The following is a 210,767-nucleotide window of genomic DNA, read 5'->3' on the forward strand; positions in this document are numbered from 1 at the left end:
CGTCAGAGCGTTTACGCTGCTGCTGTTGTTAAATATCTGCCAGTTGTGTGAAGACGACATCGTCAAGTTGACACTAGACATTGGCCACTCCGCATAATGGTTGGGATGTAGAAGAGAAATGCTCGAGGGAAGGCATCGCAAAAATAAAAGAAAGCTACCACTCGTTTCCTAGTCCTAGTATTGTGGCTCGTGTGAAAGATGACCAGTAATGTGGAAAAAAACGGCGTCGCGTGTGCTTGCTAAATGACTGATAAATAATGAAATTCTGGAAAAAAGTTTAAAAAGATAACGAAAAGAGTACTAACAAAAGTTCAAAAAAACCTCTTAGAAGCGGTTATAAAAAATTGAACTAATTAACATAATGATTACAAGTTTAGCAAGTTGCCGCCTGGACAGCTATACGTGCATACACAGCTGCGGGCATTAAAATCTGTACACTTAAAAAATGTTGGCTTTTATTATTTTTCAACAGATTGTTTGAATATTCTTGCAATATGCACTGGTGTTGTGGTATTCTAAGGATTTGAAAAAGCTTAAAAATCTTAAATTTAAAAAAGTAATGATTTCAGGAAGTCGAAATCTACTAAAAATCTTTCGTATATTGTTAAATGTAAACGAACATTAAAGGATTTGAACTATTTAAATAAAACTCACTATGATACCTATATTGATAACAAGGAGTTGAACATTAAATGAAATCCCAAAATCTTCTGGAAGCGCTTTGGAGCGCTTTGTCTTCCTCCTGAGGATATTGGTAATGCTTTACTTAAACTGAAATCTTCCTCTCAAACTGATGCTGATGGACTTTCAGCAGTTTTGATAAAAAATTGTCCGGCCTTGTTTTATCTCCTGAAAGTTATATTCAACAAATCTCGGGGAGTTTCATTGACGCATGGAAGCTCTCGCCATTCTTTAAGAGTGGCAATTAAATAGACGTTAGAAATTATAAGCCTATTTCAAAGTTACCTTTCAAAAATTTTGGAAGACCTATTTTAGAACTAACGACTATTTCCACAATTTTTGAGCAGTCGGTCAATGCAAAGTGTGTTTTGCGGTTAAATCTTTAATTTGCCCGAACTAGCATGGGGTTTGTTGCCAGCAAATTTACCGTATCTAATCTGGCTGTTTTTTGTGAATACTGCATTGACTCTTTCTCGGCTGGTTTCCAGGTCGACTCTTTGACAATGTTTCTCATAGAATCTTAATTAAATAGTTCGCTTGTTTTGGCTTTCATTTAGCTTTTCTTCTTCGAAACCATCTTACATTGTGTTTACTAAGTACAGTATTTGGACTTTGTGTGTTGGTGAGCTTAATGACCTTGGCGTTGTCTTTGATAACAAATTTTCTTTTAATAACCATATATACATTACTTCAAAATCTTTTTCTTTGTTGGGCTTCATGAGGCGGGATACCATTAAGTTCTCTTGTCTCTATACCCTTTAGTCACTCTATACGTCATTTGTTAGGTCTAATTTAAAATACGCGGTTTTTATTTGGAGGCAATGTGTTCAGCAAGCTATCAATAGAATCGAACGTGTGCAAAAAATATTTACGAACGTCGGTCTCTGAATTTTGTGGATATATAAAAATTTTTTCAGTATTCATTGACATTTCATCATGGAAAGACTTACCTCTGAGCAACGTTTGCAAATCGAACAATTGTATTACGAAAATCGACGCTCTGTGAAAAGTGTTCATCGCGTGCTTAGGCCAAATTATTGTGGCCCATTTTTGGCTTAGTAGCTACGTCAATAGGCAAAATGGCCGTTTTTGGGCTGAAGAGCAACCCGAAGGCATTCAAGAACAATCATTCCATACATTAAAAAAAACCGTTTGGTGCGGCCTATGAAATCATCGGCCCATATTTCCTTAAATACGAGGCTGGCGCCAATGTAACAGTGAATGGCAAACCTTATTGTACCATAATAAACTACTTTTTGATGCTGGAAAATGAAGCCCGTGATCTCCACAACATTTGGTTCAAACAGGACGGCGGACGGCGCTACTTGCCATACAGTCCGTGAAACAATGCATTTATTTATATTGTGTCGTCGTTTCGGTGAGTAATTTATCTCTCGTCCCAGTGGACTGGGTACCAAGATCGGGGCCACTAACGACAATATTATATTTCTGAGTTTTGTTGTATTGTATAACATGTTATATTTTTTCGATCAAAAATAAAACTCATTTTGCGAGTGTTATTTTTCCGGTCTGAAATATTAATTATTTTGTGAATTGTTATTTGCTTGATCAGAAATAATATTTTTTTTTATTATTTTTGAGTATTTCATTAAAATGGTGATTATTTTTTGAGTTAAATTTTTGTGTTAAAAAGATTTTAAATCGTAAAATATTCATAGGGTAGGTTAGCTACATATATCTGGCTGAACTAAATAGATCGCACATAGACCACGAGGGTCCGTGGTGTTGCCAGTGTTATTGGAGTCGTGTTAAACATAGTTCGTGATACATGTCTTGGCGAATTTTATTAAACCGTTTAAACTTTTGTCAGGATGTTGCTTCAGAGATGAAAAGTATACCGATTGCAGACAGTGGCAACGAGTTTTGCTTAGAGCAGGGCAGTAGAAAAGGAGGTGTTCTAACGTACCGTTTTCTTCTTCGCATAAGTTACACTCGTCATTCTGGACCAATCCCATTTTAACTGCGTTTTATGGACTGAGACAATGCTCCGTGTTTGTTTTCATGTTGCAAGTTCGTAGTATTATTTTGGCAATCCTGTGAGAGGTCGAGGCTTCCCATATAGACTGTGCCTCCAGAGTTAGTTCATCGTCTAGTTTCACCTTTAAATCTGAAAGGGAGCGATATATGTGCGACGTACTCATTCTAGGCAAGCGAATGTCTGCCTTAGCAAGCTTGTCAACTCTCTCATTTCCCTCTATTCCCTTGTGCTCTGGTATCCAGTAAATTGTGACCTGTCTCTTCTCGCAGACCTCATCCATTTTAGATTTACAGAGTTCCACGAATACCGGGCTAGTCATTACAGCAATTATTGCTCGATGATGATCGATGATGTTTGTGCTAGTGTCGAGTGGAGTAAAGTCAGCCAAAGATGATACAGCTGCTTTGGTTACAGCATAGATCTCAGCTTGAAATATGCTACAGTGATTAGGAAGCCTGAAAGACTTTTGAAGATAAACTGTGGACACAAGACAACCGCTTCTACTCCTTCCGTGAAATTCTATGCATGCTAATCTAATTCTAAGCCCCTCTGTCAGCCATACTGTTCTATTAGAAAACAAGGCCTCTTGCAAAAAGTTTACTTGTGGAATAACGTAGTCTGACCGTCATTTATGTCCTGTATGTTACTGTGACCAAACAGTCTTTATGACAATTATCCAGTTATCCCCAACTTAGTGCAGATCTTTTGGCTGAGTTTCTTACTACTAATTTGATTGGATGCCAGTTGAGAAAATGAGTTTCTGACTACTGATTTCATTGGATGCCAGTCAGATCGCCGGCTTGAATGGTGGGCATTGATTAACTATCTTGCTTGGATAATGTTCACATCAACATATTGTCACAGGAAATGTTGAATTTTGACTTTTTCAAGAAAATTCCTTTTTGTCCATTCAAGTTAGTTAAAATTTTGGTGTACTTTTGTTAATCGCATGCAATTTTTACCCATTTTTGTTGTCTGTTTCCAAGCATTCAAACCCGCATTCTGAAGATAGAAAAGTATTTTATAAACTCTCTACCATCAGCCATTTTGAAACGCTCATGTAATGTCTGATGTGTTTTATTAATAGCATTTTTAAAAGAAATATTCCAACCAGAGGATTGTAGAGTCCAATTTACTTACCAATCTGCCAAGCGCTCGGTTTTCTTTTCGGAAGTACAGAACGTAGTTCTTTTTCATTTAAGTTATTCCCCCTAAACTTAATGTGCCTTAGCTTTCATTACTATATGTGTCTGCAGCGACAGCTAAGCTGCGCTTATGGCCTTAGAAAGTCCCCCAACCACATCAGGGGTCCTGTAATCCAGGTGAGTCCTGTAAATCCAGGCTGAACTATGTCGGTAGACATAATAGCCTGATGCTAACATCGGTCCCGGGACACGTGGGCATTGTGGATAACGACACCTCTGACTTCTTAGCTAAGATGGCCATTCCCTTCTGCGGCCATCAAAGCCACGGTTAGCAAATGGGTAACTATAACCCACAAATGAGCTTGGCAGGCTGAGAGAGGCTGCAGATGGACTAAACTGATGTTACCTGTCATGCCCGATCGACTGTCGCAAACGCTTCTGCCATTAAGCAGAAGGGAGTGCAGACGGCTGGTTGGACTGATGACGGGCCACTTTCTGTGGGCGAAGCACATGGAAAGGTTGGGCATCTCAGACAGTGTACTCTGCCCAGCTTGTGAAGAGGAGGATGAGACGGCGGACCACTTCCTGTGTGTCTGCCCCGCCTTCGCTCGAATCAGGTTTGAGGTCTTTGGCACTGATGTATTAAGAAGCGACCATCTTGGCTCCTTGGCACCACAAGATCTACTCAGATTTCTTCGGAGATCGGGTAGATTCAAGGAAAATTAAAAGAGAATCCAAGTGTAGTACAATGGACTTAATTTATATCTGAGTACTGCACTTGCTAGTTGTCCCGACAAAAAAAAGCTTCATTACACTTTTACACTACTTTTTACGAAAAATAAAAGATTGATGAACAAATAATCTGCTTTATAAACATTTTTTCTGCTTAATCTTATAACTGGCGGACACAATTAAGTTTAAGTGTATGCCTCCTTCCCGCGCGGATTTCAATGACCGAAACTGTATCCACTGACGCTGCGGCGAAAGAAGAAAAGGAAGGAAAGAAAGGAAGTGTTCAATCAAGCGCACAAAAAGATGAATAGAAGAAAAAATTTGTGCGAACTGTCTTGTTGCTGCCCAGTAGCGTTCACAACTTGGGTGCCTGCTTAGCTAGAGTTAGTCGTTCGAAAAGTTTGTTCTTCCCACTCGACGGGTTGATGCCATTGTGTTAATAATTTTATTTGCCTTTCTCAAAAAGATATAGAAGATGCATAATTTGAAATAAAGATATACATATTTAGGCAATTCTTTTTCACTTGGGCCTTAAACTCATAAAACAAGAATCGACTTATTATTCTATAGTACGGTGCGCTTGTACTGGTACCGCCGGTATCTACTCGTAAAAAATAACTTCATATGTGCTTTGGATTCATAAACAGCAATATCTTCCTCCTTCGCAATTGTCAGCACGCATTAAATCTCTCATATTCTAAACAGGAATCGGCGCAAGACCCTTGGCACTTTGCTATATTCAGGTTAAAGCGGGGTCTATTCCATCGGCCACGTTTGATGGCTCAATTCTTGCGGTAGTGTTGAGGCATTTCTTGTTATACTCATTGATTATTTTTTGTCGAATACTCTAAAGCCCAATTACTCCTCAACAATGGTGCGGTGGCAAGAGCGGGATTTGATAATTTTGATCACTTATTTCGGAGCGAGGGCTGTCACAGAGCTAGAGTGAAAATTGACTTAAGGATTATTGATTTTTTGCCGCCCATGCAGTCCAGATCCCTTAACGAATTAGCAGAAATTTTATATTGAAGGGTATTATTCTCATTCCCCGCAGTTTATCTACTGTGGTTATATCAGACTTTGTTTTGTTTATATTATATATTTACTTAGCCAATCGACCAGGCGGCCGCCGTAGCCGAATGGGTCGGTGCGTGACTACCATTCGCGACAGAGAGAACGTCGGTTCGAATCTCGGAGAAACACCAAAATTAAGAAAAACATTTTTCTTATAGCGGTTGCCCCTCGGCAGGCAATGGCAAACCTCCGAGTATATTTCTGCCATGAAAAAGCTCCTCATAAAAATATCTGCCGTTCGGAGTCGGCTTAAAACTGTAGGTCCCTCCATTTGTGGAAAAACATCCAGACGCACACCACAAATAGGAGGAGCTCGGCCAAACACCCAAAAAGGGTGTACGCGCTGGTTCCATGTCTATAAGGCAATCTGACGACATACTCGTAGATATGTTTGATACTGGAATTGATGGAACATGCCCCAAATGAGCCTATTTTCACATGGGTGGACGAAGTGCCCTGAGGAGGCTTGGCGAAGCGCAGTATCAGCTTACTGAGTATTGTTAAAAAATTGGAGCTAGTATTCAAAAGACTTAACGGTACAACTATTCGGTATGCGGGAGCTACTGGGAAAACTTATTCATTGATTATTTTTCTAAAAGTAGTAAAAACTGAAAAAGATTCATGTAAACAATAGAATAATTTTATATTATTTTACGAATTGTACTTAATTTTGTTTCACAAAAACTTCGATCTATGTATGTCTTGAAAACTATAAGCCTCTCCCAAAAAAGAGGTATTTCTCATTCTCTGAGGACCTTAGTTAGAATTTTCAAAAAATCGATCTTGTTTTTATTTTATTTTCTTAATGTACATATATTTAAGAATGCACACAGAAAATTTAATATCGTTCCGGTGAATATTTTCTAATCTACACGCAAATTTGAAAAGGCGTTTCAGAGAATTTTTACCCATGTAAAGTGCTTTTCAAACTTTAAACGCGTTTTTCTCATAACCGTGTTTTCGAAGTCGGTGGACACGATTTCTCAAAAACGGCTGAACCGATCGTCTTGAAATTTTAACACAACTTTCTCAGATATATTCTCCAGGTACTAATCGAAGGAAAAAGAATTCAGCTAATTTTTTCTATTTTTTTAGGCAATTTTTCGCGAACATTTTTGTAGAAAATTCGATTTTTTTTCCTATAGCCGCCATTTTATCAAAAATTAAAATTTTCACTATTCCTTCGATTAATACCCAGCTTTATCTGTCCACAAAAAGAATCTAATTGGTTTTTCGATTTCAGATAATCCAAACCGGAGATATTTTGTCCACCGCCGAACGCTTTTTTTTGGAGGACGCTTGGGAGATCATATGCAGGAGCCCTGAACTTCAATATTTTCACTAACTAATTAACTTTAAAGTAGACATTATTTGAATAATTAAAGATTGTATTTGCTTAATAAAATCGTTCTTTGTAAAAACTTCTAAAAAAACGTGATTTTTCAGCCTTACAAGTTTCTATAACCCCTTAATAGAAAGTCTAAATGGTCCCTACAAAGTCAGTGAAGTGAGGAGCGTCGAACGAAAGATGAGTAAGAACGAAAACTTTAATCGCGTTTTTCTCCAAATACGTTTTTTCCGCGCCGTCGAATATAACTCAAAAAATAATGAAGATATTAACTAAAAATTTTACAAGGACATTCGTTAACATATTGGCCTTTGCATGTACCTAAAATTTTATATTAATTATCAACAAAAATATTGTTTTGATCCATTTGCTTAAAAAAAAGTGTAATTTTTTTCTTTTTCACTTTAAATTTTAATTTTTTTCTTTAAAAATAGTTAAGTGCAAAGCGAAATAACTTTTTTAATGGAAAATGTTTGTTTGATTGATTTCAGTTGATTACAAGAGGCTCCTCATTCCACGGCGCATATTAAAGGAGCTCCGTTTGAGTAGCTGTAGCGCCATATATATTTGTATATTCATTTAAGCTTGAATATTAGTTCAATTTATTTTAAGTTAATAAATACTTTCGGTTTTTCGCAAAATATGATTTAAAAGCTCTTTGACTGGAAGAGCTGCCCTCCTTAAGTAGACTCAAGATAGCTGGCACAGGGTGAAAATTAGGCATCTTACATGACTTTAAAAAACTGAAATTTTTTTCAGTAATAAGTAAAAGTTTACTGGTAATGCAAATTAAATTTCAGTATCACTAAATTTTACTGAACTATTTGCAATGCAGTAAGTGTAATGCAGTGTGCCCATCTATGATTCCATTCAGCTGTGAGTTACAGGGTGTTAGCAATGGAAGTCAACAAAGAGAAAATTCGGTACATTTTAAAGTTTTTCTTTAATCAAGCCGAAAATGCAAGCCAGGCCGCAGAAATTGTGAATGGGATTTATGGTGCCGATACTATGACAGCTACGATAATTACGTGCAATTTTGGTTTCGTCGATTCCGTTCAGACATTTTTGGTGTTCGACAAGGCTGCATATTCTCTCCACTGCTCTTTAATATTTACACCGAAAGAATATTTCAGGAAGCATTAGAAAACATTGAGGTTGGTATCAAAGTAAATGGCGTCATTGTAAATAAATAACATCAGGTACACCGACGATACAACTCTACTATGTGACAGCATAGTAAAAAAAGCAAATGCATCAAGGGTAAGATTGAAGGAAGAAGATGTATCGGGCAGAAGCAGTTTTCTTGGTTGAGGAATATAAGGCAGTGGACCGGTATACAACGTGTGGGTCCCCTCTTAGAAGCAGCTGGAGACCGCGAATTATTTTAAAATATGGTTCAAAATTTAAATTTAAAAAAAATTGCAAAAAAAGAAAAACTTGTATTACTTTTAAATTGTGTAATCGCTTACATTCGATTACGAATAGCAAATAAAGAAGAAGAAGAACGGTATTTTAATAGTCGCAGCTTCGTCTAAGAGCTAAAACTACGGGATTTCTTTTTTCCCAAACTAATATATAGTAAATTTATTTTCATACCTTTATCCCTTTTTAGGTGTTTGGGCCTCTTCTTCTCCAGTTTCCGGCTCACGAATAAACAATGTTTAATTTTTATTGTTAAGAAGAAGAAAATGAGCAAAAACGGGTCCAATGGGTAAAATAACAGAAAAAGTGTACTGCAATTTATTAATTTTTTTTCTTTTAATTTACATTTTCAGTTTTGGCGGAACGCTTTGAGTAAAGAGAAAAGAAGCTGAACAATATCCCGTCGTTATATGTTTGAGGAATCATTAGACAAGGTGGCAGTCGAACAGTCGTGCTTTTCCCTTTCCAGTCTTAAAAAACCGGCACCAACAGATAGATTAAGAAATGTCATGATGTAGCGACGACACCATGAGGAAAGATTCAACCTATAACTTTAAAAGCACAATTCACGGAAACTGCGCCCGTCCATCGTGCAAAGTTATCGGCACAACAATCTCATGATTGCCATACTAAATGGAGTATATTTTAGAATTTTACATAATTTTTCCTGCAAAAAATATTTGCCCAAAATAGGGATTTGGATTATGTCCCGGATTATGACTATTACGTCTAACCTTAAAATCATAGTAAACTTTGCCACATTTTCAAGGCGCAGGGAGCAAAGAAAATACTCAATACCTTAACGGAGTTGGATCGTACATGGAACGGAATCTGATTAATTCAGCATCAGAGAGAAAAAGTGATTATTAAAGTTTAAAAGGAGCTTAACAACATATTAACTTTTTTCATATCTAATGTTTTCATTAATCTGCAATGTAATACCATTTTGCATTGATAATACAGATAAAGTTTTTTAAATACCAAAAATATTCAATTGAGTAAGAAAAGAAAACGGAAATGTTCTCTCCATACTAAAACATTCGCTTAAAACAATTTTTGTAATCACCTACAGGAACAGCAACAGCAACTTGAAGATATTAAAAGTGCACGATTATCAAAAGTTCGTCATTAAATTTAGAAATGTCGCAGTAACTGTACGGACGAATTTTTATGTCCGCCACTGTAGTTTAAGTCAAGTTTGCAACCATTTGATTTCATTTGAGCCTGCAAATATGCTATGCTGATAAAACTTGTTAGCATAAATCTAAATTTTAAAAGTAAAACTTGTAATAATTTCAATTTTTGAGGCGATGGGATGAACCCTGTAGTTTGTATAGCGTTTTAAAATTTAAATTTCACTTTGAAATAACAAATAAACTTAAATCGAATTGATGAGGCGAGAACTTTTAAATAATGAGAAGGCGCAACTGGTACAGTTAAGTTTTTTTTAATAGAATTGAATACTTAAAAGTTCGATGCTATAACATACTGCGTAACGAGAAGGCAGAGAGATGAGTTTGCAAGAAAGGCTGCCTTGGTGCCACTTTAAAGCCCATGAAAGAGGTTAGAATTCCATTCGCTTCCTGCAAACTTAGGATTAGGGAATTCAAACCACATTCTAATCGGAATATTTATTGTTTTTTGTAGAAATTGCTATGATGAAGAAGAGACAGAAACTGCCGGCCATCTATTGTGTGGCATTATGAAGAGAAGATAAACATTTTTGGCGATTGAGTGAAGTAAGCGCAGTGGAAGAGTTGCAGATGGATCCATGTGGTATCACAAAGGAGCCGATTGCAGGCAAATGTCTCAGCAGCCTGTTTTAAAATTATTTACAGAACTCTGCAGAAAATTTAGGTAATCAGAAAAAAATGTGTTAAGTTTTTATCATTACTTCTTGCTGTAGTCAGAATTGTCAAAGGCATTTGGCTAGGCGGAAATGTAGCTCCTACAGAAAGTAAAAAAAAAGATGTATATTTTAAGCCACAAAAACATTTTAAAATATATTAAATGCAATAGTAAAATCCGAAATTACCTTTATAGTTTTTCAAGTAAATAAGAACATCGAAACCCCCTGTGCATGATTAAAAACCACCTGTGAATTCAGGACTTCCAATTCACGCAAGAATTCGCACTTGATTGGTATTGCTAAGAATCATTCCTTAGATGTGCCTATGTTAAATTCATTCATAAAGCAAAATGCAGGATATTGGATAAGAAACCTGTGTGCTCATCTGTGCATTTAAGGGCTGATTGCCCAAACGGACGGGAAACGGACGGAAATTGAAGGAATCAGAAATCGCTTACAAAAAATAAAAAATAAAAATTTGGTATTACTGGAAAAAATATATATTTTTTTATCATCATGTTGGGAGGACAACCCTAGCCGCGTTTTCGCCTGCTGCAGCATATGCCTGCAATTGTCTCGGTTTCGTGCCTGCGCCCTCCATGCCGAAATCCCGAAGGACCTGCGTTTTCATCTACACCGTCAATCCAATTGAATCAAAACTGCAAGGTCATAAATGCGCTCATATGCCGTGAATGGTTAATCTCAAAATCTCCAAATTATACAGTCACTTAGTTTTTTTCGCTTACTATTTAAGGTTCTGTTAAAAATATATTAGTATTTTTTTTCATTATATTGATAAACATAGCGTAATCAATCTGGCGAAGCAAAAAAAAAAAAGCTATGAGCAACATTTTTTACTTTGTGTACTTAGTCATAGACGTCTTAATATACATTTGCTCTTTAAGTATCTATAAGGATGTATGTACATATATATGTACATATGTGTGTGTACGCATGGCATATGCATCACGTGGTTAATTTTCCTTTCCAGATTCACGGTCTGTTACATACAGAAAATTCGTAAAAATACAATATAATAAATATAAATATATTCAACTATCATAAAAACGCCGGCACTATTATCCTCGTCTGATTAATACCACTAAATATTGTGCGGGAGTTCAAATTACACATAGTTTCTTTGCTCAACAACAATTCTCTCTCTTGAACATTTCCATAATAAGCATAATCATAAATTGTAGCAAAATCTGGTGATTCAGAAAAAAATGAATAGCTTTGTTTAGTTCATAGCGCAGACGAAGAACCATTAACGAATATGCTCATATGTGAACATACACATGCATACACATTTTTGTACATGCAATATCCTAGAGAGCAGCCTAACAGCTCTGAACTGGTGTCCTTCTTGTGTAAACGGAACCTTGACTAGGTCGCTATCTCCATCTCTTCTTTATCAAAAGAAATGGTAAAATGGTAAATGGTAGGGTCGACGTTGCCTCGCTGAATTCACTTTGCGAGAGTTCTTACTAGTATTCAAACCATGCTCAAACCATGAGACCAAATCAAATTTAGTTGCTTTTAGTTGATGTAGTATTTATTTTTGTTTGGTTTTTGAAATACTTCTTAATCTTCTTAAGTGCCACTTTAACTGGCTATAAGCCTTCAAGCTACTTCAAATATGGGCCCAATAATCCTTCTGGTAACCTAATGGCAAAGAAATATGTATGCAGGGTGTGACAAAATTAATTTCATGAATTGTGAATGTGAGCACAAGCAGATAATTAATCTGACCGATTTCCGTACCGTTGTTGTAAACTATAGTAAACTTTGTCACTTTTCATGAGCACGAATGTTAGCTTTTTTTCTGGTTAGCGTATCTGGTAAATTGCAGAGACGTCGTCAGACAAGGCCAGCCCTGTACTGTTCGTATGGCCGAGAATATTGCATCCATGGCTGGGGATATCTGTGAGAGCCCGCAAATATTAGCCAGGCAACGGCCGACACAATTTGAAAGAGCTGAAGAGTTTCCCTTATTGTCGTTCATCATCAACTGCTGACCATCAATTGAGGCTAACTTAATCGCAGGCTTTATTATTTAAACCTGGTACCATACATTGCTTGTGCCTCACAATGTAAGGAACTTGAACTACATTTGGTATCGTGTTGAAAACTTAGAGGATTGAGCGATAAAGCATTTAACACCTACCCATGGGAGCTGCTGCATCTTTATATTCATTCTCCATGATTGTGCAGGAGATCTTGTTGAAGTGACCATCCTGGGTCAAATATATGTAGATCCAGACCGTACTGCTAGCGTATATATACGACGGTAGTTGGCTGACCCTCTGCTCCAATTTGTGGAGCACAGAAACCTGGATACATAAGGAGAGTCTCATAGATAGATTTATTCATTTATTTTTTTTTTTTTAACCACAAAGGTTCTTACTAACTATTGACTTAGTGCTAACATAAGGAATATATTGTATTAATAGAAAAACAAATAAAACGAATACAACAAAGAAGATAACTGATTTCTAGTTATTGTAAAATCTAACGATACGGGGTTCGAGATCTCATTAAATTCGCGCAGAGTCATTCGACAAAAATGGTTAGAACTTCGTAAAGTTCTCGCCGGAAAAAGAAAGTTAATGCATTGTAAAAGAAACGCACATTGAATGCTACCTGGAATTAAATTATATAAAAAAGAAAGCGATAGAATCGACCTTCTGCACTCAAGCGATATTAATCCAATTAATAACAAGCGGGAGCTATAAGAGGCACATGGAACAGAAAATTTTAAATTTAAAGAGATGCTAGAGATAAAATGCTTCAAAACGCCAAGATAGAAAATTCCATTGACGGTTTGACTCAATGGCACGAACTCCTTGTGGACAATTCCCTTGGAATCGTAAAAACAAATGAGCATAGACTTGATTTTTTACTTCTCCAAACTCGATTTTTGGGTGGTGGCTCGTCTGGGGCCTTCCAATCGGCACTTTGACGCTTAGTTTGAGGTTCACATTGGAAACACCACGTTACAATATTGTAAAGAAAGTTCTCGTCTTTTCTCGCCTCTTTAATGAAGTCTTTCGAATGTTGAATTCTGAGCAATTTTTGATCCTCAGTTAACTGGTGGGGAATGAAACGTGCACAGACCTTTCGTAAGCCCAAATGATCAGTTAAAATGCGAAAAATCGATGTTTTGAAGATATTCAACTGCGACTCCATGAATTTCAACAAAGTTTTCGGTTCATTTTTGATAAATTTACGAAAAATTTAGATAGAGTTTTCGGTGATTACTGATTTTGGGCGGTCCGTGTGTTCATTGCCATTTATGTCCTCACAACCATCTCTGAAACTTGTAAACCACTCATGAACTCTGGCACGAGACAGACAGTCATCGCCATAAACTTTTTTTATCAATTCAAATGTCTCGGTAAACGTTTTACCGATTTTAAAACAAAATTTGATATCAGCTCTTTATTCATTAAGGTCAGCTTTGAGCCTAAGCACACTCTCTGGGTTTCTTATTGAGGCAAAACATTTTAAGTCGTCTGCATTGCTTAAATTCTCAAAGGATCTATCCTAAATAGGATGAATAGTAGGGTGTCCAAAACATTAGCTCGAAGTACCCCAGAAGTGGCAATGAAAGGAGCAGAAGATTCATCCTCATCTGTAACAAGCAACCTCCTTTTACTTAGATAAAACTTTAACGATAAAAGGAAAATTGATTTCATATATAACCAATACCAATTGATTTCCTTTATTTATTATTAGACAAGTTTTTTATATTTTTGATTTTATTAGAGGGAGAATATTATGCCGATTTTTCAAATATCAACCTACCTTACGTAGGTATGGTTTTATGTGGCTTTTTATTAGATGAGCAACACGCAGGCATACTTCTTGTGGCTATGAATAGAGGGTAAGGTATTCAATTTTTATTTTACTTTATTATTCACTATTTTCTCAAGAATATTGTTTTAAATTTTCAAGTTTATTGTAGCAAAATTTACGAAGTTATGAGTATCTCAGCTTCAGTTGCCCCAAGCCGGCTTTCTATATCTGCTCGACTTTAAAGCGTTTTTCTGGAACTTGTTATATCTGAAGCTCGTGTATACCATAAAATCAATATATTATATCTATTAATCTCAGATCTAATATAATATGTATAAATCTATCTTTCAAAGAATACAGTATTTCTTCAAATAGGCTATGCAAGTAAGCCGCTGGGAGCTCATTTGGAAACAAAAACAACAATGCAAAAAAAAAAAATTCAATACCTTTTCAATTAAATTGATTAAATTTGTTAACTCCTAGCTTTTTTGTAATTAACTTTCTCAATTCTAAAGCTATTCGGCCAAAAAATTTGTCCAGGACCCACCCCATGTAAATATTTCGAACTCCGAATTCCGATGCCATTTCCCTAACTCCGGATACCGATTACTTCTTCAGAATCTGTAATGAAGGTTAAGGGGCCTTTGATAGGCGCATTGCTCAGAGTCATAGCATCAGCAACATTTTTCTTAAAAAAATATTAATCCATACTTATTACTTATGTTTGCCTAAGGGCCTTCAATGTAGGCTGGTGACTTTTAGACTGGTTTAACTAAGCAGTCGTGCCCTAAAAGCCAACATTTATTTTTCACTTGTGTCAGCTTTCCCTACAGGATAAATACTAAGTACATATATGTAGCATGTTTCGGAATATATACCTACATATATACACACATACATATGTATATATGCGTGTACATAATTGGCAGCATGCTTATGTCGTGCCACAACAATTTGCTGTTTCCGCTGAAATGACAAAGGGTGTAAAGCAAATACATTTCAACCCCTCACTGTACTCCAGTCTGTGCTTTATTTCGCTTGTAAATATTCTTAGTGCTTCTAAACGCTTAAAAGTTATGGCGTTTGTTCATTTGGTGCTTTGATTCATGCACTCAAGTCGGCCAAGTGATGTCATCAACTGTAGCATTGTGAAGAAACATTCACACATACATACATACAAACAAACAGCAAAGATGTATAAATATTACAAAACTCTCAAGAGTTAAATTTATTTACTTGTCTATGTCTGTAAGCGAAGATACTATCAAGCTTTCAATGTAGCCACAAATAATTTTCTGCGATGATAAATTAGAAACATTTGGCTGGCTTGTAGTAATTTTATTATGAATGGCCGACCGTTGGCCAGCGGAGAAAAATGCAATTTGAGGAGATGTATAAAAAAAGAATTGTATGTATTTGTATTATATTTCATATGAGCTTATGTTTTTATATGTGTTGTTGTATGGCGTTGAATATTTTCCAACCACATAGGCGCGAAGAAATTTTTTTAGTGAGATTTAAATTTCTCTGGCTCAATTTTTAAAGAATTGTACGACTTTTATGCTTAAACTCTGCTGCTAATTTTATTTATACATAAAAAGCTCGATTTTCGGAGGTATTTGCAAATCGGTCCAGCTCACATAAGTCTTTATTGCTTTTTTTAACTTAATTTATTACATGCAATCTGTCATAAAAAATGACATTTAATATTATTTATAGCTGCAATTATTTACAAGTCTTAATAGCTCTGCGAAATATAATAATATATTTTGGCAGAAGTCATAGAAAATTATAAAGTCTATAACTTCCATAGAAAACCGGTACTCACTTTTTTGCGCGGAAAGTGATGCACCCTAATGCATAGTTAGTTTTGCACACATACATATATACATACATAGAATATGTATGAGTAAACATGCGCGGAACCCTTTTATATAGAAAAAAATTGAAACAAGCATGCAAAAAATATCAACGCGGGTTTTGAGCGACTTCAAACGTACACTTTATGAAACTCAAATTAAAGATTCGAATAAAATACCTACAAATTCATATTCTTTCAAGATTCACTATTTTTTGTTTTTTCAAATGGCTATCGCGGCTATCACTGGATGCATAGTGCTAAGGCTAACAACCTATTATACAGATTTGTGAAAAATGGCATCATTTAAATGTCTACCGTGAGTCCATCTACACGTTGTCATACGAGAATTAAAATGTTAACGGCCCCGCTCACACATTATCGCATTGAGCTCAGTAATCTCCATCCGAATGCTGTGTTTCCGCTTTGAAATCGTTATTCGTTTATTCACATAGACTTTACTTTTTAAAAAACCCCGCAAAAAGTAGTCTCGTGGAGTTAGATCGCTTGACCTAGGTCACCAGTTTATGTCACCATTTGATAAAATTAATCGACTGGGATCGCAATAATTAGATGATGAAGATTAGATCACAATAATGCAATGTTTTCTCGTGTTGTGCGATTTGTGGCTCCATTCTGCTAAAAATAAAGATCGTCTATGTCTATTCGTTCAAGCTCAGACCACAAAAAATCTTCAATCAGTTGCCTACAGCGATGTCCATAGACAGTAGTAGATCTTACATTTTCATACTTCGAAAGAAATCAGGCCACTTCCCAAGAACCAACCCAAAAAGTATATTTTAGTAGATGAAATGATTTTCTGACGGTGTAAGGGGGTTTTAAAAATGCTGAGGTAGCTGCTATCAGTAATCTTACACCTCAATTTTTGGATTTTGCTGGATTCACTCATTTGCATATTTTTTCAGTACTACGAGTATTTAATGTTACTGATGTTGAAATTTAAATAAATTCACCTAATTCTCTCGATTTTGTTCACAACCATCTTACATAGATACACAAAGATTTTCTTGTAAAAAAAAAAATTAAAATAAAAATACAATAGTTGCATTCGGTGACATACAAATGTCTTATTCCTAATCAATGTAGTGATTCCTAATTTTTGCAAGTAGGCCAAAAAATGATCCATCAAAATATTAACATGTGTGACCTTGCTTTGTCTTAATGGAATAGAACACCTTTTCTGATGACCACTTCTGGCCGTTTCTGGTCAATCGCTATCTGCAAACGGTCCAGTTGTTGACAGTTGAGATTTGAATTTAGTGTTTGGTCATACGGAAGCAACCCATAATAAATTATTGCTTACAAGCCCCATTGTTTGAGCTGCTTCATCACGCTTTGACCATCCCCAGCCACAATCCGTTTAAGAAATAAATCGAATTCATTCCGTTTGACCAAGGCTTCGCAGATGGAAACTCGATCCTTCATGTTTTTTAGTGTTAATTGATGTGGCACCCAGACATTGGCTGTTACAGTATCGGCACCATAAACAACAATCAGAATTTCAGCTGCATGGATTGCATTTTAGCCTTTATTAAAGAAAAACTGTAAAATCTATCGAATTATCTCTTTTTTGGCTTCCAGTGTTAACACCCTTTAACCCACAACTGAATGAAATAAACAAAAAATAGCAAAAGATTTCTTTTCGTGTGATATGTCACCTTGACATCAAACATAAACTTTAAATTGTTTGATTGACACTTTGTAGTTTTGTTAATTTATTGTTTTTTAGAAAATTATTATAAAGAATATTTTTTTTATGAAGAATTGGTGGATAATCTTCTATAAGCTTTGTCTTCAAAACACTTTCGTATACATCAAGACACTCTTTATCCCCATTACTCGATCCCGAGTACTATTTAAAGTCGATAACTGTCTCCCCACTTACGGCTGGTGTGTCAAACGGCATCTAAACCTTCTCAATGCCCCTTATCATTCAGCGGTCAGGCGAAGCCTCAACGCCTTTCCAACTTCTCCTATCAAGTGTGTTTTAGCTGAAGCTGGTCTTCCATCCATCATTGACAGATGTTAAATAACCACTCTTAAACTCATAGCCAAACTTTCAAGCACCACAAATAAACTTCTCTTCAACACCTTTAAGCCGCATCCCAGCATATTCGGTATTTAAAAATCTGGTCGGTCATTCATCGGAGCATCTACAACTACAGCAATCTCGGTATTTCTTTGCCGGCAACTTGCTCTAAAGTTAGTAGTAAATGCCCTTGGAAAACTTTTCTTGCATCAATAAACGTACCTAATATATACCTACATAGGGCCTGCCAGTCTGTCTAGCGCTAGAAAATATCTTTAATGGTAATCAGATCGTTTGTCGAATCAGAGATAGATTAATAAAATATCCTAACGAAATAAAGCTTCTATGGATACCTAGCCACATAGGCATCCCTTGTAATGTAAAAGTCGATTCAGCAGCCAAAAATGCTTATTACTACCCCTTCATCACTTTCGGCGCATTCTCTTCGAATGACATTCTTAAAATTATTAACCTCCATCCGTTCCACTTGAAAAAAGTTGATTGAAAGTTGATGAAACTTTTTTCCGACTCGTTTGATCAACTTTCTCTAGCTTAATTTGGTCATTGTACTTTTCTCAGTTTTTGTGCCTCTTTCACGCGTGGCATCTTTGGTGGTATTTCTGATGCTTGTCATTAAAGATGCTTTGTATTGTGATTTCGTTAATACTTGTGCTTCTGATTGTTTACGTCTGGTGCTGGTAGTCTCTTTCAGCTGAGGCGGTGGAGAGACCTCCCATGGCATAATGAAATTTACCGGGGCTGCGCTACTTGTGCTCGCAAATGGTTTTTCTGCATTTTTTTCTTCCTGCATTGCTATCTTCCTGCTGACTGTCGTGGTTTTGGGATACAAAACACTTTCTTGGAAAACGTTTTCATCAAATGGATAGATACCAGTGCATTTGAACTCATTTATTGCTATCTGAACCGTTTGGAATTTAAGGTAAGCTTTAGCAAAAAGTTCTATGACATCGAATTGTGCCACTTTTCAGCCTTCTTCTCGCTAAAACCGCTTTATATCTTCATTATAGTAGTAGGTCTTAAGAGGACCCATAAAGACTATAGCTAATGGTGCATTTTGTGCGTACAATGCGGAGGCGGTGATAAAATAATTACGTAATTTTCGCGAGCCTCATTCAGAACTTCCAATATTTCTCATATGACTGTAGTGCATCTAAAATTAGTCGAGTTGTCGTTTGACGGATTTGTGCACCGCATAAAATTATAAAGCCACATGGAAAATATTGGAATTTGTATCTATCCAGATATGAGACAAACAGCCAGTCTCATCTATCCCATTATTTTATTACAGAAAATGAGTTTTCTATTTGAAAGGCAAGCCCGCGAATATCACTACGAGTGATTCTACATCTCAGATTAATACCGATCTTCGTCCCGATGGCGTAACTACAGGGTCCGCCACTCGAAGTGTAATCAATTAAAAAGGCCATACACTTAATTTGGAAACCTACTTTTATTCAATTTAAAGTAAAAAATGTGTGAAAATAATATATTACAAAATTAAGAATTCATTTACTATTGCTCGATATGCCGGCACTCGAAGTGTAATCAATTAAAAAGGCCATAAATTTAGTTTGGAAACCTACTTTCATTCAATTCAAAGTAAAAAATATGTGAAAATAATACAAAATTAGGAATCAATTTACTTTTGCTCGATATGACCACCTTTTGCCTTGACTATGGCCTTGAGATGGTCCAGAAACGAATCACAAGCTGCCCGAATGTGGCTTGCAGGTATTTTGGCCCACTCGCGGACAATGGCTTTTTTTAGCGCCTCGAGACTGGTGAATCTCTTAGTTCGGACCTTGCTCTCCGAAATGGCCTAAAGAGAATAATCCATCGTATTCGCGTCTGGTGAATTTGAGAGCCATTGTGTGGACGTTATGAAGTTCGTTCATTCTTGGTTCACTCGAGCTTTGTGAGACGGTGCACAGTCCTGTTGAAACATCCATAGTCTGCCACCGAAATGTTTGTACAAAATATGCTCGTATTTCGCTTTAGTCACCCTTATCAGAATACCCTAACTTACTCTAAGTCATTCTGTAATCAATTCATTAAGCATCGAAGGCCCTAGCAGCCAGTGTGCTAAATAAGTTAGGGCTTTATTGTATATATCCCCAACAAATAATAATGATAATAAAGTGAATTAAAGTAAAGTAAACCCTACAGTGGCATTTTTGGGGCTTGACTTTAGTTGCATGGGGTCATCCAAAATTAATCGAAATTAGCTGCATCTAATTTTTTGCTAAGTGAAATGTGTCTTTAGTTCTTGTCAGGCTTTTGCAAGTTGTTAATTTACGAACTTCATTCTGACCTCAACATATACATGCACAAGTACGCACATACTCCCATACGTATAAACTTATATATGTATGCGTATTTGCGGATCTATTCAATCAAGCCACTTTTTTTACTTCCTTGTTATAGTTGCTATTGTTCACCCTAAATATACATACGCATGTAAATAAAAAAATTCTTATTTTGCTGACTTTCAGGGTAACTTCTGTCATGCAACTGCAATTTGTGCTTTATTGTTTTGACTGCCACAAAGTCCGTAAGTGTTGAGGAGGCATCGATTACGGTGGCACGAATAACTAAACAACTAAATAAATATACAAACCTAGCACAACAGAGAGAACTGACACGTTCCGACCATCCATTGTCCACTAAGTACTAAATAAGCACACACACATAAGTAATGTAAGCAAAAAGTCTGCCAGTCTGGTCGCCGCTGTCAGAATATGGTACCCCGGGCAACGGCTGTCAAAACAATCGAACCCACACTTTTTATTTAGTCATACTAGAAGCTGGTGGTGCTTACTTGCTGTATTGTTTTTGTTTTTGTTTATGTTTAATATGTATGCTGACTTGGGACTGCCACAAAGTGCAAACAAACAAGTTCAAGACTAATTTAATGCATGCAAATGCGGCATATGCCAGACCATGAAGTGCATTTGCGGAACGTCAGAATGTATGGCTAAGAAGAAGTGCAGCAGACGGTTTCCAGACTCAGTTGGAGCAAGAGTGCTACTAGCGGTGGTGGTATTGGTATTGGATTACCAGTGCAAGTTACTTCTTGGAGTAGACATTTTGCTTACGCCTTTTGACAGTTTCAGTTTCACTTTCTGCTGATGCAGTGACAAATATACTTGCATATTGCACATACGTTTTTATTTTCATACATACATACATACTCGTATAATCCATATAGATTTGTATGCTTTTTTGCTTATGAAGTCCGCCTATATCTTGATCAGGCCGTTAATAACCGAGTTAGCAGCAACCAACAACGCGTGCGATTTTTATGACCGCCCAGACTCGGTCACACCCAGTAGGGAAGAATTGGGTCTATTGAAGTGCATTACTAGTTTCAAACTGAGTAGATGCCATTCAACAATCTTCACTATCGATGGGAGAATTCAAGCAGCTAACAGTATGCGTCACCAACGAAACTCTTGAAATCGAAACTATACTAAACAGACAATGCAAATTGATTCTGTACAAAACCACCATTAAACCAGTCTTACGCTATGGACCTGAGTCGTGAACGCTAATTGAAGCAGGTAAAGCAAAACTGCAAACCTTCGAACGAAAAATACTCAGAAAAATTTTGGAGCAATCAAAAATCACGTCGGGTGGCGTGCTAGACCAGCTTATAAATACCAGTAAATTGCGAAAATGTTATACGTTTCATTATAGCGCACCGGTTAAGATGGTTGGGTCATATAACAAGAATAAATGGTACGAGGGCGCAGAAGAAAATTGTAGAAGCCAGAGCGTTTAGGACTAGAGCAAGAAGAACATTGAGAACAAAATGGGCCTACAATCTAGAGGAGGACATAAATAAACTGGGATAAGCAATAGGATGAAAGTCGCAAGCGATCGAGTTGTATAGAGGTCCTACATGCAGTAGGCTGAAGCTTAAAAAGAGTTGTAGTGCCAAAAGATGATGATGACAAGTTTTATTTTGACATTTTAATGAGAACATTAATACTAGAGACAACATAAAATATAATATTTTAAATTATATTCTGGCACATTTCCACCCATAACAAAATTGCAGTTAGCCTCTGTTATATTACAGAAATATCTATAATTTCCAACACAATAGAATTGATAGCATAACCTAAAAAGCTATTGATTACATTTGAGGTTTGCTGATAATAAATATCTACAGATAATGTTAATGAATTTTTTTTATTTTTTTTTTATTCAATTTAATTTTATTTTATTTAATTTATTTAATTTTTTTTTAATGTAATCAAAAAATTTCGTGCAATAAATAGGAAAATATTTTAATATAATAAGAAAAATAAGATAATAGAAAAAAAGGTAAACAATTTAATAGGTGAAATGCTGTGGCGAGAACTGTGTGGTGCTTTGAATTTTTGTATGGTGCAAAACTTAATGTGGTGTCTATAATGTCGATATTTTAAAATCCCGTGCTAGCAAACTTTTCAAAACCCAATTGTACTAAAATTGCTTAACAGTAATTGGCCTGTCACCGGACCCATTCCGTCCGTTGCGGCACCACCACATTTGACTGATGTGACGTAAAAGACGTACCGTGGCGCTACAATGAATGTATTGCTGCATTCCAATAAAGAAAAAAACAGATGCTCTTGTCGACAAAACAAAGATTATATATCATTGTGTATAAAGAGGTTTTTGTTTGTTGTAAAATATATTATAAAATTAATGCTTATTGAAGCGAAAGAGACCAGGACACACATTAATTTTTCAGAACAATTTGATTAAGCCTAGTCTTTTCTCTACTCCTTCAATCTTTTATTGAAAAGATAAGGGTAGATTTGAATTGACTCAATTAATTTGAAACTGTATGGCGTACCGCATTTATGTGGCACCTTCGACTCAAATATATATGTATATATATATAATTGGCGCGTACACCCTTTTTGGGTGTTTGGCCGAGCTCCTCCTCCTATTTGTGGTGTGCGTCTTGATGTTGTTTCACAAATGGAGGGACCTACAGTTTCAAGCCGACTCCGGCAAATATTTTTATGAGGAGTTTTTTCATGGCAGAAATACTCTCAGAGGTTTGCCATTGCCTGCCGGGGGGCAACCGCTATTAGAAAAACGTTTTTCTTAATTTTGGTGTTTCGCCGAGATTCGAACCAACGTTCTCTCTGTGAATTCCGAATGGTAATCACACACCAACCCATTCGGCTACGGCGGCCGCCTCAAATACACACACTATTTTCTGCTTTGAGTCAAATTCTTTAACGGACTCATTGTGACGGACCCATAACATTATCGCCTTCTCGTTTCATTAATATTCTCTGATATCTATTAGTGCCAGTGTAGCCATTCTAGCTTCTTTATAACAAGTTTTAGCTCTTTTTTTGATGCTTAGTTATAGAAATTTGGGTTAAGTTATTAAATATTTTCTATTTCTTATTGCACGTGATTTTTCAAAGTGTAACAGTAATATTTCGATTAACGTCAGCTTGGTCAACGTTGTCTCGAATTATGTACGTCATGTGAATATTTTCGATCTCTGCATTTGATTCTTATTTTTTATTATTTATTTTATATCACACATTTTCCAGCATCGAACTGAGTTCAATTTCTCGTTTTTGTTTAAGCTTGAAATGTTCTTAAATTAATTAAATATATCTCTATGATTGTTAATTTTTTATGCTTTCAATGTGTTTATGTACTTTTTGTAGATATAATTTTTTTGTGTGCAATTTAATTAAGCACCCTTTTCAAAACACTCGGTTGAGCGCCCGGGTCTGGCCTTTTTTCGTTCTATTCGAGGATCCTTTTTAAAATCTTATATCCACATATCGATAGAAAATTATATTTTAGAAATCTTCTTGGAAGCTCAAGTTATTAGCTATAATAGAGATATATTAAATTCCCGTTCAATATCGAAAAAGCCATTCCGGCCGGACCCGGGTGCCCAACGGAGAGTTAATCCGGCTTGCCCAATGTTAGTCGTTTCAACTACTAACAGTAGCATATAAAAAACGCATAAAAAATGCCATTAGTTTTGCAGGATTAAATATGCACCCCAGTTTATTTGAAACAATCAATAATTTTGCCTTTGTAATTATATGGGAAGGCGAAAAAGGCAATTAGCATCGTTTGGAATTACGTCGCGATTTTTCGGAACTGACCAATATATAAATCGAGATATTACTGAATTGGAAGAAATAGTAATTTTCTGCATTGAAATACTTCCCAAAAAGACTTAATTACGATCTCATTTTTATTTGTAGAAACACTGTTCTGATCGCGCCTGAAAGTATTTTGCAAATAGCATTAGTATCACATTTGAAATGTTAATGAATTTCATTAACATTTTCTGGTAATACCAGGTAACACTGCTACCAGCTGCTACTTCCCTGTTAGCGTAACATTTTCTGTTAGACCAGCAAAGTTTAGTTAAATGTGAATGAAGGTAATGGAGTAGTGAGTTGTTGTTGTTCCCGTTGTTGTAGCAGCATAAATTTCCTACATAAATATTGGAAGACCTTTGTTAAAGTAACACCCCCCATATAAATTCCGGTCGTTCCATTAGACGCGACTCTCGTGGAAATATGAGCCGAGTATGTGTCTAAAAAAATTCCACACTCAGATCTGAAGCCCACCAAAGGCGTATTCATACAAATACACAATAATGACTTGAAGAGGGATATTCTCCTGACGACGGTGTTGGGTTTTTTCTTCAATATAAAAATTCGAGTATTTACTCTATATGGAAGAAAAGGCGTGACACCTCAGCGGAAAAATTGTCAAAAGTCAACGGTATTTTGCAATTACTTAAAACTTGCATTTTGTTATACTAAATTTCTTCTTGAACTATATTATTTCCTTCTACAAATTCGTACTGAACTATACTAAAACTCTATTGGCTGAATCACGGCATATCCAGAAACATTTTAGAAATTCTTGATTATAAATTTTGAAAAGTTTGAAGCCTTGCGTTATATGGTTCTTGCTGTATAATGACCTATATTTTTTACAAATAGTAATAGTAATAGTGTGTTAATAATTTTCCAACGGGTTGTATATGAGAAGAAATCGTTGGGGTTTAAATTAATAGTGGTTAGGGCAAGTACATTTTATAGATTTAGTAGATCAGTGAAGATCTGTTATTCGGGCAGCGACTCTACCCCATAAAACATAAAAAATGTTGAGAAAGAACTGTCTACACAAGTTTATAAAGGTAGTCTTCGTAATTAATTGCTTAATCTTTACATTAAATTCCAAAAACTTAGTTCTAAGTCTAGAACGTTTTGCCACGTTGAAGACTTAAAGCCGTTGTAAAGGCTAGAGTTTATTAAGAAATATATTGGAAATAATTAAAGCAATAATTGAATGGATATACTTGCTCCCTATAATAAGAATACCTGCCAGAAAGGATTGCTAGACCAGAGTCATCATATATAGTGGTCACCATAACTGCGGGCCCAAATATGGACAATGACACTGGATCGTGAGTGTACTCGGAACAATTATCCCTAAATTGCTCCTTTATACTCCCTGACTGTGTATCTGAGATCTGCGGTACAGACAAAATAGCAAAAACGATAAGACTAGTGGACTTAACTCCGCTAAACCTAGCCGGAGGTCGCTCTCGCTTAGCCAACAACACAACTCTACACTTTGTTGGATGCCCGGCCACTCTGAAATGGAGGGAAATGAAAGCGCAAATGAGTGTGAAAGGAAAGGCGCTGAGTTTCCCCTTCAACGAGTGGTAAAGGACAAAATCATTCCTCTGAACGAGTGACTTGAGTGTAATCACGGGAACCAATAGAAGGTGGTCTCTGGCTACTAAGTACAGGCTCTCCAAGCCTGGGAAATTTGCAAATGTCTCACTGAAGGGACTAGTTACCTTCTTAAAGAGATGTGAAGGACTTAAGCAACTTAGTTAGTAGATGGAAATTAAATGCAGGTATTAAAATGTGTCTTAGCACCATCGAGTGTTTTGTCTTAAGCAAGCAACTTGGCTAACCTAACCTAACCTACCTGCTCCCCAAAGACATTCAGTTAACAATTGACAATTCATAAAATGCAGCCATGAAATGAGAAGAAAGTGGACTAGTCAAGGTTCGGAATTTGTTTACCAGAAGATCTGCAGTTTGAAAGTAATGGATTTCCCTGGAGGTACGATCTCTTCTTTACATGTTTATGCCAATGTGTCTATGCAATAACAGCACCCGACTGTGCTTACTGGTCGCGAGTTGGAATTTGGTTGGCCTACCAGCGCGAGCACACCAACCACACATGCACACACATACATGCCACTCACTACTCACTACTCACTGTCATTTATTTATTTGATTTTTTGTACTCATGGAATTAACGCAAATTCTGGCTTTCAGACAGTTCTAGTGCGGATTGCCTTAATTCACGCGCACTGCATTATCATAAACACCACCCACATAAACCGTACGTGCACTCATATTCACATACAGATGTACATACGAGAATATCTACTCCTAACATTTGCATTTGAATTTACGTTTTTTGTCTTTGGGCTTTGTTTTTTAGCTGCGTGTTAGTCATGTGTGCAGTTGGTTCTTTTTTCTGACTGGCTGCCATCCACCCACAACGAAGCTCGTAAAAATGATTTTTGCAACGACCACCAGAAATGCAAAGTAGCTGATCATAAAGTGAATTAATGAAATTATTAATCACTTGAAGTCGTAAAAAATGTGTATGAGTATAACTTGAATCTGTGACAATGACTTGATTTGTAAGTGAACTCGTTTACAGATTTGCAAAAATGGCCGATTGTTAGTTGCAAATTTGAAAATTAAGGCATTCGATGGAAACGAGCCAGACTTTTGTACACTTGAAATCAAGCAGAAAGGCTAAATTAATTTTTCTAACGAAATGTTGAAATCTGGATGTTGCAAGAAAATATATAAATGCAGAAATAACATATTAATAAGTTGGAGGCTTGTACTCTACTTGAATTTAGTTAGGAATATTTTTGAAAAACAAAAAAGTGACTTTGAAATTTCGTCGAAAATACTAGGTACATTTTTAGCTGTAGGAAAAAGTGGATGGGAAAGAAAACGTAACATAAGAAATAGAGTGGCTCAATGTTAAGTGATCCAAGTATTTTGGGTATTGTTGTAATTTTTTGTAAAAATTGTTTTATTTGTAAGCTTGAGTATAATAAGACGTAAACTGAAAAATGGTAGTAGTTTTGATATGTTGAAAATTTCGGTATAAGGTCTCTTTAAAGTGGAATATCTGTGGTTCTTTTTGACTTTCTGACACTTTTTTAAATTTATTAGGATAAAATAAATTTCATTTTTTTGTGAAATTTTAGTTTTTGCTCTAGTCACACATCTCTTTATATTTAAAATTTTTTTTAATAACACCTGAGAATATGCTCAGTAATATCTGGAGTTTTTGTAACGGGACTCCCATATCTTTTGAAGTTATATTGTTTGGGGAAAAATAAATCCATTATTTTCTCGTTAGATGGCTATAGTGATCGATATCTCGAAAAGTATCTATCAAACAATTTAAAGTTTATGGACGTTGCCAAGGTGACATTTCTCACTAAAAAAAATCTTGTGTTGTTTTTTGCTTGTTTCATTCAGGTGTGAGTTACAGGGTCTTACCAATGAAAGTCAACAAAGAAAAATTCGGTAAGTTTTACAGTTTTTCTTTGAGAAAGCCGAAAAAGGCAAGCCAGGTCGCTGAAATTGTGCATGGCGTCTACGGTGTCGATACTGTAACAGTTACGCGCAATTTTGGTTTCGTCAATTCCGTTCAAGCATTTTTGATGCTAAAGAAAATGTCGATAATGTCGATAAAATTACGGAAAAAATCGAGGTTGACCGGCATGTTAGTAGTCATAGCATCGCTTTGGAGCTAAAAAGTGACCAAAATTGAATGCAAAAATAATTAATTTTTCCCCAATCTAATATTTATAATCCAATTTCGTTTATATTGATTTCTGTGCAATTCCCGTACTGCTTTATTGTTAAGTTTGAATTTTGTAGCTGGTTTTATATGCTCGACGCATGTTTTCGTTATGACCCTATCTAATGAAACTGAAATAGTAAAAAGCGTCATATCCTATAGCAATTGGGCTAACATTTTTTTCTTCCAAATATCAGTCTACTTCAAAAACAGAAAAAATTGCATGTACTGGCGTCTGAAGTGGCACCCCAGTGGTGGTATTATATATACAGTGAAACCTCCCTTGGACGGACACTCACTGCCTTCTATCCGCCCAAGAGAGGTTGCCACTTAAGGGAGGGTAGCCTATTTTTAGAACTTTTTTAGTTTTTTAATGAATTTAATATTATTTCTTTCTTGAGTAAAAGATTGATATGTGATACCATCATTCAAACAAAACCGTGCATGCATTTTTTCAAAAGTGCATATTTCCTTTTATTCCATTTATGTACACTGACGTGAGTTTTTTGCTTTTTAACTATTTAGCAGATGGTTTTCCAATTTTTTTAGCAATTCGAAAGCACTAAAGTCTTTGGCACCACACATCCGTTTTGATGGAATAATCTCTTTATTTTTGCCGATGAATGCAGCCTGTGTTTTTTTCAATTTTGAACCTAATAAGGACTCATTTCTTTTCAAATTTCATACAGTGACTCGGTGATGACATCATAACAAATGTACTGAATTAAGTACAGTAGATTCTGTTGGTATTCTGGATTCTGCGGTATATACGTTCCGCAAGAAACGTCATAAAAAACAGCATAGAAAATGCTACCAGTATAATAACTACCATATAATAACTATAGATACGTTCCATAGACCGCATGAATCTGAAATAATTAAATAAAATCGCATAAACAAAATATTGTATTTTTGAAAATTATATCTTTATTTAAAAAAGCGTCAGAATCGAAAAATAAATTGACATCGTCAGAAATAGAATCAGACAATACCCGCATGTTGCGCATTCGTTTAGGATTTGGCGTAAAATCACTTCCGTCACTTGAGGAAATGTACACGTCTGATCTGGATGGTGATGCAGGCGGTTCCATACTTGTAGGGTTAGCATTTCTGATGTAATCTGTGATGAGTTTTTGCTTAGCTGGTTTAGAATCTTGTTTATATGTACAATTCCCGATAGGTCGACATGCATTTTGTAATTAAAAAAAAAACCGCACTATTTCAAAACCGCATAAAAACAGAGTCTACTGTATTTTTTATTTTGAATAATTATGTCGCCATGATTTGATTAGTAAATCTTACCCACTGGCTAATGCCCGGACAGACTTCGCAAGCGTTAATAAAATCACTGCGCAAACCAAACTAGCTCAAAGCTGCATTTGAATTTGGTATCTCCGCAAAAGTAGTCCGGTTACGCAAAATGACCTTGCCCAATACCAGTGGGGTCTCAGCATTGGGAAGGACCTCTCCGAGCCGTTTGATACCAAACGAGGTTTCAGACAGGGTGACTCGCTGTCGTATGACTTCTTTAACCTGGAAAGGATCGGGCGAGCCGCAGAACTTAATCGCTCAGGCACAATTTTTTATAAGAGCGTACAATTGTTGGCGTATGCCGATGATAATAACATCATCGACCTTAAATAGAGGTATTTGTGTAAATTTTATGAAAAATAATTGTTCGCGTCCGGTGAGGAGAGTGCCGGCTTAAGAGAGAGTAATTTGTCCCAAAATTCACATTTAAAATTTGGTATAGGAAAAAATATCCGCCCAAGGGAGGTGCCCGTCTAATAAAGGAGTTCGTTAGGAGAGGTTTCACTGTATATATAATTGGCGCTTGCACCCTCGTTGGGTGTTTGGGGGAGCTCCTACTCCTATTTGTGGTGTGCGTCTTGATTTTGTTCAACATATGCCTGGACCTACAGTTTCAACTCGACCACGAACGGCAAATGTTTTTTGTGAGGAGTTTTGTTGTTTTTTTTTTTGGTATTAGATGTCGCATATGAACGTGCGACGTGGCAGTCAATGCGTTAAAGAATACCCTTTAAGCTTAAAAAAATCAATACATTTATATATAATAATTTATAGTAACATATTTTACTAATATTTTCATAACATCCAACGTGAGCACAACTGCCTCTTAGCAACAAAATATGTATTGCGTTTACAAGAATTACTTTGCCACGAAGTCCCCGTTCTAATTAATTCTAAGCTTAAGTACTCGTTTGTACAAACCAAAGCTATGTAAGCATTGCGAGCCACGCATACCAAGTACATAATCGCATAAAAGTATTCGTACAAATATGAGTATTTGACATGTAGGCATCTCAATTCCCCCAGCACTCCACACGTTCTCCGAAAATGGCAATGGCGCTTCAAACTGTCCAAAGCAACGATGCGCTGATGTGTTTCAGCCACTTCCGTGAATTGGATACCGCTGGCATGACAATAAACTGACACTCAACTATCGCTCACAACAAAAAAGAAAACTACACAAAGTAAACAATTACAGATAGCGCACCGACAGCCGCCGATGCATCCAAAAACAATCTGGGTGGAAAGAAAGACAAACAAAACACGAAATCAAAAGCTTGAACAGCACTTTGGTCGCGTGCGCGCATGCGTATTGGCGCTCACTATACCTCGTACATACCTACTAGTTTTACAATGCTTAACACACAAAGCGTGGCGCAGCCGACATGTGGCGCGCGAATTGTCGATTGCCGCACAATGTGAACACAATCGATCAAACAGACTTCCCTGTGTGTCAATTGCCAAGAGCGGCATGCGTGGGGCACCACAAACGCCACAGGTATGAAATTTTCTACAACGCTATTGCTGCGTCGCGTATTCGCTCAATGGGCTTTGCAGCTGGTCGTATAGGTATGAGTATCTACATACATATGTGCATATGTAGGCTCTGGCCACACGCATACATACATATATATTTATCGCCCGTTGGCGCAGCGATCACTAAATATGGTCCGATTAATTGGCGCTATCATTGGAATGTCATAATAATCATGCACGCATGCACATACGTATGCACAAAGGAGCTTCGTTGCACCACGGCGTACATCGCCTTGCGTACACAGGGGAACGCACAAGCGCGTTTGAGACCGAGCCAGTGGCGCCAGTCAAAGCCAAATTGGGCAAAAGACATGCGCTAAAAATTCAATGCCACAATAGCTGTAATCTTTGTTGTGTAGCGTACTCGTTCATCAGTATATGCACACATAAATATGTACATATGTATATCAAAGATTGTATGAATACACACAGGCACTTGCTATGTAGCACGCGGAATAATAGTTATTGGTATTGAAAGCTGATAGGTAAGCATCTATGCGACTGGCAATTGCAGTTGTTAATGAATTTCAGAAGAAATTGAATTATAAGTGAGATCCATATTGGTGCAATGCAGTCTTATGATATGATATGATTTCTGCTTTGTTCGAGAAGGACAAATACATACAGCTATTTTCAAAATAATAGGAATGCCCATGCCAACTACATTCAGTCACAATTTTTTCGCTTGTAAGAACATGTACGCAAAGCATTTTTCTAGCGGTACTTCTAACGGGGCTCACCAAGTAACATATGAGGCATTATTTTCAGGTAGTTAAAAAATGAATAAATAAGTGGCGCGTACACTTCTGTTAGGTGTGTGCGTCTTGATGTTGGAGGGACCTACAGTTATTTTTAAGCCGTCTTCGAACGAAAAATGTTTTTTTATGAGAAGCATTTTTCATGACAGAAACACACTCGGGGTCTTACCATTGCCTGCCGAGGGGCGACCGCTATTAGAAAAACATTTTTTCTATATTTTTGTTTTTCATGCACGGAAATTCGTGCTTCCTACGTAGTTCCAAATGCTACTCACACACCAATCCATTTGGCTAAGGCGATCGTTTGAGGTTGCTTTTCACAAATTCATTTCTGTGTGAGGCTTGCTTCTGTGCTATTCAAAAAAATAGGAGTGCCAGTTGAAATCTATTTAAAAAATGATTATTTAACATTTTGTTTAGAAAACTGGAAAGCAAATATGAACAACTAAATTAGATAAGAATGAGCAAAATTTAAATATTTCGCTTTGCTTTTACTTTCGAAGAAAACTTCGATGAAGAGCTTCAAATCATTGAAAGTCCTCCAAAAAAAATTTAAAACATAAAGAAAAAAATGTTAAAAATAAAGAAAAAAATGTAAAAAATAAAGGAAATACTCTTCTGCTCTGACCAAATGGTAGCGAATGCCTTGTCGTATAAAGATACACCCGAAAAAAGTGTTCGCAAACGCAAAACAACCAAAAAATGGATACGAAAAATATTGGGCGTGCTAAAAACATTGTAACATAAAATTTGTATAAGCTATAGAAACAACTTTTATTATATTTTATTTTATTTTATTTTCTCATATCAATTCTCTTTGCTATATGTAATATGGCGAAATTTAGATTTGTCTCATTAGGCGATGGTCATTAGTATATGCCGCTCTCTGCCAATTCATTTTAAGCTGCTGCTCAATTTTGATTTTTTTTGTTTTTAGCAATTTTCTTTTAACAATTGCCTAATATTTTTAATAGGTCGCAAATGTGTATAGTTCTGCGGGTTGTGGACCTTTTAAACAATATTTACTCTATGGTTTTGATACCATTCCATGGCAAAACATCGTTAATGGCACGATGCTAAATCGGGCACCAAACATTTTTGCGAACCCTCCGTATAAATTTCTGGATTTATAGTGCCAGTTGTTATGAAAGTTTTGTTTTTCATAACACACTGACAGTTGGTTTGCCAAGCCGAATATTTTTGGTGGAACTTGCCAAATATTTTTTTCCTTAAAGGCACTTGGGACCCTCTTCTCTTCGTTGCAGTATAAAACTCTGCGCCCAGAATCTGCTTAAAGTCAGTTTTGACGTATGTTTCATCGTCCATAACCACACTGCCATATTTATGGATTTCTTGACTTTATAATTTTCACGCACGTACTTTGGTACTCTTATTTGGTTTATCATTTCGATTGGGTGTTACAATCTATTAACATACATATATAATCGTAAACCTTCACTTTTGCGCATTTTTTGGACCCAACCTTTCGACGTATTGGCGTGTTTCAAAGCATCTCGAAGTGAAAGGCAAGTTTGTTTGCAATAATCACACCACTTCTTTGGGTTGTGACTGCGACACAAATCCCTCTTTCAGACCTTCGTTCACCCGACAAGATTTCAATCAACTTTTTTAACACATAATTTACCATACTTTTCGGACTATTTAAAGTTTTTGCTATGGCATTGTGCGACAAATGACCAATTTCTGCTTTTTGCGCACAATTTTCTCCGCAAGCTCACACTAAACGAAACACATTTTGAATACGTAGAATACGTAAAAGTTATGAAAAGTGAATACGTCAATTAAGGAGTCCCGGTGGTCTAGAATTTTCAAAAACTCGATTTTTTTCTTTGATATTTCGAAAGTATAGCCTTTTAAGAATATACTGTTAAATTTTGAAAGGATATTCCCAGTATTTTCGATTCAACAGCCGTTTTAGCAGGTAGAGTCAGATTCGTCACGTGGCGGCATCAATGGTCGCATTTAAATGGTCAAAACTTTAAACTCAATTATCTCAAAACTACTTTTTTTGGTCTGGTGTTGTCAAAAAACAAATATTCAACCGAATCGTTTCTTTTCTGCTAATATCCACTTAAATCTTTACGCCACTCCCGTTCACTTTTACAAGAACAATTTGTTAAACTTTTCAAAGTACAGTCAACAAAGTCTTGAAACTAATAAAATTTCTTTTGAAAATGGATCTTCAAATCATAGAACGCAAAAAAAAATTTCCTGTAATCGTACGCACAACCAAGAGGGGCTTTTAGGGCTTAAACAAATTTAAGAAAATATTATAAATTTTGTTTGTAATAACTTAGAAGAATTTGAGGAAGTTCAGATGGAATTTGGAATCTTTGGAAAAAGGGTCTTTCAAAAGGGATGCATAAATGTCTGTGGTGAATAATTCCTTTACGGTACTTTTTTAAATCATCTTTGACATTTGTCAAGTAGACAGTATTAGAATTTTACATGACAGATGAAATGAGATACTAAGGCAGCAAGGTGCCCACATATGAAAACCGAACAAAATCAAAATCGAAATTGGACAGATGTTAACACACATTTAGTAGGAGTTGTAGATGTGGAGTTAGTTCCAACCGAAGTTTGAAGTTGAGCTATAGACTGTTGCTTTTTGTTGCATACCTGAAAGCAACATTTTGAGCGGCGTCTTCAATGTGGTAATAAAAGATTTGTGAGAATTTGTGATCTCGCGCATTCAGAGCAGCGGCTGCGTGAGTCGAGTAGTCAATGATCTGGAAGTTTGCGTATGACTCAGTTAGGTAGTAGCCCATTGGCAACAATTTAATGTATTTTCTACTAAACGGCTTCACCTTAGCCTTTTTTTGGTGGGTGAGGTAGGGTTCAAAACGCCTTCGCACTTACAGCGACAGTCGTCTACTGCGTTGAGTGGTGTGGCCAACAAAACAATTTCTCCTCCTCGTCCTCTTCTGGGGAGACTCCTTTCTCGGAACTACTTTCTGCATTACTTCGGGAGGCCTCAGAAAGGTGTCCATGAAATGGACTAGGTCTGTTCACTCACGCCTGGGTCCACCATATTTGTAGCCAGCTTCATGCTCGCCTTCTTATGTCTCTGTCCGCTTTGTTGTACTGTGTCGAGGTCCATCTTTTTCCCCTAATACGTCTTCAATGTATCTTTTAATCGCATTCCAGCTGATCTCGCGTTCAAGCATTACTGTTTACAGGGTCCGGCACTCGAAGTGTAACAAGTTAAAAATGCCATAAATTTAGTTTGGAAAATTAATTTTATTTAATTCAAAGTAAAAAATTTGTAAAAATAACATTAAATTAAGAATCCATTTTCTTTTGCTCGATATGACCACCTTTTACCTTGACTCTGCCACTCGCGGGCAATGGGTTTTTCAGCTCCTCGAGACTGGAGAATCTTTTAGTTCGAACTTAGCTCTCCAAAATGGCCCAAAGAGAATAATCCATCGTATTCGCGTCTAGTGAACTTGAGAGCCATTGTGTGGACGTTATGAAGTTCGGGACGTTGTTTTTTAGCCATTTTTGGTTCACTCGAGCTTTGTGAGACGGTGCCAAGACCTGTTGAAACGTCCATGGCTTGGCACTGAAATGTTTGTCTGCCCACGGCTTCAAAGTAACTTTCGGAATACTTTCCCGATAATATTTCGCATTTACCTTAACGCCAGGCTCGATGAAAACGATTGGAGAGCGCCCAACTGCGGTTACAGCGGCCCAAACCATTACCTGTGGCGGGTGATGCCTCCTGGTGGCCAATCGATTACTCAAATTCTCTTATGAATGGTCGATCAAATAAACCCTATCGTTTTGGCAGTTTACAAATTGCTAAATTTGAAAAATTTTTTCGTCAGAAAACACAATGTTCGGAAAATGGCCGCTTCCGGCAAAGCGAAACAACTCCTTCGCTCTCTCAAGTCTGACTTGTTGCAGCTTTGGTGTGAGATCATGCGCCTTTTGGATCTTGTAAGGCTTGACTTTGAGATCGTTTTTCAGTATGCGGTGGATGCTACGGTCACATATTTTCCGTTCTTTCACCATTTGATTGACACTTCGTCGGGGATTTCGCTCAAGTCGCTTCTTCACTTTTTGAGCCATTTCACGTGACTTTGCAGTCTTTTGATGACCACCCAGGGCCATCATCGCTCGACCCCGTCATCGCTCGGGGCATCGAAATATATGCACCTCGGGTTGCTACCTTACACACGCAGTACAAAAATCATGCTTTCGTGGCACTTAATACAAACATACATCTCATCATCATACAGAAGGCATTATACTTACGATGATTTTCCTAAGTGTATCCAATCGTATTTTTCTTTTACTGAAGACAACAATACTTAGTACTAATACTTTTAGCAGGATTGGCGGATAATCCATTCTAACTCCATCCATTGCGGTTTAGAAATAAATACTTTGTAACAAGGCCTCAACGAACTCAACTAACTACTTATTAAAATTAGCATTAAAGCAAAACACTTTTATTATCAAATAAAAATCACACAAAAAATTATTTTTATAACTCAAATATTCTATTAGCCAATACCGATTCGCATAAATTTAACACCATAAAGTGTTTATTCAACTAACTTTATTTTGTATTGCATGCGTTGAAATTACAATGTATGAGTGTGTATGTATGTCTATACGCATGCATACTCGATATGAGTATAATTGGCGTAGACATCCTTTCCTCGATATATGGCCCTGGTTCGCCTACAATTTGTGGTGACGTTTGGCCGTGGAGAGCCTGACAGCTTCATGCAGGCGGTGTTGACAATTTATATAAGAAACTCTAGACAGCTACGAGGAAGAATTGTTTTTCTATGATTTGATGTTTCATGTAAACAGTGGGGCTCGAACGCAGGTCTAACCGTTTGGTGGTGACATATAAATATAAAAATGCACGGGTATGATGACCGTCAGCAAAACGATTACTGCGGCAATAAAAGGAGAAACAAATAAAAATATTCGAAAACCAGTCAAATCCCAAACGTGAGAAGTGCAAGTCGAGGTAGGTAACAATGGCAAACATTTTCTCTACAAATGTCATCGCAACAAATGAAATGGGTAGGAAAATAATAATAAAAGTGGAATAAAAATAATTTGTTAATAAGTAATGACAAAAGCAAAAAAAAAAACAATAAAAAATATTAAGTTTTCGCTTCATAAAAATCTGTAATATACTGTCGCAAATTTATGGCTTTTCGCCTAGCACACAAATGTGACGCTGACTATGGTTGCTGTTGTACTTTGTTGCTATAATATGTTTTTGTTTCTTTTTGTATTGTTTTTTTTTTTGTGCCGTAGTACTACTTCGCTATTCTTGGCTTACAGCGTTTTTACAAAAAGCCAGGAAAATATAAAAATAAAATCACAAATTCACAGTCGTATTATATGGATACTTTGGAGTTTACAACTCGCAAAAATACAAAAACAGTGAAAAAAAAGAAACAGTAAATATTGAGTTTTATGAGCAGCATAAATTACAGATATACGTATTACTTTAAATGTAACTGCAAATATTTATATGTTTGTATGTTAGGTTTAGACCAGGCATATGCAAGGTGGCGCAAATTTATTTTTCCTTGCTCACTCCGCTTGGGAGCATAGGGCCTCGACAAGACTCTCCCATCGTACACAATTCTGGGCTGTTGTTTTTGCGTGGTCCCATGTAATGTCGGCATCTGCTAGCTCACGCAACATCGACCTTCTCCAAGTATTTTTTGGACGACCGCGAGCTCTGCTCCTTTGCGGGTTCCAGTCCAATGCCATTTTCGTGATGCTATCTGGTGGTTTTCTAGGGGTGTAACCTATCCATTCTCTGTGTTTGATTTCATATATTAATCTCCATAGCGCGTCGTTCTTGACGGTGTTCGACCTTGAATATTCTACAGATGAGGCGGTTTGTTGACGAAAGGTTGTAGCCTCTATGTGAAAGTGTTAAGGACCAGCCATCTTTAAACTCCGTTTAACAATACTGACTTCACATATGAGCTGAATATTCGCAGTTCGGGACGTCAAGAGATTTACGAACTCGCCCACATTGTACGCATTTGCCCGAACATCGCCCTTTCTTTGTTAAGCCTGAAGTTTGCATCGTCATCTGCTCCGCCGTCTTCTGTGATAGTGCAAACGAGGTAGCAGAAACTTTCTATAAATTCCACCGGTATATGTCTTCTTTTATTGTGGTTGAATTTCATAGCCTGGCTATGCTGAGAGATCTGGTGAAACTCCATACAATACTTTTTCGTGCAGAGTTAATTGGCACATCACGTTGTCTAGGGCGATTGCGAAGAGAAGGGCGACAGGGGATAACCTTGCCTTACGCCTGCGTTGGTGGTGAATGGGTCGCTGATGTTGCCGTTGTGATGCACTGCCAGTTCGGAGTTTTCGTAAAGGGCTCTGATGTGGCCGATCGTCTTAAAGCGAACTACGTTTCTACACAATGCCAGCCATGTTGAGTCTCGTTTGATTGTGTCGAATGCCTTCTTAAAGTTAACGATGCTGTAAAGCGGAGAGCGCCACTCAACTGATTGTTCTAATATGATGCGAAGAGTGTTTGATTGGTCAACACAGCTTGCACGCCTCTTAAGGAGTGTTCGGTGCATCGGAGTCTGTATGATCGTGGCTATAATTTTGTAGATGGTGTTGAACAGCGTTATTTCTCGCCAGTTGTCGCAGTCAAGGCAAATCGCCCTTCTTGGGCAGCTTCACGATAATGCGATTCGTCCAGGACGGAGGCAGCTTTTTATTGTTCCATACGGATGTGCTGTGGCGATGAAGAATTTCCGGTGAAACTTGAGGGTGGGCGATCAGTAGTTCTGGCTGTATGCCATCTTCGCTCGCGGTTTTGTTGAGCTACACGATTATTAATTAATCATCCAATTTTTTGTGAATAAGTTTTTTACTAATTAAAAAAAAACATAATTTTGAATGATGGGAATTTTTATTTTGTCTTTTACGCAAACCATTGCATGTCTGTATGCATACTGCAGCTGTCTAATTCGCCTTTCGATAGGTTGATTCATTTAGCGCCACCTTGTGCAAGTGCATTTGTATGTAGTTAAGTTGGTATTTTTGTGCCTTAATTGCCATAAAATCATAATGCACTTAGGTATTATATTTGACGTTGGAAGTAACTAAGTATGTATGTATGTATGTATGTGTGTGTGTACGAGTATGTTAGCCGTTCAATTGTGCTTTATTTATTTCTTTGTTTGTGCAACACTTGAGCTTCAAATGAAAATGAGTTAAAGTGCAATTACAACGCGCATATATTTTAGCACAAATACTTAAGGGTTCATTTTTATTTAAGTTTTTTAGTAGAAATTTAAAATTAAATAAAATGCATAAATAGCAAACTAACAAGCTGAGTATTCACTTCATTGAATAACGCTTTTTTTTGCTTTAGTGCCTGGTTCTAAAGTTGTGAAACTCTTCGGTTCAGATAAACGATTTATTCAAAGATCCCCCCTCGGCAGAAGCATGCCTCCGAGTGTATTCCTGCCACGAAAGGGTGTTAAATTTTCCAAATTTACTTCAATATTTTATGTAGGAGGAGGAGGAGCTCGGCCAAACACTCAAAAATATATATAAAAAAGGGGATGCCCTTTCAACAACCATCTTCAATCTAGTTCTGCAGTATGCTATTAAAGGCTTCATGAGATCGGGGCATCTATTTCCCAGGTCCACTCTGACTATATGATACGCGGCCCATATAGCATTTGTCGTCCGTAGAAGACTTCTTCCTGGCCATACTCAAAAATGCTAGATTGGTAGGACTGGCAATAAACATAAACAAAATCAAACATATGAGGACCTCAAAATTGAAATGGAAAGCGTCTGGCGTTATTGACATCAAAGACTTCAGTTTTCAGAGCGTGTCCAAATTTACATATCTCGGTGCACTAATAAGTACAGGATAATGGCGGCGAATCGTGAAATCAAGATCTCTCTCATGTAGACTCGCGAACTCGCTATTTATAAATCATTCATTCGACCCGTGTTGACCTACGGCGCAGACATTTGGAGCATTAATCTTGCAGTTGAGGGGCGCCTAAGAATATTTGAGCGCAAAATATTGCGTAAAGTATTTGGCACAATACGTGAGGCAGATAGTGAGTACAGAATCAGGCACAATAAGTAGCTGTTACGCCTCTGCGATGGCGAAGATATTGTAAGATTTATCAAGTCGCAACGCATCAGATGGGCAGGTCACATCATCAGCTTGGATGACGGTAGGCCACAGAAACTTCTGCTGGACTACAATCCTTTATGCTCAAGACCCCGTGGAAAGCCAAACACAACTTGGCTGCATAACGTCGCCGAGGACCTGGAAAAATAAAGCGTAAAAAACTGCAAATTTCCAGCTCTGGATCGTGTTGAATGGAGGAAGATTGCTTAGGCAGCTTAAGCTCACGGTGGGCTGATACGCTAAAAGATGATGATGATTTATATAAAAAGTTTTTGAATAAGGGCGGGTAGATGTTGAAATGGAATAAAATGGCGTTTGCTGTGTGGCACGTAGCGCCGTCCTGCTGGAGCCACATGTCGTCTAGGTCCATATGGTTCAATATGGGCCATAAGAAATTGGAAGGGCCACCACGACTACCGAAAAATGGGCGCAATGCGCGCAACGTTTGCGTTAATGAACACTCATTTTTAAAAATAAAGTTTTATCATTTGAACGTGCTGTTCAATCGTGTAACTTGCCATGATGATTTGGCATAAACAACTGGATAATAAACAAAAGATTTGACAGATGTCACCAAAACAAAATGGCTGCCACAGGGCGCCAAAATCGACCCGCGCCAATTGAAAAACCCGAATAGCCTTCTTAAATTTATTATAGATCCATTTGAAATAGCCAGTGATAATGCGATGCAGAAAACCTTTTCTTTTCTGTCGTTCAAGAAGCCTCTCACACGTCACCAAACGTTTCTCGATATCCCTTTCCTTCAATTTATGTGGCTCCCAGTTACCTGCTTTATGGACCATTCCCATCGCGTGCAAACGTTTACCTACGATTGAGCTGTCAACATCAAACTTTTTAGACATATCATCAAGGGTTCTGCATGCATCCTTATCCAACAATTGTTGTAGAGTATCTTCGAATTTTTTTGGTGGCCTTTTGCGATCTTTATCACTCACGTCATAATTGCCACTTTGGAAGCGTCGAAACCACTCTTCCCGAGTTGTATTTGATGGAACGTGATTGCCGTAAATATTGGTCAATATACGACACGTTTCAGCTGCACTTTTCTTTAAAAGATAATAATGAAGCATGGCTTCTCGCAAATGCTATTTTTCGAGACGAACGTAGACATCAGATAAAAAAGGATCTTTACGCTTCAAACGAATGCCAGCTATTGCGGTCGAAACCTCACATTTACATATACCTTCAAATCACCAGTATATTATTAAAGCGAACACAAAAATCCCTTAACTATTAGTGGTTTCTCATTAAATTCTAATTATTTTTATGTAAATACATTTCATTTGGCTTCAAAAACTTTTAAATTTTTGCTCAAATTGAAAAAAGAATGTAAGTTTCCATACAAATTTCATGTTTTTTATACGGAATTAAAAAATATATTTTTAAGGACACGTTTTTATATTTAATAAAACGTAAGTCTCAAGTTCCTTAAAACTCGCATTGATTTTTGAGAAGTTTTTTTGTTTTGCTGAAGGCGTTAGGAGCTTTCTTCCATATATCGAATGCAAGAAATTTTTCGTAGTTAGAGAAAATACAGAAGATCGCCAGTAAAAAAGGAAAAAAAAACAACTTTATTTTTGCCATCATTTCAGAATGAATAGCACTACCCTAATCGAGGTGCTGAAAACTAAAACAGATGCCCAGATACACAGCCACCCAGCTTGCCCTTGAGCTTTTAACCATTGGTGTGTACCCTACAATTTTTATACCACCTCCGAATTTGGTAATGGCAGCAAAATACTTGGAGCTTTGCATTACGAAGCGACTGGTATTAGATAAAATTTTGGATTATCATGTCTACAGTGTAGATATACGAGGTGTGTTCAAAAAGTATCGCGAATTTTGAATTTTCCCAGGTTACGTATATTCGAATTTCGATTTTTTTGTGGCGATATGTTGGTACCCATGCCTCTCACTCATGCGGACGAGTTCGGCCATTTTGAATGTTCAGTTAATTGTTGATAGCTGCTTTGCTTGCACGTGTTTCGGCTCGTCTTCGTTGTTTACCTATTCACAAATATGGATCGAAGAACCTGTATCAAATTTTGTGTGAAAAACGAAATTAAGTGCACGGATGCATTCCGAATATTGACTGTCTCATACGGAGAAGCTACTTTGGACCAAAGCAACGTTTATCGGTGATACGAAATGTTCTCAGAAGGCCGAGAAGATGTGAACGACAAAAAGCGTGCCGGAGGCCCGAGCACTTCAACAACAGACAAAAAAATTGATGAAGTGAATAAAATGATATTGGCCAGTCGTCGAATCACCGTTAGAGAAGTTGCTGAGGACCTAGACATATCGATTGGCTCGTGCTATTCGATTTTTTTCAATGATTTGCTGTAGGTAATACCATATCCACTTCAGCTACCACGTTGCTTATTCTAAAGCGGTCCAAAACATTTGCGGTCTTGTTAAGGCTGAAGCTCTGAGGTAATAAGCGGCAGCGATTCCAAAAAGAACATTCCGATGACTTATAATTTTTGAAAGTACCACTAAGGTCTAGGGCCATATGGCGACATTCTCAACAATTAGGCATTCATGAATCGACGGCGACTTTTTGGCGGATTTTATCTGTAGTCGTGGACATGGTGGCCATTCAAATGATGCCATTTTTGCACATATAATTGATAAGAGCCATATTTCGAATAAGAATAGTGAAACCAGAAAGAATCTAAATTTTTACATGTTTTAATTGCAAACAACATCTACGCCCGTTTTTGAAAGAACCTCCGCAGATATATATTGGGTTAAGGAATAAGTTCACAGCGTTTTTATATTTTCTTTTATTTCACAACGATTTGTTTGCTGTTCGGCAAAGGATAAATATTCATTCGATAGAACTCTTTCTGCTCTACAAAACTATGTTAATTGTACTTTTGAGATATTTAATTTTTTATTATTAGTTGTGAAGCTTAGAAATGGAATACCCAGGGGGCAAAAATTAACATTTTCGACACCTGCTTTTCTTTGCTTTTCATCGAAATCAAAAAGCTGCTGAAGCAGCCCAGGACAATCGCGACGTGTATGCAGAAGGTGACATCGGCGAGTCTACAGCACGGAAAGGATGTGCAAAGTTCAAAAATGGTGACTTTGAAGGAGAACGATCGCCAAACCAGTCGAGAATTGTCGGAAAAAATGAGCTGCCATCATAAAACGATCCTCAATAACCTTCCTGCAATGGGATTTACTGAAAAATTGGGAGCCTGGGTGCCTCACGAGCTCAACGAAAAAAACAAATTTCAAATACCTTCGAATTACTTAACCCGCCATTGGGCAAGATGCGGTCATAAAAAGCGCTTTTTGAACGGACTCGTCACGAGAGATGGGAAATGCAATGAAGCAAAAGCATCAAAGTTAAGAGTCAAGTCGGATCTTCATCCAAAAATGATCATGATATGTGTTTTTTGGGAATGGGAGGGCATGGTGCAGTGTAAAATATTCGAAAAGAATGCCACGACCAACAATAAGTTTCCTTTATACCGCTTTTAAACTGCAAATGCTTTTTTATGAGCTTTTCATGGCAGACACCAGTTTGGGCCGTAAAGAGTAATCCATCAGAAGAATGGGAAGATCTTAACATCTTGATCATTTCCTTAAGAAAAAAACAACAAAAATATATATTTGTGCGATTTTCAGAATGAGTCCCTTACGAGTAAGCATCGAGCACTTCCCTCCCATACTTTTGTAGCATTGGCATTTTTTTCAATACTTTTAACGAGTGCAGGTATCGAGCACCTGTCGGCACCGGGAAAACACTACATACATACATATGTATTGTATATGAGCAACCGATTTCCATAATAATTAAACACCTTTGGTTAAAACTTGTTTTGAATATTTATTTTATTTTTAATTTTTTATTTTTATTTATTTAAGCGATCATTTCAACTGCTTTCCATACCAACTCATTTGCCATACAAACAATTTTAATTTTAACACTCAGTTACGCGATTTCTCTTTTCCAAATTTTTGTTCTCTTTTCTTACTTTATTTAATGTAAAATTCTACATTTTTAAATTTCAAAACCTAGCTATAGGTAAATGGACGATAAATTTTAGATATTAAAAAATTGAGATTTTTCTATTTAATTTTACGTACATTTGTGTGTATGCGTGTATGTAGGTATGCATAGAAATTGCATTTATTTTACAAGAAGTGCGCATGGCTGCGCATGGCGTTTAAGCTAATCGAATTTTATGGCAAATTTTCAAGTATGTATGTGTGTGTTTATTCGTGTACTTGAGTATGTTTGTGTGGATGTTTGTATGTTGCATATTAATTAAGAAGATCCTTCGTTTGAATGCATACACGCTTTTGTGTTTTGTTTTTGATTTATTATTTTTTCAAAAAACTTCATTTTTGATTTATTTATTTTCTTTATTGAAATTCATTAATTTTGTTAGATATTTAACTACATTTGCTAACTTAAGTTAGAATTGGATTGCGTTAAAATTAATTAAGTTTACAACACATTTGATTTACGTAGGTATTGGTATGTATGTATGCATGTGGGTAAGTATGTCCCTGTTTAAGAGTACAAACATGCTTATGAGTGTGTGTGTATGCTTGTAAATATTCATTTAAGTTTTACGTACATGGAAGCTAATAAGTAAACATTTATGTATGTGTATATGTAAGTATATAAGTAAATAAGTAAATCTTGTTTCTTTAAGCAAAATACTGTTGTTGTGCGAACTGTTTGTTGTCATTATACATAGGCTTTTGTTTTTATATGTAGTTATAAGCTAATACAATACATTTATAGTACATTTGTATGCATGTATATGTATAGGTATGTTTGTATGCGTTTATGCATTGTATATATTTTATTTCGAAAGTACATTTAGTTACATTGTAATTAAAATTAATTAAATTTATGCATACTTTTGTATTCGTATTAGTAGGGCATTAGTGATTATTTATTTAAAAGGAAAATACAAATTGCTAACAAATAAATTGCGCAGTTTTACAAATTGGCGCAAAATAAATATTACGGAAAAAAAATCAACTATTTGCTAGGCTGCTTAGAATTACTTGCGAACACATACACATACTCGCACATACGAATGTGTATGTTTGTATGTGCGTATGCGCATGTGATGAAATAGCTAAACTCTAAAACTTATTTTCAAATAAATTATTCTTAAAGCTAAACATCATTAAATTAAAAAATTTAAACTCTTTACAATTCGCAAAAAACATAAAAAACCAAAAAAAAAAGTTAAAAAAAAATGTATTTAAAATTAGTGAGACGTTTGCACACTAAAGTTTTTCGAGATTACTTTTTTGTTTGTTTGAGAAACTTGTGCGCAGCCAAGTTCCCATTTACAGTATCAGTCTAATGAATAACGAACGATGGGAATTTTCGCATATCATATTTGTACACGTACAAAAAGGAGACTCAAGATATCCCCGCAAAATCGTTGAAATTTGATCCAACACAAAAAACAAAAAACGCATGCGCCTACAACACAAATGACAGAGAGATCTATTTCAGTTCAGTATCGCTATTTAACAGCGATCCAACAGTAAAAGAAAACGCTTCATCTTTATTAGGGCCCAATAATATGAACAAAAAGATAACCCACCGAAAGGGAAACAATCAGTTTGGAGAAAAATTAAAAATGTTCAACATACTAAAATCTGCACAAGGCTGAACATCCATAGCAAAAGAATAAGAAATGAATGAGCAGACTGTTGGGAAAATAAAGCGAATGCGAGCTTTTTTTCGAAAGGATGTAGCCAGGGAACTATTGACAGCATACAATTTTCCACATATAATCGAGATGATTCAATGGGAGCAGTAGAAAAAGCTCTAGTAATTTGGGTACAAAACAATAGTAAAAAAATACCGGTAGCTTCTAGTTCAATAAGATTTTTTTTGTTTCATTGTCGGAACAACTAGCAAGTACAGCACGCAGACACCAATAAGTCCATTGTAATGCACTCGGATTCACTTGTAATTTTCTTTAAATCTACACGACCTCCGAAGAAATCTGAGTAGACCTTGTGGTGCTAAGGAGCCAAGGTAGTCGCCTCTTAACACATCAGTGCCAAAGACCTAAATCCTGATTTGAGCGAAAGCGGGGCAGAAAGTGATAGGCCGTCTCATCGTACTCTTCACAAGATGGATAGAGTACGATGAGATACAAACGCTTAACAATTTAAGCTTTTCAAAAGAAACGCAGCAAATTCCATCTACCACAGCATTTAGCGCAAGCTAGAGATGTTTTGAAAACTTAAAAAAAATACACAATCTGCATTCAACTTAAAGAGGACGCTGGTGACGAAAAATCTGTAAAAGAATATTCGGCGAAACTGGCAAAAAGGATTAAATAAAACTCTTACGTTCCTAACCAAATATTCAATGCCAATGATACCGAGTTTATTCAGAGGGGAAAAATGTCCAGAACTTATTTGTTAAAATCTGAATTATTTTTGAATTCTTTTTTTTTCATTATTAATTAAATTTTTTTTTACTTAATTTTTATTAGGTTTTTTATTGTTTTTACTTGAAAGGAAAATTAATGAAAAGGAATTAATGTTTACGTTTTAGTTTTTAAAAGCAAGTTGAATTGAAAGTGCAACAAACCTTAGCTCATTTTATACGATTTGAAGAGCACATCTTCTACTTGTCTTTGCCTTCGATTTACACGGTTTTTAGGTTTATTGAACATATCCGTGTACTTTGTATGAACTCTGTGTCTCGTTTTACACAGTTTAGTTTGGCACGATCTTTCCAAGAACGTACATAACTACCATGTAAATCGAGGGATGAGTGTTTATATTAAGAAAAAACCAATGACCAATCTAAGCATTACAGAAACAGACTTTGAACAGCAACATTTTAGCTGTTAATTTACAATATGCCTAACAGAGGATAAAAATAACAAAATATTGCAGCAGAATATTATTAATTTGTTTTTATTTATCTTCAAAGCACAATTTTTTTTATTAATCTCCCACCGCTCGTAATTCACAGGATCGACACTACTTATATATTATTGTATTTGTATAGAAAAATATGCACAGCACCGCTTTGCTTATTTCCTTTTTCGCAATTAAGGTTCATGCCTTCGATAAGTATAGCATGTAAATATGTGGTTTGCTGAGAGAGAGAGAGAGAGAGAGCGTTTGTAAGTAAAAGAGCTGAAAGGAGAGTTAGTGATACAGTGATGATGCGGTTAATGAGTGAGAGAATGTTTGCAATATTCATTTATTTATAGGTATTTCAAATTTTAATCCATAACTGTCTAGTACTTAAAACACTAGACTGCAGATTAATAAAAATAGGTGAAGAATACAATAAAAAAACTCTACATTTAAATTGTTTTTTTTTTTTTTGTTTTTTGTTCAAAAGAGCGTAAAATGTGTAAAGTTTTATTTCCATTGTATTAAGAATACGCGTAGATGTATACAACTATGTAAGTAACATAAATAAATATGTATTCATTTTGTGCATAATGAACAGTCTAACATAGACCAATTTAATGAAACGAAATTTACAGCATTTTTGTATGAAGTGCTCAGCATAAAAAATACGCATACACGCCCACACTTTAGCGCATTTAAACTAAGCTTAAATTTAAAATAGTTAAGGTATAGTTTGTTGTTTGTCTTAATTACAAAGAAAATAAAAAAAAAATTAATTAGCTTTAAAAGTGTATGCAGTTTATAGGCAATAAAAATGAGTTCGAATCATATACATATTTAAGTTAAATTGGAAATTTTTGTTAGCTCCTCCTTTTTACCCATTTTGGTAGTAGAAGTGAGTTATGCTTAGTCTCTTTGCTAAAGTGGTTTTAAATTTAACATCAGAATATTGCCCATTACTCTCGCGTGCTTGATGGGGATTTTAGCAGTTAATAGCAGAAATATGTTAAAAATTTATATGCTACAACTGCTTTAAAATTCACTTAATTAGTTTCTGTGCATAAGCAGAAAATAACAAGTAATTAAAAAAAATTTAAAATGGAAAAAATGTGATGAAGTTTTGTTGTGTGGAAATGATTACGAATATAAGGAGTGACTTAGAAATATTTTTTTTCTTCGAAATTTTTTCTTTGCTATAAAATAATCTCAGCTCATTTTTAAATAAATGTGCATATTATTGAGCTCTGAAAGTGGAAATATAGTTTTTGAGTCGATTAATGGCGTAGAACTAAGAATGAGAAAATAATAATAATAAAATAATATTACTGATAATACAATATCATAATATAAAGAGGGGTAATAGCAAGCAAAGGAAACGGTTAAGTACCAGGTAAAGGCGCCGCCGCCCTTTACTCACAATAAATACAAAAACAAACGTCTAAAGGCAAAGTACTTGAAGTCGGATGTAGTTTTAAATCGGTATAGCTGATGTAAATCTTAATATTTAGCGGATAGAAATAATAATCTTTTTTCATCGAAATGCCTAAAAAAAGTGAGCTTTGTTACGAAAAAGGAGCGAAGTTCCAAGTTTTAAGTGAAGAAGGGAAGTCTCAAGTTGAGATTGCCAATTTGGTGGTATGTTCGCGGTCGAATGTGCTATTACGCGATTTGCGTAGACAAAATCCAATCATAATAAATCAAAAAGTGGAAGAAAACGCCTCACTAGTGTTCCGAAATACCGAAAACTGATGCCCGAGTCTCTCAAGGTTAGTAGGTGCCCTTTCGGAAGAAATTGGAAAATCTGTTAGTACTCGAACAGCTCTAAGAAAGCTTCTAAAAACAGGTTTAAAAGGACACAAAGCCAGAAAAAATAGGAAAAAGCGTTTAGAACGGGTTTCTCCTCCGATACCCACATTTTAGACATTTTAGAGAGGAAGATTGATCGAATGTTTTGTGGTCTGATGAATCGAACTTCCAAGAAGGCTTGGTTTACATCATTTTAAAATATCTACAACCATAGTTTCTTAACCTAGTCCAGTTTCGAGGAAATAACACATATCTCATAAAAAGATTATTTTTCTTTTCCTACAGGCATATGGAACACCTGCTGTGACGTTCGTGAGGCGACGGGTTCACGAGGAATCCATTCAGATTGCGAATAATGGCCTGGGGTTGTATGGCTACTGATGGTGTCGGTGAAATGTTCATATGCGAGGGTCGTATGGAGAGAAACTGTACTTTTGCCTTCGTTAACGCATATTTTTGGCGACACTAATTCAGATAGAGTTGAGTTCCAACAAAACAATGTTCCTTGTAACAAATCAGCGACTAGAATGCGTTGGTTTAGAGACAATAACATCGCTTTACTAGATTGGCCTCCATTGAGTCTCCAGATCTAAACCCCTTAGAGCACATGTGGGCTATTTTAAAACGTAAGGGAAAGGAACACAGCATAACATCTCAAACAGCCGTGAAGTCGCAAAAAATGTGAAGATATAAGAATCAGAGTGGGGGAGCAAACTATACGTCTCAATCCGCACTGAAATACCTAGGCGTCGTAATAGACTGTAGACAAAATTTTAGGGCTAATATTAACTACGCTATAGAGAAAACGGGGGCATCCAAGCGGTACTCTCATAGATGATCCAAAGTCAATCAGGCGAAAATGCTGGTGAATATAGCTATTTCCGTCCTCCTCGGTCCTCGGTAAGCAGCCTCAGCTAAATGCGGCGAAACTGAAGGAAAACAAAAGAAAGTTGTTGTCTGTATATAGGATAAGTGACTTAAGGGCGTGTTGCGGTTACAGAACCATATCGGATGATGCGTCGTTGCGCTGGCATGATACCAGTGAATATACTCGCAAGCGAGATGAAACGAATCTATGGTAGATATGCAGAAGTTACAGAAAAAAAACTGTTAGAGCAGAGGACAGACTTGCTTCATTAAAAAGATGTCAAGACCGATGGAACCCCTCCAGTAAGGGTGCACCAATGTTGAAGAAGACGTGGAATAAGTTAGTTTCCACTGCTCACGGTTTACGGCAGAAAGTAGACTTCCAAATGCAACAGACATAGCTATGTTATGGAGTCGGAAGAAAAGTGAGAGGAAGTAGCTACATTCGTTACAAGAACTCAAGGAGAGCTAAGATGCATTGAGCAGGCGGGAAGCCATAGCGGATATACCTATGTAGATATTAACGAAGCTAACCAGCCCTGCGAAGTAATACGTTGAAGTAGTACTGAAGGGAGAGTGGTGCAGTAGACGGACTTCAGGGTTTAGTACGTAGACGTACTGTTTTGCAAGTCCAGCACAGTAAGATAATTACGGACTGGGCGTGGTCTGGGCGAATGAGATGGACCTTTAGCAAGGGGAATGCCGTTTATGTGACTGTATCTATGAAAGATTCCCCTCTCGAAAATAAAAGACTTCCTTCCCCATTATGGCGGGTGCAGCGCCATAAGTACAGCCGAATGTGTGAAGTTTGTACGCAGTATGCCCGAGAGGATTGCTGCTGTTATCAAAGCAAATGGTGGGCCAACTAAATGATAATGTTTTTATCATTTATTCCCTTTATTTGTACTGATTTATTATTAAAATATTTGTCAAGGTCCAGATTTTAGTGTCCGCTACTGTATATTAGTTTGTAAATATATATTTTTTTCAGATTCAAATTGTCACCAGTTATAGTGAGTGCAGTGTCGCATTTTGTAAAATTTTCAGATACATTGTTTTTGTAATATATATTGACATATGTTTGATAAATACTTCAAGTGCTATGTTTCTATCGTCTTTCCTTCCACAAAACAAAAAAAAAATTTGAAGTATTTTTTTTCAGACCGCTAAAATGGCGTTACCCTTTTAAGGACACTTTAAAGTTGTGAATAGTTTAACTTTCCGATTAATAAAACTTACTTTGTTAGTTAGATGAGATCATACACTGTTTCCTTATCCATCTAATGGAGTAAATTTGAATTCAGGAATGCAAAACTGTACTTTAACTAGGTTTTTCAATAAAAAAAAACGGGCACTTCTACATTGATAGAGGTGCCCGAAAAATAACAAAAGATTATTGACCAAACTCTCACCTATGTGGGCTAATAAAGTGCATTTTAAAAATAAAACAATGATCTTAAGTTGCTTCATTTTGTTACTTCTGCCACTTTTGAGACTACCCCATGCCATCATAAGATGTGTTTAGTGTCAATGTGAAGAAAATGTTAGGAAATTTTTGAATTGCAGTGTAATAACCTAAACAGACGACGGAGTTAATCGGGATTACCGGCGCAGTTAAATCTGATTGTAATTGTAGCGTGACAGACAGTTGTTACGCGGATTACTGAACAGCTGATTTGTTTATTGGATAGCTTTGTCAGTAAAAGATGGACCGCAGGCAACAAATACCGCTAATAGTTGCCCTGATATTAAGAAATAATTATTTATTTAAACTGCTCCGAAATATCAAAACAATTAATGTAATTTCGAAAGTGTTGGTGCAAACTAGCATAGCATTCAGTCTTTCTTGTTCTTCCTTTTAAAAGTCTGATTATTTTTCATTCACAATTGCTGTTAACTGACATTTCCCGGCAATGTTGCCATCGAAAATTTCCGCTACTCCGCTTAAATTAGGGGAATTAATAATACGTTCACATATAAGAAGATGATCTACTTTTCCGTGCTTAACTCCCGATCCGTAATTAAAAAGCGAGATTTCCCATACAAAAATTCTCTCCCAAAATCTGAGATTAAAAAATAATCCTAGATAATAACCATACTTTTTGACCTACAACCCTGGGTTTTCTGTGTAATAGATCTTTTTTTTTACGAGTGTAAAGAAAAAGGTCAAAGTAAAAACTAAATAAAATGGGTACCGGCAAAGAAAACATATATATTTTTCATATCGTTAATAGCAATTAAACAAACCAAAAACACCGAAATGTTCCACCAAAATAATTTCTATGAAGAAAAACCTTTCACAACAGTATTGACAGCTGATGGTCAATTTTGTAGGTAATCTGCCATGGTGAATGGGTAGATTAATTTTATGGATTTATTAGTAATTAGTGTTCAGTGTTCAAAATGAAGAAAAAGTTATAAAATTGTTTAACTGTATGTATGTATAAGCGCATATTAGCACATATATATATTAATCAAATGTGTAAGAATCTGCCTATTGAAATTCGTAGAGTCCCTGCGATGAACGCATTGCGGTGGCAGGTATGAGTCAGACAGCTGACGTCCACACTACCAAAAAGAAAACTTTGTTTTCAAAGCAATAAACGCATGTAACTGTGCATATATTTCTATACAAAAAAATAAACAAATTAAAATAAATGAAAATATTCAAACCTGCAACATACAGCCACACATTCACGCAAAGGCGCATAAAAGTAAAGGCAAAGAGCATTTGGGAGTGTGGCACTTGCGCAAAGCTCTGTGGTTCAAATGGACGAATATAGTGCGCCGATGTGGCAGCGTCCAGAACGCATTACCTTGACTCGCGCATGACATTCACGCTGTTCATACCCAAGTGCGACGTGCATGCGCACTTAAGTGCCTACTTTTGTGCTTATGCCGCAGCATGCACATGCAAATGTATACCATGTAGGGTATGTGAGTAGGAACCGTTACGGTTGAAATACGTAAATTTCGCTAAAATTCTTATTGTAAAATACAAAAATATGCTACTAACATAGAAAAACAAAGTAAAACTTACAACTACACTTACTTAAATATAAATACAATATAATTTAGTTAAAAAAGAGGAAAACACTCACACTTGCATGCAAAACAAAAACACAAAAAACATATTCACGCCTAAACTAGTAACTGAAGCAATATGCTTTCCTTTGTTTTCGCTACAAATTAATTGGAGTTATTTTAAAACTTTAAATATTTCTTTGTAAATGGAAATATTTTTCATAGCCTAGCGTAGCGTTAGTTTTGAATGTTTATATGTATGTGTGTATGCACTTTGTAAGACGTCGCGCACGCCACTTCAGTGCAGCGGCGGCGGCGTTCGATTCGGTGACTTGTGCACCAGCAGACTCTTCGGCACATGCTTGGACATGAAGTTTTGTTGTTGCTGTTGCAATAGCAATTGATTATTTTCCTTTTGCAATTGCTGCAGATGTAGTTGCAAGTCATATTGTTGTTTGCGTCGACGCGCTTGCCCTACACCACCGCCACCACCGCCGCCGCCTCCTCCTCGTTGATGGGGCTGCCAAGGCGGTAGTGCCATTTTGGTTACATTGCGTCGCCACATGCCCGCCGGGCATTTGGTACGCTTGCGCCATTCATCCGGTACCTGCACGCCCAGCCGTCGGCATTCGTGCGCATAAGCGGCGAAACTGTCGCAGTGACACATGCCGTTCGGGCATTCGCATACGTCCATCTTGCAAGCATCAAAATAGTTATTGGGATTTAGTCTATTATCACAGTTTCCAAATACTTCAGATTCGCGCAGCCAACGACAGTACGCATTTGCTTGACGTTGCTTGCAATTTGGCCGCGCTGCCAGTTTGTCCACACGCCGTGAACACGCCTTCGATCCGCCCACCTTCCATGAGTTCGCGAAACGCCACACCTCGGCGTCCGTGTGATTGTTGCCATCGCGGCTAGTGAGATCGTCACGTCCAATGCCGTTAAAGTTGCCGCATAGACCGCATAGCTTTTGCTTGAATGAGGCAGGTGCAGTCAATTGCAGAAAGTTATTTCCATCCCATTCGAGACTTAACCCCAAATCGGTTTGCAGTAATATACTGTCACCGTGTCGTTCGATGCTCACAATAGAGCTTTCGGGTGTACCTTTATAGGGTAGCAGTACACGACTCCCATTCACTTTTACGCGCAGTTTTTGCCCTAAATTGACGCGCATGCCATGCATCTTCAGCGTGACCGTCTTCGCCCATGAGGAACGTTTCGTGCCGCGTCCATCGTTTGTCAGACGTATTGAGAATGTGTGGTCGCGACAATCGGCAGCCAACAGATACTTGCACGAACCTTGGAAGCTGAAGAATTTGCCATCGAAAGTTTTGAAATGTGGATCACCGAAGACAGTGCAAGTACCAGCGGTCTCTATGCAGCGCGGACAACACTCACCCGGCAACGTTTTTTTCTCTTCGTTCGAGCGACATTTCACTGGCGGGCAACGCATCTCGGAGCAGCGTATATTCCCAGCAGTACAACGACATGAGCGGCATGGACCCAAATTCCAGGTTTCGTTGTTCATGTAGGTGATACCGCTGTGTATGCATTCGTTGCGCACTTCGGACGTGATACAGTGTGGACAGCAGCCATCCATTTCCTGATACTCAGGCGAACATTCCAATATAGGACAGGTGTTACGCTGACAGACCGATGTGCCGTTGCTGCAGGTGCAGTTAGTGCAACGATCGGGCATAAACTGGGTCTTGTCGTAGTAGACCTTGTTGTTGAAAATGCATTTGCCTGGAGAAGAAAGGGAAAATAAGAAAACTTAACTTGAGAATAAAAATCATAAAGATGTCTAAATGGGTTTTGGCAAAAACTTAACGCTTAAGCTAAAGAAAGCTACCGAACTGTCTTTGTTATCTATAATAAGAGTAGCATAAAAGCTTGTTAAAGACATCTCTTTGTCTCTTTTATTTAAAGTATGCTATAGTAAATATATATATATATAGTAAATGCTCTGTTGAGCTAACATCTCAAACTCACCAATTACAGGCATGAACTCACGATGTTCGGTGCAACGCGGGCAACATTCGTTGGGATTTTGTGTCTGCTTTGAGATGGGACATTGCAGTATTGGGCACGTTTTCTTGGCACAAGTGAGCTTATTCTTCGAACATTGACACACCATGCAGCGATCATCTATAGAGCCGACTACCTCCTGACCCTCGGCTACAACTTGTCCATTAATCTTACAACCTGAAAGTAGAAATGAAATGATTATGCAAGTAACTAGAAACGGCTTTGGGAAGAACTACTTGTAAGTATTATTTAGCACTATTTATATAATTATATTCCATTGGAATTCAGAGATAGGTGTTTTGACCCTGACCGGAAACTTGAAAATAGCATCATCGGACTATATTGACCTTCACACTCACCCTGCAAAAGGCGTAATGAAACGGAACTTGACTTATTTGCTGAGAGAGAGGAGAAATACCAGTCCTGAGCTGATGTTGAGAAATGATCTCATCGAAACAGTCTTTTGAATATTAACTTAAGAAGCTTAAGTGTCGAGGGCTGGCAAATAATTTTCAACTTCACCTGCATGACTGAATATGTTCCGACACCTGCTAGGTTGTTTGTTCTTCAAAACAGATGAAATTTATACTTCGCTTGCTGAATGTGGTACCCGTGGACATCTCAGCGAAATCAGCCGCTGCATGCGCCGCAATCAAATGTAGTGTTCGGGTCATAGACTTAAGCTACGGACGCTCTAGTATTTTTAAAAATTTTGAGTTCATTCCCATATTGCTGGATCAATGTATACCCACGCTGGAACCAAGCGGTACTTGTTCCATTCATATTTCCTAAAGGGAGGAGTGGGCGGTCTACAACATTTGGAAACAGGGTATGGCAAACATCTTTAGGGATGGCTCGAAGTTGGACGGCAGAGTTGGTGGGGGAGTATTCTGTAAGGAGCTTCCCATCACACTCAAATTTAGTATTCCGGATTACTGGGGATCATCTACTCCGTCATCCAAGCAGCAATTACGGCCTTGGGCTCGTTCTTTGTGCGTTTGAAATTAGTCGGGGAATACCTGATTTATCTCTCGACTGCATCGGAATACTTCGCTATTTAGCTCATCTGGGTTTCCGCTCACAGAGCACACAGCATAGAGGGAAACTACTGGGCTGATGAGCAAGCTAGATAGGGGACCCTGGAAACGGTTTCAACATAAAGTTAGAAGATTGGGATTCCCCTGAGAACCTGTGGTCTACTCCTGGAAAGATGGGTCTCCCATCAACGTAGCGAACCCTGGGTTAGTGCGAAAACGTGCAAAGTTGCGAGATCCGCCTGGCCACGGGGAGATCGGAGGCACTCGAGGGAACTTCGAAGGTTCACAAATCCGAAGATCTCGAATATTGTGGGTATCCTTACTGGATAATGCCCTTTTGGTGTCCATGCGGTGAGATTTGGGATTGCTTCAAGTCCTTTCTGCAGTAGCTGTCTTGAGGATAAGATGGAATCATCTCAGTACTTTTTTTTCAGCTGTCTTACTTTCGTCGGGCAAATATTAAGACATCTGGGCTCTCACTCTTCTGTTACACCTGCGGATATTGCGGGTTTAAATATCACACACCTGGTGATTTGCATCAGTAGCTTGAAGCGGTTAATGCAAAGGTAATTAGCCACTGTTGGTCGTCAGCCTCTAATCCAAAGCCCCTTCTGCCTTTTTCCACCTGCTTGATTTTTTTTCTTCTGGTATCATAATGAACGAAGTTTGATTCTTTGTCCAAGTGGGCATCCTCGCGTGGGTAGTCATTTATCCTATCCTAATACGTCGCTTCCCATTCGCAGTCCCTGTAACACTCGGCAGCTGGTACTGTTATGGCAACCACCTCTTTCTTAAAAACAGTGGGGCTGCCATCCAGGGAAAATGAAATACAATTCAACCCAGAGACCCAAATGCGTATACAATAATTGGTGTCCGGTGGGAAAATTGCACACAAAGTTTGTTGCACTACTCTTAACGTTGAGACATGACGCTTCGAAACCGTCTTCCGTACATAAACTAATAAAGTTTGTTGTCGATGTCTCCTTAGCTTTCCACACAGTATTCAGCGCCCTAACAAATGAAGTTTATTCAAGGAGAACCAATGTACAGTTCATGTCTTAGAGCAACTAACTTTTAGCTTGGCAAACATTTTTTCAACTGTAGCTGAAAGGTTTGTCATCTCCATCGGCCAGATGTGTTGCTGAAATATCGTAAACAAGTACGAGTATGTGTGTATGGTTACCGCCATAATTTTTTTAAATTATATCTAATTATATGTATGTATGTATGTAAGCATGTAGACGCATAGAATTATACTGGCGCACAGCACAGATTCATTCTATTCGATATTCTACACTTCTATCATAAACAATAATTTCGATCAAGTTTTATTGTGGCTTAAATGATTTAATGACATTATTGTGATTGGCAAATCATAAAATAAAAATACGTCAACGACATTCCGCTTTTTATAGAACACGGTCACAACTTTATTGTTTTTGTTAGGACAGGAGATTAGCGAGAAATCAACTTAAGAGACTGCGCTAAATGCGAGTAGTTTGCCATCAGACTGAATGTGGTGCTTATTTTTGGATATTGACCCAATGTTTTGGAATTATATAAGAACTAATAGCAATATGAGGGGACACACACACACATATATATATATATATATGATCATACATAAACTATTTAGGGTATACTAATACATGCATGCATACATAAACTTTATGTATTTATTATAGTATTTGTTGGTGCGCTGATACTTTGGGTTTTATAAGAATATGGAATGATTATTATTTTAATTTGCTTGCTTTGTTTTTTCATACTATGCTCTTTTGTTTTTATTTCCTCAGTTGTGATTCTGTCATGCTTTTGGGGATTATGCGAATGGTGTTCGGTTGTTTTTATTGCTTTGCTTATTACTTTTGACGTATAGTTATTGCCTATTGTTAGTCTTTTTGATTCATAGGCATATATACATAGACATATTGGCAATCCCGAAATTCTGGGATGCACTTAATGTAATCGCGAAAAATCGTGATTTAACAGGAAGTTGATTTCTTAAATCGAGCTATCCAAGCGAGGTATGGCAACGAGGATACGGCAACTTTTTATATTTCTAGCAACAAATTTCTTTACTCATAAATATTTTTGTGGGCCCTCAAAGTAATCCCGTTCAATGCTTTCTCCAATCTCTTCCAACTATGTGGACTGTATCTCTACAAGTATGACTAATCTCCGCCTTTTCATAGGTATGGGGAACAAGAACCAATCGTAAGGGGTCATGATGGTTGAGCCAAGATTATGGAGTCATGTTTGACCAACAAATTCAGATTTGTAACCTTTGTATCTGTCAACAATAAACTAAAATGTCATTTAGTTGAAACTGTAAATACGTGTTCACAACATGAGTACCGACACAAAAAAAATACAATAAGAAAATTGAAAATCGCATGTAAAGGGTTTTCCAATAACAGGTGTTATTTTGAATAGCCCGCTATTTCGGTAGATGCCACTTTTGAAGCTGTCATTTTTTGATATATGACAAATAGAAACTACGCCATCATTAAAAATGGAACGATACATGCTTAAACAACGCATTGAAATTATTGAAATTCACTACAAAAATGGTGAAAATTTGGCAGAGACGTTTCGTAAAACTCGAACATTTTTGGGTCAACGTGAAGCACCTTGTCGGACCGCTATACAGAAATTGGTGAAAAAATTCGAGCTGTTGGGGCAAGTTAGTTATGTGAAGAATAAAACCCGTGCACGTCGCTCAAGAACAGCTAAAAAAGCCGAAAATATTGCTGTTGTAGCCGAAAGTGTTGAAGAAAACCCAGGTTTGTCCACTCCTCGTCGTTCTTTGGAATTAGTCATTCCACAAACTTCATTACATTGTATTTTGCATAAAGATTTGCAATTTGGGTCTTAAGGTTTATAAATTCCAGTTAACACAATAACTCAAGCCAGCCGATCATCAACAACGTCGTGACTTTGCTGATTGGTTCGTTGAAATGCATGAAAATGATCCGGAATTGAATCGAAAAATTATCTTGAGTGATGAGGCCCACTTCCACCTCGGTGGCTTCGTCAACAAGTTAAATTATTGTCCGATATGGGGCTTAGAAAATCCAAGAGTTATTGTTGAAAAACCTCTCTATCCTCAACGTGTGACTGTTTGGTGCGGTTTATGGTCCGGCGGAGTCATTGGACCTTACTTTTTCGAAAATGAAGCTGAAGCAACTTACGGTGAATGGATTGCGCTATCGAGGCATGATTAATGATTTTTTATAGCCGGAATTGGATGGTAATGATCTGGACAATGTTTATTTTCAAGAAGACGGCGTTACGTGCCACAGAAGCAACGAAACCATTTATATTTTACGGGAGTAACATCTCTTATTGGAAAACCCGTTGCATATGTACATTGCACGATGAACAGAATAATGTGGTGGCGCCTATCGTGACCCCGTTATTTTGCTCTAAGCGAATTCAACAATAGCAGCTGCTTTTCGTGACGTCACACTAGTCTAATTGGTGACAAGTGTGACCAGAATACCATTTTTGTAACATGATTTAGCATTTTTTTAGCATAGCATACACCTCTATGGATCACATTCGTATTTAGTAAATTCAAAGGCTTTTTCAAATTTACAAAAAGTTTTTAACTGTTCACTAGAAGGGGATCCAATATTCTTACAAAAGGAGCAAAAAATATTGAATATTATAAAAATCCAAAAATTTTCAAGAGCACTAAACTCTTCTCAGACTGGCTGCTTCAGCCTATTGGTTTAATTATAAAGTTTTATGTATAAAGTTTTTTTTAAGTTACAATTTTGGTGCTGCAAATTAAAAAAAAAAAGAAACAAACACCAAAGGAAAGATTTTTGCATTTTAGGTATGAAGAAGTACTAAAGAAGTATAAGGGTTGGCAGCACTGTACAACTAGACTAGTGTGACGCCACGCATTCTGATACGCGCCATCTTCTTTCTATCATTATTGCATACGTCGCCTGCAAAATTTGAAAAGTCAACTTATTTTTCGAGCACACCTCGTACGTATTATGTAAATATATACACTCCCTATTCAAAACAATTCGAACTTTTTAAAAACAAACAGTGAATTTTTGTGACTATTTCGACGTACAGTTTCGCACGCGAGGGACCTGCAGTTTTAAGCCGACTCCGAAAGGCAGATGCAGTTTGAGGAACTTTTTCATGGCAGAAATATACTCAAAGGTTTGTTTTTGCCTGCGTTCCCTTTTAGAAAAAACTATTTTACTATCATTAGGTGTTTCATGTGAGATTCGAGCATGTATAATGTCGAATAGTAGTCACGTACCAACCCATTTGGCTGAGGCAGCCGCCATTGTGAATTAAATTGTGAAAAATTGTAAAAATTGTGCGAAAGATGTCTCTATAAGTTAGTTTTATTTAAAGATATGTGGGCGTTTTTAGAATAGTGGGTACTTTTCGATATATAAATATGTGCAATCATATGTGTGCGCGTGCTGTACTACTACATTATAGGACTTATATATTACTTACCTTGGCATGTGGGACAGCATTCGCCTTGCTTTGGCGGTATAACGAGTTCGTCATCACATTGATTGAAGCATTTCATTGTCGTTTCGGTGACGACACTGGCAACGCATTTATATGTTTTACAGGGATCTTCGGGATCGGCCCATTCAGAACCACTTGGGTACGGTGTGCCGCGAAAAATACAACCTAAGGAGAGTAAAAAAATTATTAAAAAAACAAAATTGTAATTTTGAAATTTTTTTATAAAATCTAATATTTTAGTAATAGAAATATTTTAGTAATAGAAGAAAAATTCTCAAAATTCTTATAAATAATAATCACAAATTAATAAATCAAATCATTTTAAAATTTTGAAACGACCGTGGCACTTTTAAATAAATATCGCCTGTTTTCCGATAGTTATTCAAAATTACAAAAATTAGAGAAGAACACCCTAAAAGTTTTCAATTTACTATGTGTGCCCAAGTCAAACAAAAATTTATCGATCTCGAAATTACAAAAATGCGCGAGTAACTTAATTGAAAACTAAAATTTCAGCTCAAAAAGTTAAAAGGAAAAATTAACTGGTCTTTAAGTATTAGGTGCGCAACGAAGTTCTCGCTTTTTTTTGATGAACATACAACTTTATTCTTTAAAAACTGGTTACAAGTGAATCATTGAAAGTATTGCCAATCGCTGGCTACTACTTTTTCCCATCTTTCTGGTAAATCTCGTATACCGTCGCGGTTAAACTGTTCATCTTTTGAGGCTATCCACGGATCAAGCCATTTTTTGATGTCTTCGTATGATCGGAACAGGTGATAATCGGAACAGGTGATAATCGGATGGCACAATATCTGGAGAATATGGCGGGTGGGGTAGGATTTCCTATTTCAGTGTTTCCAGGTAGATTTTAACGGGTTTGGCTGAAGGCTGAGCCTTGTCATCCCTTTTTTATGCCTCTTCGCGATTGCGTCCGCTTCTCGCGCAGTGCTCGGCTCAATCGCATCAATTGAAGTCGGTACCGATCCCCAGTGATAGTTTCGCTTGGTTTTAACAGTTTATAATAAATAACACCAACTTGGTCCCACCAAATACAAAGCATAACCTTCGCAGCGTGAATATTCGGCCGAGGCGATGACGTAGAAGTATGACCGGGCAGTCCCCATTACTTTCTTTTCTTTGGATTGCTGTAATGAGTCCATTTTTCATCACCCGTCTCGATGCGATGAAGAAAACCGCTGGAGCAGTTGTTCACAGGCGAAAAAGCGACCTTCAACATCCCTTGGTTTTAACTCATAAGGAACCCAAGTCCCCTATTTCTGAATCATTCCCAAAGCATGCAATCGCTTGGAAATGGATTGGCGGATAACTCCTAATACTGAAGCAAGCTCTTCTTACATTTGACATGGATTCTCATTGAGCAATGCCTCCAATTCAGCGTCTTCGAAGGTTTTTAGCCGCCCTTCACGCGGACGGTCGTCAACATTTAAATCACCGTCTTTGAAGCGACGGAACCAATCTCGGCACGTTGTTTCACTTAAAGCACTCCATGAACTTATGTAGCTCTTGATGCGCTTCAGCCGCCGAATTTTTCGAATGAAAGAGCAAAATCAACACTTCCCGCAAATGACGATTATTCGGCACAAAATCAGACATTTTTACAAAACCAAAAGTATATGATACCAAAACAAAATCACTAATGTGTCGAAGCAGTTTGTTTAGCATATGTCTAAGCTTGGTTTATGGCGTTAAAGTTATGTTAGAATCGACTAGCACACACTGCTGGCGGCATCTATTCACCTTAGTTGCGCACCTAATATATCAGCCGAGAATTTAAAAAAGCGCTTTAGAGAGCGAAAATGCTCCTCGATGAAATGGCTTCTAAAGTTAGAGGTTAATTGAGTAAACGGTCCATAGGGGACTATCGTAACGCTAAGAAGACTGCAAATATATTAAATATTTTTTAAATATTTTATATATGCCGGTTAAAAGTTATGCAACCACATTTGCGATTTTTCACTTAAATTCTTCACACAACCTTTAATTCACAAATCCCTATTTGTATGCGAAAACTTGCGCTGATTATATAAAGTTCGCATCTATCCGAACTTTAGTAATCCCGGTGGTGTAGAATTGTCAAAAAATTGATTTTTTTTATATTTCGAAAGTATAGGCTTTTAAGAATATACTGTCAAATTATTGAAAGAATATTCGCAGTAGTTTCGATTCTATAGCCGTTTTAACAGGTAGAGTCAGATTCGTCACACGGCCACTCTCAAAACTTTAAACTCAATTATCTCGAAAACTCTTTTGATGTTATCAAAAAAAAAAAGCAGAAAAAAAATCTATTTAACCGAATCTTCTGAAATTTTAATATTTTGTTCACTATCTCCCGTACAATAATCATATTATTCTTTCAATTTTTTCGTTTTTTTATTAAAAACTGAAAAAACCCCGATTTATTGAATGTCAAATTCAAAACCGCGCCATTTTGTGAATTGTTTTTTTTAATTATAGTACTACAGTCATTATAATGACTGATTAATAATTTTTTTGGTTTTTGTGTTTCATATAAATACAAGAGCCAAAATGGACAACACCGTCCAGGTCCAATTTTTCGGGAGGGTCAACTTTAGCGAAATTTTTAAAGTTATTAAAATAAAACAAATTAAATTTTTCAAATTTTTGTATGTAAACGAAGTTAAATACAGACCATGAAAAATTGAAATATCGTTTTTCATTTTTTTATTGTAAAAAAAAAATTCCTGAAAATACCCTAAATTTTCGAACTCTAGTCCCGATTATATAAAGTCCGCCTTCATCCGAACTTAAACACTCCTTTGCTTATTTTATCTTAAAACTAAAATCTTTAAAATATTTCGTTCAGCGCAACTTACCTTTACATTTCCTACAACATGTGTCTGGGGTTTTGCGATCCAACAAATAGCAGTCATCGATGGATGGACAGCTTTCCTTGTCACAGTTAACAAAACCATTCTATAAAGAAAGAAAGACGTATGGTCATAATTTCTAATGCATATAAATGAAATTCTAATTTTAAACGTAAACTTTAATATTTAATATTTTCTCTATTCAGTATAGCTTTGTAAATATTTTTAAACACCACGATCCAGAAAACCTCCGGTGAGCTATGAGTAAAGCTATTGTCATGGTTGTTTTGTACCTAATTCCTGAATTTTCTTTATTGAGTCTATTAAGAAGCCTTAAGATTTGCATGCCGACAATTATTCGTTGTTTACTCGAGGCACGGCAACCTGAAAAAAAACTATTCCTTTACACTGCTGGTTTGTGAAAATCTAATTTTAATGCTTCCATATATCGACAAATTAGACAGACAACTTCTCCCAAACAAAAACAATCTTTGCTTTTAAGCTTAAACCTGGTTTTTCAAGGGAGGGGATAGTACTTTCACATTTAGCGAGCAGCTTGTTGTTGTTATCCCTTGATTTTACATTACAGAAAAAAACCAGTGGAAAGTACCAAATTAGAGAAAGTTTTGTCAAGAAGAGTTAAGCAATGCAGAGCATTTGGAATGCTATCTGCAACCAGTTCTTCGTATAATTTATTTGGATTAACTGGATAAGAGTTCTCCAGAGCTGGACAAAGAGGGTTCATTGATGACTAGCAGAGATTGCGCCCCAATAGAGTTGACATGAATATAACTTTGAGAGATTATCTGATAGTGAAGTCCAGAATTGATGTTGGGAGGCTTGTCCTCGTTCTCACTACTTATTCGCCTGTTGGCACCCACGCGAGAAAGTTGGGCATAATTTACTCTTACAGTGATTACTACAGAAGCAGCAGGGATGAAAATGACCGGAAAGATCGATTGAGTGGAGTTCGCAGCAGTGTTCATCCAACCACTCAACGGAGATTTGAGTCGCTTCGCCGGGGTTTTTTTACTACTGAAAATTAGTCGAATTCTGTCGTCGTGCCTAATTAATTATTGTTCGAGTTTGGAAAGTATATATCGTCCCCTTAGTATTAAAATAGCCTATAAATTTTTTGATGTTTTGAGAAAATTAATTTCAAACTTTTTGTCGAAAGTAGCTCTCACTCAAATCTCGTTATGTCTGTAAATATTTATTATTTTTTGACTGACGTTTTGACCCACTTTGTGGAACTAGAATTTGAGAAAATTTTGACCACATATAAAATCGACGATGGAGAATCCAAAAATTCAATAAAAAAATAATAGCCTATGAGCACATAGGCTATTGTTATACTAAGGGGACGATATAGAATTTCATAACTTCCCCCACAATTTATTTGAAAACATTATTTGCATAATTTTATTCTCCAAGACACCTAATTTGCAGAATAATTTACGCCGCATTCGTATTTGAGTAAATTTACTAAATTATTGGCGGAACACCGAAATTAATCTGGCGTTTTTTAAGTATGTTGACTACAATCATACATACATATGTGCATATGTATTTCCTGATTTCGTACAATTAATTAAAATTGTTGTTAAAATTGGTTTCATCAAGTGCAAATTAAAGGAGGATCTCAAATAACACAGAGTTCAGTTTTTCAGAGGTTTTGCATATAATCAAACTTCATATCGACATCTACATATGTAATCTTTGAATATGTTTATAAACATATATGTACATATATATATATGTATGCTAACTAAACTACATACTTGCATATCACACACAACTTGGCGGACGGCCTCCAACGACCTTGCAAAATCTCGGCAAAATACCATCTTAAGCAACTGCATATGTATGTATGTATGTAATGATGTATGTATGCAAGAAATATAGAGCCAACGAATACACAGGCATCAGGTAATTGCTTGGCTGTATAAGTGTTTTTAATTTTACATTTGTGTGTTTTCATCTGCAATACCCAGATGTAAGTAAAATGTACTGACTCGCTATTAGCAGCTTCAAAGTTCTACCAGAAGGTATAAGCCGACTGCACAAAATATTACGGTAAACAGCAACAAAAAGTTGATCGAATGCCCGTAATAGCTCTGTTTGGCTTCCTATCATCGCAATAAAAGGTAGGCCAACGGCTGCTTTCTTTTTAACTCTAAATGCTTCTAATTCTTTTATCGCTTAACGATTACAATTTGCATAAAAGTTTCTGGTAAACTTTATCTTGGAGTTATGGTAAACTCTATCTTTCGGAGTGATGGAGCCCGTTTGTATTTAAAAGGAAGTTTAAATAAGTAATGTAATTTGTTGTGGACGATGCCTCTTAGGGGCGGATGCTGAATGATTATTTTCTGCCAATATTGAAAGAACATCCTTCCTCACATGATTTCAGATGGCGTCATATCGCACACGGGCAGAGAGACCATGGCTATGTTGCGTGATTTCTACTCTAACAAACTGATAAGCCCTTTCGGTGACATTTCCTGGCCACCTAGGTCGCCTGATATCTCTCCTATGTACTTTTTTCTGTAACTCAAAAGTAAAGTCTATGGAACAAACCCAATAATTATCTCTGCACTAAAAGAAAATATCGTTCAAGAGGTTAGTGGCATCCCGACATCACTTCTCCAGCGACTGGCATGGGGTACGAATGCCAGATTCCTAGAGTGCATTCGATTTAAGGGTCAATATCTATTTAAAATATTTAAACAAAAAAAAAAGACCGCATATGTTTTCTCTCATTCATTGTGAAATTCTTATCATTAATAATTCTTTTTCAATTTAACATTTTATTTCTAATTCTACCGCACCCTGTATTACACTGATCTTGTGACACCTTTTGAAACGCGAAGTAGCCGTCGATACTAAAATAACATGCGATTTTAAAACATCAAAATTTTTTTTTTTTTCGAATTAGCAGCGAAAGCAGACTATTTTTTAAATCCGTCGGGCAGGCAGTGCATATAAAAATTACTTAGTTTCGAAAATTGAAAAAAACTTTTCACTGGAAGTACGTCATGTTAAGCTTTCCTACTGGGTTAATTTTTGCATGTTTCTTTGTATTTGTGCCACAGTCTCGTTTGCCACAACCACCCATTAAATAAAATATGTAAATTTTACTAAGAGTCTGCGGTATTCATTTAAGCTTATCTTAGAATTTATATGCATGAAACTCTTGTGAGTTTTTAATTAAGAGATTTATCTTTTTAATTAAGAGATTTTTAAAATCTCTTATACTGATATGCGAAATCAAATACGGTTAGCTGGTTGACTACCGAGTTAGCTGTATGTGAGAGCAACAATGAAAATATTACTAGTCGGGTGTGTTAGGTTAGGTTGGTGGGTTAAAGGCTTGGTAGTACTCGAAAAACGCTCGAATGAGATGAGTTAAATTTGCATATGGGATTTGTTAAGTGTCAGGAAAGAAACCGTAAAAAAAATCTGCGTGTTGAGATCTCTGCATTTTCAGAAGTAGATGTTGTTCACAATTTTGAGCTTACATTCTTAAATTCTAATACTACAGCTTTTATAAATTAAATTAAGAAGTTGAATCTACAACAGAATGAACAGAAGTTTACCTAAAACAATTTAAAAGTTGCATTATTTAGTCTGGTAGGCTCTGCAGGACTTTATCATACCCGTGCCGTAATAAATAGGGGCAATGGTGAACTGTACGATAAACCATTGTATTTAGTAGAGTTGGCAACCTGCTCAGAATCGAGTGAGATATACGAGTACAAGTAGAAGAGTCAGGCATTGTCAGAACGGCGGCCGGGGTAGCCGAATGTGCTGGTGTTTGACTACCATACTTAGGTTCGAATCTCCGTGCATGAAACAGCAAAATGATAGAAAAATTGTTTCTAATAGCGGTCGGCCCTCGCAAGGCAAAAGTAAACCTCCGAGTGTATGTCTGCCATGAGAAATCTCTTAATAAAAAAACTATTTGAAGCTCGGAGCCAGCTTAAAACATTAGGACCCTCCATTTATGAAACAAATAGGAGGAAGAGCTCGGCCAAATACTTAACAGAAGTGTACGCGCCTATTATTTTTTTTATTATTGTCAAACAAATGGATATAAATGCACTTGCATTGAAAGTGATACCTGCTAGTGGTGATAAAGGAAGCCTTCAGGTACCGTTTTGAGTCACTAGTCATCACAAAGGCCTTCTCTCTTCTTTGAGTCACTAGTGATGACAAATACCTTCTCAGCGTTTGACAGATTAAGAAGTGTTTCTAATTAGCGAAAAAATCAAGTAGAATGCCACAATGGCGCCATTCACAAGCCGTCGTAAATGTCGGTGCCGCCAGTCTGGCGCCAAGATGCCAGTAAAAGAAAAGGAAAGAAAAGATTTCCGGGATCAGTAGAGTTGACGCCAGTAGTTTTATTTTAAAATTAAACACAATACATCAGTTTCAACGAATTGTGTGTTTTCTAATACGTATAGGTTTACTTTAAATCACTAAGGTAGAAATGACCTCTAAAATCTAAACTTGTTCCGACTAGCTGGAACTCTTATCAGAGAAATCTGCCGATCGCAAAGGGTTAATGTTACTGTTCATGCAAAAATGCCCAATTTAATGTTACGCTATTTAACAGAATATTTACTATTGGCTCGAAATGGCATACTAACATGAAAAGTCAGTCAAAACAGTTTTGGCACAGTGATTTTTTCATACATAATATTGTTAATATTTTTGTGTTTTTATGCTATATTTTTTAAATGTAATTTTGTATAAAAACATAGTTTTCAGTATAATAAAAGTGTTCAAAATTTCAAAAATGTATGCAATTTTCAAAGGAATTTAACATTTTTTTCGGATATGCTATTTTATTGCTCATTTACACCGTGCAAAGATGTGGAAGTTTGAAGTTGCTAAAATTCTCCGTTGATTTTTAGTAATTTTTCTACTGACAGTCTCTGCATTACCTTTAGTTCAAGCGTTGTTTGCAAGAATTTGAACAAAACCGTCAGCAGCAAAACATATTAAAAATAATGAAAATTTTCAGCAAGTTAAAACTGCATAATAAAAACAAAAACAAAAATTGTTATTCTGAATAAAAAGTACAAATTTAGTTAAAAATTTTATTAAATATTTTCAATGTTCCATTTGAAATTTTAAAGTATATGTATCGCTTTCGTTGTGGTCTGGACTATATTTTTATACGAAACTAACGAAAAAATTTAGCATAAACAACATTGGGATTTTGTAAAAAAAACGCACTTTGGTAAAACTTTTTTGACTTACTGTATATATGCGTTAGGAAGTGCACGTTCAGCTGTGAATAAATGAAATATGCTTTTCCTTTTTTAACACGAGTATTCTCAATCCATGCTACCATGCCTGTAGCAGGTAGATTTACAGAAATGTATGTATATGTAGATGTGAGGAGCAAAGTTAGACCACTTAGAACATTTGCCAGCCCAACAGAAGATGTGGTTGACATCAGACTGTTAACCTGCTCTAAACGGTTTTAAGGCAATCAGCTGATTTGCTGACGAAATCGAGGTTATGACGGCGGTTGGTTTACGGCAGAGATCAGAAAAAGCTGAGATTGTATTGATGGCATCAAAGAAAATCAACCCAACCAATGCATACATATACTACTTCGTTGCCGTCTGAACAACAACTGCTTGGACAAGTGCAAGAAATCGTGTGAAATGAGCAAGCAGAATTCTGCTGCCGAATGTCCCGATGACGTGGCAGCCGAAGTTACTCTAACAATTTTTGGTTCGGATGATCCAACCTATAATTTATCGTATCATCATATTATACATCTGTCACATCATAAATACATTAGTAAGTGTATGCTCAAGGATCAGCGGGCCTTAAAAGAATACTGACTAATGAGATAAGTGACGAACAGGTCAGCGATGATTCGATTAGACATTGCACTGTACTGCTTTTAAGATTCCGAGTGACAGCAGCTCAGAGTATTCCAATTCTAGGAGTTCTTACTTATTTCTGCCTTTACTGAAAAAAAAGAAAATTATATCGCAAGTGATCCACGAATTTGTTATCCGTTGATCTGTTAAATGCCACTGTTGAATATTAAAAATACATTTGTGCTACTATGCGAGCTTGATGTTGAGCCATACCAGGAGTACATGGAGATTTGGATTATAGAAAACTAGACAAACATTTACGTGAATTTCAGCATAAACTGTCGCACTCGTGCCCTGAAGTGTTAAAAATTTGTTCACATGGGGGTTGTTTGTAAAGGCATAAGTTATAAAAAAAATTGCAGAATAATAAGAGAGGCGTCGGCCCATACCTCAACAAAACTTGAACACGTGCTGCAAGGTATTGTAAAGTGCATATTTACTTACCAGGTCTATACCTATGAAAGGGGAATTTATATATACATAAATGGCTTATTTGGGAACTCATAACAATCCAACTGAGCATCTTCTTGCCAAAAAAAAATTTTCCATTGAGAAACAATTTTCATTCTTTAAAAGTCCTGACTACCTGTGGCTTGCTCTAGGAGAGATGGGCCTCCCGTCAACTCAGCGAGTGCTGGGCAAGTACACACATTCTAAGGTTAATGAAGCCTCTGCTCCGGAATTTTGTAGGTATCCTTACAGGACATTATCGGCATGCTGTGACTTTACTTCGAATCCTTTTTGCGGAAGCTGTTGGGAGGATGAGATGCAATCATCTCAGCCACTTCTTCTAAGCAGTCCTGCTCTTGCGGAGCACCATGGTGAGGCATCTTCACTATCACTTATTTGCTTATGGATCGGTTCCGAGCATTGTAGTTAATAATTTGCGTTTGCGCCATGTTGCTGCAAAGTCGATTCCAAAGGACCTGAATTTCATGGAAAAAAGGCACCGCGTTGATATCGCCAAAGACATGATATCCAAGGCCGTATCCAACTTAATATCAAACGCATCATTACTGTAGACGAGACGTGGGCTTATGAGTACGACACGCAATTCAAACCAGTAAGTGGAGTGCTCCGAATAAGCGGTATTCTACATCACGAATACCACAGACGGTTAATAAAGACTGTTATTAGGGCGTTATGAGACGTTTACGTAAAATAATTAGCAGAAAGTATTTTTGGAAACTCAACTCGTGGTTGATACGAGTATGACCCCTGGCGATTGTTTCCGGGGAACGCGTTGTATCAGCCGATAGGAAGTAATGAAAAAATCGAAGGCGGCTTTGATGGCAGTAACGAAAATAGAGTTTGAGATTTGTTCGAGAGCTGCGTGGCGGTTGATGGGGAGTAATTTAAAGGCGATAATATCACTTTTGAGGAATAAACTTTTATTTTGAATTTTCTGAATACATTTCGGGAAATTTTTGATCAAAATGGTATGCATGTATACATTTATTTATTTCAAAATAAGCCGAAAGAAAATAAAAAAGTATAAAAATAAAAAAAGTATTCGATGCGGTGCCTGTTGGAGGTAGCAGAGGAAGAGGAAGGCTTCCATTGCGTGTGAAAGATCAGAAAGAGAAGGAGTTGACCTCACTTAATGCGCCCAACTGGCTCTGGTTAGCAGGCAAGAAGAAAGTGAGCGAGCTTTGTTAGACTCGGCCAAACTCAACTCACTTTTGCGCTCCAAAAAGATGGCCCAAAACCAAAAAATGTTGATAAAAAAAAAAAAAACGTTTTTTCTTCATTAAGAAAATTTGTTCTACGACCAAAAAGGATTAGGCACCGATTTTTTATTTAATATTTACCGTGTTGCCAAGTCTTTGGAAACTGACACGAGAATTGCACTTTCCCGTAAATTTTGTATAAAATATGCACAGATCGATATTATAATAACAGATCGATGATGTAATCTGCTCCTATAATTTTTATTGAAAATTTCCACAAAATTATAATCTATGTTTTATTAAAACAGAATTATTTAATGGGGACCTCTATATGTACAATTCTCCTGCTCTATCCAGACGTAGACTTGGGTAGACAATCCTTTAATGAATCGGAAGATATCGACTGTGTCGAAATTAAGCATCTTACCAAATTTGTGAAAAGTACACATTGGTTTTAGGAGGGATAAGGTCTAGTTCCCCACGCGGCATCACAATGCCTGAGTGTATCCCACAGTGCACAACCTCTTCAACCTAACCTAACCTACATATACAATTTCACAGAGTAAAGCGAACCAAGAACGTGTTTAAGGAGCTTAGCTGGGTACTGCTTACTGTATCACGCGGCTCTTCTAAGAGACTTAGTCACAGTTATTTTCATCAATGACAGACGCACATGTAGAACAGCCTATGGATTCTTACGAAAATGTGAACGAAATTTATTGGCACAGGAATAAATTTTTGTTGTTCTTTTTACAACAACTGCCAGAGAGTTGAGAAAAATATGTATGTATTTATAAAATGGCCAGGGAAAAAAGTTTAACTTTTAAAAATACCCTGGTTACATCAATAGTATATAAGTATAAGTAAAGCAAATGTGTTCCGCTGAACTTTCCAATTTAAAGAACCTGATGCCCTTCATATTTATAAAGAAAACAAATTGAACAGGTAACGCTTATTTGCTACGCTTGGGGGCATATATTTTTATATGTATATAAATAGGCCTAAAAGAGTATGTATGTATAATCACACATATTTCCATACAAATTTAAAAAAAAATTCATTTTAAATTTTTGATTAAAAATTAGATAATTCTTTTTTTTAGTTATTCAAGTTATGGTTAGAAGGCTTAAATCGGCGATTAATATTCAATGATTTTCTTTACATACAAACCGACCTATACCTTTATGATAAGTTTATGTGGATTTGTTAATGTACAGATGTATGTACACATATCCGAACACATATACGCAAATAGATATTTATATATACGATTATAAGTACTTATACATGGATATTTTATTCATTGACGCCATAGCATTTTGTGTCAATTCGCCGAAATGAAGCCATAATTTTAATTTTATGAAGAATAATAATTTCATAGTCATAAAATAAATTTTATGATCAAAAATATTAACGATCGCATGCGTGTGTGTTTGTGCGCCTGTGTGTGCATATGAGTGAAGCTCCGCGCATGCTCTCGACGAATGAACGACTGGAGCGATAAAATGCGCAACCGTTCCACTGAGCACGCGTACTGAGCTGCAGCTACAAAACATGCCGTATAAAAATTTGATCCGAAATACAGCTCCAGCTCCAGTTCAGGCTGAAATTGAATCTGATTCGAAATCCGATTTAAGCGCCGCCGTAACAAAAGCAAAGCCGATTGTCAGCGTTAAGCCAACGCACTGTGGACAGGAATAAGCGGCACCAAATCATAATAAGAACAACAGCAATAACGGCAGCAATATGAAAACTAAGCCGAACATATTACAAACAGAAATAAACCGTGAACCGAATGCAATACCTACATACAAATAAATTACAACAAAACAAAGATCAGCAAATCAAGTTGAAATTCAAATTTAAATTCAACAATAACAAGCGATCGAATGCTGTGGTTCATAGTGTTTTTGCTGTTGTTGCACAGACATCGTCAACAACGAAGGTGGCGCCAAAGAGTTTTGGTTACGCCTACTTAAAAAAAATACCGGCGGTGAACGATAATCACTGTCGAAGCAACAACGTCAGCAGCATACAGGGTGACCCACAGCTGCCGTCAACGCCCAAGTGGTGAGTGGCTGAGCGTTAAACGCTAACAGTCGAGCGAAACGCTGCTGGAAGCCTTTATTGACTTAGCGTTAGCGCGGAGAAAAAGAAAACAATAATAATAATAAAGGTTAGCGAAACAAAGCAGCGGCATAAGGCAAAGAGTTGAGTGGAGCAACAAAAAGCGCTTGCTCAAAAGCAAGACAACACGTAAGTGTCGCTTATGCACTGTGTGCACGCGCACGCTAACCACGCCGCCGCATTCTATGTAGCTCGAGGAATGCGGAGCGATTAGAAAAGCAAAGCTTTTTATGGCTAACAGCTAACTGGCGCGCTTTCTGCGCATATATACCTACATACATATATGTATGAATGTATGTATGCATGCCTGCTGTAGTTTCAAGCGGTTTTTCTTTCTACACACACAAGCCGTTTACCTAGGAAAGTAGCTTAGAGCGAATTAGTGCAATCGCCTTATCAACGCGCCATGATTTATTAATAAGCACAGCCGCGGGCCAAGCGCCAACAGAAGCGCCGCATACCAAGCTCAGCAATCAGCGGAATTTAGTCGCTACATATATACCTATGTATGTATGTTAGTCAGTTAGTTTATACATCTCTAACTATGAGCTGCGTAGGCGCCGGCGACACAGGCGGCGAGCGCGCGGTGTATAACTGAAGAAGCTGGTCAACGACGACGACTGCAGGAACAGACATCTGAGTTTTAATTTAGCCATACACAGCCGCTGCTGGCGCACATACACTTGCTGCAGACGGCCACTATCACCGGCAACAACTTCGTTTGCAAACTTTTCGGTATGTTGTTGGTTAACTAATTATTGCCGATCGTTGATGGCTGATCTCTGAGTGCCGACCGCCCGCTGGTAATGAGACGGATGTTTGTCGCGTCCATAGCTACGAGGTGTTATTGCTAGGAAATCTCTATTGTTGGTGTTGCTGATGCTGCGGCTGCTGATGCTGTGTTGAGTTTAACTCCCATTTATTGGCAAAAAAAATCGACAAGCATACACACAGAAATATGTACATATGTAGGTATGTATAACTAATAGAAGTAGCAGGAAAAAAACGTATAAGCATATTTGTGTATGTGTGTACATGTATGTGCGTGCTCAAGACGGCGCCAAGTGTGCCAAACGATCTCCAACGTCATGGTTTTAATAATGATTGTGACAAAAAACTAGTTTGACGACCTTGACGTCGTAAAAATCGATGTTTTATCTGATTCGACACAGGGGAAGAGCGAGAGAGAGAAACGGAGAGAGATAGAAAGCGGCAGCAGCATAGAGGGAACAAGAGAGAATGAGCAACAACAGCAGCAAATCGCAGTTAGCTTTGAATATAAAATCAGCTGAAAACAAAGGAGGTTTGCGCGCGGTTTTTGCGAATAAATAAAAATTGATAAAGTGATTAAAAAAAGGCAAAAATAATTAATATTAAGAACTAATGAAAATAACATCAATTTGTCGTGGTGTCTGAAATCAGCCTTTCATTATTCACAATTTTTTTATATTTTATTGCTAGGTAGAGCTAGCAAAGTTAGATAAATGGAAATTATTTCGGTGCGCGTTTTTAGCTTGCTGCTTTCGAAAATATTTAGTATTTGAGTGGAGTGAGGTATTTGGGCGCTATTTTTTCCAATTTGACGTTATTGTAATTATTAAAGAGGATGTTTGTCCCATGTTTGTCTCAAAAATGCGTTAGCAAATTTGAGCAAAATTAAAATATTGTATATCTTTTAGTTTTTATGAATCTGGAATAAAATAAATAAATAAATAATTCTGTTATGTGCTTGGACGAGCTCCTCCTCCTATTTGTGGTGTGCGTCTTGATGTTGCTCCACAAATGAAATTACCTACAGTTTTACGCCGACTCAGAACAGCAAATGGCTTTTTCTGAAGAGCTTTTTCATGGGAGAAGACACTCGGATGTTTGCCATTGTTTGCCGAGGGGCGACCGCCATTAGAAAAAACGTTTTCTTTCATTTGGTGTTTGATGCCCGAGGTTTCGAACCGGACACTTCCGAATGGTAGTCACGCACCAACCCACTTTTATTTTACTACTTAATTGAGCAGCTGGCTATGGGTGACTTTCAATTCTGCTTTGAAATATGAATGCAAACTACGTAAGGGTTTTAAATTTTCCTGGTTAGTTTGACAGCGAATAGGTGTAGGAAAATCGAAAGGAAAAATTTAATATGTCGCATCAGCGCCGGTGACTTGAAGATAATGAGTCCTGTTCAATTTACAATTTCCCTCTTTAACTTTGTTGTTAAAAAATTTTGGAATACACAAGTTTTAACTTATTTCAATTGGGCAAGAAATAAAAAATATGCCACATCATGCAACGTACAACTCCAATCGCACTCAAAACCTCTTGTCTCAGAAATAATTGCAAATCCCATAATCTTTACTAGACTCGAGAGAAAGTCTACAAAAGGCTTCATATGATAATGAATTAGTTTAAATTATTATTGATCATAAAAATAGTAAATGGTTGCACCACTGGGTGTTGGTTGGTTGGTTAGAGTGGTGATTCATCCACCCACCACTGGGTGTTCTACATAAATGTTTTTTTCTCTTATATGAATTAAATAGATTTGAGTAAAAATATTGCTCAATCCTTAAAAAACAGATCGCAATATAGAAATGGATTTAGAAAAAGTCGATATTGCAAATTTTTGGCATTGGTATCCCTATTGTATACCCGCTCGACATTGCTTGGTTATTACTCCAACCAATCAACGTAAGGAGATACGACTGATGCAGATTAGAACTTTTTCATCGGCTTTTGGCCAGATTTATGTGGTTGCTTTACAAGTGGGTTCCACGGCGCAACTGGGAATTGATCTTTCAATAAAAGCCAACTTTTCGAGCTTTAGATGTGGATGTTCTATCAAGCGCAGCTCTCAGAAATTTTGCATCTTTGGAGAAATTCTTCTGCTACCGAAAGTGGGTTCAGGCAACGATAGCTTTCTTCTTTAGTTAACAGCGAGCGATTTCATAGAAGGTATAAGAATATCTTAAAATAAAATTTAAAAAATAAAATCAGCTCAAATTGAAAGTAGTTAGTTGGACGCATGGACTTATGCGCATGTATGACTTCATAATTTTTCGACTTGCTTCAATTGCCAAAAATGTACGCAATAAAGAAGAAATGCCAACGACTGTCGCTCTGATGATTTCAAGCTTTGCCATTTATTTCCCAACGCGCTCCGGCTTCAACAAATTCAGTACGGCGTACGAGTGCTGCATATGTATGTATTAGTACAATCTGACTTTATATTATACATACATAAGTGCATATATTCGAGCTGCATGCACACACAAATTATGTTTGCAGATTTATGTACTTATGTATATACATATGTCCCTACGTACACTCTTTGGCTCATATTTCGGTGTATTTACTGTTGCCAAACAGCTGCCTACAAAATATTTCCTTTTGGTTGAACTTACATAAAAAACATTATTTATAGAAATGAAAAAATAAATTAAAAATGAGCAAGGATGTGAATGGCGGAAATAAATACACACATACATATGTATGTCTGTATTCTTTTATTGTATATTTGGATAAATCTATATTGGACTTTGTCCCTGGCCTGCGTCAGTCCATTTCCATATAATCACTCACACATACACACACCCAATGCGGTTTTCCATAAATGAGATGTAGCACTGAAGAGTCAGCTGCCACTGGCCAGCTTGGTCAATTGCTTAGTGTCTCATTCATTTTTTCTTCTCTTTTTTTCTCTGCACTGATTCAAGCTTTTGTTGTTGGCCTTTGGGGATAACTGCCACTAGCACCAACACACAATTTATTCTTGAGCTTCCAATGTATATTGACTGCAGAACGCAGTCGCCAACTCACGCATAGCAATTTACGCATCCCCAGTTCACTATTTTGCTTTTTCCCCTTTTGGGTGGGGTAGGATTGCATGGCAACATTATTTGTGCGCAGTGTGGGATTCCGTTTCCAAGACAGCAGAAGTAGGGTCTCAATGCAGTCCTTGCTTTCAAACGATTTTCGCACATAAATCATTAATTGTTCAAACAGTGTGTTGCCTACAAACATATCTACTCACTGAGAAACTCTCCACTTCAATATCCGCCTGGCAGTTTGTAAAAGCTGGAGGGGAGTGTAAATGCATATGGCTCTGAGAGCAGTCACTTGAGATTATGAATTTCAACAATGACAAATATTTGGGTCAATAACTTGGCTGCTTATAGAGGCGTAAAGGCGGCCACAATAAACGGAACAACAACAACAAAATATCAATTGTTGGCAATAAGTTGTGTCGGTTTGCGGGATAAGTTATAATCAACAGAGTTGGATAGGCGATGTGAGTGAATGCTTTGTGACAATACAGTTTTATAAGCATACACACATGCATACATGCACGCATGCATACACACACAGAAATAAGTACATACATATATATTTCCGTTTGCAATTTCCTTTTGTCATAGTTGCGTATTTATTTTAGGGCAATTGTTGTATGTTATATGTGATTTGTTTCCATAATAGCAAAATAGCAACAAAGGATGTGAGTAAAATTTTGTTAGCATTAATGTATGGCCGCCTCAAAACACAAAAAAGTTTACTTATGAAAATGTACTTAAGCATTTAAATTTCCTACAAAACTTCTGAATTCACTGGTTTTATTCTAATAGGCATCCCGGGCTTAATGCCACCATTTAAAATGTTCGTATTAGATCTGAAATATATATAAAACAAGAATGCAACGAGATATGTGCATAATCAAATTGAGATTTTTCCATTTTTCCTTTCCACGAGCTCTCATATTTAGATAACCAAAGTTTTGACGTCCAAAGAACTGCCGAAAGAAATTAGAACTGTCCGAAGAGCGCTGAAATTAAATTTACTGCCTGATATACTGCCTGTGTTCACAATAACTGTAACGTGACATATTGCAATGTTTTGACTATTTTTTTAATTTAATTTTTTCTTTATTTTTTTTTTTAATACAATATATTTCATACTACAACAAAAACCATTTAACCCATAGTTCCAAGCTTTGTTCTAACTTTAAAAAATTACACAAATTTTCATCAAAACTTCAAACTCAATTTCTTCAAAATTTCAAACTTTTTAGGTTATGCAGTTATGTGTCGCATTAAATTTTTGGTACAATATTGTACCAGTTTGTCTTGTTTTTAAGTGGCCGGTTAGTGAACAGTTCAAACTGGCCCGAAATCAACGTTGAATTGCGATTTTTATGTTTTTTTAGACGGCATTTTCTTCTATGTAACCCCCTGCCTACCAAATATGTTGTAATAGCTGTCAAATTACTATTTTGACTTTGTCCCGTTTCTTCATGTGGAAACCCAGCTTAGGTTAGGTTGTGATGGTAGTCGGTCTGTACGACCAATTCACTTAGACCTGCTGTTGTGATGCCACTGTGCGACAAGGAAACCTCTTTTATTTGCTTCATGCGTGACTTCAATTCGGAAGTGCGTAGCCTCGAATCTCCGTGCATGAAACATCAAAATAATAGAACAAGTTTTTTTCTAATAGCGGTAGGTCTCCAATTGTGGAAAAACATCAAGATACACACCAGTAATAGAAGGAAAAGCTCGGCCAAATACCGAAAAAGGGTGTGGAGTAACGAATGCACGAATTCGTTTCATAGTGAGAAAATGCAAAAGACTACCAGCAAAAAGAAAAAATGTCAAAAATCAAAATATATCTTTTGCGCGCTTTGAATTTGTCACTTATTGTGCCAAAATACAATGAGCTATAAAACTGCGTTTGCAAAACTTTTCTGAAAATTCTCATTCTATTCTATGAAAAACGAAACATATTCACAAGCACTATGGCAATATCTTCGTAATGTTGGCATATAATGAGGTCACATTTCTTTCGACAAAAGAAAGCTCTTTAACCCTTTACCGCATACGGGACCACACATGGTATTGCTAAATTTAGTTATTTAGTTATATTTAATTATTTCTAAATTAGGTTAGGTTGATCTGGCTGGGTGAAAGCCATCACATAGACCTATTGGTCCTTTGTGGTACCAGATGGAGCTTGACCCTTATGCTTCCTTGTAGTAGGCTTCTTGTAATAAGCTTGCGTCTTTTGCGAATCTAAGTAAGCTCTGAGGCTCTAACCCCGAGAGACATTCTAACCTTTCATATTGTAGAGCTCCTAAACATTTCATTTGGGCTCTAGCTAATGCAGGGCAAGAACATAGAAGGTGTTCAAGAGATTCCCTCTCTTCTAGTTGCAAAATCTGCAATTGACATTTTACGACATTTCGAAATAACCTCACTTTTGGGCAAGTGGCTGAAAAAACAAAACTGAAGTGCGATTGATTCATTTTCAAAAAACGGTAACAGAGTAAAACATAAATACTTTTTGAAAAAAAAAAAAACTTTACAACTGGTTTCTATACTTTACAAATTTTACACGTTTTTATATGTATATGGTCTCATAAAAAAAACCTAAATATATAAAACTTTGCCATTATTTTTCTTTTAATATGCCTTATTGGAAATTAAATAAGGCTTTTTCCACCGTGAAACAATGTTTTCAACACTTTATTAATTCATGCACTGAAGACGTATTCAAAAGTAAGGACTTTGACAGCAAAAAAAAATTTTTTTATGGCACATACTACTGCCCCGTATACATTTTCATTGTATTTGAGAGAAATTATTTAATTCATATTGACTACTTATAATTCACTATACATTTTCATACTTGGCGCAAAATTTCAACTGTTAGCTCCACTACTTCTACATAAACTAATGCGAGTAGTCCAATGCAGCAAAAATTATGCTACACGTACAAATATTTTATTAATGAAATGTAAAGTCTCTATCTCGAAAACGTGAATAATGCCTTTAACAACTGTAAAATAATTTTTCAATCTTTAATATCTTACTTAATGTATTTGCTGCAACTTACCTTGCAGGCGCATTTAAAGCACTTTGAGTTCCATTTTATTAATTCTTGGATTTGAACTTCTTCACCTTCATTGGAGCACGATTGTAAATTCCCTGGAAAAAGAGAGAATGAAGACGGTTTTAATTTTTAGGAAGACACGAAAAATATCATCTTTCTATATAAAATAATAATCCGTTCTTTTCGAAGGTAACTTTATTAATAATTTCTAAAGTTACATAACAAATATGAGCTTGAAAAGTAGTGGGAGTCAAAATGTAAATTGTTCTTGTTGTTATGTAACAAAGAGAAATAGATTGGTTTAGATAATGTATTTCAATCAGTTAGCAAGGGAGCAAATTAAAAATCGTGAGAATATAAGTAGGAGAGCTAAGGAGAAAATTAGTAAAGAAGTGTATGTTGTTGGTAGTGGGAGCATGGGTATGTGACTATATGTACTTAAATACATACATATATATTTTCTATATATTTAAGTTTTCCAGGTTGGCTCCTGTGGTACGAACTATAAAGACAGAACTGCGATGGCTTTAATATCGAAGAAAACCCGAAAATCCTTAGCATTACACCAAATTCCGTCCTTATTACAGCAAAGAATGGCAAATATCCTCCTTTCGAAGAGCTATTCTAAAAGCGCCACATCTAAAGTATAAAAAAACAAACAGCCATTGAATAAATTTTGCAAAGAACGCTGTCTCGATTTCTCAAGGGACCACATGGCTTGGAGTTCTATAACAAATAACGATTCCGTTGAATGGGCAAAAGTAGTATTTAGTGACAAAAATAAGCTCAATCTGGATGAGCCGAATGGATACAATTACTACATCTATAACTTAAGAAAGGAGGAAGGTACTTGGATCGACATCACAGCCGTGAAGGTGTTGTTATGGTATGGGGAGCAATATCGTATTAAAGCGTTTTCGAATTGAAAATTGTAGACTACAAAATGGCGAGAAAAAACTATCATCTTTTCTCAAGAGTCGTGAAACATTGGGGCATATTAATTTGTTCAAGTGGTGTGTTAAAAGGTCAAAACTTGGATTGCGTCCCAAAACGCTGAAACTTTAGCGCGTCTATCGCATTCCGCAGATGTGAACAGAATTGAAATTGTATGAGGATGACTTCCTCGTAAGGTTTATAAGAATGGGCAACAATTCGTATCATTAAACCAGCCAGGTCTGAAGTTTTAGGCTAATTTCAAACAACTTCCGTTTCTGTCGAGGTTTTAGAGCAACAAATAATACCAACAGCTTTATATATCTCACCCAGACACCAACTAAAATCTGAAGATTATGTATCTCTCATCAAAAGGTACAAAGGACGATTTATTATACGAGCTGATTTCAACGCTAAGTACATACATTGGGCGTCTAGGCTTACAACGACATGGGGCGCGAAATGTTTAAAGCCATAAAACACAAAGGTTGCGAAATAATTTCAACTGGTAAACCAACATATTGGCCTTCAGACACCAACAAAGTACCTGATTTAATTGATTTTTTTTTTCCTACAAAAATATTCCCACAAACTATCTTTCTATATACAGAGGCTTCGACCTGAACTCTGACCACTGACCGATTCTTTCAGAAATATCAGAAAATGCGGTGCTAAATAAAACGTCACCTCGTCTATTTAATAACTTCACAGACTGGCAGTACTTCAAACTGCAATTAGAAGCTATAGTATCCTGACCATTGATTATCTTGATGTTGCAGTGTTTCAATTCACGCAAATAATTCAAAACGCAGCATGGAACAGTACGCCTCGGCAAGATTTCCAAAAAAAACAAAAGAAAAATACCCACCATATATCAAGATAAATAAAATACGAAAAATTAGATGTCGTTGGCAGCGAACCAGATATCCTGAGGACAAATTGAAACTCAACCAAACAACAAAATAGCTACATGTTCAAATTCAGACATTCAAAAATGATAATTTCAATCGATTTCTTCATGACCTCACGTCTGATAACTCCATTGACTACTCCTTATGAAAGGCAGCAAACAAAATTTCCTATATTTGTTATTAGTTTTTTTTATTTGGTTAGTGCCTTGTGGTTGAAGTGAATCAACGAATTAAGCACAATATTACAGCTGTTGAAGTTTTGCTGCTATTTTGATGCAGTTTTATTTTCGAGCAAAGTAGAGTCATTTTCCATTAAAAATTATTCACACTATTAAGAAAATGAACTCTTTCGGTATTACTAAGGACTAATGTTTTCTTGCTGTTCAATTGCTTTATTTTACAAATATAAAAACATAGCATTAATACATCATGTTTCGACTTGACTTTAGAAAAATTTCAAAAAAAAAAAAAATAATAATAATATTTGTAACAGTTATCGCTGTTTGTATGGAGGCCGTTTCTGAAGAAGTCCCCTGCGGTGATCATCACGAGTCCTTGATATTCATCTAAAATCATTCGGACAAGAGAAATTAGTTTTATTAATATATAATCTTGAGCCTAATCGAACCTTTTTTTAATTAACAATGTGGCGGTATCAGGAAATATTCTTCAGATCTTCGAGAAAAAAAACCGACAATTAATTGTTAAAAAAAAATTTACATTTTTGAAAAAAAAAATCTTTTGGTCAGGCACGTGTTTTTTATGTTTTTCAAATGTAGTATACATTTTATTGAAATCTACCAAGCGGGTTTTAAGTTAAAATGATCACCAGTCCAAAACATTGTTTTGAGAAAAACGCATTTAAAGTTTTGCTATGGAACGCCCTTTGAAAATGTAAAAAAAAATTAAGTTTTTTGAAAATTCTGATTACCCCTAATCCCTTAAAACCTTAGCCCAGAAAACATTTATTTTTAAAACTATTTTTGTCAAGAGGCGTGAGAGCCTAAAGGCTTCCTAATCAAATATTGTTTTTTGGATATGGTTTACTTGTTATGCAAGCGTATAAATGTGACCACACTTGATAGCTCTATACTGGGACATATTATATTAAAATTTTATTGAAATCGGACGAACAGTTTAAAAAATATTGATGTTTTACCAGACCCGACGAGAGATCGGAGACTTTTTACCCCGGGCCCAGAGTTCTCAGAGGGGCCGGTCTCGAGAGTAATTCCGAAAAGTTTTATGGAAAGAGCCCGCATTTACAATTTTCCTCCAAGGCCCGAATATGCTCTCTACGGCCCTGTGTTTAACAAATGTTTCGTAATAAGTTTAATGTGGTGTAGCATACACAATTTTCGAAAATTTTTTAAAACCTTTCGTTTCTAAAAGCCTCTCATCCAATCCTGTAATTTTACCAAATTAGAGAAAATTCTGAGGGCTCCACTCAAGTCGTGATATTTTCGAGTACTTTTACACTTATGCCCTTATCCTTTCATCATTAAAAATTTAACGCAGAGTGAAATCTTGCCTTGAAATTGTAAATCTTAGTAGTCCCCTTAAGACTTACTGGTAGTTCTGTTGAAAGGATCTACAGTGAAAATGGACGCACTTAACACTTCTTTTGGTAGATGTTTGGCTAGGCGTATTCGCACCTAATTAGTCTGGCGAAACTAATATTGACATATCTATTATTATTATTATTATTATTTCCATAGGTTGCAGGGGGGAACACAGGGCCACATATACATACATATTTTGTGAGGAATAGAATTCAATATTTCGATTTTTATTTGCTTACAAATGCATAGCAAATGAAACTCTATGAATATTACAATATTTAGCATACAGCTCCATTAGAAAATATATATTTTTTATTAAATCTAAGCCCTGGTAAGCCACAACTGCCCAAAAAGGGAAGGTCAAGAGGAAAATTAAAATTCTGAATAATTAAAAAATTTTCCACCATTCCATTTCCATATCAATTTTCACACCAATGCCACACGAAAAATACATACATTAATATAGGAAAATCAACAATTACGTGATTAGTATTTTATTGTTTAATTTTTAAAATTTGTGTATCTCCACATATGTGAATAGGCCCTTAAAATATCCAGCACACACACAACATCATCAGCCACTTTATTTATGAGGTACCAAGAACTCACTTCTATTAGATATTCCTGCCTGTAGCAAATTGATCGGACAAGTCTTTCGACACAACACACGACCGAGCGAAAGGTAAAGGAATGCTGCTTATCAACACACTTAAGGCTAAGTAAAAGCGGAAATGATTCATCATCAAAGAAGACACTATGTATGTATAACAAACAAAATACCAGCGGATCCTGCACAGCAGCAGCCGAAAAAAATGAGCAAACAATAACAACAACCAGTCGGAACAATGTCGAGCAAGTTGTTTTTCATTTCGGTTATTCGAGCTCATTACAATACGATGTGCATTGTTATTTGTATTTATGTATTTATGTTTGTGAATGCACGTGCAGGTGTGCGTGTAGGTGTGCAGGTTTTGTTGATTGTTCTTTAAGTGCAGCAAATGCAATACAAGTACTCAATCACATTGTTTTGTTGTAAATGGCGCTAACATATTTAGAGTGGCGCATAGAAGTTGTAGACAAGACACACACACACAAATGCTCAAATACATACATATAAAATACTACATATGCAAGTATTGGGTCCTTCAAAAGTGACGCCTAGATGTTGGTAGTGAATAATTCTTATAAGCGACTTTTTTCTATGCCATCTTTGATTTGAAAAGAAGTTCAGAATTGAGCTGGACGACAAGGTATACTGGAGTACCCCTGCATTTGGAAAAAAACTCCAATAGTGTACCCTGCACTGGTACACAGATGGTTCGAAGACACCGGAAGGCATAGTCCCTGGAATATATGGGACTAGAAGCAAGCGTTCTGTGCCGATGGATAGTTTCCCAAGCATCTTCCGAGCGGAGGTGTATGCCATCTAACTATACGCAAAAATTCACTTAAACAGGAACTTCCGGAATGAGCGAAGTGCCATTCTGAACGAGAGCCAGGCGTCACTCAAGGCTAAGATTAAGTCCTCACTGGTCCTTGAGTGTATCGAGAAACTGAATCTGTTAGTAACACACAATCGCATCCGGCTAACAAGGGACCCAGGGTACAGGAACATAACTGGTAACGAAGTAGCGGACGCATTGGCAAAAGAAGCTGCGCCACTAATAGGACCCGAGCCCTTCTTTGCTATGAGGCAACACACCATCAAGGAGAAGCTTTGAAGTCAAGAGCTAGGGTTAAGGGAGGTTAGCTGGCTCCAAATTATGTGGCTACGCCAGACGAGAAACTGAATCTGTTAGGAACATAAATCGCGAAATCTTTACTAAGGGGGTACAAACAAAGGAGGTTTAAAAAACTCATAGCTCTCCCCAACGATAAACTGCGAATGCTCACGGACATTCTCACTGGTCATTGCAGACTGCGCAGTCCTCTGCACACGATCGGCATATGTCCCACTGATTCTTGTCGTTTCTGCGACCAATCCCAGAAGACTCCATTACACCTTCTCCTTGAATGCAGCGCTATAGCGCGGAGAAGGTTGGGACGTCTCGATCATTTACAGCCAGTAGAAGACACACAGGCACAGCCCAACATAGCTATATCTTAAGCTTTATAAGGGAACTAGGTCTGGGTGAGACACTGTGTTGAGTATAGGGCACAAAAGACCATGACATCGAAGCGCAAATCTCCAATAAATCTGAATCTAATATAATTGAATGTCATCTTTGACATTTGTCAAGTGGGCAGTTATACAGTTTTAAACGATAGGAGAACGCTTTAAAATAATTGGAACTTTTTATGAAAATTATCGATCTGGTCGAGAAAAGCTTATCGCAAAATTCGTGATATTTTTGGTGAAAATAATCGTTCGAATGAGTCGACAGTTCAAAGTTTAGTGGAAAATTTTGAAAAAACTGGTTCTGTCGAGGATAGAAAAAGGACTTGAGGTTGCTGAACAACCTTCAGCATTGATAGCTCGACATTCTCAACAATTAAGCTTTCATGAAGCGACGGAAACTGTTTGGCGGATTTTACCTGTAGACTTGGTGATCTTTGGTTAACATTTAAATGATGCCATTTTTCCACATATAATTGTTGAAAGCCATACTTGGAATAAAAATAGTGAAACCTGAAAGAAACTAAATTTTTCCATGTTTTTTTGCTTTATTATTTTAAAACAGCCACCAGCCGCGTCTTTTGAAAGACCCTTTATTAGCATATATGTATGTATGCATGTAGGTATGTGCATGCCTTAACTCAGTAACTATCTCAATGGTGGCTTGGCAGTTAGTCTTTTCGACTGGCCATTCTTAAAATGCACCAACCAAATCGCAGAGAAGAAGAAACAATGCCTTTCAAAAACAAACAAAATTCCGAAGAATGGAAAGGTATGTACAGAAGTATGTAAGAAGGAGGAGGAGGAGTAGGCGGAATAGGAGGTAATAAAAGATCAGAGGACCGCCAGGTGAGACCACCTGCATGGCAGTGGCGGTGGCGTTATAAACTTGTGTATGCTGTAGCGTACGCCCTCATCCTCCTGTGTCTTTTCCAAGGGTCAGCATGGTCAGTATTCGCATAGTATTGCGTATAAGAATCTATATTATTATATATTGTACATAAGTGCATAAGTACAGTGGCAGATAGGTTGATAGCAACAGGCGAAAAGTGTTCAAGTTGCAGTATTTTTTTTTTTTATTACAATTACCAAACGATTCCTAGAAGAACTCTACCTTGTCTACCTAAAATGGTAAATCTACGTCTGAATAGAGCAGGACAATGGCATAGGAGGTGCGACATCGTCTCTTTCTCTTCCTCAGCTAGACAGCTTCTACAGAAGTCATGTGCTTGCACACCCATCCTTTGGGCGTGTCCACCTATTAGACAGTGCTTCGTTATTTCGGAAATCAGCATAGTCTGCTTATTTAGGCTGAGCAGATATTCTGTGCGCCTAGCATTGAAAGTCGTCCACAATAATCGAGCGATTCTGCAGATGGTTTCATTAAGCCATCTTTCATTAGTTGCTGTTGTTGTTGTTGTAGCAGCAAAAACATTCCCCATACACGTGCGGGGAGTGCTGCTGGAGTGACAGTCGTTGGCCGAAAATATAATAAATCCGGGTCGTTCCGGTAACGTAGAACCGACTGTCGAGGGAACGTTCATTCGTTGCTCTTACAATTTCCTCAAAGATATGCATTATCTGTGTACTAAGTCAACTTGGCGTCGAGTTTCGCTAGTTCAACGGCCCTAAAGTTACCCTGAATGTCACAACGCCCAGGTACGCATTTTACCTTTAGGTGAAATGACTCAGACATCCATTAAGAGATGTGCGGCACTTCATGGCTACCTTGGAGGTTGCCGACTATTTTGTGAATGAAATAGAAACGAAGAGAAGAAAATCAAGAGAAATAAGCTCGTCTGTTCTGTATAGAGTCACCTTAAGATAAGTTTCCTTTTAAGAAGTTTTATTAAACAAGAAAAATCTTTTTTCAGGGAGAATTCTATGATTGGAAGAATACATGAACTTGATTAGCCCTGAAGTGACATTTACTGAGAATATCTACTCGCTTAATTGCGTGGACAGTAGGCAAAGAAAATAAATTCGTATACTAAGTTAAGAATCTAAATGAACATGAACCAGTGCTCCAACTGTGAAGAAGGAATGAACCCCATTAATAGACACTTAAAGAAACTTTTAGACAGGAAAGTCACTCCGATAAAGCCAATTCAAATCACTACTATCTTAAATCCAATTTCATATTCATTTAGACTAGTGTTTCAAATCGAGCAGATGTCTAACTATTGCACCAAAAGTCGAGAATATTACATAAGATCCAAACTGGAAAAGGGCTTCAAACGCGGATTTCTCTACCGGTATTTCACCGAACCCATATACACAGAATTTTATTAAAATCCATTTAAAACTATGGAAATAAGATTTTTGATATTTAAAGATCTATCTCTCCCTCTCTCTCTAACTTTTCCCTCTTTCTCTACACACCTGTTTATACATTTCTGTTATATTAAATAGCCTTCGCAGCTAGTAAGTAAGTAGAGTCTTGATATATCTAACAAATAATAATAATAATTAAATAATATCTAAATGTGCAGAATTTCGCGAAATCGGAATGAAACTGAAAAGTGATCTTTTAAAGCGAAGGCTCCTTTCCCATTCTCGAATGCCACTAACCTCCCGAACGATATTTTCGTTTAGTGCTGAGATGATCGCTGGGTTTGATTCATAGACTTTATTTTTTAAGAAAAAGTCCATAGTGGTAAGATTGGGCGACCTGGGTGACCAGAATATGTCATCGAAATAGCTTATCAGTTTGTTATGGCAGAAATCATGCAGTACCACCATGGCCTATGTGGCTACTGATAAGAGACACCGTGGACAATTTTCAAAAAAATATGGTTCAGTTATTTCACTGCTTGACAATGCACACCAAGCCATCGCTTTTCGACTGTGAAGCGGCTGTTGATGTTTTAATAATAGGTTATGTCCTTCAGGTGGCCAATAACGGGAATTTTGCTTATTTATACTTCCACTTTAAAGAAAATGAATATATCATATGAAGTCGCTCTACATTGTCTTGCAGACATTTCAGACAGAACACTTAGGGAACGTGGGGGCAAGGGATATATTAATATTTGCTCCGATACACAAGCCGCGATCAAGGCTCTGACGATGCCGTGGTGCAGATCCAAACTAAATAACTCCTGTAATAAGGAGATCAAATCTCTTGGGTGTGCAGGTAATATTTCTCTGATCCAGGACATAGGAACTTAGAGGGATCTCAAATTGCTGTTGAACTTCCTAGGAAAGGGACTGAATTGGATTGTTGTCTCCCCGGCATTCAATTTCCAAACTCGTAGTTGTGTTTACCGGCCATTGGGCGATCGGCACAGACGCGGAAAAACTAGCCCTCCATTGCAAAAGCTGTGGAGTCCTTTCAGAGAAGGAGACTGTTGAGCACTTTCTCTGTAAATGTCCGGGATTGGCAGCCAGACGATTGAGCTAACTGGATGCTTCTTCTCTTCGACAGTCTGTAGCAGCGCGCCAACCTGAAACTCATGGTATCGGAACGGCGCTTTGGTGCTACTTGGGAGTGCCAGAGTAGTACTTCAACCTACCTAATCCTTAGACTTAATCGTTTGCATGCTTTGACTTTTGAAGGGGTGCAGTCTAAGATCTTTCCACAATATTTCATGCCCTCTCTTGCGCACGGACTGAGGCGGATTATCGTGCAAATTTGTAGCGACGAGTTGAATAGTTTCATTTGTTCTCGATGTCCGGCTGAGTCCCGGCCGTGTGCTGTTTGCCACCGAACTTATTGTCCGGAACCTTCGCATCCATGAACGAATCAAATCTTTATTTAGAGCATCATCTACGATTGTTGCACACTAATCATTGGCCTGGAAATACGCTTCGATTGCGAACGCACGTACATAGTTCACCCGTCCACCATGACAAAATAATTCGCAAGAGTAAAGAAGCTAGCGCGGACCCCTCCCCGCTCATATGCTCTGCGATTAGGAGCAAACTTTAAATTTAAAGCCCAATTCTACCTCTGGTAGTATAGTAAACATTATGAATCGAATCGGACTATAAACAATTTTTTTTAATATCACGACATTAGCTCCACCTGGTGAGAAAAAACGCATGCTGCACTGCTTTCAAACAAAAAATAATGAAGTGATGACATAAATCAATTTATATATAAATATGATCTGCGAAAGGAACCTACTTTCTAAAAAACCTTCCAAGACTTATCACAAAAAAAGAAAAAATACATCCAAACATACAATGAGGCAAAGCGTTTATAATAATATTAAAGCCACTGCATATTTGTATGTGAAGGAAGGCATGCTATGGCATTCAGTTGGAACGGCAGAGATATCCATCCATCCACGCCGAATGAAAACATCAGAAAAAATGCTAGCGCCAGCTAAGAAGCGCCGTAATTACCGAATGATGTTGGCAACAAAAACAAAAACAAGAACAAGAATACTTATAACAGCGGCAGAGGTAAAAGAAAAAGGCGATCTTCGACATGGCAATGCCAATGGCGGAAAGTAAAAACTCGACACGCTACATGACACAAGTAGAAACAACAGCAGAAGAAGTTGGAGGAGAAGAAGAACGCATTGTCCGGTATTTTTGGCTGCATGCTGGCCACAGACCGACTGCACGCCGGAGATGCTTATCGCCCTACCGTCCAGACAGTAGTGCAGCAAAACCTTCAGAAACGCAATCGAACCGCAATCGAAACACTGGCGGTGAAGGAGGAGGTAAGTGAGAGAGCGACTGGCCAGCATAATGAAGCCGTGCAACGGTTCACAATCGCTTCTTTGGTTAGGTGATTCTGAGAAAAGGGCCAAGTGCGTGATTTAGGACTTTACAGAGACGCAACATAGCGCCGAGCAGTGTGTGGTAGGCAACGATAATAAAACCGAGGAAGAAGCACAAAAATTGCAACGATAACTCAGTAACAGTAACAGCAACAAAAACAGCATACAATTTTGTCATTCATTTGTTAGCAATGCTTACTTTTTTACGACTTCGTATTTTTGGACTCTGCCTCTCGCAGGTTCATTTGTGCGGAAATCAATGAAATATAATTCTTCGATACTTTTACATTATTGATGGTTCGCTTGTAAAACAATTAAGTCGACATTATGTGGCAATGAAACTAATGAGGTGCCGATATGAAAGCGTGAGCGGCGCGAGCTGTTGAAATTTCATATAAATATCTTTATACTACAATGCCCACAGCTGATCAAATCGGATGAGCAAAAAATTGAATAGGGTGCTCAGGAGGCTGGGATATTGCCGCTCTCAGACATTGAGGGACTTTTTATAATTTTTGACTCCATTGGCCTTGTTAAGCAAAGGAAAGCATGAATTTTGAAGGCAAATACATAGTACTTAAGTAGCATTCAAGCCACTGAAATATTCAATGTGCAAGGAATTGCAAGATTTGTGACCTACCTACATCGCTAAATCTATTTGTAGGTCTATCATGTAAATGGATAGGAAAGATAATTCCTGAATAATTACAGTTCTTCCAATGCAAAGGGGGGTTTCATATGTATGTGGCTTTTTTAAGATTAGAGATCACTATGTACTACTATGTAGGTACAATTTTTCACAGGTGAAAGAAAAATGTGCCGACCATTATTCAGATTGAAGTTCCCACGAAGTGGCTGGATTCAATAGAATAGATTGGATTGAAGCGAGAGAGAGAGGGAAAGGACCTAGGTACCATGTGAATTACAGCCTATAGTTCTACTTTAAACAGAATTCGTAGATGTTATAAGAGGAAAACGATTACTAGATATTCAGTCAAAAGATAAGCCTTCAGTGGCGGAAGCGGGCTCTTGTGGGCATCGAGCGGGCCTTATAGGTGCGCACGTCCTTCGTCAGGTGGTTGCGTGATTGCGAATTTGTGGTGCGCGTCTAGATGCTTTCCTGCAAATGGAGAAACGTACAGTTTTTACCGCTTCAAAACGGTTTTTCGTATGTGATAACTCTGCATTGCGAGAGAGCGTCGATATGAAACGAGTAATACCTTTTGAATATCAGACACGTAGGCTATTGCTCCGGGTTTTTTGGCGGAAGTTTCAGATAGAAAGCTAGCCCAGCTATCCCACTTTTTAAAGGGCGGTAAGTACCGGCCGCCGTAGCCGAATGTGATTACTATTCGGGAGCACGTTGGTTCGAAGTTCCGTGCATGAAACAGCAAAATGATAGAAAAAGTTTGTCTAATAGCGTTTTCCCCTCGACAGGCAATGGTAAGCCCGCGACTATTTTTCCGCCATGAAAAAGCTTCTCATAAAAAAATAGTCTGTCATTCAGAGTCGACTCAAGTCTATAGGTCCCTCCATTTGTGGGAAAATATCAAAGCGCTAACCCCAAATAGGGGAGGAAGAGTTCGGCCAAACACCAGATAAAGGGTGTAGGCGCCAATTATATTTATAACCTCTTATGGGATGGGGCGGCCAATTATATATATATATATGGGATGGGGGAATAAGTTCATAGCGTTTTCATATTTTCTTTTATTTTATTGCAAAACGATTTGTTTGCTGTTCGGCGAAGGGTAAGCATTTATTCGATAGAACTCTTCCTGCTCTACAAAACTATGTTAATTGTATATGTGAGTTATTTGATTTTTTATTAGTTTTGAGGCTTAGAAATGGAATATCCAGGAGGAAAAAAGCAACATTTTCGATACCTACTCTTCTTTGCTTTTCATCGAGGTCAAAAAGCTGTCAGAGCAACCGGGGACTTATGCGACGTGTATGGAGAAGGTGACATAGGTGAGCATCGAAACCATTTGCCAATGGTTCAAAAATTGCGACTTTGAATTGGCGAAAAAAATGTACTGCGATCATAAAACCGTCTTCAATAACCTTCCTTCAATGGGGCTTACCGAAAAACTAGGAGCCTGGAACGAAGAATGTCGCCTTCAAATTTCTGCTTAGTATCTTGCCCACCATCGAGCAACACGCGGTCATAAACAGTGCTTTTTGTACCTAATCGTCACGGGAGATGAGAAATGCAATGGAGCAAAGAAGAGGGTGGGCCAAGTCAGAGAGTCAAGTCCAATCTTCGTCAAAAGAAGGTCATGATATGTGTTTGGTGGGACTGGGAGGGCATGGTGGGACTGAGATATGCTCGAAAAGAGTGCCACGGATAACAAAGAGCTCTAAATTGCTCAGCTACAGCATGTGAATGAGGCTATTCGACTGAAAAGACCCGATCGCCATGGCCAAACCACACTCTTTCACGACAATGCCAGGCCCCATGTTGCACAAGTCGTTAAAGCCGCACTCGAATGGGAGGTTCTTTAGCATCCGCCGTATTCTCCGACCGATTACCATCTATTCCGCTACCTGTCAAACCATGTGAAGAGCGTTACTTTCGATAACAAAGAGGTTCTTATAAACTTACTCAATAACTTCCTTGACACGAGATCAGGCGATTTTTGGCGGAAGTGCTACGAAATTATTCCCAAAATTAATATTTGACATTTTTTTGCGGAAGATTTGGCTCCATTCCTAAGCATTCCAACACTTCCATTCCTTTCTAAACAATCAAAATTTTCTATATTAGTTTAAGCCAATAGCAAACTTTTAAAAGAAAGAAAAGAAAAAACATTTAATTAACAATATAAAATATGTAAGTATGTATGCATGCATACGAGCATTCGCATATCTATCTTTAACTCAAAGAGCTACAACGACCTTATCATATTTGTTGTGCGGCCACTGAGGCTTCAACAAACACATCTTTATGAACTTTTTATGAAAATATGTGCATACCATCCATATGTAATTAAGTAGACAGTTGACTTCATAAAAAGTGACGTTGTTTATCTTTTTGTTTAGAGATCTGGCAGGCGTGACATTTAGTTCCGCGAAACTGTTAATACTAGATTAGCACTCTAATCTACGAAGCGAAGAAGAGCCGGGCATTGTTTGTTGATAAAAAGTATAATAACTAAATAAATATGTAAATATATGTAAGTGATTTACAAAGCAACGCAAATACAACAATGAAAAAATAAGCATAAGAATTTAAACTATTTTATTTTGTTATCATATGCATATACAAACATAGATATGTATGTTTGCATGGAGGAATATATTCACTTTTCAATATTTGGTTAGCAAATAAAAAATGTTCATGGCACACATACATACATATGTATGTAGGCACATGGCGCCCCAAATACAAGTTCTTTTCTGAATCATTTCGACGCTAGCAACACTTTCCCGCTCCCGAACTAATAAAAGCTGGAAGGTGCGATCCCGGCTAATCCACCTGATGTGATTTCTGACAGCAAAAAGCAAATATAGGCAAGAAACACCAAAAAATTATTTGTTTTTAATTGATTCGAATTTATTCTAATTAGTGAAGTATATGGCGCTTATGAGAGATTAACAACCCCTCATAACACTCATACTTATACAAGAATTGTGTAGGAATGAAAGTTGAAGCTGAATATACCCGCGAAGCGAGTTAAATTTGAGCTTATAAAGTAATCAAGGGGCGGTACTGACGCTCATGGAAACGAGCTGACTGATGTGTTTGCTAACTGTGGAGTATCACATAGGACCAACGCTAATTGTGTATTCAAAAAGAAGGCAGTTGACTTGAGGTCAGCGAATGGAATGGAAATGGATAGATGGCCTCGTCCACAAATGCACAAGCGCAACTGCAGAATATCTAAGTGAAACTTCTTATCCTTCATAAGTGAAATTCATAAGAAATTCTTCATCAAATAAGAAAGGTGGGATCTACAGCTCCTAATAAGACAGCACCTAAACACGAGACGCGTTGCATAGCACAAGCAAGTTGTCATGCAAACAACGTTTAAACAATTCAGGCCTCAAGATGATTGCACTCCTCTCCGTTCGTGAGATGAAGCTAAAAACAATCGACGTTTTTTTGGATTGACAGATTAGGTCATAGGGAAGCGAGCAGATGCAGCCAGTTGAGACGATACAGCCACCACAGTCGGTTCTAAATACGTTACCGGAGCGACCCGGATTTATATTCCTTAAGCATGTATTGGGAATATTTATGCTGTTACAATAACAACTCGTCGATAAAAGGTAGTACTACAAAAAATATGAGTTTCGTTCAAATCCGTTTAGCCACTAAATGCATATGTATGTATGTACTCGTATGTAGATCGGTTCAATTATAGGCCAGTATTTGAATTTGTGTCAGCAACAATGCCTTGAAATGCCTATGTAACTCGATATATTTTGACTAATCCACAAAAATCTCCCATTTGTCATCTACTGTTTATTTTTGGATTTTTCTTTTTTTACCGTCACGGCCACGGTGCCGTAGTGCCACGGTTTTTGGTTACACGTGCCATTGATTGATCGATTATGGTACTCATCGCCACTTAAAACCCGCTCAAAATCGATAATAGTTGGCGGTGCATTGGGAAAAATGCCTTTAGCTGTCATACAAGGCACGCGCACAAACACACTTACATACATACATACACTGGCATACGGTTTTTACCACATTCCATTAAATTAATTGTTTGTTTTTGAAAATGTGATTGTAAAATATTTTACGGCAGCTAATCTGAATTTGTTTGAATTTATTCGGGCGTTTCATAAATTTTGAAGCCAACTGGCGCGCTTATTTGTCTGTCGGTGGCTTCTCGCTTGACTTCGAGTTGTGGAAAAACACTTTTTTTAACTTGGGCATAAATTTTACTATTTGTGATTGAAAACTGCATAATTAAATGAGCAACTGTACTACAAAACTTTGAATATAAAAGTAGTAGTTTTCTATATATGCAAATATGTACTTTATGGTTTTGTAATGCACCAGCCACACTTTGTCTTTAGTACCTATATGGCTTTTTACGAGGGGTTTGAGTTGTTGCTTTTTCATCTCTTTTCTGAGTTAGATAAATAATGGAGCACTTAAATGCTAATTAAAAGCGTTCAATGGAGGGGAAAATTTCTTTTGGATGAGTTTATACATTTAGCGAAATAATTTCTAGGTTTTTCAATAAGTATTGCGGTTCGATAAGAATAACACAATTTTATGGTTTTAAACACTCTTTAATATTCAGTGTAGTTTCCCTGAACACTTATTCCAAAAATATTCCAATTTATGAATTCCATTCCTGAAGTGAGAATCTGGAAGTCCTGCAAAATACGAAATCAATACCACCCGAAGTACCACCAAAATGTTAGGCGTAAATCACCAGGAGTAGCCACTACATAAAACTCACCCCAAAACCAATACAATCAGCATTCACTCAACTCTTTAACCAGTTAATAAACTCCAAAGCTTTAGATGACTGCTACTCAGTTTTTACTGACGGTATCAATCAGTATTTGCTGTTGGAAAAAATATCGGAGCCCTTACACATGCGGCGGAATACACCCTCGTAGGTGAATACTTAAAGGAGGTGGCAGAAGTGGCAAACGTAGTAATTTTACAAACCCAAACGTGCTTGGCAGAAGCGAGCCTCCAGTTAGCGCAACGGCAGTGTTAATAAGCAGAAGAAAGCTGTGTGAGGTTACTAATATCACAATCGGAGGACATAAAATCGTCTCAAAAGCCACATATTGAGTAGCAGTAGAGGAAACTGAAAAAGTAGCCATGGCGCTATCTCAGCTCAAGGTGAACTTGGGAGGATCCAGACAACAACGTAGGCTGCTGCACGCAAGCGCCTCTTTCTTCTGTACTGTGCATCTGTGTGGTCTGATGCGCTGCATAAAACCTCATAACTACGCGAAAGGAGATCCTTGCACCGGCTTTGTGGTATAAGAATAAGTACCTTGTTCCGCACAACATCAGAAGAAACAGCGTTTGTAATATCTGGGCTTTGTCTAATTGATATTTTGACGAGAGTGATGACTGAATGCTCAAAAAGTAAGGTGAGTCCTTAAGCATTGAAGGAGAGTTGTTGTCGGAAATGGCAGAGTCTGTGGAGCAATTCACCAAACGGACGTTAGACCTATCGCTTGATTATTTCTTTACGAAATTAACAGAAGACATGGAAGACAGGACGCGGTTGCTTCAAATTTTAACTAAAAATTTTTTAACCAGAGTAGTAAGAAAACGTCTGGGTATCCCATTCAATTTTAGTATAATAAAGTGTAAGTTTGAGGTCGATCGAAAATGGCGTTGATTTCCTTTATTTGAAAAAAAATTCTTAACATCGTATGCAAAAACAAATTAAATTTTATATCTATTTTTTTCGAGTAATCGCGAAAATCGAATTATATAAAATTTTATCTAGTTTTATTTGTATATCTAAGTCAAACTAAAACTTTGATAAAATTAAAAAGGCATTTTTAGCAAAGTAAATTTTGCGTTTCAAAAAAATGCCCAATTAAAAAAATATAGCATTCGTGGTACTTCAGGAAATCTTAAAATCCATATGAACTTAGTATTATTTAAAGAAAGTTTGTTTTACAATTTGAGTGGCTCGAAATGGGCTGTAGAGTTGGCCAATGGCCAACAATTCGACCTAAAGATCTTCTGTGTGTGTAGAGATCTAGGGGAATTACTTTCATATAATTGTATATAAAATCAGAATCTGCTATGAACGATGTCGAAAAAATAGTTGTATACAAACTAACCCACCCTAATGTAAATATATATAGTTGACACACACATCTTTTTTTTGGGGTTTGGCCGAGCTTCTCCTCTAATTTGTGGTGTGCGTCTTGCTATTATTCCACAATACAAATGAAAAGGTCTACATCTATCGAATAGACGCTTTTTCAAGGCAGATGTGCGCATGGATCACTACTCTAAGCTGTCGAGGAGCGATCGTAATTACAAAAACTTTTTCCATTCCTTGTTGTACCCTGGACACAGTGAGCACCGATCAGGGATCCAACCCACCAATAGTCACGCACAAGCCCACTCCGCAGTGATGGCCACATAAAAATTCATTTTCTGTGAGAAAAAATTACTACGTGCGCCTATCTGCGATTTAATCAACATGTTTTGGCGTTTGTTTGTCAACAACAACACCGCGCGGCAAGCGGATTGCTGCTATGCAAGAGCAGACAGCCAACAGCCAATAGCCAGCGGTGCACTTATCGCTTGAGCCACTCGTAAATCAATGCGCAGCGCATGTCGGTGTTTTGATTTTACGAGTACCAGTTTGTTTTCCATTTATTTATTTATTTTTAATTTATTTTTATTTCCATGTATATGCAATTTTTAGCGCAAAAAGAGATGTGAAATGGGAAAAGAGAGACTTGAGAAATCAAAACCATACGGAATTTTGTACCCATTAAGAACAATAATAACAACAACAAGCGGAACTCACCAGACAAATTGTCCGCCTGTGCCCCCTGCACTAGGCAAATGGCAACGATGAGCACAGTTGTCAGTAGCCATGAGCTGAACTTTGGCCGTTGTCCTGGCCACGGTCGCAGATGTCGTTTACCACGTTGCTCACATAGTTGTTGTTTCTCTAGTTGGTTTTGTTTTTGCTGTTGCAGTTGCGAGGGCCATAGTCGCTGTCGTTGACGTTGTCGTTGCACGTGTCTGGAGCAGAGTTCCTCACTTGCGCAACAACAGTCAAACTTCTTGCCATCATCTGCAACAACTGCAGCAGCAGCACCAACAGCATCACTGTTGTCTGCAACAACTGTCATTGCGCGCACGAATTCGTTGTCCATTGTCAACAGTGTTGGTGTTGTTGTTGCTGTTGTGGTTTGTGCTGTTGTTGTTGTTTTAATTACATGCTGTCGTTGATTTGGTTGCCGTCGTTGCGGCTTTTGCCAGCTTCGCCCTTTCTTGTTCATTGCAAGGGTTTTTCTCATCGGATGGCTTTGCACTGTTTTTTTATTCCTTTTTGTATTTTACAAGAATTATACGATTTATAGCGAAACTTTGGAGCGTCTTTTCATTTCAGTGGGTTGAATTTTGGTTGTTGCTGTTTTATAACCTCATTACGGCCTGAAATAAAGCAAAAAGGTTAAATAATATATTAGCTATGCCTATAAAATTTGTAGAAAAAATGGTTTGTGTTTGTGATTCACATTTTTTATATTGAAATACTTCTAACAGTATTCCAAAGTTTTAGTAGGAAAAAATAATTTTTAAAATTGCAATTTTAGGCAAATATTTAAATTTTAAATAGATCTCTAATTAAGAGCAATGAAATCAAGGGAAACAAAACTTGTTTTCTTGTCATCATTCGTAGCAGAAAGTTAGAAGCTTTCGCTATTCACAACATCTTGAAGTGATACATTTTTCTTTCACAGTACAGAGTTGCAGATTTTGGTAATTGCAATCAATTCAAGATAAAAATTTGCCAAGTTTCAGCCTTAAGAAATGTATCCCTGTGCTGCACAATGGTCTGAAATTCAAATATTTTGGCATAAATCCAAAATTTTTTTTTCTTATTTCAAAAAAATAGGTGCGCAGTATTAATTGAGACATTTCAGTGATCTAAAATATACAAAAAATTATCTGGATATGGCAACTCTGTTCTAAATATGAGCTGTAAAACATGATGCTTCTGAAGCAACAACAAACTTGTAAACAGTTCAGTAAAATATTGTAAGAAAACAGCTGTTCGATAATAGTTAAAAAGGAAAAAAAAGAAATAAATTTATAATAGAAGAATATAAGAAAGGTATCGATTTTTAACTTAATGAAAAAAATGCGGTTTATTGTGTCATATCTGTATAGTGTGGGGTTTTGTTTAATAGCTTTTTTAACCGAAAATTTCGAATTAACCTGTGTTCTGTGGAGTGAAAGTTGTGTGTATTGTCCCGTATTGTTCCAGATTTTTGTGTTCGGTGGAAGTTTGGGGTATGTTCTTTAAAATCATGTATGTAACATTTGCCCGTTTTTGCCCCATTTAAGTATATTTGTAATTTTCAGCAACCTTTAAATTCCAACACGAAGAAATGCTTCGAGTTTGGATCGATCGCAAAACTAATACTAATGAGTTAAGTTTAAAGAAAAAAGGTGAAATAAGAAAAAAAAAAATTCACAATTTATTAGCATATGTTAGCGAAAAATTATCAAAATGTAATCGTATGGTTAATAGATTCAAAGAGAAATACCCCCAGTAGGTTTCCGCAACAACTATTATTGAAATTTCTGAGAATGATTTTGAAAAACCCTGTTCAAGTAAAGCAGGACGACCAAAGGTTAGCTTCACAGATGCAAAAGATCGGCTGAAGAGGAAGCTGGCAAGTGATCTTTCTTGTGAAAACAATGACGATGTTGATTTTTTGATTCATGCAGCTACTGTTGCGGCAAAAAAATCAAAACAAAGTGATTTAGCATTTATTTTAAAGAACTTCTCTCTCATTTCAGATGTACAGTTAATCTTATTATAAAAATAATTGTTTCAGTGAAAACATATGTATAAATATTTGGATAATAAAATTATTTGACCACTTTTGCCTATCATATGCAAATTTTTCATTTTATGAAACCAAATTTTTACTATAGGTCTAAGGGAGGTACTCCTAGGGACTGGCCGATTTCAACTATTTTCGGTATCGTCGTTGCGTATTACGAGAATAACATATTTACCAATTTTCGTTAAGATATCGCAATTTTTGGAGCTGAAATTCAAAAATTTTTGCTATAGGTCCAAGGGAGGTACACCTGGAGAATGACCGATTTCATCCATTCTTGGAATTTTTCTTAACTAAGTCATATATAACCTGTATGCGAAATTTCAATGGCCTAGTACCACTCCTTCTAATTTATGCCAGAAAATTTGAATTTCAGACCATAGTGTGCTGTGAGAATTAATTTTTGATAAATCGAAAACAATTTATATTTTTATTTCTAAAACACAATCGAAAAAACGAACAAATATTATTGAAAATCCAAAATATGTTGTTTAGTATTCTATAGCTTTTTTTACAATTTGCTATTTTTGTAAAATCACCAAAATTTTTGGACACACATACAAAATTGCCTCATTATTTTACATAACACAAATTATTAAAAAAAAAGTTTTTTGAAAAAAAAGAAGTTATTTCTAAATAAAAAAATTATTTTAAAAAATTTGTTCTCACGCCCCTCTCGATCTTGATGAGCTTTACAGCCCTGCCGCTAGAGGTTCTCGGCATATAAGAGGCTTTTTAAGCCGATTCCCTTCTTCTCCCGCCGGATTATAGTTGTCTTTTACGATAGGCATGCCTTACCCCGGGCGTATTCTTTTCCCCTACCCGCTGGGGAAAGAAAAATACGGGTACCATGTCATGCGCTGCTCGACTCCAGTTTGCAGTTCCGCATCATCACATCGCTTCTTGCTCACCAGCTATAGCTGCGTAGAGCCAAGTCTTCTCAAGTCTGATAACTTCACTGTTGACATCAAACTACGCCCTCAAGCTTCCGTGTACTCAACATGTCTACATCACTGTTTTGGTAGCCCTAGCATAACGAACAATCAATACAATTTTACTCTTAGCATCGCATCGTGGAACATTCCATTCAAAATTCGCTGGCCGACACGAACTTTTACAAATCGCAGCAGATCGATTTGCTTATCTTTCCTATGAGCTTTTGTGTGTTGGGTAAATCAGACTCACGCCTGGTCCGCCGTTATTTCAGAAGACCAGATTAGAGTGACTGACCGTAGGTGGCGACTCTTACCCGCGAACTGCATCGGCGGTAGCAACACTGTCTGCAGTGGCATTCAATAAAAGTGTTGTTTGGTATTATATTTGGCAATTACCAAAAAAAAAAAACCATCTTAATTTGTGTGAGCAATTAGTTCCCATATCCTTTTTAAGGAATTTATATGCAATATCTCTAAGGCTCTAACCACCTGCTGGGGTAAGAGGTGTGACTACTAATAACCTTTGTAATGTTGTAAAATATTTTGTTTTGATTTCAAACATATTCACTTAGTACTACATCCAATAAACATTTATCGTCAGTTGGAAGTTCTCTTATATCAGCTTCATCAGCGTTCCATTTTCTCTTTCCTAGCTTCAACGTACTCGCGCAAAGATCGTGAATAAGGTAGATATTGTAACAGTGGCGGAGTGCACTTTGGTAAAAGCTTGATTGATTTGCTCTATTGTTTCACTTAACCTTAATAAACAGCTATAATGAGAGCGAAGGCTTTAACTGTACTGGTATGATACACAAATAGAAGCGAGAGATTATGCGTTCCCAGGAGAAGTTTGGCGCATGACAACTTCTTCTACAGCAGCGTCAGTCTCCTTACTTAATAGACAAACCTCATAGAAAAATTTTGGTTTCAGAATAATAATTTCTGATAATTTGTGCGACTATAACTACGACATTTTACTAAAAATATGTGAGGCGTATAAGCACAAAAAAATAGTTCGTTTTCCTTCTTGCTCTACGCAGTTCCTTTCAGATGAAATACATTTTTAAACACACATACATCTTTATATACATATCTTTAAAAAAAAATTTATTTATTTTCGTCTTCAAAAAAAAAAACAAAAACAAACTACAACATTGTGTGCCAAGTATGAGCAATTCTGTGTGTGATTAATTACATAAAATCTCTTGCTTCTAAGACCCTTCTGCACAATTTCTCCACGTTTCTGAACATGTAAATTGGCACTGTATCGAACTTTCACCGCAGTACTCTTAGGCAGATGATAGGGTAATATATGAATGATATTTCCTCACTATGAACTTCGATGCCGACTTATTGATTGTTCACCTGATTCTAATCATTGCTGTAACTCTGACTTGGATTCTGGTGCAAAATAACGTAACCATGTTTTATCTATTCACAGCGTGTGTCTGGCCAGATCGATGGTGGGATGTATATTTTTCTGGGAAACTGGGAAGATTCTAAATTTTTCATTTAACAAAAAACAAGATAAAGTGAGTAATCACCTTTCGATGAATCTGTGACTAACTCAGTGAGTTGCTCTTTAACCAAATCTCAACAGTTTTGCCTCATTAGAGTGAGTGAGGGAATTATGATTTGCTTCAATAGAATTGCGAATGGCAACTTAAGTACCTGCGTAGTGTTTAGCAATTATTTGTCAGGCAAGGAGAGCCACTTAAAAGGCTGATGATTCTCAAGTAAATAAATATTTACCTCCACCTTGACTGTACAACAAATTTAGCCAAGATCGCACATCCAATTTAACACTCAAGTGAGCAATTGAGAGGACAGATAAGTCAAGCATCCCCTGCGGTCAAGAAAATAGAATTTCAAATGGAGGGAATGGGATGATTTAGCCGCAGGAAATACAAATTTTTCTTTAAGTGAATGCGTGCAGAATCAAATTTTCTCACAATATTTCAAATTTTTTCTCAATAAAAACTTAAGATTGATCAGTGGAATTTCGTGCGTCGCGTGCGTTCAAGTGCGTGTGCGGCAATGACTGGGATTTTTGATGATGATCACATTGATTGACGTATATTGACCAAGAGGCTACTTGACTTTCAATGGTTCAATTCAAAAATGACAGAAGATTTGACAACGTGCAAATGAGGGTAGAATAATTGTTGCTTATTTCGCCTATTTGTACACACTTTTTATTCACACGAACACTCTAATTTTATCGTACACAACCACTCGACATATTTTTAGAATGCGAAGTTTAAATGTTAAAAATAGACAAATATGTTGGGAATTAAGTGTGTGTAAACGCAATAATTGAAAAAACTATTAACAGGCAGTGAGTTTGGCATTATTCAAAAAATTAATTGAATTAAATAAAAAAACATACTATATATTACTATACTATTATACATATTGAGCTAAAAAACAACCAAGAAAAATAAAATAAAATTATAAAAGTACAATATATCAAATAAAATAAAATAAAATAAAATAAAATGAAATAAAAATGGAGGTTGAATTAGTTTTAAAGGTTTTTTTCGAAGATTTGGGGCTTTATTGTGAAAAAACGGTACAAAATATTTTATTCGAAGTATTGGCCATCGCTAGCTACAACTTTCGCCCATCTTTCGGGCAATTTCCGGATGCCGTTTCTCCAAAATTCTGGCCGCTGCTTGGCTATCCATGACTCAATCCATATTTTGGTAGCCTCGTACGAGGAGAACCGCTGGTCCGCCAAATCGAGACTCATATGCCGGAACAAATGATAATCCGAGGGAGCTATGTCTGGACTATACGGCGGGTGGGGTAACACTTCCCAGCCAAGCGTTCCAAGGTATTTTTTGACAGGTTGAGCAACATGCGGCCGAGCGTTGTCATGTTGCAAAATAACCTTGTCGTGCCTTTTTACCGTTTCCGGCCGTTTTTCTTTCAATGCCCGGCTTAAACGCATCAATTGCAGTCGGTAACGATCCCCCGTGATTGTTTCGCCCGGTTGGAGCAGCTCAAAATATACGACGCCGACCTGATCCCACCAAATGCAGAGCATGATTTTCTTGCCGTGAATATTCTGCTTGGCCGTCGACGTTGATGCGTGGCCGGGCAAACCCCATGATTTTTTGCGTTTTGGGTTATCGTAGTGGATCCATTTTTCGTCGCCAGTCACCACCCGATGCAAAAAACCCTAACGATTTTGTCGCTCGATCAGCAATTCGCACGTAAAAAGTCGCCGTTCGACGTCGCGCAGCTTCAACTCGTACGGGACCCAATGTCCTTGCTTTTGGATCATTCCCATCGCTTTTAGACGCTTGCAAACGGTTGATTTATCAACGCCCAATGATTCAGCAAGCTCTTCTTGGGTTTGGCACGAGTCCTCGTTTACTAATTCCCCCAATTCCGCGTCCTCGAACTTTTTGGGCTGGCCAAGACGCTCCTTGTCTTCGGTGTGAAAATCACCACTTTTGAATCGTCGAAACCAGTACTCACATGTTGAAATCGACGGAGTATGGTCTGGGTAGGCCTCCTGCAGCAATTCACGGGCTTGGGCTGTATTTTTTTTCAAATTGAAGCAGAAAAGCAAAGCTTCTCGCAAATTGCGTTTCGACGGCACGAAAGTTGACATACTCGGAGCACGAAAACACTGCGTTGTTTATACTTCAGCGAAATGACAGATACTGATAAACAAAGCCTAGGGATGAGGCTTTGTCATGAATATATATTCAGTATTGCCAACGCGATAAAGTGATAAATAGCGCCATCTGTGTGTCACCTTTAAAACTAATTCAACCTCCCTAATTTAAATAAAATATCGTCTAAAAATTAAAAAAAAAGAAATAAAAAAAGAAAGAAAAAAAAACTAAACTCCATTAACTTAATTGCAAGAGGAATTTGAGTACAAATTAAAATCAAGTAAAACGTTAACTAACTATTTGAAATAAAAAATAATAATATGATATAAAATTAAAAAAATAAGTTTAAATAAAAAAAATTAAATATAACTAATATAAATTAAATTCAATTAAATGTAAAAAAGAATTAATGACATATTACAAAAAAAATAAAATAAAGTAAAACAAAATTCATTAAAGCAGTAAAAAATTAAACTAAAAAATTTAAATATAATTAAATGAAATAAAATTTAAAAAATAAACTTAAATGAAATAAAGTCTAAAAAATAAAAATATTAAATATATTATAATAAAATTAAATTCAATAAAATAATAAAAAACTTTAATATTAAAATAAAATAAAATAAAACAAAATTCACTGAAATTATATAAAATTTAGTTAAAATTAAATAAAGTTAAATATAAAAATAAATTTATATGAAATAAGGTCTAAAAAATAAATAAATAAAATAAAATAAAATAGAACAAAATGCAATAAAATAAAATTAAATAAAGTAAAATAAAATAAACCTTAAAAAGTAAATTAAAAAAGCAAAATTGAACTAAAACAACTAATTTATATGAAATATTGTCTAAAAATAAGCATTAAAAAAATTGTGTTAAATTAAATATAAAAAACTTAATTACACATTAAAATAAAAAAACAGCTAAAAATAGGGTAATACAACTAAAATAATGAAACTAATAAAAACTAAATACACCCTTTCGGGTGAGCTCCTCCTCCTATTTGTGGTGTGCGTCTTGATGTTGTTCCACAAATGGAGGGACCTTCAGTTTAAAGCCGACTCCGAACGGCAGATATTTTTTATTAGGAGCTTTTTCATGGCAGAAATAAACTCGGAGGTTTGCCATTGCCTGCCGAGGGGCGACCGCTATTAGAAAAAAACTTTCTCTTCATTTTGTTTCTTCACTTAAATAGAAGTTATTAACAACATTAAAGTAGTATTAAATAAAACTGGAAAATTCAGAATTATATATAATAAAATTAAAATAATAATAAAATAAAATAAATCAAAATTAAATCAAATGATTTGAAATAAAAAAAAAACTTAAAAATAAAAATTAAATTACATTAAATTAAATAAAGAAATACTATAGTTCAATCAAATAAAGTAATATAAAATAAAACGAAATGAATGAAATTGAAAATAATATATAAATAATAACTTTACGTGAAAAAACATATAAGATCTAAAACAAGACAATTTAATAATATAAAATTAGAATTTAAATAAATTGAACGTAATCAAACTTTTTATAGCATGATAATATACAATTTTATTCAAATGAGATAAAATAATAGAGCAGAAAATAATATAAATTATTGTACATAAACTAAAAACTAAAATATTAAAGGTTAAATATAAATAAATAAAACAAAATAAAATTAAATGGAGGAAAAAAAAGAAACAAACACGATGAAAAACAAAAATAAAATAAAGTTTATATAAATTAATTAAATTGAGAAATAATATTGTATACTCCAGTTAAATAAAATAAAATAATATAAAATGAAATATTAATTTACTTGAGAATCATCAGCCTTTTAAGTGGCTCTCCTTGCCTGACAAATAATTGCTAAACACTACGCAGGTACTTAAGTTGCCCTTCGCAATTCTTTTGAAGCAAATTATAATTCCCTTACTCATTCTAACGAGGCAAGGCTGTTGAGATTTGGTTAAAGAGCAACTCACTGAGTTAGTCACAGATTCATCGAAAGGTGATTACTCACTTTGTCTTGTTTCTAGTTAAATGAAAAATTTAGAATCTTCCCAGCTTGCAGGAAAAATTTACATCCCAACATCGATCTGGCCAGACACACGCAGTAAATAGATAAAACATGGTTACGGTTAAGTGAGAGTTGTCTAAATTGTTGCCTAAAGTTGTAAGGCAAGTCCTAGAAACAAGAGATTTTATGTAATTAATCACACACAGAATTGCTCATATTTGGCACAAAATGAGTTGATTTTTAACCGAAGATTTGAAAGCGACAATGAAATGAAAACGTTCAGCAGTGTATGAAGAGGAAAATAAATAACATATTTTTTTTAATATAGTATAGTATACTCCATTTAAATAAAATAATAGGTATAAAATGAAATAAAATAAAAAAAATTAATTCAAATTTAATCAAATAAAAACAAAATAAATCAATTAAGGTGATTCTGTGAAGTGTAGTTCCTAATCGTCAGGCATACAAAGATGCTGTATAGATATTTTCTTATTTTTATTAAGTTCTGAAATAAATTCAATTAGTTTACTAAAGGTTCAAGGGCAATTTTTGCGCAATGATAGCAGCGGGCTAGCGTTTTAGTGTTGTACATTACTGAGCTCGTAGAATCGACTTGTCCGGTTACTTTTTTATCTGATGAGCACAATGAGAAAAACTTAATCTTCTGTCGGGTTGGAAATTAGTGCAACATTAACTATTTTCTAGTCATCGTGGAACCGTGCGTCAAAATTCATGGCTAAAAGAGTTATTGCTTTAGCTTAACCAATTTCCGAAATTATCAAGAATTGCTCGGGAGAGCTTAATTACCATTACCAAATATGTCCATCTTTGGTGTAAGATTTGCACGAACAGAAGCATTTCGTCTGTAAATCCAGGCTTCGACGGAAAAAAGTGCAAAGTAAGGAGATATTTTATGCTATCAAAACCTGATATGAAGACACAGTGCCTATCAAAGATTGCCCTTTAATTCTGCAAAGTTCAGTATCTTTCACAAATTCCTCCCAATCGTGCCCAGGTCCACACATTTTAGTGTCTAACGCATCAGATTCGAAGTTTAGCCAATTCACAGAATTTTTTTCTTAGTTTTTGGTAAAAATGTATTAATAAAACCGATTGCGTTGTGATAAACGGAAGGCATAAATCTACAAAGCTAGTAAATTAAGGAGCCATAACGAATTCACGACATTCGCCCCTGCGCCGTTAAAGGTTAACTGAATACTCACATTACCCGATTACTTTGCAGCCACAATACAAAAGTACTCATATATATGCATTTGTATATTTGTGCGCTTCTCCGCTTGATTGCAGGGCATTCGAAATAAATTAGTTTTGTTGCCGAGATTTAACACCAATGTTGCTTATCAATTGAATTGCACTTTCCGGGTTAAACTATCAAATCACTTACAGCCATAATTGTTGTGATTAATTTCAATTTTCTCGCAAAGTATTCGCAACAAACCAAAGTGATTAGGCTAGACACGAATACGAAATTTGAATAGAGCAATAGAAAATTGTTGTTACGCATTAGAGCTCTACCCCTTCCCGCTGTTCGAAGCTGCAAATGGGAACGCAGCAAAGATTAGGAGCGAAATTTATGTAATTTATAGTGCAATTGTCTAGGAAGTTTGTCTGGGCGGCTCATTAACAAACTGCGGCAGTTGAGCTCGATGGCAGCTGAGAAAGTTGATAACTGGCAGGGTATGCAACTAAATGCTACTAGTAACATATTTGGACAGACGGAAAGGCAGGCAGGCATACAGACAGCTAGACAGATGCAGCAGCTACTTTTTATGATTTAATTCAGCAACCAATTTGTGATCGGTTGCGAGTGGGTGAGTAATTTGCATAAAGTCTAACTGTAATTGGATACTCGTCATGAATCTTACCAACGTGCGTTGGATACCTGCTTACCATTAGTAGCCAGCCAGTGGTATTTGTATGCACTTTCTGCCGACCAGTTAGTAAACTAAATTGAGATACCTGTGCGCTTGCGTGTATGTGTGCATATGTGTGTGCCAGTGGCTGTACTCGTAACGAGTATAGATGGCGGCTGCTCCATCCATACGCTTTTTTACCTGTTGGCGGAACTGCTGCCATCAGTTACAGTTTGCACTGAAATGGACATTGACTTTTGCGTTTTAGCTACGCTCTTTGCCTGCGCGCTACTTACTTAGCATAGCGTTTATGCGAAGTATTAAAAAAATAAATAATATTGTAATAAAAAACAATAATAATAAAAAATGTACAAGACAAAAACTATTAAGTTATTTGTTCAAAACGCGTTTTTTTCGCTTACAACTTTTGAACAGAGTGGAGTAGAAGGACTAGATTTGGTAGAAATGCGAGTGTTTGGTTGGCTGGTATAGAATTACAAAACTGGCGCCAGTCAAAAAACATTAACATTTTATAGTTGAAAAGTGTAAAATGGCTTTTAGAAAGAAAAAAAAAAGAACGAAAACGACAAAAATATATAAAACTTAAACAAACACGAAAATATATAAGAGTGGGGGCATAAAAAATAAACTTAACATAAATAATGGACAACAGAAATGACGGAAATCATAAAAAAACATAGAATTTATTACTGAACGCCATAAGCACAAAGAAAAACATTAAGATATTAAATACCCTCTTTAGCAGAAAAGTATAGCCGACTTCATAGTGGATGTAGGTAGAGGTTAGGGGGTCACTTGGACAGGTAAAAGGGCATCGTACATTATGGTGTAATTTAAACTCAAGAGGGGAAGGGGAACAGGAAGCAGTAAAGATATTCGAACGATCAGTAATAGGAATTGTGGGTGGAGAAGAAGAAAATCTATGTATACACAAGGTGGCGCAAAATTAATTACTCTATAGGAATATTTCTATTTTTTACAAATGGCGTCGTACGTCAATCATATTTGATATTTGTGAATCTGCGTAAAGGCGAAAATAAAGATTTCCTTCACTCAAAATCATTTTTTATTCAGTAAAAAGTTATTGAAAAAACAATTGGATGACTAATTTTGAGCCACCTTGCATATATATAATATAATATACATATGCATATACATATATACATACTCGTTTATACATATATATGTATATATATATATATATGGGGCATTCTTTCTGAACGTGAGACCCCCTGCCCCCAGAATAGATTTTGACGAAAAGAGGTCTATGAGGGCTTAAAATGTAGGTAATTATGTTTACTTTCGAAAGCAAAGTGGCACTTCTTGAAATTCAAAATGGCGGATCCAATATGGCGGATTCAATATGGCGCAATTTTGCAGTTCGTGCATCAGATTTATGCTATTTCGTGTTTTCTTTATTTATTTTTAAGTAAAATTGTTGCATTGGATTTAATTTTACATATTTCCAAGTTAATTATTTATTTTTATTGGTCACTGATTATTCATCATTCAATTATGATTCAGTTCATAGCATAAATCTGATGCACGAACTGCAAAATTGCGCCATATTGAATCCGCCATATTGGATCCGCCATTTTGAATTTCAAGAAGTGCCACTTTGCTTTCGAAAGTAAACATAATTACCTACATTTTAAGCCCTCATAGACCTCTTTTCGTCAAAATCTATTCTGGGGGCAGGGGGTCTCACGTTCAGAAAGAATGCCCCATATATATATAACTGGCGCTCACATCCTTTGTTGAGTATTTGGGCGAGCTCCTCCTCCAATTTGCGCTATCATTCTTGATGAGGGAACCTACAATTTCATACCACCTCCGCACGCCAGATAGTTTCTTATGAGGAGATTTTTCATGGCAGAAATATACTCGGAGATTTGCCATTACCTGTCGAGAGCCGTCCGCTATTAGAAAAAAATATTTCCATTATTATTTTTTTTTTTTTTTTGCACGTAGCGGGTAGCAAACCTTGGCACTACGAAATAGTAGTCACGCATTCTACTAAGGCGGACACTAATACGCAAATATGACAGCAACTCGAGCGCAGTTAAAAAATTAAAATGTTGGTAAAATGTCAGACTCTTAGCCGCGCAAAAGTAGACCGGCTGAATAGTCGAAGTTCAGATGAACGCAGGTCATTATGCTCTAAAAAACTGCTGCAGGTGGAAATCCATCTGTCACATCGCACTATCCTTGGAAACTTCGTGGATCGCCTTCGATCCGCCCATGGTCAAAAGAACTTTGCAGTCTCACAAGTCAGTAGTCATACCCAGTGTGCGCTGAACTAACTCGAAGTCCATCTATAGCATTCTAGAGCAGGCCACAGATAGGCAAAAGATCCGGCATACTGACGAATAGCACGACCGAACTTCGACTCAACTGCCCCTTCAGTGAAGTGCGCTATATAGGCATAATGACGAAACTAACTATATATATATGAGTCCATGCGATTATTTTGAAATGCAGGTGCATTGGCGTTTGTGCAGCATCTATCAGAGCTACTTGGGGAATTCTATTTTCGAAATATTCAATTTAGGTTGATATTTCCGAGATTGCGTTTTACGCATCCCGAACGTTTGCAAATGAATAAAAAATATTATGATCGATCAAGACAATTTATAGGTTTTACGAGACTATTATAAAGCCAATCTCGTTATATGGGGTCCCTGCTGGGTGAAATTATCTGGAGAAGGTTACATTGGTTAAGCAGCTGGAGAGAAACGTTCAATAATTTTCTAATGAGACTGTTCGGTTTAAGTCGAAGTCGGTGCCCAGTGAATCCTTTTCCACTCACTTACCCTTAAAAGAGAATCGGGACTCGAATAGTTGAAATTTTCTCTACTTTTTAGAGTTTAGTATAACAATTCTTTAAGCAAAATAATGCGTTTTATAGCAAAATAATGTGGTTGGGGTAGTCGGAGTTCGTCGGATGAGGATTATTAATTTAAAGTGTACCCGCATAATGCGGAGAAAGAAGTTGGACGCAAAAATACTTTGAATGGCGTGATTGGATTAATGAGAGTAATTTTTTTGTTGTTTTTGTCAAACGCGTTTGTGACATTTATTAAATTTCCGGAATTTTTATTTTTTTTGATATTTTGATGGTCGGTATGTTTGGTTTCGAGCTTATAATTTTCGGCTTATTGTCCCAGACCCGTTTTTGAAGTATTATGATGCAAAGTCTTCATTAACAGCACACCAGTTAAGCCTTTTTCTGAGATAGACGCTACTAGAGAAGTTCAGCTGAAGAAACTGCTAAGAAATGCCATGCAATTTAAAGAGGTCAATCTGTTTGTGGTGGCTACAGATTTATTACAATAGCCAAGTAGTTCGATGAAATTGTATCATCGATATTAGTTGGGAAATACCTTCTGAAATTCATGTCTTCCCTTACGGTTGCATCGGAATACTTTGTTATCAGACGGAAATGGATTATAGGCTACAGTGGCTGGCATTATGGAACATTTCATTTCTGATGAAGTGGTTAGGCATGGTACCCTAGAGAGCGTTTCTTGGAGTAATGCGGACGTACTTTGGGCATTTATTTCGCGATCGAAAAATGGGCGAATACCATTCGGAAGTGCATGGGTTCGAATCTCCGTGCATGAAACATCAGAATGAAGAAAACGTTTTTTTGTAATAGCGGTCGCCCTCCTCATAAGAAACCATTTGTTGCATGAAGTCGGCTTAAAAGAGAAAGTTTGTGGAACAACATCAAAAGGCATGTCACAAATAGGAGGAGGAGCTCGGTCAAACACCCAAAAAGGGTGTAAGCGCCAAATATATATATATTAAGTGAAAACTAATTTAGAATAATAAATTTTTGAAAAAAATAAAAATAAAAATATTTACCACGTGTTCGGTATTTTTGTTTAATAATTACGCTGGAAATACTCTCTCAGAAAAATTTGCGCATCACTTTCTTAATGGAAATTCATTCAGTAAAAAAATTCGTGGAAGACAAAGGAACAGAGGCACAATCTTTTTACTTTAAAATCACTATACATTCAAAAATTATTTTCTTAAACTCTCGTCACTTGTGGGTGCCACTGGTAACTGGTACCTGTAAAATGACGAAAAAAAATTTTGTTTTTCATAAAATGTTAATATAATCCTTTAAGAATGTGTCACAAAATTTTTAGAACGTAAATTTAAGTATTTCTTATATTATAGATCGTCAACCGTGACGTCTCTTTTCTTTGCGTTCGAGCGCTGGGAGAGGTATAGTTACGTTGTATTCAAACTTTAGACGCGTTTTTCTCAAAACTATATTTTTGGAATTGGTGTACACGATAACTCGAAAAATGATTGACCGATCTCCCTGAAATTTTGCACACATCTCTTTTATGATATTACTTTCTGTGTGAATGAAAATAATTTTTTTCGAAGCAAAAATAATACGAAAATTCGCCTCAAAATTCATTTTTTTTTACATTTTATTAACAATTTTCTTTCCATTTTTTTTGTTTGATTCATATAGAAATTATGACATTAATAAACAAAAAAAAATTTGGTTTTTTGTATTCAGGTGATTGCCACCGATGCTACAATGCCCGCCGATTGAGAAGCCCCGCTGCGACCTTCCTGGAAAAATTTAGTGTATAGTACATCCGCCGTTTTAAATGATTAAAATAAAAAAAAAATGTTATATTATTTTAATGTATAAATAAACTGTATGCCAATTTTGAAAAAAATATATTGACTTCTTCATTTTAAATAATTTTAATCAAAATCAGGGAAAATATGGCCACTTACAGGTATCTGCCCCCTTAAGATGGATCATATTTGCTACAAAAATCCATGCGAATGGTCAACCTCCTCTCATGAAATGAACTTAAGAAATCTTCGTTTTTTTGTACCGAAAATTCAGGCAGTTCGGCGCAGATCAACGTCCAATCAAAGCATTTAGGCCAACTAAATAAGTAGTTAACCAGTCCGTCACTGCCATTCCGCCGCTGCAATGCTCCAACATCAACATCATACCAGTAGCCTGGCAGCGACTATTTCTTGGCTATTCATAAAGAATTAAACGGGTATTGCAATTTCCGCGAGGTGTCGCAGTCGCAAAACTCAACAAAAACGCTAATGAACATTAGCACCATTAGATGTGACGAACAACTATAGGTAACTAACTCAGTCAGTCAGGCAGTTGGTCACACTATCGCTCAACTGTCTAAGTGCCTATTTCTGCTTGAAAATCAGGTAAATGTCATTCAGGCTACTCAAGCAAGTCAAACAATTCGTAGTGCATGCGCCGAGCGTGAGATTAAGTGTCCGTCAATTCGAATGGGCGACCGTAGCTGGTTGAGCACTTGAATGCGTCACCTTTATTTACGCTATCCTTAGCCCCTGTCACCTTCATAGTTCATGTTAATAGTTTCAAGCGCATGCGCATTTTTATGATGATTACTATTTAACCCAAAAACACAAAACAAAAGAAAAACAAAATGCATAAAAATGGTGATCACAAATCAGCAAATTAGAAATAAGTTTTTGATTTATTTCACTGATTCAGGTTAAGACACAGAACGTTGATGGCTCTTAAGCTGCAAGTACTACGCGAGTACAATACCACTCGTAGCTCCACGCAGTGAATTCGATTATTGGCAACATAAATATTGCCTTCATCGCTTTAACGATGACTAATGAGCACTGACGGGTGATGCTTGTGGTGCAATTGTATATGTGTATGTATGTATGCAAGTAGCGCATTTGTGTATTTATGGGACACCGTAAATATGTCTATATATGCTTCTAGATTTATGCCTTTTGTTATGTATTGTTTTTCGATTTTATGCAAAAAATAAATATGGCTTAATTGATCCTCGTTTACTTAGGTAAATTAAGATTTATGGCCATGCAATCTGTTGTCATTCGCGAGCTACGGGTATCATTCACAACTGGGTTAATATGTGAACTGTGATATTTTATAATCTAATAGACTTTTAAGTATATTTGTATGGGTGCAAACATGCAAATATGTATAGTTATATTTTGAATTATGGGCAATGAAACTGAATTGCCAAGTTATTAATTACCGTAAATTACTGTACCTGTTAGCAATTGAGATGTCAGGTGACGAATCAAAATGGAGGCAAGCATTTGTAAGTAGAAAATGAATATTCATACATTCATTAGAATTAGAGAAAGAAAACAAATACGAGGGTGTTACTTAAGTTATGAGCTGGGAAAGTAAAAATAAATATTTTTTAGTCTTGGAAGTTCAACATCTTTTTGGGCTCGTTTGAACCAATTTTTCCCCATTCGAGTGAGGTAATTTCAAAATATATGACTTGAATGCATTATTGCTTCCCCAGGCATAGATGATAAGATGCGAAACTCTTTTTCTCATGAGAGCGCTGTCAAAATTCCAGTGATGTCTCACCGGAATGAGTATTTGTGGATTACGAACGCTGACTGATTTGCGGTTGAGTTAACCGCTTTATGCTGCTGACGAAGCTCATCAGAGTTTCAATATCAAGGCCTGCTATATCAGCAGGCGTAGCAAAGAAGTGAGAACCAACATGCCTAAATCTTGGCCCGCGAGAGTAGGGCAGCTGAGGAGAAAGTGCTGAGATGATTCCACCTAATCCTCCATACAGCTGACCCGGATTGATTCCAAGTTTCACACCATGCATAGCTCGCGGATAGGGACCTGTGAAGGCACCCACGAAATTCGAGAGCTGTGATTTTCGCGGAGAAATTACCTCACTAGTCCTTTGTCTCGCCGCCTCGCAGTTTCCCGCAATGTCGCTTTGACCAGGAAGCCCAATGAGCCTTATGTCAAAGTACGCGGTACACGTAGCGGTAGTTTTGCCTGCGATATCGAGTTCGCGAATCTTCAGGCGCTCTATACTGCGAAAGGAAACATGGGCTACACAGATGCTACAATCGTTCACCGCATCATGTGTAAAATATTCCGGCTCGCTACCATGAGTAACGACGCGTTTTCGATATCAATGAATAAGGAACCCATCGTATGGCAAATCAAATGCAGAAAGTGATGATGGATAGGTTACACGCTTAGAAAACCACCAGAATACGATTATGGTACTGGACCACTCGATTATGGTACTCGGCCAAAGAATACTTGGAGAAAGTCGTTGTTGCGCGAGCTAGCAGATGCCGACAGCCGACATAGAACGGCGCGAAAACAACAACCCAGAGCCGTGTAGGATGGAAAAGTCTTGTCGAGTACCTATGCCCTCGAGCGGAGTGACCAAGGAAACAAAAAATAAAAAAAAATACTTTAGAACCTCACTTTGGACTAAAAGTATCGCTAACCAAAAACAGCGCTTTGAAGGAAAATATTTGCTGTCATCTCGTTACTTGTCTCGCAATAAAATTATGCGCTGCATATTTTAATCACACCTCGCAAATATGTGTGTATGTGTGTCTGTTGCTATGTGTGCATGCGCATACCATGCATGCAGATAGTGTGTTCGCGTATTTGGCCATAGCCTATGCCTGCCCCCATTACATTTTGACAACAAATCATTCAAATAATTTTCTTACATTATTTATTAAGGCGAACCACTTAAAATTCTCTAAGTAGTCAGTCTATCACGCCCAAAGACGCTGAAAAGCGAAAATTACAACAATGATTTATTTAGACTTCTTTTTTTTGTTTGTAGTGTTTTTGCATTACATATGCAACTACTCGTGCCGTGCACTCACATCTGTATATATACTATATGTGGATATCTACGTATAAGTATTTGATTTAGTGCGCTGCCGAGCAAAGGTCGGAATTCCCCCCAGCAGACACCACAGACTATTTGACAACACATACATAACTAACTATAAACATACATAGATGCATATGTGCAAACACATCCCGTGGTTTGACCAGCTGATTGACTGGCTGATTGTCTGACTGCTAGCCGGGGGAGGTGCGCTGGTTGGCAAGTTGCGCAGATCATGCTTCAGCTCTATAGCTCTATAGCTAAATAATAGTACGAATATCCGCGCGTATGAGTATTTCTGTGTGTACTTGAGTATCTACGTACTTACATAGTTGGCTAGTTGTGAACATTTTTTTATTTTTATTTTGCCTGCGAGCGCACTAAATAAATATCTGATCTATTGCATACTTGCAACACTAAAATAAATATATGGTAAAATATATATATAATATATGTACGTACAGAGGCGCTCACAATAATAATATTGTAAGCTTTTGACCATGTTATTATTTTTATTAAATTTTTTTTTTAATTTTTGTTTTTTATAAAAATATAGTTCATTTAATTTGCCTCGATTTTTGATAATTTTTTTTTTTTTTACATACATATATATAAATTTCGAGCAATCATTTTATGATCGAAGATGCTAACACTATCAACAAAAAAACAATGCGAATTCTAGGTCACTTTAAACTGGCATAAACCAAAATTGGATGGATTTTAAAACTGTATACCAAGAATTTTTGTAAAAATTTGATTAAAGAATTCCAAATTTTTACGATAATATAATATATAGAACTTTTAAAACTTATGTACAAACTTTGAAACTTTGAGTTATATACAATAGTATTCGTTGTTTTGATTTATCTTTTTATAAAAACAGCAGAAAACAAAAAAAAAAAAACTTTTCACAATGCTGCATTCTTGCTGTTGTGAGCCCCTCTGATACACTAGCGGATTGCTTTAGGGTGACTGTGAGTGGAATATTTTTTACATTTTGCTCTTATGTATAATTCAAAAAAAGATATTTCTCAAAATCCAGAATATATCTTCCTTTTTTTATTTTTTTTGAAAAACTACTTTTGAAATTTAAATATTTTTTCAGCAAATTTTTATAATAGTTCTGTTGCCATCAGCAATTACTATCTAAGTCGAAAATCTTGTTTTCGCGAGGGAGAATCAAATTTATTTTTATGAACTACTTAAACACATTTTAGAGAAGCATGGATCTCACGTAAGTATATAATTTTGTTAGTAGAATACGAACCCGAGCCGCATCGAATGGGGCGTGATAATCACGCACAACCCCATTCGGCTAAAGCGGCCACTCTGGGCATCAACCACCATCTGTGACCATTTGGAGGAGATATAAAACTATGGGTCCCTTCATTTGTGGGAAATCATACAGATACATACCGTAAATTAGAGAAGGAGCTCGTCCAAACACCGAACAAAACATATACGCGCCAATATAAATAGTAGATTACGATGTGCTTTTTGAAGTAGTCTGCCGCAACCAAGCATAGCTAATCTGCAAATCTCTCTACTTCCTCCTCACCTCGACGACTATAACAAAAGCCGATGGAGACGAAGTCAATCAAATTTCGATGTATATCCCTCAAGCTCTCAGTGCTCTCTTATTACACCGTCAAGATAGATGCGCAACATGAGTATTTTGTCATCGTCCTTTAGCTGGATTTCTCTGGTCACTTAACAAGTGAATTTCGGTGTAATTCATTTTTCCTTTCACTGATAGTCGCTCTTACTTTACAGAACTTATAAGAATATAATAGGATGCCAATAGTAGTATCCTGAAAATAGTAGTGTCCTCTAGCACTCTTAAGTTTAAAGAAGTATTATAGAGAAATTTCGAAGGCTGAAATCTAAGGGCTCTCTTAGCCGTAGTTGTATTCTCCAAACTGAGTTACAGTCAGGCATAGCCAGTCTGATGTTTTCATAGAAGTTCACTGGACGAAGTGTTAGAGAAGGTCTCCCAGTGACAAGCGTGGAATCTGCTTTTTTACACTTCAAATAGTTTGCTGTTAAGACCACCGGTAATCTGTGAAGCATGCAACTGCTCAATACATCAAGTGTACAATATATGACTTGATTCCCATCTTTATCCTATAGTCGTTGTACAGCTGAGTTGGTCGGGATTTTTGATTGCGGTTTCTGTCTAGAATTACTTCAAGGATACTTGCCTTGCAGAGTGCAATTTCCACTCCATTCAGAGAGGTTGGAGAGAAAGTAATTTGTATTTCTTCATTCGGTAGAAATAACTTCAATTTAAATTTCTCTACACTTATAAAGTGAAATCCTAAAATATAATGTATGTATATGTATATGTTCGCTAATAGGATAAGATGGGATAAATGGCTGCACACGCGAGGGAGCTCCACTTGCACAAAGAATCAAAATTCGTCCGTTGTGAAATCATACAGGAGGGTTTTGGGGGGAAACAGAAGGAAAGGGACTAAACAGGTGGAAAAAGAAAGAAGGGGCTTTGGATTACCAACGGTGGCTAATTACTTTTGTATTAACCATTTCAAGGTACTGATGAAATTCAGCAGATTTCTGATATTTAAATCCGCAATAGCCGCAGGCTTAGAACCCCGATGTCAAAATCTTTGCCCGACGAGAGCAGGTCAGCTGGGAAGAAGGTGCTGAGATCATTCCACCTTATCCTCCAGACAGCTTTTGCAGAAAGTATTTGAAGCAATCGCATGTCTCACAGCATGGACACCTAACGGACAATCTCCGCTAAGGATACATACAAAGTTCGAAATCTGCGGCTTTGTTAGCCTTAGATTATGTTCGCTAATAACTTTGCACAGAATGACCCAATTTACACGGGGTTTTTTTTTTGTATTTCAAAGCTCGTCTCTCCTGAAAGGTTTTAGTTTACATGAATTGCTTAAAACTACAAAAGAGGCGTGTCTATAAACCAAAATGTGTTGGAAAAATGAAAACGAATTTGGAACTTTCAACAAACTAAAAAGGGCTCAACCGATTGTTGTACTGTTTTTTTCTAAAAAATGCTAAAATGTCTACTAAAACCCTACATTTATCAAATTTATCAATTATTTGCAGCTTTTTGGAGCTTTTTAATTCCTCAGTACATCTTGCCAGCATGAGCGGGGTAGCTCGAACCGTCGTATGCTTTGATCCCCTTCATAGGTACCGCCCTGCTGTATGTATGCATATATGGATGTATGTTTGTAAATTTTCACTATGTGCAACAATTTGCTATGCAGTGCGAAGATTGATTGAGTGCCGAATGATTTCATTTTCACGTTCACGACTATTTGGGTCAATGTGATTTGGCAGTTGTGTGCTGTTCTGCTCAGTTATGTGCATACATACATACACAAGTACATTGGCTAATTTTCTATTTTGTGAATACTACAAGTACACCTACAACTTAGTACCACTTTGCAAATAAACTTTGCATGCCAGCCCACCTATACCATTCAAAACTAAATAAATACTAAGGTGTCTATCATTTTGTGAACTTTGTTCGAAAACTGGCAGTCGAAAGAATAACAATTTACTCATCATTACAAAAACGATCGTTCATCCATCCATCTGTCCACCCATTTATCCGCCCAACAGCATCTGTGTTGCACTTTGACAACAACAGCAATACGCTTAATTAACAGCTGCCTCACTATTTGTGTTATTGGCACAACAATTTGCTCATTTGCTCATTTGCTGACTTGCTCATTTGTCGATCTGTCCACCCAAGCAACCAGACACTAGCCAGCAGCCACCAACCAACCACCCATTCATGCAACCAAGCAACTAATCAAACGTTCATTAAGTTGTTGAGCGCTGCTAAGTGTAAATGAGTATGTCATTTTAAGGAATTTTCCAATGTCTATATGTATGTGTCTGTATTTGAGTAGTTGAATGAACATCTTCAAATTTATGCAGAGATCGCTTTCAATTTGATTAAAGATGCAATTCCGTTACAAAAGAAAAATAATATCCGCAGACGTTTAATCTATGAATCGTCCAGACGGCGTTGTGGAATTCCATGATCAAATCTCGATTTTCTAAAAAATAAAAATTACTTCTGAAATAGTTGTTGCTATAATCTTTCTATGCATAACAGTACTCTGGGGAAGTGAAATTAATGATAGGCAAATGAAAACGCAATTTTCAGGAGTTATGCTGAAACGAGATATTTCGTGTATGTTGAATCGGTAATGAAGGCGATGAAATTAAATAAATAAATTTGTTAGTAGCTCAAAGGAAAGATATTTATTGCAAATATTTTATTTTAAGCACTTGTGCCCTCTACTAATCACAATACCTGAACCAAAATCAGTTTCCTCAGAAAGCTTTGGAGATGTAGTCATCTGTCCAAAAGGTTGAGACATCTCGGCCAACTGCAGCTAGAATAATACGCACATGCGCTCAATCCAATTCAGCTCTATCTTGAGTTTAAAAAGGGAACTGCGTCTAGATGATCTACTGTGAAGAGTAGAGAGCACCAAACGCCATGAGGTTGACGAGCAAACCTCTAAGTAATCCAATCTAATCCAAGCATCGAACGGACATCAAGATATTCGTTCTTCTCTTCCCACTATGGCATGGAAGCAAGATGGAGTGGTGAGGGTAGGAGGTGGTCAGGGTATGCAAGAGTCGTTGGGCCATATCCCGAGCTCCTGCACATAGCTGCGCAGTCTGCAGTGACTAGTGACAATCCCAGCAATGTATGCTAAGAGAAGTTTTTAACTCAAAAGTAAATCTTAAAAAAATACTTCATTCTGTAACACAAAATAAGGCTCAAATTATTAATATTTCGCCAAATGGCTCTTGTTGGCAGATACTGTTGCGCACCTACGGAATGTAGAGTCCACCAAATTCCTACACCTCTCGACAGAGAATGACCTTCCTCACTTTTCTCATAGTTTTCCCAGAGCTTTTTGCCTACAGCTTCTTTGACATCTGTCCGAAGTTTGCAAATGGTCTTAAAGTCAGGTGACTGAGCCGGCTAATTCATGCCAATTTGAAACGAAGCAGTTTCTTGGCTTTTTAACCTTACCTTGAGCTTGAGCGCAGTCTTGTTGAAAAGCTCATGGCTTATTTTCAAATAGCGTTGGGTTGAGACATACATGCATCAACTTTTCTAAAACACCCATTTGATATACAATACTGCAAAAATTCCAATTTTACTCTTGTTAAGCTTTACTTAACTGACGCGGGCGCCAGTACGCGAGTGTCTCGACTATTTAAATATTTGATGCCCGGAAAAACTTTGTCTCGTGCTCGTTCCCCACCAGACCCATTCGCTCAAACAGATGATATTTCAAAGCAATACAAACAAATTTGTAGTTCAAGACCATTATTCGAAAAATGTTGGAAAAGTAAAAGGATTACTAAAGATAGCGAATTTCATTGCCTTTAATTTAATATACTTACATATCTTTTGTTTTAACAGATGTTCCAGGTATTAGAATTTTGTAAAAACTATCCATTTTACTTTAGCCAAAAACCATTATTTGACGATATCACGAAAAAATATGTAAATTTTTGAACGTAGCGAGCGAGTTTACATGGGAATTGGATGATCCGGTTCTTACGTAAAAAAAAATCATGTCATCATGTAAAAAATAACTCAGTCGAACAATTTTACACTTTGCCCGAAAGAACGATTAACTTATCAGAAATATGTTATGTAAAACGGCTTCAAATAAAATAACTATTTTCAGATTTCTATAGAAGAATTTAACGTTGAAATTTTCTTTAGTAGATTTTAACTCGTAACTTCTACTTAAAAGGGCACTTTTAACCCGTTCTCAAAACAGCTATAATGAAAGGTCGTTAAATTTTTCCACGGCATGTAAGCAGTCCTTTTTACAGAGGGTTGTCTAGGGTGAAAAACTCGTGCGGATTAAGTCAAGTGCATCATAGCCTAGACAGACGACGGTGTTAATCGGGCTTTACGACTTAATTTGGAATTATCTCAGGAGTTAAGTGCAATTAATACAGATTAATATCGAAGTACCTCCTGTCTTCAAACAAACAGTCGGCGCACTCGCGTATCGGCACCCACGTCACTGTTGACAGTTATAATTTTGAGGTTGTAAAAGACTTCGTGTATTTAGGAACCAGCATTAACACCGATAACAATGTCAGCCTTGAAATCCAACGTAGAATCTCTCTTGCCAACAAGTGCTACTTTGGACTAAGTAGGCAATTGAGCAGTAAAGTCCTCTCTCGACGAACAAAACTAACACTCTACAAGACTCTCATCATGCCCGTCCTAACGTATGGCGCAGAAGCTTGGACGATGACAACATCCGATGAAGCGACGCTTGGAGTGTTCGAGAGAAAGATTCTGCGTAAGATTTTTGGACCTTTGCACGTTGGCAATGGCGAATATCGTAGACGATGGAACGATGAGCTGTATGAGCTTTACGACGACATAGACATAGCGCAGCGAATAAAGATCCAGCGGCTTCGTTGGCTGGGTCATGTCGTCCGAATGGATACAAACGCTCCGGCTTTGAAAGTATTCGATGCGGTACCAGCTGGTGGTAGCAGAGGAAGAGGAAGGCCTCCTCTGCGTTGGAAAGATCAGGTGGAGAAGGACTTGGCTTCACTTGGTGTGTCCAATTGGCGCCGGTTAGCACGAGAGAGAAACGACTGGCGCGCTTTGTTAATCTCGGCCAAAATCGCGTAAGCGGTTATCGCGCCAATTAAGAAGAGAAGAATATCTCTTGTGAATGAAACATAGTTAAACTTGTAAAGAGAAAAACAAGAAAGACGGTGTAATTTTAGTTTGCACTAGTTCGTTCGAAATTATATTAATTGTTTTTAAGTTTCGAAGTAGTTTGAGAAATCGCAATTCAAGATTTCTTTAAATAAATAATTATTTCTTAGTATCAGGGCAACTAATACCCGTTTTTTTTGCCTGCGGTCCATCTTTTATTGACAAAGCTATCCAATAAACGAATCAGCTGTTTACTAATCCGCATAACAACCGTGTGTCACACTACAATTTTTATCAGAGTTAACTGGGCCGGTAGTCCCGATTAACGCCGCCGTCTGTCTAGGCTTTAAGAAAGCTTAGTTCAAGCTTAAGCTAACATATTTGGTATAGATACATTGCGAACACTTACACTTATGAGCATTAGAGCGGATCGCATTATATTTCAGCAATTTTCAGTTCTTCTGTACTGCGTCAGGGCTGTCGTGTGCTATTCTCAGAATTTTCATAGGATTGCATATCTTTTTCTCAAAATATTTGCTTGCAACCGGTCAACATTTCTTAGTTGAGTGTATTTCAGCCATGAAAGTGGTGAAGGCCACAACACACAAAAACGATGTACGCGCCAATTATATATACAAGGTAGCGCAAAATTAATCACCCTAGCGAAAGGTTTATAATTTTTGGCAAATGGCGTCGTACGTCAATCACATTTCACACTTGTGAACTAGACAGCTGCAGTATATAAACAGACAAGCCATGGAGTGCGTAAAGGTCCAGATAAAGATTTCCATCACTCAACATTTTAATTTTAGATTATTATTTTTTATTTTTAGACTTTTTTTGGATTATTAAATAAATAAATAAAAAAATCTTTTTTTTTTATTTAGTAAAAAGTTATTCAAAAACAAAATTTACTTTGTGCCACCTTGTATATGTAATTTATGGCAAAGTTGGATTTTTCAGGTTTTTTCTTTTGTGTATTAGAAAATGAGCCGAATTTTTTTTCGAGAAAAGAAAACACTATAAGACAGACTGGTCAGCAAAAATATTATTCCCTAGCAAATTTGATATTCTCCTCCTTCCTACACTTCCGAAATGGGCATAACAAGAAATCTATCATTTGTATGTAACTACTTACACTCACATAAATTCGCATATTATCTTCAACAGAAATCGTGTTCATATGCAATTTTAATCTATCACCCTTTTCGTCTTGCATTTAAATCTTCTAACCTCTGCCCACCTATTTTGAAGCGGCAAATCTGCTGCCCGGCATGTCTCATATTTCATGCGCCAAAAACAAAACCTCACACACAAAATCACTCCAAACGGCAGCGCATGTCTCGCTTTCTATGTGCATGCATATGTTTCATTGATTTATAAACACCGACTTTTACCCCCTCCCCTGCCAACTTAACGAGTAATGTGATCAAAATAAAAATACGATAATCATTAAGAAATCTGAAAAAAGTGTGGCATATGAAAACAAAGTCAACGGACTTGTTCAACAGCAGCAATTGTTCATAAAAATTCATAAAGCGTAAAATTTACTTCTCAACATTTTCTGATTATTTAAATTATAACGCGAACGCCCAGGCACAGACGGATGCACAGCCATAGCCGTAGCCACAGCCAGTCAGCCAGAAAATAGGCACCGTCATGCGAATGGCCAGTTGGTCGTCCGACTGGTAGCCAAAAAGCTAATCGAGGCAGTTGCGGTGGCAGCAGGCAGTAAGCCTGCCCAATCAGCCCGCCAGGCAGTCAGCATTTCGTTGCGATCGATTGTTTGGTTTTATGCGCGCGCTGGCCAAAAACAAAAAAGGCAGAAATCTCCAAAAAGCGAATATGATTAATGCTCGTCATTTCATCACTTGCCACTTTTGGTTGATTTACGCGCGCGCAGACATACTGGCAATTTGTGCATGCTTTTGTATGTTCATATGCTTATATGTGTGTATTCATGTATGTTTGTCACATATGCGCAGCATGCATTGCAAGTGCCCATTAGCCGACGACGACCAATTGACTTGGTATTGTGTTGATCGAACTTGACTGCTTGTACGCATCTGTGTAACCCTCTCCGCCGTGGCGTCTTTTTGTATTTTAAATGCATATAACCTGCTGGAAAATTCACGCAACTGGTATTTTTCTAGTTAATTTGGAACCATGGCTAGTTTGAGGACCTTCTGCTTTTTTTTCGCATAAGCAACTAGTGAGGTTGTAAAGTGTCCCTCATTGCATGGCTTCTTGGATAATTCTAAATTTGTGGGTATTAAATTCGAGGATGAAATTTAGTAAGCTCTGCATTCTTTTTCGATAGCTCCGAACCAGTGTTGAGCTCAACGAATTACATATCGTTCCCACGACGGTTTTACGTTACCGAAACGGCCCGAATTTATCTCCGGAAAAGGACTGTCACCCCAACAGCTTTCTCCGTACATGTTTGCGAGCTATTTATGCCGCTACTACAACAACAACGACGAGTTACATACAGCCTTGGCCGAAAGTATTGAGCACCCCATTAGTTACTGACTTTTTTTGGTCAGTGGTAAGAACATTAATATTTAGTAGGTCTACCCCTTGATATAGACATAAGATATATCACACTGCACACAAAAAAATGGGTATAAGTTTACACTGGAATTATAAAATTAATACATTTAAAGACTTCGTAAAAAATATTTCGAAAAAATATTAAGATTTACGGGAGTAGGACCGATTTGAAAATATCTTCAAAAATCAAGTTTTTATAAATAAAATTAGTTTTTAAAAATATTTTTTCTAAAAAATACTTCAATAATAGAAAAGCTTAATCTCAAAAAGTCTGCACGAAAATCTTTCAGTATTATTCCATATTAATAGTTGCCATTAGACTCCGTTGTCCTTTTTTGTAGGCTGTCGTTGCGGATCAATGATATGTGAATATTCCAGAATACATCCGATCCAGACTCTTAAAATTAATATTGGTTGAGTCATTTATCAAATCAAACCGGAAATATCAGCAAGACAAAATAACCTACAGAAGACCCCTTTAAGGCATCTATTAAAATATTAGTTGCATTTCACGATTGTTCTTTGTGCTTTATAATAAATTAAAAATCATTGTAAAGTATGGAACTGGGCCTTTATAGCATTTTTTAAAAGAAACCAGCCGATAGTTGAAGATAAACCAGGAGCTAACGCCACGTTCGGAATGTACGAGAAGGGATATTATCACCGTCACACTCCAGTCAGTCAAGTGCGAAGGGCTCCGAAGCAGGAGTGAGAGGAAAGTCAAACCGCAACACCCTGAAGGAGCGCTCTGAATATGGAGTGCAACGGAAGTAATCAAGAGCACTGCATCGGAGCCTTCAAAGCTCAAATTGTATCTCTTTGTTACCTCGTTGCTGCTTATTCTTTTTTGCATTCGCTGATTAATTATAAATAAATGCAATAATCCCAAAATTATCCGCCTATGTTATCTACAGATTATTTATGAAATCCGTTCTAAAAAATTTTATGTGAATAGAGGAGTCTTTGCCGGTTATCTGAGTGAGCTTTCTCACTATGTAGCTGCCATGAAAAACTGCCAATAAAAAAACGCGACATGAAATTGTAGGCCCTCCATTTATAGAAAAAATTAAGACGCACTGCATAAATTGGAAGAGGAGCTCAGCCAAACAACCAGCAAAAGATGTAAGCACCAATTATAGCATACTTTTTCACATATTTTAAATTAAGTGGGCTCTTTTTTCGGCGCATATACTCCTTTGAGACCCTTAGGGTATCCTAATTATGTGCGTTTTACAGATGCCGCTGGTTGGCTGGGACGTGTTGCAAAGTGGTTCATAACTAGTAAAAATCGTACTAGTTCTAAACCAGAAATTTATTTCACTAGTTCAGGGTTTCTTTGCAAGTTTAATTCGCTGTGGGATGTTAACTATTTGTAATTTTATGAATCTCATACAAAACGACGTTTATATATTATATATGCATTTGTACAAACAACAAATATGTCGCTGTCCACTGTTCATTTGCTCTTAATGGTTCGCTCCCTGCCAAGTCAATGGCTTTGACTCGGACCCCGTCTCCGTCTCCGACCCCGACTCTGACTCTGACTCTGACTCTGCTTGTGGTAGCTGAAGTTCGATCTGTTGTGAATCATCGAATTCATCGGTCAATTTATCGTGTAAGAACACACACATCCATACATACACACATGCACATGTATGCTTGCGTGTATGCGCATACGTAAGTAATGCATTAAGTGTTTATGGTGACGAGATATCAAATTACTTACTTACTTATGTACACTCCTTTTTTTGCGCAAAGTGGTGGATGGTGAATGAGTCTCTGATGCACTAAGTGCTTTTTCGTATGAAAAGCGTTTTATCCACTTAATCCCACCGAAGGACAGACAGTTTTTATAGCAGCTGATTCATGACTGAAAATCCAAAAAACGAAATATTATAATTATTAATGTGCTTTAAGATGTTGTGTATTATTTTGTTAAGACTATCGCTTTATAATAAATAATAAAATTCTTGTCACACAGGTTTTCGTGCAGATGAGGTGTGGCTTGCCAGATGGCAGGACGACACCTCAAAGCCTTTGCTCAGTTGAGTACCAACAACTGTATATGTAGAATTTGATGCGGTTTCACTGTATGCAAGTGCAATCGTCATTTAGACGAGTTTATCTTCCACTTTATGGTGTGTCTCTTGATGTTGTAGCAAGCTCTGTAGGTCCCCAGTGTGTTTCCTGCCAGAGAATATTGTTGTTATATTGTCCGCCCGTACGCTGCAAGGAATTCACCAGAGATGCTAATGGGCGCACTTTCTCCCGGAATCTTTGTATGATTCGGAAGAACGAACATCCCCAAAGTCATTTCGGGCGGTTATTGAATGATAGGAACTAGTTAGAATTGCAGAGAATTTTAAAGAAATAGAGAAATTAAACGGCAGATAAATTAGCTAAGAAAGGGGTAGCCTCCGAAAATCATACTGGGACAATCTTCCAGGTTTATCGCTTTGCGAAGCAATTATAAAAATATTTAATTAAATACACAAAATTTAAGGTTTGCTTGGAATGGAAAAAGAATAATTTTAGCATCATCACGGGAACTTTATGAAAGCATTGTAGATGGAATTATCATCTTACTAACCTGGGAAAATACTACAATACATTGGAATTTGCAGGTGGGGAGGAAGATGAAACCGCCAGCCTGATACATAAACGGGGTAATATCTGGTTAAACATATAATATTTTACCAAAGGCGGAAATTGAACTCAAACCGTTGAGTTCTTCTCCCTGCCAACCGATCAGCATATCCCCGCTTAGTTCAAGCGGAACATTCTCTACCCACATTCCACCAAGGGAAGAGTGGACTGGGTGCAAAACTTGAATACACCGCTGAATCTCCTAATAATAATAATAATAAGGAAGAAGTCACATCACGCTCAAAAGCTAAAGTTATTATTTCTTTCTTATAGTGTTAGGCAGCGAAAAAACGCATTTGGTTCAATGGGCCAAGCTAAAAGTGTGTATTGATAGGCGATCGTCAGTCCTCAGCAGTATGAAAGCTCAACTGGTATTAACTTCGGCTGCGGTGATATCTGACCTGAGACATAATTCCCATACCATTTGGAAGATGAGCTATTAAAGCTCGTTTCGATCCATGCTTAGAAGTAGGTCTTTGCAGCGCTTCGTACTGTTGTAAGTTTAACACACAAATGCGCTTAAAGTTTGGCGTTAAGCCAGCTCGATTGAAACGACTGAAACTCTATAAAATAATAATTAGGTCTTGCCTTACTTATGCTTCTGAAACTAAGGCGTCGCGTAAGGCGTATGAAGAAAAGCTTAAAATATTCGAGAGAAAAATCCTACGCTACTTCCTTGGTTGATTACGTCAACTATTAGTCCTGGATCCAGGGGTCATTTTGACCTCGTCATTTCATGCCGACTGATTTTAATACTGAAGGCAAACGCCATCCAATGGATGACGAAACCAACCGTCAGCTGGTCCAGTAGCGGTGGATATGTGCGTGGGATGCTGCGAAACGTGTAGAAAAAAAAATGTTTAACAACTCATTTAATACCGGCAAGAATATATCATTGCGTCCATACATTTCGCGGCGCGCGGAATTTTCAATGCCTCGGCTGACGGTCTTTCCACCGCTATAAACGCAGCTGACCATCTTTATTTTCATATATGTCCAAAATTATGTAAAAAAATTTCAATCGGTTTTTACTTTTTAATTTATTTTACAGTTCGCCTATTCAGCTGACGTATTTTCCCCCCTCTACGGTGCAGCTGACTATTTTTTTTTTATTCTACTAAATGCCAGCAATACATAAAAAAATTTCAGTCGATATTAAATTAGTTGGTAGACTTTTTTTTTCGACACGTTTCGTACCCTCCCACAATCACTCCCACCGCGGGTGCGTCAGCTGACGTTCACTTTCGTTATTCATGAAAGCTAAATCACAAGTATAGTTAAGAATTTAACGGTATAAAAACGCAGTCCAAAATCGACCCCTGGCGCCTGGACTATATCGCTTACTTTACGAGAATGAATGCCTAGCTGCGCTAAATCGCCGACTACATCACGCTTCAGCATCTTAAGGGGATAGAGGTAGTCAGAATTGGATTTTTTTTTGCACTTTCTTAAAGTATAATATTTTCTAAAAATATTGTGAGAAAATTTGAAGTGACAAAGACTTTTCCAGTTATTCAACAATTAACAAAGGGAGCTCGAGCGCTCCAGAGTGTTCGAGAGCAAGTAGCTAGCGTTTTTTTTTTTTAATTTTGTTGAAGTCAAGTCGAAACAAGATGTATTAATGCTATATTTTTATTTTTGTAAAATAAAGCAAATGATTAGCAAAAAAAATTTATGAAAATCATCATTTTTTCAGGCCTCTGACTACCCCTAACCCCTTAAGAGAGTTGGACATGTTTTGAGGTTAATTCAAACGAAATTACAAAAAATATTTACAATTGTAAGCCGTATGTGCCCCATAAAATGATCGCCCAATGAAAACCTGGATTAACACAGTTAATGACGACACCAAAATCTTTGAACTGAAAAACTGCAGAATGCCTGCCAAAAATCGAAATTCTTGGTCGAAGTTATTGAGAGAGCCAACCTTTAACCCGGAGCGTCATTTTATCGTTTTTATAACTTATAAATTAGAATAAAACGAACAATGAAAACATGACAGAGCTAGGAAGATGGTCCAGGATTAAAACCATTTGTCCAGGATTAAAACCATTTGTCAATCAAATCAAAAATGTAAACTCAACCTTTCTGAAGGAACTCCGTTGAGAGTTGATCTATTTTCTATAGTTTTTTGTTTTTCTTCTTATTTTCGCCATGATTGGCGATCCGGCCAGCAAAAGGCTTTTGAGTTCCAAGGAAAAATTCATTAAGTAGCAGTTTGCATGTCGTATACGGCACATAAATCCACTACTTTTTGAAAAGAAACTGCTTGGTCACACAGCGCAATAAATACATAGAAACTTACCAAACAAATAAGTCATTAAAAATCATTTATGAAATGACAAATTAAATAATTCAAAAAACCAATTTCGTGCTTAACAAATAATTATTTTATTACAAAGGCATTTTTTATTTATTATCTATGCATAAAATGAAATCATTAACTTCAAAAAAGTGCTCAAAAACACAAAAAAAGAAAGAAGAAAAAAAGAAAAAAGAAGCCGAGCGGCGCCAACGAAAAATGCCAAGTCACTGTACTCAATTCATTATTATTATTTTTTTTTTGGCTTGATTTTTTCGTTCATTCAAGTACAGCTGCGTGTAGCTAAATAAGAGATTTAATGTGAAACTATCCATCCATCCACCGCCTCCTTCAGGTGAACATTGATGTGAAACATAAACGTAAGTGCAGGCAACAACAACAACTCATGTAATAACAACAGCTATGGAAATCACAATAATACGAAACGAAAACACAAACAAACAAAAACATACATTCATCCATACACAGATGCAAGGCAGTAGTTCATACAGATGAGGAAAGACAGAATCGATCGACCTATGTGGTCCACCGGCATGACAACCTGAATGCGCCATGAACAAATCGACAGGCCAGCTACATACAAACATTCACACACATATTCATAAACACACACATGCGCATATAATTGTATGTTTGTACAAATCCAACAAAACGTCGATTACCACAAAAATTTAACTAGGAGTAGATATGTACATTTGTATGTATGTATGCTTGTATGTAAATAAGTAAGAAGCATTGAAACACACGGGAATTGACTGACAGTCAGCTGTATTGAGCGCATGAAGAAAAGAACGACGAGTGCACGAATGATTGAACAAATAAACGTTCGGATGCACATTCGACAGATTTTCAAAGACCACAAAGATGGCAAAAGCCGCAAAAAGAGCCAAAGGTAACCACCGACCAACACATCGAAGCGAAAACGAAGCTAAATCGAATAAACGGCAAAGTGATGACAAACGAAACAAATCAATTTTGTTATTGTAAGTTTGTACACTAACACACACACATACACACATACATGTCTATTCACAGTTCATACGGCTCAATTTTATCTGTAACCAACTTTTGTGCCAACAAATGGCAATGGATGCTAGAGATACGCAAAACATCATTGCTACATGGCGAACTCACACACATACACACACACACATACATGCATACATATGAATAGCATCAGTGCTCAGTATTGTATTTTATGCATATTCCTGGCGATACACACACACATATGTATGCGTATTGTGTGTATGTGCACTTTTATGCTTATAAGTGCGCGATATTGCGGTGAGCATTGTTTGTGGCAACGCTGATCTCGTCTCACTGACTTGTGTTTGTCATAATATTTACATACATAGATAAGCGCATTTGCGGCTTAAGTTGACAATCGATGACGTTGTTATTGTTATTTTTACTTGCATTACTTTTATTATTATTGTTGCGGCTGCGGTTGCCGATGTCTATGTTGACCCCGAAGTCGTTATGCTGCACAGTGGGCGATCTTCAAGTATGTTTTGAGTTTAAAAATTTATAGGAGCGCTCTGAATACTGATTTAGGAGAGAAAAGCTGAGCTTATGAATTATAATGAAAATAAATATTTTACGGTATATCAGCAGTATATCCTATTTGTGACATGCGTCTTGGTGTTGGAGGGACCTATTGTTTCAAGCCGACTCCGAACGGCAGATATTTTTCATGAGGAGCTTTTTCATGGCAGAAATACACTCGGAGATTTGCCAATACCTGCCGAGGGCAACCCCTTTTAGAGAAAACGTTTTCTTTATTTTGGTCTTTCACCGATATTCGAACCTACGTTCTCTCTCTGAATTCCGAATGGTAGTCACGCACCAACCCATTCGGTTACGGTGGCCGCTAGATGAATAGACGCAAAAATAATCATCCAATTTTGTTTTTGAATAACTTTTTAGTTAATAAAAAAATTGATGATTTTGAGTGATGGAAATCTTTCTTTTTGACTTTTACGTACTCCTTTCCTTGTCTGTTTGTTCACAAGTGTTTAGTTCACAAGTGTCAAATATGATTAACGTACGACACCATTTGAAAAATTTAAAAATCTTCCGATAGAGCGATTAATTCTGCGCCGCCTTGTATAAACAGGCATTAAAAACGCCTGGTGTTTAGTGTCATGAGGCATACCTTCACATTCCGAAAATATTATTCCAAACAATTACCAGAAATGTCACCAAGTTCTTCTTTTTCTTCTTCTTCTTATTCGTTTATTTAGGAAAATTCCGGTTTATAACAATATATTTGGATAACTTTTACTGTAGTTCAGTGAATTTGGATGTCCAGTATTCGTGACATCTCTTTGTTGGTCGCCAGAATGGTCTAATGTGGATTATTCTGCCGTTCATCGCCCTATTTTCTTTCGCTCGGCATTCTGCGAATATGATCTCTCCACCTCCCTTTCTCCTTCCTCCTATCCACCGGCTCACGTCTGTTACATCACAATTTTGTCTATCTTCGACAGTGCTAATATACCGCTGAGTTATGGAAGTGTCTGCTCTTGTTTCCGCCGCATACGTTAGAATCAGTAGGGTGCATGTCTTGTATTGTATAACACATGGACTGAAAAGTGATCGTACTATACTTATGTATATACAAACAAATGATGCACATACATATGAATATTTAAAGTTTTAGTACCTCAAATTAAAATTTTTATTTTCGAACTTATTTCAACGCACATTTCTGTCCCCGACTGACACACTGTGCTATGTGGACATTGCGGTTGTCGATTTGTGAAACGATGACGTAGAAAATATTATTGGTTACAGCACGTTGGCCATGTTTTCAGAAACACGACAGTAAAGTAGAAAAAATTAGGCTTAAACAACGACTTAAGCAGCGATTATGCATGCGCGCGCAACCAACAAATGGATGACAATGTGGTTGAATGGTTGCATGGAGTTATGAAATGACAGAAAAAGGTTTCACGTTAACGCTATTAACATACAGACATATGTACGAGTATGTATCAGTTTGTGTGCAAGAGCAATTGCGTCTATGACTCTAACTCTAACTCTAATGAAATTGTCAAAGGTCACTTTTGTTGCTGACGAATATCTATGTATGTATGTATGTGTGTGTGTGTATAAGCAATGTGGGATTAAGGTTAATTATTGTGTAAATACCCAATAAATATTCATAGGCAGAACAGCAAACTGTTAAAAGGTTAAGGGTTTTCCAATAAGGGCTTGTCGAGGTTGAAATGGAGTAAAAAGTAGAGCTAAAAAGTAATTGAAAGATCATTTACGGAATTGGTTGATTGCACATTACGTAGGACGCCAGCTGGATTTAAATCGAGAAGATCGTGTGTGGATCAAATAGCTAACGTCCGGCTCATTTCAGAGCAAATCGTCGAAATGCAAGAAACGCTGTACCTCGTTTTCGTCGACTTTAAAAGGGCTTTTGATCGATTCCAGCTTCAAAGTATCTGGAGCACATTCCGGCGTAAGGGAGTCTCAGATAAATTGGTAAACATAATATTGTCCCAATATTAAAATTTTCCATTCTGAGTGATGCACGACCGCACATTATCCAACCCCAATAAACCCATTGCTGAAGTGAAACAAGACTGCATTCTATCGCCGCTTTTGTCTGATCGTAATTGATGATGTGCTTGGCAATATTCAATATGGCAGAGGAATTTAGTGCAACCTAACCAGAATGAAAATCGCATCCAAAGAGTATCATGATTTAAGTACCTAGGACGTTGGCTCAGCGAATCATGGACAAATAAGTGGCAGAGAAATTTGCTGTTGGATTGAAGCAGCGAGGGAAGCTTTCTTCAATAACAAGAATGTTATTTCCAATAAAAGCTTGAACATGAAATTACGTCTTCGGTACCTTAAATATTACGTTTGGCCTGTGGAGGCATGGACACTAAAGGATACGAGTATGAACCAATTAGAGGCGTTTGAGATGTGGTGCTATCGGCGGTAGATGAAAATGTCGTAGATAGGCAAAGCTATTAAAAAAAAGTCTTACTTAACAAAACTTAGAAAGAACAGAAAACTTTTACTATCGATAAAGCGCAGCAAATCCGCATATTTTGGTCATATTATGCGTGGTCCTAAGTGTGAGTTGTTGCAACTGCTTGCCGAAGGTAAAATCGAAGGCAAACGAGAAATTGGAAGGAAGCAAATGTCTTGGGTACGTAACATAAGAGAGTGGGCAGGATTAAGGACTATTAAGCAGTTGATTGCAGCAGCACGAAGCAGAGGCAATCACCAACATTATATAATATCTAATATTTTATAGTTATGTTAAATGTAAAAAGTAAGAAATAATTATTTATTATATTTGAATTAAAATGAATGAACAATTTATTACTGTAATCGCTTGCGTTCTGTATTAAGAATTTGCAAATGAAGGAGAATCAGAATCGAACATCTAGCTGATCTCGATTTATATCGCAACAAAAGGGGCGCACGCAACGCGCGCTCAATGATGTAGGTACGCATGCAGAACGCTTTGGGTTACATATAAACGCTGGAAAGACCAAGTCTGTAGCCATTAACAGTTCTAGTCCTGACGCATTCACGTCGTATGGAGAACCCATTGAAGATGTCAATAAATCTACCTACTCAAGTGGTCAACTAACCCCTAACGGCGGCATTGCTGCTGGCCTTGAGTATAGAATAATTAAAGCCGGAGCATGATTTGCCTCACTCAAAGGTATATATCAGGTCAGTCCATAAGTCATAAGTTCGTGCGTACTTTACCCATAATTTCACTTTTGTACGATTTTTGCATACAAAAAACTATTCGCGGAAAATAATGGAACTACAGTAGATTCTGTTTTTATGCGGTATATACGTTCCGCAAGAAACAGCATAAAAAAAGCTACCAGTTCTATAGTAAAACTATAGATACGTTTCAAAAGTGCTAAGAACCGCATACATCTGAAATAATGTAATAAAACCGCATAAAAAAAAGGGTACTAGTCCCATATTATAGCTATAGATACGTTATATAGACCACATGAATCTGAAATAATTAATATAAATAAAATCGCATGAACAAAAAATTGTATTTTTGAAAATTATATCTTTATTTAAGAAACGTCAGAATCGAAAAAAAAATTTACATCGTCAGAAATATTGTAGAATCAGACGATACCCGCATGTTACGCATTCGTTTAGGATTTGGCTTAAAATCATTTCCGTCACTTGAGGAAATGTACACGTCTGATCTGGATAGTTATGCAGGCGGTGCCATACTTGTAGGGTTAGCATTTCTGATGTAATCTGTGATGAGTTTTTGCTTAGCTGGTTTAGAATCTTATTTATACAATTCCCGATAGGCCGACATGCATTTTTTAATTAAAAAAAAAACGGCATAAAAATAGAATCTACTGTATTTATATTTTCTTTGATACATTTATAGTGCATTCAACAAGTGATTGTAATCGCGGATAGAAGCACGTGTTGTTAAAAAATAAGAGGGAATCTTCGAACACGTACATATAAGAGGCATATTTTGTATTTTTTTTTATAAAAGTGGTAAAAATACAACAACTGCTGCTGCAGTAATAAACTGTGAGTGTAAGGACTGCGCAAAAGTGGTTTTCAAATTTCCGAAGTGGCAACTGCGACGTGGAGGATGCCCCGCGCACTGGTCGTCCTGTCCGGTCGTCTTTAACTCCGACGCCTTGCTCGAACTCGTGGAAGCTGAGCCAAATTTGACAGCCGATATGAACTCAAAGGTTAAATTCATCGCATGGATCAGTTCACAGGCACCTCGTTCAGTTGGGAAAGGTTTCAAAGCTGGGAAAATGGGTGCCGAATAGACTTTCCGTCGCCAACCTTCAGCAGAGAGTGAATGTGTGTTTTCAGCTACTGCAACGGCTTGAAAATGAAAGTTTTTTTAACCGTATCGTTACTGGTGATGAAAACTGGGTTCTTTGCAATAACTCTGTTCGCAAACGCCAATGGTTAGATAAAGATGAAACACCAGAACCGACCCCTGGAGATGGCCTTCACCCCAAGAAGATTCTCCTGTCTATTTGGTGGGATATGGCCGGTATTGTTTATTATGAACTTCTGGAACCAAACCAGACAATAACTGCTGATTATTATTCCCATCAGCTATCAAACCTGAAGGAGGCACTTAACAAAAATCAACCGACTTTAGTGAATAGACGCAAAGTTTTGTTTCACCACGACAACGCAAGACCTCATACCGCAAGGCAAGCTGAACGAGCTCGGATGGGAGCTAATGCCGCATCCATCATACTCTCCGGATATTGCACCTTGTGATTATCACCTTTTCCGTGGACTTCAATCCCATATGAGTAACAAGAACTACTCCTCAAAAGAAACTATAAAAAGGGATATCAAAGCTCCAAGGACAAAAAATGTTTTGAGCAGGGAATTAAAAATTTTCCTAAACGTTGGAAAGATATTGTAAATAATGAAGGAAAATATTATATATCATTGATTAATAAATACTTTAAACATCTTTTTTTATTAATTTTAAAACCAACTTAAAAAACGCAAGAACTTATGGACTGATTCCAAAAAGCTCACCACGAAAACAAAGCTAAGAATTTTTAACTCCAACGTAAAATCTGTACTTGTATATAGCTGTGAAACGTGGTCTGTGTCCATTCCAACAACAAAAAAGCTTCAGATCTTCATAAATCTCGGCCTTAGAACCTTCCTGCGCATATGGTGGCCCAATAACTGGGTGTCATATAATGAGCTTACCACCCGAGGTAAGCATGCAGGCCAAATATTTCCAATAGAACTTTCGAACAAATGTACTTGTATTTCATAACGCAGATGTAAAGTGCTTACGATTTCGTAAGACAGTTCATACAAAGAATCTGTAAAGTTTGGATATCTCCAAAACAAATTTGACGTAAATTTGTCATGAATACCAAGTTAATCTTTTTTTCGGTGTTGTACAGCTTAATTTGAAAAAATAAATCCACAAAAGAGAAGTATTTGTATATGAAATAATAGTAATTTTTTTTCTTCATCATCGGCCTCTATTCAACACGATCCAGCGCTAGAAATTTCCACTTTTTGACGCCTAATTTTTTCAAGTCCTCGGTGATGTTATGCAGCCAAGTTGTTTTTGGTATGCCACGAGATCTTTAGTATAAAGGGTTATAGCCCATGTGGATGATGTGACTTGCCCATCTGATGCGTTGTGACTTGCTAAATCATACAATATCTTCACCGTTGCAGAGACTTTGCAGCTTCTTGTTGTACCTGATTCTGCTAGTTCAGCAAAGTATTTGTAAATGATAACTTTGAAATTTTTGTAAATCCCTCTAAAATGATTTTAAATTAAAAATGAAGAGAAAACCTCTCAATGGTCGAAGAAAATTAGTGCAATGCGTCAAAGATTATTGCCCATGAGCAAATAAATGAAAATAAAATATCTGCACTAAATTAAAATTTGTATTTCTTCGTTCTTAATTGTATAAAAACTCTGCTTCCTTAAACCAGCATACGAGGTGTAGCTATGAAGTAACGAGGCTGACGCTATATGTGTATTGTACAGCGTGGGCCATATAGCGTTTGGTTTTCTAACCACCCATTTTTTGAGAATGGTAACAAAATGACATGTCAAATGTGTTCATAATTTACTTAATGGTTTGACATTTACGAAATGGGACGTTATACGCTTGAACAAAATTGGAAAATATTGACAACCTATATTATTTCCAAAGTGGTGAGTTTTCTTCTGCTTTTCTAATTTTCACATCGGTGGCTACGTCAATAAGCAAAATTGTCGGATTTGAGGCTCAGAAAATCCACACGTTACTGTAGAGAAGCAAATGCATCCACAACGAGTTACTATTTGGTGCGGTTTTTGGTCTGGCGGCATCACCGGGCCATTTTTTTCGAAAATGAGCGAGGAGCCGCGGTTACAGTAAATGGCGAGCGTTACCGTGACATGCTCAACGAGTTGTCTCCAAAATTTTTAGAGGATGACATGGACGATATTTGGTTTCAACAGGAGGGTGCAACTTGTCACACTGCCACCGTTTTTGAATTCCGATATCAATTGGCCACCTCGGAGCTGTGATTTAAGCCCGTTGAACTATTTTTTGTGGGGAGTCTTTAAGGACAAATGCCATGCGAACCATCCAGAGCCGATTGATGCTTTAAAACATGAAATCGAAGTTGCCATTCATGAAATTGGAGACAAACAATCGAAAATGTGCTTAAAAATTGGGTTGGATGAATGGCCTACTGTAAAGCCAGTCGTGGCAGTCATTTGAGCGATATTATTTTTCATTCATAAGTTTGAAAAAATATTGATTAGTTTTTTTTTATAGCCGATTCAAAAAGCAAATTACATGGCCCACCCTATATATAAATAATATAATTGGCGCTTACACTCTTTCTGGGTATTTGGCCGAGCTTTACCTCCTATTTGTGGGGTGCGCCTTGATGTTGTTCCACAAATGAAAGAGCCCACAGTTTTACGTCGCTCCAAACATCAGATGGTTTTTTATAACTAGCTTTTTCATGGCAGAAATACCTCCGAGTGAGGTTTGCCTTACCTACCGAAGGGCGATCGCTATTAAAAAAAGCTTCTTCTATCATTTTCTGTTTCATACCTAGGATTTTGAACCCATTAACTTCATTATACACCCCTTCCCTCCCTTATCTCTACTAGGCGCAAGCGAATCATTCATTGTTCGAAACTGGTAATCTTTGCTTTTACTGCAGATTTCACCTTAAGGAACAGATAGAGGTCGCACACCACAAGAACTGGAGTATAAAAGGGATCGCTTAACATTGAGATGCAAGATGCACTTATGGGCTTGCAACCGCGTGAGAGGTAGTAAGGAATGTTTCGGCACGCTTTACTGAGGGAGAGCCCATGACTTCTCTTTCAGAAATTCGGTAGTTTTTCCTTATTACTTCACGAGATTAAGCAATAGCGCGAAAGATGTAATTATGGCTAATAGTTTGGTCTTCAGAAACTCAGTAAAGATATGTATCGATGATGAATAGCGATCAAAAAATCAGCATTGCTTTGAATTTCTATTTACTTATTGAAGCTTTTCTGGCTCACTGGTGAGTTGGGTTCTACCAGTGTATGGATTAAAGCTTCCTTTCGGCATCCTAATAAGAAACCACGGTTCGTGACATATTTTACTATCCCTTTTAATAAGTTTGATTCATTTTTAGTGACATTCATTGTATCCGCACAAACATTTGACGTTCTTCGTCCACTTGAAACACGAGAATTTTAATCACAATTTTGGCAAGCATTGACATTTGCTGCGGTGAAACGAAAACAAAAAGCTGTAATGCGAACGAAGTCTACAGCCACACAAATTTGCCTACAGAAGCGAAAAGTATGCCGTTTGCCGTATGTCTAATTCCCTTCTAGCAGCGTTAGTCTGGTTATTAAATAGAACCACGTCCCATATTTTACTTCAGCTGTAGGTTAATAAATCAATTTTAAAATTTTCGGATTTTTAATATTCCCTTTGCATTTTTTCCAATTCATCACGTTTGTTAGCTGCCTTGCTTAATTTCCCCAATATTTTCAACCAAATATAAATGTGAAGGGATGCAGCTCAGTGAAAAAGCTATATAAATACTCACATGTATGTATGTATTAGAGATGTCCATTTTGGGATACCGAAATTTTTTAATTTCGAAAATCCTGCAAACAATCCATATCGCAGCATTGTTAAGTCAATTTTTTTTAAATCAGTTGGGATTAGTAAAATTTCCATCACATAAATCAGAAATTGAGAAGCTTGTTTTGCATCATCTAGCAACAACACCTTTTTTAATAAAACCGCTGAGTTTGTATATATTTGAATTTTTGAAAATTTAGAACGCGAAAAAATAGCCAAAAATGACAAGTGACAATTACTCGATACCTGTACTTTTTCGCACTGTACTTTTTTCCCCCTCAATGCTCAAGTGCATTAAACGACGAAAAACTTCATATTAGGAAAATATGATATAATGGTTGTTGCAACTCATATTGCAGGGCAAGATTGATGAAAGAAGAGGTATCGGGCATAAGCAGTTTTCTTGGTTGAGGAACGTAAGGCAGTGGGTCCCCTTTTGAAAGCAGCTAGAGACCGCGAAAACAAACAAAAATGTATTTAATTTTAAATTGTAGTTATAATCGCTTACATTCAATTACGAATAGCAGAATGATCGACGATATCGATACTTTTTTGCAATATTTGATATCAAGTAGGCCACTTAAATTTTGTATTTTTTGGTATAAGCTCTTTAACAGTGTCAATGATTAAATCACGATGTAAATATATCGGCGTTCGTCATATACCATGGAGCATTAGCTAATGACCGGAGTACCTCAGACTCTTGCAAGATAGGTATGTATTTAGGTTAGATTTGGACTCAATTTCCCAAAACTTCTATGGCATACAATAAATTTTAACAAAATCAAAAGCCTCTTAATTTTGGGGCAGATCCGGGATCCCAAAATTACAAAATTAAATCCCAGCATCAGTAAAATCCCGAAAATGTATGTATATCCCTAGAATGCACATTTGCACGTTCTTGCAATAAATAAAGTATAAAATCCATAATAATCACACTCATGCTTTGCAATATATGTAAAAATAAATAAATTTTTGCTCACATTTACCTACTATTTATTGCTATTTTTGTCAAGTATGAATAGTGCAGCAGCCAGCGAGTCGTCAATGCCATTATTAATTTTACTTACATTACAATTGGCTAAAAATAGCACAAAATGAAATCGAAACGGCCCAGTTACAATAGCAGCACAATTACAAATTTACGTACATGTATTTAATTATTTATAAGTTCTCGTAATTAGAATTGACACACGCGACTCAGCTATGCATTCGAAATTTATATTCAAAGTAAAAAGTGGCTGCATATTTGTAAATCTATTTAAAAACCGACGTATTCACACAACGTTAACCCGAATAGATCTACAAATATATGGGGCAGATATAATAAAGTTAGTTCCAATTAGAAATATTTTTCGCAAAACAAAAATTAAAAAAGGCTTAGCATGCAGAGCCATAAAAACAACGCAAATCATCTTTGCTAACTAAAATTTCGAACAGAACAAAAATGTTTAGTATGTATTTTTATAGCGAGAAATAATAATATAGAGCGGCGGAGCAATATTCGAGGAGTGATTGGTAAGTATACTTGCAGATTCTGCGCACAAAGATACATATATAAAAAGTATTTACTCACACAAGATCAAGCCGTACTACCCTTGGTATTTCCAATTAAGAATACCCACTAAGAATACCCGCAGTAACCCACTAATGATTTAGTCTCCATATGCATTCAGACTATACGAATCAAAATCTTTTTCAGAAAGTAGCAAAAATTTGTGCATAAAATAAAAACAATTCAATTATTATTGCTATTTATTCTGCTCCTTTCAATGTCTTCTCACATATTCAAATCTTCCAAATGCTTTTCATGGGCTCATTTTGAAATCACCTTCAGTTCGTCCTTCTACGAATTCTCCCTTATCGCCCCTATAATTGGACAGTTAGAGTAATAGAGAAACAAATTTCTGTGATATGCTTCAGAAAAATTAGATAAATTCGTCACTGAAACAAATAACATTTTGAAGAAATGTGGCAGCTGCAATGACGATCTGTTGCGTGCACTTATTTTCTATTGATTTAAGTGTTGTCGAATGTACCGAGCACACATCGAAGATGACGCACAATAGGTAACCAACCTTTCCATATCAAAATTAAAAGCAATGGTGATATTTTTTTCGACATTCATAGGGCTGCGCATCTGCACTGCGTTCCTGCTAGTCAAACTGTTGGCCAACTTAGAGTTGTGTTGGGTTTAAATGTTTTTCATTAAGGCTAACGGCACACTTAGTATTGTGATGCCAAATTTTAATTAACTGCTTTCATTTAAACCATCCAAGTTGCCTTATGAATCACATTAGATCCTTTAAGTTAATATATCTGCTTGGGATTTTTGTGTCGAATTTACTCGCAGAAACTGACCTGAGAATTCAGCGATATGTGCTGCTGCTATTAGTGTATGCAAGCGCCCTAGGATTTCATGATCATACTAGATTTTTTCTTACAAAAGTAGGACCCCGAGAGCTGATATCTGATATCCTAGAAGAAATAGAGATATGATTTAAAATTGCATATACCGCTAAAAGATAAGTGGCCCTTTGAAGATTTTACTAGCTTTTTCTACATCATAGTCCTGTCCTAACTTGTAGATCCGGCATTTAGTGAACATTATTATCTTTATGTATTTGCTGAAGTCCACAAAGGAATGTAACAATTACCCAAAATCGGGAGATATAAGCTATGGATTCCCACAAAGACTATGTGTCTTCTGACTTCTTTCTGTTTCTTCATTAAAATCTGATTTGAGTTAGTTGAGCCTATGAAAGGGAAAGGACGAGTGCTGATGGAGTTGACTGATGAGGAAATATTTGAATGAAAGCGCTATGAGAATAGAGGAAACGTTTATATTGAAGGTATTATTGCCCTAACCTCTACTAATTGTTAGACCTAAGATTTTTTGATTAAGATTTGGTGGCCGTCGTAACCGAATGGGTTTGAGTGTGACTACCATTTGAAATTCGGAGTACATTGGTTCGAATCTCAATGAAACGCAAAACTAAAGAAATAGGTTTTTCTAATAGCGGGTACTTCTGACATGAAAAAGCTACTCATAAAAAATATCAGCTATTCGGAGTCGGCTTAAAACTGTAGGTTCCTCCATTTGTGAAACAACATCAAGACGCACGTCACAAATAAGAGAAGGGGCTCGGTTAAATACCCTAAAATGAAGCAAGTGCCAATTATATATATACATATATATACAAAATGAAGTCCAAAATAAACAAGACTGAGCTAAAATAGAAACGATAACTTCTAATTTATTTATTCAATATAGTCCCTAAAATAGTCTGGCCTCTATACACTGTTTTAGGCGATCTAAAAGCTTTTCGAAAGAGTGTTTCAGATCATTGACCAACAAACGCTTCAAAACGCCAAGATAGAAAATTGCATTGACGGTTTGGCCCATTGGCACGAACTCCTTGTGGACAATTTTCTTGGAATCGTAAAAACAAATGAGCATCGACTTGTTTTTTGACTTCTCCAAATGCGATTTTTTGGGTGATGGCTAGTCTGGTTCGCTTAGTTTGAGGTTCATATTGAAAACACCACCATCAGTTACAATGCTGTAAAGGAAATTCTCGCCTTTTCTCACCTCAAGCAATTTTCGGTCGTCAGTTAACTTGTGCGGAGTGAAACGTGCACAGACCTTTCGTAAGCTCAAATGACCAGTTAAACTCCAAATCTATGAATTTCAACGATGATTGCGGTTCTTTTTGATAAATTTACGAACAATTTCGAAGGAGTTTTCGGTGATTACTGATTTTGGGCCATCACAACCATCTCTGAAGCGTGTAAGCCGCGTTAAAAACAATTTTAATTTTTTATTTTAAAAGTAACATGCATAAGCAACAAAGATATTCTAAAAAGAACTACTCAAAAAACAAAAGAAAAATTTTGGAAAATTTTGTTTAGAATTTGGAGTTTCGCGTTCTTTAGTTTTTTCTGTACGATTAGTATGAACTACATTTTTATTAAAAAAAACACACATTAGTGTATTTATAATTGAGCAACGGATTGTATATGAGATGAAATCATAGAAGGACAATTAATAGCCCTGCAACATATTTTGCTACTAATCTCAAAATGTGTGTGCCGGGACTAGTCTCCATTGGGTACAATTGGGTATTAATTCGTCAAACTCGAATCACTTCTTCAAAGTGTGAAAGTAACAAGGCTAACAAGAAATCATAAATATCCATTCCACCCATACATGACGACAATAGCATAATGTGAAAAGCACAGTTTGAGAGTCTAAAGGCACTTATTAGTTTCGTTCGCGAGCGTGTGACTTTTTCCGATGAAATATAAAGTTACTTTTAATATTTAAATAAAAAAATAGAATGTTCAAATTTTCAAGGCACATAGATTGAAAAAGATAATAAATTCAATTGTTTTCCTGTGCCAAAATTTGCACTTCGGTCCTCGAGTGTGGTACTTTCCCTGTTGCGTTGTATACAGATGAGTGTGGCATAGATACAAATTTCGTATTTCGCGTCCGACTAGTGTCACTTCATACCCATTCGGGTGCAAAAGGGTGCAATTAGGCTATTCATAGGAAATGCCCAAGCAAAAAGGAACGGCAAATTCCATATTAAGAGTTTAAAAGTGGCGTTAGTCGCCTGCTCCTTTACGACTAATTCCGGGACGCATCTGGGAGTAGTCGCATTTTTTGCAGTGAGTGGTTGCCCTAACCTTTAACTAACTTTATGAAAACAAATAAAGCAGTGTGAACAAAAGTATTTGATTTCAAGTAGAGTATCGAGAGTATCCATTTCTAAATACCTGTATCGGCGCGTCCCTAGCCATTGCACACGAACATTAAATCGTAAATATTGTCGCATGCGAAAAAAGTAGATTGAAATTTACAAAGTATATTTCACAAACCGGCATCTTAAATTTAACTTTGAAACATTGTTGCGCTTATAATTATTTTACCATTTAAGTGGGAATTCCAAACATCGAACCGCATCGCGTTGCGTTTGCAAAAATACTTTAAAAACAGTAAAAGAAGCCGTTGATTTTTTATTAATAATCATTTGGCACGTTTCTCAAATGACAAAGCAAATATTCTGTAAAAAAACAATTCCAAAAAAAGAGAAAAAAATTAGAAAATAAAAACATTATTGAAAAGAGTATCGAAATCACAGCAAACGAATGGAAATGTTTCCAAACAAACTTGGACAAACGCCGCAGCGAGCTGTCCGGCAAACAAATACGCTTCAAACCGAGTGAGAATTATTTATGGATACCTCAAAAATTCTGCCGAAAATGTGGGATTTCAAGTGTGAAAGTTGCAAAACATGATTGGATATCAGTTTACCCTGTCACACTATCAGCTGAGCACAGCAAGAAATAGTAACTGATAAAAGAAATAAATTTAAAAAAATGTAATTATGGAAGCTAATGCAGTACAAATTTATGCCAAAACCACCAAAGTATTCTACTTAATTGAAGCAAATTGAAAAACAAACACATCCACAGCAACACCACCATATAAGCAGAGCCGCAGCATAACATAATTAGCTAAAGTCCAAATTTAAAAATTATGTGCGTATGTATTTATAAATACATATGCACAAGCTCATAAAAATAAAATATTACCCGGCGGTATTGTCTCGCTCATTACTTGCCGTTGAATTTTTAATCGATTATTTTGCTTCGGTTTTGGGAAACCCGCAAATATATTAAATATTTCGAGCTTGTATGACAGACAATAAATTTGCCAATAGCTATGAGCTGATACATACATACATATATATATATATGTATATGTTCACTAAAACAAACTATAAAAAAATTTTATTCAACATGTACACTTGACGATGCGGACATCCATCCATCCATCCATTCAACACATACATACATACATAAGCACAGTTGCAGGTAAAATAATAGTAGCGTACCTGGCGGCCGCCGTAGCCGAACGAGTTTGTGCGTGACTACTATTCGGAATACAGAGAGAACGTAGGTTCGAATCTTGGTGAAACACCAAAATGAAAAATAAAAACATTTTTCTAAGTCTCGGCTCGCAATGGCAAACCTCCGAGTGCATTTCTGCCATGAAAAAGCTGCTCATAAAAAATACCTTCCGTTCGGAGTCGGCTTGAAACTATAGATCCCTCCTGTGGAACAAATCAAGACGCACACCACAAATAGGAAGAGGAGCTCAATTATATAGATATATATATATACCTGGTGAAAAGATGCAAGCTTGAAGGTTTTTTATGGATAGAGCAATCAGTTGGTTGATTAAAAAACGTCTTAAGATTATAAGAGACCTAACCACTACTAACTCCATCCGATTTCTTTACATATACACCCGTTCCGAAATTATAAACGCACCACTACTTCTTTATAAAAACATAGATCATACTAAACATAAACTGAAAACTATATTTTATTTTTACAACAAGAACCATGCAACGCAAAGTTTCAAAATTTGTAAACAAATTTCTTCAAAATTACATAAAAACAGTGCATTGTTCGCTGGTTGACTATCAACAAAAATGCTTACTTTTACCGGTGGCAAGTCTATTAGTCTTACCGTTTTTTCTGCTTTGTCTATAGCCTAGATCTCAGCTTGGAAGACGGGAGTTCGGCAGACCATTGACATTTAGGCATGGCGTGGTGATAGTCTTGACACGAAGTTCATTGGAAATATTTGGGAAACACCGCCATTCACAGGTTGTTTAATACCCAAAAGTGTTGAAATGAAAGAAGAAATTGAAGAGTGAAAGATAATTGAACTGAAGCTTAGTCAGCACGCGAATTTGAAATACAAAATTTTAATGCTACTATAATTATGAAAAACGAAAGCAACCAATATTATTTGATACTCGTAACAAAAAAGCAATTACTTCTTTCTAAAAATATTCCTCCAATACATGGGGATGCTATAATTATGAAAAGAATATTAATTTTTGGATTAAATTCGGAGTTCAGTGTAAGTTTTGTGGATTGGCGCTACCACCTTATAATAAAATTACCGAATGGGTTGGTTTGTGACTACGATTTGGAAGTGCACGAAACACCAATAGATAGAAAAAGTCTTTTCTAATGGCGGCCGCTCCTCGGCAGACAATGGAAAGCCTCCAGGTGTATTCATGCTATGAAAAGAATCCTCATAAAAATATCTGTCATTCGGAGTCGTCTTAAAACTGTAGATACCTCCATTTGTGAAAACATATCAAGAGGCACAACTAAATTGGATGAGGAGCTCGGCCAACCAGAATAGGGAAGGCGACTCTGACTTATTTAAACACTGCAACTACAGTTTTTTTGGCCGCAACTGTATACGCATTAGAGTGGGTGAAAAAAATGCGAAAAGCTGAGTCTTTCCTTAAAGACTTGCTGTGTGAGAATTCAGCAGAAGTTTAGCAATAATATGAAAGCGCACAATTTTTAAAACTAGTCCATCTCAGGCTACTGCCATTTAGTGGTTTGTACTCACACAAGGTTTTTATAAATTATGAAAAAAATTGATTTAGCCACAAAAAAAAATTGAAATATCTGTAGCTTTGATGCTTCCTATTTAAGATTAGCCACGTTCTGTCTCCAATTAACACTTATTTTGAAAATCACCAGATACCAGGTTTTAAAATTAAACACCGATAACAAGAGTACATGCGCCAAACGGCAACAACCACCACCAGCGGCCACTAGCTCGAATGCAGTACCACCATTTTTATAAGCAAATCAGTATGGGCATATCCTTTGCTCGCATTAGAGATGTTTGAAGCTTGAAGCTTGATAAAATCGCACCAACACTACTGCCTTTACGTTGTTGCTGAAATTCTTGAAATATTTAATAAAATACTAAAATTATGGAGGTATAGGTCATGCTTTCTTCAGCAAGAAAATACACCGCCTCTCTCCTCATTGTCTGTCATTAGGTTTCTAGCCAAGCTCAGTATTAGACTATCGGTCTTAATAAACGGATTTTGCGTTTAGGAGCGAGAAACACACAAGTAATGGAGCGCGTAAAGGTCACAACTAAAGATTTCAATCACTCAATATCTTTTTCTTTATATTAAGTACAAAAGTTATTCAAAAACACAATTAACTGATTAATTTTACGGCACTTTGAATGTATGAAATACAAATTAAAAGTTTTGCAGCAGCAGCCTCATGATCTACAGGTAAAAGTCACACTTCATACGTACGAGTACTACCCTGCATAAAATGCTCAAACTCAAAGGCCCTCAATCAGTGTTCGATTTTATCTCGCTGGCTTCTCGACATCATTAGGCGTCAAATTTCTTTCCAAACGAAAGTATGGACATAAGATCGTCCTTTGGTGCCAGAAACAGTGAGTACTTCCCAAATAACATCTTAAAGATTTCTCTGTGTCCCGAAGCTCCGTCTTCGTGCCAGAAACCATATTTATGGAGTATACACATTGATTTTATTGCTTCTTGCTGTATTTTAAGATCTAAGGGGAGCAAATGGAGCATAACATTTGAGCATAGCCGGAGGTTGTACTCACGGCACCTGTATAAGCGATAATTGGTCTGATAAGTGCTGTGTATATCCACAGGAACACAGTTGGTTTCAGATCCCAGGTTCTACCAAAGGCTCTACGACATTAATGAAAAATCTTTAAGTGCCCTCCACCTTCAGCGAAACATGTGTCTTCCAAGTCCGTTTCTTATCCAAGATATTTAACTTCGTCTGTAAGACTGAGCACCATACCTTCTAGTGCTGGAATACTAAGTCGATGCAAATTCTGTTTTCTCGTGAACCATACCAAGGTAGTTTTGTTCGGACTGACGGAAAAGCCTTGTATGACTATTACTTTGCCGTGATGCACATAGGAAATTTCACGCTTATTTCACGGCATCGCAATTAGTATGAATCTTGATAGACATTTCACGTGAAACGCGAACTTAGTTCTATGCTTAAATAAAAATAAGTATACTTACATTTACAAGTACATAGTTATACACACACTCCAGACTCCAATACGATGAAGGCGAATCTTCAATTTGATTAACAGCAATATATCCAAAATTTGAGAGTTTTAATAATTTCACTGGCGAATGGCAGCCATATTTCATTCATCATTCTGAAATTGAAAAATTTATAAGAATATTTGATTAGAATATTTCATGCCAAAAATATAATGCAACCTGAAAAATGTATTAGAACTATGAAAATTTGTATTTTAGAAAAGTGCTGTATTTCCATTAAAATCGCGAGATTATAAGAAGTAAATATCGGTAGTCACCGAAATTTGTATCTTCTTATGAGATTTGTATGGTGAAAGAACAAATAAATTTATTCATACTGACCCGACCTAACGAACATACAAATACGTATGTCTATGCTTTGTGTATCCACATACATATGTAAGCATGTGAATTGTGAATTGGCTAACCGAAAATATTTTTTTTGCTTTAGTTGGTAAAGTGAAAATAAACTCAGCAATAAATATGGAATTTGTACCGGTATTTTGACGTAAATGGTCAACAAATAAAAAATATTTCATTTAAGAAAGTGAGGAATGTTGTTGAATAGTCACATTTGAGAATAAAAGAACAATAGGTGCTAGCGGCGTGGCTGGATAATAACTGGAATGATGAAGCAAAAAGATATCATGTGGCGATTTAACAAATAAAACCAAAATATGCACGCTGATGATCTACGAAGCTATTTTCCAGTTTAATATGTAGAAAAAAATATTAAAAATGTTGTAAACATCTGCTTCATTTGTTAAAAATAGTTGTAATCTTTTTTTTTAATAATATAGTATTTGCGTAATATTTCATTCGCCAGACACAAATGTCTGCACTGCTCAACCGGTGTATGCAATTATTTTTTGAAAGAGCTTGCATCTTATCATCATTCGCCTCGCACTGCAGCCAACGGTAGCATTGAGAGCAAAACTTTTCTAGTTGAGTCCACAACTCCCAAGCGTGCAACAACTTTTTATTAAATTGCGCCCTTTACCGATAACGACCGAAAATATCCACAATTTTTCCAAAAGTGCAAATTTTCATAAATCCAAGACTTTCGTAGCGCATATTTTTATTTTGTTCTCGAATGCGATCAAACTCATTTTAGTAAATTGTAAAGCAACGCGGACTGGAAAGAGCCAGCATAGTGGGGCGGCCGTTGTAGACGAATTTTTGTTGTTTGTAGGATTAAATTCGAGCATAATTGTGGGCATACGAGTATCAAAGTTATCGACAAGCAACGGCGAAAGTTTGCGTGCCCCAAAAACTACTGTCAACTTTTCAGAGGTAGCATAAAACTCTAGGGCCTACGGGCAACGTGAACACACGCACCAAAAAGTAGAGCAGAAGTTTGGTCTAAGTATATTACATTTCAGGAATATACCACTGTATTGCTATGATTGGCTATTTGGGACATCTGAACAAATTGCGGAACAAATGAGGAGTGAGCTGATGGCGACTTTCCAATTTGATATTTTCAATTAAAAGTAATTTTGTTGCATTTATTTATCAAGCCGAGCTCTATAAATTTGACATTACAAATCTCTCCTTACAAACTTGTCTTTGCTGTAGGCAATTAGACTACGACCAAGGCTCATAGGTCGACAACGAATAGCTCAAAGTACTTTAAAAAGCCGCGTATCCTTTAAGTCTCAATAAAGAATATCAAAAGACGGAATGAGGCAGCAGATGTGTGCTCTAGGAAAAGGCCTAAAAAATAACTTAAAAATTGGATCCAAGTACTCAAGTTCTCTTGGCTGCCAAATTGGTATTCAGTTTCACCAGCATTCGACAAAAGGACAGAGATTACTGTGCCTATCAACAACGAAGACATGACTTCTCACGAGAATACTAATCCATCAAGTAATGAACCATCGAAGCCCGACATACCTAAGCTGAAGGAGCTTTAGAGGTGAGAAGGTAGCAAAATACATTCAACGATATGGTGGAAGACCGTTCAGTGATCAGCTTACTTAGCGGTTATAGGATACAAGTAGTAATAAGCAGTGTATCAGGGCCCGATTTGTCACCGATAAACAGCAAAGTGCAGCATCAGACGTTCTCAAATTCAAATTTGTGCAACTCGCGAGCGGGGCAACATCTATTAGAGAAAAAATTCTAGTCATCGTTGAAAGCTCTGGGTCGAAGACCCAAAAATATCTCAGCTGTGAAATCCTTGGAGTGTTTGAGAGAAAGATTTTGCGGTAGATTTTTTGACCTTTGCACGTTTCGCAGGCGATGGAACAATGAGCTGTATGAGCTTTACGACGACATAGACATAGTGTAGCGAATAAAGATCCAATGGCTTCATTGGCTGGGTGATGTAGTCCGAATGGATACAAACACTCGGGCTCGAAAGTATTCGATGCGGCACTAGCTGGTAAAAACAGGGGAAGAGGAAGGTCTCCTCTACGTTGGAAAGATCAGATTCCGAAGAACGTGGCTTCACTTGGTGTGCCCAACTGGAGCCGGTTAGCACGAGAAAGAAACAACTGACGCGTTTTGTTAAACTTGACTAAAATCGCGTAAGCTGTTAACGCGTTAATTAAGAAAAAGAAGAAGTCCAATAGCTGAAAATTAGGTCTATCAGTCAATTCCATGCTACTCACAGGAATTGGGAATATTTGATACCAAATCACGGCAATAAAATAAACTCAAGCAGAGAAGCCGCTACAACATTAAAGCGTTAAAATTCGCCTACTTCTCAATACACTTGCTCCATAGTCCCTGTTCGATGCGGACTTCTTCATGCCTTTATCTTCACGTGGGGATCTAAAATGAGCTGCGGAGTCGATGCGGCGCTCTACCCAACGTTTGCGGATGTAACGCTTGTTTTCGGAGGCCTACGACAAAAAACAGTTCATATGCTATTTTTACTACATTTGTTAATAGCATAAGTATACGCACACATACATACATACATGCATGTGAGTATATTCGACGTAGGCATAGATATTTTTACACCTATTTTCATGCATGCATTTGTGTATGTCCGGTTATTTACACCTTACACCTTAAAACCTCACCTAAAAACAAAGTAAGAAAAAATAGAAAAAAAATAAAATTAAATTAAAATAAAAACAAACGCAAATAAACAACGACAAAGCAAAAGGTGAAAATATTCAAATTAAGAACAAGCGACAGTCACCTTGCTTGCCGCCAATTGCCATTCACCACTGCTGCTGGTGCGACTTGCGACTTGCGGCTTGCCTCTGTCCGTCTATCCGTCCGTCCAGCGAATGGTCAAAGATGTTTCTTCACTATCGAACGGCTACCGGTTTACACGGTCGTTACGCTTCATTATGCCATCGATCGTCAGCTAAATGTAATATGCACACACACACACACCCGTTCATAGAAATGACTAGAAGTAGTTGTACAGATATCGACAGATTATATCAAGGCACCTGCATACATGTTTACATACATACATATGGTACGTGTCTTCTTGTCGCATGTGCGTGTTTCTGGCGAATTGGTTGGTGGCTGATGGCCGATGGCCATAATCGCTCTTAACCATTAGCGGGTATCGGCCTCGCGACAAATACACCTGTTAGTCTGCATGTAATTTTCATATGTTTACATATGTATGTATGTATGTATGTATATATGTACGTGTGTATGCCTGTAAATCTGTGTATTCTGGTGCATTTTAGTAGCATTGCAATGTCATACCACAACATTTAATTGGGCATTCGAATTGGTTTCGATTTGACTGCATTGAGTTGTCGAATAATCAAAACTGCGCATAATTATCGTAGTTAAATTTGTAGTTGTTGCAATATTCATATGCATGCATGAGTGTAGGTATGTAAACAGCACAATTTACAGGAAATACCATTTTCTAATGAGAGTGTGGCTTGTATGCCTCTAATTAGGAATTGGGGTCGTTGCAATGCTGTGTCCAAAAACAAAAACACACAAACCAGTGTTGTAAATTTTTCGCACAAAAGTTGCTTTACAGCCGTTATTAGGCAAGAATTTAAACGTAACTTTTAGGGCTATTCAGAATCTTGTGCAACAAATCTTGCATCATAGCAGTTGCAAAATGGTTTAGCATGTCTTTGGTTCATAGTAACAACCTATGTACAGCTGTGCTCAAAATATTAGGCGTGCGCGTGACATCTACGGTAGGTAGGTGAAATGGTTAAAGTGCCAGACTGGCAATCCTCAAGTGGCACTAAAGCGCCGTTTTAATACCATTTTGATACCTCCAACAGGCAGATATCTACAGCCAGCCAGAGCTGTTGGTTTAATGGAGAAGATTGATGAGATTTAGGTTGGCGCACTGACCCAGGCTGTCGAAGAGAGAAGCACCCAATGTCAGCTATCAAAACCGGACATTTACAAAGAAAGTCCTTCCCTAAAAGGTCTCCACAGTTTCTGCAATGAGGGTTTAACGATAAAACTAGCTTTTCCGCGAGTGTGCCGATCGTCCAATGATCGGTAAACACAACTACGAATTTAGAAATTAAACTAAATCTAATTACTGTGGCCAAAGCGTTTCGAAATTGCACATGAAGAAATGGAGCTCCATCTTTCTTGAGAAATAAGTTGTGCAATTCTCCTTTACTAACAGTCAGAGGGATGCCGATGACCAGCCAGGAGATTTCTGAGACTGATTCAGTCGACCCCATCCACGCTCATGATCAATTTCTTTTCCCTCTATGTTCCTGTGTTCTGAAATCCAGATCAGAGAAATGTTACCGGCATACTCATAAAATTTGATCTCCTGTTACAGGAGTTGACCAATTTCGATCTGCACTAAGACGTCGTCAGAGCGTCAGAGAGAGATCATAGCTTGACTATAAGAAAAAATGTTGATATCTCCCTTGCTCCCACGTTCCCTAAGCATTTTGCATGCCTACAGGATTACAAAGTCGTCTGCCTGGAAAACACCAGCAGTATTCGAAAAATTTTGCGGAAGATTTTTGGACCTTTGCACGTTAGTATTGGCGAGTATCGTAGGCGATGGAACAATGAGCTGTATGAGCTTTACGACGACATAGACGCAATGCAGCATATAAAGACCCAGCGGCTTCTTTGATGATTCTTAGGTGAAGTCATCCGAATGGATACAAAAGTTCCGGCTCTGAGAGTATTCGCTGAGGTATCAGCTGGTGGTAGCAGAGGAAGAGGAAGGCCTCTTCTGCGTTGGAGAGGTCAGATGGAGGCGGATTTGGCTTCACTTGGTGTGTCCAACTGGCGCCAGTTAGCACGAAAAAGAAATTACTGACGTGCTTTGTTAAACTCGGTCAAAATCGCGTAAGCGGCTATCGGCCAATCAAGAAGAAGAAGAAAACTGTTTTAAAATTATTATTATTTCTATTTTTCTTTTAATTCAAAATAAGTGGTAATCTTCTACGAATATTCTTACTGATATCAACTATCCAGCTAAAGCTTTTTTTGACCATTTTTGTTTGTGATATTTTACTAATTTTTAAGTAATTTAAGAAGATGGCAACCTTACTCTAAAATAATAAAGGGTTTTGGTGAATGGATTGCGCTATCGAGAGATGATTAACGATTTTTTATGGCCGGAATTGGATGGTATTGATCTGAACAACGTTTATTTTCAACAAGTCGTGCCACACAAGCAACGCAACCATTGATCTTTTACGGGAAAAGTTTCCGGACCGTGTTATCTCTCGAAGAGGTGATCACAATTGGCCACCGAGATCTGGTGATTTAACACCTTGTGACATTTTTCTTTAAGGCTACGTGAAAGAGAAGGTCTACGTCAACAGCCAACAGCCCAGGGTCGATTCAAGACCTCAAAGATGGAGTTCATGAGGCTATCGAGGGCACAGGGCAGCCACTTTGCAATCGGTTATGGAAATTTTCATCAAAAGGATATTGTTCTGTAAGCGTGGTCGTGATATCTTTTGCCTGATGTTATTTTCCACTATTAACGGCTTACCTTCCGCTTTGTAATGAAATAAACATCCGATCATTTATATTAAGAAATAGCATTTTTCTTTGAATATCAAAATAACACCTCTTATTGGAAAACCCTTTATGACACGTCTAATGTCTTAAAAATAATATTGTTTTATTTAAAAAAATATGTGGCAATATTGCACGAAGATTCCCAAGGATAGCTTTTGGCAGATACAAATTTCGGAAATGTTAGTAATAATTTAAATAAATTTTTGTAAATTAAAAGCGTTAAAATGACAACCTTTTCATTAACGATAATATGGAATACAGGAATTGATCGGTAAAAGTAGTAAGATGTACGTAAAAACTTCATGTGACGGTGACGAATTGAATTTTAACAGCACAATATTGTGAATAGCCCTTTTATATTTTTACATTTTTCTATAGTGGTTCAGTATGATATATAGATGCATATTTCGTTGCCTATTCTAATAAAATTGTATTATTTTGCAACCTATAATTTTACGTTGCTATTTCAAACTTAAGTATGTATGCATGTATGTATATAATTTATGCAAATTATTGCTCATATTATTATTGTAACGTCTAACAAGTCAAACCAGCGGCTGGCTATCAAGAAAACTGTTGAATATTTACGACCAAGTGTAGAGGTCTGAAGCTATCGATAGCGGCCGATAGTTTTTAATGGTGTAAACAAATGTCAGTAGAAGAAATAATTGGCGGAGTAATTAGATTTTGCACAAGCAGTTTTTATTTAAAGATGTGTGTATGTATGTCAATTTTCGTGTGTTACGGTCTCAGTCAAAATCTGCGATTCGATAGTGTAAGATGATCATCACACAGGCGATACCAGTAAAGTTGCTTGCGAGCAAAAATATTTCGTCCCTCATCATAAATGGCTTTGGTGTCTGCCGAAATGCAGCATGTATGCAAAAATTTATTAATTTTTTTCTTTCAAAATAGCTCCCTTTCGTAACTAACCTTTAATTCATAGCGCCTAAAAATGTGATGACTGGCTTTTTTTGGCTTTTAGAGTAAACGACAGATTTGTATTATTTTTGATGGTATCACTTGAAGAATATAATTTAAAAAACTTATCAAATATATATATAAAACGAAAACTTATCGCTAGGATAATTTTTAAAACTTTTAAAAGTTTCGCCTTGGCTAAAAACGGATAGTTTCAGACCTTTAACCAGGTGGGAACATTCTACAGTATTTTACCTGACCGCCTTCTCTCAGAACTCTGCTGCAGCGAAACTACTAAGAGTTTTTTTCTGTTTTGATACTCTTCGCCTGAGCCAACTATTCATTAAAAATTACGCCTTTATGGTCTCGAAACAAGGACGCCATGAGTTTTTGATCTTCATTTGATTTTTGAATATACAAAAGTTTGTCGGTACTGTTAAGATTGTATTTGGGTTCCAGTTATGTAATGGACATCCCAAGTTATCGTCACCTTCGAGATTGTAGCGCTCCAAGAACTTACTGAATATCTGCACTCGATCTAAACTGTTATATTAGCCATTTTGGAAAACATTTCGCGAACAATTTTCATAATGCGAAGGCTTCTGTGATTGTTTCGTGCAACAAAGATCTGAGGATTGCCATGCAACGTCAATCTGTGATTATCACGAATAGTATTCTCGATTTTTTCCAGAAGCTCGTCAGTCACATGTCCACAAGTCTGATCGCCATGCTCGGAAGTACGGAGTTTTCAAACTTTGCGATCAAACTTGTACTTATACGTTTTTTATAGCTGGCCAAAAACAATAAATAGTTTTAACCTCATTGAAAATTTCCACAACAATTTTTCCGTCACCAATAAAGGAGCGAATGACGAAGCGAATTTCCCATTTTGCGGGATATTAGATCTATAGGATCAGAAGGTTTCAATCACTCTCATGTGTTTGAACCTTAAAAAGTGCACCCACAAGCTATTCAGGGACTCATTTGCCAAAGAAAGCAGATACCTGGCAAGAGCCCTCCACACAATCACTAAGTGAAATCTTAACTTTTTTCTTATGGTCTTTTATAGCTAAGAGGGGAGTGCTGCAGCTGGTTGAAGGCGCGACGGTTTGATATCTCATCCTCACATCCTTCCGTCGGATAGAGTAGAACCAACAAGTCCACGTGGTTAACCCGAAGCGCGATAAATTTTTCAACTTGTTAGAGGTCTGGCTGTCACAGCTTGCCTATCACGTAGACACGTATACTTCCACCTCTTCAATTTTTCTCCACAAGGTATTCTATGAATATGAAGGATTACGCACATCTTATTTTCCAATTTCCAAAAAAACAAAAAAAATGGAAAAATCACAATTAATTAATTAATGAGTAAAATTTACTCAAATCTATTGTGTAAATAAATATAATAATTGAAATCATGCAAACACTGACTGTCATCGCTGATTAATGCCTTACACCGGCCGTTCGAAAGCTATAAATTCAATTAACGAAACAATTCAATTTACTCGTCGATTCCTTTGTTTTTTAATTTTTTACTTTTTTTATAGGTTTTTTTCACTTAAAATTTCCACTCCGTAAAGCAATTACTGTATTCATTCAAGCATGAAATAAAAACAAATTGAATTACATGTTTCCATTTGGCATGTAAATGCTCGTAATTTATGTGAGCAACATTAACAAAGGAGAACTTATCGCTAACGATTGCGGCGGACATGCACACATACACAGCTACGTACGTACGAATGTATGTACACCGACAAAATTCAGGCGTGCAAATTCGCTTACACGCGAGTACTATTTTACGTATTTATGTATGCGTACGTATGCAATTGAAAATGAACGTTTGTAGCTACAAGTGAAAAGTAATGAATAAAATAAAGTGAAAAAGGTAAACTAAAATAAATAAATAAAAATTAAATAAATAAAATAGAAAATTTAATTAATTTTAATTACAAGAAACATTGAAATAAATAACATGTAATTTACATAATATAATAATACGAGAAAAAGTTATACGAGTATTACGAAATAATTTTTAAAACTTTAAAATAGTATTTGAAATAAAAAATGTATTTAATTTAAATTCATTCACACAAATAAAAATACTAACAAAAAACATTCAAATAAAAAAGCTAATTAATGCAAAAGCATAAATAAAAGAATCATACTAATAATAATATACAAGAAAATAAACTAAAATAAAATAAAATAAAAAATTAGAAAATTAACAAATTTTATTCAATTTACATTAAATTAAAAAATAATATAAGCAATGGAATTAAATTAGATTTAACGAACTAAATTTAATAAATTAAATTCAAAATAAAAGCATTAAAAAAATTGACTTAATTAAAAATAGTAGAAAATTTAATCAAATTAAATTAAATTCAATAGAAAAAAGTAAAATTGCATTTATTTTTTGCCGTGAAAACTAATTCATAAAATAAAATAATATAAAAGAACAAAACTAAAAATAAGGTAAAATAAAAAAAAAACAAAAACAAAAAAAAATCAAATTTAAAAAATTATAAAAAATACTAATGAGAATAATAATAAATATAAATATAATTGAAAATCAAACAATAATAATAAGAAAAAATAAAATAAAATCCAATAGAATAAAACAACAGAAAAAAAAAATTAAAAATAAATTTTAGAACTTTAAAACAAAATTTGAAAAAGATGTATATACATATTTAATTTAATTCAATTGAAATAGGTAAAAATACCAAAATTCAAATAAAACTAATTAAGTTAATTAAATACAATAAAATAAAATGTTAGCTCTTTTGTACGAGATTTATTGAATAAAGTAATCAAAATAATAGTAAAATTAAATAAATAAAAATAAAAATCAAAATAAATCTATTTAATTTAAAACTTAGAAAAACACTACGCGTAATTTACATGAAATTACAAAAAAAAAATCAAAAGTTGAATCACATTCTATTTAAAAACATGAAACAATTAAATTAAAAATATAAAAAATAAGTTAAGTTAGGTTAGGTTGACCTGTCTGCGTCGATATAAACAATAGAATTTGGAAAAAATTAATTTAGTTTATATAAGGAAAAAGTAAATAAAAAAACCAAAATAAATTTTATTTAATTTTTCAATGTTTAAATCTTAGCAAAATATTACTCGTACCTTACATCAAATTAAAATGTTAAATTACATTCTATTTATTTTAAAAACTTTAAATAATGAAATTAAATAAATAAACTTTAAAAATAAATTTAAAATAATTTAAAAAAAAATTAATTTAATTTAAAATATAAAAGGTTTACTTCTAAAGGGGTTTCCTATCTAGGGTTAATTCAATTGAAAAACTGGATCAAATTAAATTAACTTAAATTAAATAGAATAACACAGCATTTTATTTCTTCTGTTCTGAACTCGATGAGCCCTCTGCATACATGAAGCATCAATTTATAAAACAAACAAATTTTTAATTATGATTGCTCTTCAGCAGACAGTGGTAAACTTCCGAGTGCATTGCTCTCTTTAATTATATATTCCTCTTTTTTTTATATGCTTGGTATTTGAATATTCGATAAATATCTAAGAAAAATTTGACTTTGTCGTTTGAACGCTTAGCAGAGAATAAATTTTTATTCAAAGGTAATATGACATGAACTTATAGTAATAGCACTACAGTGATGCATTTAAGCGTACTTATGCTTAATGTACTTCCAACACTTTGACGAACTTCTCTTCTAAGTAGTGATGTGTATCCTCATGTTGTATTACAAATGGAGGGCCCAAAATTGTATACCAATTTCTAACAGCAGACAGTTTTTTGTGATCAGCTTTTCCTTCACAGGAATATACACGGAGTGTTAGCGCGGTGATGCTCTGAGAAAAAAATTCTTCTATCATTGGATGGGGGTTATGTGCCATTGACTCACCTATTTATACATAGTCACGCATACATTCCCTTGGTTATCTGACAGTTTTTAAGAGTAAACTTTTTTTGAAAAAAAGTACTCATTTTTTCCAACATGAAACTGCATTTATTTAATTTTTTTGTATAACTTTCTTCTTTTTTATTTTAAATAAAAGAAGTAAGAAGATCATCTGCTAATGCAAAGAGTTTTCAAAAATAATTATTTATTGTATGTAATATTATGTACATAGGGCACAAATTATATTTTAAAAACAATGAACACAAACTAGCATAAACTCAATTTGCATAAATACATGCATTTTAGCTGTCAACCCGGCAACGACCAGTCGGTTCTACTTTACCGGAATGATCCGGATTTATATCCGGCCAAGACCTGTTACTCCTTTTATGGGGAATTCCTCTTACATGTATGGGGAGTGTTAAAGTTGCTACAACTACAACAACCAAAAGCATATATGTACAGTGAAACCTTCCTTGGGCGGGCACTCTCCGTCATGGCGCTCGCGCTCACCAACGTAAACGCACGCCCGTATTAGCTGACACCATGAAACTAATGAGAGCCCCATGTAAATGAATTCTCACCACCGTTCCGTTCCTTGGTATCGTAGATCGTTGTACCATTGTGTGTTTGGTGGTTTGTTTACGTTGGTGAGTGTGAGCACCATTAGGTAGCTTTTGCCCGTCCAAAAGAAGTGTCCACTCAAACGAGAGTAACTTCTTCGGATGCATAAGAATTGCTATAGAAAAAATTGTTAGCCCATACATACATATATTTTTATGTAAAAAAGTGTTCTTTAATGTGTTTAAAATTAACTTAAGGCTTCAAATTAACTAATAGCTTAGACTTAAAAAAATGTGGGCTTAAGGTTAATTTAAAGTTAAAGTGTGTTCGTAAGAAATAAATGCTAATAAGTTTGTAAAGGAACAAATTTTTTCATGCACCATTTTAATGTAAACGTAGCTTAAGCTTGTATTCGTAAAAGAACATATTTTACATGCATCATTTTTATTGTGATACAAGCTTAGTATTATTAGATTTTATAAAAAATGCAACTTTACATAAAAGGGTTTCCGCTTGAATGGCTATTTAAAGTAGAAATCTCTATCCTAATCAATCGCCATAAATAAAGGATAAACGGCAGTTTTTATAAGTTCTAGTTTTTTTTTTTTTTTGGTCCAAGTGAGCCAGTTACCCTTTACCATAAAAAAACCATATCCGAATTGGCAATGTCGTTCACTTATATTGGCGAAAAGCGAAAATTGTGTAACAGATAAATTTCTTAGAGAAATATTTTCCACAATGTAATTAAAAAAAAAATAAAAAATACAAAATTTTCCAGTATCTCTATTAATTTTGAAATTTTCGGAACTTACGACATCGGAACATAGAGATCCCGGAATTTATATCCCTAGCATGTTTTTCGCAAAACGCAAAATATTTTTTTCGTATAAATGCAGTCAAAAGTCGATAATCGAAACACTTGAATGCATCGGATGCTTCGACTTTTACAACGCTATCAAGCACGTCACATCAGTTATACCCGTAAGTAGCGTTGATAAGAAAGAAGTGTGAAAGAAGGTGGCGCATAATTAGTAATTCAATTTGTTTTTGAATAACTTAAATAAAAAAATTTGAACTTTCAATAAAAAAATGATTTTGAGTGCTGAAAATCTTTATTTTGACATTTACGCGCTCCATTGCTTGTCTGTTTTTATACTGCAGCTGTCTATTTGACAAGTACCAAATATGATTAGCGTACGACGCAATATCATTCAGTCATATCGGCGAAAATTTTCTAAGGTGGATTAAAGATACATTTCTATCAATAAGGTTTCCTCAAAATAATTCTTACAATTTAATTTGACAAAAAAAAAAAAATTAAATTGCTTGTCTCTTGCTGTTTAAAAAGTTATGAATCTTCCGATAGGGTGATTAATTTTGCAATTTTAAGAACAAAAGAATTAAAAAACAAATGTTAAGTAAAATAATTCTTTTATCTTTGTTTTTCCTACTAATCTTAGATTTAGGTTTGGATTGTATAAAAATAATTGATTTTTTTTGTGACCTCGAATATTCTAACATATAATATTTCTATTTATTTATATTTCTAATTTATCTTTTTTTGCTACTATTTTTCCACATTGGTTGCAATAGTACTAATTAATCCCCTCTTCTCGATTCCTATTAGTTGCCGTTACTTAGTTCGTACTGTACTTGCAAATACAATTTGCCATTTAATATTCAATGCGTCGCTTGAGAATCTATTGTGTTTGAAATAATTATACGCGGCACATGTTTCAACACGTATGCACTCTCATACATATGCATCTAAATTTGTATATATATACATATGTATGTGCATATGTATAGTGCAACATACGCAAGGCACTGCCGTGTCAACAATATCACGTACAAATAAATATGTATAAATTAGTAAAGCCTTATAAATCGAACAAAAACTCTACATATCTGTAGTAAGTAATAATAAAATGCAAGAAACAGTGGCAGCAATAGCGGAAAATGGTGATAAATCAAAGCTTGAAAAGTTCCGACAACTCGCCGATTTACTGCTGCCAGTTATTCATAGATTTCGTAGAACCATTTTGTAAAAATAAAAACACATCTACTAGCGCGTAGTAAATTATATAATACTTAAGTTGTAATGAATGAATGTATACAAATATACATACATATATATATGTATATATATATAATACATATTTATGTTTCTAAGTATAGGCAGTTGCGATGCTATAGAATTTTATAAACTGTTCAGTTATTTACATTTTTTGCAATTAAAGCTTTTAATCTGTATTTAACTTTTAAATGCTAGAAAAATTATATCAGAAACAAAAATAATTATTATTAAATGACATTTCAGGAATGGCGCCATGCTGAGAATTATTACATGATTACTTGCAGATAAGTAAATTACATTACATACGCCAAATTAATCACCCTATCGGAAGATTTATAATTTTGCAAATGGCGCCGCATGTCAATCATATTTGAACCACAATAGATGGCTGCAGTATTAAAACAGACAAGCAAAAACAAAATTGGATGATTAATTTGGAGCCATCTTTTAGATATTAGAGCTCCAGATACCTGGCTGCTCGCTCGAAACTTAAATGTTTGTTCGAAATTTTCGAGCTTTTCAGTTAAACAGAAATTATCAATGTTATTTGTCAGTATTTCTATGGTTTTCCAAAGACGTTGGCACTTCGTATAAAAAATTTGTAAAACTTTGAACGAAGTGCTCACAAAAAAGTCAATCAAAAGTAGAAACAAAGGACCTCAAGAAACAAGTTTAAGTTCGGTTTATTTCACGCAAGAAATTTTCTTTCTCTCCATGAATGGCCTGCTTGTAGTGCTTCTGCTTCAACTAGTCGCCTCCACGCGTTGGCTGGTCTCAGGTGGGCTTTCAAAGCCGGAGCGTTTGTATCCATTCGGAGGACATGACCGAGCCAACGAGGTCACTGAACCTTTATTCGCTGCGCTTTGTCTATGTCATCGTAAACTCATCGTTCTATCGCTTACGATACTCGTCGTCGTCAATGTGCAAAGGTCCAAAAATCTTGCGCAGAATCTTTCTCTCAAACAGTGCAAGGGACGGCTCATCAGGTATTGATATCGTCCAAGCTTCTGCACCATACGAGAGGACGAGCATGATGAGAACCTTATAAAGTGCTAGTTTTGTTCATCGATAGAGGCCTTTACTACTAAATTGCCTACTAAAATTATATCTCCATGAAGCTTCCGAAGTTTTTACACAATCTTTTTCCATTTTCGTCGCTGAATTTCGAGACAAACAGGAACCTGCTTCGACATACATATGTACTCCTGAGATTAGTGTTGGAGATGGAGTGTGGCCAGCTTCTGAGTAACTTTATGAAATTAAAAAAGTATTGCGAATTGATAACCTCCTTTTTAAAGTCGTAACATTAGATGTAAATTCAAGCAAGTATCACAAATGTTAAAAATTTCGTGGACGCTCACACATATTTACATAAGTATGTACTTATACATACATACATATAGGTATTGTACATGTGACATTACTTATAATCAGCGAGCTTCGTAATACAGACTCGGTAATAAAATATAGCCATTGATGGTGTGTGGGATGTTGATTTGCTGCAGAAGCTGAACTCCCAGCAAACATAGTTTCTAGCTTTTTCGAAAATTTGGTTTCCCAATTCGATACAAAATGTCTTCTATAAGGAACTCTCAATTAAAAATGTTATTTACTTTTTATATACGCCGTTGCAAAATTATAAAAGCAACAAATATCGACAAATTTTGACCATTTATTTTTTTATATATTAATTTGTTAATTTAAATTTTCATTTGCAATGATCGATTCGATCGATCACACTCTTAGTTAATTTTTTTTAAATAATTACACTATGCTACAAAAGTAAACGTTTTTTGTTGAAATGTATGCCTGTGAAACTGTGAATTTTATACTCGTCTAGAAGTGCCGCATACTCAGTTTTCTATTTGCTCATCAATTTTATTTTTTAAAATACCTAGAAGTTTCAAAGCACTAAATGAAAAAAAAGCGGTTTTAAATACTTATACTCACTCTTTGTTATTAATATGGAAGTCAAGCGAAAGAGAATATAACCATCAATAAAAAATGCTTGCTTTCTTTTAGACAGGACAGTTAGAGTAAAATTGAAAAATATATTGTCAAATATCCTTGAAAACTTTTAATGAACTATTTTACAAAAAATAAAGGGTGATTTTTTAAGAGCTCTAGGAAAGTTTTCAAAAAAAAAACACGTAAAATTCAGAAAAATGCATGACATTTTTATTTAAATCGATAGTACAGTCCATATAATTTAATGTTTGAAGATTATTTCATGCAAATGTCGACCGCGACTGTGCTTCAAATGGTCCATCCGTTTAGTCCAATTTGGCATACTCTTTCCAATGTTTCGGCCGGTATCTCACATATAAATGCTCTAATGTTGTCTTCCAATCCGTTTATTGATTACGTACCCATTGATTCAAAAATAAGCTTCGTCACTGAACACAATTTTTCGATAAAAAAGTGGATCTTCGGCCAAATATCCAAGAGCCTATTCACCAAAAATCTGCGTTGCGGTAGGTCGTTCGGCTTCAATTCTTGCACCAGCTGTATTTTGAAGGCTTCACACCTAAATCCTTTCGCAAAATTTTCCACGTTGTTGAGTAACAGAGGCCCAATTGCTGCGAACGGCGACGAATCGATAATTGATGGTCATCATTAACACTGGCCGATACAGCTGCGATAGTTTCTTCAGATCGCACTCTACGTAAGCGTGTTGGTGGTTTGATGTCCAATAATGTAAATTTGGCTCTAAATTTAGTCACAATAGCTCGGATAGCCGCTTCAGTGAGTCGATTAAACTGACCATGAAATGGAAGAAGCGTGCGATAAACTTTCTTAAGAGAACTCGCATTTTTATAATAAAATTCAATGATTTCCAAGCGTTGTTCGTTTGTAAGACGAATTATGGTTAAATTATAGACCAAACTGCAGATGTTTGACAGTGAAACAAAACACGAAACACCCGTTATATTATATGTTGAAGGCATATATTTATATGTAGCAATGCATATCTTAACTGCTCTCTTCTAGCTGTTTTATAAACGTACAAAAATTGTTGAACTCTCCTCCTAAGAAATAAAGTATACGCAATGGACACCTCTGTTTCCCCATTGAAAATTTTAAGTTCTTTAAATAATCAAATTGAGGAGCAAATGGAAAACTGAGTATTACTACGTATATAAAATCTATAGTTTCACGTGCATACACCTTGAATAAAAAAAGTGAATTTTTGTAGCATTGTCATACTCTAAGGCATCGATCATTCCTTCTCATTCAATGAAGTATAAAGATTGAAAATACAAGCCGAGAGTATTGAGGGCATCCCAGGAAATTTCAAATTTATGACCGGATATTATATTAGTTGTAGTTCTTTAAAGAGCTACGCGTGATTTTTTATTGAATTTACAATTGAACTTTCCGTAATTAGAAACATAAAGACAAATACTTTACTATGAAAAAACATTTGCAAATTCAAACTGTCAATCGATTATACCGATTTTCGGCGAGTGTACGCGCCTGGAAGAGCCAGTTTCTGGGTTGCAGAGAGTAGTCACCGTTCTTACTACGCACTGACTTATTGCCATCCACTACACAAAGCTGACTATTTGATTATGTGACACAATGAGTACAGCAGAAGCTAAAGAGATAAAAATTAACAGAAGACAGTTCAGCAATTTCCGCGTAGATGATTGTGGATTTAATGAGGAAATGGCGGACCGACCACTCTAGGCGCATTTAAGTACAGTTTTCTGTAATACCGTATACTCCGCTCTTTCTTTCCGTATTCTCAATACTAACAACATTTAACAGAGTCATGAGAGAAATGTAGCATCAAAACGGCAATTCTTTGTTCTTGCACGTTGAGTCTCTTCGCCATCCTAACCTAACCAAACCTCAAAGCGTCAAAGATATCAAACCAAATGTTTGCTGGGATATTTAAAGAAAACACAAATCCGCTGAGTGCTAGGCTTCGTATATGAGTACTTACAAGTAAATGAGCGTATGTATGGATGTGCAAGTGCTGAGCCTAAAAATGTCGCTTCCATTGCCAAAGCAATTGCCAAAGTGTCGCTGGTACACCATTTGTTTAACGACACACATATCGTATAAACTATAGAATTTCATTCAACATCTATTTGTATGCCTACAATGAACTACAAATCAACGCAAATTAAAATATAAAAATTCAACAAAAAACACAAAATCTTATCTTAGCACTTGTGGGTACGCTCAAACGCTTAGCTTTCGTTTTGTTTATACTCGTAAAATTTCGTAAAGTGAATATGCCTGTATGTGTGTGTGTGCGTACATACGCGTTTGTTTATAAGTTAATTTAGCCGCTATTTTTGTTTTTAGGTATTTATTACTAGTGTGATAAGTGAGCGTACGACAAAAGAATTGTAGACTTGCCGTCACCGCCTTACTTTCATGTGCGAATGTAAGTGCTCAAGTACGAGTATAAGGAAAACGAGTACTTGGAAAAGTAGACCTCAAAGTCGTTTAACTCCAGCTATGCAAGCGCGCAGCTGTTCGTACTTACATTGTGTTGCTAGGCCTATTTGAAATATTAATATGTGCTCGTGGCTATGTAAGTATGTTTTTAAGTTGGCGAATGCTACAAGTTAGCATCAAAAGCAGCGGGCTTCTGAAGCGGCAACAAATTGCGCCAAACACTTTGACGCATGAGTGCACAAGGCGAGGCTCCTTTTTTAGTGTGCCCGAGAGACAGTCGCGGGGGTTATTTAATATTTATCTCGTTCAGCGCAAAGTAAATTTCTTAGCACCGCTCCGAGTAGTTTTATGGGGTAATACCAGTAGGCTCGTCAATTATCAATTACCTCCACGGCATTGAGTGTGATCCACGTTAGTGCTCAAACTTCCTACGACTTCTTTGCAGTCCGCAAGGGTCTTAGAATAAGTAATAAAGTCTTTACGACCTGCTTCACTCAACCGAAGGCTTTGATAATCAGAGTCCGCACCTGCACCCAAAATCCGAGCACAACAGGTTTTCGAGATATTCCGATTTAAAAGTGTAAAATTGCGATACTTGGCTATATTTGAAGTCGTAAAAATGTCCCAATGTATAACTCATCTCCTTTTAAGCCCATTTTGGTATTTAAAAAATCTTTGTTTTTCTGTGAAGAAGCATATCTTGAAAACGTGGCGTGCTGATGCCTCGGAATTAACACGTCAAAACCATTCCACTCATTTTAGTCTGGTTTTTGCTCTGATCAATCAAATTATGTCGACTTGTGTGGTTGTTGTTGTTATTGTTGTAACAGCATAAAACATATCCCATACTTTTTGAAAAGTTCTGAAGCGTTAGTTTTTGGCATGACATAAACCCCACCCGTTCCGGCCACGTAGAACCGACAGTCGAAGGGAGGTGAAAAAGTTCGCTGAATACAGGGTGGCTTGAAAGTAAATTAATATAATAATAAATTATTTCATTGTAACTTTACGATATATTCAACTTTAGGCTCAGAGGCTACAATCCTTCATCAACAAATGCATCATCCGCGTCATCTGCTAAATATTCTGGCCAAACATCATCAGTAACGACCCATTCTTAGACAAATCAAATGCAGAAAGTGGCAATGGATAGCTCACACACTGAAAAAACAACCAGATAGCATCACGAGGATGGCACTTGACTGGAACCCGCAAGGGAGCTGAGGTCGCGGTCGACCAAACCACACTTGAAGAAGGTCGACGCTGCGCGAACTAGCAGATGCCGACATCCCATGGGACGGTGCAAAAACAACAGCACAGAACCGTGTAAGATAGAAGAGTCTTGCCGGGGCCCTATGCTCTCGAGAGGAGTGTACAAGGAAAAAAAAACATTATGACCAGTTTTGAGTATTTTCCTGGTTTTATTTTAATTTTTTTTTTGAAAATTCTAGCTGATTGTAAAAATCCATATAAATACAAATTTCAATTTTTTGTACAAAAATTATAGAAATTAGGAAAATTCACAAAATCTTTCTTTTATTACAAGAAAATGCGCAACACCATCAGAGAAAAAAAGTACTAAAAGGCAACTAGAATTTTGTGTCTCTTCAAAATTACTCTTTGTTATATTAAAATTTAATAGGCTATAAAATGGAATACCTAAATTTTTTTTAAAAAGTTATGATTAACATTTTTTGAAATTTTGATGCGAATTTGTCGAATTTTTATAAATTTTGTGAAAAGTTTGAAACTTGGATTGAAATGGTATTTATAAAAGAATGAATTACATTTTTATAAAACAAAAATAATTTAAATTAATAAATAGTCAGAACTTGTCACAATATTAAGGTGCTATATTTTTTATATATGATTTTATATATGATTCACTGATTTGCTAAACATAATTGAATAAACCATACATACACATATATATATGTAACTCAAAAAGTTAAGGGAGTGCCATTATGAAATTTGCAGGGATTACTAAGCACATTCTCAGTTATTGATACAAAATTAGAAAAATATCTGGAGAGAGGATATGATAGCGGTTTGTTTGCGACAAAACTGTGTTGGTGATATAAGAAAAAATCAAGGCAGCATTGCTCATGTTTTTTGTCGCCATCTAAACAACGATTGATTGGAAAAGTTTAAAAACGAATGTGAAATGAGCGGATTCCGCTGCCGAATCTCCTATGACGTGACTGGTTAAGTTACTCTCACAATTTTGCTTCGAATGGCCAAAACATGTAAACTATCATTCTTGAGAATCCTCTATGACGGGACACAGCTGAAGTTACTCTATCATTCTTGGCAGAACATACCACTTGTCTAGATCTTAATTCTTGTCTAGCTCGAATTTAGAAGCTTACACAGTATCATAGATATCATATAAGTATGTTTGGTTAAATGTTGGTGTATGCCATGGTGAAAAGATTTTTAGAGGTGTACTATCTAGCAGACCATTATTCGGCTCTGAGCGACAGATATGCCGAAAAATTTAGCTTTAGCTTAGTGAAACACAAAACGAATGACGTAGAATCCAAAGTTCTCCTCAACTTTTTTTTTTTCACCATACCTAACGATCAAACTCGGTATCTATCATCCTTGGGTGTATGTATAAACACACCATTATTATTTGGAAATATTTATTTTGCTTTCATTCTAATTTTTCCCCTTTCTACACTCAGCTTTGAAACCAATCTCATTATTTGTTATTCTCGCTTTAGCGCTGGGCGGCTGATGAAACATCATCTGCTCAATTCTTTTGAAGCAAATGAAGCTTTATACAAAACTTTTGTTTACCTACTTTTGGTTGAACGGTAGTGATAGAAACTACGAAATATTACAGCATAAAGTTGGAAAAATATTACATAGTTGTGACAACAAACAAATATGAAATATAATGCGTGCATGAGCAGTAATGTGAGTAGATTGTTGCCATTAAATTACACTGTGTCGTTTGTGGAATAAATATTTCACCCTTTTCTTTGTCTTTACATATGGCTGCGTTAGCAGTTTTAAATAGTATGGAAAGTTGGCGCAATATAAATAGGATATGCTATTAAATCTTAAAAAATGTGAAATTATGTACGTAGAAATCTGCTTTGTTTTTTCTTCTTGCTTCTTACAAAATACGTAGCTATAGCCTGATAGAAATATATGATAACATTGTTGACTTAGGAGTTAATGGATGGCTTAATTTTGTTCTTCAAGTTAACGCTCCTTTTAATAAATTTAGAGCTTCTTTTCCATTTCTAAAACAACGATCGAGTGAAAGGTCAGTTAGAATTTTCAAAACATCGATTTTTTTTTTTTTTTTTTTTTTTTTAATGTACATATATTTAAGAATACACAGAGAAAGTTTAATATCGTTCCGGTTAATATTTTCGAAGTTACATGCAAATTTGAAAAGCCCTTTTAGAGTGCTGAAAAGTTCAAGGCAAACTTTTAACGCGTTTTTTCCAAAATGGTGTTTTCAAAGTCGATGACCAACATTACGCGAAAAGCCTATTAGTCTCAAACTTTAACACGAGCTTCTTAAATATATTTTTTAGTAATAAATCCAAGATTTTTTCTTACCGATAAATATTTTTTTTATTAATATATATAAACAATTAAGGCCGAAATTTTGGTTAAAAATCGGTTTTTTTTTTTGTTTTGTTTTTGAGAAACTGACAAAAAAGTTTATTTTGCTTATTCCTTCGATTAATTACTTGATTTAACACTACTTTAACGAAATCTGTTTGGTTTCTTAATTTCAAAGGATTCAGTTCAAAGATATAGTGGTCACCGCAAAACCTCTTTTTTTAGAGGGGCTCCCGTAGATCAGCTGTAGCTCTTTTCCAAATAAATATTTTTACTAATACTAAGTCTTTATACAGTTAAAAGATAACATAATATGTGCACAAATTTTTAGATCAATAAATTTAAAAGTTTTTGCAGAAAAATTCTGGAAAATTCGCTTTTTTCGACTTTCTAACTGTATATAACCCCTGAAGTCAGAGTTATTTATGCGATTTTTACAGCTTCCGTAGAAGCTAGAATATAGTTCGAAAGGTACTAAATTTACATAAATAGTTTTGCCTTGAAGAGCTTTTCGCTGGGACTCGCTATAAGATCCTCCGTCACACACTAGTCGTCTAAAGTTCATCAGTTTTCCCACTCTTGCTAGGCATAAAAAAATGCTAATAAATGCTTTAATAATAATACTAGTTCTACAGGTCACAAGGTCTTTTGTAGCCCATTTCTTATGTCAAAATTTCACATTAATATTTCCTGTCGAGTAATAAGGCTTGAATGCCCTTTTTGTAAACCATGTGAAACCAATAACGAACCCAAAAACCCATTTCGATTCTTATGTCAAGATTTTCACACTCATTCGCGCACTTTTTATATATCGAAGCGCTATTCACCCTTAAAAAAACAAACAAAAAAAAATAATTGTAAGAGATACATACCTCTCAACAAAGATGATAGATTTACCAGGTTTGCTCTTTAACTAAGGTGAATTGTGAGGCCAACTTCGGCTACCACGTAACCAGAGATTTGGTACTCACACACAAAAATGATAGATTTACCAGGTTTGCTCTTTAACTATGGTGAACAAGAAAATTGTGAGGAGAACCACGTCACTTGGGAGATTCAGCCTTATTCTGCACAATCTCTCTCTCTCTCTCTTAGCTTCACAGTCTGTGGTGGACCATAGCTTCATCAACAATCCTCCCCTAATTCAGTCTCTCTCTTGCCTCATTTCTCCAATTACGAACGTTCATCGCTTTTAAGTCTGCTTCTATATTATCAAGCCATCTCTTTCTTGGTCGGCCTCTCTTTCTTCCTCTAATTGGACGCAATGCACAATCATTTTACACATATCCACACACTCGTCCAATCAGTCGTTGTTCAGGCAGAAACGAAGTGACATTGTATTGATTTTTTCATATATCACTAACACATTCCTAATTATTTCGTAAACAAACCGACTCATTACCCCTACTGGTTACGTCAGACCATCAGCTGATTCTGTGAGCCAGTTCTAAGAGCCGGTTAATGGCACCACCTTCTGAATTCTTTTCACCATGGGTATTATCCATCAAAGCTAATAGTTGAAGTAAGAAATCTTGGATAACTGACTCTTACACCCTTTTTGGGTGTTTGGCCGAACCTCTCTTCCAATTTATGGTTTTCCATATTTGGAAGGACCTACAGATATTTTTTAGGGCTAAAATACACTCAGAGCTTTGCCATTGTCTGCCGAGGAGCAACCGGTATTAGAAAAAACTTTTTCTATATTTTGGTGTTTCACGGAGATTCGAACCAACGTGCTCTGATTTCCGAATGGTAGGCAGGTGGCCGCCCATGTACAAGTATATATCTAATAAAAATATTAAACTGACGCATTAAATCTTAAAATGTGTTTAGGTTACGCTTCCTTATCTGTTCAGTGGGCATCATTTTGCCCTACAAAATATTGTATCCAATTGCACTGCGCAAGGTAAAAAAGATTAACAATAAATTCTGATAGAGGCCAAAAAATATACGTGTATCGGCGATTTAAAAGTTATTCAGAATTTTAAGTCACGTATTTTATGAAAGTACGTCAGAATTTCAGTTTAACGGAGCTCAAGTTTTCCCCCTTTTGTACATTCTTATAGTAAATCGGCATAAGAAACTACGTGACCGTTCCATTTTAAAGATAACGTGGAATATTTTTGTAGAATATTTTAACCCTCTAACTCCTCATTATATGAGTATTTTTTATAACTTGTGCTCAAATACCCATAACAGAGGGATATAACGGGTTAAAGTGTATTACTCGTACAAGAATAGTTGTCATAAAACTTCCTATAAGTCCTTTAATGCACCAAAGTTTAAAATTTAACATAAACGCCGGAAATAAGTCAAAATGGAAAACGAGTACTGCAGCTTGCATATGTACATATTTGATATACGTACAATATATAGGTATATTTTGAAACATATAAAGGTTTTCTAAAAAGAGGTGTTATTTTGATAAAAGATCAATGGTGTCCTTGCTTCCGTGGCACGTAGCGCCGTCTTGTTGAAAATAAACGTTGTCCAGATCCATAGAATAGATCCAATTCCGGCTACAAAAAATCGTTAATCATCTCTCGATAGCGCAATCCATTCACCGTACCTATTGCTCCAGCTTCATTTTCGAAGAAGTAATGCCCAATGACTCCGCCGGACCATAAACCGCACCAAACAGTCACACGTTGAGGATAGAGGCTTTTCAACAATAACTTTTCGCTTTTGTGAGCCCCAGATCCGACAATTTTGCTTGTTGACGAAGCCACCGAGGTGAAAATGGGCCTCATCACTCAAGATGATTTTTTGATGGAATTCCGGATCATTTTCATGCATTTCAACGAACCAATCAGCAAAGACACGACGTTGTTGATGATCGGCTGGCTTGAGTTCTTGTTTTAACTGGACTTTATAAGCCTTAAGACCCAAATTGCAAATCTTTATGCAAAATACGGTGTAATGACGTTTGTGGAATGCCGAATTCCAAAGAACGACGAGGAGTGGACAAACCTGGGTTTTCTTCAACACTTTCGGCTACAACAGCAATATTTTCGGCTTTTCTGCTGTTCTTGAGCGACGTGCACGGGTTTTATTCTTCACATAACTAACTTGTCCCAACAGCTCGAATTTTTTCACCAATTTCTGTATAGCGGTCCGACAAGGTGCTTCAGGATGACCTAAAAATGTTCGAGTTTTACGAACCGTCTCTGCCAAATTTTCACCATTTTTATAGTGAATTTTAATAATTTCAATGCGTTTTTTTAGCGTGTATCGTCCATTTTTATTAATAGCGTAGTTTCTACTTGTCAAATGTCAAAAAATGACAGCTTCAAAAGTGACATCTACCAAAATAGCGGTGTATTCAAAATAACACCTGTTATTGGAAACCCCTTTATATTTGAAAACCATTTTTGCAATACGCACTGACGAAATTGCCATTAAACGATTTCGGTTTTTTTATTTGAATTTTCAATCCAATCGTATGGCAGTCACGTCAAGCGCATTCTAACCTCAGGAGCTCTCTATGCGCCAGATTTAAGTACAATTCCTAGTAAGCATTCGACATACTCGTATGTATGTAGTGAAATCAAGTTTTAGTTATACTACCATTACATCTGTGAGAAAACATCAGTCTCACAGAAGCAGATAAACTTATAAACAGCAGCTCTTACTGGAAATTACTGCTGCACTTCTTTCTATACTTTTTAAGAGATTAACTCATTTCTTGTGTTTTTAGTGAACGCCTGGTTTGCTCGCCTGTACTGACATCGTAAAAATCTGGCCGGTTGTATGCTTTTTTTTTTTACCCACTTTTTTATGTCATTATTTAATTTTTTTTATTATTTTTACTTAGTGTTGTTTTTGTTCTACCTCCATATATGTGCATTTATACAGTAAGAGTATAAGTGGCAAGCTTCATTATATTGCGCTCAAACTGGTTAATTATTGTGTGCCTGTGTGTGTATGCAAACATTTGTAGTAGACATTTTATAGGTTTCATAAAAATCATAAACATACAACAACACTTTGTATAGCGGTAACTATACAGAAGCTCCACATTTCTTTCTTGATTACGGTAATACGAAATTTAAAGTGAAGTTTAGTGTTCGTCGTTCGCCACCAGATTCGTGACGATATTTATTACTTGAACACATTTTTTTGGCAGTTTTTTACTAATAAAGCATGTCATTAAATCATTAAATTATTGACCATTTTGCTGCATCTGCGATGAGTTTTCATACACACATATATTTGAATTTAAGTTGCATTGGACTGAGGAATTCGACTTTTAGACAGTCGATAAAAAGTAATTATGGCGATGCTTGAGCTGGAATTTAAAATTTTTTTAATATTCAAAATTTAATGTGTTTATATGTATGTAGGTATGTAACATTTTATTTATCAGAATTTGTGTATTGAATTTAATTGAGTTTAATTTGTAGCGACTAATATGCGACCGCTGTAGGGAGTGCATGGGTTCGAATCTCCGTGCATGAAACAACAAATATTTCCCGTTCGGAGTCGGCTTAAAGCTGTTGGTCCCTCCATTTGTGTGGAACAACATCAAGGCGCTCGCCACAAATAGGAGGAAGTTCTCGCCCAAACACCTAACAGAAGTGCACGGGCCAATTATTTATTTTAATATGCCCATATACGTGTAATTTGGCGCAAAATTAATCACTTTATCAGAAGAATTATAATTTTTGCAAATAGCGTCGTACGAGGTTTGTTTAAAAAAGTATCGCGAATTTTGTGTTTTTTTCACAAATTATTTATTTATTCATTAATATCTATTTTGTCCCCTTCAAAGTAATCCCCATGAGATATAATGCACTTGCGCCAACGTTTTTTCCAATCTTCGAAGCACTTCGAAAAATCATTTTTTTTATCTTGTTCAGCTCCTCCTTCGATGCCGTCTTTATCTCGTCAATCGTAGCGTCGTCCTTTCATGAGCCTCTTCAATTTCGGAAACAAGAAAAAGTCACAAGGGGCCTGATCTGGGGAATACGGTGGCTGTGGCATCATTAGTGTGTTGTTTTTGGCCAAAAATTCGCGCACACGCAACGATATGTGAGCAGGGGCATTATCGAAACGCAAGAGCCAATTTTTGTTCTTCCACAAATCCGGGTGTTTCTGGCGGATTTCTTCGCGTAAATTGCGCATAACTTGCACGTAATATTCCTTATTGACCGTTTTACCCTGTGGCAAGAACTCATGATGCACAACGACCGCGGAATCGTAGAGAACGGTAAGCAAAACTTTTACATTCGACCGAACTTGGGGCGCTTTTTTTGGTCTTGGTTCGTGCAGCAGCTTCCATTGAGATGATTGAGCTTTGGTTTCCATGTCAACCATGAACCCACGATTCGTCACCAGTTATGACCCTCTGGAGCAAATTTGGGTCGTCGCGGACAGAGTCCAACATCTCATTAGCAATGCTCATGCGATGCTGCTTTTAGTCGAAATTGAGCAGTTTTGGTACGAATTTTGCGGCAGCCCGTCTCATGTCCGAATCATTGAAAAAAATCGCATAGCACCAGCCAATCGGTATGTCTAGGTCCTCAGTAATTTCTTTAACAGTGATTCGACGATTGACCAATACCATTTTCTTCACTTCATCAATTTTCTTGTCTGTTGTTGAAGTGCTCGGGCGTCCGGCACGCTTTTCGTCGTTCACATCTTCTCGACCTTCTGAGAACATTTTGTATCACCGATAAACGTTGCTTTGGTCCAAAGTAACTTCTCCGTATGACATAGTCAACATACGGAATGCATCCGCGTACTTAATTTCGCTTTTCACACAAAATTTTATACAGGTTCTTTGATCCATCTTTTTGAATAGGTAAAAATCGAAGACGAGCCGAAACACGTGCAAGCAAAGCAGCTGTCAACAATTAACTGAACATTCAAAATGGCCGAACTCGTCCGCATGAGTGAGAGACATGAATACCAACATATCGCCACAAAAAAATCGGAATTCGAATCTCCGTAACCTGCGAAAATTCAAAACTCGCAATACTTTTTGAACACACCTCGTACCTCAATCATATTTGACGCTTGTGAATTAGACAGCTGTAATAGAGAAACAAACAAGCAGTGAAGCCGCGTAAAAGAATAATAAAGAAGTTATTCAAAAACGAAACTGGATGATTAATTTTGCGCCATATTGTAAAGGGTCATCAGATTGGGGGTACTTTTTTTAATAGGGATTTTTTGGCAGATCACACGAGACTACTATCACACTAAAGAATAATTTTTTCAGTATTCATTGACATTTCATCATGGAAAGACTTACGCCTCAACAACATTTGCAAATCGTACAATTGTAACTATTACGATAATGGACGCTCTGTGAAAAGTGTTCATCGCGCGCTCAGGCCAACTTATGGCGTACATAACCGTCCTACCGAGCGCACTATTCGGCAAACCATCGGCAAAATTGAGAATAATTTTACATTATTGGATGATACACGACCGATTAGACCACGTACAGCCCGAAGTGAAGAAAATATTGCGGCTGTAAATGAGAGTTTCCCTGAATATCCGAAACAATCGATTCCTCGCCGATCTCAACAACTTGGCCTATTTTATGGCACTTACACAAAGATTTTGGTTTGATAGCATATAAAATATAGATAGTCCAAAATTTTAAGCCGGCCGATCTTCCAAAACGTCATAATTTCAGCGCTTAGGATCTTGAAAAACTCGCCGAAGATCCGCATTTTGGGACCCAAATTTTGTTCAGCGATGAGGCCCATTTTTGGCTCATCGGCCTATATTTCTTCAAAGGCGAGACTGAAGCTTTTTGATGCCGGAAATTAAGCTCGTAATCTCCAAAATATTTGGTTCTAACAAGACGACGCTATTTTCTATATAGCTCGTGAATCAATGGATTTACCGCGTCGTCGTATTGGTGTGTACGGATGAATTGCGGCGCAGTTGCGGTCAACATTTGAAAGGAATTATCTTTAAAAAATGATAATAGATAAATCTAATATTAAAATGTATTAAAATCTAACACATAAGTCTGAATATATGTAAGTGTACATTAATCGTAGTATACATATATATCATTATTGACCTCAATGGAGCTCAATAATATAAGTCAAATTGTTAATAGTTAGATAATTTGCTTATTATTTTAAAAATAGATTGCAAATAAACGACAAAAAAAAAGAAAAAAAAAAAAAAATGAATATCATGCATGGTTCCACACAAAAACAATTAAGTTTCCACAATCAATTTGTATTTCCATTGTTTTGTTGCAATTTAAAATCCGATACCTCTAAGGTGATCAACGTTTATATCAAAGTATAGCGATTTTCCTCCTTTTTTTTGGGTCTTCATATTCGTATGAGTGGGTAGATACCGAGCAAATGCCATTTAGGTGATTACAAACGAGATAAGTAAAATTAAGTCAGTTAATATCGATCGGGCTAAGGCTCATGTTCTCAACAAACTTATAAAATATTCTTCGATCCAGAAGCTATCGAAAAAGTAATGCAGAGTGTATAGTATCTCATCTGTCGAATTTAGTGCTACCGAAAAAATTATGCCATTAAGAGTTCTTCAGTCACTTATATGGAAAATATACTAGTTCCCAATTCACTAGTAGCGCACCAGATCGCCTCTATAGGACTTCCCTACGGAGTTCTCACACAGCTGTTTCGCTGCATTGCAGAACAAAGCATCAAGCATCAGATTGCAAATTTCTTACCAGTGAAATGTATGTATGAGTGTACGTATGTATGCACATTTCACAAAACAATGTCAACGCCTAGCGCTAATATCTGTTAAGTGACTCGTTTGTGCGCGAAATGAGTAAGTAGATCATACTCATAAGTCGCTTACTATGCATGTTTGTATGCGTACATGTACGTGGCTAATATAGCAATACTCACGTATTTATTATCTTTGCTCTTTGTACGAAATAAATGCACAACAACAAACAAGAATAAATGTGCTCGTACCTGTACGTAAATGACGCATAATTAAGGCATTCATTATGCTTGAAGAACAGCTAGCGACAACACCAACAACAACAAAACAAAATCAAAGAACATTTGTTTAATAAATTGACAAGTCACTGTATGACGACGACACATAACATACACTTAGGTGCGCCTATTTAGTGGGATCTTCCTGCATTGCAATGTAGATGTGTATATAGATTATAGTAGATATTTACTAGGGTAGTCACAATTGGTGTGGGAAAAAAATATTTTAATTTTTTGCGGAACGAAAGATTATTAAAAAACAAAAATACTTTATATAAAATGTTAATCCGATTAGAGTGTCAAGTTTGAAAAATGACTTTTGAAAAACAACAAAAAATTGTTTCATTGTTTTTGAAAAACGTATTTGCCAGATATTTTTTTTAATATTAGCTTAGAATATGCGTATGAATCGCTGCAAGTTTCATAATGAGATTGCTTTAACTTTTGTAATTATATTAAAATATCATACTTTCTACCGAAGAATACCGCTTTATCCTACAAATGTATGGAGTACTTTCTCGTTGCGACTCTAGAGTTGTCTATTTCATTAATCAGGGTGATTCGCTACGACTTTTAAACTGACTGCAATATTGTTGGGAAAATAAAGAAAATTCGTAACTAACTTTTTGACATTAGCCATATTTTTTTATACATTTTCTTAAAGGATAATATCTTAAAAATATTGTGTGAAAATTTGAAGTGAATGCGACAAATACTTTTCGAGTTATTCAACAATTAAAAAAGGGTGCTCGGGCGCTCCGGAGCCGATAGCAAAACTTTAAATGCGTTTTTCTCAAAACTCTGGTTTTTGAACTGGTGATCACTGTAACTTAAAAACCGATTGGTAGGTTTCAAAAAAATGTATACTGCTTTTGAAAAACATAAAAAACTCGTGCCGGATCGAAAGATTGTTTTTTTTAATTTCAATTTTTTTAAACAATTAATTGTCGGTTTTTTCCTTAAAATCTGAAAAATATTTGCTGAGGTCGCCATATTGTTAATTTTGAAAAAAAAAACTTCGATAAGGCGATTGATTTCAGATGAATATCCAAGCACTTGTGATGATCACCGCAAGAGACTTCTGAAGAAACGGAATCCACACAAACAGCGAAAAATTTTGCAATTACTAATTTTTTTTTTAAATTTTGCTAAAGTCAAGTCGAAACATGATGTATTAATGATATGTTTTTATTTTTGTAAAATTTGTAAAATAAAGCAATTGACTAGCAAAAAAATTATTGAAAATCACAATTTTTTCGGGTCTCTGACTACCCTTAATCCCTTAACTGATTCACAAAATTAAACAAACAGAGAGCAAAACAAAATGACGTTTGAGTGGAAATTTCCCAAGTTATTTTTTGGTCAATTAGAAAGTGCCATAATTGAACTTGGCAGCACCGCACACCAAGTCGTATAGTAGTTAGATTTTACTGGGCCAATAAAAACGATTTGTGTGTCTGTTTTGCTAGTAAGTTAACATTAAACAAGTGCTTTTTCCAACTCGTGTACAAAAGAATACGGTTGTTATACGATCTTACTTATGAGCTATAGTTTTAAAAAAAATTAAAAACAAAAATTTCCAGGAATGGTACTGCCAATAATGTCAAAAGATGCAGTGACTTAATTATTTGAGCTTAAGGGTATGTACGTATGTATGTTCGTATGTACGAGCTTGTGCATGTATTTGAATGCTAACTTCCTTAAACAATGAATAATACTGTTCTCTGGGTACTGCATATGTAGATATGTACTCTGACATATATCTTACAGTTGGAAAATTATTTACGACCTCCTGTGGGAATGACACAATATTTGCGTAAATTTCCGACTTTTTTCGAAAGGCTTAAAAAACAAAACCATGGCATCTAAGTGAACGTGAAATAACTGCAGCTGACAAAGCTTCCGGACCATTTTTGTTATTGGAACAAAGAAAACTAAATCAAGCAACGGGGGGTATAGACTAGGCGTTGCTTTCTTCTCTGTAAATAATTAGACTGTGTGTGTGTGTGTGTATGAAGTCGCATACAGGCCTCCGAGTATTTTGCGTGCTGATTTAAACTAAAAAGGTTAAAAGCTTTCCTTATAAACAGTTCGATGCTCTGTTCCAACAGTTGCAAATAAAGTGAAGATGGTTTAATTATCCATTGATATTTATTTGATTCCATGTAAAATCAACTCCAATCACCTCTTCAAATTTTCAGAGCATTTTTCATTGCTACACAACTGCACTTGTGGCCTCTAAGTTTTTTTGTTATATTGCAATGGTTCGTAGGACGGTTGCAAACCTTACTGTACGCACGTTAGTTATTTTAGAAAAATAGTTTGCGCCCGTTGAATGAAACTAAGCATGACGGAATACGGGATAATGAAACCAAAATATCCTTTACTTCAAAACTTCCTAGGTTTTTTCAGCCAGGCACATTTTTTTGAGGAGAGCTATGCTTTTTTAGTTCGACCATACGCTCCGTATACAAAGCCTTCACATTCGCGTCCTTCCTTTACGAACCCACGAACATAAATCCATATAGTATTAAATTCAAGTTGGATCGTTTTCTGAGTAGAGTTTTTATGTTTTCCCTTAAAAAAATTGAGCATGTGCTAAATATCTTGCTTGTTGTTGTTGTTTTACCAGTTCATCAAGCACTGCCAACACAATCAACAACTCATCCAAAAGTAGGCCCAGGAAACATGCTGTTTTGACAGGTTGAGTTCAAAGGAAGAGGTATGTTAGATGAGAGGGTCTAAGGGGCATGTGAACAGGTAGTTAGTATTGTGCGGGGTATGTCGGGGTCGTTTCTGGATAGAAAGCTGTTTAACCCAATACAATGTTCTGAACATAGTTGTGCCCAGATAATGCGGATCTCACGAGACAGCTGAAGCTCTTTGTCTACGATGTTTGATGGTTGGACTCCTATGATGGCATTCGGGGGACGGGAATTTAGGAAAATAATTCTGTAAGTTTTAGCTTCCTGAATTCCTATCTGCAGTTCACCTTTGGAGAAATCAGCTGTAGTTACCAATTATCCTGGTGGAGGCGTCGTCGTTAACTATATCGAATGTCGAATCGTCTCTATCTGCTCAGCCAGAAGTTATCCATTGGCAAGCAGAAGTTGACATTAGAATGCCAATGATCGTGGAGCACATTGAAGTCGTCAACTGCCAAAAAGTTTTCACCTCAGATAAGCGCCTCAAAGCTCGGGGCGATATCTAACCGAGCAGGTGGTGACAGACAGTATATGAATGTTTAATATTTAGAGCTTGTCATCGGCCGACCGACAGCTATTCCTTGCTATTCTAAGATGTTGTCCTCTCGGTCGATATCTATATCGATAAGACCATGTTGCACAGTGTGGTGGACTATAAATGCTATGATGCCCATTGTAGCCTTCACTGGTAATCAGCGAAGAACTACCGGGCAGTTTTGTTTCTCGTTTTTTTGTTTGGGATGCAGAAAGCAGAAGGGAGTGACGTTGCTCTAGTGAGCTCCGAGAAGCCGCTTATGGTGCCTGTTGGAAGCACCAGCGCATTATATGAAGTAGAAACTACGTGCGACTGATGGCAATAGTAACATGTGGCAACAAACTGCGCGGACCACCCCTGTGTGTCTTAAGATCTGAGCAGATTTTAAAATGGCACCACCCGTTGGACTGATTACATCTAACTGAAGTTGAATTCGAGTGGTGCCGTCATTGACAAACGCAACAGAAATAGACTTTGAGTCCAAGATTAGGCTCAATGCCAGCCCTAAGATTACCGGGAGTAACCTTGCAGCACAAAGCTGCTCCAATGACGATAGGCGAGCGATGAGGTTCAGCATACAAGACAAAAAATAGTTTACGAGGTCGGCAGCTTTTGGTGGGAAAAAACTCCCAGTAATTCCGATACGTAAAACAGGTTGCCATGGTAATGTAAATTTCTTACTTTTTATTGCTATTCACACGGAAGAGAATTACATCACCTAAACGACCAGATTCATAAATCTCATACATAGAATATTAAATTTACTCACATCTATACTTCGTTTTCTTAGTTTGTATGCATCTCAAATTTACATTCAAATTCACTGGCAATTCATTTGGAAAAAAAGCAGTACACGTGAAACGTAGAACACCAAATATCGAATTCGCAATGAACTCGATTCGAATTCACGCGGAAGTGAATTAGAGAACTTGCCTGATTAATATTTTTTTGGCACTCAAAAATAGTGGTACTATGCGAATACGTATGTGTGTGTGTATATATAATTACATATACATATGTGTATAAATGCATGTGCGAATATATATGTACTCGTAAGTCCCCACCATAGGTACGTATTCGTCAATGCTCCACATTATCATCAAACTCGTGGCGAAATTCAAACCACAAATTCTAATAATGACACGTTTGCACTCCCCATTTGGCCACGCGCATTTTGAACTTTGTACTACATACACAAACACATGCACCTTTCATAGACTCTTTCAAATTACGATGACTGGTGAAATAGGAACTTTGTTTATCAAAGGGTAACGAAACACTTCACAATTTTATGCCATGACGCATGCAAAGCCAAGTGCTATATGTGTCCTATGTATATGTGTATACTCGTACATAAAGGGTTTTTGAATAAGAACTACATATCAATTATTAAATGTAAAAAACGCAAATTGTGTGTGAATTATCTATTTACGTTTTTTTACAACATTACCAACAAATAGTTTTAGCGAATATGGTTATCATTTCTTGCAGCCAATGATTTGGCGAATTGGTAGTGTTGCCAACTTTTGTGTTTGAAAAAGTGCCTTGGAGTGCACTTAGAAAAAATCGCCTTACCACACTAAGAGCACCACTTTTTTGTTCTTTAAATTAAAGAATTTTTTTTTCATAAGAGTCTGTATTTAGCAGAAGTGAAAAGTATACATATCGTATCGTATTGTTCAATAACACAAAATTTGTTCATTCATATGTAATGATTCTGTAGAAAAAATGTATCCTATACATTTCAAATGTACAGGTTATATCACAAATTAGTTTCAAAGTCTCATCATTTCCTCATATTTTGAATTTTGATTGATGTGTTTCCTATCGATGTGACAATTTACATCCTCCGGTATGTTACTCGTATAACACTGTGGAACAAATTCAGGTTAGCAAAAATTAGGTCCATTCTGAGAGTGGCGGGTGAAAATAGAGGCGAAATTAGAAGACCCGTATCGCGCCGTTTTTTTATGTTAGTTCGAATTTTTTTTTAATCGGCCTTCGAAGTTTGCAGTCAAATGCCGATTTTCAGTATATTGTTTCATAAGTACCACAAAAATTTTCGAAATCAATTTTTTCAAAAATTGTAATTGTTGCACAGGTCTCTAGCAATAATTTGGCTTTTACAGATTGAAAAAATATCAATTAGTCGACGAGTTATAGCCAAAAAACCATATAAACAATTTTGCTCCGATTTCGAACTTCGAAGGCCGATTAAAAAATAAATTCGAACTAACATAAAAAAACGGCGCGATACGGGTCTTCTAATTTCGCCTCTAATTTCACCCGCCACTCTCAGAATGGACCTAATTTTTGCTAACCTGAATTTGTTCCCCAGTGTAATTGTTACTACAACGATTTTCTCTCTTTCAGCAATTTTTTATGTGTAGCATTGTAATATAGAAGGAATGATTTTGCTTTTAAAAGTATTCATTGCGCTGAAAACGCACTCAACTTTTACATTTGAGTTCAGCAAAAAATAAATAAAAAATATTTTTCTGGCGTTTTATTTTTCAAAGCGCACTACATCTAGTGACTAAACCACTAACTTGGCAACTACGCGAATTAGTAACGCGGCCTATAGTGTGAACACACCACTGATGTTGCATATTTCAAGGGGCACTATTTATTGGCGTAGCAACTTTTTAAGCTTAGTATGCGAAACGAGCTGCATAACGATATCTGCTTTAGCCGGGCACGAAGCCCGTTCAGCACTTGTTGTGGGAACTCCACGCTCTTGGAAAAATACAGGTACAGCCGCACTGGAAGCGCTGATTGTTAGAAGAGGAGAACTGGGCTCGCCGTGTATCTCTGTGAACACCAAATCAGCTCTATTTAAAAATATCCTTCATAAGACATGCTTATCTGTATATATTTAAAACTAAAATCGAAAATGATTTGTCGCTGTAACCAAAGTCCACTCGGACTGGTGGTGCATAGAATAAAAAAATGCCATAATTTTGCTAGGTAATTTGTAAACGGAAATTAAAACTTTCCACAACTTTTTCACATAAATTTTACTAAATTAGTTGAATAACGTTCGTTATGTTGATGTTTGCTGTTGTTCTCAGAAATCTACTATTTAGAATAACTCTAAAGAGATTACACTGCTCGCGCTAAAGCAGAATGCTCTTCGTGAAATGCTCCGTCGATCACTACAGCCATCTACTGAGAAAATAATGGGTTTCTTTTTCCTTAAACTAATATATATATGAGTGCCACTATCATTACTGTTAATCAAATAAAAACAAAAACTATTTCAGACAACACTTTGACCAGTTTTAACTATTTAGCCTTGGACGACGACAGATTGGACGAACGTGTGAATATGTGTGAAGTGACTGTGCAGATTTCGACTGGCGATAAAATTTTGTTAGTGATATACAAAAACAAAAACCCCAGAGTTCGCTCAAGTTGCTTCGTTGCTATCTGAACAACTATTGATTGGTCGATTGTAAATACATGAAAAATGATTGTGCGGAATTCGGCTGCCGAATCCCGAAGTAAGGTGGCAGCCATAGTTCCCCTCAAAATTTTCTTTTTCACCATAGATAAATAGCAAACCTGGTGATCTATCATCCTTGCTGCGCACCCAATTTTCTTTTTCTTTTTAGTTCCGATTAAAATTTTGAAGTTTTTATGAAATTTTGTCGATTTTTTATAAATTGTGTACAAAGTTAGAAATTTGGTATTTATTAAAGAATGAACTATATTTTATGCACAATTAATTTAAATATAAAAACCAATAAATAAACAAGTAGACAAAACTTGTCAAAATGTTGAGGTGCTATATTTTCTTCGGGGGCTGTACACGCATTATTCAAAGCCCTAGCCTTCCATTGTGATTTTTTATACCTACTATTCTATCAAGGGTGACAGATTTACAGAGTTACAGCTTGTTCTTTAACTATGGTGAAAAAGAACTTTGGTTGCCACGACACTTGGGGATTTGGCAGCCGACTTCTGCACGATCATTTTACATGTATTCACACTCGTCCAATCAGTCGCTGTTCATACGGCAACGAATTGTTATTCGTTGATTTTTTTCGTATATCACCAACACAATTTCAGTTTTTTGTAAACATATGACGTCAGCTCATCAGCTGATTCTGACAAATCCGCTGAGAGTCTGGTAAAGAAACCGTTGAAATCTTTTTACCATGGGCCAGTGTAGTTTAAGTGAGATGAATTTTTTAAACATACATAATTTAAGCGTGCGAATTGATGTTTGAACTTAGTTCAACTGGAAATCATAGCACTGAAAAACTGGCATTCCAAGTTTTGCAGATATTCATTAAGCAACATGACCGCGCTAACTTAACAAAACTCGAGCGACTCTCTTGAAAACCCCTCTACAATTATTAATATTTACTAATGTCTGTGTAAGGGCCCCCTTTGACCACCCTTATTATAACTACTATCGATTCATTTATTTGACGTATTTTATTTGTATGTTTTTGTGCCAATTTATTCTCCCACTCACTCACTTCTGCCCTACATTCATCCCCTTCGTAGGTGTATTGGCACCTGCATACGTCAGAATGGAACTACACACACTTAGATAGCCAGATAAGAAGACAAAGATATACATATGTATATGAGTTTGCATTCATGTATGTATGTATGTGACTGACCAGCGCCAGGCCCGGGCTGGTGGCGCTCGCCATCGATAGATAACAAAATATAGGAAATGTGTTTACGCGACTTTAGTTCACCTTTTCCGTCTTTATTTTGTATAAAATTTATGGCACTAAAAATGCCTGCAAATAGGAACATAAACATACAAACAAACGGGCAATCAAACAAATACCTAGTCTGTGACGCAAAGCCAATGATGGAACCAGCTGGTTGGTGGTTGGCGGTAGCAGCCAAACCGGGAACGAAATCAACTTTGCTGTACTGCAAAATTTCTACGTCAGAGTCCATAGTTCTGTTGCGCGTTTGGGCTTATCAGTGTTATTTTTTACATGCATGCGTGCATAGGTATGTGTACTTTCTGCTTAGAATACCGAGAATATGATGACACACAAGGCAAACAAGCAGAATGTGAGAGCCTCGGCAACTGATGTGTACGTCAATGGCAGTCGTGCTTGTATGTATATATTTGTTTAGATAACTGCACGAATAAAGGATAAAAACACCTACGCTTTTTGACATTGACTCTCGTCACTTGGAAATGAGCTAATCCAAACAAATTTATATTTATAGCCAGTTGTGATTTTAGCTTTGCACAAAGATTGATGGCTTCAATAAACTGCTACTTATGCAAATGCGAGTATACTTATACACATACAAATGTATGTAAAATAATAAATTTGTATGCAAAATCATAAAAAAAAAGTTATACTTTTATGTGTATAGTTTTAGAAGTAAAGAAGAACGGAGCCGAGTTTTACTTCAGCGCATAATTTTAAGTTTGTTTCCGGATTCAATGTAGGGGAAAAGTGTATGCTTGACATATACCAGAAATTATTCCTGAGTAATAGAGAATGAAATTTAGATCAGTTATGTTCTTATATATGTATTAAGGGTTACACAAGTAATTGTTCCTTATACTTCCTAGCATTATACATCCCACCAGGAGTAGTTTTGATATTTAGCGCCCATGCAGACAACGTTTCATCACTGATCTATAATCAGTTAGCAAATAATCACTTATGTCTGTTTGGTGATTTTAATCTACCAAATATTATCTGGTCTAATAATTTATCTAAACTTGATATTTTGCCAATGAAAGCTAATTCAAAGATGAATTCTTATGTCGCTGATAGTATTTTAAGTCTTAATTTAGTGCAAATTAATTGTTTTCAAAACAAACTCATTAGAATTCTAGATGTCATTTTTGTCAGTGACAACATCGATTTTAATATTTCGGAGTGGCTCAGTCCATTTTCACTTACAGATAAGAATCGTATTTTTTTGGTACTTAATGGTTAAAAGGTGCAGGGATCAGCGGAATTAGCAATATGTGGCGTCATGAAAATTGGCTGGCATGGCTTTGGATATCATATTACATCTGCCACCCCTAGATCTCATCTGCAAATATTCAGCGGCCTGTTCCGCTTTAAGGCTCAGAGCGAGCTCACAATGAACATTCAACCATCTTAGACTCCTATACGGATATACCCAATGATTGTGACCACACCCTCCCTGCTCCCCCCTCCCGCTCCCTCCCTCCCATTCTCTGCTTCGAAAGGAATTTCCTAATGAGAATCCCTTATAGACTGAAATGGCTTCAAGAAGATCATTACCCAACACACCCGTTAAGATCTACACGAACGAATCTAAAATGGGCACCGGTATAGGATCAGGGTTATATTGTGAAGAGCTTTCTATCAGTGAATCCTTTGAGCTACCGGATCACTGTAATGTTTTTCAAGCGGAAATAAACGCTATTCATGAAGCCTTAAAATGGTTAGAGATAAACAGAATATCATCAACAGATATCTGCATTCTATCAGACACCGAAGCAGCCCTACGGGCCCTGGATGCATTCCAAATAACATCAAGGAGTATCTTACGTTGTCGTCAATCTCTTAATGAGATGGCCAAACAATATCGTATCATCTTATGTTGGATTCCAGGCCACACAGATATACCATCGATCAAACAACTTAAAATTTATGCTCGTTGTCAAGACGACATTTCCACTAAAAAAATATTTTGCCGTCTTTGGTTTCTTCCATTCATTTATGAGTTACAGGGTATTAATAATGGAACTCAATAAAGAGAAAATTCGGTACACTTTACGGTTTTTCTTCTATCAAGGCAAAAATTCAAGCCAGGCCACTAAAATTGTGAATGGTGTTTACGGTGCCGTTACTCTAACTGAAATTTCGGCTTCGTCAATTCCAATATTTTTGGGGATAAAGAAAATGTCGGTAAAATCACATCACAAAATAATCGAAGTTGACCGACATCCCGGTATCGCTAGCGAACAAAAGGTCTATGCGTGGTTTTGGTCCTGGTATCGCTAGGGACCAAAAGGTCTATGCGAGGCTTAATGCCAACCAGGCTAACCTAACCTAACCTGACCGGAATGTTAGTAGTCGTAACATCGCCCAGGAGCTAAAGATCGACCACAAAATAGTTTTAACCATTTGCGTACAAATTTTACCCAAAAATACGGGATTTTTCCCCCAATTTAATTTTTTTGCAACACATCCAGCAAATTAAATCTGTAAAATTGATTTGTAAACCTAACCTTATTAAGGCATCGTTCCACATTTAAAAGTACTCTGCTGTGGCTTCATGCCCAAAGTAGGAGTGAACTCACGCCCTCACACGTAAATAAAAAATGAAAAAAAAAAATCTCTACTTTCCATTTTCACATGTTGGCTGTATAAAGTTTTGGCTCAGCTTCTTCTGTGTGTCCAGCACGCTGTCAAACTTCCAAGAGAAAAGGAAAAACTACAAGAGATTAGAGTGCAGCTGTCACATTTTCACTTTAGCTAAATTGTTTTGCTTAAACTGAGTTGTGCTCTAAATAACCGCATCCGCACGAAATGTCAAAGTAAAAGGCTAAGTGGTCGAAACACTAATTCCTTTGATAGATGTAAGGTCACTACTTCCTTCTTTTTTATGTATATATGTTTGTGTGCGTGTGTGTGTGTGTGTGTGTTTTTTATTTATTACACTGCGCTGCCTGAAGTTTTGCTACATACTCGCCGGGATTCACGCTTGATTTTCGCTTTATTCCATACAAAAGTGCGCACACTTGTGACAACCACTGAGCAATAAATACTCGCCAGTCAATATGTTGAAAAGTCCATAAATCATTTGTACGCGTACTTTTACGTTTATACGAGCTTTACAATTGCCTGGACATTCAGCGGAGTGCGCGTCCACTTTTCACTTAGCCGTTGCTTATCGAGCGTAGTGCGAGTAAAGTTTGGCCATTAAGACGATCGCAATTTAATCAATGAATTATTGGCGGTTTCATCGATGCAGTTAAATTGATAATTCCATCGTCATACTGGCCATTGCGTTGTGTTGGATTCACAGTTACGAAATGTTGCAAATGTTGACAATGTTGTTGGTTGGCAATTTTGCACATTTAAACGTTCGTTGTTATTCTCTTTAATTTGTTTGTTGTTTATGTTATTTACACAAACATTTTTTTCATTCTCACATTTTTTTTTGTATTTATTTAATATATTTTTATCATGCTTAGCGCATTTCGTTTCTTGAATTTTTGTGGCACAAGACACACGTGTGCCGATCACAGAAAAAAAAAACCAAAGCTTTACACCTGCAATTGCCGGCAGTTGTATCTGGTAAAGCCTATGCCGCATGCGATCGGCCAACATGCTATGCCCCCGCTTACGTCGCCTGCTGCTACTACAGCTAATACAGCAAGCAATAATTCCAAACTACCACCGGCTGCTCTATCAGCGCATCAGACAAATGCATGCCATGAATTTAGAAAATCAGCGACAATCACAAGTCGGCAGAATCATTTGCTAGACGGTAGGATCAATTTACATGCTGTTAAATAAGTAACGAGACTTTTGAGGAGACAGCAGTAAAATATAAAAAATACCAACAGTACGACAAAATTGGACGAAAAAAAGACAAGAGAAGGGGTGGTAATTATGAAAGTGGAAGAGCTGTAGAATGTGGAGGCACCTGCCGTTTTGTGGCTAAAGGTCACACAACATATTTATAAATTTCGTTCAACTCCGAGTTTAAAAAGAACCAACGTAAAAAAACTCCACAACTCCACAGACTAAGTCAAAAACGAAGGACAAGGACAAGCTTGTTTTCCTACTTTGCAAGGCTTTTAATTTTGGATTCATAGACGGGTATGAGCTCCGAGAAGCATAAGTTACGGAGTGCATGCCATAAGAATACGTTTTGGAGCCGCTCCATCCTGGCAATATGGCACCCAAGCATTGAACGTATAACCGCTATATATAGCAATTTCACTGTATACGGATCCATATATACCAAACTGTGTCGCGTTCCATTCGGAAGTGCGCAAGTTCGAAACCCCGTCCACGACACCCCAATTAATAGAAAGATTTTTTTCTAAAGCGGCCGCTCCTCGGCAGATAATGGCACACTTTTGAGTGTATTTCCGCCATAAAAAGTTCCTCATAAACAACCATCTACCATCCGAAGGAGACGTAAATCCCGCCATTTGTGGAAAACCCTCAAGACGCACACCATAAATAGGAGGAGAAGCTCGACCAAATACCCAAAAAGGGTGTAGTAAAATTAAGATATGAAAATCAAAAATTACTTAGGCGAAGCACTTGCAAAGTCTATTATAAAATTTAATGGCGCATATTTTTAAAGAATATGAAACATATGAAGAGTTTAGGGTCGATGATGGATTAAAATGTTCCACAAAACTAGCCACGGAGAATTTCTGCAGGCATCTTCTCAGACGAAAACAGCGTGCGGTAACGCACAAAAGTTGCCCAAATTACATATGAAGAAATCGATGTTTGTACGAAACTTAATCATAATATATTTTGCGTTTGTAGCTCAAAAAGCCATTTTAAAATTTACTAAAAAAAAAAATAAAAAATTGTTAACATATTTAATAGGAAAAAATATATTTTTTAATTATTTGAAATGCTTCTTTGACACTATTATAGTTTTATAGAAGTAGGAACATTTTTCAATGTCTAGTCCTAACTGCAATTTTGGGGTTCTTTAAAAAAAGTCCAGACATGATGGTGAAAAACGAAAAACACAGATTTACCACCATTTAGTTATGCAAAGTGGCACAAAATTAATCATCCAATTTTATTTCTGAGTAACTTTTTTACTAAATAAATTAGAAACAAAATTATTTGGTGCAATGGAAATCTTTATTATGACCTTTACGCACCTCATTGCTTATACCATTGAATTATACAAGGTGGCGCAAAATTAGTCATCCATTTTTTTAATATAATAACTTTTTTGCTCAATTTTTTTAAACAAATTATTTTATGCGATTGAAATCTTTATTTCGACCTTTACACGTCGCATTTCTAATACTATAGAGTTATACAAGGTGGCGTAAAACTAATCATCCAATTTCATTTCTAAATAAATTTTTTACACACTGTCTTATTTTCGTATTTTTAAATCACAGATGAACGAACTGACCCCCACTTTCAGGCCGGGCGTTCAAATAGCGTTGAATGCTACCAACTCATGGCATTCCTGGTTCGGAAACTTTTTAACAGAAATTACTTGAAATACGTTGGTACGAAGATTATGCAGATACGGTGCAGTGATCCTGGCGGGCAGTTGAATAGTTGAGGCAGACCAAGCGACTGAACCAGCAGAGTGAATAAAACTCATCGGTTTCGATGCGAGTATAAAAGACAGCAGTCGGTTGGTCGGTGCGGTGTTTGGGCGGCAGACAACCCCCAAAAACATAACAACAAAACATATACACATATGAACGTACGCATAATAGCAATAATGGCAAAAGCAAAACCGACCATAACATCAACATTATAAAATATTGTAATAAATAGCAAAACGGCCGAGGCTCGATGCAGCGCAGACCTCGCTTGTACGACAGGTGCGTGCGTGTAAATAAAGTCAAAGCCAACCAGCCATCAATTCCAACGGCCAGCTGCTAGCCAGGTGAGCAGCTAGTCGGCCTCAGCCAACCAGACAGCCAACCAGCCAATCAACAACCGACCAGCCGGTCAACAAGCCAAGCGTACGAACTTAATACGAGCTACTAAAGGTATGCGGCCAGCGATCTGCTGCTGCTATGGCATATAACAAATGATTAAATAACAACAACTATAATAAAATAAAAGAGCACAATTAAACTAAACAAAAATGAGCAAGCAAAATAAAAATAAAGAGTGAGAGGAAAAAAATGAATTGTATTGTAAAAAATTAATAGTAATCGAAATAAACAGTGCCAACAAATCAGAAGAAATAATACGTAGACAGCAATAGTAAATGGATTGGTAAGAGGAAGAAGAAGAAGCCGATGAAAAATGAAACGAGTATGGGTGCTGGCAAATAGGCTGACGGTCGTCTACAAACGATAGTGCTGTTGCTGGCGCTGTTGCTACTGCCTTTGCTGGTGATGCTGGCGGATGGCGTAGCGGTGTAGCTGATGCTGCCTGCTGCTAATACGAGCCGTGGAGCTGCTGCTAGTTATGTTGATGGTGACGGTGACGCTGACAGGCGCAAAAAACTGGTATGGTTGCATTTTTGTGTATACACGTTATTATTTACCCACAATCAGTTATTAAATATTTCGAATTGTTCAGTAGTAACAGACGCACAAACCCACAAGCAAACAAAGTCACAGAAAATGTGCAAAAAAAAACATTCCTGATGTTTAATTCCGTTTGGCATTTAAGTATGTGCAAATTGCAAATTAATTTTAATAAAAATTCCGAAATTTCATTTTTAATAATCTTATGACGTAAACGAGTGTTCGTAAAAAATGTCCAGATTTATTGGTAAATAAAGATGCATAAGGTAGGCCATAACAATAACAAACGAGCAAATTTAAGCACACAACTTAAATGTGCATGCAAATACATACATATGCACATACATACATATCTACTATAAATAATTTAATGCGCAGTCGAAACTCGATAACCTGAACGATATTGTCACAGTGCACGAAAGAAAATTTTTTCCCGACCGCCGAAGCAAATGCAAAAGAATGAATGAGAGAGCTTTCGCTGACAAGTTGGAGAAAAATTCAAAATTTCATGGGCATCATTTAAATGGGAAAAGATCGCTTTAACCTTCAGCTGGTGACGTGCGTTCGCATAGACCGAGGGTCAGCAACTTGCTCTTCTTTGGATGTGTAGCTGCGACCTTAATTTTGCGACCACAAATGGAAACCATATCCTTGGACGATCTTCGGTTTCAGCCGGATGGTCAGGCATACCACACAGCCCATGCCGCAGGCGATTTTTTGCGGCAATCGCATTAACAGCCTTCTCGTGGGTTGGCAATTGGCCATATTTTAGCTGTGATTTCACGTCGTTAGGCTTTTATTTTGGGGTGCCGTGAAGGGCCGATTATGCCCGTAATATCTATTGACAATTCATACCCTCAAGGTGAATATCGAGCAAGCTGTTCGTGAGATAGAGCCAGGTTTTGGAAAACTGGGCTAACAGGATGCACTACTGCGAAGGCAGTCGGGGCAACCACATTATATTGAAATTCACCCAAAAAATCGCGTTTGGAGTTGTCCACAAGAAGTTCGTGCCAACGAGCCAAACCGTCAATTCAATTTTCTATCTTGGCGTTTTGAAGGGTTTGTTGCATCGGGTTTGTCCATTCGTCAAATTCGCCCTGTATACCGCGAAAGCTGAAGCTGGCGCTTATTGCATGATAATGCACCATCTCATCGATCCACTTTTTTGACTAAAAATCGCATTTTAACCATCAATAAGTCACCGTATTCAGCTTGTATGGCCCCCTGTGACTTCTACCTATTCGGAAAATTGCATTTGGCTATGAAAGGAAAACGTTTTGCGTCCATAGAGGCTATCCAAAAGGCTTGTACCGACATCCTGAAGGAAATTACGGTCAATTATCTGAAAGACTCTTTCGAAAAGCTTTTACATCGCGCAAAACAGTGTATAGAGGCCAAAGGGGACTATTTTGAATAAATAAACTCGAAGTTATCAGAACAAAGCTCCTGTCGTTTCTATTTTAGCTCAGTCTTGTTTATTTTGGACTTCACCATGTAGATTTCTCATTTTTTAAGAAAGAATTTTCTGTACTATTGAACACTATATTTTAGTTAGTTAAAGATAAACGTGCATATTTTAGTTCTGGACGTCTTGAAATAAATAAATAAATGTTAAAATAATCCAAGTTGCGAAGTAGTTAGATTGAAGTGCATTAAAAGTTAGCTGAGTTGCCGGCAGGCAATGTACAAAAAAACACAGTAATGTGCATTAAAATTGAATTGACGGTATTACTTTAATTGCATTACCTTCAATAGGGCGATTCTCTGTGCCAGTGCGCGGTTGTGCAGGTTAAAGTCATTCACTAATGCATGTGCAAGAATGCGATAGTACATTGAGTGTGCGTCTCATGGTTACAATAAAAAAGCAGCAAATACTCATAAGTGATACAGGATCGTATTTGTAATGCTACATTTCACGAATTTTGATGAAGATAAAACGGGTTGTAGCATATGGATTTTTTAACGTATAACGACTTTTTGTGTAAAATTTAAATAAGTCTCAGCCTATTTTAAATTAAAATAAATTTCAAATAAAATTTGAATTTAGCCCATATTTCTTTGCAAGTCTATGCGTTATTCAATATTTATATCTTATCCATTGCAACATTTTTTATTATGCCATATTTTATTATATAATATTCCCACGCAAATATTGACCAGCCAGTTTTGTTAACTATTCAATTAGACTACATTCATGTACTTATACACAGTCAAGGCCACTGAATTATGAACGCTGGCGATTTTTAGGTTTTTTTAAGATGTCAAAAAATGGGATTTTTCCTCAAAATTTAAATGGTGTTGCGTATGCAAGTTTTTGTTCGCGAGAAAATTTGCCAAGACGACAAGCAAATAGGCGCAAAGTCATGCCTTAAACCCAGGTTTGGGACTTAATATAATATCAAGAACTAGGTTTATTTTCTTTACAACTATAGTAAATATAGTACTATGTTTTAGTAAGAACCAGCTTTGCCATAAATCTATTATATTCTAATGTTGCCTTATAAAAGTGTGCTCCTAAATTTATAAAGCGCAAAAAGTAAGTAAGTTTCGAATAAACTCATGTATTTAATAATAGATTTGACATACACCTGCGTGCATAAAAATAGCAGCACAGTTTCGATTTTTTATTTTTTATTTTTTTGTAAAAATATAGGTTCATACCGCAACAAAAACCATAAAACACAATGTTTCACAGTGTGCATTATAATTTAAGGAATTAAAAAAAAATCAAAAAAAAATCAAAAAAAAATCAAATTTTTAAAAATTGCAAAACTTATCTTTAAAGCAAGGTATACTAAAAAGTGTTTATATTTTTACACAATTAATTAATAAAGAAAAAAAATAATGAAGAAAAAATTAAAATTGAAATTAAAAAAAAATCGTTCAACACGCACGTTTTCCAGTGTTTAGCCATTCGTTCATAATTCACTGTCCAGGAACTGTATCTGTATATGTCTGTTTGCACGCATCCCAGCATGAGTGCATAAGTATTCGCATAAACTTGCCGAAATTACTTTTTTAAGTAAACAACAGCACAACTAGCAACATTAACTGAGTTTTATGTAGATGATTATTTGCGTGGATGATACACATCTATGGAAAGTTCCTTCAGCTACTACATAGCGCATACTATATATGTATATACTACATACATATATACTTAGGAATAATGAATTTAAGAATCCATTATCTGCGTTAAGTAAATATACACACACACACACATACACAGAGAATGCTTTCGGGTGTTTTACCAAGGAAAAAATAAATTAAATCAGAAATTTGTGGGTGTGCACAAACCAACATACATATGGAGCATAGCGACACACACATATACATATGTATGTTTAAATAAAGTAAAAGAATTAAAAGTCTTTACTGCGAAATAAATACGAAAATTGCTAGGTCATCTTTTGCAAAGGCAAGATAAAGGGGCATACCGTCTGTGATATCTAAAAAATTCCAAACATGAAAATGTTGCCGGATCATCGAAAAAAAAATCATAACGCAGCATCCAATAGTTGATTTTACAACAAACAAAAAGAAAATACTTTTTCCAACACTTTTCCCAACAACATAAATATTTACAATCTCTTGCGGTTCATTAAATCCCCAAGCATTTGTGTCCTCATCACATACTCGTATACGTCTTGGACAGTAGCTTTGCTTAAAGTTTTCTATTCTTTTATTATTATTGTTTATTTATTTATATATTTTTCTTGTTTTTTTTTGTACTATGATAAACTTTTTGGGTTTTTGGGCATTACTAGCCTTTCTTCTCGCAATCTTCGGCAACAATAAATTACAGGCTTAAAAGCATATTGTCAACGCTACTTCGCTCAAACGCTTCATATTTACAAAAAGTTTGTGCTTCGAAAGTGTGGGGAAACCCGCCGAAATATACTCTTGCATATCTACATATTATATATACATTTTTATACATTTTTTGGTGAATCGTCTTTTACATAAAGACACAATCTTTAGCTTTCAATCTGCACAGCTCGTGGCATAGTTTCAATGTAGAATTTTGCCTTAGGCGCAGTGTAAGTTGATACTAGAAATGAACAAACTCGAGCACTAATCTCATCTGGCTTCTACCGTATAAAGATAATTTTCACGAATATTTCAATAATTGGTAAAAACAAATTTGCACAATTTTTTACATGATTACATGGCGGTCAACTTCGATTATTTCTGTGATTTTATCAACATTATCGACATTTCCGTTAACATTAAAAATGGCTAAACGGAATCAACGAAACCAAAATTGAACGTAATTGGCACCATAAACACCCTTCACATGTTTAGGGCCTGGTGGATTTTCGCCTTTATCAAAGAAAAACTCTAAAACTGTACCGAATTTTCTCTTTGTTGATTTCCATTGTTAACACCCTGTAACACACAACTTTTTATCGAACTCTACCAAGATTGGCAACATTTCAACTTCCCAAACCAAGGTCAAATCAATGAAGGTGACATCAGTAGAACAGCTGATGCGATTTTTTTATTCTTCGTAGCGTACAGAATGAAAACAAAAAACGCAACAAAATTACCTCTAAAGGGCGTTCATGTAATCAAATCCTTGCTCTTAATTTGCATAGGTTACCAAATTTATCAGGTATCGTTTTATTATTTATTAATAAACTGCTTTAGATCAGCATTTGCATATGGCGCAAAAATAATCACCCTATCGGAGATTTATTATTTTTGGCACTGTGAAATAGACAAACAGACATGAGAAGGGGGCGTAAAGGTCAAAATAAAGATGTCCATCACTCAAAATTATTATTTTTTTGTATGTTTTAATTAATAAAAACATTATTCCAAAGCAGAATTGAAAAATATGCTTAATTTTGCGCCACCTTATAGAAGACAAATTTTGAAATTAATTTTGTTTAGCTTAAAAAAAGAGCAAAAAATACTTTATATATGCAAATTTCATACTTTAGGTCTGATTTGATGATGGGAGGCGGTCGCTTTTAATAAAGAAAATTGCAGATTAAGTTTCTTCGCACCCCAAGATACGCAGAAAGGCTATTTGATGATAAAACTGTTTGCTGAGTAATTTTATTGTTTTTTTTAAGATTCCTCCGTGACCAGAAACTTCAAATTGTAAAAAAGCAAGCGTGAAATCGCCAACCTAGGAAAGCTAAGAAATGTTGTAACTTTTCTATATACAACACAGAAAATATATTAATTTAAAGAGTTCCTCAAAAGTGACGCCTCGATGTCAGTAGAGAATAATTCCTAGGCGGTTATTTTTTTACTTCATCTTTGTCATTTGTCAAGTAGACAGATGAACAACGCGTTCAAATTATGGAAACTTATTATTATTAAGCTCGACGCATGCATAAGTACACATGTATATAAGTATATTATGAAAATCGTCGACCTTTAAAAACAGCGCATCGCAAAATTAAAAAAAACTGGTACTGTTGAAAATAGCAAAACGACTGATAAACCAAAAACTGAACGTTCACATGCGACTCACTCCTGCTATACTATAGAGTGATACTTTCTCTCGGTACACAAAGGGCCCAGGTCAGGTTTCCTAATGAGCGTTTTCATGTCAAGTGATCCACGTATTTTGGGCATGGTCTCAAATTTTTCTGAAAATTGGTTTATTTTTAGTCCTAAGTATAATAGAAGTGAACTGAAAAAATTTTGAAAAAATCTTATATGTAATATAATTCTGAGATTTATTAAATATTAAATATTATGGTACAGAGCGCAATATGTTCGGTGCATTTTAGCAATAAAAAAAAGTTTCTTTTTCGTTCCCTGCATCTTTATTAATGGGATTTCTATAACTTTTCAAGATATACCATATTCAAACACGCGTACGTACTCGAGCCCGTGAAAATTCAATGCAAAATGTTGTTCTGGCATACGTATTTAATTGTAATTTTATTGTAATTACAAAATGACAGCTGAAAACCGGCCCGTTACAATTGTGTTTAACTGAGCAAATTTTCCGACGGAAGTGTATCAGCTGATCACCACCCGTCAACCCTTTCCTTGCTGTCCCGCTGCAATTCTGTTCCGGGCCTAATACTCATTAAGTGCTTCTAAACAAAAGCCATTTTACGCACTGCTACCAATGAATGTTTAATTATCAATTGCTTCATCTATGCGCCAACGCTAACGTATGGCGTATCGAAGACAGTAAATATATTTGAGCAGATTCGGGGATAGAGTGAATAGAAGAAGACTAAATAAGGAGAGAGTTGGAATTGGGCATATTTAAAAACATATTAGTTTGAGAATCACTGCATGCTGGACCAAACATTTCAAAGGCGATAAATATCCAAGGCGCACTATAGGAGGTGGTGTGATTAGAGTAGTTGATTTCCTCTTGTTCCATTCGCCTTTAATTTGGAAATGTCAGTAAAACGGAATGACGAAACTTGTTGTTGCGTTGTGAATGTGCGATAAACTAACTTATCTATTTGTCATTCATTCTTTTTCTCTTGACAGTTCTGATTTTAAAAACTTTGGTGTTGTTGCTCGAATGCTACCACCTTGAATAGATTCACCTTAGCAAATATCCACCACTGATAAATTCTCGAAAGCATTGATAAAACGGAATAAATTCAAACAATATATTTTATCCATGTGAAAACAGGGCAGATAGGTAGAAGTTGCAAAGAAGATTCCCTACCTAACGGTGAACGAAAGAGAGAACTCAAGTGCTGTTGAAAAAAGCTCGCTCACTCAAGTGGCTCTTTAATCATAGAAATGATTCTGTAAACTAGAATTGAAGGTAAGGCTCAGATTTCAGTGGTGTTAAAATTTCGATATTCTTGGCATGCTGTGATAAGAGGTGTCATATTACACGTCATGCATACATGCATTTACATATATGCGTACATAATTACGTATGTATATATTTATTTAAGTAAATCTTTAAGCCATTTGGTGTGCCATGAATTATATATGTATGTATTTATGTATGTATGTACGCATTATTGATACCAATTCATAAAATACTAAACATACATATTTGCTACAATACACAAAAAAAAAACAAAAAAGCACTACAACAAAGCTAATAAGTGGCATTGGCAATTTGTAGAGCTGTTAATTCCATTGTGGATTTTGGCGTTATAAAATTCTCACTTCAATTTATCACAAAATAAAACGCAGGCTCCGACGAACACACACACACGTATACACCCAAGCAGGCACTTGTAGACATGCCTTGAAAGGCGAACCAAGCGCGAGACAAAGTGATACTAACAATTGAACACGAACGCCTTTTGTATGGGCATGCAATTTGTGTGCAAATGTGCGTTTGCGTATGGGTTTCTACATACATACATACGTATATTGTACATATGTTTGGATGGATACTAAACATGGAGAGGCAATTAAAATATTTCACTATTTTATGGACTATAAACAACCAACAGAAATACCAATAGACTGAGAGACCAATAGCTAATAGATGAATAGGACAAAAACAAAAACAAAAACAATGAAATGGAATTGGAATAGGAATAGGAATCGGTATAGCGACAACAATACTAACAACAACAAAAATTATGGTGGTAGCTACACCACAAACGATCATAACATATCAACAACAAAATTATAGTGGAACGGTAGCAGCAAAACGACTACTACTACAACAATTGCAATAACAGCAAATCAGCAACATTGTATGGTTACTGAATAAATATTACGTGGAGTATTCCCCATGAGCGCCGTGAGGTGGAATGTAGGAGGTAAACGCTGCGTACCTGTTTCAAAGTAGAATCGCTTTTCTGAACATATGTAGGTATGTATGTATGTGCATACGTGCATTTATACATATGTAGGTACATATGTAGGTAGATTGCAGGAATGTAAATACACAATTACGTCTACTTTGCTAAACAAAATAATAAAAATAAAAAAAACTCAAAGCAAATATTAAATGATAATTACATAGAAAAGTCACATATCCGTGCATACATAAATACATACCAACATAATCGTATAGTATTTCCCAGTTGTTGCGAATATACTCGATAGCATTGCGAGGTGGAGCAGCTTACTTTTGGTGCTGATGGTTGTTGTTCTTGTTAATTTTATGCCTTTTGTCGCTTATAATACTTATTTGTAGAATTTTGCTGTACAACATCGATCGCTACGCACGTACATATGTATGTATATGTATTGGCATTATTCAGAGCAAGCGCGTGAGCATATCTACAATCCTATGGAAATCATACACACATCCATAGTATGTACGGCTAAATGCATGCACAATAAATATAAAAAGTACTTATGTAGCTATGTACATATGTATGTAGCAGCACAGTAGCAGACGCTACCAGTAGGAACAGCCACGATCAGCGATCGACTTTCGTATACCCGACTTTCGTATGTATGCTTGTGCAAGGTATCTGGCGAGGTTCTACGATTATGGCACACTAGTACTCACTGCCCGGCACAAATGGCATACGGCAAATTAATTATGCTCAGCATGTGGATTGATATCTGCTCAAATTTGAATCGTTTGTAATCGCCTTCGTCGCACTCGCAGACACGCGGGCAATCCCAAACTGTATACGCCGCCGTTCGACAGCGCGTTTCGCCCAGCTTGGCTGGATGGTTGGTTGGCTCGTTCTAGCTGATTGAGTGCCTGACTTTGCTATGCGTTGTTGGTCGCTGCTCGCTGGTTTGCAAATCACTATTAAACGCAACTATTTTGCGGGCGCATACGCGTTTGTTTATACGTAATTTCGTGGCGCGAATGTGTAGATGGCTATCGGATGTACAGACATAGATACGTCTAAGCGCGCGGGCGCACACCGTGTTGACCGACTAAGTACGTACATATCTGGAACGAAATTATTTCGTTTAAATAAATAATTGTTTGGTTTTCTTTTTGTATTTCCTTTGTTTCATTTCTTTTTGGTTTTATTTGATTGCATTTTATTTTATTTCATTCCCTTTCTTTATATATCTCACATTTAATTTTTTCCGAATTATTAGTAAAGTAATCTACTATCCAAAGCTAAGAAAGATTTAAATCGTATGCCTATCAACGCATTAACTTTCGCGTTGAATGGAGATTCCGTCCGTACTGCCACCAAACTTAGTGTGTGCATCATTTCTTCTTGAACGTTTTATCAACAATTAGCATTTTGGTTAGTTTTATATAAAGAGGTGCAATTAATATTATATTTTCCAACAAACGGAGAAGCTGGAGGCCGCCGTGGAGGAGTGGTTTGTATGTGTAATTGGTGGATAGAGGTTCGAAGCCCGTTGTGGGCATGAAACAGAAATTGTTCCCTAAAAACGACAGCTAAGGTAAACTACAAAGACATATTAGTAATTTTAGTAATAATTTGCAGAATAGTTCCTGTACAAATTTTGTTTGTTAAACCACAAATCCCAAACTTTATCAAGTAGCAGTTTTTAACTGTCAGAGGTTGGTTCACATTTTATTACTGATTTTTTATTAATTACATAAGCTTTAACTAAAAACAGAAAAAAAAACTCCGAAATTTTAAATGATCTTTAAAAAAGCGGTCGTACAAGCAAAAAAATATATTTTAAATAATCGGAATTTAAATAAAATCAAATATCGTTTAAGTTTCGGAAATCATGGCATATAATTCGATTAGTCAGAAATGACATAATTAATAATCTGCAGTGTATTTGTAGGCAATACATTTATAGAGAAAACATGGCCTGATTTTGAATCCCATTATGTGCGTAAAGAGTTTTCGCAAGCAGCGGTTACCTACGGCAGGCAGTAGCCTACAATTGTATTTTTGAGTTGAAAATTTTCTCATAAAACCATCTGACATCCGGAGGCGGTTAAACTTTATATTTATGGAGCAATGTTATTGGAGAAGAATATAAAGTTAAACACTTCTGGGTGTACGCTTGAGTTGTGGTATTACGGTGTTAATCACAGGCGCTTGCAACCGGCCCTTTTTTCCTTCTTCAACCAATCAACTCTTGAACCTGAGCTCTAAATTTTTAATGTATATTTTTCCCTCGATAAATTCAACTACCTGTTGTCGAGAAAATTGCATCCAATAACACTAACTAATTGACAGCATTTTTTAACTTGCGGTGCACTAAGTCCGAATTCAACCTATCACAAAACGTCCAATCACGTCAAAGTTTCGAAAAAATTTGCTTTTAAGCCGAAAGTGAGAGTACCATATACAGGTGAACAAAAAACAATAATTACATACAAATCGTAGCGATTGCCATTTTTTCAGATGAAGAATCTGTATTAGGATTGTGAAGTTTTAGCCGCCATGGCTGGCTCATCCCGCTCGATTGTTAGTTAACAGCTTGATTTTGAAATTTGCGTATGCTACTTTAAAGTCACTTGCGAACAAATTTTAACAAAATGAAAGTGATTGAGTAAAGTAAATTAACTTCAATTTTCAATAATTATCTAATTTCAGCGGCATGTTGTTCTATCAATTGCAAAGAATGGACATTTAATTGCACATTTAGTTTCTTATAAAAGTCTCTAAATATCAGAGATGAGATTCGAATAAGGCATATTAAAATCTATCGTAAACAAATTGGTCTTAGCGAAAAAGGCAATGCTACATAGTTTATTGAATATTTTAGAGAAATACAAATTTTTTAAATTTTTTTTTAATATTAAATTTAGCTAAATCTCATTTTATTTAATTTCTTTTTTTTAAATATTTATTTTTTATTATTTTACTTTTTTTTACTTACTTGGTATTTCAACTGTATTATTTATTATTTTACTAATAATGCTATATTTATTGTTTTTATTTTTATTTTTTAAATGGATTGCATTTTTTATTTTATTTTGTTCTTAACTTTATTTGTTATTTATTTTGATTTCCCGACTTTTACAATTTTTTTAGTTCAACTAATTTTTGTTTTATCTAACTCTTCCCCTAGAGTAAATATTTATTTTTTATTATTTTAACTTTTTATTTGATATTTTTTTACATTTATTTAATTTTTATTTTATATTATATTATTAGCCGTTTTTATTTTATAATATATATTTTTTATATTTATTTAATTTTTATTTTATAATATATTTGTTCATATATATTTTGTATTATTTTTTTCTTAAATTAATTTAATTTGCTTTATATGTTATTTATTTTGAATTCCGTTCTTTTTTTAAATTTAAATTCAATTTTTTAATTCAACTAATTTTTGTTTTATCTAATTATTCCCTTAGGTTAAATATTTAATTTTTATGATATTTGATTTATTTTATATTTATTTGATTTTTATTTTATATTATATTATTATCTGTTTTTATTTTCTAATATATATTTTATTTTATATTTATTTTGATTTTTTTTTTTTCTTTAATTAATTCAATTTTATTTTGTTCTTTTTTTATTTATTCTCTTATTTATTTTCAATCCTCGATTTTTTTGGAGTTACATTAACTTTTTTAATCCAACTAGTATTTTTTATCGAACTATTTTCTTAAGTTAAATATTATTTTTATTATAGTAAATTTTAATTTGATTTTTTTTTAATTTATTTTGGTTTTTTTTTTTTTATAATATGTATTTTATTTTGTATTTATTGCTACTTTTTTTAAGAATTTTTTTACTTAATCACTAATTTTATTTATTTTGAGTACACTTTGCTTTATTTTTCAAATTAATTTTATTTTATTTAATTTTTCTATTTCAATTCATTTTTTTTTCGTTTCATTTTATTTTAAGTATTTCACTTAACAATATTTCTCAACTAATATAATTTTCATATTTTATATTATTAAGTAATTCGACCGCCGTAGCCGAAAGAGTAGGTGCGTGACTACCACTCGGAATTCAGAGAGAACGTAGGTTCGAGTTTCCGTGAAACTCCAAAATTAAAAAGAAGCTTTTTCTAATAGCGGTCGCCCCTCGGCAGGCAATGGCAAACCACCGGGTGTATTTCTGTCATGAAAAAGCTCCTCATAAAAAATATCTGCCGTTCGGAGTCGGCTTGAAATTGTAGGTCCATCCATTTTGTGGAACAACATCAAAATGCATACCACAAATAGGAGGAGCAGCTCGGCCAAACACCCAAAAAAGGGTGTACGCGCCAATTACTTTGTTTTATTATCGATTTTATTTAAATTATTGTATTTATGATATCTAATTATAATGTATTTTGCTTTATTTTTTTAATTTCACTTTTTTTCCAATATAATTTTCATAAATTTTTTCACCTTTTATTAACACTAGATTTGCCAGCTTTTTAAATATACCTATTTTTACCAAAACCTGACAAAATGACTGGTCTTAAAGAAAAGTACTTAATGAGGTTTTCAGTCCTTATTTACTTTTAAAAAATAACAAAGTAAATTTAATAATATTCATTGTAATACATAATTAGGCTTATAGACATTATAATTTAATCAAATTTTTTGTTATTTTTTGTACACCAGTCACAATTTTTACACACATAGATTTTTCTCTGTGTACACTCTCCACATACAATGTTTTGCATATATTGCAAATAGTTGTGGTCTTATTAATTGAAGTTGGAATATTAGCTTCTTGTGGTTTTCCACTGAAGTCAAATATTCAGAAGCAAGTTCTTCAGCAAAGCGAAACAAAAAAAATTTTCCTTGATATAGTTTCACCCGTCGTGTTTTTATACGATATCCAGGAATTTATGCCAGCTAAATCCAAGATATTAAAAAAAACTTGAAGTGGCCACCTTCTGGACTGACTTGACACTATATGTGTCATTTGATCAGAGATGTCGACTCCAAATTTAGTTTTGAGTGTCTGAAAGTGTAGTCTGAAAGTGTATCCTTTTATAACAAAACTAAATTTGGAGTCGACATCGGTTTGTTAGTTTTATCTATTTTTACGTGTTTGTGTTTTGTACTTAGTACAAGTACTTTCTTATTTGGTTTACTCTTGTAAACTGTAAGTGGACATCCTTTTGATTCGTACAGCAACGTTGAGAAACGAGCCATGTCATCTTTCTTCTGTTTGCAATTTTTCGGCAACTCGCTCTTGTTTGCACGTATTGTGCCAACTAAAGAAGTGTTTTTGGACATATATTTTAGCGCCAGAGGAACACTAGTAAAGAAGTTATCTGTTGTTATGGTCCTACCTGTCATAGTATACGGTTAAACAAGTTTCATTACAACAAATTCACTTAGCGGGGTTTATGAATCTCGAGCCTCATCTTTCCTAAATAAGGAAAGCCACTTACCACATATTTGGTTTCATCATCAGAGGCCAGCCAAAATTGTATGCCAAATTTCTGAGGTTTGTTTGACATATATTGGCTGAACCTGCATCTGGCCTTTATTGGAAAGAGCTGCTCATCCACCGTAATATGTATAAGCTCTTGGTTTGAAGCAATTTCGGCTATTTTCTATAAATTTATCCCAAACAGTTGAAACTAAAGCGAATTTGTCCCTTTGCAAACGTTGACTCCTCTCATTTTTTTGTCGAAGCGAATGAAACGTAGAATCTCGGTGAAATCACGCCTACTCATAGTTAAAGAAAAAAATTTTGGTCCCCACTTGTTATTCTATAAGTATTAAAGTCTCAAAGTTTTTCCTTCGTACGACCCCACGTGCATACAATATGGCAATAAATGCCTTCAATTTTGCTTGCGTTAGTATCCATTTTTCCCCCGAAACGCGAGAGGCTTCTAATTCTGTACAAGTTTTTATATGTTCTAAGATGTGATGGTCAATTAGTAATAAAAATACGCTACTTAGCTCCCCCTTCATAATATTTCTTTTTGCATATGCTGTAGGCCCGGGTTCATCCTTGAAAAACTCTGAACTGGCAATTTTCTAGCAACACACCCCTCTCCAATTTTTTCCCAAATATTTTCATCTAAACCAATTTCAGTTTGCTGATCTTCTATTTCATGTTCACCTTCGTCTTCACAACTGGAAGGCAATTGTATACATCTTTGTCTACGTTTATTTGGAATGTTTTCGTAATCACTGCCGGAATCAGATATTTTGTCGCGAAAATAGATTGCAATACTTACCAGTTGTTGTAGTTACCCCAATATCATTTCATCACGTAGAAACTTGCACCAGTCATTTTGACTGGTACTGGGATAAGTGTCAATAACAGAAAATATATTTATTTGTTACGAATATATGTATATAAAATAATATAAAGTTCCTAGAAATTATTCTTTAGCTATAGCTGCAAAAGTCAGGATATCATTACAGTAGGGGTCTTAAATTCAAATTGCAAAACCATCAAAATGACTGGTCTGGTAAATCTAGTGTTAAAACTATATTAATATTTTATATTTTTTTATTTAAATTAATTAATTTTGGTTTATTTCAAATTACCCTTTTTTATTTTACATTATTTTTATTTATTTTATTTTATTTTTTATTCCATTTTTTTATATTTAATTTCGTTTCATTTTATTTTACTTTCTATTATTACTTCTATAATATTTTACTTCTTTTATTATTTTTTCTTTTATTCAAATTAATTTTGTTTTGTTTAATTTTATCTTACATTATTTTATTCCACTTTACGTTTATTTTATTTTTTTTTATATTATCTTATTTTTATTTTACCCATTTTAATTATAATTTTCATTTCGTTTGATTGAATTTAATTTTATTTATTATTTGTTTTGTAATTTTGTTTATTAATTAACATCTTAAAGGGATGTTTTAAGCTTCTAGCTTATTTTCATTTTGGTTTATGTAATCTTATTTCAATAATCACAATAATCATAAATCGTGTAATTAATTTTCCATTTTTATCACTAATAAATACTGAACTTACATTTCTAAACCTTTTTGTCGCCGTGTATTCGTACATTTGTAACTCTTGAATCCGATTGTAATGCCATTATTATTACTCTCTCATGCACATTTCATCAATTTTACAACCGTTAATTACAGCGCGCGGTGAACATAGACGAGGAAAAATTGCGACTGGCTTTTTTTTATTATTCGTATATTATTAAATTTTTGCGTTTTATTAATCGTCTTTATAATTTCATTTATTATTTTGCAACATGTTGTTTTTGTTTAAGTATTAGTTTTCATATTTCATGTTATTACAATTTTTTCACACAATCACTTGTAGCAATCAGCATTCACTTCGAGTAACGACGGCCTGCGCTGCGCGCTTCATGAATGAGTTGTGACTTTAAAAATTGAATTTCACATGCAAGCGGCAGCCGAGACAACAATAGCGCACGAGAGTTGATTTGTGAATGAATAGAAAACTCGTGCGGAATCGTCTTAAATGACTGTTGGGCACAGGACTGCTGCACTCGGCAGCAGACAACGATAACAGAAAATATTAGGGAAGCTAAAGCGCATAGAGGTTGCTTGGATGTGATGGACACAATGAATGATAGAAAGAAAATTTCGCGTATAGTATTTTTGTTATCATTGCATGTATGTATGTATGTAGATTGATTATAATACTAAATTTCCTTTCCAGTTATCAACTCCTTTCGCGCCAACTTTTCCGAGCGCCTTATATATAGATTTTCACTCTTTTAAATTCACAATTGATATTACTGCCAAAAATATTTATCGGCTAAACGGCTTGCGTGCTAAATCTATAGCCAAAGTGTTAATTACATGCGCGCGCTACTGATGTGTTGTATTAAAGACGCACACGCACTCGCCATAAATTGAACGGAACTATGTCCATATGTAAATGCCGTCGTGGTATGGCAATTTATTTGGTAGCGCGGCAAGCTTCAATAGCTTTTGAGCTTAAACGCGTTCGTTTATTTTACAGTTACACAGCTACAGTTCTTGTAATTGTAAATAATTATAATTATTATGGTATGGCGCCACTCAATTCGTGGTCTCTAATAAGCCCCCGTCGTGCCGCGCGTCAACTCTCACGTAAAGTTAGTGACCAAAAGCACCGTCGTTGTGGTGTTGCTGAAGCGGAGCGCCGCCGAGTTCACACAAGTTTAATTGCAGTGCTGCTTGTTAAAGGTACTTAATTGCTTCTGTTAGTTTGATTTATTATTATTATTTTTCTTTTTTCTCTTGCTTGCGCGCTAATCATTTTAGAAAATTGCCATGTATTATTTAATTTAGTAATATTTTCTTCGCTGCCAATACAAAGGGGCTTGGAAAATACGTCCAACGTCACAAGAATTTTCCGCATTAGATTTAACCTTTTTGCCGCGCCACTTAACTTATATTTTTGCTAATATTTTCACACAACAAATTGTAACACAATAACAAATAGACTTCTATAGGCAAAGGAAATGTTCATAACTCGTTTTTATTAGTCGCCGCGCTCAGAACTCGAATTGTGAAGCAACGCGCGTTTGCTTTTTTTGTTGAATTTTGCTATTTTTTTACCGTACGTCGGTCGTATTCGTTGTTGTTAAAACAGTCGAGTTTGAAAGTTGGTTAGCAAGGAAAAATACGAAATGCGCGCACGTATATTTACTGTCCGCCGCCACCGGTAAACTGTTATGTTCTAAATAAGCGACTGTGACCAAACACTTGGTTAGCCAGCTTGTTGACTGTCATTTAGTTCGTTTGCTTGACTGCTGTTGGCCGTTTTACTTGTGCTCCGTTGCTCATTTCTACAACACTAATACGCTAACAACATTGCCGATTGGTGGTGCTGCTGCTACAACACTTTACATGTGATAACACGCGAAGAGAGTGAGCCAATCGTCGTGTACTCTCCCGTACGTTTACTAATTTTACGCGCTCTGCTCATGCTGCTATTAAATGCTGTTGCTTATTACCACTTAATGTTATATTTGAAGGTACACTAAATAAAACATCGAGAGTATGAACGAGAGCCAATAGTTTTGACTTTCTTTCGTCGTTTACTACTAGCGGCTGCGAAGCGTTCACACATTGATGCTGCTGCTTCTATCGGTCAGCATCGCTTTGCAAAGAGATGCGTTCATATATTACCAGTATTACCGTGAGCCGTGGCTCCTAGTGCAGTTTTTTGAGATTTCGTGTAGTAAGTAATAGAGCGCGCTAACAGATTGTTACCAAGCAAGAGCGCCCTGCCGGCATTATCAAAACAGAGCGCACAAAATGCCAATTAACAGAGTTTGCTGATGAGAGCATTACATGTGAAGTGTCTTAGGGCAAGAGTGTTGCTGCTTATGCGAACAATTTTTTGTGCTGCAATATTATGCTATTGCTAATTGCTCTCTGTTAGCAGATCCGGCGGCTGCGCTGATAGTGTCTTTTTTTCTTCTTTTTTTTCGAAAAAGTGTTAATACAAGAATCCAAGACAAGGACGGTTGTAGGCCAAAATTATTGTCATATGGGAAGTGAGAGTGGTTTGGATAAGAATTTTAATAATCATGCCTACTTATGTGTGTTCAAAGTTTGGTCTTACTGAAGGAAGTTGCACATATTTGCTTAAGAGTGCGCGGTGTCATGTCTGTTTTACAATGTTTTTAATCTTATCTAAAATCATCTTTCTCTAAAATCATACCTTTTACCAAATTTGGGTAAATTATGTACAGTAGCTAGGTGTTAAGCGATAACACGTGGGTAGTAAAGTGTAACACGGCATGCAGATCAACAAAGAAGTCCAAAGTGCACAACTCCTCTCTCATTAAGCCCGACAGCAATAGCTTCTCGGACGACTGGAGTTCGGTTCTGATGGGTTTACGCAAAGTATAAAAGCGAATGTTACAGAATTAGAAGATATCATAGAGCTCATACAACTTCGAAAGGATGACCTTTCTACGAGTTTTTGGGCTATACCCCGAGCTAGCGAGAACAAGAAGAAACAATGGCGGACTATAAAGAAACCTAAGCCTAAAAAATTAACTAGGCAACGCCTCGAATGAACTTTGAGATTCGCCAAAAAGTTAGAAATCATGCGAGCAAACCTACGTATTCTAACCTATTGGACGAATCCGATTTCTCGGCGAACTCTAAACCGCTCAAGTAGCAGATTAGCTCTAAAGGTATCTGAACCTGAGCAAGCAGGTGCAAGCGTGGTCAAGAGTGAGTGACCAGCACCAATCGCACCAAGCATCAATACTTGACTGACTATGAAGATGTTACAGATCAGCTAAATTGACTTGTACCATTTCAAAGCAGCAGTGTATGGAGTTACAGCATGAAGTGCCCCCCATAATATTTTGAAGTTTGTATATAAATCCTGGTTGTTTCGATAGCGCAGAACCGATTATCGTGGAGACGTCAAGTGAAAGATTCAATGAGGCGCTGATTCTCCTATGATCTCCTATCTATGATTCAAAGATTTGCCTCTAATCCCATAATCCCAAAATGCCGGCTTATTAAGTACTGAAAATGTCAGGATTAGTTGATATGAATTCTGTGAAAGTTGTTTTTATGTATTTTTCAGGTTAAAGGGCGTTAAAGATTTGTCAAAAATCTTGTTAAGAGAATGTTCCTATTAATCAAAAAATTTTCATTTCCGCCAATTTAAAAATATATTCAACATATAAACCAAAATAAAATTGTATAGAGTGAACTAATTACGAGTACAGAGAAATTTAGTTTATTTCAGTATTTGCTGCATAGTGGCCTCTAATTATTAGTTTGGAGAAAAATAAATTCATTATTTTCTCGATAGTTGTAGTGATCGATATTTCGTAACGTATCGATCAAACAATTTACAGCCTTTTGATTTGTTTGCAATTTTTATAACAAACAGATTCAGATACGTTATCTGGCGTGCATCATCTACTTGCTACTTTTAATATTTTTAATTCCACAACTTTCGTGCATGAAACACCAATATGAAGAAAAAGTTGTTTCTAGTAGTGGTCGCCCCTCGACAGGCACTAGCAAACCTCCGAGTGTATTCCTGCATATTTCCATGAAAAATCTCCTCATAAAAAATATCTGCCGTTCGTAGTACTTCAAAACGCAGGCCACAAATAGAAGCTCGGCCAAACACCTAACAGAAGTGTACGC

The 210,767-nt window shown here is 36.2% G+C and overlaps 1 protein-coding gene across 4 annotated transcripts; it reads right to left on the reverse strand.

Annotated features, from left to right (window-relative positions):
* Window positions 1–46,510: 46,510 nt before the first annotated feature.
* LOC128867901 (BMP-binding endothelial regulator protein) lies at window positions 46,511–208,421 on the reverse strand. 4 transcript variants are annotated; one of them, XM_054109503.1, is made up of 10 exons: window positions 206,641–208,421; window positions 199,862–200,720; window positions 148,061–148,203; window positions 126,260–126,399; window positions 97,030–97,664; window positions 79,294–79,385; window positions 62,724–62,823; window positions 59,848–60,030; window positions 54,281–54,493; window positions 46,511–54,034 (listed from the first exon to the last, which is right to left on the reverse strand). In XM_054109503.1, the coding sequence occupies exons 5-10, from the start codon at window positions 97,526–97,528 to the stop codon at window positions 52,584–52,586; spliced, it is 2,538 nt and encodes an 845-aa protein (XP_053965478.1). In that variant the 5' UTR covers window positions 97,529–97,664; window positions 126,260–126,399; window positions 148,061–148,203; window positions 199,862–200,720; window positions 206,641–208,421; the 3' UTR covers window positions 46,511–52,583. The 4 variants fall into 4 exon arrangements, with proteins under 4 accessions (XP_053965478.1, XP_053965477.1, XP_053965479.1 ...); XM_054109502.1 differs by having other exon boundaries at window positions 126,256–126,399; XM_054109504.1 differs by lacking the exon at window positions 199,862–200,720 and having other exon boundaries at window positions 126,256–126,399.
* Window positions 208,422–210,767: the final 2,346 nt, after the last annotated feature.

This window comes from Anastrepha ludens, chromosome 6 (assembly GCF_028408465.1).
Source record: "Anastrepha ludens isolate Willacy chromosome 6, idAnaLude1.1, whole genome shotgun sequence".
In the NCBI taxonomy this organism is placed as follows: Eukaryota; Metazoa; Arthropoda; class Insecta; order Diptera; family Tephritidae; genus Anastrepha; species Anastrepha ludens.

Coding starts and splice junctions, on each gene's coding strand:
- LOC128867901 (XM_054109504.1), bottom strand. CDS start 97,528: ATGAGAAAAACCCTTGCAATGAACAAGAAAGGGCGAAGCTGGCAAAAG. Junction 79,386..97,029: donor ACAGGCGGACAATTTGTCTG/GTGAGTTCCGCT, acceptor CTCTTTTTCCAG/GGAATTTACAATCGTGCTCC. Junction 54,035..54,280: donor TGAGTTCATGCCTGTAATTG/GTGAGTTTGAGA, acceptor TTTCTTCTCCAG/GCAAATGCATTTTCAACAAC.